Source organism: Cynocephalus volans, chromosome 1, assembly GCF_027409185.1.
Source record: "Cynocephalus volans isolate mCynVol1 chromosome 1, mCynVol1.pri, whole genome shotgun sequence".
NCBI classification, from domain to species: domain Eukaryota; kingdom Metazoa; phylum Chordata; class Mammalia; order Dermoptera; family Cynocephalidae; genus Cynocephalus; species Cynocephalus volans.
In genome coordinates this window covers 142,135,071-142,423,428 of record NC_084460.1, presented here as the reverse complement: position 1 = coordinate 142,423,428, position 288,358 = coordinate 142,135,071, and the positions used below count along the sequence as shown (strand labels likewise).

Below are 288,358 nucleotides of genomic sequence, written 5' to 3'. Positions count from 1 at the left end.
CATTTGTAACTTTCTGAGCCCTACTAAAAAAAAAACAGAGCCTTTTGAACTAAGTATCAAATGGCCCCATACCTGAGAAAAGAGACACTGAGTACCCCTGAGGCACAAACACGCTCTCCAAGGCAAACCCTGCTATCATCAGCCACCATCCCAGCACCACCACCTTCCTAGTTGGTACAAAAAGGCTGCTGGGAAAGAGTGGGGATTTTCCAGAAGTCTGAGACCTCAGCCTGTGGGGAGTGTTTTGCCTTCTCCCATCCCTCCATGAGAGGGAGAACTAACCTTGTGGAAATTTAAGTTGCTCATGAAGTGAGAATCTACCCACACTGTGGTCTGTGGACCCCAGGCTGTCTCCCAAACACTTTCAGGGGGTTCACAAGGTCAAGACTAGTTTCATAGGAATCCTAAGACATTATTTGTCTTCTGGCTGTATTGATACTTGTGCTGATGGTGCATAGGCAATGGAGGGTAAAACCTCCGGTGCCTTAGCACAAATCAAGGCAGCGGCAACCCACTCACTAGTGTCCGTGTGTTCTTCACCTCCACACACTCGCAGTCAGAAGGGACACAGGCTCACACAGGAATGGCCTTGTTCAGCAGTAAAACCATTCATCTTATTGAATCTCATCACCTGGCTACATCCTTTAATATTCTGGAGAAAATGGAGGGGAAGTACACATAAAGCACCTGTACTGCTTATCGAAGTACCATGTTGTCTTGTGGGTTCTTCCAGTTGTGAGTTGATGTAGCTGCTTTATTCGTGGAATACCGTATTCATTTTCTATTGCTACTGTAACAAACTACCACACATTTGGGTCAGGTCCGCCCCAGCTGACCCGAACAGCCCTTAGCCTCGTTCCTTTCGGTGGGCAAGCGAACGGCCCGGGATTCCTCTTTCCCTCCTGTCCCCTTTGGAAGGAGACAGAGGAAGAGAGCCGTGAAGAGAGGTGAGCACAGCCGCCAGCCCCAACCAGCCCGTTAAAGGACACTCAGACGTGGCGGGAGTTCTGTCGAGCAGTTCTGTTTATTATCACACAAGCACTTGCTTTTAAAGGCAAATGGGGAAGGCAGGTTTTTTACATCCTCCAATCAGCTTAAGGGTCCTGTCTCAATGCCTATCTATTGCAATCATGCAGTGTTCACGAGTGCGGCCAATTAAGGGCTAAGGCAAGGTTCCCGCAGACACTCCCACCCTACTTCCTCCCGGCGCCCGCCGTCTTAGGCTGCCACGTTAATCCACTTGTAATGTCACTTAAGGTGGCATTAGTTTTTAAAGCCCGAGAATTTGGTGGCTTTAAGCAACACAAATTTATTACCGTATGTTTCTGTATGTCAGACGTCTCACTGGCCTAAAATAAAAGTGTCTGCAGGGCTGTGTTCCTTCTAGAGACCCTAGGGGAAAATTCATTTTCTTGTTTTTTCCATCTTCTGCCTACATTTCTCAGCTCACAGCCCCTTCCTCCGTGTTCAAAGTCAGAACCACAGCATCTTCAAATCTCCTACCTCTCTCTTTTACTAGTAATCACATTAGGCCAACCCAAGTAATACTGGATGATCTCCTTGTTTTAAGATCCTTAACTGAATTACATCTATGATGTCCCTTTTACCATGCAAGGTAACATGTTAACAGGTTCCAGATTAGGACATAGCCATTATTCTGCTTACCACAAACACCATTTTTACTTGAAAGAATGAATAATAGACAAACTATGGTTATTCAGACTTAGTTATTTGGCAGATATTTTCTCAAAATCAACAAAGTAGGCCTGTAATTATTAGGAAACAGCTCATAGTATTCGTCACCAAAGATAAAATTCAAGTACTCAAGTGAAAATTAAAATTTCAGAAAACCCGTGTTCATCACAATGAATTTGTTATCTTCCCAACACTTAAAAACTTTTCTAATGAGATTAGTACTGTAATTTTTTTTCAATAATAATAAAATGTATCCACATTTGGAGGATCTGAGTAACAGTGAATCAACATTTTTCCAATGACCACTGCATGATGTTATGAAATTATGCATGAATAAAAGATCACTCAATATGTAAGATGGACAAATGGGTTTTAGTGTAAAAAGTTTGAGGATGAAAAGTTCATGATATGGTTTTAGATTCCACATTACAACCAACCTTTAAGAAACTACCACTTACTGGCTGGTTAACTCAATCGGTTAGAATATGGTACTGATAACACGAAGGTCCAGGTTTCAATCCCTGTACTGGCCAGCAAACCAAAAAAGAAAAAAAGAAAAGAAAAGAAACTACCACTTGTTAAATTTTGATGTAGTATTAAAGACTACCCACAATTATCTGAAAAGGCTGTCAAAATACACTTCCTTTTTTAACTGTGTATCTGTGTGAAGCTGTATTTTCGTTGTATATTGTAGTGGATTGAATTACGTCCCCCCAAAACTCATTGAAGCTTGAATTGTGTCCCCCAAGTTTCATGCATTAGAAACTTAGCCCCCACTGTGACTGTTAAGAGGGTGGGAAATCCTATTATGTTAGTTGAAAGGAGGAGTCTAGAAGAGGTTATTGGATTGTGGGACCATGCAGTAGTGAACAGATTAAAAATGGTGGTCAAGTGTGTGGTTCTGAGGGCTTTAAAAGAATAGGAGAGTCTGTCTTTCTCTGCTTGCACCATCTTGCAATGTGACACTCCTGAGTCACTGTCACCACCACCAGATGGACTTTGGACTTCCCAGCCTCAGAAACTCTAAGAAATAAATTTCATTTTCTTTATATATCACCCAGTTTCAGGTAGCTTGTTACAAGCAACAGAATGAACTAATACATATATCTTAATCAAACACACACACACACACGCAGCAGACTGAATGCAGAATGAGATGAGAATCCAATTATCATCTAGTAATTCAGACATTAAATATATTTGCAAAAAATGAAAAATAATGCCATTTTCTCTCTGACTTTGTGGACATACAGTTATTTTTCATTTAAAAAACTGATTATGTCAACATGTAATGAGTTTATCATTACCTTAAAGGAATTAATAAATATTTTTCAATTTTTCAGTTTTAATTTCTAAAATAGTAGATATTGATAGCTATAACATACTTAAACAAAAGCTCTTCAGAGTCTTTGATAATTTTTAAGACTGCGAAGCTGTCCTGAGACCAAGAATCACTAATCTACCTATGGCTACCAAAACAAGAAACAAAACTGAAGAAATAATAGGGCAGAGCTAAGCCATAGTGAACCCTAATAAAGATGGCGAGTGACCCTGAGAAATGCAACTTGTATCATCTTCTCAATGCCCTGACCCCAGGGAGGAGAGATCTCAGAACAAGAGCCACTGAGGAGGCACTGATGACATAGGACACTGTGCAGTGAGCAGCCCTCCATCAAACCCTACGAGAACCCATCTCATGCCCCATGAGAGCATCAGGGCTTTTGACGCCTGCCCCACAGAAGGCATCAGTGTTTATTCAGGGTTAGCTAAAGAAGGAAGGATGACCAACAAAGAAGGAGACCAACATTTGTCTCTTTTCTTCTCTCTTATTAAGATCCAAACCACCCAAGGAGCTAAAGATCCAGAAGGAGAAGAGGGGGGATCCCAGAGGAAGACCACAAACCCCCAAAGTGAGAGGGGTGCAAAATTAAAAGAGAAGACAAAGACTCAACCCACATTAAGTCCCTCCAGCTACAAATCTGGCTGAAAATGGGGGAGAATAAAACTTTAAATTAGGAACTTTAAATTTGATAGATCCTTAATAACCAAAGGATCTGAAAAGTTACTGAATCTATCCAAGATATCATGAGGGAATCTGCTATTAAGCGGGTGTAAAGTTAGGGAACAGTCCCCAGGACCACCCTTACTTCTGGCATCAATTGCAAGTTTGGGGGTTCCCAGAAACTCCCTCAGATTTGATAATTTGGTAGAAAGAGTCACAGGACCCACTGAAAGCTGTTATACACATGATCATGGTTTATTATAGTGAAATAATACAGATTAAAATCAGCCAAGAGAAGAGAGGCATGGAGCAGAGTCCAGGAAATTTCCATGCATGGAGCTTCCAGACGTCTTCTCCTGGTGGAGTCATGGACAGCATTAACTTTCCCAGCAACAATGTGAGACAGTATCACTGAGTATTGCCATCCAGGGAAGCTCACCCAAGCCTTGGTGTCCAGAGTCTTTACTGAAGCTCTGACACATTTACATGGTTGATTGCTCACACGGCTGACCTCAGATTCCATATCCAGGAGACTAAGCGGCTACTACATGACCCAAAGCCACACCTTAAATCACATTATTAGACTATCTGGTGTGGCCCAAGGCCCCCAGGTAAACAAAGACACTGTTTATATGCAGGGTATTCCAAGGGCTCAGAGATTACCTCCCAGGAGTCAACGGCAAAGACCAGACCTCTCTCTGGGCAAAGTTAAATTTTTTACTACACAGTGGGAAAGGGAGATTTGACTTAATGAAAGTGTTTGTAATGACCAGCAAAATTATAAATAACTTCATGTTTGTGCTCCATCCACTGGCCACAGGGATGTGGCCTTTATCCTTCTTATCTGTGACCTGACCATCCCTCCTGTGAGCCTCTGTGGGCACTGGCATGGATATAGTCTGCAGATACCCTTCTGCATGTGAGAATAGAAAATACCAACTAGTCTAGGTAGAATCAGACAGGAGTTTATGAAAAACCACATGGGATGAAATTCCTACATGGCATTCACTTACTTTGATTAACAAACTCTTCTTAAAATACAAATATACCAGCAAAGTTAAGACATTGGTATCTGCTATTCACACTCTGTAATCAGTTTTATCTTCCTGCTTTTCATCCTGAAAGCTGGACTGAAATGGTTGTTTGTAGGAAAGAGATTAAAACATGGTGAGTGATGGAAGTCTTCTCATTCAAGCAGGTGAATCTTTGAAGCCACTTCTGTTGCTAACTTTTCTTCCTAATAGTGTCCAAAGCTCCTGGAATTCCTCAAGAGCTACCGAGAAAGAAATGTCTCAAGTGATGATCACTTAGCAGCATCTGCCTGGAGCATCATATTGAAAAGGATCTGAAGCCACACCTGGGCTGTGTTTGGAAAAGTGTGGCAATGCATTGTAAAGTCAGTCATGGCTGCAGGAGAGGAGATTATCGCCATTTGCGCCTCCTATTTCTCATCCTAACATAATCCTTTGACCTCAGGCCCAGATGCTGCTCTTGAGGGAAGCTGAACCCCTTGCAGAGCCTCAAACTAAAGACTTTGACTATCCCTACCCCATTTATGGGCCAATCCAGCCTTCCCATCCAAGTTTCTCTCTTGATAACATTTAACTCTTAGTGACCCAGAGACTGTGCCTTCCAGAAAGCACCACTGACTTAGAGATCAAGTGTAGCGATTGCTCCTATATAGTTGTGCATAGGGCCAATTCTTCAGCATGTTCTGAATACCCAGACCCAAAAAGGAGATGGCAGAGGTAGGACTTAATTTCTCCAGAGCAGTGCTGTGCAAACATCTTCACCACTAGCAACCCAGGAGCATTACTTTTTACCACCAAAGTTCTTATGGGATTGCCACCAGAAGCATCATATCTAACAATGGTGTGTTTACTATATGCCGGACATTGAGATAAGTGCCATTAATGTTCACACCAACTCCATAAGTTACGTATGATATCAACCCCATTTTACAGAGGAAGAAACTAAGGGGTAAAAAGTTATGTAACTTTCCCAAGGTTATACAAGGTTTTACGTGGTTCACCTGAGTTGAGATTTTACTTTAAATATTAGATTATATTGCTTACATCTTGCAAAAAGTAGCCAAGTATAGTTGTGTTCTGTGTTTAAAAAATCATGCAGATGACATATTCTATTCTATAATACACCTGGATATGTTTTAATAAAAGTTATATTACTTCCCAAACATCTTAGTAAAATTGATACTCCCACAACAGAGGTTGAGTTTCTCCTGAAACTCAGTGTCCCACTGGGGTACAGGTACAGTATGAGAGAAACAGAATGAGAGCATTGGATTTTGCTCTACCTGGTGATAAAATCTGTAAAATCAGAAAGCTTATGTTATCCTCCAAACATCCTTCCTGCATGTGAGACAATGAACAATGGAGTTGGAGTGAAAGTTTCCAAAAAAAAAAAAGAATGGCTGGAATACTGTAGGCAAAAAGAAAAAGAAAAAAAATATTTTTGTTTGAATAATAAATATGCACTCTGAAAGCATTAGAAAATTACCCCAATTCTTACTTTTATACAGTAAACGAGAAATAATCATTTTTTGTATTGTAACATAGATGATAGTACATATCTCTGGGGTACGGAGGTGAATATCAATACTTGTGTGCAATATGTGAGGCTCAATCAGGATAATTAATATATTCAATGTTACACAATGTAATCATTTTACCTGGCCCTTTACCAATTACTCCCTTACTCCTCCCTCCCCCTTTCCCACCTCAGTTCTGTTCTCTCCTTTTGAAAATTCAACATATTATTGTGATTGTTGTATCTTTCATTCTTTCTTTTTTGTACTTATTTATTTACTTTTTAGCTCCCACTTATGAGTGAGGACATGTGGTATTCCTTTCTGTGCCTGACTTATTTCACTTAACATAATTTTCTCTGAGTTTATCCATGTTGCCGCAAATGGCAGAATTTCATTCTTTTTGATAGCTGAGTAGTATTCCGTTATGTAAATATACCACATTTTTCTTATCCAGTTTGTACATCAATGGACATTTAGGTTGGTTCCATATCTTGGCTATTGTAAATACAGCTGCAGTAAACATGGGAGTGCAGGTATCCCTTCAAAATGATGCTTTCCATTCCTTTAGGTACACACCCAGCAGTGGAATTGCTGGATCATATGGCAGTTCTATCTGTAGTTGTTTGAGAAATGTCTACACCATTTTCCATAATGGCTGCACCAATTTACAGTCCCACCAAAGGTATAGGAGGGATCCCCTCTCTCCACATCCTCATCAGCGTTTGTTATTCTCTGGCTTTTTGATACTGGTCAAACTGGGGTGAGATGATATCTCAATGTGGTTTTGATGTGCATTTCCCTGATGCTGAGTGATGTTGAGCATTTTTTCATGTATCTTTTGACTATTTGTATATCTTCCTTTGAGAAATACATATTCAGCTCCTTTTCCCATTTATCACTGGGTTATTTGTTTTTTACTGTTAAGTTGTTTGAGTTCATTGTATATTCTGTATATTATATATTATATATGCATCCTTTGTTGGGTGCATAGTTGGCAAATATTTTCTTCCACTCAGTAGGCTCTTTTCGTTCTGTTAATTGTTTCTTTTGCTGTGCAGAAGGTTTTTAGTTTGATCTAATCCCATTTGTTTACTTTTCTTTTTGTTGTCTTGCTTTTGGGGTCATATTCATAAAATCTTTGCCCAGTTCTAATTCCTGAAGTTTTCCCCCTATGTTTTCTTTTAGTTTTAGTTTTACATTTAAGTCTTTTGAGTTGGTTTTGGTATTTGGTGAGAGGTATGGATCTAATTTCATTCTGCCACATATGGATGTCCAGTTTTCCCAGCACCACTTATTTAAGAGGCAGTCTTTTCCCCAATGTATGTTCTTGTGCCTTTGTAGAAGATCAGTTGGCTGTGAGTTTGTGGGTTGGTTTCTAGTTCTCTACTCTGTTCCATTGGTCTGAGTGTCTGTTTTTATTCCAGTATCATGCTGTTTGGTTACTGTAGCTTTACAGTATAATTTGAAGTCAGGAAGTATTAAGCCTCCAGCTTTTTAATTTTTTTTGCTTAGAATTGTTTTGGCTTTTTAGGGTCTTTTGTTGTTCTGTATGAATGTTAGGATTATTTTTTTCTATTTCTGTGAAGAATGTCATTGATATTTTGATGGAGATTGCATTGCATCTGTATGTTGCTCTGGGTAATATGGACATTTTCACAATGTTAATTCTTCCAATCCAAGAGCATGGAATGTCTTTCTATCTTTTTGTGTCCTCTTTAATTTCTTTCAACAGTGATTTGCAGTTCTCAGTGTAGAGATCTTTCACCTCCTTGGTTAAATTGATTCCTAGGTATTTTATTTATTTATTTATTTGTTTGTGTGTTTGTGTGTTTGTTTGTTTGTTTGTTTGTTTGTTTTTGGTGACTGTTGTAAATGGGCTAGGTTTCTTGATTTCTTTTTCTGTTAGTTTGTTGTTGCAGTATAAAAATACTACTGATTTTTGTGTATTGATTTTGTGTCCTGCAACTTTACTGAAATCATTTATCAACTCTACGAGTTTTTTGTAGAGTCTTTAGGCTTTTCTATATATAGGATCATGTCATCTGCAAATAGGAAAAATTTTCCTTGGTCTTTTCCAATCTGGGTGCCCTTTATTTCTTTCTCTTGCCTGATTGCCTGGAGAGTACTTTCAATACTGTGTTAAGCAGGAGTGGTGAGAGCGGGCATCCTTGTCTGTTTACATTCAGGATGATATTGGTGGTGGATTTGTCATATATGGCTTTTATGGCATTGAGATATTTTCCTTTTATACCTTACTTGCTGAGATTCTATCATGAAAGGATGTTGTCAAATGCTTTTTTCTGAATCTATTGAAATAATCATACGGTTTTTGTCCTTGACTTTGTTGATGTGGTGTATCACATTTATTGACTTGTATATGTTGAACCATCCTTGCATCCCTGGGATGAATCCCACTTGATCATGGTGTTTAATTTTTTTGATGTTGCTGTATTTTATTTGCTAATAGTTTATTGAGGACTTTTGCATCTATGTTCATCAAAGATATTGGCCTATAGTTTTCTTTTTGTGTTGTATGTTTGTCTGGTTTTGGTATCAGGGTGATGCTGGCCTCATAGAATGAGTTTTGGAGAATAGCCTCTGTTTCAATATTTTGGAATAGCTTGAAGAGAATTGGTATTAATTCCTCTTTAAAGTTTGGTAGAATTCAGCAGTAAATCCATCTGGTCCTGGGCTTTTCTTTGTTGAGAGACTACTGATTACTGCTTCAATCTGGTTGTTACTGGTCTGTTCAGGTTTTCTATTTCTTCTTGGTTTAGGGTTGGTAGTTTTTATGTGTCCAGAAATTTATCCAAGGAAATAATCATTATTAGTTATAAGGAGCCCATTAAATATGGTTCTATGTAAATGGTTATGAAAGTAAATACTTTTTAAAAAAAATTCTAGGCTCCACTTTTTTTTTTAGTCCAAGACCCCAGGGCCTTTGTCCTATCACCTTTCCTAACATCAGTGACAAAGATTTCACATCTAAGTACTTAGACACAAAAGTTCTACCTTATCTTAAATCACCATAGGCAGAAACTTGTACCCTAACTGCAACAATGTATTGTGTAGTGGGTACAAAAATTACAACCTTGAAATAACATATAGCGTATGTCAGCAACACATTTTATACTTAGGCCAAATTCCATAAAGCCAATTCTCTGGGGATAGGATTGAGCTGTTATCTGCCCCATGATGCAACACTGTACACTTCCAGTTATGTGTCATCTCTTGAGGTATGTGATATTAATCTTAATTATTTGATGAGTAACCTTCTGAAATGTATATAATTAATTTTAAACATATTATGTGTGAGAAATTTGGCAATATAAGCCTAAAACCTAAAAGCTGACCTTTACTTGGCTTCAGCAGATAACATTTCTACAGGCAAAATAATCAGATAAACCAACTAGCAAACCAGAAGAGGAACTTTTTTTTTCTATATTAAGGAGTGCAGGAATGTTGTTCCATGAATAGAAGGTGCGTTTTAATTGTCATACCAGCAACACATCATTTAATACACTCTGATCTTCTATCCAAGTTGTGAGCCAGTGTCAGATATACATTAAGCTGAGGCCAAAAGGAGGCCAAGCTTGCTCATGTAAGAAGAAAGTAAAATGACATGAAATTCCTGCTCCCAGCATTTGACCAATTGCAGAGGCCAGTCCTGAACACCAACACCCAGAGAGCTGGCCATTGGCCTTGCCCAGCCCCTGGTGCCATTGTCAGCAATGGCCAATGGAAGGGTATAAGAGGAACAGAAAGTAATGAACTCAATACTGACCTGGTCAGTCCCAGGCAGAAGTGTGAAGAAGGCAAAGTAGCTCTTTGGGTCCCAGTTGCCCTGCTTTCTGCCCCTTTACTACACTGCTTTCCACTCTTGGAGACCAAGTATCACTTTATCAATAGGTGACTGAGTACCTGATACCCACCTTTAATACGGTGTATTAGTTTACAAGGGCTGTCACAACAACATACCATAATCTGGGTAGCTTAAACAACAGAAATTTATTGTCTCACAATTCTGGAGCCTAGAAGTCCAAAATCAAGGTTTCAGCAGAGTTGGCATAGCCATCTGAAGGCTGTGAGTGAGAATCTGTTCTGTGCCCCTCTCCTAGCCCCTGGTGGTTTGCTGGCAATCTTTGTAATTCCTTGGCTTGTAGATGCATCACCCAGATATTTGCCTTTACCCTCACATGACATTCACCCTCTGAGACCAAATTTCCCCTTTTTATAAAGACACCAGTCATACTGGATTAAGGTCCACCCTCATAACCATATCTTAACTCGATCATCTGCAAAGACCCTATTTCCAAACAAGGTCACATTCACAGGTACTGGGGGTTAGGACATCAACATTTTGGCGGTGACACAATTCAACTAAAAACATCCACGGTAACAATGTCTCTAGGACAAAGCTGAATTGAACTCTATGACTCTGCTTAGAGTCAAAGTGCTCCCTTCTCAAAAAATAGAAATTGCTCAAGTCCAAGAAGGGTCCTGAAGCCATTTAACCTGGAGCTTTGTGGAGTAGGAATAAAGAAGATAAAGAGGAGGGGGCTTCCCCACGGAGGCAGACCCTGAGTGATGTGCTTAACACCTGAAAACAGGAAGGGGAGAGGGAGTCAGAGAATGGGTTCTTTAAGGTGCAATTATCGGCCTTCTAGTAACAATATGGCCCAATCAATGTCCTGAGTCCTAGTAGGCAGAGTGAAGATTCTTAGGAACACACTAAACTTAAGTGGCAACAACAGAGAAGATGTTGCCCATTTAAAATCACAAAAACATTTCTTATTTGTTTTATTCAAATGGCAATTACCAAATAAGGTCTTGCAAGGATGTACAAGGGTGCTTCAAAAAGTCCATGGAAAGATTTGTATTATCTTTTAATTCTATTTTTGCACGAACTTTTGAATTGCCCTCATATGTATCTTTGTGCCAGCCCTGGGCATTTTTCCCTCAGTTCCATTCTTCGTCCTTCACCTGCTCTGCTTTGTATCTCAGGGGGCGATCTCTGCAGGCTTTGTTTCCCAAGCTCCCATGTCAGCTGAATTCTAGCCACGTCAGACCAATAAGAGGTTCTGAGAGTAGACTGAAGAGCAGGAGGAAGAGAAAAACCTCCCTCCCTCTTTTCCTCAGATGGTTTCTCTTGCAGCAGCTACATCTCCTCCATGGCTCAAGTTTCCTCTGAACAGATCCAGTGTGTCTCTAGCTTCTCCCAGATGACTTTAGTGTCTGAGTATACTACATCCTCATTTTGTCCTTCCAGTATAGGGGTGTTAGTGGTTTCTCTGAGTTGCCTCACTGATCTCTACTTAGCTCCACGTTCCCCATCAGAAGTTTAACCAATTCCCTGAATTAAGTCTCCTCTGTTAGGGTCTGAAAGTAGCAATACCCCAATAGCAATGAGTATACTGACAGGCATATCTTCATCTCACTATATATACCATTCTCCATTAAAAGAAGTCAGAGATCCTTAGAAATATGGCTGATTTCAGGGCTATGGCAGGTAAAGAATAAAATAAGCCTGGAGTATCTTTTGGGAACAGAATGTAAGGAAGTACTCAAAAGATGATGGAGACATGTCAAAAGGATACAAAAACCAGCTGAGAGGGGCTCCTACTGGCCAGATTAGGGACAATTTGGACAATAAAATAATGACAGTAACAGATTATACTCCATTGAACAAATTAAGAAATCAAGAGTTTGTACTGATATGAATAAATAAATGAATAGATGGAAAGTTTGATGAGGAACAGGATATTTACTTAGTCTCAAAGTAAGTTCCCCACCCAATACTTATTAAATACAAAAGATAAAAGATTAACTTTATGGAGGAGAAGCCTGGCAGATAGCACTCTAAGAAAGTGATTGAAGTGAACATCATTAAAAACAGGACAAATCAAAAGTGCGTTCCACCTGATAGGATGCATTGAGAACACACCATCATTTCTGTGATATTCTCACCAAACATTCGTAACCTGAATCTAATCAGAGAAAGCCAAATTGAGGGATATTCTACAAAATAGATAATCTGTAATCTTCAAAAATGACAAGGTCATGAAAGTCAAGGAAAGACCGAGAAACTCTTCTAATTGAACAAGTCTAAACAGACGTGACATCTAAATGCAACATGTGATTCCAAACCAGATCCTTGCATCCTTTTGCTACAAGTTGATTCTTAGACAATTGAATGAAATCTGAAGATTAGCTGTTAGTGATGTATCAATGTTAATTTTCTGATTCTAATGGCTATATTGTCCCCTTATGTAGGATAGTACAATTGTTTGTAGAAAATACACACTGAAGTATCAAGAATGATGGGGCATCAGGCCAGCAACTTATTCTCTTTTTTCTATAAAATTTGCAATTATTTCAAATTTCTAAAAAAATCCCTCTGTTGCAAAACTCAAGTGGTTTCTGGTTTTCATGTTATCCCTGATGGATATCCTTATCTTCTAGATAGTAAGCTCTTGTGGATGGAGATCTTCTCTATATTTTCTACAACACAAGCCCACTGGCATGCACATAGTTAACAGCAAACATGTATTTGCTGATTTTACCAATGTAACAACTCATTAGTCCATGTCAGTGAACTAGTAAACTTTGATTGGCAAAGCCAGTTAGCCCAACTGACTAAATTGGTCCTAAGGCCCCTTGGTCATTGGTCCAACCTTATGGACTATGGCCATATGCTGACTGCTCAGCTTCATTTTAACCCCAGCTTGAACCTGAATTTGTACTGGGGACAAGGGATCTTATTTAGACCATCAAATTGCCTTTTTGCCTTCTCAGTAATCCTGTGAGATAGGCAAGGTGGGTATTATACCTCTCTTATAAATAAAACAGGCACTCAGAGGGTTAAATGAATCAGCCAAAATCACCCAGTTAGGGAGTAGCAGAGCAGAGATTTGAACTTAGCTCTTCTGACTCTAAACTTTCTATACACATCTCTGAGCCTGGGAAGAACTGGAAAAGGAGTGTGCCTATAAGGTGACTTACCCAGTCAGTTGTTCTGAAAAGGATGTGAGTGGGTTAGGGTGTCAACAGCATCATCTCTATCATGAAGGACCACATGTTTACATAATAATGTTTACCTCCTTAAGTGAACTCCCTCTGTCTTTTACACACATAGAATTTGACTAGCATGATACCACCTAAGGAATACAGTAATTCTCAAGTATCAGACCCCATAGAGCAGGAAACCATAAAAATGACTGAAAAAGAATTCCAAGCAACAATTTCAAGGAAACTCAATGAGATACAAGAAGATTCGGATGACACAATGAAATGAGAAAAAGATTCCAAGATCTGAAGGAGGAATTTTATAAAGAGATAAATACTCTAAAAAAAAAATGTAGCAGAACTCTTGGAACTGAAGGATTCATTCAATGAAATTAAAACAAAACAACAACCACCACAACAACTTGAGCTTAAGCAACAAGTTAGAGCAAGCAGAAAAGAATATCTTATCTCAAAGATAGTCTTTATGAAATAACCCAGGTAGTCAAAAAAAGAAAAAAGAGAAAAGAATTTTAAGAAATGAAAAAAAAAAAATCTATGAGAAATATCAGGCAACCTGAAGCATACAACCATCTGAATTATGGGTGTTCAAGAAGGGGAGGAGGAAGGAAAAGGCATTGAAAATGTATCCAATGAAATAATAATGGAAAACTTCCTAGATATTGGGAGAGATATGGACTGCCAGATCCAAGAGGCTCAAACACCCCCAAACAGATTCAATCCAAAAATGTCTTCTCCAAGATACATCATAGTCAAACTGTCAAAAGTCAAAGACAAAGAGAATCACAGCAAGAGAAAAATGTCAGGTCACTTATGAGGGAGTCCTGAGCACACTGCTAGCAGATTTCTCAACAGAAAGCTTACAGGCCAGAAGAGAACAGAATGATATATTCGACGTACTAAAAGAAGAATACTATACCCAGTGTTTTAGTCTATTTCTGTTGCTTATAACAAAATACATAGAACTAGGTAATTTATAAAGAAACAGTATTTGTTACTTACAGTTTCTGAGACTGGGAAGTCCAAAGTCCAGGGAACATAGCTGGTGAAGATCTTGGTGGTGGTGACAGTGACGGCAGGGTATCACATTGCAAAAATGGTGGAGCAGAGAAAAAGAGACTAACCTCCTCATTCACTCACTTTTTAAAGCCTTCAGGACCATGCCCATTACCACCAGTTTTAATGCATTCACTATGGCATAGTCCTACAATCTAACCATTTCTTAAAGGCTCCGCCTTTCAATTCCCATAATGGGATTTCTCACCCTCTTAACAGTCGCAGTGGGGACCAAGTTTCTACTACATAAAACTTGGGGGACACAATTCAAGCTTCAGTGAGTTTTGGGGGGACATAATTTAATCCACTACACCCAGAAAAGCTAACCTTCAGAAATGAAGGTGAAATAGTGTATTTCCCAGGCAAACAAAAACTGCAGGAGTTCACCACCACTCAACCAGCCCTACAAGAAATCCTCAAGGAGTCCTACATCTGGAATCAAAAAGCAATAATCACCACCATGAATACATGAGAAAGAATAAAACCCACTGATAGAGCAGATATGCAAGTGAAAAGAGAAAGAAACTAGATCTTGCCACTACAGACAACCAAAAATACCAAAAACAAAAAATAAAAGAGAAACAAGGGAGCAAAAGATACAGAAACAACCATAAAAAATCCAAAAAAATGCTAAGAGTAAGAGAATACCTCTCAATAATAACCCTAATTGTAAATGGATTGAATTCCCAACTCGAAAGACAGACTGGTTGCATGGATTAAAAATTTAAACCCAACTTCAAGCTACCTACTAGAAACTCACTTTACCTTTGAAGATTCACACAGACTGAGAGTGAAGGGTTGGAAAAAGATATAACACACAAATAGAAACAAGAAACTAGCAGGAGTAGCTATTCTTATATTGGATAAAATGGATTTTAAGCCAAAAACTATAAAAAGAGACATAGAAGGTCCTTATATGATAACAAAAAGAAAGCAAGAGGATATAAAAATCATAAACATTATTAACCCAACATTGGAGAACTCAGATGTATACAGCAAATATATTAGACCTAAAAAGACAGTAATAGTTGGGAACCTCAACACTACTCTCTCAATATTGGACAGATCATCCAGGCAACAAGTCAACAAAGAAAGATGAGATTTAAACTACACTTTAGACAGTTTGAACTTGGCAAACATCCACAAGCTATTTCATCCAATGACTACAGAATATACATTCTTCTCACAAGCACATGGAACATTTTCCAAGGCAGACCACATATTAGGTCACAAATCAAGTCTCAACAAAGTTAAGAAAATGAAAATCATTTCAAGTATCTTTTCAGACCACAACGGAATAAAACTAGAAATCAATGACAAGTGAAACACTGGTAACTATACAAATACATGGAAATTAAGCAATATGCTCCTATGAGTCAAAGAAGAAATAAATCAAGAAATGAAAAAAATTTTTTGAAACAAACAAAAGTAAAAGCACATCATACCAAAACCTATGGAATACAGCAAAAGCAGAACTAAGAGGAAGTTTATTGCAATAAATGCCTACATCAAAAGAGTAGAAAGATTTAGAAATAGAAATAAACAACCTAACATTATACCTCAAAGAGCTAGAAAAAGAACAATCCAATCCTGAAATTAGTAGATGGAAGGATATAATAAAGATTAGAATGAACTAAATGAAACAGAGACCAAAAAATGATACAAAAGATCATCAGAACAAAAGTTGATTATTTGAGAAGACAGACAAACCATTAGCTAGACTAACTAAAATGAGAAGACCCAAATAATAAGAATCAGAAATGAGAAAAGTGACTTCGGAACTGATACCACAGATACACAAAGAATCATTAGAGATTACGATGAATGACTATACACCAATAAATTAGAAAATCTGGAGGAAATAGATACATTTCTGGGTACATACAAACTACTAAGCCTGAATCAAGAAGAAACAGAAAAACTGAACAGACCAATAAGAGCTATGAGATTGAAGGAGTAATCAGCAGTTCCCCAACAACAACAACAAAAGCCCAGGACCAGATGGCTTCACTACTGAATTCTAACAAACCTTTAAAGAAGAATTAATACCAATCTTTTCAAAGTATTCCAAAAAATTGAAATAGAGGTCATATTCCCAAACTCATTCTATGAGGGCAGCATCATTCAGATACCAATATCAGACAAAGATACAACAAAAAAGAAAACTACAGATCAATATCCTTGATGAACATAGATGCAACAATTCTCACCAAAATATTAGCAAACATAATTCAACAGGTCAAAATATATATATATATATATACACACACACACACACACACACACACACACACACATACCATGATCAAGTGGAATGCTTTCCAGGGATGCGAAGAGGGTTCAACATATACAAATTAATAAATGTGATACACCACATCAATAAAATCAAAAACAAAAATCATATGATCATCTCAATAGATGCAGGAAAAGCATTTGAGGAAATTCAACATCACTTCATAATAAAGACCTTCAACAAATTAGGTGTAGAAGGAAAGTATCTCAATGCTATAAAGGCCATATATGACAAACCCATCACCAACATCATCCTGAATGGGGAAAAGCTGAAATCTTTCCTATAAGAACAAGAAGACAAAGATGCCCACTCTCACCACTCCTATTTAACATAGTATTAGAAGTACTAGGGAGAATAATCAGGCAAGAGAAAGAATTAAAGGGCATTCAAATCAGACAAGACAAAGTCAAATTGTCTCTGTCTGCAGATGATATGATCCTATAAAGAGAAAAACCTAAAGACTCCACCAAAAAACTCCTAGAGCTTATAAACAAATTCAGTAATGTGGTAGGATACAAAATCAATATATAACAATATCAGTACCCTTCTTATATGCCAACAACAAACTAGGAGAAAAAGAAATCAAGAAAGCAAGCCCATTTAAAATAGCTATCAATAAAACAAAATACCTAGTAATAAATTTAACCAAGGATATGAAAGTTCTGTATCTATCTCAAGAATAACGAATTATTGCTGAAAGAAATTAAAGAGAACACAAAAAGATGGAAAGACACTCCATGCCGACAGATTGAAAGAAGTAACATTGTGAAAATGTCCATATTACCCAAAGTGATTTTTGATGTAATCCTCATCAAAATCCCAATGGCATTCTTCACTGAAATAGAAAAAAACAATCCTAACATTCATATCAAACTACAAAAGACCTCAAATAGCCAAAATAATCCTGAGCAATAAAATAAATAAATAAAGCCAGAGGCAATATGCTACCTGACTTCAAATAATATTCAAAGCTATAGTAACCAAAACAGCATGGTACTGGCATAAAAACAGACTCACAGACCAATGGAACAAAACAGAGAACCCAGAAATCAATCCACATACTTACAGCAAGCTGATCTTCCATAAATATATTAAGAACATTCATTGGGGAAAGGACAGCCTCTTCAGCAAATGGTACTGGGAAAATTGGATATCTGTGAGCAGAAGAATGAAACTAGACCTGAACCTCTGGCCATATACCAAAATCAACTCAAAATGGTTTAAACTTAAACATAAGACCTGAAACTGTAAAATTCTTAGAATGAAACATAGAGGAAGTATATACCCAAAGGAATGGAAATCATGTCAAAGGGATACCTGCTCTCCCATGTTTATTGCAGCTCTATTCATAAAAGCCAAAATATAGAACCAACCTAAGTGTTCATCATCATAAGATGGGATAAGGAAAATGTGGTATATATAAACAATGAAATACTACTCAGCCATAAAAAAGAATGAAATTCTGCCATTCACAACAACATGGATGAGCTTGGAGAAAATTATGTTAAATGAAATAAGCCAGGCACAGAAAGAAAAATACCACATGTCCTCACTCATAAGTGGGAGGAAAGAAGGAAGGGAAAGAAAGAACAATCATAATAATACATTGAACTTTCAAAAGGAGAGAACAGAATTGTGGTTTGTACAGCCAGGAAAGTGGAAGGGGAGGGGGATACCAAGAAATGGGTTAACAGACACAAAACAGCTACTTAGGAAAAATAAGTTCTATTGATGTACAGTTGAGCTAGGCACCTATAATTAACAATAATTTACTTCATATTATCAAATGACTAGAAGAGAGGAGATCAAATACACTCAACACAAAGAAATGATTTTATTTTGTAATAAATAATATGCTAATCATCCTGACTTAATCACCACACATTGTACACAGGTATTGATACTCAACTCTGTGCCCTACAAACATGTATAATTGATTACATTTCAATTTTTTAAAAAATTAAAATAAACTTAATTCTAAATTAAACTGGCACTAGTTATTAGGGAAAGATCTTGTGTAAGTTAAGGTACTGATGGCAATCTACTAGCTATTCAGTGGAGAGATTTTTCCCAGAGAAAGAATAAAGCATGAGGGACATAGAAAAATAATAACCTCATAAAATAACTTGGATTTTATATACCACATACATGTCAAAAACGAAGGTATCCAAAAAGTCATAGAACTGTGGATACTTCCCCCACCCCATTCTAACCCCCATTTACAGGTGAGGGGGCACCTAGGGCTAGAAATGTTGAGGGACTTGCCCAAGAATGTATAACTAATGAGTAACAGAACTAGTACTAGTGCAATAGTCATTGAAGTCCCAGTCCAGGATTCTTTCTGCTTCCCTATACTTTCCATAATTTAAATTTAAAATAGAGCAGGGGCTAGCAAACTTTTTCTGTAAAGGGTAAGATAGTAAAACTTTTAGGCTCTGCAGGCAATATGTTCTTATATGGTTGCAGCTGCTCAACTCTGCCATTGCACCGAGAAAGAAGCCATAGACAAAATATGAGCAAATGGTATGACTATGTTCCAATAAAACTTTATTTACAGTGTCAGGCAGTAGACTTGAATTTGGCTCATGGACAGTAGTTTTACGACCCCTTGTCTAGAGAAATAGCACTGTACTTTCTCAAACTTCTGATTCACTGCCTTCAGGTTCATTGTTCTCCTACAGCATGAGTGAGTGTGGAGGAACAGTTATGTTTTGATCCGTATCCCCAAAGCTTCTAGAAAAGTCGGAAAGCCCTTCCCAACCAATGCCATAAATTATTAAAATTACATATGCACACACCCCAGAGAAAGAAAGGATGAAATGGTGGGGAGACAGGCCAATAGGTGAATGTCATGGTTGTTAATAAGCTGCTTCTTCTTTGTAGTCATTTTATTAATGAGATCAAATCAAGTGGTCAAGCTTTCTTCTTTATTGGTATTTAGAGTATTCATTAACACCTATAAATCTCTGCTGCTCTCTGGTGGTAACATAAAGCTGTTAGAAGATATTACAGATAAGTTGAATACAGTAGAACTTAGGCACTGAATTCACAAAATGCTTTGGAACACTAAAAAACTAAAGTGTGAGATAGAGTTGTTTTCTTTTTTTGAAACTTACTAGACAAAATCATAATCAAATCCATGAAACACTTCTATAAATGGTTTTCCTTTGTCATTAATTCTCTTTTTCCTATCAGGCCCAAGCATTAGTTTTTCTGATACTTGATGGTTCTGTCATTTTTTTCTTTCTCTAAAGCACGAGCATCTTAATTGATGAACCATGGCTCAAAAGAAGCTTTCATTCTTCCAGAATTTTTGGATAGGGCACAAAAAGGTACAGCAGAGGCAAAGATTAAGTGTCTACCTGGCAGTTGACTGACAGCAAAGGAGTTTTTAATGCAAATTACAATTCCAAGTAGTGCATGTAGCTGAACATCAGCAGATTTTACTGCTCTTTAATGCTGAAAAAAAGATTCCTTCTTTCTAATGCCTTAATCACACCAGAGAAGCAGAGAACCTCAACTTCAGTTTTCTCATCACTGAAAACTGCCCTTCAGGGATGGATTGACATTTTATATCAGGAGACAGGGACAGACCACTGCTTTCATATCAAGAGGTTTTTAGTTCCTGGTGACTCAAGCCAAACAAAGAGGAGAGTTCTTCCACAAACCACAAGAAAGAAGAGTAGGGACAAATGAGATAACTTGAACACCCTCTGGGCCCAGGGGCTATGCCTGTCTCACCCACTGTGGTTAACACATTCCAGCTCCCGGAACAGAGACTAATACATTGCAGGGACTCAATATGCTTTTACTGAATTCTTGAGAAAATAAATGAATTAATCATTGCTCCGTATGAGAGTAGATTATAAACTATATAGCACTCTACAAATGATCGGTTTCTTCATCTTAGAAGTAATGGAGAGGTAAATTACAAATCAAGAGATAATGGCAGGAAATGGCATGTCTAATACGGAAAGAAATTCTTTCTAAACTCATAATTCTGTATCTCCTTTCTCAGTATCATAGAACTTAGGGATTAAAAGGGATTTCATGATTTTCTTGTTCAAACATCCATCTGATGCTCTTTATTCAGAGTTCCTTAATATTGCCACCAATTAATTGCACCTTTTTTTTTAACCTTTTTAATGTGGTTGCTTAGAACATTTTAAGTTACATACATGGCTCATAATATATTTCTATTGAACCAGCACTGGTATACAGAACACATTTTGTCTTTCTGTCAATTTAGGAGACACTAATTTGGAAATTCTGGTCTATTTTTAGTACAGAAATCAAAATCCTTCCTTTATAATTTGAATCCTGTCTCCTCTTTTGTGATGGTTGTGTCTGTGGATGTCCCCTTGGCTGTGAAATGGAAACAACATTTTCTTTTCCTCTCTACCTCCACAGAGAGTCATAGACTCATTATGGGCCTCTCATAATAATAGACTCCTGTTGTCCTGGAAACAGCGTACAAGGAGAGCTGCCTCGGCTCAATGAAAGGATGGATTTTCTAACAGAATTCTCCAGAGTGGGAATGATCAGCTTAACTGGACACTACCCCAGACAGCAGGCAAACCCTACATTTTATAATATCTGAAATGTCATTGCCAATAAAAATAGGAAAGGGAAAAATGTTCAGAAGCTTCCTGATAGGAAAAACCATAAATCTTAACCAATTATTATAAAAACTACTGCTATTTTACCAAATTGCCATAGCTTACATTTATCAATCACAAGTAATAATTTTTGAGCTGAAAGTGCCTATAATATTTAGAACAAGTATAATCCTTACATAATACACTAATAATGCTATTCTTAAAAATCTTTGTATTATTTAACATTGTACCTGTACATTAAAAGTCTGAGATTTTTTAACTAGTCTGTTGAGTCTTGAGATAGTAGGGAAAACATGAAATCATTCCACTTTACTCATTTACTCTATGCCATGAATGTATGCAGATCCTGTGAGTGACTCCCACTGGCTTTAGAAGAGAAGCCCTCCCCCTTATGCACACACACACACAAGGGTGCGCACACACACCGACTGACCCAACTCCAAAGATTTTCCCTACCCCAAAATTCTGACCATAGAGATTTGGGTTGGGGTGAAGGGAGTCTGTATTAATTTGAGCAAGGTCAGATCTGCCCCTTCTTCATAAGCCCTGGAGCTTTATTTGCTCCCAAGCTGTGGCTTAGCTTACAATCAATCGTTTGGAACAACAGAATCTGGCAACTCATTTTGCCAGAAATGTCAACTGTGAAAAATGGTTTTACGCAATGTTTGAGTTGCCATGTGATCCTAATGTAGTAAATAGCACAGGAAATGTGAAACTGTACTTTCTGACATTTGCAGCTATTAAACTACAAGTTTAGTAGCAAAATGATTACAACCAATTGTGAGCATCTTTGTCTTTAAAGGCTTTTAAGATTAGAGAAAAGTCTTACCTGTTTCAGTAAGATATTCCTTTTGAGGGGTTAAAAAAAAAGAGTCCTCTAAACCTAAGCTCCTTCCAGCTACACGAATGTAGGTTGCTAATCTATTTCATGCAGGCCTTCAAGGAGTGAGAACTTTCTCATTTTCAGAAGTCGTTTCTTAAGGGTATTCCTATGTTAGGATGGAGAGTTTGATTGAACTACCGAGTTAAGCATTGCTCTATCAGTATAAGTTCTAGACATTCCAGGAAATCTACTTTGGTTTCCTAAAGAAAGAGAAAACAATTCATTCTTTTTATATGAGCAGAAAAACACAGCAGGGGGGCTTCTCTTTGCCAGGCACATGTCAGTTTTCTGAACCAAGTTCTCTGACGACTTGTAACACAGTAGAAGTAGAAGCTTCTCCACATTCCATCCCGTCAGAATTTGTCCACATAATGTTGAGTAATTCTACAAAGCTGAAATAATCTAGCTCAGTGGTTCTCAAGCTTAGTAAGAACCAAAATTACTTGGAAGACATGTTAAAACATGTAGTGTTTGTAGGGTAAATGCTGGACATAACCCTAGTCCCCGTCCCTGTGCATGCCAGAGTTCCCCCTCCTCTCTGGGAGACTGCCCCTTGCCAATGTAATTACCCAAGGAAAGGCATGTCCCCTTTAAGAACAAACAGAAGGCTGGATGGAGCAGGAACCCTAAGTAAATGACATAGCACTCCAGCACCAGGAGAGTAGTGAGTAGACTAACTTATCTGCTCAGCCAGATCTCCCACACACTGAGTTATATGAGCTGGGTAAGGATCTGCACATAAGCCTGAAAATGATTTACACCCCTACTCTGATCCGTTTACTATATAACTGTTGAATGTACCCCATGGTGGTGCAGATCTTTCATAAATCTAATAATCCAATGTCTCTATCTGCTGGACCTCTGGGTGAGTTCTTTGGAATAGGCAAACACTACGCAAGTGCCATTGCAGATTTGGGGCTCCCATGTTACAGTGTTTAACTCCATCCCCTTAGTTTTCGATTCAGCAGGTATGGAGTGATACCTGAGAATGTGCATTTCTTTCTATTTATTTTATTTATTTATTTTTTCTGAGAATTTCTGATACGGACCCAGACGATGCTAATAATGCTGGTCCAGGAATCACACTTGGGAACCACTGATGTAGATACAGATTATTGTAATGAAGAAATGCAGAAATAAACATGAAAACGAACTGCTCTTTTAGAATTCAGATTGAACTCCCCCCTCTGAAAACCATTCAACTTATAGAGGTCATTTCACCAAGTACTAAACCTAAGCATAAAAGTATGGCTCAGAAAGATGGTTTTTCTTTGCTTGATTAAATGAACAATTTACAAATGTGGAGTACAAGATTTGATTTAAAATATAGCCATTGTCCATGGTGATCATTTCCAGTAGGAAAAGCCCTGGCAAAATGAACTGTATCCTCAAACTTTAACCAGTGTAAAAATTAATTTCTATTTCATCATTCAATGGTTCTTTTTGTTCTTATAAGATATATATTTCTATGCTTAAGTATATTGAGCTTCAAGTAACTAAAAAAATAATTTGCAATACTATCAAAGGCACCTAGGATTTAAAATCTGGTTCACCTTGAAAATGTAATAATTTTTGAAATTATCTAAGTTTTGCAGTGGGATCGCTTCTCGGCCTTTTGGCTAAGATCAAGTGTAAGTTTTGCAGTGGTACTTAGGATTAGTTCTTAAAACTTTTCTAAGGCTTAGGACTTTTTTATAAGGTAGGATATTCAAGTTTTCAAATCTTAATTACCATAAAACATTTACATGAGCCATCAATGAATACTAAAATGAGTAATGTCACCACATAAGGCTGTAATTAAGGTTTAAGCAATCTTTCTAAAATGATATTTGGAATGGAGCTTTCAGAATACTTGGCCAAGTTCCTCCTGCCAGAAAAATTCCAGCTGCCCTATTCTCACAGAACTCCAGGAAGATTAGATCAAACAGAACAGAGCGAAGAACCTGAGCCACTTACTTGGAGAGAACATATCCTGTCCTCCCTGAAGTTAGGTGACCTAACATCACTTGATGCCTTGCAAATGTGAGGGAAACTTAAGAGGGTCAAAGATGCCCTTGGAAACTCTCCTTAGCCACCTGCCTCTTCAGGGTGCAGCTGCCAGCTTCTACCTATGTAGAGATGAAATATTTCTGACTCTATCACTTTTAAGATATGATTTAATAATCATGAGAACTGAGCACCTTCCAAACACAGCTGCAAATAAGGCATACATTTAGCTAAGGCAAAAAAAAAAAAAATGGGAAAAAAATAGACCTTTGAGCTTTATTGACAACAAAGTAATCCGAGCCAAGAACAGTAGATGGACCACTTCTGGAATGCTGTGTTGATTCTGCAAACATTTTAGGGTTTGCATTTCCCTGATGATTAGTGATGTTGAGCTTTTTTTTTTTTTATATTTGTTGAATGTTTGTATGTCTTCTTCTGAGAGACATCTCTTCAGATTAATTCCCCATTTTTAAATCAGATTGTTTGGGGTTTTTTGCTGTTGAGGTGAGTTCTTTGTATATTCTGGAATATTAATCCCTTGTCAGACGAATAGTTCACAAACATTTTCTCCCATTCTGCAGGCAGTCTCTTCACTCTGTTCATTGTCTCCTTTGCTGTGCAGAAGATTTTTTTAGCACAGGCTTAAATGACCACCCAGCCAGGGATGCTGTGGTGAGTATGGCTGCATTGGGTAGAACTAGGTAACCTGTGAGTTTCCCCTCTCCCACTCAAAAATTCTTCACTATTGTTAACTAGTGCTTAAATTTCTCTCCCCTGTGCTCACAGCACTCTGTTCACACCACTATTACAGGATTTCTCATCACACTTTCTCATCATTAGTTATGAACATGTATGTCTCCCATCTAGTTTGTGAGGTCCTCAAGGATCCTATGCCTCATCCATCTTTGTTCCCCATGCACCTTGCCCAGTGCCTGGCATGTGGTGAATACTTGATGAACGAAGGAAGATACTCGGGGCCCAGGCCTGATTTGTGCTCCTGGCTGCTTCTCTACCTATGTGGCAATTCCTCTAGGAAAGGGCCCAACTAATATTCAATCCAGGAAGTTTTGGAATTCTTGTGATTGTGCTGGAAACATCACTTGGTGGGCATTAATTTTCTGGGTGAATAAAGCATCCTAATTGCACAATGTTAAGTACATTGTGAATTTATGAAGTTTGGACAAATTCCTGATTCCCAACATGTGACCTCTCCTCCTAGCCACAGGCTAGGCTCTTTGAGTATTAGCTATAGCTAATTAACCAACAAGACACTTGCTCATCTACCGGAAAAGCCTGTTTGCATAATTACCAACTCTGATTCTTCCAGTGCCTAAGTTCTCTGGATAAAACTAAGGCATCTTTCAGATCCTCAGACTTACTAATCTTTAATATGTTTATCTAAGTACTTACCAAAAATATTAATGTTCCTTTGGTCACTTCATAAATACTTGATGAGTAACTAAATAGTATCCTAATGGCATGACAGAGACAATAAGACAGCTCCCAAACTTGCTTAAATTATAACTATGGAGTAGCTTAGACATTTAGAGAAAGTGGTTGAACTATCATTCAATGCAGAAAAAAAGTTTAATACTTTATATTCTAAATTAAACCTGTTCTTAAGGTATTAAAACTCCCCAAATGACCTAAGAATTCAGAATAGGATATGAATAAAAGCAGTAGATGATCTGCCAGTCCTGCTAACCCACAACATATTGCCATGTGATCCTAAACAAATGGACAGTGGGTCTGTTTCAACGCCACATACTCTCTCTTCTCTGGAATGTAGTTAAGGAAAAATCTGAGAGGAAAGCCAATCTTGGCAAAAGCTCTTTTGTTCTCTCACAGATTCTAAATTTGTGAGGCTCAGGGAGCACTCACATCCCCCACTCTGGGCATGCCAAATCTGACTTTTACAAACTTCACAACCATGATCTCTCTTCTGCTGCAAACAGTACGTGCAGCACTGAGAGAGCACAGAACTTACCCAAACTGCCAAAACAAGAAAGCACATGCTTTCTATCAGGACAAATTTCCTCAGTAATAATTTGTTATTTCTTTATGATAGTCTTAAAGCCCATTCTCTTTCTATTAACTGTGTCTGAGGTTTTTGGTAGGGAGAAATTAAAAAGTATTTCATAAGACAATGCTCATCTATATAACTTTCTAATTATTTCTGCCATTTGTTCTAATTCTCTATGTAATTTATGCCCTAGCTGAGATACTGTCTACGCCTTCAGGAGTTCAGATATCTATATGCAGTTCATTTTGTGGGAAAGCAAAATATTTCATCTCCAAAATACATTTCTTTGATCTATTTCAAGACTGCTAATTCAGAGAGACTGGGAAAACAAGATTAGCCAGAAGACTGTTTCTTTACGAAAAGAAATTCACATCTATAAACGCAAACAGCCAGTCTTCCTCTGAGATGTCCCTCCTTCGCTACTATCTATTTATGAGGGCAGCTGTGAGACTTCCTGAAGTATTTTCATTTGCATACCAGATGTCTCTATTTAACTTTAACTTCTGACTTCCTACTTTCACCTGTGACAACACCTCCCCACAGAACTTCAGAGAAATTTGGTCTCAGGCCTTTGTTCTGGGGCTTCTACCTCCTCTCACCTTCTCTCCCTGATGAACACTGGTATATAAGCTTTGTTACTCCCATTGGAATTTGGGAGATGACTCTCGTGATTCCCCTGTGCTTTGCCTTCTCCCAGCGCACGAAAAAATAAAATTTGTTATCTCTTTTTTTCTTACTGATCTAAATTTGTCAATGATTTTTATTAATGAACTTTTAGGGGTGAAGTTTTCCTTTGGCCCCTGCAGTTGTGGTGCTGTGATCAGGAGCCCAAGCCACCCTGCTGTTCTGCAGCTGCAGACCACAGCCTCCTTTCAGGAGAAGACCAGAGCCTGAAAGCCTGCAGAAAGGGTAAGATTTTCTCACCAGTCAGACTTCTGCCCTCTCCTTTGGTGGAATCCAGTCACATGGTGGACAGTAAAGATCACTGTCTTCCTTTTGATTGATGGGAGAAAAGGATTTGTGTGACTAGTCAGAGGTGTAGCGATTCTGGTGTATTTTGAGTACTTGGGTATGAATAGCCATATTGTCTGGTCCACTTTCTCCCAGAAATAGTCTTTATTCTTCTTCCACTCTTTGTCTTTCTGTGTCATTTTGTCATAAAGGGGGGTACCATAGGGTAGAATAAAGGCCTAGAACCCCTTATAAGCCTGTGGTTAAGCTGCTATAAAGTTCCTCTCTTGTCCTGTTTTTATGTCCTGGAGGTTGGTGTGACCAAGTGAGAGCATTCTCTCTTGGCCTGCACCATCCAGGGGAGTATGCGTGTTGGCCCATGTCTGGCGGCCAGTTTGATTTAACTGGGAACCCCGAAACACACACTGTTCCAAATGGACCAAGCTCTTGGAAGTTTCTCTTAATAAGAAGTCTCATCCATAAGGGGCTTTTGTCATCTCAACTCTTGTTGCCTGGTTAGCTCTGGGAAAGTCCAATCCCAGGTGTGCCTACCTGGTGTCACAGATGAGTGGGTCTGTGACTGGCACCCTCCACCCGCACACACAAAAATTCATGGGATACTGGCTGAAGGCACCACACACACAAACACCATTCTTAACCGCCTAAGGAAGCAAGAGTCTTCTGTCTTGGACTGTCTTTCAGAGTGAGTTTTTGGGGTACATGGGGGGCTTCTACGCCCTCTCTGAGACCTCCTGGCCTTTGGATGAGTTGCTATTGAAATTGGGTGCACATTGGGGATCTTTTGAATTGTCTCTGACCAGACAATAGATCCTTTGAATTGGCTGTGTTCAAAAGAGAATTTCTTTAGAGAGCTCTTGTCTTAAGCTATCTTATAGATACCTATGAAAAGATTAATATAACAACTAGCCTTAAAAACTTTCTTGGCTCTGTAGCCTAATGGCTAGGAGTTGGTGCTTTCACCATCACTGCCCGTGTTCTATTTCCAGTCAAAGAACTAATCCCTTGAATTCCTTTGAAATGTTAACATCCAGAAAATGCACTAACAGCATTTGAACAGAGATTGGATTTGAAAGATTTTAGACAGATCACAAAATTCCTTTAACTCGGGAGAAAAGTATTTATAAAAATCAGTTTTAGTTGTTTGACAGATTTGCTTTTGATTTAAAATTTTGGTTTATAATGTGTTAGGAACTTTTTGTTCTGTTTGTTTAACTTCTCTCTGAGCTCAATGAATGGGCTCATTTGTGGCTAGCACACTGACTGGCTCTGAATTCTCAGACAGTTCCTTTGCACCTCTTTGAGTATATTTTCTTTTAGGCCTCTATTTTTCTCTGCAGATTTTTGCTTGTCCCAAAAGAAACTGTGTACTCAACTGAAACCCTTTTTCTCATACCTCTATTCTCTTGTTGGCATTTTTGCCAAAGACTGAGGCCTCATGAGAGATGCGGCCATGGCGCGCCAATGACCTATTTTATGGTCTGCTGCTTTCCTTTCAAAAACCAAAGAGTCAAGTGGTTTTGTCCCTATTTGTTAATTGGCTCAGCCCTTGGCTCAGTAACCCAGTTAGGAAACAGAAACTAGACTAAAAGCAACCTAACTAGATGGTCTCCAAAATACAATTTTCTGGCGTACTACTGGTTATTTTAAACAGAATTCTGTTTTCTTCTAGGCTCATCTGTGTATTTACTCTAAAATCCTATAATGAAATTCAATGATTTTATTTGGTCTTGGCGTCCATTTTTTAAATCTTTCTCTGTGTCTCCTCTGACATAACCAAACTCCTAGAAAATAGCTTGCATTCTGTCTCTATGCCAAAGCACAGATGTAAAAGATGAACATTTGTTAACTTGCTTTCTCTAAAACATTTTGAGGGCAGATAAGTTTTGACTTGTTTCATTTAGAAAACGATTTAAACCCAACTGTCCTTTTTAAATTAGTGAGTTTTATATTGTATCTTTGTTTCTTTGTTTTCTATGTATGCATGTATACAAGTTTAAGCCGTATGTTGTATCTATATGTTTGTGTCTATACATGTGTTTGTGTCTTCATGGTACCAAATTGGCTTATAAATAACATGCTTGAGTGGATAGGCCTGGATGCTTTTAAGTCCATGTGACTTTTGAAAATGAGGCTAGTTATTAAAATTTTTGGCAAAATAAAAATGTTTTCAGAATTTAGATTTTTACCTAAGTTTTTCTATTGGTCAAAACAGATGCATACTGTCTCTGAGATCGTAAGGTCATAAAATTTGGCTTTTGTGATACGTTTGATACTTGCTTACGATGTTTGTGAACTAAAAATTAGACTGGTTGCTGGGCTTTCCCCAAAGCCTTGCACATGTCTTATTGTTAGCTTGTCTTTGGTTTTAAGCTTTTGAATTCTAGTTTCTAGGCAGGTGGCCATGGTGGGGCCTAGGAACATATGTATCCACAGCACATGGGCTACCAGCTACAGGCCACAACCCAATATAGTCTCATCCTCCTTGTCCCAGCTCTGCCTCCTGGCCATGCCGGGAGGGACAATATCCTTTAGACATTGTCTTTGAAGCCTCTGTCTTGGACTCCACATGGCTGCCCTGGCTGCCACGTTGGTACTTGGGACCCAGGACAGTTAGGGAGAGGGTATCTATGTCCAGTATCTCAAAGGCTTTAGTTAATGCTAGTTGGAAACAGTTTAGCTCGGTATGAGTAAGTTAGACAAATGTGAATGGGTTAAACATTTATAGATAAAATTGTCATCATTTCAAATATTCTTTTGAAGAAAGAAAGGTACGACAATCACAATAATACATTGAGGTGGCCGAGGGCCTCATCCACAACCCCCCAACATCCACAGCCAGCCCAGCAACAACCGCTGAGCCACCACTGGAAGCACTCATGGCTCCTAAGCCAGGGCGGGGGACCGAGGGGCTCAGCCACACCCCCAATGTCTGCATCCAGCCCAGCAACAACCACCAGGCCACCACTAGAAGCACCCCAGGCTCCTGAGCTGGGGTGGAGGGGGCCAAGGACCTCAGCCACACACATACCCCCAATGTTTGCATCCAGCCCAGCAACAACCACCAGGCCACTGCTGGAAGCACCTGGGCTCCCAAGCTGGGGTGGGGGGTGTGAGGACCTCAGTCATGTTCCCCCTGACAACTGTATCCTTCCAGCCATGACTGAGCCACAGCTGGAAGCCCCCCGGGCTCCTCTGCTGGAATGAGGGGGGTGCCACAGGCCTCAGCCATGCCCCTCCTCCTTCCTCATTCTCCCACCCTATCCCTCTCTCCCTTCCTCTCTCCCCCTCCACCCCAACTGTTCTGAAACATAAAATAAAGTAAATAATAAGAAAAATACACTGAATTTTCTAAAGGAGAGAACAGAACTGAGGTTACCAGAGATGGGAAAGGGGGAGAAGGATGGGAGTTAGCAAGGAATTGGTAAAGATCCACAAAAAATGATTACGCTGTATAATGTTGAATATACTAACAATTATCCTGATTTGAGCATCACATATTGTACACAGGTGTTGATATTCAATGCGGTACCCAACAGATATGTACAATCAATTATGTTTCAATTAAAAAAAAAAATAGCAAGCACAAAAAACAACTAAACAAAAACAACAACAAAAATTATTTTGAGTAATTTAAAATCTTAAAGTCATGTTATATTAAATTAAGTAATAGGTAACCATGTCTGAGTCATTTCTAAGTAAGTTAGAATGCTGAAACATTAGTTATTATACATGTTTAAGTTTATATACTTTGATGTTTTGTTTTCATGAAATATTTTTAAAAGCTAAACATATTTAAAAATTGAAAAAACATGTCTTTTCAAAAATTAGGAAATGGCTTTTATGTACAAATATTAATATAAAACAGTTCAAAATTGCTTCTTCCTAGGTTTTTCACTGGAAATTAGAGTTACTAAGAGTTAAAATTATGGTTAATACATGTAATTAAAACTGATGGGTATAAGAAAAAAATTCTATATACCGAGTGTTTAAGGAAAGCAGGATATGAGGAAAGTAAAATATGTTTTTGGTTAAAAAAAAAAAAAAAGGTTGTGAAAAGGGCATAAAGATGATGTGGTTTTTGATAAAGGAAATAATTTGTCTAGTTTAAAGGGTATTAAAAAGTTATTTCAAGTTAAAACAATAAAAAAATAGACATACTGAATGGATATAGTTAGAAAAGCATTTGTAAGAGGTTATAAAGTTTATAAAAATCTTGTGTGGTCAAAAGTGACTGAGATTGGATAAATTTGTTTATTACAGATGTTACTAAAATTAGCTTTAGTACTAACAGTACAATGGTACAAAAGTCAAATTTGGTTTTTTCTTTTAAACAAGATTTTTATGTAGTATTGATAATAGAGAGTAAAAGATTTGTTTTCACCTTTTCGGTAAACTAAAAAAAAACAAAAAATGAGGGGACAGAGTGAGAAACAGATTTTGTCTTTTGAATACTTAGGAAAACTGAGTTAATAACTTAAGTTTTTGTCTAAATATGTAACTTTATGTTTATATGAATGTTATTAATACATGTTTCAAAATTGTATGAAATGCCTGATTTTCTGATAAGTCTCGGTATGTTATTAGTCATAGTTGTTGCAAGCCATGGATATAACCAAAACTTTTTTGTCAGTTGTGTCTTTTAGCCATGCCACAGTAAATTTCTTTATTTTGATATATTTTTTAAAAGATCCTTACAAATTCAAAAGTATTATTTCTTCAAAGAAGTCCATGGAAAGGATAAAAATACTCTGACAGATAACATTAAAATACAGATCAATTGGACTGATTTGAATTCTAGTGAAAAAAATTAACTCATAAAATTGCTAACCTAACATCAAGCAGAACAAGAATTAATTACATGGGACTGAACTGATAAAGGACTAAAAACATTTTTTTATTTCTTTGTTTAAAACATTGCTAATTCTTTCTGCTTTGTATTGCAGATTTTAAGGAATTTTTTTCTCTTTTGGGCTATTTAGTAAAATATACTTTCGCAAGTAAAATTGGAGCACTAACTTTTCTCTCTGCTTGATCCCTGCAGGATTTTGAAAATATTCGTGAGTATTCTTATTTCACAACAATATAGTTATTTGCAGAAGTTCAATAAGAATCTGCTTTCTTTTATAAGAGGACAAAATTGGAGACACTGGTTATTTTACCAAGGCTTTGACTGGAATGCCATATTTTCAGATATGACCAAACTAACTTAAGGAATTGAGGTGGACCTTTTTATGGAGCTAATAAAAAGCCCCTTGGAAAGACTAGCCTGATACCTTGCCTATATGATTACAGGGTTCCAGGCCTTGCAAAGTAAAGAATGTAACTTTCTGACACTCCAAAACCTCAGTTTTTTGGTGAACTCCAGAAGAGAGGAATTCACCCAACTTTTACAGGTAATCGGAGAGTGAGTCAAATCCTTGGCTTGGCTTCCTAAGATCCAAGAAGTTTTTAAAGGTCTAATCAATCCCTTATAAAAGTCCCACCAAAGCAGATTTAAGAAGAGGTTGTATGATAAATCATTTCTTTCTACATTTCATGGAAATAATCAGGCCAGAGAGTTAAATTTAATTGGCAAATGAATTAGTTCCATTATTAAATATCTTTGATAGAAAGGGGGAACTTGGAGAAAGAAAAAAATTATTTCAAAAGAAGAAACCTATAGTATACCTGTTATTAGATTCTAGCCCTGTCCATTGTTTTTGAGTTTTTATTACCTGGACTAAATCCTGAATTTTCAGTTTTCTCCAATATCTGGCTGTGACTCTTAGACTGATTTCAGCAGGATTTTTTTTTTTTTCCTTCCTCCATACTTCTGACTAGGAACCACTAGAAATTAAACTGCCTTTTTCCTAAGGCCCTGCAGCTTGAAGTGATCTTGGCTTTGAAGAAAATCACTGTTGGGCAAGAAAATGAAGAAAATCATATTTGGACACACTTTGTACAAGCAACTGCAATCCAGAAATATCTGTCAGATTGCCACACCCGGGCTATTCCAACTGAAGATGCTTCAAAGACTCTCAAACAAACAAACAAACAAAAAAACAGCTTATAGACAACTCCATACATTAACCTTTGTCTTCTTTTGTTTTCATTAAAAAATCTCTTATTAAATACATGTTTACTTACACCATACATAGACCCAGCCTTGATGGTGTTACCGGCAGCCAGGCTCAGCTTGCCCTCTCACACTAAACAAATGACCCAAAAGTGCAAAAGTTTGGGCTAGGATTAGAAGCTTTATTCAGAGAACTGGCATCTGGGGGATGACCAGGCTAATATCATCCCACCTGCTGATGCCTGTTTTAGGGTTTATAAAGGGGAAGAGGCAGGAAGGTGAGGTAAGAGTTTTGTCCTGCTGACAAAGGGGGAGGCTGGTCACAAGTTCAGCAGAGGGTCTGAGTCAGATGTCAGGGTCCCATGTTGGACAGAATGCTTTGGCATCACGGGATCTGCGGTTGGTGGATTGCTCAGCTTTAAGCCCTTGATGTTACTTTGGGGTTGGAGTCATTATCTCCTAGGAAGAGCTCAAAGACAGCAAGCTCAGCCAAGCATCACTGGAACATAAAAATACCTGACTTGTACCTCCAACTAATGTGGATGCAATTTTCCTTTAAGCAAGTGGGTGAGTGTCAAGCTGGGGCTATGGCTCACAGACCCCTCAGGCCTGTTGTACAGACTGGATCACAAACCCTTCACACACAGGTCCATGAGCTACACAATAGGAAAAGATCCTGGGAGCCGTGGGTAAAAATTTAATAGGCTTTATTCAGAGCTAGGAGCAGCCACCCTAGTGGCCTCCCAGAGTGTCCTGAGAAGCACCGTGTATCAGAGCCATTAGTCCTTTATACGAAGGTCCATAACCCAAGACACCTGGGTGCCCATACGCAATTACATTAGATAGTAACCAAGGAACACCTGGGCACATGTGGACTTTCACAGCAAATGCTCAGCAAGATTCTGAACATCTGAGGGGCCGTGACCATTTTCCTGTCGGGCTTTAAAAACTAATGCCCCCTTAAGTGACATTACAAGCAGCGCCATTATGGGCCCACAAGGGTGTATTAATGTGGCAGCCTAAGACGGCACTGGGAGGAAGTAGGGTGGTGGTGTCTGTGGGAACCTTGCCTTAGCCCTTATTGGCCAAATACGCGCTTCCACGCTCGTGGTTGCAATAGCTAGGCATTGAGACAGGATGCATGCTCTCTTGACCTTTAGGCTGATAAGATTATGTAAAAGACCTCCCTTCCCCATTTGCCTTTAAAAGCAAGTGCTTGTGTGGTAATAAACGGAACTGCTCGACAGAACCCCCGCCGCGTCTGAGTGTCCTTTAATGGAGCTGGTTTGGGGCTGGCGGTGTGCTCACCTCTCTTCACCGCTCTCTTCCCCTGTCTCCTTCCAAAGGGGACAGGAGGGAAAGAGGAATCCCGGGCCGTTTGCTTGCCCACCAAAAGGAACGAGGCTAAGGGCTGTTTGGGTCGGCCGGCGGTGGACCCGACAATTTTCCTATATTTTCCCTGCAATGCACCCCTTCAGGGTTCCTTGCTGTACAATCTACATATTCAGAATCTTCCACAATGTTCCCTTAGTGAGGATAAATGACACTTACGTTCATATAACCTACTGTCTGTTCAATATGCCTTAAGGCTTGTCCCGTAGTTCTATCCTTTTGACTATCAGCCACACATGTCCAGTTAGTAGTCATCATTGGGGTGATTTTTCATGGGAATCCTGTAGCCATAATGATGGGAAGTTCAGTGCATATTCAGCAAGCCAACACATTGGCCACGTGAATATATGTTGGTGCCTGCAGCCACAACACTATGGGCAAAAAGACAGAAGGGTTATTGGTACCAGTAGGGGAAGTTCTCACCCCTCTGGTAGGATACATGCCAGTTTGCCATCTTGAGAAAGAATGGTTGCAGGAATAGGTATCTTACCTGGTTTATGATACCATACATTATCCACTAGCACTGTTGGATCTGTAGGTTCTACATGTAACAGTATAGGGGAACTCATAATTGGCCATAATGATAATACAAATATGCCCTTTGGAATAGTGTTTATCTGTTCCAGGCCATGTTACCTTTACTCACGGAGGCCAGGTCCTTGTCACCCAAGGTGAAACTTAAAATCCTTTCCCCAAAGACCCTACTAGGCCTACCCAGCATATATGGGGGGCTTCTATTCTCCAAGGCCATTCGCATTGTACTCTGTCCCTGTTGTAAACAGATTGGGGCTGGTAAGAGAATATTTCCATTCTTGCTGTATCCTGGCTTCAAAAGCTTATCTTTAGTAGTGACTTGCAGTTGTACAGGTGCTGCAGCCCTATGCAACAGAGCTTCCACTGGAGAGGCCTGCCCTTGCGGGGTCTCTCATTTAGAAACCTGACTGTTGGCCATAACCATCGTGTCCACCCCTTTGGGGATGGGGGTTGGGCAGATAGGATTAGCCCCTTTTTAAAAAAATCATTGTACTGTTCAATCATCCCTGCTGCCTGGGGATGATATGGCATATGTAACTTCCACTGAATAGACAACTGGGAGGCCCACCTCTGAACCCCATGTCCAGTAAAGTGGGTTCTATTATCACTCTCTATGACTACAGGCCGAACACACGTAGCCATAAGGCTATTCAATGACTTCACAGTGCTTACCTGGTCCGGGGGCTTACAAGGCCACACAAACAGAAAAGACCAGTAGCCGTATCAACAGCAATGAAGATGTATCTGAAATTCTCTGACCTTGGCAGTGGTCTGACAAAGTCCACTTGCCATCAAGTCAAGGGTACCCTTCCTTGAGTTATTTGCCCATCTGTATGGGGCACCCACCAGGGATGTAGACTCTCTTGAGCACACACTGGACAAACACAACAGGCGTTCACTACATCTTCCCATTTTATAGGCAGGGTCCATCTTTGAGTCACCATCCATGTGGTTTTGCTGCCAGCATGCTGCATTCATCAGTGTAACCACTGGACTACATCAGTAGCTGGGGCTCTCTCCAGCCATCTTAACTTAGCAAAGGCATCGGCTTTGTCTTTGCCTGGACTGGCTAAGGTGAAGTGTCCTGTGACATGGAAAAGAGTTACTTCTTTCTCATGCCCCAATTCCCATAACTCTTGCCACATGGCTTGTCCCCACAGGGTTTGGTGGCCCTACCATCCACCATAGATACTTCCAAGTAGAGATCCAAAGGATTTTAAACCTTTGTACACAGCACAGCTGTCAGTACAGATGGTTAATGGCCCTGGCTCATTTTTTATAACCACCCATCTGCTCTCAATTCAGCCCATTGACTTTGCTCTGTGCCATTTTCATACCACATGGTATCTGTTGAGGGCTGGACAGCAACAGCTGATGATGCTGCTGAGGATCCCATGCTAGAGCCATCTGTATACCAAGCTTGCTCTGTGATAGGTCCCTGTCCCTCATGCAAAGGTGTGGCCTCCACCTCCATGGGTAAGGGTTGTGTCAAAGTTTTCTCCACAACCTCTACTGGTCCTACCTCAGTTTGCAACTCTTTAGGCAGAGGACTCATTGACACAGATATGCTCCCCATTTAGATAGAGTGGGAGTCTGAGCTACACCTGTTTTAGGGGTGGTTGCCCATGTGTGCAGCCAACCTAGTATGGGGTATGTCATCCTTACTAGGATTTTGGCAGTTCCTGTGATAGCTTCAGTGGCCATCAGTGCAGAATACACTGTTGGGCTGCAACTGCTCCACTTGCTATAACAATTGCTGGGGTGAAAGGAGGCCACACCAAATGGTAGCTGTTTAAGTTCCCCACCCGTATGGTCCACACAAGATGGTGCGGAGAGAGAGCAAAGGGGGAGTGTCACTTTTAGTTCCGCAAAAGTTTTTATTGGTAGTTGCGCTTTCCCACGCTCATGATCAGTGCATGATCAGTAGGCTAAGCATAGGAAAGTAAGGCGCATGCACATGTGACCTTTCCAGTGATTGGCTCTCAGTGTGGAAATCCCTGCTTGCTTAGATATAAATACAAGTGCTTAAAAGACAATAAACAGAACTGCTTGATGGAACGCCTGCCGCGTCTGAGTGTTCCTTTGCAGGCTGAATAGGCATCACCCACCTTCAGGGATCCTTCTTCGGCTTACGCCGCAGAGGTCAACTTATCTGGTCCTGCCTGGGGGGGATAGGGAGTCTGCCGGGGATCACTCGGTGGCCACGGCCAGGGAAATCCAGAGCCTGGGCCTGGCTGACTGAGAGAGCACCCCGACAATACACAGCTGCTGTTTTTCTATTAGATAATAACACACTTTAGCAGCCTTCCGAAGCTGAGACCAGAATCCTACAGGTGTTCGGAAGCTGTCTTGTCTCTGCCACAAACCCCATCCTAACCCTTCTTGGGTTATATGTATGTCTAATTCAAAAGGCCTAATGGGATCAGCCACTTGTAAAGACTGCACTTGCTGTATTGCCTTCTTTGTAGCATGGTAGGCCCGTTCTACTCCCTCAGTCCAATCCCAGGGAGCTCCTTTCTTTGTTAGTGCATACAGCAGGTGCACCATTTGGGCCATATGGGGTACAAAAGCTCTCCAATACCCTGGAAGTCCTAAATATGTCTGTAGCTGAGCTACTGTTGTGGGTCGAGGGTATGCCTGGATCTTGTCTGTAATAGCTTCTGCGATGACTCTCATCTTACCCAAACAGACCACTCCCAAGCATTTGACTGACAGCTCAGATCCTTGCACTTTGGCTGTATTCACGGCCCACCCACAGTCATCATCACCTAATGGGAAAGGCTGTCCTTGGCAGGTCTCTGCCTAAGGACAATTTCCAAAATGTCAAGCAATTTTCTATTTCAAATTCTGGGCTAGCATATAGAATGAATATAAATTTCTGTTTCTTACCACTGACATTTCATCTAATAATATTGGAACTGAGCTCAGTTACAAAATACCAGCTGTCACAGAGCAAACCATGCTTACTGCTCATAACTAACGTCCCATACAAAAAAGAATTGCACTCAAATTGACAAAGAAGCTTTTGTGGTTATCATGGAGGGCAATAATTTCCAAAATAATCCTAGAATCAAGCCTTTACAGTTTGTTCTATCATCAAGCTCTTGGTAGATCTTTTTACTAAAAATAAGCCTTTTCTGTCACTTTTGTTACTATGTAGGCTACCCTTCAGTCTTTGATTCAGTGCCCATGACTTTCTGCACAAATATAAACCTGGAAGGGTAGAATTACTTGCTGAAGCCACTAACATTGCCATATGAAGTGCAGCCCTTCATTGGAAGATTTTATGTAAGAAAAACTATCCAACTCACCTTAGCAAGCTGACCAAATCATTGGTTGACTGTCTCATATCTTAAGCTGAGTGTGGATGGAGGATTCCAGTAGAAAAACTGATGGAGAAATTTAAATTTCCACAGTGAGCATGAATCACCTGTCCTTAAAGGGTGTCTCTTATGGTTAGTCACACTGTTATTCAAAGGGCTGTTGTTTTTAGTTCATTTTGGAATTACTCACATGGATGTCTTATATTCAAACTACATCTGGAGATCAGACATTGACTTTGATATGAAGATTATAAATCACTGTGAAATGTGCCAGGCCCCTCAGTATAGCCCATATATTTCCATGTACACTGACCAGGAAAGCATGGTCAAGAATGTAATATGGATGTGGAAAAATAATAGTTTTTAAAAGACTCCTCAAAATAGCTTGGAATAATCCTAGGTCTATCTTATAGAATTACAAAATAAATCACAGAATTTTAGAATAAAAGAGACTTTATCATCTTGTTCAACTTCCTCATTTTAAGTGGATGGGAAGGAAGTGGGATGGCATTTTTACTTGTTTTTTACATACATTCTAATTATTTTTACCTTTTATTATTTGAAACATACTTAAACGTAGGGAGAGAAGTACAATAAACCCCCTTGTATGAATACAAGTCATACCAATTGAGTTGCCAATCTTTTAAATCTCCTTACTTTTCACATGAGGAATTCAGACCCAGAGAAGTAACTTCACCAATGTTACTTATTTTGTGGTTGACCCATGACTCCAAAACTGAAAGGTAAGTCCTAGCCACCTCCTTCCACCAAACAGTGCTTTTTTTCACTCTGCCTTCCAGCTCTTGCCATTTCTAATAGGGGGGCCTATATTATATTTATCACCCCTCCCCCCCCCCATTTGACTTGAAGAGGTTTGTGGTCAGGAAATTTATCTGAACTGTTGTATCTCTCCATCATCAAGTAAAGAACCATTATGAATAAATGTTACAGAAAACTAAGAATACTCTGGTCTGGACTGTAAGAAACTCCATCCAACTAAGTTACTCACAATGTCTCTCTACATTCAGCAATAGGAAGTGGTTCTGTTGACATGTTTCCCAGGAGTTTCTCAAAAGTTGTCTTAACTATCTTCTCCCAGATCTGGCTGAGAATGTTTAACACAAACCAAAACACATTGCTCTATTTTGTTTCTTTTTTTGTTTTTGCTACATCTACTCTTTGCTTATTTTTAACACAGGATATCAGGAACTATGAAATCAGATCAAGGTAGAGCCATATCACTATAATTAAGTTTCTGAGTCTTGTATTGTCCACCCCATTCTTTAAATTAAACCAAACTACCCATGTAGCATTCAGCCAACAGCCCATAGAAGCAAGTCACAGGCAATCCTACTCTGTAAACCTGGAATCCCCTTGGTTTTTTTCCTAATCTTGCTCTTATTCCACTCTATATCCCAGTTTGGTCCAGTTTACAATCCCTCTCTTATATTTACACTCTATGACTAATTTTGTCTTAACCAATTTGATATCTTTGTTGCTTCTTAAAGTATCAGGTCTTCTTGGCCCTAAATGCCTCAACTCACCATTTTTCTTGCCATTCCTTTGGACCCCAAACTCTCAAAGAGAAGGATTTAGAAATGTGTCATGTGAGGTCAAGGCTGCAGAAAAGTCAGTGTGTGGCAATGTTATGTTTATAAGCTGTGAAGTCATAACACTAAGGTCACAGGTTCCGGCCCCTGGGCCAGCCAGCCACCAAAAATAAATAAATAAATAAGCTGTGGAGTCATTACTCCCTCCCAGGGAAACTTGGCTACCATTGCCATTTGATGATTCTTTTTCACTTAGACCAATCAAGAGCTCATCTGTCCACAAAAGTGAAGAAAGTATCATTGTTTTCTGTATTTTACAACTGTTGACTGACAGTAATAGAGATATTTGATGCTTCTTTTATACTCATGATGACCTAAGTTTAAGCCAACACGTTTATTTTAAAAAGTGCTTTTGTTAATTTCTTTGCCAAGGGGTTCAAAATTAGTAGTTTGGTTTCTCTTAGTGTATATAGTAATATGCTATACTGATTTAAGGCAAAGTTATCAAGAGTAGTTTACAGCAAAAGAAGACTTGTTTATCCGTATCCTGTTTTCTACGACTCAACCCCCCATTTTGAACACTAAGACATACTAATCTGTTCACTTCTAATCATTTCTTATTCTTTCTTTGACATCTATTGTTGAAGAGTAAGTTAATCAATAAAGAAATGTATTGTCAAGGACCTAAAAAATGCAATAATCCACTGTTGGTAAGACATGGATCTGGAGGGGTGTGTGTGTGTGTGTGTGTGTGTGTGTGTGTGTGTGTGTGTGTGTGTGTGTGTGTGTGTGTGTGTGTGTGTGCGTGCGTGTTGCACATGCATGTTTCAGAAGCAGAAATTGTTTTTCATTGACCCATTCTCTCAAGCTCCCAATCTCCCCAATGTCAACAGCACAAATTTGTAATTGGTGAGTTCACAATTAGGAGCAAAGTCTATTGCCATGGAGCAGAGCAAGTTAACTAGTTCATATTGAAACAAAAGGAAATAAAACTCAGGATCTTTGTCTTAGTAACATTATGCTAATTAGCCAATTAGGCTGGAACATAAATGGCTCATTGATCTTAAAAGAAAACCTTATATTCTTCAAGACTACACCATTAGCCCACCATTCAACTCTCTTCCCATCCTCAAATTCACCATCTAGCACTCTACATCAACAACACAAAACAAAAATTCAGGAAAGAAGGGCCTATGGAGAAGCAGAAACCATTCTAAAGCTGGACATATAATCCTTTCTGCAATAAAGTGATACCCAACCTGAGCTTTCATGTTTCAAGGATCCTTAATGTTTCTGGTGCCTGTCTTCAAATCTTGTCAACTTTTCACTTATAAATTTCTTAAATGCATTCACTTCTCTAAAATCTCCCACTTCTAGACCTTCATCTCACTGTGCCTAGATAATGACATCACCCATTCAACCGGCCTCTTTACCTCCATTTCTTTCCCATTTTAATATTGTATACCACAGTGCCAGGAGGAAGAAAAGTTCCCCAAGTGCTGCCATCAGCATGTTTCTTACCTCCAATGGCTTCTCCTTGTCTATCAGAGCAAATTTAATATATTCTGGTGGCCCACGTCTGACAGCTTCTGTCTTCCTACCCATCTAAACTTACCCCCCACACACACACACACTCTACTTCCCAACCTGAATACTCAGCCCAGTTAGGCCAGTCCTTTTAACTGCCCCAATTAGCCATTCCCACCCTACTCACCTGTAAAGTCCACTAGAACCTAAATTTAATCTAGGGCCATGTTCAGAACTAACCCTACCGGTTCAGCCTATTGACCTCACAATGAAATCTCTCTTCCTCCGACTGTCCTGAGCTCTACATGTTCCACCCAATCTAGTACTTGATTTTATTCTGTGAATCATTTCATGTATTTCTGCCCTGTCTTCCCAACTAGACTGCAAATTCTTTAAGAGTAAGGATTGTGTTTCGTACATCTTTGACCTTCTCACAACAAAGTGTTGAGTATGTAGCAGGTATTTAATAAATAGTTGTTTTTATTTATTTATTTTATGTTATTTTTTGCAGCTGGCCAGTTCAGGGATCCAAACCCTTGATCTCAGTATCATCACACTGTGCTCTAAGCAACTGAGCTAACCAGTCAGCCCTAAATAGTTTTTAAAACTATCTTCTTGAAGTGATAAGTTGTTGAAAAAGTTTCTAATGGAAGGTGAGCCTTGAGACATAATCTAAAGTAATGAAGATGAACTGAGAAGAAGAGATAAACAGACAAATTTTCCCCTTTACTAAAAGTATCAAGATCAAATAAAAGTAATTCCTCTTTTGATACTTTTATATGATTTTTACTGACTTCTCATTTCGTGTAGTGTTTAGAAACCTTCATTGAATAGGGACTTTTATCACATAAAACAAATACTTTTCTAATTATTAAAGTATAGTTATACACTGAAACAACACCCAAAAGTTTATAACTCAGAATAAAAAATTAAGAACATTTTAAAATAATTGAGGTAAAAATTCATTTTTTAAAAGTGACATTATATTTAAGCGTGAATAAACATTACAAAACTCACTTGTACCAACTCACCTTTGATTTAAAAATTAATGAATTAAAGGAGACCCTGGCCAAATGAACTTGAGCCAAGCAGCGAGAGCAAAGTCGGGCTTGGACTTGCCCTCACGCTCGCAGCTGAGAGCCCCTCCATGCCAGGCTGTAGGAGGCCCAGTCTGGTTAGCGACCATGCCATTGGTCTGAGTCTGCTTAGCTGACATTACAAGCAGATTGGCCTCATAGAAAGAAGGCTCTGTTGTGAAGTGAATGTCAAGAAAGTGTGACAAGAAAAAATTTGAGCCTCAATGAAATAAATATACTTTAGAAATGTTTCTCAAGGAAACATTCAAAAATGCAGAAAAAACAATGATATTCCTTACAATATTCATTCTGACAATTTAAAAACTGGAAATAATTTAAATTACATGATAATATGTGAATAGCTAGTATAAGTTTTGGTAGAGCCATCCCAGAACTCTCAAAGAACATGTCAACAGGGGCCAAACCAGTCACCTAGATGAGTGAAGTGGGCTAGGTGATATGAAACCTCCTAATTTTAAAATATTGGCAACTAATTCAAATATTTCTTTATATTGCAAAGGCTGAACAAGATACTTCTATGAGCCACACCTGGCCCATACATCACCAACTTCCTATGTTTGATCTATGTGGGGAAATGTTTTTGAAAATTATTTGTTAAATAATTTTTAATGAAAATGCTCTTTGTATAATACGAGGGGAAAAATAAGTATAGTTCTCATTACTTAAAATACTAATGTGTAGGAAAAAAAGATTAGCAGCAATAGTAATAGCTATAGGGAGAGGGAGACTATGGGTGGGATGACTTGTTTTCTTTACAATTTTCTGTAATTTCAAAATTTTCTTCAAATAAGTACTTATTACTTTATACTTTTTTAAAAAAAACTATCATAAAGAAGGAAAAAAGCCTTTGCTCAGCCCTTCCTCTGGGTTCAGCATTAATGTTGCATCACTGACTGAATGATGTCCCTTAAAGTGAGCAACTCAGAAAGGCTGACGTCTGTTCTTTTTTCCAATCAGTCATGTTAAATTTTGTGTATAAATGACTGAGATGCCCCATGGTTTTGAATTGCTTGAGACTGATTAATATAACATCATTAACAGGTTGGGAGCACTGCTGAAGGCAGTTGTAAAAATAATGTAATGAGATATTGCGTATAAGGCACTTAGCCATAGGCACACTCAACAAATGGTAACTGAAAAATAAAGTCTTCAGAATGAGTAGAAAGTAGAGGTGCCTCCTTTTCAAATGGGAATGAAAAATGAGGAATCACATTGCTTTTTTGAGGCCAACAATAGGTATTCAGGAGTAAAGCCAGTAATAAACTTTAAAAATGGATAACTGCCAACAAAAATGTAATGCCTGTAAACATTAAATGGATCAATCTTTTTAAAAAGAGAACAACAACAAGATTCAATGGCAGTTGCTTTTTATGCTATCCGTAAAACACTGATTTTATTTCTCAATACTATGCCCAGAGGTTATCACTGTAAAGCAAACCTATGTGCGTATATGGAATGTTTTCCATTTCATTTCAAAGGCTGCATTTGGTATGGTTTTATTTAGAATCATTTATATAAATAAATAAATAAATAAATAAAAGAGCCCTTAGGCTAAGTCTATATGGCCTAATATAAATTTCAGAATTGAGAAACTAGCTGAGAACTGCAGCTCCCCCTGAGACACTGCATCCCAGATAGTTTCCACACTGCCATCCCTTGCCCTCACCTCCCATCCTCAGGTAGCCTTGCCAACTGCCTGCTTCTGCTGCAGAGCCCAAGGCAGAGGTTCTTGCCTCTCAGGAGCCAAAAACCTGGGAGCAGGGACAGGAAACATCCTCTTGATGAAGCCACCTTTGACACAGCTCCCTTGTTCACTGATACATTTTCCCTTCACCTGCCATGGACTCTTCAGCCTGGCCCCTAACTTGGACTTCAGTGCTCCTGTGTGGGGCTCCTGCATTCTGCAGCCGCCTCTGGCTTCCACTGACTTGACTTCAGAAATACTACCCTTCAGTATAGTATACTAGCCTGGCTTTGATGCTGACTTCAGCCCACCTGTTGTGGGGTGAACGCAGAGAGGAATCCAAGACCAGTGTCAGTGTTGTAGTTTTATAGCTCTTTATATTAGTGTTGCAGCTCTTTGTTCAGTGTTATAGCGCTTTATTGCTTGCAAGCAAGGAGGGCACTGGAGGGCAGAAAACTCCCAAGCCAGTATCTCCCAGAACAAAAGAAACGACCCCCTTATATAGCCTAAATTCCCACCCTTCTGCCTCCTAAGTTCTCATTCAGGTCCTCTTATGTAAGTGAGGGATGCTGTCCAGCTAATTTGGATTGGCTGATTGTGGGACACAGTCTTTGGTCACTTTAGGAGCCTAATTTGCCTCTGGCCCGTGGGGGAGGGGTGTGAGGCTGCTGTTATCTCACAGAAGGCGGGCTCAAGAGGCAAGCAGGCTAAATCGCAGGGGCTCAAGTTTCCAGTGGAGCATAAAGTTTCTAAAACAGTTTCTCAAGTGGAAAAGGGAAAGGCTCAACAATTAAAAATGCATAGGGTTCGCTGCAACATTCCCCACTCGTTTTATGTACGAGTCAAAGGCTCAACAATTAAAAATGCTTAGGGTTCCCTGCAACACACCCTGATGTGAAAGCATTATCTATGGCTCAGTTACTAGCTTTTCTGAACCCTTTCCCCAGCTATACCACCCCCCCATGCAGGCCAGTATCTCAGATTCTGGCCTGCATGGTTGGCTAGAAACCATGTACCTGATTCCTCCAGGTTATCCTTGACCCAAGCCCCTAACCCCTGGTTTCTCACAATCCAGGAATAAAATGTGATTCTAAATGTAACTCCTTTGGGAAAGTTTAGTTCAAATATTGGCCAGAAGTTTTTAAAGTATATGTTTATCAAAACCTGTTTGATGGAGTTTGGATGTGTTGTCCCCTCCAAAACTCATGTGGAAATTTGATCTCCAATGTGGCAGTGTTGGAAACTGATTGAGTCATGGGGGCGGATCCCTCATGAATGGATTAATGCTCGGGGAGGGGGGATTAATGAGTGAGTTCTTGCTCTATTAGTTCCCATTAGAGCTCATTGCTTAAGAGACACTGGCACCTTCTCTCTCTCTCTTGCTTCCTGTCACCATGTGATCTGCTTGTACCCACCGGCTGCTGCCACTTTCCGCCATGAGTAGAAGCAGCCTGAGGCCCATGCCAGATGCAGCTGTCCCAAAATCGTAAGCCAAATAAATCTCTTTTCCTTATAAATTACCCAGTCTCAGGTATTTCTGTTATAGCAACACAAACGGACTAAAACACTGTTTCCTCTCTTCTCTTTTTGCTCCCTGTCTGGTCAATGTTTCTGACTCATTCCAGCTTTTATTTTATTTTTATTTTATTACTCTGTGCTATTCTAGAGCTTTTTGGAGAAAAGGTGTTTGGAGACATAGGAGAACATGCTGTCTTATGTAACCATCCCCAGGAGTTAATAAGATGAAATACTAGATAATCCTAAGGTAATTAGGTGACTTTTAATGAAGCAAATTCACCCATATCTACTTTCAGGTTTTTATTAGCCAAATATGGAAATTATTTTGTATTGTCCAAACCCAGATTAAATAACAGTGACAGGAAATTCACCTACATGTCAGGAAGATATAGAATTTTACCATTAGTAAATGAGGGTTGCCTGTTGTCATATTTTTCAGCAATTTCAGAATCACATAGAATACCCAAACAGGTAGCAGACCGAAGATAGGCCTACGAAAAAGAACAATAACGTCCTCAAAAAAACTTATTCCTTTGGGTATGTAAATTTGATTTTAATATTCACATACAGACCAACTGATTTTACTGTGTGTTTATCTTAACAAGAGTGTCTAGCTTCTGGGCTAGGAGGAAAGATGTAGTTGTATTTATCTGCCACATTCCTGTGGGTCACTTCAACAACAGACTGCACTTTTGGCCTCTGTTTCCAGCCACTCAGCCCAACGTCTTCCCCCATCCACTCAACACAGTGTTGCACAACCTCAGACACAAGTCTTCTATGAAGGTGATGACTTTGAAACTCAAACACTGAGCCCACATAGTAATCATGAGTATAAGGGGTTACTGTGGCCAGAAGAGAAGAGGATGCCAGAGCTAGAAGCCATCGGCAACTCAAAACATGCAGAGAAACAAGAAGTCACATTTAGGAGAGGGACAAGACAGAGACATAAATGTAGTCGTCAATACAACAGCACCTTCCTCCCCCGTGGTGACTGAAACAAGGGTTAGGTCTCCAGGCCTGGGTGGGCTTATAAATTCTGCACCATCATGGTAAAGTTTTGGCCAGTGGATTAATATGAGAAAATCAAGTCTTACACGACCACCTTTGTTGGCTAGAATTACTGTATTTTCCAGATAATAAAAGGAAACTTGAAGTGGGAAAGTTCTTGAGATATTATACTTTCTGTTTCTTCTTCTGTGGCACCATTTCATATCTTGGGAATGAGTTCACATAATTTGGCAATAAAAGATGACCTCAACAGTGAATAGTTCAGGTAATAATTTAACCAAACCCTCTACTTTAAATCGAACAACACCGGGGACAAAATTTTCTAAGACAATTAGATGGAAACACTGGAGCAACCGAATTGCAAGTTAACATGTTTATCTCTGCAGGTTGCTTTCTCCTCTTTCCCCAGACGATTCTGGAACAGATAGCAAGGGCTTCACTTGGTGCACTGCTGCGACATCCCAAGTGGCGGTCACTGTGAGGTCCTGATGTAAACATGTCCACAGAGAGCAGCACAGTGTATCACAGCCAGGAACAGGAGGAAAGGATTAAATGCCATTAGTCAGTGTGGCTCGTGCCTGGGCACTGAAAAAAAAAACTGGCAAAGCTAGTGTTTTTATAATGTGTTCATTAACATTATCAGATTCCTACTCTCTTTGGTATGGTTTAATGAAACAGAACAATCACCTGATTTTATAGCTCTTTCCAAATTATCAATTTTAAAGTAAAAATTAATTTAAAACTGTCCTCAAAATAGAATAATGTCTAAGCCTGTTCATTAATGGAAAGTCCATTTTAGTTTGCAGCTTTGCCATTCCAAGTTAAATTCTGACTTTGAAACATCACTGGCAAATCTGAAAGTAAAATAAGAAAAAGTGAAGAAATGGAAAAATCTCCCCTGGCTCACAGTGTAGAATAGAAGGTATTTCCAATCCTCAACATGTGTTTTAGAGCTTTCTTTTATGAGGAAGAGCGATCATTCCACTACTGTGTCTTGGAGATCACTTCATAAGGAAAATAAATTTCTCTAGAAGTAAGTTACCTTTACTTTTACAGTTTTAAAAGAAATAGGAAATATTTTCAAAGGACAATTCCAACCTAACAGGCTCCTCATCTAGATACTTTGAAGAGTATCATCTGCTCAGGAAATAGGCCATTAAATCCATTTTCCTGGTAGAAACTGAAACATGGATTACTGATTATTCACCTAAAATTAAATTGTCACTAAATGGTAGAATGAGATGTAGATGCTTATGATATTTGTGGCATTCCAAACTCAAAGAAAAGGTAAAGAATCACTTTTCTTTAATTTAGATCATCAACCTTCTCTCTGTACAAATAAAAAAGCATGAAAAAATGAAATTCTTTTGTGGCTCACTGAAAGGATCACCTGCTGAAAATATGCACATTCTTTCCCAAACCTGCCATGGTGTGCGTAATGTTGACAAGGAGAGTTATTCATTTGTGATAATAGACTTTCCCAAAAGCTCACATACATGTTGGTGTTATTTAGAAAAGACTGATTCTTTAAGACTTACTATCATATTAGCATGGATTCATTGGTTCTAAAAAAAAAAGAAAAAAACAAACCCAGGAACATAAGATGCGTGTTTTGGTGAGAAGTTAAGTAAGGTTAGTTTATGGGGCACAGACAGCATCATGAGGATGGACCAGCATCGTGAGGGCCTGAGCTAAGACTGACTAGGGATCATCCAGTCCAGACTTCTTAAAAACACCGTTATTATTCACTCTTTCTCCTAAAAGTAGGCCATGAATTAATCAATCAACATATATGTATTAGATATATTTCTCCAAGTTTGTGTTTTTATAATATGGAGTCAAATCAAGACCACCCTCCTACATTCTAAGACGGATTTAGGATTTCCTCATGTCCTACTGCCAGCCATCATGCAAATGTAGGAAGGAAAAAAAATTGAAAACTGAGATTTTTGATGCCAATATATTAGGAAATTGTCTGCTTAGATAACTGGTAGCTGATTTTCCTCCTGCCCCTCCCATGCAAGATTGCTTTGATTGCTGTTACCATGTTTATGTCTTCTCTGTTCTCGTTAGAAAGGTCACCAATTTCCCCTCTCCTTAGAGAACAGCTGGTGCTAGCTCCCCCATCTAATCTTTCTTTAATCAACTTCATCAGTTTTCTTTCCATCCCTGCCTTAAGCAGACAAGGAAAAAATGAAAGTTTGTAAGAGTTTAAAAAAGTAAAGTTCAACAGGGCCAAATAATGACCCAGCATCATTAACTATCAACAAAAGTTGAGGCAACAATTGGGCTCCAGGTTTATCTCCAGTTCTTCTAACCCTCACTATACAAAGATAAATCAAAGAATGATTTTTATCTTCACAACGTGCTCACATAGTATGCGTCTTTCAATGGTAATTAAAATTCAGCTGCTGCTAAGATCTACAATTTTCCTAATTGACAAAAACAACATAGACAGGTTTTTGAAAAGATGTTTATTACTAATGAAAATAGCACGATTACATACAAGAGAAAAGAAAGATCGTTTTATACATAAAGACTTAAAAATTTTAATTTCTAAATAGCTAATATTAAGACTAGAAAATTTACAGAAAATACTACAGTAACATGAATTTATTTGATCCACACTTCAGATAAAACATCATTGTAAACAGATGAAAAAGAAAAGTTCTCTATTATTCAAACTGCATGTTGAACTATATTATGGTACGTACACTATCGATTAAGAATCATCACATAGTCCTGATATATAAATAATTATACTAGTATTCTCTTATATCATGATTATTTTTCCCCTAATCTCAAAAGAAGTAATTAAATATAAGAGTAAAGAAAAAAAAAAAAAAAAAGCCAGAATGAGGAATCATTTAATCCAGTCTCTAGTTATAACTGTTTGGCTGGCGGGGAGTGTTTTAACCTGTATCTTACTATCCTGAAGAAAGTGGTTTAATCTGTCTCTTAGTAACTCATAGGAGTAGTATAAAGTTTTGCAAAATGCACGAGTCAATGAAATTTCCAAGCAAATTCTTTACATCATCAGTTACATTATGGTACCCTCACACTTTGCCACCACCAGCCAGGATCCTTTGGGGAACACAATATAATGGATTTAAGGATTGTGACCTTCATATCATTTTTCTGCATTTATTACACAATTGGGAATAGAATGAGCTAGGATCCTGACTCATTGCAGCTGGATTGTAAATAAGGAAGGCTGGCCCCACCTATTCCTACTGGGAATTGTTAGAAACATTTCAGAAAAAAAAAAAAAATCAACAAAATGACCCATATTTTTCTTGGCTAAAACATCTCAATTTAATATAGTTACCTTCTTAGATCAGCTCTTTTCTTATAGAATAAACATGTTGTCTTCTCTTCTCATTACAAAATGGAAATTCAATTCAGCAACTGAAAGATGTTAAAGTACCCATTGTTGAAAACACAGAAATGACACAAAGATACTAGCTTCTGAAAAACCATGAAATGGAAGGGAAATTTATAAAACAAACACACAAATAAATAATTAGTTCAGCCAACCTATTTTTAGAGTCTACAAAGAATATTTGTGCAGTTTCCATCTTTTTTGTCAGAGGTAATATTAAGTCAGGGTTGTTCAACTACATCGCAATTCACTATGTGGCCAAAAAAAAGAGGATGGGGGCCAGGGAGGAACCAACCCATGGTAACTAGACAATGCAGAAGAAAAAAACAGAGGGGATAAAGTGAGATAAAATCTGCACTCATTTTATTATGTAAAGTAAATGGAACTTTAGGCCACATAAATGAGAGCAAATACCCTTAAACCCTTGCAGTGATGAAAATGAAGCACAATTTACAAAAAAAGTTCCCATTTATCCATAACCCACAAAAAAAGAATCATGTATGTAACTCAATTACAAAGGCTACATCTGTGAGACTCTACAGTACCTTATGAGTGAAAAGGAAAAAAAAAAAAGTTAAATTATTTACCATGCACTTTCAGTACTAGTTATTAGGTCATATGAGAACCCTTTCGGCCGCGCCCCATCATGGCGCTGGCTACCCTTCTCTCCCGCCTTCTCCTTCCCACTGGCGCGAATCGCTCATCAATCAGCACAGGCTCCCTGCTCCCGGCCCCTTAGCAACACAATCCATCCAATCCCCGAACGCCCCATGTCCTCAGCAAACCTATCAGCTCTCTTCTAAACCTATAAAAGCAGATGTGCCCGCTGAATAAAAAACCTTCTCCGGCGAGCTGCCTTGCGTTTGTGTCTCATCCTTTCACTGGTGCTGAATTTTATTCCTTTCACTAGTTACATTTTATTGTTTTCAAATAAGGTGACAGTCTTATTGAATATTATATTGCCAGGTTAATGAGAATGTTCTAATATTCAGAATATTTCATTCCTCAATCACGCAGCCTAAATGAGAGTTTAACCTAAGACTTTTAAATGACTATATGCCATTAAATTACCGTGGGGAAAGCTCTTTCAAAAAGAAGCTCTTTTAGGGGTAGTTCTTATCATACCGATAGTTCCTTTAGCCCTGTCCTTCATACATCAGCAGATCTTCACTGTGGAAACTGCGTTCTTCAATCCCTCAACTGTGGTTCATTGGTAGCAAAAGTGAAATGAAAGTCTTTATTCCTGAACTGAAGCCTCCTGTCCTTTCCCTGACAGTTTAGGCATTCCTTTTCTCTTCCATTTCATTGGTGTGGAGCAGACATTCATGAAGAGCTAAGTGATTTGCTCTTGCATGAAAAGGTGATGCAAAAGGAAATCAGAGATGGTGATGTGCATCAAAATTCCCAAATTCCCACTTCACTGCTTGGGTCATGGAAAATGATCCTCCTTTGGCTCACTTAGGAGAAATTTGTGCTTCTCCTAAGTGTTCCACACGGTGACCTGCTCTAGACAACCTTTATGTCCATCTAGAATTTTTCCAGCAAGCACACACTCAAAGGGTTAACTTGGGATAAAATACATTTTCATCTAACACAAATAAGTTTAGGAAAAAGGTTTAAAATCTTAAACAGAAATCTTTGGAAGTTTTATAAACAAAATCAAACATTTAGTAGTGACAAATACTATTAACACATAATGCTTTAAAGATAATTATCAATTACTTTCAAAAACGTAGAAAAGTTCCCAGCAGTGGCCTGTACTATGCTGAAATTATAGAGGATCCATTATATAAGTAGGCAATGAAAGGGAATACTGAGATAAGGGAGTTACCTTCACACACACACACACACACACACACACACACACACACACACACACACACACACACACACACACACACACACACACTGTTACCTGTAAGTACACTGCAAAATATCTGGATATTTTTCAAGGCTTTCACTAGCTTTACTGTGTCACGCCCAGCCCAAACACTTAGTTTCTGGTGAGCTCATAATGTGTGAAATTGGCAGTCAACAAGTTGAGGAAAAAAAGTGAACCAAGTATTTTGTCTTATGGTCAGTCTATACCTGGGTGCTTGTATCTGATCAGAAATAAATTGAAATGTTCAGATTATTTTTGGCAAACATGAAGATGTCTAATGTAAAATATCTGTATTAATAATAACCTATCGCACATGCAATTTATTGTTAATAGTGATGATTATTTGGCCTTCTCCTTGCCCCCGCCAAAGCTACCCATTCAAAAGAATGCTAGGAAGACAGAGGAAAACTTCCATTTTCAGTCAAAATTTATATAAGGTGCAGACTTCCTACCTGTACAATTTAAAAAATATTTTAATTGCAATAAAATTCTTGTCCTATTTTGTATAAGCAGGAATTAATTTAGATAGGAGGTATTACACAAAGGAGAAGCAATGCAAATGAGTTAAGCTATATCATGTGAGGTACTTAAGTGCTGTCTTCCAACCTAATATACTAGGAACTGGAGAAGATCCGAGATTTAACCAAGACATCTTTAGATCTCAGAAGCAGTGAGGGAACATATTAGTACTGACTCAGGTCACCAATCAGCAAAGTGTATTCTCAGTGCTGCAGCCTTGACCCAGTACCCACTCCCTCCCTGACAGGTGATTAAATTCATCTTTAGACTAAAAGAAAGCTCTAAACTTTATACATATGTATTGTTCCTGAAAGCTTTAAAAAAATTGATATTGACATACTTAACAATAATGTGGTCTTTTTAAAAAATTTTATTAATTTTTTTTAATATTCTCTGATGTTGTTGCAGAGAAGTTGGGAGGGAGAGCGAAAGGGGAGAGGGGGAGGGGAAGGAAATGTGATGGAAGAAGGAGGAAGGAGGAGGGGCGGGATTGAGGCCTGTGGCATCCCCACATTCCCACAGGGTAGACCAGGGGGCTTCCAGCGGTGGCTTGGTCATTGCCGGGCTGGGTGCAGATGTCAGGGTGGTGTGGCAAAAGCCCTCACCTCCCACCACCCCAGCTTGGAAAGCCACAGCCCTTATTGCTGCAGCTTGGTGGTCATCACTGGGCTGGTTGCGCGTGTTGGGGGTGTGTGGCTGAGGCCCTTGGCCCCCCATTGCCCCAGCTCAGGAGAGCCCAGGGCACTTCCTGGGGCAGCTCAGTGGTCGTTGCTGGAGTGGCTGTGCTTGTCAGGGGTATGTGGCTGAGGCCCTCAGCCCCCAACCTTGAGACTGGTTGCAGGTGTCAGGAGGGCATGGCTGAGGCCCCTGGCCCTCTCCCCTTTCTGCCTTGGTAGCCCAGGGGGCTTCCAGCTCTTCCAGGTGTTATAGGTGTTCTTTGGTGAAATAAGACATTTACTAGTTAATACCAAACTTTGTCTCTGGTTGTGGGTACTTGGTTTTTTCTTTCAATCCTGTGTTGGATTATTTGCTGTTCCCACCACTCAAACTCTGTGCTGTCCTTTGCTTACTTCTAAAATGGGGGAACTGCCTGTTAGGACCAGTACTTGAGCTCTGTGGTTGAGCTAAATGGCTGCTTTGCTGCTGATTCCCTAGGAAAAGCTTTTTGTGCAGCTCAGGTTTTAATAGTTGACTTTATAGGTACTTCCAGGTCTAGTGAAATCTGGTGCACCTGGATTATGTAGAAACACTGGTCTCAGCCTGAGTCTTTTCATCAAACTGCACCCCATGCAATTCTACATTCCTGACCAGTCTCCTATGAGTGGTCCTACACTGATTGGAGGACAGATCAGCTGTCTTTGCTGTGCCCCAGTGTTCTCCCGGTGGGCCCATCCACAGCCTGTGCTCCAAACACTTCCCATGGGACAGGCTGTGCTCTGGTCTCTTGCAATGACTCACCGGCCTCTGAGTGGCTCCTTTTTTTCAGTTGTTCTGGCTCCTCTCTCCTGCATGGGTCCACGGGAATCCTATTAGTAGTCTTGCTGGCCTGGGGGTCACCAAGGCCCCCTTCTCCCCTGCCGCCCCCAAGCAACTTCATCTGAAAGGCATAGCTGAGGCTTTCTGCCAGCTCCTGTTCCATGTGTTCAGCAGCTCCAACCTGGAAGTAGCTGGGATTCCAAACGGTCTGTATTAGTCCACTTATGTTGCTTATAACAAAATACCTGAAACTGGGTGATTTAAAAAGAAAACAAAATTTATTGCTCACAGTTTCTGAGGCTGGGAAGTCCAAAGTCCATTTGGTGATGGCAACAGTGACCCAGGGGTCTCACATTGCAAGATGGTGGAAGCAGAGAGAGAGAGAAAGACAGACTCTCCTCTTCTTTTAAAGTCCTCAGAACCATGCCCCTGACCACCATTTTTAATTCATTCACTACTGCACCGTCCTACAATCCAGTCACCTCTTTAAGGCTCCACCAAAATATTACCAAAATAGGATATTACAAAATATTACCAAAATAGGATTTCCAATCCTCTTAACAGTCACAGTGGGGGCTAAGTTTCTAATACATAAAACTTGGGTGACACAATTCAAGCTTCAATGAGTTTTGAGGGAACATAGTTCAATCCACTACACAGTTGGAGCAGTTTTTTCTTTCTTTCATCGTAGCTTTTCCCACCTTCATGCACTCTGTAGGTCTCTCCTCCTCTTCCCCTGAGCTCTAGAGGCCCAGCTTGGCTGTCATTGTGTTTTTATAGCTGTAAATTGTTGTTTTGTGGGAAAGAGTGATGCTGGGGACCGTCTATTCCACCATTTTGACCAGAAGTCTCACAATGTGGTCTTGATTAATATGCTCAGGAAATTCAAAACTCTGGTAGAAGCATAAAGTACAAACCTAATTCTATACTGCAGCAAAAAAGGTTGCTTTTTCTTTAGCAGTTTGACAAAAAAAAAAAAAAAAAAAACGAACAAAAAACAAAACAAAAAAAAAACACACCCACACAAAACTTAACATTTTATTTAGATGAATGCCTGACTATAAACTATATTAAGACTACTTCAAGGGCTTCCCTAGCCCACCTGACAATAACAAATATGTTACAAAATATTCTCTTAGTAAGCCTGACTTCTCCTTGTAATAGTCTCACTTGGTTTTCCTTCTGGAAAACCAGAAGCACAACTCTTAGGAGAAACCCTCAAAGATTCAGAAGCACACAGCTATTACAGCCCTAACCCCCAGGTCCGGCTTTTTTCATGTAGAATACTTTCCAGAACTCATACAGTTTTGAATTTCTTTAAACACAGCTTTTGGTCTTTGTAGAAATAAAGACTGTCACATCTTTTACTACATTCTAAAAATTTAAGCTGGGGAAAAAAAAAAAAACGTGCCCACATTTAATTTTTTTAAATAGAAAACTCTTTTTCCAACAGAGTTCAAAATCCAGGTTTGTTATATGACATAGATAACAAGTGATCTCCATCTTCTCCAGGTCTCTAATCAGTTTCAAAACAGGATTTATGGTTAAAGTTGTTCCCTGCCATGAAAAAACAAAGAGCAATTCATTAAAAAAGCAGGAATGTACTGAAATGCATTTCTGTTGCATTTAGGAACATCACCAAGCTACGTTCCTTAAAATTGCCAATGTTTTCTATTTTCTTTCTTTGAAGAAAAGTTGTCTTGTGCTATACGAAGTTTGAAAAATTTTTTTTCACTCTACAAAGACCACGTAATGCTTTTACTAAATCCTAAATCAAATTCATCAATATTTCTTGGGCTACTTGGTAGATAAAAATTCTGAGACTAAGCAAAAACTTAAAAATGCTGTATGGATTACGTGCCTAACATTTTACAACACTGTCTTCTCTCTATGAATGACCTTTTTAAGGCTGTAGTGTCTATGTCAACTTTCTTTTATTTCATGGGATCTTCTCGTTTAAATCTTCTTTGTTTCATGCATGTTTTTGTATATTTTAATGCCAGACAGTTCAGCAGAAGAAGCTGAAGCACATAGTCAATCTGCCAGTCTCTAACTAGCTTTCCCGAATCCTTTCCTCGAATGTCTTACCCTAGATGAGATGCATTTTTAATTGAGGGAACACATTCAGGCATGTGGCTCTGAGGGTCTTAGGTAAGACAAAAACGTCATTTACGTTCTTTCTATTGGATACTAGTGAAATGGAGCCATGGGCCATCGGCTGCCTGGAGATGCAGGAATGAGTGGATGTCCTGGTTGAAAAGGCAGACTCCTCGTAACATTGCTCTGACAGCATTCAGCAAGGTTGGCAGCACCTCCTGGGAGCTAAGTCAGATGTTCAGAGATTTTTAGCAGCATCTCCACCATGCACATGGAATTAGAAAAGCATCTTCCTCAGTTTCCTTAAGTATCAATTTGTCCCTTCTGTCAGAGAAGGACCATGAATGAAGGGGCTGCATATCAGAGAAAAGGGATTTGGAGCACTGCATGTGTATAGATAACACTTGTGATTAAAAGTAGAGAAAAATGGGGGAGAAAAAAAGGATTTGCAGCAAAGGGACAGAGGCTCCACTCAGAGCCATGGATGTTATCTTGACACTTCATCAATTTCTTTTACAAGAGCATGAATTGCTCTGGTTTTTCCTCTTCTAAAAGTCAGGTGCAGATACCTGGCTGGACCCATCCATAAGCAAGTACCTCTGTGAAGGCAGCAGTAGGACCAAATATCAATGCCAAATTGTAATCCCACCCACTATACTCGACTAATGCCCTCAATGGTCACTTTACAAGATAGTTTATTTTTGTAACCTAAGTTTGGTTATGGAACCCGGGGAACAAAGAAAAAAAATTATAGACACATGCCCAAAAATTCATGCTGAGAGAAGCAAATGGAAAGAGACAGAATGAAATTAACATAAACTTGAAAGAGGCAAGAGATATGCTTTAATAAGATGTGTGATTCAAAGCATACTAAAGAGTGTCTGTAGAGATAAAAATGGAAAGACGTGTTGAAATATGTGAGGATTTATGGTTATTGTTATAATTATATAATTCTAATAATGTGGCTATTACTATGGATGCTTCTTATAGAAACTGTCTATGAAAAATATTTTATAGCATTGGATCCCCAGTGAAATCCACAGTAACAAGAGAGAAAATAGGACATAGCCTGGGAATCTCTAGGCCAAGAGAGATAGTATCTTAGTTTTAAATCTTCTCTGCCATTTGCTGTCATTGCCATCTTAAGTAAATCCCTTCATCTCTCCAAGGCTTCCTTTCCTCAAATAGGAAATACCCAAATTATAAAGCCGTCATAAAGAATAAATGAGATATTCTGTGTGGATATGTATAAACTTTAAAGAACTCAACAGTCTGGTTACTGCCAAGACCCCTCTCAAACAGACAGGAATTACATGTTGATGCTGGGGGCACTATTCTAAGGCAAACTGTTAAGACCATGGGTCAGGAGCTGTTTCAAATGCTTACATCTGATGCTCTCTCACAAAAGCTGCAAACTCAGGATCATTGGCATACAGTTCCAAAATTCTCATTCTTTCTTGGATTTCCTTAAACAAACAAAAAAAGAGGTCACACATTGCATTAGCAAAATCTCAACGGCCTTTTAAAAGGCATTCTAATTTTGATAATAAATTTACAACTTTCAGGAGGAGAGCTATAAGAAAGAATTGCCCTTTCAGAGACATGGAAGGTTCTACATATACTGCTCTGGATATTACATGTACTGCTCTAACTCAGACATATATTTCTAAGGAAGGGAGTAGGGGGAGAGTATTTGCTAACAATGGAAAAAAGAGCACTGGGTGGGGAATAAGGTACAGCTCAGAATCGAATACCCTCTGCTTACCATATCAACTGGGAGATATCATAGGTTAAAAACTAATCATGAAATATTATACATCCTTTCTTGAAGATCATGTATGTGCACGCACACACACACACCAGCAGCAGAGCAACTGAAATGAAAAGTTTCGTACCTCTCTAGAAAGCCCACTGTTCTCATACATCTGTCTGATTTCTTCCTTGCTCAGACCACCAATCATCTCTCCGCTCGCAGAGCTGTAGAAGGGATGCTCACAGCTGGCTGCCTCACTTTCATACACAGGGTTGTACTTCACAGCATTCTCCATGGATGAGAGGCTATCAGCCTGACTGCTGCAGCCACAAAAACAAAGGTACGATTGATTCGGATTTTCCTTTGGATTCTCAACTATTTGGAAGACTATGTACCTGAGACAGGATTTCTGTTGGGGAAGAAAAAAAAAGTGAACTGGACACAAATGGGAGCGGTGACTGTGAAAAATATCCAGATCAATCTCAAAGATTATCTATGAGGTGTTATCATCATTATCTCCTCAACTACATAGGAAGTGTCCTGTGGAATTGTTCATGTCTCATTCATCTTATTTAACCACAGTGTCTGGCACTCAATAAATGTTGGTTAGGAACTATGTCTGCTTATAGATAGTATTTCATTAAACAAATATGGCTCCATAATTCCTGGAGTTATATACATCAAAAATCAGTGTGTTACCACACAGAGAATCTGATAGAAATATAAATATTGGGGGCGGGGGGCTGGACAAAAATTAAATTCAATTCATGACTATAAATATTTACTAAGCATTGATTATGTGCCTAGGTCTGTTCTAGGTGATGATGATACAAAGAACTTGGAATCTCTGCCCTGAATGTCAGATTTAATAAAACATGCAAGGACATGGTGGAGGTATATTCTGGGTGCTCCAAGCCTCCTTAGCCATGTCAGAGGGCAAGAGAAGGTAACATAGACCTGGTAGTAGCTCTTGTAGACTCTAGAAGCACAGAAGCAACATACAACCAGGGATTATGATCACATAATAACCCCAAATCCTCTTGGATCCCTAGTCTAGCCAGTGAACCAGGTTTTATTTCCCCCATTAATGAAGCCACACTTAACAGAGAACCAGATTCTCAGATTTAAAATCTGATTCATTACCATTGGTATGAGCCCAAGGGAAACAAACTATAACAGGTCTGGTCCTCACATAAGGGGAACTCACCTTTTCTATCTCCATTAACCCCTCTCCAAAACCTCCCTCACCATGGAACACGCATCTGGCCACACTTGATGATGCCTTTCCCTCAATGTGCTTTGAGGTTCATGCATAACTCCCCGACTTTGCTCTTGCTCATTCAACTAGCTAGAAACTGCCCACCCCACTCTCAGCAAACATTTACTCTTCTGTTCAGCTAATATCACAACCATCATTAAAACTTCTAAGAATCTCTCCCCCAGGCAAAACTAATTCAGCCCTCATTTAGGCTCCTCATCTTATTTGCAATGTTATTTATATTTCTTTCCAAGTTGACACCTCTTTGAGGACAGGGACCATGTTTTTATTCCTTTATAGCTCTCTCCACCAAGATCCTTTTCCAATATTTGGCACATAGTAAGTACTAAATGAATGAATAAAAGGAACACTTTATTCCATCAGAGAGCTCTTTTCCTTATTTACCTGACAGGCCTCTCTCTTTCTCTCCTGACATATTGTGCTTGAAGAGTCTTGATGAGGAAGAAAATGACCACAGAAGAGACGAGGAGAAGTCCAACCACGGAGGCGATGGTGATGCCTATGACCAAGGGCTCAGACACAAACTCCTCACAGTGCTCGCCCCGGTACCACCAGTTCTCACCCACCCGGCATCTGTAACCAACAGTCACCAAATCCAGAATCTGAATCACTCTGCTCAAAGTAACGATCAACAGCAGAATCTTTAGTGGGATTGGGAAAAGGTAAAGAAATAAATGCTGACCACATGAAGCTTCATTAAAAAGTTGAACATATTGGGCCAAGCCCGTGGTGCACTCGGGAGAGTGCAGTACTGGGAGCGCAGTGACGCTCCCGCTGCAGGTTCGGATCCTATATAGGAATGGCCGGTGCACTCACTGGCTGAGTGCCGGTCACGAAAAAGACCAAAAAAAAAAAAAAGTTGAACATATGGATTAAATGATCGTATGATTTAAGGCTGTGCGTAATGCCTGGCACAGACCTAGTAGATCCCCAATGACTTTGTAAATGACTGAATAAAAGAGTGAATAGACTTAAAGAAATTACTCTATTAAACCTCCTTACTTATGGATAACAAAAAAACAGGAGGAAAAGTGACTGGTTTTAGATCACACAATTAGTCGGCAACAGAGCTGGGTCTAGAGCCCAGGCCTCCAGACTCCTTATAAACTTTCACCACACTGGAGAGACTTTTATACCTTAAAGCCATAGACTTGTGTGAAAATGTCTTCAACCCCCACAGCAGCAAAGAAATCACTGCTTTTCAAAATGATATTAATTTCTCTGGACACTGAGAGATTATTTTTCCACTTAGTTTTCTAGCTAAACTTTATGCTTTTTCACATAGAACTATCTGGATCATTTCCACCTATTTCCTCTGTTTTCTGGCTTCTATACCAACATTTGCTTATTTTGAGATTCACACATTATCCTTTGTTCATGTTTCTGCTGCTTATTCTCAGCATTCTCTCCTCTGACAACCATGCACCTCTCATTGTGTGTGGTTGGGAGGGTGACCTGTTTGACTTTGTTTAAGGGGACAGGGAAGGGAAAGATGGTCAGGCTAACCGAATCTGCTCATCTGCAGCATTTGTGCTGGTTCTACCTTCTAAAAATGGATCTCAGATTACTTAAAGGAAAATAGATTTGTCACCACTTCAAAAACTTCAAATACTTTCTTTTCTTTGTTTTTGAATACACATAGGACTAAGAGGAGTCCAAAGCCATTAAAAATATAATCCAAATAGAAGAATAAAACTCCTTTATTTTCATTTTCAGATATAGTGTAAAGTGTTGATCTTATGCCTAAACCTCATTTGAACACCAGTTCCCTTATCATGACCACTAAAAACTATGACACAAAGATTTCCAACTACTCCAAGTAGGACATAAGCAGACAATATTTTTTTTACAGCTCCCCAAGAGCATAAAATAACCAATTGAACCAATTGAATAAATAATCCACTCTTCACACGAGAATTAGATGGCACACATCTATTGCTGAGATATAATTTCTATCACAAATGTTACAATGATTATTCTAAAATTATAGGTGTAGACCCATTTCATCAGAGGAAGTGTGTATAGCCTTTGAAATCAAAATCCCTAACTACAACATACCTGCAAATGGCCCCGTGCCCAGGCATAATATCACACTTTCCATCATTCAAGCAGAAGTCAGGCTGTAGGTCACAGAGACTCTGACAAGGCAGTTCGTCCACACTCAGGTACCCGGGGTAGCATTTGCACTCTGCTTCTCCACTCCAGGGGTTGACCAGACACTCAGAAAATTCATTGCAGGCCTGAAACTTGCAAGGATTGGCTTCATCACCTAAAACATTAAACAGACCAGAGAACGATGCAAAGAAAGGCAAAGCACAGGAACTGCAGTATATAGAACTCCTCATTAAAGCTCCCTACAAAGTACCATGCGACAACGCCTTTCCTGAGTCATTAAAGTACAGCATCACCACCAATACCACAAGCAATTTCTGATTCATCGCAGATTGATGAGATTTTGTCAAATTTCTCAAATTTTGTCAGATTTCAGAGCCAAATCATAAAACCCTATGACCTGTGTAAGTCTTTACATGTTTTATCTAGGGAGCACACAGATACTTTAAAATCCATGTTATGTAATTATAAACACAGTTTTCATGTACCATTCATTTCCACCAACCCTAACCTGCTGTAATCTGTCTCCACTTTGCACACACTGATACATTTTCCACACAACACCAAGAACACAGGATGGAGAGACACAGTCCAGGAAAGAACTGCACGGAGTCTCAGTGGTGGGTATAGTCCAGTGAGAGCAGCCTAAGAACAGTTGAGACCTGAGGAAGCCAGTGTTAGCAAAATAAATCAGCCCTGCACCTCCTCCGGCCATTCCCAACAATATTTTGGCTTTAGTAACTTCATTTTTCACTGATGAGATGAGGAAAAGTGACAACTTTTTAAAATTAATTAGGACAATAAGTAGTCAAAAATGATAGAAGATATTGACCATGGATAGGCCTTCTGTTTTACCATGGTTCCCATATGTTCTTCCCCAGTGAATGACAACCTGTGAACAGCAAATGGGCAAATGGTGACATAGATACTGAAAAAAGAGGAAATAAGTGGAAATGATCCATAGACTCATTTGTATGAAAAAGTTTAGCTAAAAGGCTAAGGGAAATTTTTTTAAAAAATCATAGTCTGCCAGTTTCCAGAAATTAATATTGTTTTGAAAAGCAATGATTTTCTTACTGCTCTGAAAATTAAGGACAATTTTGCACAAGTCTATGCTCTTGGATTTGCTTAGAAGATCTCTGAAGCTGATCTCCCTTAGCCCCACATGGGAATAGGAGGATGTCCTGGGTTGAACAGTGTCCCCCCAAAGTTCATTTACCCTCAAAACCTCAGAATGTGACCTTTATACAGAGTCTTTTGCCAGTGTAATCAGGTTAAGAAGAGGCCGTACAGGGTTAGAATGGGCCCTAATTCAATGATTGACGTCCTCATAAGAAGAGGGTAATTTGGACACAGACACACAGGGAAGAAGGCTATATAGAGACAGAGGCAGAGACTGGAGTGATGCCTCTACAAGCCAAGGAATGTTAAGGATCGCCGGCAAACACCAGAAGCTTGGAAAAAGCAAGGAAGGATTCTTTCCTAGAGCTTTCAGAGAGGGCATGGCCCTGCCAACACTTTGATACTGGACTTCTAGCCTGAAGAACTGTGAGAGAATAAATTTCTGTCGTTATAAGCCACCTAGTTTGTGGTACCTTGTTACAGCAGTCCTGGGAAACTAATACAGGGTACCGCTGCCAAGATAATGATATAACAAAGAGCACACAAACGTGCTGATAGAAGGGCACTTTCTGCAAGAGAACTAGACAGCAGGATTCCACTGTGTATTTCCTAAATCTTCGCATCCTTATCCTAGTATTCATTCTGTGGCTTTGTAATCGTAAAATTATCTAAGCCTGACATAGCACTGAGAGAGGAGGGTATACAGGGAACGGGGAGGATGGTCCTGCATGGTTCCCCTTTGCTGATGGAAGTTCAAGAGTTTCTGAGATACTACACGTGAAAATAAGTTAGGCAAGAGACAAGCCAATTTTGTCTCTAGCCAATCTTGAGATAAAGTGACAATTTAATGAGGGTCATTACCTAAAAATATACATGTAGTAGCAAAATTCTATTTAAAACTTTGTGACCATTCTGTGAGAGTGGGTGATTGTCTGGGGTGGAAAACCTAGAATCTATATTTTCTATAGATTAAGAAAAGGATATAGATATAGGAAAAAGATAAATGTTGCTCCCTTTTGCTTTCGGACCAAGGAAAGAAACCAAACTTACTATTTTTTTTTTTAATTTTTAAATTTTTTTTAAAAAGATGACCAGTAAGGAGATCTTAACCCTTGACTTGGTGTTGTCAGCACCACGCTCTCCTAAGTGAGCTAACCGGCCATCCCTATATAGGGATCCGAACCCACGGCCTTGGTGTTATCAGCACCACACTCCAAGTGAGCCACAGGCTGGCCCTTAAACTTACTATTTTAATCATGTAAATAAAAGACAGTGATTTCAATGTTTCTTTCCAGTCCTTTGTGCTGACTAAAGGTGAATGCCCAGATAGCTGGTCCTATGCTTGGAAAATTACCTTAATGACTCTGTGGGGAAACAAAGGTATACAGGGAGCCAAGTTTGGGGTGGGAGACAGGGATCTAAACTGTAGAATAAATTACATTCTGGTTTTGTAGGAGCAGCCTAAGAGAAGGACTGATAGGTCCAGAAAAATGAGAGTGAAAGAAATGTGAAGAAGGTCTGGAAATACAGCTTCTTGGCTGGAGCAACATGGCACCTGGCTATGTCCTGTGGGAAAAGTTGGCCAGTAAGAGATGCCCTTGAGAGTGAGTGTGGCTGAGGAATTTTAGGAATGGTTATGCCTAATAGTAATATTTTTAAGCCATCTGCTGTGCTGCAATAAAGCCTTCCCCATTATCCTCATACCATCAGCAAATATCTAATAGAATCAACTGCCTTATGCTGATAGTGCTTTAGGAAAATCAAAAACAGGACTGTGATCTATGTTAGGTTAACATTAAAAAAAAGCACAAGGGTCAAGACACATGTGAGACTGAAAATTCAGCAGAAGAAAGCTCAGAGCTGGAGGTGATTAAGAGATACTTTAGTTTCCTAACAATGTCTAGAGACATTGAGGGGTGGGGGAACCTAGATGCAGGTTTTACACTGTGCATAAGAGGGGCTGATGCCAGTTCATTCGAATATCAAAAGAAAAGGTGACCCTATGAATCTGAGTGACTTGGCATACAGTTGACATGTGAGTTACATACAAAGTTGATGTTAATGCACTTATTTATTGTAATTCTCCTTAAAAATAAATAAATTGACTTTTGCAAAAGTTTTATAAATTATAACTACTGACATCTGCATAGCTAGTCAAATGTTTTATATATGTTATTTGTTTAATCCTTAGAATAGCCCCACAAAATACACAGGCCAGGCAACATTATCCCTATTTAATATATGAGGGACTAAAACTCAGATATAAAATAGCTCATCTAGGGTCACACAAATGATAAATGATAGAGCAGAGGCAAGAAACCAGGCCTTCCAAATTATAATTAATTGCTTCTTCCACTATACTACATGGCAAAGAATGTGCAAACTGCTTTAGAGAATTCAAGTGGCAAGAGATTTGGACATTGGGAGATTAGCTAAATCATTTTCCTCACTTTCAATGAATAATGGTCCTCCAAGAATATCAAACGAAAGAATGTTTGCTTCTTTCCAGTTAAAAAATAGGGCTTCCAAACCAGTTTGAGCATAAAAGGCACTGGATATGAACTCAGACATTTTACCTTACTCCTATTCAAAACCACTATCCTAAGGTACATGGAAGGTAAAGAAAAACAAAATGTCAGATTCCAGTTGTATTTCCTGCATTCAATTCTACCAAATAAAAATAATGGTTCATTTCATTCATTTACAATATTTTTGAGTACCTTCTGTGTTCGAGGTACTGTGCTAAGTTCTGGCTAGAAAGTGGTTAATAAAAAAGACACACAATCGATCCTTGTGGAAAGCTCAACTGAGAAAAAGTGCCTTTGAGCAACTACGCATATAAATTAACGTTACTACAATGGCGATAAACTCTACCAGTGAGAACAGAAGTGTGGTTACCAGAGGTGAGAAAGAGGAGGGGGCGGGGGCGTTAGCAAGAAATTGGTTAAGGGTCACATCACAAAGAATGATTGTGTTTTGTAATGATAAATATACTAATTATCCTGACTGATCATCACATATTGTACGCAGAAATTGCACCCCACAAATGTGTATAATCAATTATGTTTCAATACAAAAAAAAAAAAGGACATGATGTTATAAGAAAAGACTAATAGAAAAGACCCAATCTAGATTATGGGTGAGTCAATGAAAGTCTTGAGGAAGAGACGTTTGAACTGAGGCATGAAAGGTGAGCAGGAATCAGATAAGAGGGGAAAGAATTTGAGGCAAAGGGGAGGGATGTGTGCAAAAGCTTTAAGGCAAAAGAAAGTCTTTTGTATCTGAGGAACTAAAAACAAGCAGTTTGACTAGAACATGCTAAGCAAAGAGATTAGTTTCGTTGGGTGATATTGGGAAAGAAGTTAGGGACCAGGCTGTGAGCCTATTGAACCAGGCAGGCAGCCATTGAAGCGTTTCAAGCAGCAATGTGAACTAATCTGATTAATGTTTTAGATAAAGCAACACGGCTGCTGTCTGGAGAATGGATAAGAGGAAGTGGTAAAATCAGTCCAAATGAGAGATAACAGTGATTTGGACAGAGTAGTGGCAGTGGAGATAGAGAGTAGAGCATGGATTTGAGATATACTTAGAATTCAGAATCAACATAAGCTTGGTGAACAACTGAAAGTTGGGAGTGATGGAAACTGAGTTATGAGGAATGACTTTGCAGGTTTCTGGCTTGAGCAGCTGAGTAGATAAAGCTTTCATCTATCAAGACTGAGAAGCTGAGGAAGCAGTAGAATTAGCTGGAGGGTAGACAGACATGAAAAACAAGAGCTCACTCTTAGATATCTTAAGTTTGATATACATAAAATATATCAAAGTGGAAATTCCCAAGAAAGTAGTAGCTGTTGATTCTGGAGCTCAGAAGAGAAGTTTTCCTGCATATAAAAATGTGGAGAGTTACTGACTTTATGACTTAAAATAATGGGAATGGATACAAAAACTGAGAAAAATAATATAGAAGAGAAGAGAATTCAAATCTTTTGGGCCTGGTAACATAAAGACATAGCAAGATTAGATTCAGTGGATAAGTAGAAAAGAGAGCGAGATAGAGTGGGTAGAAAAGGAAATGGAAAGTGAGCCAGTAAAGATAAAATGTGTGGACCACGCTTTAAAAAGAGAATGAGGATATTGATGTCATTGGAAGAAATAGTTTAGAAATTATTAAGATGTAGAAAATTTATCTGATGTAATACTTTTTTCCTACAAGCACTGGATTGACTCAATGAAGAGGAAAACACACAAGAATAATCACTGGATTCCACTAAGAGACCACCGTGGTAGGTAGGCAATACCATTACCTGATTCCACATCAAGGGAGTATTTATCGATAGCCAAGTTCATGGTTTGGTAGGCAGTGGTGCAAAAGTCTTCCAGAATCATGTATACAGCATCATTGACATTAGGAGGGACAGACTTGGCAAACTTCATTCGGCTGTTCACCACAATACTGCCATTTCTGAAGTTCAGGATTTCTAAGTTCTGGAATCCTGTGAGATTTGATTGGAGATAGGGAACCAACTACAATACATGAAAAGTGGTAAGAAGTGGTAAGTTCATTGACAGGATTTTGCACTTTACCAATAAATACCAAAGCAAAATAAAACAAAAAAGGCAAGGATGAGCCCCTCCCCCACTTTTCCTAATTGTATTCTATCTACATTTAAACTGTTAATTAACAAAAGTATAAGTTAGGAATGTCATGAGATTCTAGTAGTGATATTTAGAAGCCCCGTGGAACTCATAAACAGTTTTAGACACCTCAGTGAGTTTATTCTTTTTCCCCAAAAGGATCATAACAGTGAAGGTATTATAGGAACCCACAAAACACTGGTCTCATAATAAATGTGAAAAGAAATCTCAAACTTATTTCAGTTTCAGAATTTATGGAATACAATCTTCAGTATCCAACCTGTCATATCATCCTCATGCCACTTTTGTGTTTTCCATCTCTTGTATCTGCCTTATTGTTTTCCTACCAATCCTAGGCCATGACACTACAAGTATTTGTGGATGATAGAAAATGAATGTCCAGGGTTTGGATCCCCATTCCAGCTAGGCATCAAAAAAAAAAAAAGAAAGAAAGAAAAGAAAAGAAAAATGAATGTCCTCTGCAGATCATACTTTCCTTGACTCAGACCTTGTGTGTTGAGGGGGAAAAAGGATAGTTCATAGCTAAATATTCACTAGCCCCCATGTTTTATTTTTTGTGCTTACCAATTCTAAGAATCTTTGCTCCAAGGCTTTATATTCCAAAGAGTTTTTATTAAACAGATCTTCTGAAAACATCATGTTAGTCACTCGGAGGCTAAAGAAAACCACCAAAGCTCCTGCAGTCTGGGTATAGCTCAGGTCATCTCCTTTTGTGGGCTGAGCCACAATAGCTATTTCTGTGGAACGAACATTTGTAGACATTTCCACATAACTACCAACTTTGCCATTTTGCTCTTGGATTTGCTCAGGCTGATAGTAATCTGTGCCTACCCGGTCCAGTTCTAATGAAATATCCTGTACACCCATAACTACTTCATCCTCCAGCAGGGTGGAGCTTGTGGTTGGAGGCAATTCGGTAGACTGTATCAGGGAAGATTTCAACCAGAGTCTGTCAGTATTCTGTGGTGTACTTGCCAGTGTCTCTCCAGACAATCTTCCTAGGGAAGAAGTTCTTGTCCAGACTATACCTGATTCTGGCAATATGGTCCACAAAGGTTGTATATCTGGCTTCACCACTGAAACCTTGCTGTCAAACCATTCCTGGTTGGGTGACTCTGTAGTTTGTTCCATATCCCCCTTTAGGAAGGCATCTATTTGATCGCGTTTATCAGTAGAAGCAGAGATTGCTATAGATGCCATTAGAAGAGGTGCTTTGGTAACTGAATAATAGTCAATGTCAGGTACCTCTGATGTGTGCTTGGGAAGGATCAGAGGTGCAGACTGAGTTTCAGTATCTGCAAAGATGGGCACAGTAGGTCCACCAAGGGTCTCTTCCTCTGCAAAGTCTATGGCTCTATCATCATGCTCATATTTTGAATGCTCAATAATTTGGTCTGTGGAATCCATTTTGTCATCTACAACTAGTTTCTCATCTACATCCTCAGTTGGCAAAAGTGAATCCTCATCTTCAAGCCATGACTTGGAAAGTGGTTCCATGATCTTCTCTAATGAAGTCTCAGTCCATGGCCAAGTAATCATATCCTCCTTTTGCCCAGATCCTGAACCTAAACTGCTCTCAAATATAAATTCTTCTTCCATGGATGCGTCTGGCAGCAAAGGGCTCTGTTCTAATTGGCCTTTGACTTTGGAGTCCAAGCCAAAAGGTAGAGTTACTTCTTTATCAAGAAGATCTAAGATGACAGAGGAGGTCAGGTATGGTGAGGACGTCAAGGACACACCAGAGTCTTCCATAGATGGTATTGTTTCCTTTGGCACAGGTTGAGTGAACGAACTTGAAGGCAATGGATCAATAGAAAGAAAATCTTCTGACTCTTCAACGTTGGCTAATCCTAAAAATAAAGTTTTCCATTAATTAATCTATAGAGTTGCCAAAATATATTCTCCTAATAAAACCAGTTACATGTTTTTTCCTGTTAACAGGGACAGTTGCTGACTTTTACTTTGCTATATCTAGCAAACAGGATCTGATAATGTGTTTGTAATGTGGGGCAACTACTCATGAATATACTCTCCTTCTCTGAGGATGACAAGATCTTGACTATTGAAATTATTAATCTTCAGACACTTGATTTATTTTAATTCCATGAAAATAAAGAACTGCTGGTAGCCATATTGACAACAAAGACTGAATCCAGTGGGAACTTAAGGAGAAAATTCCCTGGAAATTGTGTTTCTCTTTGAATTCTCATTTTCCCTGTTATGTCTATTGCCTGTCATCCTTCACATCACCCAATGTTCACAGTCCTGAACTCATTGCTGATATCTGTGTTCATCTTCCTCTTTCACATGTGTAGTCCAACCCTAAGTCACACTGATTTTTTTCCTTTCCTCCACAGTGTCTAGATATGTTTCATTTTTGCTCCTTTATCTCTGCTGTAGCTGCCCTAGTTCAGGTTCTCCTTTTCTCAATACTACTACAAAATAGAATCATTAGACCTGGCCCCCACAATTAATCCTATTAAAAACTCTTAGAATAATATTCTTTGATGCTGTTTGTTTACCACTCCAATATTCAAGTAAAGTAGTTCTTTAATAGTAATAGTAGTAATTTAATTAAATTATATACTCTTCAATATGACCTTCAAAATATCTATTAATTGATCCTCACCCCACTTCCCCAAATTCCTTTCTTATTAATTACCTATTGGACTCTGTATTCCAACCAATTAAATCTGATCTAAATTGTTTCCTCTTTCACACGTTTCCCAAGACATTTCCCCCTAATGAATGCTACCATGTTTTCATGTTTTTCTCTTAACTGTAGTCTCTTCCTCTCTTCAAAATCCTTGTCATCTAATACCATAAAGAAGTAGGAAAAGTGATTATAGTTCCTCACCATCTTCTAAGTGAGATCCAGAAGTTCCTTCCTCAGAATCCACAGGTAAGCCAGTCTGAAGCACTGCTGGGGTGACAGAATGAAGAGTCAAGTGGCTAAGCTCTGAAACTTTTGGGGAAGAACTGAGGTCCACCTTCGAGGGAAAGGCTAATTTGGGGGTAGATACTAAATCACCCAAAGGACTTTCTGACCAGGCTTTCCTGCCAGTGGTTGAGGGAGAACCAGAGCTGAAATCAAGTGGTGAAATACTGCTGGTGGTGGATTCATCTGCTGAAGGCCATTCAGCCTGAAGGGTATTATCCTGCGGGGGAAAAAAAAGGCTAAAATCATATCATAGATAAAAGAAACACATAAAAATGATTTTAAATGCCACCGATCTATTTACATTCCTAGATTTTCTAGGGATAAAGAGGCCATGCAATATTGGGTGGAGGAGGACATGGGCTCTAGAATCAAATAGACCTGTAGTCAAATCCCAATTCAGCCACCTACTAGTTGTAGAATCTAGAGAAAAACTCTGTAATCTCTTGAAACTCGCCTGTAAAGTGGAGACAGATGAGATAACATTTATAAAACCCTAAACAAGTGAATTTGTGGGAGAAAATATCATTTCTCTAGTTCTAGTTGGTTCATTTCCCACTGTCTCTTTAACATAAATGACTTTAAATACCTAGAAGTTACTAATATCTGTAATTTGTTGGCAAAGACCTAAGCACATTGCCCACAGCAGGAAAGAACAATTAGCAATTTTATTCATCATTCTGAAAGATATTTAATTAATTAAGGTCTTCCATTTTGATCAGAAATGTTACCACATCAAAATGTGGTCTGGTTACCACAAATGAATGGCACACCTGTAAAATGGCATCACCACTTACAAAATACAAATAATTTTCTTTTTGTAGTGAGTTTTTACTAATGTAGTACTAACCCTATCTTAAAATTTAGTTTCAGGAATAGAAAAGTAGATAGAAACACAATCCTTGAACATGCTAATTATTTAATCTTATGAAGAATAGTTTAATGATGATGCTAATAGGTAAAATGGCCACGAATTTGAGAGGAATTCATATATTTTAATCTGTGCTGGGTTACGAATAACGAAGAATAAGTGTCATGCACATAGAAGGAACTCATAAGAGTATTACCTGGTTGTATGAAAACTGAGAAAGGAAAATAGAAAAGAGCAATCATTTTCAACACTACATTGTATGAGAATCACATGGAAGCTTTTTTAAAACGCCAATGCCCAACCAAAGGAAAAATAAACAAATGGGATTATATCAAACTAAAAAGTTTCTGCACAGCAAAAGAAACAATTCACAGAGTTAAAAGACAACCAACAGAGTGGGAGAAAATATTTGCAGAATATACATCCGACAAAGGATTAATATCCAGAATATACAAGGAACTCAAACAACTTTACAAGAAAAAAACAAGCAACCCAATTAAAAAATGGGCAAAAGAGCTAAGGAAGATATATTAATGCCCAACAGACATATGAAAAAATGCTCAACATCACTCAGCATCCGGGAAATGCAAATCAAAACCACACTGAGATACCATCTAACCCCAGTTAGGATGGCTAAAATCCAAAAGACTCTGAACGATAAATGCTGGCGAGGTTGCAGAGAAAAAGGAACTCTCATACATTGTTGGTGGGACTGCAAAATGGTGCAGCCTCTATGGAAAATGGTATGGAGGTTCCTCAAACAATTGCAGATAGATCTACCATATGACCCAGCTATCCCACTGCTGGGAATATACCCAGAGGAATGGAAATCATCAAGTCGAAGGTATACCTGTTCCCCAATGTTCACTGCAGCACTCTTTACAATAGCCAAGAGTTGGAACCAGCCCAAATGTCCATCATCAGATGAGTGGATATGGAAAATGTGGTACATCTACACAATGGAATACTACTCAGCTATAAAAACGAATGAAATACTGCCATTTGCAACAACATGGATGGACCTTGAGAGAATTATATTAAGTGAAACGAGTCAGGCACAGAAAGAGAAATACCACATGTTCTCACTTATTGGTGGGAGCTAAAAAGTAATATATAAATTCACATACACACACACACAAAAAAAAAAAAACGGTGGGGGGAAGAAGATATAACAACCACAATTACTTGAAGTTGATACGACAAGCAAACAGAAAGGACATTGTTGGGGGGGAGGGGGGAGAGGGAGGAGACGGAGGAGGGAGGGAGGTTTTGGTAAGGGGCAACAATAATCAACCACAATGTATATCGACAAAATAAAAGTTAAAAAAGTAAATAAATAAATAAATAAATGTTAAAGTTAAAAAAAAAACACCAATGCCCAGACCCCATACCCAGAGATTCGACTTAAATGGTCTGGGAGTGGGACCTAGACACTGGTACTTTTAAAAGCTTCCCAGTAGAGGATACAGCCTGATCATGTTCTGGGTATACTATTCCAGCCTGGGTTTCTAATACACTTCTTTGGTTGCTGAATGGTTATGTTTTATACCAACTGGAAACATTAAGAAATTTCCCACATTTATAAACCTACGAAAAGACTAGAATTCAAGCAATAGCTATGAACAAAGTAAAGCCCACAAATACTAAGAATATGAAACTGAATCTAACCACTTTCCCCCTCCTCTAGGAGATTCCTATCACTGGTAGTGAATTTTCATGGACATACCGTCTCAAGCTAATATGCTTTTTAAACAAAAAGCATTAAACAAAAAGCTAACATGCTTTTTAAACAAAAGCACTCAATATGAAGGTGGCTAACTAGAGCTCAGTCTATGGTCATGAAATAAAACAGAACCTACTGGCCTATGGAGGGAGTCAGGTCAATGCAAGGCCTGATTAGTCTTCTGCACTTTGCTTACACCTCTCTCCTTGTCTCTCCAGCAAAGGTCTGTGTGAGGAGGCTCTCCCAATCACAGGGAGGGACCATGAGGCAAGAAATCACCAGGCATGTCCTAATTTATCTCTTTCTCTAGTGACAAATACACAGGACAGATGATAAGCAAAGGTCATTGGTTATATGAGGAGATCCTCTCAGTTTTACCTATTTTTAAGCTAAAAGCATTCTGTCAAGTAAACTTATTTTCTTTTGTGGAACTCAGTTACACCATCACTTCCTGCCTTGTCCATGCTGTTTTAATTAGGTCCTGTTTTAAGTGGGCTACCATGCTGGTTAAAACAACCACAACATGAACCAAAAATGGTATCATTCTGGTTAATTGTAATTAGAAATAAAGAATATGGAAAGGAAAGAAGAAAGTGAAAAGTGTATGATGCAATATCAGTAAATATTTTTGGCAATGTAGCTTTGGTCACAAAAATGGAATGTAATCAAGACTGGAGTCTAATAACCTAATAACCTGAGTCTATTGAAGTGAAATGTATGAGAGAAAAAGCAAGACATATGTAAAGAAAGAGGAAGCTGAAGTCCATTCTCAAATAACTAGATACAATTGCAAATGATATAGAAAAAGAGAAAGATTTCAGAATAAAAAATTCCCTCTTGGGTAATCCTCCATCAGAAGTGAACCTGAGGATAGCAAGACTTGGTTCATAAATCAGGGCAAAAAAGATAACTAAGGAGACTTCTTACACTTTTCTGGTAAATTTTTGTATCTTAAGACTTTGCAATCACCAGGAGCAGAGTTAACCTTTCATAATTCTACACAGTGCAGGCAGCTTGTGATCACTGACCTGTGTGCAGTGTGCTCCTACATAATTCAGCATCAAAGAGACACACAAAGTAGTCCTGTATTTTTGCCTGAAGGTTCTAAGTTATTCTGGGTCCTCGAGAATGGACCAGATGGAGAGAGCAAGAGTTAAATTTCAGATAAATGAGAAGACAACAAATTGAAGTCCAGAACGGGAAAGGAAAAAAAAATGTAAAAATGCCAGCTTTTGTCTTGCCAAAGGCTCAGGTGCCTTGCAAGGCCATCCTTTGGTTTATAAAAATCTTATGTTGGAAAGGGGGACTGAACATGCACATGTATGTGAACATAAAGTATCAGATCTGAGAACTGGAAGGACTTCAAGAGTTATGCAGTCCAACCTTGCCTATTAAAGATAAGGAACTGAGGTTCATAGAAGTAAAATGCCCAAGATCAAAAAACATACAGAAGAAATCAGAACTAGACGCTAAGTCTCTAGATTTCTTAGTACCAGTGATTTTCCACTATAACAGGCTATTCATTCAGAAGTCTCTACAAGTGTATATACGCAGATGGTGAAACTAGAGCCAACAGACTTAGCAGTTCATGCTAATTTGGGTTAGCATATTGCACAGATCTGCAAGACCCAGGTGAATACAGAGGGGAGGGGGAGAGAGGGAGCCATTTCTCAATATTTAAATGTCTGGTATATGAAATATGGAGGCTGTTTGTATAGAAAGAAAAGTTTCCTCCTTTCCCCTGTTCTTAAACCACATATATATGGTTATCTAAAACAACATATATATTCAGGGGAAAGTAAAAAGGCCATTTGCTCAACACCAAGTTCTGTTCTTCAAAAAAGGAGTTACTACAATGATGATCATACCATATCAGGGAATTCACTTTTTTCCTCTTAATTATCTAAAACTGCTTCTAGAGATGTGTTACAACTTCCCATAATTCCAGTTGAATCAGGCTTATTTATATTCTTGTAAACTCCAAATGTGCTTTTTAAAAGAAAAATTCCAAGCGAGATGGTTTAAGCCCTTTAATTTTTGCTTAAGAAACTGAGTTTTATCAGACAGAGGCTATGACCTGACACACATTTAGAAAAGCAGCTAAATCCTCAATGAAAAATAAATCCTCAAACAATATTATTTTAGCATTATCTATAAATAAAATGCCTTTTCATTTCATAAAAATTAAAACAATACATAATATCTTTAATAAAAGTCAAGTCACAAACAGGCAACATAAAATGTGAAACTAAACAACTTGACTTTTAAAAAAAAGAAGCAAGATCATCCATTCCAAATAAATAACCCCTTAAAAAATGGCATGGCAGTAAAGCTTTCTTATACATTTTGAAAGGTAAACACATACATGCCAGGAACAGCACCTCATTTACTTTTATATCAATAGATGTTCCCATAGCAATAAATTCGACTCATGAATTCTTCTTTTACTTCAATGTAGTATATTGACAAGTTTAATATTATATTGGCCAGTCTCATTTCTGCTAATGCCAATTGAAAAACTTGCTGGTGCTATAGAAAGCATACTGTGCAACAAGTGATTTTTCCAAGTCAGGATGACAGAAAGGTATCAAATTCAATATCCCAACATTCCTAACTCTAAAATAATTTTTAAAAATCAAATCTGGTTAAAAAAAAAAAAACTCAGTTCTGTAATAGAATAAAATCTTGCTAACAGTGGAAGGGAGGGAAGGAGGGAGACATGAAAGGAAGGAGGGAGGCAGGGATTAGTAATAACCAGACATTTCTAATATAATCACCAATTAACATTCCAATGTCTCCTTAAATTGTTAATTAATACCCCACAATTATTCAAAACACATAAGGAGTTGGCTTAAATGCAAATGGTGGCTACAAAATGCAAACGGAGCCACTGCAACATAAATGAACAAGTAAGCTCAGTTAATAAGTGCTTGCCATCATTAAAAGGCAGCCACAGCTAAGCTTTAGGCACTTTCTGCCACAAGGGAATGTAAACTTAATGATCACAGATCTTCCTGCTTTACAAAGAAGCTGGAATTCTGTATTTTTATGTGAAAAAACTCCTAATTTTTAAATATTGGAATGTTTTTTAAAATTTGGCTCCAAAGTCTATAGCTGGATCCAACCAGCTGGGGTCTCGTTTGCAACCTCTGGCTTACAAAGAAATCTCTGTCTTTACACTATGATTCTAAAATGTCATCACAGATCTCTTCCTATGGTTAGAGAAGACCCAGGTCAAACGTGATTTGACGGAGCAGAGGCTAGTTAGTGCCATCACCACTCCGTGTCACTGCACCCTGGCTGGACTTCTAGGATAGCATCTGCATTACCTTATTTGTTTAGAAGTCTGTCTACTACTACCAGACTGGAAACTTCTTGTAGGCAGTGCCACACCTTATTCATCTTATTTTCTCAGCACTTGGCACATGAAAAGCACAAAATAAATATGTTTGAATGAATGAGTAAGTGAATGAATAAATAAACACCAAAGGAGTATACTCTCTGAAATCAACCCCCACCCCGAACTTTTTTTCTTCAACATGGAAATCAGTGAAAAGATTATTTCCTGTGACTCCACATTTCAAAACTGAGTTGCTCTGTAATAGAATAGAAGAAATGGCTGCATAGATTAAGGATTAAATGAACTGGGGGTAGGCTTTCTAAATTTCTATTGCTGTATTAAAGCCGAGAAACAAGCATTTCGTACAGCTGACATGAGACAGAAAAAAGTCTTAAGAGGCTAGAGGGACTGAGGAATGTCAATGGGAAGGGAGTCCCCCTACTATGGCTAGGAGATAATAAAAGATTCCTGTACTCGTTACAGACAGGTAAGTCTCTAGTGTGGTGGTGGTGGCTGCAGTTGTCATTGTTTTAACTGCACTTGAGGAAGCCATTTTCTTTTCCAGTGGATGCTTCTCTGTAAGTGAAGTGGCAAGTGGAGGTGTGGAGGGGGAAGAGGAATTCCTGATGGAGCTGGGTGGTAGGATCAAAAAGGAAAGTTCGTTTCGTGCTGTCTCTACGCAAAAGGGAATGCTTTCAGTCCAGTAAAAGGAGGCCTGATTTAGAGTCCCTGTCATTTGTCAGCTAGCCAATATTTTTACTCTTCCTTCTCTCCCTTTCATATACACACTGTTCTATATACTTAGAGTCTAAACTCTTTCTCCTTGAAACAAAAATCCATACTCTGTACCTATGTACATCAATTATAGTCTTGGCTATAAAAGTTATTTCTGGGTAGCTTTTAGAGAACAACGCAGTAGTACTTCCAGCTTAATTATCAACAAACAAGTATAAACCATAAATAAGTATTCTACCATATGTGGAGTCTGGCAATGCGGACTTCATTTAACCACTGTGGGAGGCTTAAAGTTTCTGAACCAACACTTGGTACCCATGAGCTGACATCTATGAGTAATGTTCCAAGGATGATGCAAGAGAACACTTGAAATGGGAACAGCTTGGGAAATTCACGATGCCAAAGTAAGTAGGTGAAAGTACAGAGGGAAGCTTGAAGGCCTGGTTCTAGAAACATACTTACCAGGATAGACAATGGTGTCGCCTGGAAACTTGAACTTTGGGTGTTCCAAACTAGGTCTTCAGTTTGAGGAAGCAAAACTCCTCTCACTGAGGAAAGAACAATATTAAATAACATTTTTAGTTGAAACACTACTGTATTTGAGGCACAGGGACAAGTTCTTCCTCATTATATTTTGGCAGAACAGACAGGGCAGACTTTCTTAGAAAATGTTTGCTACTTAATTCAGATATTTTACTTATATTGGTTCACTCTGTTTGAATTATAAGAATCCAACATAAAATAAGGATTCTCCCCATTATTACATTTAGGCCACTCCTATCTCATTTCCTTTCCTTTCTCAAGTCAGTTTTTATTCTTTTCTAGATTCCAATGAAGCAGTATTTTTATTTTCAAATTGATTTTTTTTAATCCTAAGAAAGTTGAACTAAAATTTCAACTCATTTGGTTGATATGCTAAAAATGGTACAAAAGTATGAATAAAGTATGAAATGCACTTTCTGCTTTGAAAAATGGTCTAGGACACCGAAAATCTTTATCATTACAACAATATTAAAGGGCAGTGAAGAAAAGACAGTAGATTGTATAATTTAATCCAACAAAGATTTACTGAATCCTTGCTAGTTACCACAGACTTTGCCAAAGTTAAGGCTATAAACTTAATAAAGTCAAGTTTCTCTTCTGGAAGCATTGCCTGTGTCAGAAACATAAACACAAATTATGAATTACAAAATGATTCGAGGGGAATATATACAAAGCATGGAAACATAGACAAAGAAACAACTGATTCTGCCTGGAGGGGAGAGGGAATCAGTAAAAGCTAAAGAGAAGGGATTGCCAGGAGGGTGACCTGGTGTATGCAACAAAAAATAGAAGCAGTCTCTTCATTCACCTGTTCCTAGTGGCCTGACAAAGAGGGAGCAAGCAGAAGTCAACAACCCTATTTGGTTCAAGTGTTTTCCAAAATTCTCTTCAACTGTGTATACAATTCTCCTATCTTCTATGGATAATAAGTTCCATGGGTCAAGAATAATCATCTATTTTGAGATAAAGATTAAGTTACCTAGAAAGCTACAGTCATTTAGAACTCTGAAGCTGGCATGACAACAGAAATGGGTTTTAGGAACAAAATTCTGAGTAATTGAAACATACATCTAATGAAAGTCCAAGGCACCTGAATTAGTTGGTGCTGGATATCCTACAGCTTTTGTTGAACTTGCTTACAAATTTTAAGGGAGTTGTTGACCTCTGCTTTAGTATACCTTTTAGGAGGTAGCTCCACCTACAGGCTCCGCATAAAAGGAAGATCTTGCAATGCCGTTTGCGGATTTCATTTCCTACATGACCTTACTTTGCCTGTTCCTCACGCCATTCTCCCACCACTCTGGTTACTGACCTGCGGGTTTGCAACTGCTGCTCAATTTAGGTTCCAATCTCCCTTAGGTAATGACTTCCTAACTATATATTTTCTCTGTTTGATCCCAATATCCAGATTCCTGGGAACTTCTGTCCATATGCTGTCCCCATGGTTTGCCCCCAGCTAGTCTCTATTAGCCTTGCTGAAAGGATGTCAGCAGTTTCAGATTACAACAAGCTTCTCTGTTCACTATTTATCTAGCCCAAGTATTCCAACAAGTTTCAACAATGAAAAAGGAGCATATGAAGAAGTGAGCCCAGGGTACCCATCTTTCTCCAAAATACAAAGACTCCCTATTGTTTTAGAACTGATAGCTTCATAGCTCTATCATCCACTAAGGAGAGAGTTTCTCCATCTTAAAGTCCTGTATAACTTATATAAAGTTCAGGTCACTTTGTGGCCCTGTCTCAGCACAGTGTCACATTAAATAAATATCAGTCCAGCAGCCAAAATAGTTGAAAAGCAATTTAAAGTTTTAGCCCAGACTCTCAAAAAAAAAAAAAAAAATCTTAATTATCATTAAGGGATTATATTACAAACAGTAAAATTTTATTAAAAATTTTCTCTTTGTCTCTCTCACATGCACATGCACACACTCACACAACTGCCTGGAAAGACAAGAATTTCCTTTCTCTCACACTAAATATTCACTCTCTAAACCCCAACCCAAATGATTTTGATTTCCTAAGTACCACTCTATCTTACCTTCCAAATCTATTTACTCTCTTCCACTAACAATTTTCTGTTCTTCCTATGTAAATCCAATAAGCCTCTCTGGCTTCCCTAGTATGTATTTTTGTTTGTTTATTTACGTGCGCGCGCGCGCGCGCACGCGCGCGCACACACACACACACACAGACACACACACACACACACACACACACACACACACGAGTCCTGGGTGATAGCTGCCTGAAAGGATACCCTCTTTTAAAAATGTGTGGGAGATGCAGAGACTGTAAAAATGCGTCATTGCTAGTATTGCCCTAACACACGGATTTTCTTCTTTGGCAGCTGGTACTTCTGCCATGCTGTCACTTTGGTAAAATATACTCCACTGGACATTTTAAAGGCTAAACTACCAATGAGTGAAGAAATCATGGAGAAGCAAACATAAAGTAGCAAGGAAGTTAATCGGACATCATGTCCCTGATGAGTTAATATATTACATGCTAGTAGCCTGACTCTTAGCAAGCTTCAGTCCCCATTGACTGGGCCACCCTTTAGCCTCCAAATCCAAAGTATTCTCTCCTTTATGATCCTGAATCTCCCTGTTCATTATAGATCATAACTGGATCTCCACAGCTATCTGAATTCAAACTTTGTACTGGATTATCTGGGTTCTACACAGCACCCATTATCAGTTCTGCTTTGACCAAGATCTTCCATTAAGTTTCCTGAGCTGCTCCTTCTCTTCTGCTCTCTGACTTTTAAGACTTTATCAGATGACTTACCTCTGGAGAATTCATGTCTTGGCTGCCTGGGCAGACTACAGCCCACTTCAACTCATACTACTTTTCTTTTTCTCATACTTTGCTCCCATTTCTCTAAACTATTCATAAATGTCATGCTATTCTCCACTTTCCCTTCTGTGGCCTTTTGTCTACAAATATACCAGAGAGCCCCTTATTAATCTTTCCAAAACAGCTGCACAGCTAATGCTCCATTCCTATCAGGATGGCTCCTGTTTCATGCATTCTAGAGAATGCTTAGAACCACATATATTTAGAGAAATTAGTTTTTACCAGATCATATCACAAAAGAAACTAAAACTATACAAGGACTTCATAATGGATATCAAACTCACCATTGATAAGTTGGAGGGAATCAGGATCTGGATGCAAGGAGGAGTTCCCCAACAAAAAGTTCTGGTGTAGTATCTCAGCAATATAATCTCTGAAGTTACTAATTGTATAAACAGCAGTGGGCTTATCATCCAATTCCACAAGGCCATGGTTTTCCACCTTGTTGGAGTGAAGGCTAATTAGGTCCCAGGTGGTATTGCTGATGACCTCACCATTGAAGGTAACTGCATAGTGAACATCTATACCACTACGTTTGAAAAGAGAGAAGAGATTAGGTCCAGCTAAGGAAGGACAAAGAAAGGAACGTCTAATCCATGAGAACAAACATTAGACCTAGATGGGGAGTCTCAGAGAGAATGGATTCCATCGCCATGCTCTGCAGACTCTGGGCAACCTTTGGCCATCCCCTCTTCCTTCCCAGACAACAGAAGGTCACAGCTCTAAGAATGAGGAAAGTGTTGTAAGCGGGCCACAGAGGCAACCCTGCAGAATTATCTGAACATACTCCCCCACATTCTCACCCCTCTTTCCTCCTTCAAAGCCAACTCCTCTCTCTTCACTATCAGCCTGCTTCCTTCTTTCCTTATTAGCATTTATCCTCCCTATTTAAAAAAATAAAGTCTTTCTAACTTCTCCCAACAATAGGAAATCTACTCATATTTCTTTATTATTGTTGTTGGATGAATTATGTACTAAAACACAGTTATTTATTGTGGAAGAAAAACTATAAAAAACTTAGAAATAAAGCAAATTGATAGTTTTTTATTTTCCAAAATATGTCATGCTAGAGTATTTTCTAATATGACAGTTAACTGAGTCTTTCAGGAGACATACTTTTGTTTGATAGCCCAGAAATTTTACAGTTCTATAAAGTTTAAGACTAAATTATAAAAAGCTATTATGATGTGATTTTTTTCTTGGCCTGGTAGGAAAGATAACTCCAAAGTTTATGAATTTACTACCCTCCAGGGCATTAACCAGTTTTACATCTAATGTAGTAATCCTTTCCCAATCAACTGTATAAATTTCTGTTTTTTGAATGCTCTGGAAACTAGCATTTTTTTTTAATAGATTTTAAATAGATCAATGGGTATCCTAGAGAAATCACTGTGTTTTGTGGTTTGGTGAGCATGAATGTCTTAAGAGACCTCTGCTTCCTGGGAGCACTGGCTAGTCTGGACCTGACCTGGCCTGCATGGTATAGAAAAACACCCTGGACTGCAGGGGGTGGCATAAAAGCGACATCCTCACCTGCCATACAAGCAGTCAGAACCCTCTGATATTCCTGTCTCACTGAGTAACTTCAATACTGTTTTCCTCCCAGATCTGATAAACTGCCTCTTCTAATGGGGTGGTTTAGGGTTCTTAAAAAATGGTAGCTGAGTACTTTGACACCCTGATGCTCTAAATTCTAGACTTTCTAAATTCTAGAATTTCTCTCAACCCCTTAAGCAATTAAAGTCTTTTAATTTTTATCAGAATAAGTTGATTCATGGGTAATTCCTGATCTTTATAAAGAAATAAATTCAGTAAAATATGCTAAAATAATCAAGAGATGGTTCCAAGTCGGAATAAAACAGTAAGAAGGACACCTACTGGTCAGAAGTCATCACTACACCATATTTCCCTTGCTCTGTATGAGCCTTCAGTTTTTGTGACATTCTGGCAGACCACAGGCACCATGCTCTTATTCTGTCTATAGATCTCTGCATGTACATTTCCTTCTCTCTGCAATTCCTGTTACCACCTCCCATCCCATGCATCCTCCACGTATACACATACACACGCCTTCTTTACCTGACTATTTCTTTTTTGACTCAGCTCAGATGTCACCTCCCTGGGGAAACCTCTAACACTGAAAAGACATTGTTGGTGCTCATGTTCTATCTCCTCCACCAACTGTATAGGCAAAATTATTATTCAGCTTTGTGTCCCAAGCATCTTTCAAAATGCCTAGCTCATAGTAGTTCAATAAATACTTTTGAAAAGAAAAAAACCAAATGGTCCATTTTGTTCGCTAATGCAGACAGATAAGACAATTGAACGTGTGCCACTTAAATGACAGTATGTGATACTCCTGACTTAATTGGAAGCATTTTCAGTCTCTAAATATAAAAGAGCAATTTTTAACCCTAAAGAGCATACATATTATCTTCATGCATTTGTATCTTCTGAGTAATCATTTTAGAGACATTGTTTCGTGGCCACATCCCAGCTCTGTGAAGATGTATAAACTCTTTCCAAGCTCAATGAGATATACCATACCTACATCTCCAGAAAGGTAGTCTTCTCCTGGGGATTTCTGTACAACCTATTAAACTTACTTCTAGTGTTAACATGACGCTAAGACAGGAAACAGTGATAAGAAAAAAAAAAAGAAGAAAAGGCGTGCCAGTTAACACTTGAGTTGGTTTCTGGGCTAAGCAGAAAATCAGACAAGGAAAGTCAAGCAGTTACTGGGAGCCTACCATGTGCCTTGCATGACTTAAATATTATAGGGAGAAGATCAACAGAAACGTTCCCAGATCAAGAAATCTATGCAAATCAGGTAGTCTGGATTAGATTTCCGGTCTTACTCTTTACTGGCAAAATATTATTTGCCTCCCAATGTTTCTGTTGGACATCTAAAAATAACACTTCGGTTATAATCTACCTTGCCTAATGAGGATAAATTCACTAAAGCAGGTAAAATGCCTCAGAGAGACACTGCAATTAATTAGCATGTTTTTGCCCTGGAACAAAAACTCAAAGAAATGCTTGAGGTACCAGGAAATCATCTATTCTCAGGGCCAGGAACTTCACTGTAATCCAGAACAAACTGAATACTGGCATGGCAAATGAAGTTCAACGATGTCTCGGGATGAGGGACAGAATAGAAGAAAGCCAAGAGGCCGAGGAAGTACATAAGAAGCAGAATACACACTGGCAGACAAAACAGTGTCAGACTGAGGAAGGACGTGCTGGTTCTCCACACTAAGCAACTCTGAGTTAATCAACCACCACTGTATCATCATCGTCTGTCATCTTCTGAACTGGAATGACGCAGCTGCTAGACAGAGGAGAGTTTCTGTGTCCACCAGCTATTTCCAGAGACATCAATCATGTGGAGGTGAAGCTCACCCCTTCTCATTCTCTCATCTCAAATACCCTGATTGGCTGTTTGACATCTGCTGATTTTAAAAAGGAGAAATAAAGGTATCACATTTCATCAAGATCAGTCAAAATAAGGATATTTTAGAGAGACTCAGACATCCTTCTTCTATATCACTTCTGTTCTCTAATTTCAGAGAAACTCAGACATCCCTTCTTCTATAACACTTCTTCTAGAGACAAAGTATAAACTTACAAAGCCTGGAAGTGAATTTATGAATGAAGGGTACCAGATGGATATATTGTTGATTCACTTCAAATGGGTCCTACTAACTTAACATAACGAATGCATCTTGAAAGAGGAACAGAGAAAACAAAACATTTCATGTGCGTATAAATGCTTATGGGGAAGGCGGGTGGGGAGAGAGAGGTTATATTCTATAAATAGACTATTTCTGTGCCACACATTCATTCATACACAGCTCAGAATACAAGCATACCAAAAAGTTACAAATAAATTTCATTACCAGACTAATACTTGAAAATGCTGAACAATTTTGAAAACTGTACCTAGGTTAACAATTCTATCATAAAATCTAATGACTTCATGTTGAATTTTTGTCTGTGTCCCTGTAGAGAGGACTGTTAGCACTCAGCAAATACACCATTCTTTTGATCACAGGGCTAACATCAAAGTGTGGGTTGTTTTAACATTCTAATCACCCCAGAGGGCAGCAATTCAATAATCAGGCCTTTTGGTTGAGTACAGACCATCAACACATATACCTATAAAACATGTACACAGAGCAGTTTACATATACTATAAGTATAGAAACCCAAATTCTGATTACCTTGCTTAAAATATCTTCCTAATCTTATAACTACAACAAATCAATTTGCCTCTCTAAGGCAGAATTTCCTCACCTCCAAGAGGAAAGTGAATTCTTTTTTTACAAACCCATGTATAGAATTCAAATCACAATGAATTCCAAATAGTAACAGATCATGTTCAATGGTGAGACTGCAGTGTTATAGCATTCTACTTGCTTCTGGTCAACTGCTGGTAAGCAACTTCAAAACATAAATGGGGCCCTCATGGTGTGTTCTAAATCCTCTAAGGGTTTAGGAGTCTTAATCTATTTGTAGCTTTTTATCATTTTGTAATGAAGTACTGGTGGTATTCTGGACCCAATGTGCAAAACACATATTAAATAAAGCACAATAACAAGAAAATATACCTCCAAAGATGTAAGAGAAAGGTACAAAATGAATTTATGGGAAGTAAACTTTTTATTACCTGCCATGACCAAGAAGCAGAGTTTTCCAGTTAATCAACATAGTTGTTAATAGGAAAATGAGTATTAATTCTCATTTTTACTATCTCACAGGGATACTAAGAAGGTAAAATTAAATAAAAACAACCAGCACTTTGATATATCTTTGAAAGCACTTTTCATTACACTGTTCCTAGAGGGTGGAGACTAAGTTATTCATTTTTGTATGCACAGGATTTTCCCATTTATTAGACAATTAATAAATACTTGTTAAAATTATGTAAATAAAAATGAGAAAGTCAGAAAGCCCTTCTCAAAATATAAGATATTACAATAAAGGAATATTACTGTACCTTTAAATATGTCCATAGTTAGCCTATGAATTTGCTTCATAAATTCCATATTATGACTATCAATCTTCCAAGAAAAAGTAAATTTTAAATACACTGGGAACCCAAAGGCAAAAATGACAACCTTCACAAAAGGTATTGACTATGCTTTTATACTATGCTTTACCTAAGAAATTCTGGGGAGCAGCTATTTTTGCAAATGAATTATTGTAGAGGTCAGTTTTCTCCTCTTTATTTACTACTTAAAGTGGCACTTGATTATATTATTGAATGACATAGTATACTTGAAAGTATTTACATTAGTGTAACTTATTATTCAAATTTAAAATTAAGTGTAATACAATATTTAAAAGTACTTGTCAGTCATCAGTCTATAACGGGATTGTAAACTATAGCCCCTGATCTAAATTGAGCCCACTATCCACAAGTTAATGAATTTAATTTTTTAAATGATTGAAAAACATCAAAAGAAGAACAATACTTTGTAACATGTAAAAATTATATGAAATTTAGTTTTCAGTGTCCATAAATAAAGTTTTATTGGAACACAGCAAGGCTCATTAATTTATAATGTATTGCTTATATCTACTTTCACCTGATAGTGACAAAGATGAGTAGTTGCAACAGAGACCTTATGGCCTACAAAGTTTAAATTACTTACTACCTGATCCTTAATAAAAAAAAGTCTGCCAACCTCTGATCTATAAGGAGAAGGACAGTGATATCGGAAATGATAGAAGAATGGAGTCCTGCTCCCCTAGACCTAGGGCTGCCATATTTTCTAAACTACCTCCTGGTTCAACAGACAGTATAGAAAGTGCCAAAAAGTACTCTACCTGCCATTTTCCTTGGGGGACCTGAAAATAAAAATTGAAAGTGTTAAACAGAGTTTCGGACCATTATTATCATCACATCAGTCATCAAAGTGCTAGCTCTTTATATATTTCCTCTGATTTTCTTTGAAATTCCTCCTTTAAATGCAAATGCTTACATATTATCAAATACTAACAAATTCCTATAGATTGAAGGAAGTGAGCAAAGGTGGAGAAAGTCTTCTATTATAAAACCAATGGTCCTGACTCTGTTTTAAACTTTATTTAAAAATACTTTTTAAACAATTCACATAAGGCTGTCTCTTCATAAAAATCTTCAGTAGATCAGCAGAAGACTTCAGCTGTTGGCATTAACAAAATTGGGAACTTTCTTTAAGGGCCACAAAAACAAGTACATTGCATCATGTTGAGTATAGTAATTATCCTGATTTCAGCATCACATATTGCACATAGGTATTGATATTCAACTCTGTACCCCACAGATACGTACATTCAACTATGTTACAACAAAAATAATAATAAAATACATTTAGATAAAGCAAAAAAAAAAAAAATCAGATGGCACACAGGAAGGTGCTAAGGGGTAAGTGTCGGGACTGACTAAAGAATATTGCACAGCTTTTAACATTTATTTATTCTACGTAGCAGATGCTTACATAGAATTTCCCATGTGCCAGGCACTGTGCTAAGCATTTTACAAAATTAACTCATTCATTAGTATACCCATATTACAGGTAAAGAAACTAAGGAACAAGAAGCTAGGTAATTTGCCCAAAGTATTTCAAAAGTATATCTTAAAAAAGTAGGATTAATAGGTAAACTGTCTTGAGAAGTTAAGACCTGGTAATATACCCAAAGCCATTCAGCCAGAAGTGCAAGGGCAGGATCTGAACCCAGGAAAGTTGCTCCAAAGGCCATGTTGCCTTTCACATGCTGCCGAGTGAGAGAGGTCTTCAAAGGCCTCACATTCTGAGGTTCTCATTTGAGCTTAGGCATGACTAGAGACAGCATTCTACGAAAACTGCTAAAGTTGAACTGGGGAGATTAGTCACGGTGTTAAGAGTAGTTAGAGATCAATTTACCATGCTTGGCCTCTCTTCACTAAGCCTGCACCACTAACTAGCTGAGTGCCCTTGGGCAAATTTTAAATTCACTGCTTCCTCCTCACAGAAAAAAATAAGGATAATAATAACTATTTCATAGAGTTGATGTTGGAAATAAATTAGTATACACACACACACACACTGTAAATGCTATTTAAGTGCTTGCTGTTATTTCTGGTAAACCCAAGAGTTTTCACAAGAACATGCCAAAGTTGAGACGGTGACACTGTTAATTATGTTAATTATGCTGTCAGGTTGCACAATGCCTCCAACCTGGGCTCTCCTGCATCCAATAGCTGGGCCACAGCCATTGCCCAAATCACAGTACTCAGTCTAGCTTGGAGGTTAATAGCCAGAGCTATAAACTCAGCCACTTTGTTTTAAAATTCCTCGTCTGCCCCCAGTTTATAAGCTCTTTGACTTTGGGCTAATATTTCATCACTTTAGACCTGTTTTCTCCTCTATAAAACGAGTATTAATAATATCTCTCCTGAGAGGGTTGAAAATGAGCTCAGGAATATGAAGTGCCCAATACAAAATATCCACTGAATAAATGTTCACAATTATTTTGCTGTGAGTCTTAAAAAATGTCTTAAAAAGAAGTCTCTTTGATTTACTCAGAACTGTTACATTTGCAAAGGGGACTAATGCATCCCTTCCAGAGTGACCATTCACCAGTATTTGAAAATTACCACACTGACAAGCTTTAGGAGGATGCTGGGGCCGCATTTAATCTGACTTCAGGCTCCCATCAGTGTCAAATAAGAGCTGTGTAACTTGTCAGCAGTAAGCTGGAGACATGAATTTCTAAGTTCTTATCCCAGCCCAACTACAGACCTAGTATGTCTCCTAGGATACCTTATTTTGCCTTTTTTCTAACTCAGTTTTTCACCTGAAAAACTAGTATCAAGAATACTAATTTACCAGAAATAGCATTGAGTTACAGCATTCAAATCATTTGTTGTTAAATAAAGCACATATGAAAAACACAAAGGATATTCCATTTGGAATAAAGAATGCTACTAAACATGAGCATTTTTAGAGTAAGTTTGTTTACCTAAATTCAAGCACACCAATATCCTTGTAGCCTGGTAAACCAATAAATGCATTTTCAACCTGTTAAAAAAAAAAAAAAAAAGATAACTATGCAGAAATGTGAAAAAGTACATAGAAAATAATGCTTTTAAGAGCAGAATAAAAAGTACACTGTTTGTAAATATTAGAAGCTTATACACATACATAGATACGCATGAGTCAGAAAGTAAAAAAAAAATTACAGTAGTTACAATGTTAGAAAATAGTTTTTACTACAAAACTGCCACATTTTTCTTTTTCATTTTGATTTTTTTGCAAATTAGGAAAAGCATACTGCTTATTGGCAAAGTGCTGTTTTTTTCCCTTCTTCGATAAAATGTGAAGAAAAGTATTCATTTCAAAAGAAGCCATAATGCACCGGCCCCGTGGCTCACTCGGGAGAGTGCGGCGCTGGTAGCGCTGAGGCCGCAGGTTCGGATCCTATATAGGGATGGCTGGAGCACTCACTGGCTGAGCGTGGTGCAGACCACACCATGCCAAGGGTTGTGATCCCCTTACCAGTCAAAAAAAAAAAGAAGTTATAATAGCATTTTTTGTTGTTGTTAATGAAATTAATTTTTAAAATTTTTTTCTCTCTTTTTTTTATTGGTTATGAATATTCATGGGGTACAAATCAAATTGTCACCACTCGTGCCTAAGACGTGATGGCCAGATCCATCCTGCTTCATGCCCATTACCACAAATTGTGATTATACCCCGTGTCCCCCACCTGATTATCCCCCGTTATCCCCGACCTCCCTCCCCATCACCCACCCCCCACTCCACTTTGTATCCCTAGGTATTTTCTCTCCCTCTGCAAGTCCAATGCACCACTGTGGTCTTTCTTTCCTTCCTTCTTTCTCTCTTAGCTCCCACTTATACATGCAGTATTTATCCCTCTGTGCTTTGCTTATCTCACTCAACTTAAGTTCCTCCAAACTCCTCCATGTTGTTACAAATGGGAGAATTTCATTCTGTTTTATGGCAGAGTAGTATTCCATGGTGTATATATACCACAGCTTCCTTATCCAATCATCCATCAATGGACATTTAGGTTGGTTCCATATCTTGGCTATTGTGAACAGAGCTGCAATGAACATGGGAGTGCAGGTATCCTTTCGACATGATGATTTCCATTTCTTTGGGTATATACCCAGAACTGGGATTGCTGGATTGTATGGAAGATCTATCTGTAGTTGTTTGAGAAACCTCCATACTGTTTTCCATAGTGGTTGTACTAATTTACAGTCCCACCAATTATTCTCTGTCTTTTTGATTATAGTCAGTCTAACTGGGGTGAGATGATATCTCAATGTGGTTTTAATTTGCATTTTCCTGATGACTAGTGATGTTGAGCATTTTTTCATGTACCTGTTAGCCATTTGTATGTTTTCCTTTGAAAAATGTCTATTCAGTTCTTTTGCCTATTTTTTTTAATTGGGTTATTTGGTTTTTTATTGTGTAATTGCTTGAGTTCCTTGTGTTTTATGGATATTAATCCCTTGTCGGATGCATAGTTAGCAAAAATTTTCTCCCACCCTGTAGGTTGTCATTTCACTCTCTTGATTGTACAGCTTTTTAGTTTAATATAATCCCATTTGTTTATTTTTTCTTTTGTTGCTTCTTGTGCTTTCAGACTCATGTTCATAAAGTCTGTGCCCAGACCTAGTTCCTGAAGTGTTCCACTTATATTTTCCCTTAGTAATTTCACAGTTTCAGGTCTCATATTTAAGTCTTTAATCCATTTTGAGTTGATTTTGATATGTGGTGAGAGGTGCATGTCTAGTTTCATTCTTCTGCATATGGATATCCAATTTTCCCAGCACCACTTACTGGAGAGGCAGTCTTTTCCCAGTGTAGGTTTTTGTTGCCTTTGTCAAATATCAGATGGCTGTAAGCCTGAAGGGTGATTTCTGGGTTCTCTATCTTGCTCCACTGGTCTGAGTGTCTATTTTTATGCCAGTACCATGCTGCTTTGGTTAATATAGCTTTGTAGTATAATTTGAAGTCAGGTAGTGTTACAACTCCGGCTTTATTTTTTTGGTCAGAATTGCTTTGGATATTCGGGGTCTTTTGTTGTTCTATATGAATGTTGAGATTGGTTTTTTTCCATTTCTGTGAAGAATATCATTGGTATTTTGATGGGGATTACATTTAATCTGTAAATTGCTTTGGGTAGTATAGACGTGTAATAGCATTTTTAAATGTTATTGTTTGGATTAGAAATCTGGCCATAGCACACAATCTAGTGTTTGTTTTCTATAAGTGTGAATGTGTCTGGTGGCATGTTTTCTGTTCCTATGACACAAGAGAACCATGAACACACTCAACATTAGAAAGAACTCTTTAAGCGAGAAGCCCCAGGAGAGAGGTCTTGATGACTGCTTATCATGAAGGAGGTTATGAAACAGCAGCCAGGTAACTAAACTGGTCAAAAGGTCAATTTATAAACATCATATGTGCAGGAGCCAGTTTTACTACTCAGTATTTAAAATCCAGCCACATAACTCCATATGAACTTAGTGACTGGACAGGGAAAAAAAGAATGGTAGACTGGACTGAAGATCTAAAAATAATCAGGTTGTGCACAAATACAAATTTTAACAAAATTGAACATTTAATCAATACCATTTCAGAAGGTGACACCCTCACCAGATGGGTCACTATGGGACCTACATCAGAACAAGGGAAGTTAGTTAATGGACCTTGGTGACAACTCTGGGCATCTGCTTTTAACAAGTCCTCCTATAATCAGGAGAGTGGGATTTTTTTTTTTTTTAATTTGTTTCACTAAACATCTTCATACCTTAAGAATAAAGATACCAAACCCATGAAACTTTTTGGCTATAGTAACTTGCCTTGTTTTACTCTCTGAAAGGAAAGAAAGAAGTGCTATAATTCCTGTGGAATGGAGCTGGGGGCAGGGTGGAATCCACAAAACTAAGAATCAGAAGACTAAGGGTTAGTCTCAGCTCTGTCTCTGCTGGCAGAATGACCATGCACAATCCTTCTTTTGTAGAATTAATACCACCCTTCCCATCTACCACATCAGTTTTTGTAATATTAAAATGAACGTACCTGAAAGTACTCCATCAACTGCAAAATGCTATCCAACTGTACATTATTATTAGTAGTAAGCCTATCTAGACCTTAATTTTGCCATCTCTTGAGTCTAAACATGTACAGATATTCTAATTCATCGCCTTCAGTTAGCTACTATACAGGGGTCCAGTTGCAAGAAGTCATTCTACTTTATTAATGCTGATATTAATAATAGGTACAATTTATTCAATGACATATGTGTCTAGTGCTTTGTAATATCACTTCTAATCCTTGAAACACTTCCAAGAGATATATAATACCCCTATTTTATAGATAAGATAAGTAAGATACTAAGATGTCAACTATCGTGGCCAGAATCATGCCTCTGGTGAGTGACAGAATCAGAATTTCATTATCCCCAAACCTCTCTAATACTGAAGCCCATATTCTTCCCACTGATTTACATTTCGCCTCTTCCTCTTTCCCCTGCCTCATGATAAATATGTTTTATAATTAGGACCAGGGCTGGGAAAACTGAAGTTCACCATAATTTCTCACCTGATTTAAAATGAAGGGGACTCTGTATAATATAAAGGAAGGAGCACTTTGAAAGGCAGGAGGGGATCTGATTTTCCTTTCTGCTCCTAGAGAGGGCTGAAATGAACATGAACAAGTTATTTGGCCTCCTGACCCTCATCTGTAAAATACTTATCCACATGGCTGTTGTGAGCAAACAGAAGAAAGCAGCCAGTAGTGTGTAAAGCACTATGCAAGGATACTGCAATGACACTATGACTACCTTCAGATACTGACACACCCAAGCATATCATGCTACTTCTCCCTTTGTGATGTCATACCTCATGTTGTCCCAAACTTATCAAGTCCCTTCTTCTTACCCTTCTCCTCATTAAAAAAAGAGTAACAGCTCCTGAACCTCATCCCCTCCAAACAGGCTTTCTTTTTCCCTGTGTGTCTTCTAATATTACCTAGGAGATGATACTGAGGAAGTCCATGTGAAGGGAGAAAGCTGGAGGGACCCCTTCAGTCTGCAGTAAACATGATGGCAGGATCCTTCAGAGACATGATCTCTGCCTCTTCTGTTCCACACAAAGTGGCTGTTGGTAGACATTTCATTCCAGGTAAGAAGGGGATGGGGTGGGGGGAGGGGGAGAGAGGGTAGGCCAGAGAAGAAGGTATTTCATGGTAGGCCCAGACCTTTCATCAACCTCAAATCACCTCAAGCCAATAGCTACCTACCTCATAAAGTCCCTGCTGGAGATGTTTTTCAGAGTATTTATTAGTCTTTCCCTAAATCTGCAGTCATTCCGTATAATTGTTTACCCAAACACTAAGGCTTATTAAAGGTTCCTTAATCCAAGGGCAGAGAGAACCAGACAGCTAGTCCAAGACACTATCTGATGCCAGGTAGCCACTGGCCTGGCTGACATTTCTTCCACATACCATACAGCCTTGTAACTTGGCCACACGACTAGGAAAATGAATTGTCTGGCATACACTCCACATGTCTGACGGCTGCAATGATGCTGCTTGGCTGAGAGATACACATTTTTATTTCCCATCTGAACACAGTGTCTGGGGAAGGGAATTAATTCAAGGTAATGGAATTGACAAACTTGGCAAAGGAGAACACCAGCGAGAGGGAGTGGAAAAGAAATAAACAGGAACGAACAATGAGCCTTGTCAACAGATGCGGGGTAGATGGGCATTCAATGCCTTACTACACAGAGCAAAAGTACACTAGAAGCGGGCAAAGTATAGGTTATTTTTGACAAAAGAATCTTGAGTTCAGTCTTGTATAGAATTCTTCCAGAAAGTAAAGTTATGGGATGGGCTAATCCAGTTCTTTAAAGAAATCCTTTTCTAAAAATACTTCCAACCAAGGAACAGAGATAGGAAGGAAATTTATTTCTGGTTGAATGCCTTTTTGTGCTTCTAATCTTTGTACCATGTATTACCTATGTGTTAACTATTCAAAATTTTTCACTTTAAAAAAGGATATTAAAGGTAAAATTCTTAAAAATTAAATATAATGTTTCATCAAGAAAAATAATATACTATATGTACTTTCTCAAAAATGCTGATTTCTCCAAACTTTGTCAAGTCAAAACCTCATTACTCCAATATTGTCAAGCCAAAACCATGCCATAGAACACATTCGTCCTTGGCTGTGAAGCTAAAGTTGGAAATATTTGTTAGCAGATGGCAAAATTGTGTTTCTATGAAAGAACTCATCTGTCCTCCTATGAACTTTTCAGAGCTTTCTGAAGAAATGGCTAAGTCACCAACCCAGGAACCAAGTAGATGAACAGCTTGAATTCTAAACCTATCTTTAAACCGTTTAGTGTTGTGAATATGGAAACTTACATCCCCAGCAAACTGTCTTGTTTATCAAAAAAACAAAAACAAAAACAAAAAAAAAAAACACCCACCTCTGAAATAAACTCTTCTGCAAGGTACTGATGGTGAAAGCTGGAAGGATCCTGTAGTGCTTCCGTGTATTGTTTCCCCAAAAGGTGGATACTGAATTCTGCAATCTGTTCAGATGCTGGTTTTGTGGGTTCTTCTACCACATTCTCAATTTCATTGCTAATCTGGATTTTTAGAAAAGAGAACAATAAACGTCAACATTTATTCATTCGATCAACAAATATTTATTGATTGCTTACTGTGTGCCAGACACTGTGCCAAAGGCAAGTTTTGATGATGACCCTTTACATGGTATTTGACTTTGGAACAAATTGGGTGGACTTAAGACAAACTAATATTAAAATTACTGTGCCTTTGTACATTCCATTGAACACACAGTGACTAGTTCGGGGAAAGGTAAAAAATTATTCCACAGGAAACCATCAAAGTGAGTAAAAAAATAGTTAAATGTGTTATAAGTATCATCTAAAAATAGCCTAGAATGATGGTTCTCAAACTTTTTGGTCTTAGAGCCCCTTTAAACTCCTAAAAATCATTGAGGAACCCAAAGAATTTTTGGTTTATATGGGTTATACCTATAAATACTTACCAAACAAAACATTAAAAGAGAAATTTAAAAAATATTAATTCATTTAAAAATAACAATAATAAGCATTACATACAAAAATAAGCAATATATTCCATTAAGAAAAAAACTAGTGGGAAGAGTGACATTGTTTATATTTTGGCAAATTCTTTAATGTCTAGCTTATTAACAGAGAGGAATATATTAATAGCCTTTTCAGATAATTGTGGATATTTGTTTTTAACTCAACAAGTGTTAATTTCTTAAAAGTTAGTTGCTATGTGGAATCTGAAACTATATTCAACAAACATTTTGCACTCTGTAACATTAAAATCCAGGTCTTCCAGTGGCCAAAGCTGAAATAAAACAAGTAACAAAACAAATATTGGATTATAACCCAAAGAATAAAATAACTATGAGTCCATACTGATATAAACAAATGATTGAATAAATAAATGAGAGAGAAGTGACAAGTTTCTTACAGAAGAATTCCAATTAAAAATGTAGAAGGAATGAGGGAAGCAGAATATCACTACTAGAACACTACAGTCAGTAATCATTGCTCCATGGAAGAAACACTTGAGCTCATCTAAGTCCCTCCATTTTGATACATAAGAAAACCAGGGACTGGGTAGGATAAATGACCAGCCTAAGAACACACAGCAAGCCAATGGCAGAGTCAGGAATAGAAATTAGGGGCTTTTTTTCAATGTATAATTTTTCATCCCTGATGGATCAATTGGAGGCCTTCAAAACTGCAGAATGGAAAGGAACCTCAAAGATTCCACCAACCCTTCTGATCCTTAAATTCTCTCTACAATATCCCTAACGAGTAGCTACTCATCATCAGTTTAAATGGCTCTGATGAAAAAAAAAAATGCCTTTCAAAATCAGACTATTACACTTCCAAAAAGCTCTCCTGGTTGGAAACTTCTTAATATTAAATCCAAATCTACCTCTCTGTAAGTTCTACTATTGATCCACGTTCTGTAACCTGGGATACATATAAAAACTGTAGACCCAGAGATCCCTTCAAATATGTACAGGCAACTGTCATGTCTTCCCTGACTCTCCCCTAGCTCCTCTTTTCCTCCAGACATTTCTCAGGCTCTTAATGTCTTTCTTAGAGTGTGGCACCCATAAGTGAGGTCTAATCAATTAAAATATGGTAGGACTACTACCTCCCTCATAGTAGATTCTATATTTCTATTAATGTAACCTAAAATTACACTAGCTTTGACTAGTTGGGTTTTTTCAGTAACTGCATCATACTGCTAATTCATACCGAGACTAATATCAACAAAAACATAGTCCTATGGTAGTTTGCATAAGACTTTGCATTTTTCCATAATAAATTTCATCTCACTAAATGTGGACAGTGACAACTATTTCCAGTTTTATTATGAAAGAAATATTATGAGACCCTTAATACTACAGAATGCCTACAATGCTGGATAAATATTTTTTAGTATTTTTAATGCATAGCTGGTTTGCAAGAAAATAAAAAACAAAAACAAGCAAAAAAGCAAGATGTCAAAAAAGACAGATTACAGGAATCCAAAGAGGTGATTCAGTGTTGAAGATGGCAGCTTTCATGAAGCATCTACTGATCCTTTGTGACCCAGGCTTTAAATACCACAAAGGGATAGGATACAAAGCGGAAGACCTGTATATGTTGAAAAGTCAGATCAAATACTCCCACATAAAGCAAGGATTCTAAAAACTCAATGGACAATTTGAACAACACAGTAGACTACACTGAAGACTTAGTGAACCAAACGACAGAACTGAATGCAACACAGAGACAAAGAAATGAAAGTTATTAAAGCAGTTAAGAGACATGCAGTTAAGCAGTTAAAAAGAGAGAGATCTAAGGAGAAAAAAGAGAGAGAAAGAAAAAATACTGAAAAATAGCATATGTCAGCAGGATTATCATTTGAATTACAATGTTCTTATGTTCCTGCATTGCTCAGGATAAGGATAAAGACTTCAAAAAACTTAGGTTTTGATATGTTATAATTTTAACATTATAGTTTATAGGATAACTACAAACAAAGCAGAAATAGAGTGTATTATTTCTAAAACAGTAGATAAGAAAATGCATCAGTATAAAACTGTACCTTGGACTTCATTTTTGAACTAAAATTACAGGCAATCTAATTCTTGTTAGGTGTCTGGATACTGTTTTATTTTCCTACTAGTTCTACAAATTGGCTCAAATCATCCACTCTGTTTGGGATACTAATGTTCAAACTGATTGCATACAATTCCTTCATTTCTATTATAGTAAATTCTATCTCATTCTATAAACGTTTCCACACCTAAATCATAGCTATTTTGCCTCAAGTTCAGGACTACAATATTACTTTTTATTCATTCATTCACAAATATTTATTGAATATCAATATTTTCTAACACAATCTACTTTGGACATGGCTATACTTAAGTTAAAAGTATTGATTCAGGCATCTGCTCTAGGGATCCAAGTTACCACCAGCTTTGTTCAGTGATGGGGAGGGTGGCGAGGCAGAGTAGGGTGACCTAACCTGATTCCATATAACTTAAAATGTCCAAGGTGGAAAGGGAAGGTGCAAGGTAACTAAACTGCATCTTTCCAGGGAATATGTTCAGTCAGAATTTGCTTTATCCCTATAATCTAGGATTTATGAACACTCAAATTTTTTAAATGCAGAATTTAACAAAATTTCTAATAAAATGTTTCTATCTACCTGGGCAGTATATAATTTTTTTGTTAATCTGTAGTTTTTGTGATAGAGACTCAGCTATAAGATTTAATGTTATTTAGTGGACAGGTTTCTACTAACAATGGTGCATTTAAACAGCATGGTTTTTTTGTTTGTTTGTTTGTTTGTTTTAAGCTACATAAAATCTATATTCTTTCTCTCTGAAGAAGAGAAGGCTAAGATCTGATCTATTAAGGGATAGAATAACACAGGCAAATCCCCCCTTAGTAAACCATCACACAGAGCCCATAGGAGGCAGTGAGCTTACCACAATGACAGTCCCCAAGGTTCCCAGGCCTCAATCATTTCATTTACAATTTGAAGCCAGGACTCAACAAGAACTTGCCAATAAGAGCAGATTTACTCAACTCTCCAAAGAATCGCAGATTCTTTTTAGTGTACTAGTTTTTAAACACACATTTCCCATTCAAGAACACGGTATGTCTTTCCATCTTTTTGTGTCCTCTTTAATTTCTTTCGGTAGTAATTTGTAGTTCTCATTGTAGAGATCTTTTGCCTCCTTGGTTAAATTAGACTCACTTTCTTGATTTCTTTTTCTGCTGGTAAATTACTGAAGTATAAGAATGCTACTGATTTGGGGGTGTTAATTTTTTATCCTGCAACATTACTGAAATTATTGATCAGCTCTAAGAGTTTTTAGAGTCTTTAGGTTTTTCTATATATAAGATCATGTCATATGCAGACAGGGATAGTTTGACTCCATTCTTTCCAATCTGGATGCCCTTTATTTCTTTCTCTTGCTTGACTGCTCTGGCTAGTACTTCCACTACTATGTTAAATAGGAGTGGTGAGAGTGGGCATCCTTGTCTTGTTCCTGTTCTTAAGAGAAAAGCTCTCAACCTTTCCCCATTTAGGATGATATTGGCAACTTATTTGTCATAAATGGCTTTTATTGTGTAGAGATAGTTTCCTTCTATACCAAATTTGCTGAGGGTCTTTATCATGAAGGGATGTTGTATTTTGTCAAATGCTTTTTCTGCATCTATTGAGATAATCATACGGTTTTTGTCCTTGATTTTGTTGATGTGGTATATCACATTTATTGACTTGCATATGTTGAGCTATGCTCTTGGATGGGAAGAATTAACATTGTGAAAATGTCTATTCTACCCAAAGCAATCTACAGATTCAATGCAATCTTCATCAAAATACTAATGTCATTCTTCACAGAAATAGAAAAAGCAATCCTAACATTCATATGGAACTACAAAAGATCCTGAATAGCCAAAGCAGTCCTGAGCAAAAAAAAAAATAAAGCTGCAGGCTTAACACTACCTGACTTCAAATTATATTACAAAGCTATTGTAACCAAAACAGCATGGTATTGGCATAAGAACAGACACTCAGATCAATGGAACAGAATAGAAAACCCAGGAATCAACTCACATACTTACAGCCAACTGATCTTTGACAAAGGCAACAAGAACATACACTGGGGGAAAGACTGCCTCTTCAATAAATGGTGCTGGGATAATTGGACTTCTGTATGCAGAAGAATGAAACTGGACCTGCACCTCTCACCATATACCAAAATCAACTCAAAATGGATTAAAGACTTAAATTATAAGACCTGAAACCATAAAATTACTAAAGGAAAACATAGGGGAAACACTCCAGGAAGTAGGACTGGACAAAAAGTTTATGAATAAGACCCCAAAAGCACAAACAACAAAAGAAAAAATTTAAAAATGGGACTACATCAAATTAAAATGATTCTGCACAGCAAAGGAAACAATCAACAGAGCAGAAAGACAACCTACAGAATGGGAGAAAATACCTGCAAACTGTATATTTATCCCAAAAAGGGATAAATATCTAGAATATATAAAGAACTCAAACAACTTCAGTAAAAAAACAATCCAATTAAAAAATCGGCAAAGGAGATAAGTAGATATTTTTCAAAGGAAGACATACAAATGGCCTACTGGTATACGAAAAAGTACTCAACATCACTAGTCATCAGAGAAATGCAAATCAAAAACACAGTGAGATATCATCTCACCCCAGTTAGACTGGCCATTATTATAAAGACCATGAACAACAAATGCTGGTGAGGATGTGGGGAAAGGGGAACTGTTCTACACTGTTGATGGGACTGTAAATTAGTACAGCCACTATGGAAAACAGTATGGAGGTTCCTCAAACAACTACAGATAGAACTACCATATGATCCAGCAATCCCACTACTGGACATATATCCAAAGGAATGGAAATCATCATGTCAAAGGGATACCTGCACACCCATATTCACCACAGCTCTATTTACAGTGGCCAAAATACGGAACTAACCTAAGTGTCCATCCACAGATGACTGGATAGGGAAAATGTGGTATATATACATAATGGAATACTACTCAGCCATAAAAAAGAATGAAATTCTGCCATTTGCAGCAATGTAGATGAGTCTGGAGAAAATTATATGAAGTGAAATAAGCCAGAGGAGGAAAGAGAAATACTGTATGATCTCACTTACAACTGGGTAGAAAGAAAGGGGAAGGGAAAGGGGAGGGGGAGAAAGTGGGAGGAGGAGGAGGAAGGGGAGGGGGAGGGAGAGGGGGAAGGGAAGGGGAGGGAAGGGAGGAAGGAAGAAAGAAAAAGAAAAGAAAGAAACTAAAAACCGAAACCATATGTTGAACTTTCAGAAGGGGAAAACAAGCCTAAGGATACTAAAGATGGGGAGAGGTGGAGGTGGTTTGGGGAGGTATAGGTTCAGTAAAGGGCATAAGGAAAAATCATGATTTGTATAATTATATGCTTATAATAAAGAATAATAAAAAAGAATCCGCATTTCCATAACAGGGCACCACACGTAGTCCTGTCTAGTCCAGCAATGGAATATAAACTCTCTCTCTCTTAACCCCTGTTCTCCATGTTAGAAACTAAGTAACAAAACAGAGCATCACTCACACTCTCCTCTGGCCTTTCCAAGCTGCTCTCTGAGGCACCTTCATAGGAGGCCATTCCTGGATATGAAACACTGAGAGCAGCACCTAAGTAGAAAAATAAAAACATATGTATGAATTCAGTACCTGACTAAGCCAGAATTTATATCAGGAAATAAGGAACTGACTTCAAAATCCATTCCTATAAGTTGTTTGCTTTCTCATCCTGGAAATTCAGTGCATTCTAACCTCAAGACAAATTTGCATAGAGTCTTCCAAGAACAAGAAACAATTATGATTCATTCAACAAGCATTTATTGAGTACCTACCATACTCCAGGCTGTGCACAGTACACTAGGGATACAAAGACAAAGTTCCTATCCTTAATGAGCTAACTAGTAAAAGGGATAGATGCTGAAAGAGGTAGCTCTATCAGAGAGGGAAGTAGGAGAAAGTTGGAGATTGGCAATGAATTGACATTTGTTGAAACTGGACTTCATCGTGCTGTTCTATTTTTATAGATGTTTGGAATTTTGAATACAGAGAAATCTGTGGTTTTTTTAAATTAAGAATAAAGAAAGCAACTACCAATTTACAAGAAATATAGAGGTCAAAGGAACATGTTAAACTATTCCAAAGAATACAATCAGAAAAATTCTTATTCTGGGAAACTCTATAGGACAAATGAGAAATGAAGAACTAGAACAGTTCTACCTTTTGACATAAATAGTGGCAACAGTGTGTTTGCCTTAAAATAATTCACTAGGTAATACATTTGTTTTAAGCAGAGTTCTAATTTGTATAATACTTAACAATTAAATATTTTTAAGTACCTGCAACATAAGGTCATAAAATAAGTGAAAAAAATAACTACTTTTCTTGAGACTCCACATAGAGAGAAACCTGATATTTTTTTTAAAGTGAGCTGAAAAAGTGTACTTGCTTGCAAGATAGTGGTAAACCATAAATAATTTTAAAAGAAAAGTGAATAAAGGCACGAAAACATACCTCCCAATGTTGAAGTACCATCAGTAGGAGCTGGAGAAGACAATTCAGGGCTAGAAAGAAAAATGTTTGTGGTTAATAAAATGACAGAAATGTTAGGATCTATTTTCATATTTGAGGTTTGTTTTCCAAAAAGGAAAATGATCGCCATATAAGAGTTCCCAAACCAAAGTACTGAGCAGCAAAGTAAAAAAAATTATAACTTCATAATATATTTATTTTACATTTATTGATGCCTACTCACTAGAATCATCCTACCTAAAGTACTTTCCTATTTTCTATTTCATCACTCTGTTTTCTTTCTTTTTAGTTCTTATCAGTATGTGAAATTATTTTGTCTACTTTTAATCTCTGTCTCTGACTACTCTGGAACAATATTGTCCAATAAGGTATCCACTAGACATATATAATGATTTTAATTAATTAAAATTAAACAAAGTTAAACATTCAGTCCCTCATTTGCACCAGTCATATATCAATAGTCACATGTACCTAATGGCTACCACATTGGACAAGACAGGAAAGAACATTTCCATCATCACAGAAAGTTCTGTTGAACAGGACCACATCTAGAATCTAAACTCCATGAGATTAGGGACCTTGCCTGCCATATTCCTATACCTAAAACAGTACCTGACTATTTTATTTTGGAATGAATATTTTTAGAATGAATGAATGGATGAATACTATGTGTCAAGCAGTTTAGAAAGCACTTGGCATATTGCTGCATGCAAAACACCCAGGTCTTTGAAGGTTACATAAGTCTTACAGAAAATACAGACACCAAATAAATGATCACAAATGCAAGAAGTACTATAGACAGGAAAGTATTGGCTACTACGGGGCACACACAACCATGAATTTCATCTCATTTGAGAGATCATCAAAATCATAAAGCCTATTTAATGTAAAGAAATTCAAGTTTAGAGAAATGACTTGCTGTAGGCCACATTGCTAACAGATTTCAGATCTCCTAGCTATCCTTTTACCATTCCACCCTGCAATTGCAAGCAAAGATGAAGAGAGATCAGAAGATAATCTGAGAAAGCCCCTGCTCCTAAAGGAAAGAAAGAGGGTTTCTGCAAGTCCAGATTTCCACATATCCCAAAAGTATAAAAGTTCCATCATCAGAACCATTCCTGTAGATTATCCTGCTGTTCTAAATTAGGTCATAGGAGGTACTCGAAGCTACCGGATAAACATGGCACATATTTTGAAGCATCAATTTTACTGAATGCTTAAGCAGGTGGGGAATTTAATAAGAACTGATATGTAATTTAAAATATTTTAATATTAAAACAAACATGGCTATATTATGGAGTAGAATATAAAGTTTAAATGAATATTAAGATAAAATATGTGAATTCAAAGATATTTTATGATTGAAGCTGAGTGGGAGGGTCAACTACGGGCATGTTCCCTAAACCCCCGGGCTTTGGTAGAAAATTTGAGAAACACAGGTTAAAAAAATATTTCACCATGAAAATCCTTCTGGTTTTTAAAAATACTATCTAAGAAGAGTAACATATTAAACCATTATGACAAAGTTATCAGTATTGGTTATTTGGAACACATTGCATGAAATTGCTTACTAAGTGAGCTGTCATTTAGAAGAACCTAAAGGAATATGACACATGGACAAGTCATTCTGATGAGCAGAGGAAGGCCTGAGTGATGAAAAAACATCGAAAGACGTCTTGAATTACAGTAGGTGGAGTTTTAAAAAGTGTGATTCAGATACATTAGCAACATACATTAACATAATCAGGCCTGAATAGGGTCTATCAATTGTCTACAAGGTAGTTCCCCTACTCAGTACTTCATTTTATAGATTAAAAAAAATGAAGTCTAAATGGGTAAAGCAATTTTCCCAAAGTTGCATAAAAATTCTTAACTGTTTCCAGCTCCATTTCAATAATAATAATGGCAAGAATAATTACAACTGAATTTACTGAGCTGGCATCATGTATCAAGCACTGTGCTAAGTGCTTTATCTTAGTTGACTCACTTAATCCTGACAATCACCTTATGAGAGAGACACTACTACCCCATTCAGAGAGATGAGAAAACTATTGCTAGAAGAGATTAAAAATTTGTTCGGGGTCACACAGCTAGCCAGTGGAGGAGCTGTGATGTAAAATAGGCCGACTTGATGGTAGAAACCTCACTCTTACCCACCTCAATTCACTGCTTCACACCATGGCCCTTATGTCACCCATACTCTTTAGAAGAGTTTCCCTGGGTCCTTAATGTTAGCAGCCTATGTAAACTAAACAACCTAAAAGTCAAAGTGTTTAAGTTCTCAGAAATAGAAAGGGGAACCCAGTCAGAGTTGGAGACCTATGGAGAGCAATCAGGTATGAAAAGTACAGTAAGGTGAAGGGATGAAAACACAACCCAGCAACTATAAAAGAATTGTGTAGGTGAGATGGCAGAGAAATTACACCCCACCTGGGGTGGGCCAAATTGTCCCCCACATAAAAATCAAATTTAAACTAATTCTCTAAGCAAGCAAGCATTTGGAATGGAGACGTTTGTTTACTTCGGAACTAGATTTAACCTTTCTGAATGCATAACATTATTTTAATGATGGTAAGTAGGAAACTCTCAGTAATTCAAATCACTTGTCTAACACTCCAATACTTAATCCCTCAACCTCCCACTTGCCTTTCAAAAGAAAGTAAAGAACATTCAACAAGAATCCTTTCACATGTTCTCATTAGGTATGCCTCCTACAGAGAACCCTTAAAATGTCATTCACAACAGCACTAGAACACAGAGTTGTATTGAGTTTGAGACAGAAATACTGCTTCATTTCTACGCCAAACCACAAATTTGAGGTTGTTCAGCTAAGACCTTTAGCTTAATAGCAGCAAACAACTCCTTACTGTCTCATTTCCTCAGCTCATCCAGCATATTATTCATTCTTCACTGCTACTACCTAATCATGTCAATGGAATTCAGGTGCAATTGTGTCAAAACATGTGTGGAACATAAATTTAAAAACATTGTGGAAACAAGCCAAGCATAGGTACATATTCAAATTACTACCACCTTTGATGATTTTCTATACCTTGCTTTGCTCTTGAATCTCTTACTATAATCAGCATGTAACACCAAAAGAACTCAAGGCAAAGAGTTGGTAATCCTGAGTGCTAGTCCCAGATATATCACTAACTTTGTCTGTGACTTGAGAAAATACCTTAGTTGCTCTGGGCCTCAAGAACTTAATCTCCAAAACAGGAACACCTCCTTGCCCTACCTATTTCACAAAGTATCAATGAAAACTAAATAAAATATTACATGCAGAAGCATTATGAAAACTATGAAATGCTAATCAAATATAAGAGAAAATGAGGATTAATGGAGCAGTGACACATGTCATCCCAAACACAATAAAACATTTGCTGAAAAAATTTATATTTGACGTGATCCATGATAGGTACCCTCAACAGCAAATGTAAGTTAATTGAGGCACGCAAAAAAAAAAAAAAAAATTCTCAAAAGAGCAGTTCGTATACTGAGAATATCACCAGAGACTTCATAATAAACTTGGGTGATCAGGCAGAAATTCAGTTGTTCATTTAACATTTAGTGCACACATATCCTAGGCCAGGCCTTGTACTGGTTATTGTGTATATAACAGTAAAACCAGATGTCAGGGGGTTAAGCAGTGACCAGAGCTAATCGGAGATGCTGTCAAGATGTCTGCCTATAATGGAGAAAAGTGCTGGAGAAGTGTCTTTTTAAAATTGGTAACCTGAGAGAGATTTGAGCATGTTTAAATACTAATAGGAAGGAGTAAAGAGAGAAGTTGAAGACTCAGGTGAAAGAGAGAAACAATGACAGGCAGGTTTCTAAGAGGAAAGATGGGATATGATGTCCTAAGTACAGGTAAAAAAAAAAAATTTTAAGAGATTTGGCAACTGATAGTGGGGGAAGCTTAAAATGGATATAGCAGAGTATTTGCTGCAAGTCATACATCAGCAGATGGGTTAGAGTTTGCACAGAATTCTGCATTTAAATTACAGAGAAGAACTGTGATGGGCAGAATAGTAGCATCCCATAGATACCCAAATATTACTCCCCAGAATCTGTCCATCTGTTAGGTACATGGCAAAGGGGAATTAAGGTTGTGGGTAGAATTAATCAGCTGACCTCAAAATAAGCAGAGTTTCCAGGGGATGCAGTATAAATCACAAGGACCCTTAAATGTGGAAGAGGGAGGCAGAAGAAAGTCAGAGTGAAGTGAAATGAGAGAGACTCGACCAGTCATTGCTGGCTTTGAAGATGGAAGGGGCCATGAGCCAAGGAATGTGGGTAGTCTCTAGAAACTGGAAAAGGTAAGAAAATAGATTCTCCTCTACAGCTTACAGAAGGGAACACAGCCCTGCCAACACCTTAAGACCCATGTCAGACTTCTGAACTACAGAATAATAAGATTAAAAATTTCTGTTGTTTTAAACTGCCAAGTTTAGGTTAATTTGTTATGGCGGCAGTAAAAAAGGAATATAAGAATCTAACATAGAGAATACAAAAGTAACCTCAAAAAATCATAAAAGTAAATTAGAATACAGAAAAGTGGTAGGCAAATTAACAGTTTTAATAGATGACTAAAATACTCAAGTTAGAGAAAGATGGGTTTAGTGAATTCTTAGGCAACTCCCATGATATCACTCCCAGTGTGACCTAACCCCAGGTCACCCCCTTTTAGGAACTACCACCATTGGCAGTCTTTACCCTACTCCAACCTGGTCTGCCCTATTTCCATGGGTAGTATACAAACTCCTATGCAACACAGAACTGTAAGTTCTAGCCTGAGCAATTAGGCAAGAGAAAAGAATAAAGGGCATACAAATTGGAAAAGAGGGAGCCAAACTGTCCATTTGCAGATGACATGATCTTATATACAGAAAAACCTAAAGACTCCACCAAAAAACTCTTAAAGCTGATGAACAAATTCAATGAAGTCACAGGATATAAAATCAATACACAAAATTCAGTAGCATTTCTATACACCAACAATGAACTAACAGAAAAAGAAATCAAGAAAGCAAGCTCATTCACAATAGCTACCAAAAAATAAAATTCCCAGGAATAAATCTAACCAAGGAGGTGAAAAATCTCTGTAGTGAAAACAACAAAATGCTAATGAAAAAAATTAAAGGGGACACACAAAAAAATGGAAAGACATTCCACGTTCATGGATTGGTAGAATTAATGCTGTGAAATTGTCCATACTACCCAAAGTGACCTACAGATTCAACACAATACCTATCAAATTACCAATGACATTCTTCACAGAAATAGAAAAAGCAATTCTAACATTCATATGGAACAACAAAAGACCTCAAATGACCAAGCAATACTGAGCAGAAAGACTAAAGTGGGAGGCATACTACCTGACTCCAAATTATACTACAAAGCTATAGTAACCAAAACAGCATGGTACTGTCATAAAAACAGACACTTGGACCAATGGAACAGAGTAGAAAGCCCAGAAATAAACCCACATATGTATAGCCAACTGATCTTTGATAAAGGCTCTAAAACATATATTAGGAAAAGGACAGCCTCTTCAATAAATGGTGCTGGGAAAAGTGGATATCCATGTGAAGAAGAATGAAAATAGGCACCTATCTCTCACCATACACAAAAATCAACTAAAAATGGATTAAAGATTTAAACATAAGACCTGAAACTATAAAACTTCTAGAAGAAAACACAGGGGAAATGCTCTAGGACATACAACTAGGCAAAGACTTTATGAATAAGACTACAAAAGCACAGGCAACAAAAGTAAAAATAAACAAATGCAATTACATCAAACTGAAAAGCCTCTGCACAGCAAAAGAAACAACAGACTGAAGAGACAACCTACAGAATGGGAAAAAACATTTGCAAACTATACATCCAACAAGAGGCTAATTTCCAGAATACACAAGGAATCCAAACAACTCAATAGTAAAAAACCAAATAACTCAATTAAAAAATGGGCAAGGGAGCTCAGTAGACATCTCACAAAAGGAGACATGCAAATGGCCAACAGGTATATGAAAAAATGCTCGACATCACTAAGCATCAGGGAAATGCAAATCAAATCCACATTGAGATACCATCTCACCCCACTTAGACTGGCTATGATCAAAAAGACAGAGAATAACAAATGCTGGCAAGTTTGAAGAGAAAGAGGAACCCTTACACATTATTTCTGGGATTGTAAATTAGCACAGCCATTATGGAAAACATTAGGGAGGTTTCTCAAAGAACTACAGGTAGAACTACTATATGACCCAGCAATCCCTCTACTGGATATATACCCAAAGCATCGTGTCAAAGGAATACTTGCACTCCCATGTTTATCTCAGCTCTATTTACAGTAGCCAAGATATGGAACCAACCTAAATGTCCATCGACAGATGACTAGATAAAGAAAATGTGATACATATACACAATGGAATACTATTCAACCATAAAAAAGAATAAAATTCTGCCATTTGCAGCAACATGAGTGAGCTTGGAGAAAATTATGTTAAGTGAAATAAGCCAGACACAGAAAGAAAAATACCGCATGTTCTCCCTTGTATGTGGGAGCTAAAAAGAGGAAAAACAAACAAACAAACAAGCAAACAAAAATAAATAAATAATAATAGTTTGAACCATTAAAAGGAAAGAGAAAAACTATGATTACTAGAGGTAGGAAAGGGGTTGGGGGAAGAGGGATAGTGAAAGGCTCATTAATATACACAAAGGTACAGCAAGATAGGAAGAATAAGCCCTATTGGTGTGTAGCTGACCCAGAAATCTATAACCAAAAATGTTTTACTGCATATAACCAAACGACTAGAAGAAAGGAGATCAAACATGTACATGACAAAGAAATGATTGTTTTGCAATGATGAATAGGCTACTTACCCTGAATAGATCAACACACATTGTATATGTGTATTGAAATATAACTATGTACCCCATAAATATGTACAATCAATATGTTTCAATAAAAATTATAAACAATAAAATAAATTCTGAAAATTCACTTATATTTGTTAGACCTATTAGAAAGCTATTGCACAAGAAAGAGACTGCTGGTGGTTCAGACCAGAATGGTAGCAGTGGAGATGGTGACAAATGATCACATTCGAGATATATTTTGAATCTTGAGGCAACAGGATTTCCTGATGGATTGGATGTGACGTACAGGAGAAAGGGAAAAATAAAGGATGATCACAAAGTTTTGGGTCTGAATGACAGACATGATGAAATTGCCACCAATAGAGATGGAGAAGGCTGCAGATAGAGTTCACTAGGGTGAGGGTGTGGGAGGACAGGAGATCAATTGTGGATATGTTGAGTTTAAGATGTCTACTAGACATTCAGGTAGAAATGTCATAAACATGAGTTGTCTTTTTTTCCTCAGTTTACAGATAAAGACACTGAATCTAGATTTTTAAAGTAATTTATCCATAACCAAAGATCCAGTTAGAAATAAAAAGAAAAGATCTCTTGACTCCAGCCCAGTGCTATTCCTAGTAAACCTTCCCAAAGAGTAGATTACTTGTCATTAAAAGAGACTCATTGTTTTAGTGAATCTTTGATGAATCAGTACTTTTTAACTGGTAAGCAGGGCCGACCCCGTGGCTCACTCGGGAGAGTGCGGCGCTCCTGCCGCAGGTTCGGATCCTATATAGGGATGGCCGGTGCGCTCACTGGCTGAGCGCGGTGCGGGCGACACCAAGCCAAGGGTTGCGATCCCCTTATCGGTCACAAAACAAACAAACAAACAAAAAAAACTAGTAAGCAAATTCTAATACTCAGTTCTGAAAACTAAATCAAGATCTATTTATCACTATAAACGAACAAAAAACCAAAATTCTTTGAATGTCAAAAAGAGAAAGTATGAAATCTTGGTTAGGCTGTAAGCCAACAAAAAATTCATGTATGTCTAGCAAAGATGCAAAATCTGTGCCTAGCAATTTCCGAAAAGTGAAATGACTTGTCCTAGCTGTGCACACATGACTTCAATGCACTCCCAATGCCATCTGTTTACTATATTCACCATCATCTGCTGGAGCACCAATTTGCCCACAAAGATGAAAGTGCCAGAATTAGAGTAGGCTTGATGCTTCTCTATATGTCTGAGATATTTCATATTTTAAATTTTTTTCAAAATTATTTTTTAAATAGAACTTTACTGAATTTTGGGATGCTTTCTAATATACCCTAACTCATAAAATGTTTATACTATCAAATTAGTTAACTTTCCTTTTTCTGACATGGCTAGAATGTCCCAGAGACTGTTAACTAATTTGATAGCTCCATTTTTCTGTCACTTAATAACTGGAATTTTGAACAAGTTCCATAAGTTCTCTAAACATCAGAGAATTTAATTCTGTAAATTTCACAGGGCATGAGGATTAAACATGAAAAAAAAAAAAAGCTTGTTAAAATGTAAAGCACTTCACGTCTTTAGAGTGTATAGGATGATGGCAGGGTTGGGGATATGTCATTTCATAAGGGCTCCATCATTGGCCCCAAGGTACTGCCAGTTTGCACTATAAGGATAACCCCACACTCACCCATACTAATTGACAAAAGCACAGCACAAGGAGCAACAGCACATTCTGCCCACTACTCTCACTGAATGTTCTACAGATGGATACAGAAAGATGTATAAGGTACTCATTTCCCTTCTACTAGGAATTCTATTCTTCTTGATTATTTGATCCTTCCCCACAGCCAAAGGAATTGATATTATTTTGATATAAAATGAAACTACTAAGACTTAGAACAAATTGTTGATAAGGAAAACACCAAAACTTCAATTCCTCCCCTGTCAACAGCTCTATCTTCTCACATACTGCTTCTGTGCAGGGACTCTGCCAGACCACATGGTAAATATTCAGTATGCTGACTGACTGATTAAGAAACATTATCATGGAGAAGTTTGTCTAATACAATATAGTTACTCTCTAAATGTTTATTCACTTGAAGTTAGTATCTTTTAACTTCAGTAGACAAGATTTTGAAGTTGGAGAAAAAACTATATGAAAGATCATTATTTTTCATTTTTAAAGTTATAGAAACCATTTAAGTGGACACTTATTTTCATATTTGTCCTTTCTCATTCACACACATATACATGCAATAACAAGAACAAAAAATTATTTATAAATGACCTACAAAATTCAAATAATTTGAATAGACATGCATTATGACATAGGGGTGGAATACCAGTTCTACCACTTAATAGACTGTGGACAAGTCCCTTAAACTCTTTATGCCTTAATTTCCTTCTTTAAAAGAGGGATAATATTAATGCCTACCTCATTACATTCTTTAGAGGATTAAGTAAATTAATACAAGTAATAAAAGTACCTAGAAAAATGTCTGGCCCCCTAAGTGCTATATTAGTGTTAGCTTTTTTTTTTTTTTAATTAAATTGAAAGGCCCCTGATTAGGCAATTATTGAGTTACAGCTAGTCCAAACTATTTAGTAAAAGGCCAAAGATTTATGCGATCTGAAGAGAAACCAGAGTACATGTCCAAACTATTTAAAAGGTCAAATCCCATTATCCATTTTTGTGAGTAAGCAGCTTTTCACAATATTCTAAATAACTGCTGATCTGTTAGTATTTTTAGTTATTAGGCCCAGATTTAGGGTGACATAGAATGTCTTCAATATTCAATTCATAAAAGTTAACCAAAATCTATTTCTCATAATGGCCTATCATAGAGTCTACCAGCCTAATTATATGACAAGATGGTGAAGAAAATGTCTTATCTCTCTTCCTTTCAGCGTCTTTAAAAGCCTGGAAATTCTACTGCCTCAACATCTGTAGGTAGAAGTTCACACAAATATATGCATTGCCAGCCTAGCTTCTGAAGGCATGTGCTACATTACAGACCAGGTCTTATGATGAGTTTCTCTTCACATGGACAGAACCATTCTTTATCTTTCCTTGCAAAACTTCCTCTTGGGAGTTGGGATAGGAAAAGAGAGAATGAGCGTGTTTTGTTTTGTTTTTTCCTTTAGCTGCAGCATACAAGGATGGGAGAGCTTGAGTCAGCAGGTAGCAGAACCCCAGAAACAGAATGAGTTGACCAATTTGGGTCGGATCCAGAGAAAACCCATTCTGCTTTAGCCAATTTACAGGCATTCATTCATTTTTCCCCTTCTCCAATTCCCTCCTAGTTGTGAATTACATGCACTGTCATCAGGGATTTCTTAGTTGATGTTTTATGGAAGAAATACTTCTCTCAATGGGGATAAAGAACAAATATCTATATTCTTCCTCTTTGAATGATGAAATCCAACAAGGTCTGAAGTTAGGTTGTCAGGAATACTATGTTGCCATTGGGGTATAGTAACACAAAACTAAATGGGACAAAGTATGCTTAGAGGTATCCATGATTAATTTATGTGGAAACCTAGCCTTTGCAAAATTTATAGTATAGGCAGTTTGGCCACACACAAAGCTGACTCAATGAAAAAAGTCATCCATTTAATTGATTTATCTTTCTTCCCCCCCACAGACACACTCTTCCAACACAAGTATGTGTTGATTTTGATCTGATTGGTTCAATAAAATCAATCAAATCAGTACATGCTGTATTATTGAGATTATACTATGTACAGGTTCAGTGCTGGATAATGTAGAGGTTACAAGGAATCCTAAAACATAGTTCCTTCCCTCAAGAAGGTTATCTAATAGTGTTACAAAAATGAGTAAGGTACAGTTCTTATTTATTTTACAGAATCCTACAGAAACCTGCTAAAGGCTACATGGCAGATTTTGCAGGTAGAGTCAGGCTTTAGGTGTTTTGTGAAATTATTAATTTCATTCACATTTTACATTCCTGTGAAGGCATTTTTGTTAAATCCAGTTTTTTGTCGTTGTTATAATTAAGTGAGGTAATAGTTAAATCTATTGTATAGTAAAAAGCACTATTACTAGGAGTTAAAATTTTTGAAAATTAGATGGGCATGGATCTAAATTTTTGATGCATCCCTTACTTAGCTGGATTACCTTGAGTTATTTAAACTCTAATACTGTTTCCCCTTCGATAAAAAAAGATTAAAAAATTAAATTAAAATAAATAAAAATAAAAAATAAAAAGATAGTAAAAGTACGTAACTCAGAGGATTGTTGTGAGGATTAAATAAGTTAATATATGTAAAGCACCTGGTATACTGTAAGCACTTAATAAATGTTAAATTGTTGTTGTTACATGGCATGTTTGATAGTTATTTCACCCCTTTCTCCAAATTTCAAACTCATCCTCTTCCATCGCAGTGCATTTATTCCCCGGCATAGTATAAATTTTGTTTGACAACCATTTGCTTGGTACCCATAGGTAAGTTTTCACGCAATTAAATCTTTACCACTTATTCAAAGTTTCACAATCTATTTTTTCAAACAAAAAGGTTTTGTGGCCTCAACAAAGGTTCTAACTTTGGTTCAGGCCAGAAATGTGAGATAAATGATAAACCAAATAAGATAGGTGACCTTGGGTTATATCACTGCTGACAGAGCCACAAAAGGTTATAATACTTTTAATAATAAATATCATTCAATACTATATATTCAATATTATTATTAAAGTATAGTATTATTCAGTTTATTCAACAGTAGCAAAGTTTGATTCTTCTTCCAGACCTATAGACCAAGCTCACAACTATTTTATAGTTTTTTATTCCAGTAGAAACAATTTGCCCTACAAGAAGAATGCATTTAGAGTTTTCTTATTCTTTTTTTTTCTAACACATTCTAAAGTTGCAAACAGATTTTAAAAGTACACGAGAGACAGTATAAAGCCCTGAACAAAGTTCTAAATTTGGAGTCAGAGGACCTGGGATCAAATCTTAATGCCACTGTTCACTAGCTTTATGATATCCATTTATTCATTGATTTGATAATTATTTTTTGAGCACTTATAAGCCAGGCAGTATTTGAGGCCCTGGAAATGTAAAGGTGAACAAGATTTAGCCCAGATTTTCTGGAGGAAAATGATCATGAATCATGGAATACTTCCTAGAGGCTAAGCTGAGATCAAAAAAGCAATGAGTTAGCCAGGCAACAATCTATATGAAAAGGGGGCAAGCATTCAGAGAACACTGAAATAACTTGCATGGGGATTCCAGGAATAGCCAAGTTCTTTCAAGTTCCACATCATTTCAAGTTCCTATTCAAATATCTGCCCTGTCTCATGACCGACCAAGCCCTTTACCATACTGTTCATGCAACTATGAAAATTATTGGAATAGGTAGAACTCACTAGATTATTTAGTCCACTGTCTGTTGCAACGGCAGTCACAAGGAATCTCTAAATTCTGCCTCTCAGTGGTAAAGAGACCACACCCAAGACACCACATGGCCGCATATCTAAATAGATGCTTAATCCCAAGCCCTAGCACAGACTCAGTGGTATCATCAACTATCTGAATGAGTAAGACCACAGAGTCCCCCATCCCTCCTACTCGGTCACATTTGATTTAAAACCTAGGTAAGCCCCACTATTACCCACAGGTATACTCCAACTATGCTTTTGCCTTGACTCTGCTGCCTAAAGTAGATCTCCGGACACTTGACTCACCTACTTAGTTTTTCAATTTGTCCTTCCCACACATTTGAAGCAAAATTCTGGACTCTGATCCTGGATTACATGCCCTAGCAGTGCTTTCTTATACAATCACCCACATGTTGGCATAATCGAGATATTAGGAAAATGAATAGAATTGGAAATTCGAATTAGAAATCTTTAGCCTCTATAGGCTCAAAATCCTTTACCTTCTGTAATCTGCTTCTGTACTACTACCTTCTGTACTACTACTACGCAGAAGCCACTAAGCTGAACCATTTCAGAACAATTTCACTGTTAGCCTCCAAAGCTCAGCAACAGTAGGTCATTCCATATAACCATATATTTCTTTTCTTACCCATGAGAACAAGTCTGCCTCCTGGTAAGATTAGACAGTAAACAAGTATAGTGGCTGTGGTGGTGGCCTGGGAAGGGTGGTGGCCTCAAGATGAGGAAAAGTATTTGAGACTTACCCACATGCCTGTTCATTGCAGGAACTGACAAGAAAATAGAAAAGTACCATAAATTTGGGGTGAGTCTTGGAGTAGGTATGACACATCTATGTTGCCAAACATGAATTTAGGAAAAAAAGGAGACACTCACCTGCTTACAGTTTCCTTTGCGTAAGTCAGTTTCTAAGGACAACAAAGATATAAAAATGACTGAGTGAATTAACATTCGTTAACCAGTTACTTATTAACCAGAAAATAAAACTTATTCTGTAGAGAACACTAATGCATTAATATGATAGAATCTACATTACTATTCTCTATGCTTAGAGATTAGATTAAAACAAGTACTAATGATGCTAAGTTTGTTTTGTGACAGAGGGAATGCCCTAACACTTAGTCTGTTTATGTGCCCAAAAGTTCTTGTGCTCTCTCTTAAAGGGCACAGATGAACAGACTTAACCTGCTTATCGTTCAAAAAATGTCTACAAGTTAGAGACTAATAGAGTTTTACATTAACTTGCCATGGACTTAAAATCAAAGAATCTTGTAACCTATTGCATTTATAGTAAATCTCATCATAGAACAATAAATCTGTTTCTCCACATGCAAAATGTAATATTCATAAACTTTGGGATATGTCTACATGACAGATGTGTTTCAAAGTGTACTGTATATTTTGGGCAGAAATTTTTTTTTCCTGGTTGGTTTGTATACAGCATACTAAATGGATAGAGGCTTGAAGCACCCACAAAGGTCATGCCTACAGAGCCATGGGAGTGGGACCACCATGGAGACCCCAAAATTGTGGAGCTACCACTGTGCAACACCAGCCTCTGAGAGCTGAAGCATGGCCTGAGACCAAGAAAGCCATAGAAATGGAGTTGCCTGAGGACTTGGGGATCCAATCCCCACAACAGCATGCAAAGGACATCAGACATGGAGCCAATGTACATGATTCACAAGCTGTAAGAATTAATGCTTGTACATGATTCACAAGCTGTAAGAATTAATGCTTGTACATGATTCACAAGCTGTAAGAATGAATGCTTGTGCCTTTCCTGCTGAGTTTTGGACTTGTTTGGGACCTGTTACCCCTTTCTTTTGGCCTATTTCTCCCTTTTTGAATGGAAATATGTACCATATGCTTGTCCCACCATTGTATCTTGGAAGTAGATAACTTGTTTCGATTTTGCAGATGGGACCTTGAGACTTTGGACTTTTGAGTTGAAACAAGTTAAGATTTTAGGGATGAAATTAATGCAAAAAGGACATGAGTTTTCAGGGGGCTGGGGCAGAATGCCTTGGGTTGAACACCCCCCAAGATTTAGTCTCCACTGTAACAGTGTAAAGAGGGTAGGAAGTCCTGTTACAGTAATTGAAAGGTGGGGACTTAAACAGGTGATTAGATTGTAGGACCATGCTGTAGTGAATGGTCAGGGGCATTGTCCTAAGGGCTTTAAAAAAGAGAGCACATGAGGGTCTCTCTCTGCTCTGTTATTTTCTGCTAATGTGATACCCTGCATCACTGAAGTCACCACAAAGAAAGCTCTCAACAGATGTGTTCCCTGGACTTTTTGGACTTCTCAGCCTTTGTAACCATAAGCAATAAATTTTGTTTTCTTACAGAGTACCCCACTCCAGGTATTTTTTTATAAACAACAGAAACAATTAATATAAACACACAAAAACCTGCACACCTTCAAAATGCTTATAATCCTGCAATATTTGTCTTTGGTCCACCCAAGTTTATCAGACCATCTTTCTGTCTCCAACTTGTCCCCACTTAATGAGATCATTCCTCTGCAAAACCAAATGTTAAAATAAAATAATAGTATGGCTCCATTAAAAACAAAAGTCTAAAAATAGAAAAAAATAGGATAATATATTTTATTACTTTAAGATGTACTAATCTCATTTTATTAGACCCAAATAAAAATAACTCAGAGACAGAGAGAGGCAATATGGTAGACTAGAGTTGCCCAGGGTGCATTCCTCCTACAGAAAAAGACCAGAACAAGATATAGACAGCTAAACACTAAAGAGAGCATTGGTGAGAGAGTGTGGGAGAACAGCAGGAGTCTGATGGGAATCCTGAAGAGCACAAAATTCTAGGAGGGTGGAGTAGAGAGGAGAAAGAGCCACATGGCTTCAGCTGCCATGTGTCTGACACCAGTATGAGGAATTTTTCCTCATAGAAGAAAAATCTGCTCTGCCATGAGTACTTTCTAGTGGTAATCCTCCTTTTGCACATGCCCCAGAGCCACTGTCCATCTCCCCAACCCAGCCTCTGCCACTCCTGCCACTGCTGCACCTGCCATCACCACTCCCGCCACTGCTGCTCCCATTTCCCTGCACAGCAATTTGTCCCACTCCCCACCATAGCCACCGCCACACCCATTGCCCAGCCTGAGTGACACCAGCTCCACCTCACCCAGATCCAGGTGTTCCTGTGTTTTACCAGGTAGGAGGAGAGAAGGAAAGAGGTGAGTGTGTGCAGCCCTGCACATCTGGGGGTTGGAACTACCTGTGCAGCCCATGCAACTGCCTTGACCCAGGGAGAAACACATGCAGAACTTCCAGTGAGTACAAAAACTCAGGAGAGTGAAATAAATTACAGAAGAAAATACCCAGCCGCCACCAACCAGTCCCCCAAGTAGGATAAGCAAGAACTAGGAGGAGCTTTGTCTGCAGGAGGAGGAGAGAGAAACCTCACCCAGGGTCAGCTATTCAAGCTGAGTAGCTTCTGTATACTCCAGACCACCTATGAGGGTCTTGAGACACTATCTGGGATGCCAACAAGTCTGCCCAGAGAAATCCACCTCAGCCAAGGAGCAACAGGGCACCTAAGCACTTCTCCCGAGAACTCAAGATCTCACCCACATCCTCAATGATGCAACGTAGTGTCACTTACTTCAGCAAGGAACCACTGAGTGCCACAGTGCGTAGGCACAGAGATAGTCACAGACAACTCTGATATTGAATACAGCTGAAGTAACCACACAGAAAGTATACTACTGTGTCTACCGAGAACCAAAATTAAACACCCTCTCCAATAGTCAATATAAAACACATCTGTGGGAGGGAGTCTCTCCCCTCAACAGCCGCTCCAGAGTAAAAGAAGAAGTAACTTCTCCACCAGATGACAAGAAATGAATGTAGGGATATTATAAACATGAAAAAATAAGAAAATTTGACACCACCAAAGGAATACAATAATTCTCAAGTTAAGGAAACTCAATGAGATGCAAGAAGACTTAGACAACACAACAAAATTAGAAAAGCAGATATAAAGGAAGAAATTTACAAAGAGACAGATATCTTAAAAAAAGAATGCAGCAAAACTCCTGGAACTGAAGGATTCATTCAATAAAATAAAAAATAGAACTGAGATATTAAGCACCTAGCTAGAGCAAGCAGAAGGAAAAAATTCTGATCTTGAAGACAGTCTCTTTGAAATAACTAAGGTGAGCAAACAAACAAAAAAGGAATTTTTAAAAAATGAAAACAATCTTTGAGAATGATCAGACAACCTTAAGCATGCAACACCTGAATCATGGATGTTCCAGGAAGGGAGGAGAAAGGAAAAGGCACTGAAAATGTATTCAACAAAATAATAGCAGAAAACTTCGCAAATATTGGGAGAGGTATGGACTTCCAGATCCAAAAAGCTCAAAGATCCCCAAACACATTCAATCCAACAAAGTCCTCTCTGAGACACATTGTAGTCAAACTGTCAAAAGTCAAAGACAAAAGAATCCTAAAACCAGCAGGAGAAAAGTGTCAAGGAAGTATAAGGGAGTATAAGGGGAAAAAAAAAGTATAAGGGAGTCCCCATCAGACTAACAGCAGATTTCTCAGTGGTCATCTTACAGGCCAGAAGAAAATGGGATGATATATTCAAAATACCTAAAGTGGGAAAAAACAAAAACTGCAGCCAAGAATACTATACCCAACAAGGCTATCCTTCAGAAAAGAAGGAGAAATAGTGTATTTTCCAGACAAACAAAAACACCAGGAGTTCACCACCACATGACCAGCCCTACAAGAATTCTTCAATGGAGTCCTACATCTGGAATCCAAAAAACAATAATCACCACCATGAATACATGAGAAAGAACAAAACCCACTGGAAGAACAGATATGCAAATAAGAAAGAAAAAGAAACTATATCTTACCACCTCAAAAAACCAACAAATACCAAAGACAAACAATAAAAGGGAAAGAAAGGAAAAGATATTTAAAACAACCATCTGAAAATCAATAAAATGCCAGGAGCAAGACAATACCTTTCAACAATGACCATAAATGTAAATGGATTAAATTCCCCACTCAAAAGACATATACTGGCTGAATGGATTAAAAAATTAAACCCAAATATATGCTGTCTACAAGAAACTCACCTCACCTGTAAAAACACACAGAGATGTATAGTGAAGAAAAAGCTATTCTTATATAGGATAAAACAGACTTCAAATAAAGAACTATAAAAAGAGACAAATAAGGTCATTATATAATGATAAAGGAATCTATCTAGCAAGAAGATATAACAATCATAAATATATACACACCCAACATTAGAGCACCCAGATATGTAAAGCAAACAGTATCAGACCTAAAGAGAGACAAAGAACCCAATACAATAATAGTTGGGTACCTCAACATCCCTCCCTCAACATTGGACAGATCATCTAGGCAACATATAAATAGAGAAAGACAGTATTTAAACTATACCTTAGAATAATTGGTTTTGGCAGGCATCTACAAAACACTTCATCTAACAACTACAGAATATACATTCTTCTCATCAGCACATGGAACATTCTCCAGTATAGACCACATGTTAGGTCACAAATCAAATATCAACAAATTTTTAAAAATTGAAATCATTTCAAGTATCTTTTCAGACCACAGCAGATTAAAACTAGAAATAACAACTAAAACTTTGGTAACAATATAAATACACGGAAATTAAACAACATGATCCTGAACAACTTATGGCTCAAAGAAGAAATTAAACAGGAAGGCACATCATACCAAAATACATGGGATACTGCAAAAGCAGTTCTAAGAAGAAAGTTAATTGTTATAAATGCTTACATCAAAAAATATAAAGATTTCAAATAAACAACCTAGTATTATACTTCAAGGAAACAGAAAAACGAGAACAAGCCAATCCCCAAATTAGCAGACAGAAAGAAATAATTAAGATCAAATCAGAAAAACTAAAATAGAAAACAAAAAAAGATACAAAACAAACAAAAAAAATATCAAAAAACCAAAAAGGTGGTTTTTTGAGAAAATAAACAAAATGAACAAATCATTAGCCAGGCAACCTAAAAAAACAAAGAGAAGACCCAAGTAACAAATAACAGAAATGAAAAAGGAGACATTACAACCAATACCACAGAAACACAAAGAATCATTCTAGACTATTATAAACAACTATATGCCAGCAAATTTGAAAATCTGGGGGAAATGGATAAACTTCAACACATACAAACTACCACAACTGAGCCAAGAAGAAATAGAAAACCTAAACAGACCAATAACAAGCACTGAGATTGAAGCAGTAATCAGCAGTCTCCCAACAAAGAAACATCCAGGTCTGGGTGGCTTTACTGCTGAATTCTACCAAACCTTTAAAGCGAAATTACCATCAATGCTTTTCAAATAATTCCAAAAAACTGAAACAGAAGCCGCTCTCCTGTACTCATTCTATGAGGCCAGCATCACCATAATACCAGTATCAGACAAAGATACAACCAAAAAAGAAAACTACAGGCCAATTTCCTTGATGAACATACGTGTAAAAGTCCTCAACAAAATATTAGCAAACAAAATATAGCAGCACATCAAAAACACTATATATCATGATCAAGTGGGATTCTCCCAGGGATGCAAGTATGATTCAATATACAAATAAATAAATGTGACACACCACGTGAACAAAATCACAGACAAAAACCATATTATCATCTCAATAGATGCAGAAAAAGCACTTGACAAAATTCAACACCCTTCATGATAAAGACTCTCAACAAATTAGTATAAAAGGAAAATATCTCAACACAATAAAAGCCATATATGACAATCCTACTGCTAATATCATCCTTAATGAGAAAAGCTGCAAGCTTTTCCCTTAAGAACAGGAACTATAGAAGGATGCCCACTCTCACCTCTCCTATTTAATACAGTATTGGAAGTGCAAGCCAGAGCAATTTGGCAAGAGAAAGAAATAAAGGGTATCCAAATTAGAAAGGACAAATTCGAATTATCCCTGTTTGCAGATGACATGATCCTATATATAGAAAAACCTAAGGACTCTACAAAAAGAACTAATAGACTTGATAAATGAATTCAGTAAAGTTGCAGGATACAAAATCAGTAGCATTTTTATACTCCAACAACAAACTAGCAGAAAAAGAAATCAAGAAAGCAAGCTCATTTATAAGGTTATCATATAAATAAAACACCTAGGAATAAATTTAACCAAAGATGTGAAAGTTCTCCACAATGAGAACTACAAATCACTGCTGAGAGAAATTAAAGAGGGCACAAAAAAAGATGGAAAGACATTCCATGCGAATGGATTGGAAAAATTAACATTGTGAAAATGTTCAGACTACCCAAAATGATCTATAGATTCAATGCAATTTCCATCAAAATACCAATGACATTCTTCACCAAAATAGAAAAAATAATCTTAACATTCATATCAAACAACAATAGACTCCAAATAGCCAAAGCAATCCTGAGCAAAAAAATAAAGCCATGGGCAGTACACTACCTGCTTCAAATTATACTACAAAGCTAGAGGAACAAAACAGCATGTGACTGGCATAAAAACAGACACATGGACCAATGGAACAGAATAGAGAATTTAGAAGTCAATCCATGTACTTAACAGCCAGTTGATCTTCCACAGATGCACCAAGAACATACACTGGGGAAAGGACAGACTTCAATAAATGGTGCTGGGAAAACTGGATATCCACGTATAGAAGAATGAAACCAAACCCGAAACTCTGACTATACACCAAAATCAACTCAAAATGGATTAAAGACTTAAATGTAAGACCTGAAACTTTAAAACTCCTAGAAGAAAACTTAGGGGAAACACTTCAGGATGTAGGACTGGACAAAGACTTTATGAATAAGATGCCAAAAGCACAGGCAAAAAAAGAAAAAAATAAACAAAAGGGATTATATCAAACTAAAAACCTCTGCACAACAAATGAAACAATTAACAGAGTGAAAAGACAACCTACAGAAGGGGAGAAAATATTTGTAAACTATACATCTGACAAGGGATTAATATTCCAGAATATACAAGGAACTCAACTTAATTGTAAAACAAATAATCGGATAAAAAAAAAAATTGGAAAAGGAGGTGAATAGACATTTCTCAAAGGAAGACATACAAATGGTCAACAGGTACATGAGAAAATGTTCAACATCACTAAGTATCAGGGAAATGCAAATCAAAACCACTCTGAGACATCATCTCACTCCACTCAGACTGGTTATTATCAAAAAGATAGAGAATAACAAATGCTGGCTAGGATGCAGAGAAAGAGCAAACTTTATACATTGTTTCTGGGATTGTAAATTAGTTCAGCCATTATAGAAAACAATATGGAGGTTTCTCAAACAACTACAGATAGAACTACTATATGACCCAGCAATCCCGTTACTGGGTAAATACCCAAAGGAATGGAAACCATCATTTTGAAGGGATACCTGCACTCCCATGTTTATTGCAGCTTTATTTACAATAGTCAGGATATGGAACCAACCTAAATGTCCATCAAAGGATGACTGGATAAGGAAAATGTGATAAATATATACAATGGAATACTACTAAGCCATAAAAATGAATGAAATTCTGCCATTCGCAGTAACAGAGATGAGCTTGGAGAAAATTATGTGAAGTGAAATAAGCCAGGCACAGAAAGAGAAATACCGCATGCCCTCACTGATAAGTGGGAACTAAAAAATAAATAAGAAAGGGAAAGAGCAAACAATCACAATATTATGTTCAACTTTCAAAAAGAGAAAACAGAACTGTGGTTACTAGAGGTGGGAAAAGGGGAGCGGAAGGGGATTAGTGAAAAACTGGTTAATAAACACAAGGAATGATTATGTCTTGTAATGATGAATGTACTAATTATCCTGATTCAGCCATCTCCTATTGTACACAAGTATTGATATTCAACTCTGTACCCCACAAATATGTATAATCCATGATGTTTAAATAAGTAAATATTTAAATAACTAAAATAAACTAGCCCAGAGTTATTAAGTCACTGATTATTTCCTCAGTCCCTCTAAGGTAAATAATACTTAGAACTGGTATATAAAATAATATTCATAAAGTTTATAAATACAGCAAGTAGGAAAAATATATTGTGGCTATTGCTTAGATACTTTTATTTCAACAAATGTCTGCTGCATATTTAGTGTATCATGGGAATGTGAAAAGGAACAAATAATGACATAATCCTTGCCCTCTGAATCATAGTCTAGTAGGAGAATTAGTCACATATACAACTAATAATAATAAAATGTAAGAAGTACAATATTAAAGTCATTTAATAAAGAATTATGGGATCTGAGAGAAGTATGGGAGCTAAATCTGCTAGGCTGAGGGTTGGGTCCCCACAAGAAAAGTTACATACGAGTTGCAGACATATAGGACTTGAACGGATGTACAGGGAGATAGACACAGGCAATATCAGACAGCATGAACAGTTTGCCACATAACATTTTTATTTTCTTGTCATGAATGCATGCATTCTACATGAAAATGGGAAGGTGTGCAGGTAATTTGTCTATATGCATGCTTATTTATCCTTTGCTAAGAGTAAACTAATATCTAAATCAAGGAAAACAAATAAGCAAATTAATTTATTAGAATCATACTTTTGTTTCACTAAACATTTATTCAATGAACTATATCCTGTATCTTTATTAGAGCCATTGATATCCACTCTGAATTTGTAACATGTTAAATGCTGGCAAAAATGTTTGACTCAGATTTCTATTCCAATTCTAAACCGTTGCTGAATATTATTTCCAAATATTTACACTTATAAACAAAGCTGACACTCTGATCTGGGTTAACAATGTTTATTATAAAAACCAGAGCTAGATAAAAGACAAGGCCACACCCTAGGGCAGCTCACTAGTATAGCTCAATTCAACCAAAATGCGTAACACAAGGATTTGTCACTTGCTCATTCTTCTTTTAGGCCTTGGCTGTGTATACATGCTCCTATAACAGTCCAGCAATTCCTTCCATTCTTATGACACTTACCTTCATGATTAAGTTTCTGTGTTCCACAGACTGACTAAAATTTGTGCCCATTTCAAATATACTTGTGATTTCATCCTCACACAAATTCATCCAGTAACGATATTCCTCAAGCCCAGGAAGTCGATCCCAAAAAGTCCTGAAGGCTTCCCAGACAGCTTCCTGACACACTGGAAAATGGATAGAAAGGTATTTTTACGAAAATCTAACATGCTCTGGGGTTCTCACAAGGATCAAGGACTGATTCATTTACGTTTCTCTGAGACACTCACTGAGTCCTTTCTGGAGGGACAAAGGAATGATTCCCAATCAGAGACCTTTTGTATGTCCGGTTTAAACTGTTGAGATCTGAAGAGAATTTGTATTCCCCACTCCTTTACCTCATAAAGGGGATTGATTCACCACTTAAAGAGCTGGAGGTGTTTTCCCCCATGCTTAAAAAAAAAAAATCCATGTTTATGCTTTAAAAGTGGAGTCTATGTTGAGTACACTGTATTTAATTCAGTGTATTCCTAACAGACTGGTTTTGAAGAATGAGTTGGCATTTTCCAGTGAATCAGAATGGGGAACAGCCTATGGAAGGTCTCACGACCATACCTGAGCCACACATAGGGTTGCCAGATTTTGCAAATAAAAATTTGGGACACCCAAATAAATTTGAATTTCAGATAAACAACAAATAAGCGTTTTAGTGCCAAATAATTCTTCAAAATGAAGGTCAACTGGCTTCGGCCAACCCCGCATGGATGGCCATTTCCACCTGTGTCCTTCCTATATATACACTTTGTACATACCTTTATTATTGCTACTCTACAATGTCTTAATTCTTGTGGTTAATACTGTACTTAGCAGAATCAATATAAATAAGGTTGCACTTGTGAAATAAATGAATAAAAAATAAAATAAAAATTATAAAGCATTGCTGAGAGAAATTGAAGATGACCCAAATAAATGGAGGGATACATCATGTTCATAGATCGGAAGACTCAGCATTAAGATGACAATTCCCCCAAATTGATTGATGTACTCAACACAATCCCAATCAAAATCCCAGCAGCCATTTTGTAAAAATTGGCAAGCTAATTCTAATATTTATATGAAATACAAAGGACCCACAATAACCAAACAAATTTTTAAAAGAACAAATTTAAAGAACTTACACTACCTGATTCAAAGACTCATTATAAACCTTGCAGTAATCAAGACAGTATGGTATTAGCATAAAAATAGACAAATAGATTACTGGAACAGAATGAAGAGTGCAGAAACAGAGCTACCATTTATGGAAGAGTGCAGAAAAGAGCTACCATTTGTGGAAGACTAATTTTCAACAAGGATGCAAGGGCAAGAAAGGTTTTTAACAAATGGTTAAATGGTTACATCTTCTTAACAGATAGTTAAATTTGGCTATGCATATGCAAAAAAAATAACTTTGATCCATATACATCATATTAAAAAATTAACTCAAAGTAGATCATAGGTCTAAATGTAAAACCTAAAAACTATAAAACTTCTACTGGAAGAGACAGGAGAAAAACTGGTTAAGCAAACTTAGATCCAAAACAAAAAGCATGATCACACACAAAAAGTTGTTAGTTGGACTTCATCAAAATTTAAAACTTGTGCTCCTCAATAAGTATCATGAAGGAAATAAAAAGACAAACCACAGACTGGAAGGAAAATGTATGCAAAACATATATCTGACAAAGAATTCATACCTATATACATTAAGGACTCTTACAACTCAATAATAGACAAATAACCCATTTTTTAAATGGGCAAAATATTTGAATAGAGTCTTCACCAAAAAAGGTATACAAATGGCAAATAAGCACATAAAAATGGTGCTCAAATCATAGTCACTAGCCATTAAGAAAATGCAAATTAAAACTACAAGGTATACATCACTAGAATAGCTAAAGTTAAAAAAGACAAACCATACCAAGTGCTACATAAATGTGAAGAAACTAAAATTCTAATACACTGCTGGTGGTACAGTCACACTGGAAAAAAGTTTGACAAGTTCTTAAAAAGTTAAACATATACCTATCATGTGATCCAGCCATTTCACTACTATTACTCTACAGAAATGAAAACATGTCCACACAAAAACTTGTACCAAAATGGTCATAATAGCTTTCTTTGTAATCACCAATAACTGAAAACCACCCAAATATCCCAGATCATGGCATATTACCATCCAACAACAAAAGGTAACAAACTATTGATACACAAAGAAAATAGATAAATCTCAAAATAATTACACTCAATACAAGAAGCCAGACAAAAAAAAGAGTACATACTATGATTCCATTTATATATAAAAGTATAGAAAATGCAAACTAATATAGAGTGATAGAAAGCAAATTAGTGGTTGCCTCAATACTGGGGTAAGGAGACGTAGTAAGGGAGGAAGGGGTTACAAAGGATCATGAGGTAATATTTAGGACTGATTGATAAATTCATTATCTTAATTGTAGTGATGGTTTCAAGAATAAATATATTTGTCAAAACTAATCAAACTTCTTCCTTGCTTTGGACTCAAAATACACTTGGTTGCTGCTATGCATGAAAATGTGAAATTGTAGAAGTGGTAGACTAATGGGTACAAAACTATGCTATCTACCCCAAGTGAATCATTGTGCAATATATGCATATATTCTTTTTTAAAAAATTTATTTTATTTATTGAATCAAAATCGATTATACATATTTTGGGGGTTGAACATTGAGATATGTTGATTAAATCAATATTACTAGCATATATATTGTTACAAATCATAATTATTCTTTATGCCCCTTGTCCAACCTCTCCCCTTCCCCCATTCCCTCCCCCCCCATTGCCCTAGATTCGTCTCTCCTTCTGAAAGAATAATGTTTACTCTGTTAATTTGTTGCCTAAATGATCTGTCCAATGCTGAGAGATGTGATCAGGTCCCCCAATATTATCATAGAGAAAATGCTTCTTCTGTCACTCTGAAATGGGTTTTGTGGAAAGAGACATCCTCTTCTTTTGTCTCTGCTGGTGACTCTTCTTCTGTGAATGCACTCCAGCGGTTGGTGGGCGATCTGCGTGGTGGTTGTGGCGTCTAGCTGTGGCAGCCATGGTTATTGTGGTGGCTGTGGTGGGCCACCCACATGGAGGTGCTGTTTTTGGTATGCTCCTTGGCACTGGCAGTATGCCTGGTTATGGGGTGTGTTTGGTCTCCTTCTCCATGCTTCGGGTCACCAGGCTAGACCCAAGGAGCTGGCTTGGTGTGCCTGGCTGTGTGAGAGGGGTCTGGTCCCCTTCTCCATTCCCCAGGTCCCTGGGTGGGCCCCAAGATGCTGGCGCCATGTGCCTGATTGTGGGAGAGAGGTCCGGTCCCCTTCTGCATGCCTTGGGTCCCTGGGTGGGCCCTGAGGTGCTGGCGTGGTGTGCCTTGTTGTGGGAGGAGGGTCCGGTCCCTGGCTCCATGCCTTCAGTCACTGGGCAGGACCCAATGCACTGGCTTGGTGTGCCTGGTTGTGGGAGAGAGGTCTGGTTCCCTTCTCCATGCCTCAGGTCCCTGAGCAGGCCCCAAGGTGCTGGTATGGTGTGCCTGGTTATGGGAGGAGGGTCCAGTCCCCAGCTCCATGCCTCGGGTCACTGGGCGGGACCCAAGGTGCTGGCCTGGTGTGCCTGGTTGTGGGAGTGGGGTCCAGTCCCCTTCTCTGTGCCTCTGATCCCCGGGCTGGCCCCAACACACTGGCGCAGTTTGCCTGGAAGTGGGAGTGGGGTTGGTCCCCGGATTCAAGCCTTTGGTTCCCAGGCAGGCCCCAAGGCACTGGTGGTGTGCCTGGGCTGGAACTAATTTTTTGTCTTTTGCTTCTAACATGGGGGAACTTCCTGTGGGAACCAGTACTTGAACTGTGTGGTTATTTAAATTGCTGCTTTGCTGCTGTTTCCCTAGGGGAGGCTTTTTGTGCAGCTCAGGGTTTAATGGTTGATCTTATAGGAACTTCTGGCTCTCCAGAGACCCGATGGATCTGTTTTGTGTAGAATCTCTGATCTGGGCCTGAGTTTTTTCATCAAACTGCACCCCATGCAATTCTGCATTCCTGACCAGTCTCCTCTGAGTGGTCCTGTGCTGATTGGGGGGCAGGTCGGCTGTCCTTGCTGTGTCCCAGTGTTCTCCTGGTGTAGCCATCTTGCTCACCGCCCATGCTCCAAACACTTCCCATGAGAAGGGCCCTGCGCTAGTCCCTTGCGATGACTCACAGGCCTCTGAATGGCTCCCTTTTTTCAGTTGTTCTGGCTCCTTGCTCCTGCGTGGGTCCATGGGAAACCTATTAGTGGTCTTGCTGTCCTGGGGGCTGCCAAGGCCCTCTTCTCCCCTGCTGCCTCTAAGTAACTCCTTCTGAAAGGCACAGCTGCGGCTTCTGCCAGCTCCTGCTCATCAGCTCCAGACTTAAAGCAGCCTCGACCCAAAATGCTCAGAGCAGTTTTTCTCTTTCTCTCATTGTGGTTTCTTCCACCTTCGTGAACTCCGTAGGTCTCTCCTCCTCTTCCCCTGAGCTCCAGCGGCCCCAGCTTGGCTGATGTTACATTTTTATAGTTGTGAATTTGGTTGATTTGTGGGAGAGAGTGATGCTGGGAACTGTCTATTCCACCATCTTGACCGGAACTATGCATACATTCAAACAACACACTGTACCTTACAAATATGTACAAGTAAATGTTAAAGTTTTTTTAAAAAGAAAATGCGGAATTTCAAAAAAAAAAAAAACAACTAATCAAACTGACAAATGCATTTGTCAAAACTAAACAAATCAATATGTACAGACTAAAATCCATCAAAGAATACCTCAATAAAACTATATTTTTAAAGGTCCCACTGCAAATATGATCTTTTTTAAAAAAGAGGGAAAATACTATTAATTATATTCTACTCCAAGTACCCTATCTGTTTAATTTTACAAATCATTAGGTTAAATGCAGTTGCTTCTTGCTTGAACAGAGACATTTTTCAAATTTGTTACACCAGGTAGAAATTGATGCCAAATTCTCTATGAACGAAAAATTGGACAAACCATTAGATTGAATTAGCTTGGTAGAAAGAGCTAAGATCTTTGGCTGGACATTGACTATATCCCTCCCTCCAAGTTTCAAACATTTTAAGGGCATAATTCAAATTATGTCTTCAAAATCTCTTCAAAATCAAGACCTATGTTGAAATATTTCTCCAAATTTTTAAAAACATATCAAATGAAATATTTACTCTTTAACAATAGTAACAGCGATATCAACATTGTTATAATCTTGATGTACTGTACCAACCATTTGAGTTTTAAGAGATACATTTTCAATGATCCCATTCATAACATTTGTGTTCTAAAATCAACCATTCCAGGAATCCTTTATTTTTCTTTTTGTTAGCTTCTTCTTCAATAATATCTCTTGAATTTATAAAAAATAAGAGCAAAGCAATTAGAAGGCATAAACACATTCCTTAAATTATTTATTTCCTCTTTACTATTTAACCAGCAGCTGAGATATCTAGATATTCTGATCTATTTAAAAATAATATAAAGTAAAAATCGAAGTAGTAGAAATCATATCTTGGGCCGGCCCGTGGCTCACTCGGGAGAGTACGGTGCTGATAACACCAAGGCCCCGGGTTCGGATCCCATATACGGATGGCCGGTTCACTCACTGGCTGAGCGTGGTGCTCACAACACCAAGTCAAGGGTTAAGATCCCCTTACCGGTCATCTTTAAAAAAAAAAAAAAAAAAGAAATCATATCTTAATGAACTATTAACTCTCATCCTCATTCACCTTTAGTTTCTTTATTCTCTTCCCACTCTCTTTGGAATTTTCCATTTCTGGCATACGCCCTATACACAAAATACCAGATCTATGGATCTCCATTTAAAATGTAAAAGGATAGCTTATTGCTTAGTAATGGTTGATAGACCCTAATCAAGAGATATAAATACACTCATTAAAAAGAGCTGCTAATATTTTGTACCACTTTAACAAATAAAAAAATCAAATATATAAATATCTGGTATTAAATTTTTATTTTATTTTAAAATTTTGTTGAGAAAGGAAGAGGGGAAGAACAGGAAGAGGAAAATAAAGAGGATAAAGTAACAGCTCAGATGGAAGATTCATAACCTAGTGCCTGGAAAATATTAAGTGCTCAATAAATATTTGTTGAATAAATGAATAAATAAATACATGAATGAACAAGCCTGATTTCATGATCATTTCTTTATCTATCTCCACTTTAGTTTACTAACATCAACATCCATATTATGTCTTACTAGCTCTTGAGCAGCAAAAAGCAAAGTTTGGGGATCCTTCAAATGTCTAAGGAATATACTAAGATCAATTAAAGCAATGTTAATGTATATAAGAAACAGAAAATGAGTTCACATAACAAAAAAGTATGATTGGTTAGATGCCAGAGTGCAGTGTTATAACACCAAGGTCAAGGGTTTAGATCCCCATGCCAGCCAATCACAAAAAAAAAAAAAAAAAACCCCAGAAAAAAAGGTGTGAGATCAAGGTCAATACTGCTTACTTAAAAACAAAATAAAATAAAATTCTAGTTGTGTTGCTATGGAGTCCATTGTGAGAAGTGCTACCATTTTAAACATAAAAAGTTTTATGTGTAACATTTAGAGAGCAACCTGCATGAATCTGTGGAATGTCTAAGCTATAAAATATAGAAACTGATTATATTTTCACATATATAAAATTACTAAACAGGCAAGCAGATGAGTGTGCCTTGGTAAATATATTTTGTGGATATATTTAAGCAAATTACTGTAATGAAGAAGTAAAAATTATAATTAATTTATCCAGTAACAGAAACTGGTATTTTTGAAGTACTTAAACGATTTAAGACATTTCCTCTCTTAAAATAATGTAAACTTTTCTCTGAAATTATATTAATACTATATTCTTAGCAAGTCCTTTTCTTTACCTAGGAGAGAGATAATATTTGGCTCATTCAGTCCTGTCTAAATTACCACCTATTTTGACTTATAATATGATACAACAAATGTGATAGAACTACATTTGAATTTCATTATGGACCCCAAGCATTTGGATGTTTGCTTACCTCGGACTTTAAAATACTTCACATGGTTTGCCACAGCCTCTGTGACACTTTCATCTGGGCAGATTTTCACTCCATTGGGAAACATAACAGATCGTCGCCTTCTGAGTAACCACTGTCTCTTAGTTTCTCTGTGGTCCAGAGGCTGTTTCTTTTTGGTAGATAGAGAAGAGTCTGTAGATTCTTCAGGTAGGAGAAAAGAAACTGCACTCGTAGGTTCTTGGATCTCCTCTAAAGGTAAGTAGGTTTGTGCTACAGAGTGAAAACATAATCAAGGCTTCCGATGATGAATGAAGATACAGTACAAAAAGTAACAAATAAAGAAAACTGACACTTGTGCCACGTTTGGATTTTGAAGCCAATGCTCAGATTATAGACAGGCATGCATATCTAAGGAACTGAGGAGTGAAGCATTCAGTCTTTTTCCCCTTTAATTCCCACTCCTTTAATTCAAGATTGTTATTGAAACCAATACATCCAATTTCAACACAGGAAATAAGGTTTGAACCATGAATTACTAATGATAAGGGAAAACCAAAATAATTGGAGATATTTTTTAACAGTTTAAATGAAGCAATATCAGAGATTAATAATCTTTGACTCAATTTCTTACAGCAATCACATCAAATAATGCCATTTTTGAAGAGAATATAATACAGATACATAGAAACATGAGAAAAAACATAGATTTTTAAATACCTGTTAATGATGAAAGGTTTCCTTCTATCAGGACAAATATCAAAATACCCAGAGAAATCTTCTCAAAAAAAGAAAACATAATCATTTGGGCCAAAACCAAAGAAATGAGGAGAGGGCAAAATCCTTAATTGAGCACCAAAAGCCTTGAAACTTCCAATACCAAGTTGATGCAGGAAAAGTCTAACATTTAAGTTTATGTTTGAGAATAGACAACCACTCTAAAACCATTATAAGTTAGCATAAATAAAAACGATGTCCTTTCAAAGTAGCTCTCACTTCTTTTCTGAAATAACCAGCATGCTATAGAAGCGGGAGAGATAAGCTAATTAGAACAGATGGGGAGAGACAATTTCTTTATTCTAATCTATCTAGCTAAGCTCTTTACTAACACTCTCCTTGCCTTTAACAAGCAGTCCATTTAAGAACAATATGTTTCACGTATAATTCGCTGATTTTTCCAACTTTTCTGAATCTTTTTGTCAAACCTGATAGATTCACATTTTCTCTGGGTTCTCCTAGGGCCTAGGATGTATAAGCATAAAATGCCCAGACTGACTATACCTACCAACTTCAGTAACACAGAACAACATACAAAATTAGTTTTTGTAATAAAGCTACCATCTTGTAAATTTCCCTCGTTGACAGAAAATTTGAAAATCTTTCACTATAACCACTTACTTTGTCTCCTTCCTTATTTATAAAATAAAATAGAAATAGAAAAGCAAACTCATGGTAGAGCTGTTATGAAGATTAAATTAACTAATTAGCTAATTTAATCCTCACAACATTGCTTAGAATAGTGCCTGAAACATACTGAGCATGTAAAATAAATTACAACTATGTGATGATAATTTTATTACTTAATTTGCTATCAAATGGAAGGCCTAATGTATCTTTATCTACATAAGAAACTCAACCAAGAAAGGATTTCCTCTACCACAATGGGATAAGATGAAATTCCTTGTATTAGGTCAGTTGTTTTCATCAAATAAACCTAGTAGAAAGCAGTTAAGTTAGTCGAAATCCCTGTGGAAGTAAGGATTTACTATCAAATAGCAAGACAATTATGTTTTATTTGATGTATCTCTGGGGAAGTTCTCTGAAGAAAAGAAATGTTTTGTGAAGATCTAAACATTTCTCTTCAGAATCCTTAACTGTTAGCTAAATTATCTTCAATACTGTCTTATCCTTTAGGAAAAGCTCATCAAAGATGTTTTTTAATACAGCCTCAAATAAATAACATTTTCACTTTCTGTGCCTGACTCATTCAGGCACAGAAAGAGAAATACCACATGTTCTCACTTATTGGTGGGAGCTAAAAATAAATAAATAAATTCACACACACACACAAAATAAAAAACCGGGGGGGGGAAGAAGATATAACAACTACAACTCCTTGAAGTTGATACGACAAGCAAACAGAAAGGACATTGTTGGGTGGGAGGGAGGAGAGGGAGGAGGGAGGGAGGTTTCGGTAATGGGCCACAATAATCAACCACATTGTATATTGACAAAATAAAAATTAAAAATAAATAAATAAATAAATAAATAAATTTGTTAATGGGCTTATAAAAAAAATTAAATAAATAAATAAATAACATTTTCAGCCCTTATGAAAGCTAACAAATCTAAATGACTGTTAAAAACATGTGCATAGTTGCATTTGCAAAATATCATTGTTTATAAGAAATTTATTTGCCAAACTTTATTGTAAGAGTGGAAGAAAAAAGCTGAAAATTTTATTAGCTAAGCCAAATTTAAAGTCTTAAGAAAAGCTTCATGTTGACAATTCAGAACAAAGGAGAACTTTTAGGTAAGAAATGTTAGTTGGAAATTATTTGTAGATGGCCTAGTCCAAAGAGCTGAAAAATCTGAGAATCACAGTAATCTGGAAACATTTCTCTACTTAGATTGAGAAAACTAATACTGGTTTTACCACTTTATATTTGATTTTGGGAAATCACCTAAGCTCTTTGCACTGGTTTATTCACCAAAGAAATTAGGTATGATAATCTCTGCCTATATCACAAGGTTGTCAATGAGAATTAATATGAAAATTCTTTGAAACTAATATATTGTATATTCGTTGCCTTCTTATCACAAGCGTTCATAAAGTCTAGAGAGGTTTCAAGCTTTGGAATTCTCTTTCGTTGAAGCTCCAGAATGGAATAAATTTTCCCTACATTACATTACAAGTAGATAATTTACTTAAGAATTTCAAAAACATTTATTATATTATGTTCTATAAAATACAGTTTGTAAAATTGCAGAAACCTATGCTATTTTTTTAAAAAAACAGAAGTATGAAAACTTCAGCTGGATTAATTTGTTTCAAAATAGATACATCATTCTATAAATTCATTTTAACTTGACATTGATGTAATTGCAACTTTTAACTGGAGCATTCTTAGAATAACTGTATCTACGATAAAAAGCAGAGGTGAAGACTGCCATAAATTTGTGCCACAGGAACCCAAAAGCAAGATTAACTCCAACTGGAAAAAGTGGAGAGGGTTTATTTAAAAAGATAACATTTCAGCTGGGCCTTGAATGGCCTGGCTAGCATTTCAGCAGGCAGAGGTGGAGGTGTTTAGTAGGAGGGATTAATGGTCAGGAAAGAAATTCTTGGTCATGATCAATAAGGTGAAAAAATATACTGTTTATACAGAAAATAGAATGATATTTGCTGGAGAAGGATAGGAGCCTATGATAAATAGGTTGGGAATGAAGACCAAAAAGGTTGAGATTTTGGAACACCCTGAAAGTCTTACCAAGCATTCTGGATTTTTACCTATGGATGAGAGAGATTATCTCTCTAATGTTTAATTTACGAAGAAAAATATTCCTTGAGTTTTTTTAAGTAGATTCATTTTAGGAAATATTTCAAAATCTCATATGGTTCTCTTTGAACCTTGTTATGCTTCAAGAAATGCCCCAAAGTCATAAACATATGACAAACTAAATATAAAACTCTGTGCTTTAGAGATAACAAGTACCAGATTCCTTCATCCATACTTAATTCCAAACCGAAGATCATTTATTCAATCAACAAAATTTTCTGAGAGTTTACTATATGCTACTAACATGTTAAATACAGGAAATGCAAAATATTTCCAGTCTTTGAGGAGCTTACAGTCTAAAGAGAAACATGTATATATAAATAATGTTATAAAAGTGACTAGAGAAGTATATACAAATTGTTATGGGGAAGGAGGAGAAGGAATGAATTATTCTGTTTGAGTAGGTGTAGGGGTGGTGACATTCGAGTTAAATTTTTAAGAAAAAGTCCACAAGAAGTAGTGAAAGGGAGTTCTAGTAAAAGAGAATAGCATGTATAAAGCCTACAGCTGTGGAGGTTAAATGTCACAATGCCCATTCCACACAACCATAGTCTTGTGTTTAGAATGACATTCACATTCATGCGACAACAGTCCATAAACTGGCTCCAGGTTTCCGTTGCAGAAGAAAACAGCACAGGAAACAGTGTTATCATACTAATTTCAGCTAACGTATTTCATCTGGAGTCTTTATAGGAGTCCTGACTCTGATTTCTCCAGCCCCCAAAAGAGACATACTCAGCTGTAACAGAAGAGACCATCTGGGACAGTGCAGGTCACAACAGCAGAAGGAACCTCATACACACAGAACCACGTCTTTTAACAGCCTGTAACCATGTCTTTTAACAGTCCACGGGCAATCTTCCCAAATTTCCACAGGGACAAGCTCAGTTACAAGCGAGTACAGAGGGAAGTACTTAAAGCTTGAATGAATAATTTTATATGACTAAAAAGAAGGGAATAATGGAAAGGTGAGGACAGAATATAGGCTGGAACAAGATTAGGACAGGCTCTATACAACAAGTCTAGACCTAAGAAGCTGACTTTAATAGGTATTAACTTTTTCTAATGTTGTCCTAGTTAAGTGATTGCAAATGACTTTAAAACAAACAAAAAACTTCCTTTTCTTAAATCTCAAGAGTTGTGAGTTAAAAAAAAGTATTATCTTCTCCAGGACAGGAAGGCTTTCTCTGTCCACTAACAACTCTCTCACTAAAACACACACACACACACACACACACACACTCTCTCTCTCTCTCTCTCTCTCTCTCTCTCTCTCTCACACACACACACACACACACACACTCTCTCTCTCTCTCTCTCTCTCTCTCTCTCTCTCCTTCCCTCCCTCCCTCCCTCCCTCCCTCCCTCCCGGCTGAGCTCCCTCCTGTGTTAAAAAAAAAAAAAAAAAAAATCTATGATTCTTCTTACCAAAGAATATTAAGAATGTTCACATCTTTAAAAGACTCAGGAGTAAGAGCCGTTGTTCATTTTTTGTGCCTAGCAAAATTCCTGCTAGTAATAGACGCTAAAAAAAAATTTCCCTGAACTGAAATGGCATTCAAGTAAACTATATGCTTGTTAAAACAGAAATAAAAATTAATTAGGCACCAGTTGTATAATATGCACGAGGCATCATATAATTGAAAATTTATTTCTAACTATGGCTTATGTTTCTTAAGAAAGAAATTACACCTCAATTTAATGAATTGGAAATTTGTTTAATATAAAATGTTGATATCCTTAAAGCATTATTTTCACATGAATTCAGGAAAATGAATTTTAAACAATCTTCAAAACATGATAAAGGAAGGACAGTGTATCTTTGAAAAACATACAAACAAAAAAGTTAAGAAATCACAAGATGTCTTTTGCTTTCCCTAAATTAGAAGTACAAAACAATTAATAGTCACCTAAAAGTATCTCCCAAACACACACAAATTGGGAATGAAATACATTATAACCATCTTTATATGAAATCTCCAAAACACGAATATCTTTAATGATATAAAGATGGTGACAAGATTAACAAAAGCTAAGGACACTGAGGCTTAACAGAAAATTTCAATTCACATGATTTTAATATAAAAGGTTCAGACTTTTTAGCTTTATCTTAAGTTACCTTCGCTTCACTGCTTTACTTACGTTACATGATGTAAATCCAAGAGATGCTTGAAACAGAAGATTAAAATAATATTCTTAAAAAACATTTTTCTTATCTGAGAAAATACAATATAATCATGTCTCCTTCAAAATATTACTGATAACATTAGAAGGTTCTGAAGTATTTAATCATATATACCACCATAATCACATGAATTCAGTAGAACTGTTACCTGAATATTTAATTAAAAAATTAAGCTCCATAGGGCCATGGGTTTCTTAAAAAAACATAATTTAAAAATATAAAAGCAATGAGAGCAATCTGGCTTTGCAGATGAATACTGGGTAAACTGAGCTTTATAATTATATATTTAGTTGTAACAAGTAATAAATAGAACTTTGAGGGTTTTCTTTTTGTTACATTTATGAGAACACCAATTGTATCTTCTGTACTTATAAAAACTGTGTACATATATTCTGGGATAATGTAGGAGTAAATATTTATATTGGTATACCTCAAATAAAATTGAACTATATATACAATTTTTAAAAACCTACACTGAACAGCTAAACTTTTAGTTCAAAATTTTACCCAGAACAAATGAACTAAATTCTCAAATCCCCACCTATGACATCAAAAGAAATGGAAAAAAACAATTAGAGTATAGTAATTGCATTTAGCAATTGAGAATAAGCTGCGCTTTGAAAGAGTGAGTTTTTAATCATCTTCCTAACATTATGAATGTCTTTTTTTTACAACATACAGAAGGGATGCCGTAAATGGCATTTTCTGAAGCCTTGATATTAAATTCTTAAAAAAAAAATACACAGTATTCATACTGCATGCTTGAGCTGCAAAGAAGAGAATTACAATATAATATGACTTGTCAACAAATTTGACAAGCACTAGGGCTGGCACCAGGGAGAACCTAACTCCCTCAACACCCAGTCATGTGGAAGTACAGGTCACATAGTTTTATTATCTACAAAAACATTCCCACATTACATATACTATTGCATAATCCAAGCATATTTACTCAGAAAAATATCAAATATTTATGAAATTTTAATTTCTAATAAGTTTATCTACATCAATCTCCACTCCCACTGCATCTATGAGATTCCAACAATTCTAATAATATATCTTATATATTTTAAATAATGTTCAATGACTTATAAAACTACTGCAAGTTATTTTCTTCTCTTTGAGCTGGTTAACACAAATGCTGGTAAGAGGCTTTCCAGTAATCTTAGAGAATATCTGTGTCATGTTTGTACAGATTAACTAGCTATTGCTGCCCTTCTGTTGCTGTAAATGAAGTTTCAAAATGAGCTCTCGAATATCTTCCCGTTTGGTCTTTATTACATGACGAGGAAACCATTTCTCCAAATGAATTGGAAGTTCAAAGTTAACAATAGGATCCTAAAGAGAGAAAAGAAAGAATGCAATTATTTTAGGAGCATAATTTCAAATTTGCTTTAATTTCACTTTTATAAGAAATGAGAAATTGTTAACTTTTCAAAATAACAGCTTTATGGAGATATAATTTACATACCATACAATTCACCTGAAGTATATAATTCAATGGTTTTTAGTATATTCAGAGTTGTATACCATAACCACAATCAATTTTAAAACATTTTCATTAAATTTCTAACTTACAAACATCAAAATTAAATACCATATGTTCTGCCTCAAGGCATATTTAAGTGAATTACCACAAACAAATGGTAAATAGAGAACGATTCGGCATAATGTAGAAGTCAATTAGGTTTGAACACAATTTTTCCCAATATATTAATATTTTGAAACTATTAAAACAAAAAGAAAACCTTAGCAGTAAATGATGAATCCCAGATTTTTTAAAAAATGGAAAATCCTGCAAAGGTGCCTTCTTTTAGTGCAGGAAATAGCTGATTTTTAATGGCTTCAAGAACCACTACATTTTCCAAAGACATTTCCCCCATGTTTAAAAAAAATAAAATACTGCTTAAGAAGGCTACCCTTAGATTATATTAATGAATTTGACGAAACTATTAGAAACCAGATGTAAGAAGGACTTACATCTTGAAGAAGTAACTAAGAGCCCCAGGGTATAAGGCTGAAAGGCTGGACTGTGATTCCAGGAGCAAAGGCCAATGGAGATTTACTGCTAATATTAGAATTAATTAATATTAGAATTACTGTTGTTTTTATTAGCATTTAGTTACAAAGTTCCATAGGTTTTGAGTGGTCTGTTCCAAGCCTATTTTTTTAACCTAAGCTATGTTATATTAGTGCACAAATTTGTAAAACACAAGGTTTAGATTTTTGAGTTTTTTCCCCCCAGGAATCTTATATAGTCCTTCACCCTATATTAGTATATTCTATTGACTGAGGCTGTATAAAGTAAATTATGTGACAGACTTAGAATATGAAAGAATACGTAATGTAAAAAGGCACGCTCTTCTAACACAAAACCAAATCTATTTGGAAGGAGTATTAGAGACCAGAATTATCACCTATGATGAAGTTCCAGTATGGGATAAAAAAGATGGGAAAAAAACCAACACAACAGATATTTTATGGTTTCCATAATGTGAACCATCTTTTACTATATATTATCATTCTTCCCTGATATTAAAGACACCAAAGATTATGACTGCATACTATAACCCTCATGCTTTGAATGTACCTTTAAGCATTTTCCAAGCAGGGTCCTAGTCAAAAACACTCTGCTCCCATAGCCATCTTCATAAATAACAATAGTAATGATTGAAGTAATGAGATGACAGTTCAAAAGACTGATGTCCTGCTATTTAAAATTTAATATTGCTACAGTTCCTATAGAGTCTCTGAGAGCTAGAAAATAATAGTCATATTTGTAATTGTACTTCTCCAGCTATGGTTTTCTGAACTTCTTGAATAAATGGGTCTTTCAGTTTTGGAAAATTCTCTTTAAATAGTGTGTCTGCCCTATTCTCTCTGTCTTTCTCTCCATGTCTTTCTCTTATGCTCTTGTTCTCTTCTATACATTATTTTTTTCCTCTGAGCTATAGTTGGATACTTTCTATTGTCCTTTCTTTAAATTCACTAATCCTGTCATCTGTTGTGTCTGGTCTGCTATTAAAATCTATCCAATAAGTTCCTATTTTCAGGTATATCACTATGCATTTTCAGCTCTAGAAGTCTAATTAATTTTTTTCATATATTCCATCTCTTCATCCATTTTTTTTTCATCTTTAGTCCTATTTTCTCTAACATATTAACTAAATCATTGTCCAGTTCTTATGTGCTATCTCTGGTATCTGGATCATCTGTGGTTCTATTTATTTATTATTTTCTTGATTACCTGTAACCTTTTCTTGCCTCTTTGCTTGCCCAGTAATTTGTGATTGTATATTGGTAATTGTAAATAAAAAACTTATTTTTATTTTCACATACCTTGAAGAAGCTTTCCACATACTGTAATAAATATACTCCACAATCACTGCTATTATCCTGTTTAGGAACTTTAGGGCATAGGTCCACCATGTTTGTTTTGCTGAATTCACGGTGAGTTTTTCTTTTAACTTCCCACTCTACCTCTAGATACCTGAAATCATCAATAAGTAGATTGACTCAAGTAGAACCTCTTTATCACTATGTAACACTTTCACAAAGACAAAAAAAGTTTGTTGCCAGATGTGTTGTCTCAGGTCAAATTTCCAAAGACCAATCTTAACAGTGCAAACTATATTTTGTGAGCCTTCACAGTGCTACTTTTTTTTTTTAAAAAGGTGATTTTCAAACTAAAAGCTAGGCTTTTCCCAACAACTCAATGTTTATAACACAAATACATGAAGTAATTTGTATTACAAAGTAAACTAACAAATGATTTAAAAGGCTTTTTGCTACTTTTTTCCAGGCCCTATTGTAAAATTACAAAATTTCACACACACATACAGGTATAATGATACAAATGTGAAAGAGTTCTTATTTTTATCTAAAGTGGTAATTCTGATAATCACTCATATTTGCAATGCTCCTTTGCAAAATTATGAATACAATAATTCATATATTTTTGGTTTTTGTTCAATTATGAATAAAAATTCTTAAGAAATACTTAAGAAATATTAATATTTGAATATTACACATAAGAGGATACTTATTGATTATATTTGCAGGCCTCATTTACATACATAATAAAATATAATTCCTGATATAGTCTTTTCAGTAATCCTTAAGGCAGCTTCAAAATTACTGAGATTTACTGAGAATACCAAGGTCCAGGGTTCAATCCCTGTACCTGCCAGCCATCAAAAAAAAAAAAAAAATACTGAGATTTCAGATAACAAACTGAATGGTAAAAGCGTCATTACAAGGCTGACCAATGGGTACACAATTACAATTAGATATGAGTAATAAGTTCTGATGTTCTATTGCACAGTAGGGTGACTTTGATTAACAGTTAAGTTTTGTATATTACACAATAGCTAGAGGAGAGGCTTTTGAATGTTTTTGCCACAAAGAAATGATAAATGCATGAGGTGACAGGTATATTAACTACACTGACCTGAGTATTATACAACATATGATGTATCAAAATATCAGATTGTACCCCATAAGTATGTTCAATTACAATGTGTAAGTTAAATTTTTTTAAAAAAATAAATAAATATAAAAGAATTTTACCTGTATCAAAAAAAAAAATAAAATTGTCATTACTTACTCTCGTAAATTCTGAACTGTGTTTTGTATAGAAGCAGCTTTCAAGGAGTCTAATATGAGAATGCATGGCCTATGAAAAGCAAAGGAAGAAGTCAAGTTATACATACTTGTATACAAAGTATACCTAAATATCTAGAAAAAACCATTATTATTATTATTATAGCACATACCTACCTTTTACACATTTTCTTTGGTACTGACATCTTCATCTCAGTACTCTGAAATAACACAAATTTTTATGACTTTGTAATTAAAGCTACCTTGAATAAATTAATATACAGTTACTCCTTTAAAATGTTTCAAACAGTTTTGGAATTAAAATTTCATCATCTAATATGAGCTAACTTCATTTTCAAAAGTTCATTAATTTATTTTCCTATAGTGATAAAACAGTAGTTTATACACTTTTACATGTTCCCTCAAGTAGTTATAGCACTTCAACCTGGACTAAAAAACAATCTGGAACTTTAATTACTTTTATTCAAAGTCATCATCCTAAGCAAAGATAAACAAGTTAATTTAACCTGTTTTTACATATACTCTCAACCTCAATTTACGATGTCAGTAGAAACACATTTCTTCCCTTTAAGCATTAAAAGCAGAGTATTAATATGTATTATGGGAAAAGGAATAGGGAAGTTTCTTTGTTTTGTTCATGATTTTGAGAAAAAACAGATCAAACTTAAACAGATTTCTTTAATGCAAACCTTCTCAGTATGTTTGTTATTCTAATACACTCAGTAAATCTCTATGAGAGAAACACTATACAAGGTTTGCCCAACTTAACTTACCTTAGAATCAACCATAAACCGCATCTGAGAACTAGTATTCCAAGGAATTCAATCTGAGAAATGTGGCTCTAGAAGCAAGAAGGAACTCTCCTAACCAGCCACAGTGACAGCCAAAACACAAAATACCTTCTCCCTCTGCCCACTCTGTACCAGTGATAGTAAAGACAAGCACCTATGCCAGGAAGGATGTACATACAAAAAGTTCACTAGACAGCTATCTTAATCAATCAGTACACAAATCTGGACTATGCATCATTGACACTGAGTCTACTTTGAATGATTTTTACCAACAATTTACAATAGAAAGTAGAATGTGAAATGTGCTTGCTAAGGTTACTAATTACACTAAGTTCAAAAACTTATTGACATAATGAAGAATGTAAGTTAATCTGATCCTTATAAATTAGAAAAGTAGTTAAGCAGGATGAACATCAGATAAACTACTAAGTGAAGAAACCTAGGAAGTTAAAGCAAGCTAAACAGACAAAAGAAGAGTGATATCTTCTCTTGTTCTCCTTCTTAGCATGACAAAAATTGTCAGAAAATCATAAAGCAGCATAATTTAATGAAGAGCCACTAATATTTATCACAGTCTCACAGTCCACCTAGCTATGTCCTGTTTTATAGTCCATATTACTTATTCATGAGTTTTCCTTCTTTCACATCTGTAAAGAACACACTTACTTGGGAATCCTCTGCACTCAAGGATAGTGTTGAAGGAGTATGTAGATCATTATCTAGTTAGAAAAAATAAAGCAATTATGAGTCTTTACTGTATGTTTTATACTGATCATTTAGATAAGCTTAAGTTATAATTTGTATGCTCAGTAGTAACTAAAGAAAAAAATCTGAGATCTATTTAATTTTTTTCATGGTTAATGTTATCAATAAAATCCAATCAATGGATAAAATTGACTATGGTTGGTTGTTATCAGACAATACACAAACCCCAGAGGCAAAACCTAAAATACCAGTTAGCTGAGCCAATTTTCAATAAAAAGGCAATCTTCAAAGATAGCTCATTAATCAAAATGTCTGCTGCTTTAATGTGGAGGATAGTTAATTCACCTAATAATGGTTCATCTATAACTATAGAGTTTTGCATTAACTATACTTTTTTTTTAATGTGGTAAAATATATACATAATAAGGATTGTTATTTAAAGCATTTTTAAACATTCAATTGTGTGGTATTAATTACATTCACAATTCTGTATAACCACCACCTTTACCTATTTTCAAAACTTTTTGTCATCCTAAACATAAACTCTGTACCTATTAAGCAATAACTCCCCATTATCCCTTCCTCCCAGTTTCTGATAACCTCTAATCTACTTCCCCCCTCCCCCAAGTTTTGGCCAGTATTAATGATAATAGCTATTATCAATTCTTCTTGTTGCTTAGGCAACAGCTATAAAATACTTAATTTTGATTTTTTTCTCAAAGAAAGTAGTCGTATTTGTTTACTTACATAAGGTTTGGGGTTGTAACATAGGAAAAATCGTAGAAGAATTGCAAGAAATCCTATATTACTAGCCAAATTACTAGAGTCTACAAGAAATGTGTTAAATTTGTTAAGAAAAAATGGGGAATTTCAAGCTATGCCTAAAGATTCATGGCATGAATGTTTAGTCATGTTAGCAAGGCCATTTTATTAAAAATGCTATAATATTGTTAATTGGCTAGATTTAGTCATTCTACAATGTATATATACTTCAAAACATCATGTTGTACATGGTAAATACATACAATTTTATATGTTGACTTTTAAAAGAAGTTGAAGTAAAAATTGCCAACAAGAATAATAATCTAAAAAATTCTTGGAAATAAACATCAAATTTAGGATGGTGGTCTATTTCTAGACTGAAGAAAGGAGAACAGGAAGGGGTCACAGAGGAGACTTTGAATATATCTGTAAAGTTTCATTTCTTTTTTTTTTTTGGTGGCTGGCCAGTACAGGGATCAAACCCTACACCTTGGTGTTATCGGTACCACACTTTAAGCAACTAAGCTAGCAGGCCAGCCCTTAAAGTTTAATTTTTTAAACTCAGTAAAGGAGGTACCAATTGTTGGCTATGTTATTCATACTTTTTTATATATTTGAAATATTTCATAATAAAATCAATAATTAATAAATTTGTAATACTATACTAAAACCTGATATAACAGTATAACTTAAGAATCACATTTTGCCTATACATAAGACTGGGTGTCTATCATGAAAATTTTAGACTTCTTATTCTTCCTTCTAGTAAGTTTAATGATAGTAAATAAACATACTACCTTTAACTTAATATTGTTGCCTGTAACTATTGTACTACTGTAATTATTAAAAACACCATCTACATTAAGGATGTCACCTAATGTTTTGTTGTCATGTTGGGATTGCTGAGCCTGGCACTGCTGGGATACAGTTTGTGGATAATCTTCATACACAGCTTCTTCTAACCATGGAAAACAAATGACTGCAAGATACCAGTGAGACCTGTTGAAAAAGAATTACAATCTTAATAACATGAAAAATCTAAACAATGTAGAAGAATATGTTCTAGAGCTACATCTGAGAAAGTAAGTTTGACAAACCTCGTATTAATTTTGAAGATGTCCATTGTAATATCTGATGTAACATAGAGCACACATTTCAAAACGAATTAAATATCCAAAGTAACCATGGCATAAGTAAAACTACTTAGGGTAAAATCTGAATAATTCAAACTTATTTACTTTCATACAATCAGTATTTCCCATTGAGGATCTGCTTTAATAAATAAATAAACCAATTCATAGCATCACTGTTTTTTACATTAGTGCTTAAAGAGTTTGTTCTCTAAAATGTTTAAAGATTCACCCTAAAATCTTCTGATTTTCTATTTAGAAAATCTTCCCTTGAATTAAAAAAAAAAAAAAAATCAGTGTCTTAGTCATTATAGTCTGTGGTCATTTGTCACTTTATTTTTTCACTATATTTACAATATAACTATTGTCAAACCAAAATCCAAGATAAGTAACTCATTATTTTAGCTACTTTTACAGAAATAAGTTAAAATAATACCTGGGGTTTATGTACCCATACTTTTTACTGATTAATTTTAAAATGCCACAAAATATTTTTTTCTGAACTTTCTCCAATTTATTTTTAAATAATCTGAAATACTCACGACTCATTTACAGGTACAAAGATGTAGTCTTTATTAAAAATGTTTATGTGACGAGTCCATGTTCTCACTCTTTTATGTCTTCTCTGGGCCATTCTGGGAAGATGAAAGATAGAATTTCATACATAAAAATTTAAACTTAATATAAGAACTTAAATAACCATTTTATATACTGAAAAATGCTACATTTAGTTTATTTATCCATATTCTTCAAGATAAATATTTAATGTACTACTAATATGTCCCCTTTCATCAACTCCTAGTTGCTCTTAAATTTGATCATTATTTATAAACAATAATGAAATTGAGAGAATAAAGGTAGAAATCTATTAAATGCTTTGTAGATTCAGCAACTGAGTATAAACACAGCTAAATCTATTTATTCTGCTTAGCTCTATATGGGCATAATATAAAATATTATCATTAAACATCTGTGATGAGGAAAGTGTTAATAGAGGAGGAGAAATGAGGCTTTTATTATTACATTTTAAAAAACAAAATATTTCCCTTCATTTAACACCTAAGGAAACCATAGGACACTGAGGTTAAACGTAGCCACTATTTATCCATCTTTCCTTTTATTTCTTCAACAAATATTAATTAGATTACTAAGAACAAATAATAAAAATTACCTACACTGTCCTAAAAGAATTTATAATCTCCTGAGGACAGAAAAAAATTACAACAAATAACTAAAATATAAATGTCATAAAGGATACAAAGGAATTATGTTAAAGCATCTAGGACGGCCACTAGAACAGGGTTGGCATGTACACATACAAACACTAGTTTATTTTCTTTACTTAATCAGAGAAGTTAAAGAAGGAAGATATCATACCAAGTTTATATGTCAAACAAATGTTTTAGGAAGGAAATGGCATTTAACAGGGGCAGAAAGGAGGTGGTATTTGACTTCTTGCTCAGCCCCTTGGAAGGAACTCTTTTTATGAGGGGAAGAAAACCACTAAGTTCTCATATACCAAGAAATACAGGAAATGAATAGCTTTGCCCCATCCCTGTTCATCTGAATAATATCTAATCCAAATCACATAGGGTAAACATTAGGAGAAAGACAGGATCTAAAATAAACTCAAAGATGTGATAGGGATTGAACTCTGTGTAAGATTAAATATAAAAGAGTCAAATGTTTATTAAATTCTCTCATTTCAGAATGATCAAACTATTATAATGATTATAAACAGTTACAGTTAGCTGTTGAACAACACAGAGGTAAGGGACACCAAGCCCCCGCCCCCCGCACTGTCAAAAACGCACAAATAATTTTTGACTCCTCAAACACTTTACTTATAGCCTACTGTTGACTGGAAGTTTACTGATAACATAAATAATCAATAAACATATATTTAGTATGTTACATGTATTATGTACTATATTCTTGCAATAAAGTAAGCTAGAGAAAAAAAACCGTAAGCTAGAGAAAAGAAAGCTTAGGGGAAAAAAAAAAAAAAAATCTGCAAGTAAGCAGACCTGTGCAGTTCAAACCCGTATTGTTCAAGGGTGAACTGTACTTTCAACTACTGCACAGTCCGGTACTTTGTTTTCTATTTGAAAATCTTAAGGATAGCCAGCCACCTGGTTTTCTCTGATTTGTTTTGTTGACATTTGGTAGATTTCCTGATTATTCTAACCTTAGTTAATTGGGAATATATTAAGCACAGAGTGAGGCAAGTGAGGAAAGGAGAGAATATGAGGGCCACAACATGATCCCTTATTTTCAGTTCCTGTGTAGAAAATCCTCAATTAAATGTCTAACAGTTCTCTCAGTATTCAATAATAGGCATTATCATTATCCTTTATTTTGAGATCCTAGTATGTTGCAAGCACTGAGCAAGACAATGGGGACAGAGTAGAAAATAAAACAGATGAAGTCCCTGACTTCAAGGAGCTTAGGTGAGAAACAGGAAAAGAGCAAGGAAACAAATAAAATGATTAGAGATCATGTTGTAAAACAAATAAAAAGTGCTAGGAGAAGAAATTTCAGGCAGAAAACAGGAAAGAACATAGCATATTTGAAAACTGGAAGGAGGCAGAGGTTGACATGAAGAATGGTAAATGAGAGGTAAGAATGATTTGAGAAGAGTTTAGGAAGACGGAAAGTTGCCAAATCTTGCAGAATCTCACAAACCATGGTAATGCACTTGTGTATATATTCATTTAGCCTGCAGTTTCCTAACATTAGTAGTTTGAGTCTTTTGTCATGGATTTATTGGCCATTAAAGTTTATATCCCTTGCCATTTTGCTTTTGGATTTTTTTTTTTAACTGATTTATAGGGATTCTTTGTGTGGATACCAATGTTTGATCTGGGGTGTATGTGTGTGTATAGTATCCTACCCATCTGACTCTAGAGTATGCCACTCATGTTACTTTGTTTTTATTACTTTTAGAGATGATTATAATATCTAACTTTTTAAAAACCTAATAACACAGCAGAATCTACTTACTTTCATTTCCTCAGTTTGGAGGTGGGTAAGCCAAATTCATAATCTCTACATTGAATAATCTTAAAACAAAATGTGGCATTAAGTGCATAATAACAACCATAAATTTCTGTATACACAAAATAGAACAGGAGGATGTCAGAAATGTAAAATATCAATGTACTTAATAATTCTTCCTCTGCCATATATCCCTCCCCATTAACCCTGACTATCAAGCATATTTTCAAATTGTGATTTTCTCCTTAATTGATCCTGGCAGGCCTTGTCCATTAGCAAAAGTTCCACACTTATAAAGACACTAAAAATATAGGTGACTATACATCCCTGTTTGTCTAGGACAGCCCCGGTATACACTAGATATCCAGTGTAACTATTAATAGGGCCTCCTGTTACTCTCACAAGTGTCCCAATTTAGACCCTAAATTATATAGTCACAACACTATAAACAATAGAAAAAGTTGAACTTCGAAACAGAAAAGCCACATCAAACTTTGCATAACTTATCTAACTTCTTTAAGCTTCAATTAATAAAGTCAATGACACTTATCTCACAAGAATGTTATAGAAGCAAATAATTTATGTTCACTGTTTAGTTCCAAGCCGACACTCAAAAAAATATTCACATTCTGCCTATTCCTATCTTCTTTCTCCAAGAATACAACAAATTCAAGCAACTTATCCATTGCATAATCTTCTTACTTGTTTATTATTCCTATTGTTTTAATGGGATAAAACAAACACTCAGCCATTTTTTAAGGCAGTCTAGTACAATAAAAACTTTGGACTGTACTTAAAAAGATAAGGATTTAAGTACAAACCAGTTCTACCTCTCACTAGCTATTTGTCCTTAGTCAAATTATTTAATCTTTATCAGCCTCTTTCCTCATCTGAAAAATTCAGATACAATTTATACGCCCTACATATCTTAAAGCACTAATATGAGAGGAAAAAATGAAATAATATACTTAAATGTACTTTGTAAAGTGATAAATATATACACTAACTTTTTAAAAAATAAACTCAATTTTATCATGAGTTTACTCAGATTATCATATAAATCATTAGGCATTGTGGAAAATGGTGAAATGCTCTAGAATGTAAAAACTCTCAGAGTTACCACTGTCTGAGAAATAATAACTCCTTCCTCCTTTTTACCTGTCCTCATCCACTACTCCATGGGTTTTAGTACTAATTAAAAACACTTGGGCGAAATTCACCTAAACTGTGCAAACAAATATGGTATTTCGTATAAAGTTACAACAGTTTAATTAAATAGCAGAATGTCAGCAAGGGTCCAACTATGAAAACAAAAACAACCCTATATATTTATAACAGATAGAATGTAACACAGGGAACTGGCTACAGAGGTGACAGAAAAAGTACAAAGCCAAAAATGGGAATAGTGAGGCAGCCAAAGATTAGCATAGTAGGAAACTGCTATACCCTTAGGGTGTAGGAAGAAGGGAAGAAGCAGTACCTCTAGATGGAAGCTGGAGCTCTAGCAGATCTATCAAATAAGAGATGGACCCACAGAGGAAATACAGCCATTGCCAGAACCACTGCCCCAGAAAAAGAGAGTAGGGAAGAAACAACCTGGCTGCTTTCTTTTGCCTTCTAACTTCCAGTATTCCCCCATGGGACACTGGAAATGCATCCACAAGAGTCAGTCTCCCTGTCATAGGGAGCAGAACAGTGGAAGGATGAGAAATGGTTCTCACAGCAAACAAACCCAGGACATGCACAAGTGGTAATACTGCCCACTCAAGGAAATACTATAAAAAAGCCACTTCACTAAGAGCATCAAAATAGTATATTTTCTCTTAAAACTTAAGTACATTAGATGATTAACTTACGAAAGGTTTGGATTATCTTCTGTTAAATTATTTTCCTTTCTTGTCAAGCATTTATAGAAAAAGCTACTAAAAATGTGACTCCGTTCAACAAGTTCATCTGATGCCTTCTCCAGTATAAGATACCTGTAAAGCAGCAACCCCACAGAGTAAATTATTTTTAGATTTTACCTGGTCTTCCACCAATTATCTTATATGTTCTGGAAATCTTCATTTTCATATCCAATTAAATTCAAAGCAATCTTGCAGTTTCCTCTGATTTCAGCTTTTAGTTTGTTCTTTAGTAACTGTACCTTCCATCAAGATGTTTTAAAGCAGCAATTGCCCACTTACTCATTCATTCACTGAACAAATATTTATCACATTCCTAACATGTGCCAAGTACCATATTTACACTAGAGACACAAAACAAGAAGGGGGAAAAAAACTACCTGCCCCTACAGAGGTTACAATCCAGAGGGGTGAGGGTAGAAAGAAATAATCAAATAATCACACAATCAAATTTAAAACCAAAACTATGACACTCCTAAATAAATCCAGAAAAAAATTTTAATAACTGAAATGTGACTAATCTCTAAATCCTTAGTCCATTTCTATACTAAAACAATTCTTTAACATAGGTTTGTAATTCATACACTTAGTGATTAAACTTTCATAAGTAGGAAACTGCTATTCTTAATAGCTTACACAGGCTTGAAAATGACCTTGCAATTGCTTTTAAAAAAATGAGGGGCTAGAGTATGCAGATCAGAATACTGGAAAAGAAAGAGCTGTATAGAGTGAGAACTCTGCAAAGCTGCAGAGCGTTCTCAAATATTTAGCAGAGTACTGATCGCTGCAAGGGTTTGAGAAAAGTACCCAAGCCTGGGGAAAGAACTAAAGGAACCAAAAAGATTAGAGGCAATAGCACCCAGCATTCACATAGACCAGGAACGGTGCCGATTCTAATAGCCAGAATGGAAAACCTCATAATTCATGAGGCATTGTGTAGAGTCCCCAGAAGGGTCTTTCCTCAGTCATAGGGATGTTGGTCTCATCTAACAAATCCTAAAAACAAGACACTTAAGAGCATCAAACTATTTCCAAATAATTTAACTGTGTCCCAGAACAAAATTCAAGCCTTTTTATAGAAATACAAAAATCCCCAGCACCCATTAAAAGCTACCAGACATGCAAAAAAGCAAAACATGAGACTCATAATAAAGAGAAAAATCAATCAATTGAAACAAACTTAGAACTGATCCAGATGTTAGAATAAACAAACAAGAACATTAAAAATTATTTAACTGTATTCCATATGTTCAAAAAGTTGGAGACATAGAAAATATAAAAAAGACCCAAACTGAATTTCTAGAGATTAAATTTAAACTATCTGTAAATATAAACAATAATGTAAGATTGTAAGCCTGTGTAACTGGAATAAAGACAGTATTATTAGGAAAACAACAGAGCTTAGTTACAATGATGATAAATTTGGTTTGGGAGGGATCTGTGAAATGATTAGGAAATATCTCAATCAAGTGTTGGAAATCTAGGTCTAGGGATACAGTACAAAATGAAGGCTAGAAACAAATTTTGTTTGCATGAAAGTTCTAAAAGTTTTCACATCTATTCCTTCAGCTTTGGCTATACAAAATGTAAAAAAAAAAAAATTAATGGAATAGTTATGTGGATTTTTAAAATGACAGTTAACTCTGATGGTGCTTAAGGATAATAATAGATAATTGAATACAGCTGCTTCTTGTCAGTTCCCAAAGTGATTTGTAATTATGTTAAGTACTCCCTTTACCACAATAGTACATAACCAACAAATAAAAACTAAAACCAACAAAAAAGCAGTAGCTCTTCTGAAGTATATAGTATCTATGGGAAGTAAAGTAATAAGACTGAATTAGTCAACTCTAGAAAACCTAAGAATAGGCAAAAATTTTCCAAATCTGAAATCTTGGCAGGCTATTTTTAATTAGAGTTTAAATAACTCAGAGATAAAGACATTTATTTTAAGTTTCACAGTAAAACCTGTAAAACAAATGAGAAGATCATTTATTATTGTACTTACTTAAGGTAAAAATCAATGATTACATCATTAAGGAACTCTCCTTCTTCTAAACACTCTAGATCTTCATTAGTTACTCCTAATCCCCCCTTAGTAGGTGGTGGAGGATATACAATCAACCTTAAAAAGTAAAAATAAAGTTAAAATATATTGGTATTGAACATTCTAGTATTAGGTTGTCTAGTTAGCTCAGATGGTTGAGTGCAGCCTTATAACACCAAGGTCTTGGGATCAGATCCCAATAATGGCCAGCCACCCAAAGAAAGAAAACAAAACAAAACAAAACAGAAAGTTCTAGTACCTAAGAAATTTCTTATATGAAACAATAACTGGGTAGGAGTATTCCATAATTAAAATCTGGGGCTGGCTGGTTACTCAGTGGGTTGGAGTATGGTGTTGATAACACCAAGGTCCAGGGTTCAATTTCTGTACCAGCCAGCCATAAAAAAAAGAAAAAAAAAAAATCTGTAGGGTAAAAAATATTTGACAGAACACAAGCAATTATGTTTTCCTCTCTTTGTTTTCACAAGCTAATAATGGTACTACCATTAGGTATCATTTTTTCGTTTCAATCCTTCATATGTGGGCTAGTCTCAATAGACTACTATTTCAATATTAGTCTCATTATTTATCTAATCAATAGATAAGTAACTCACAATCAGTTACAATACCGTTCAGGATGTCTCTCTTCTAAACAATTTTTAACTTTCAACAAACTTACGGAATAAAACATAGATTTTCGTAGCTCCACTTTGTAATTCTAAGTGTGAATCTCTAAGACTAGTTCCTCACTATTCAGAAAAGCCAGCAGTCAAAAGCTATGCTCTCTTGCTGTCTATACCTGCAGCTAGGCAATAAGAAATAACACGGGAGCTTAGGAGGTCAATTTCCCATAAGAAAGTGCTTACAATGTAGAACTTGAGAACATAAAATATAAATAAATAATTAGATCACAACCAAAAAGTAGTAGGGAACAGATCACAACTAACTATGCATCTTTCTTCCGGCACCCTCTCTTAAAGCTTAGAAATAAGATCAGTTGTGAATTCCTGGATATAATCTTGGAATAGATAGGGCAGTAATCGCTGAACAAATGTAGTCAATAATATAGGTATAATATGTACCTTTTGCACCAGAGAGGTTCAAGAAGGTAAGAGTTATCCATAATTGATTTATTCTTGGTACCATGGCACCCAAATCAAAGAAGAAAATGAAAACCTTAAACACTAATATGAATGATACTTTCTATCTTACTGGCTATTTTCCTATCTTGAGCTTTCAATTGCTTTAAAAAAGAAAAAAGATAAGAATCATATGAAGTCTATGTATAGAAATCACTCTCAAATGCAGAGACTCCCTATTCTATTTTACCACCATGAGAAGACATATAAAAGATGAAATACAAATATGTTTGCTTCTGTAAGCAACTTCTAAAAGGGAACTTATAATAAACTTCAAAGTACCTTAAATTGAGGCACACTTCAGTAAACAACTTCATTTTTCCTATCATACATTCATCTATGGAGTATATAATCTTCAGAACCATACATTGCTGTTTAAATATTTTCAATAAATACTTTAATCTTACCAAGTATATTTTGGCTGGCATATCTGTCTTATTGACATAAAACTAAATGAAATAGCACCTACTGTTTTCTTACATTTTTTTAACTTTCTCAAATTAAAAATTATTTCCATTATGAACCATCAGCATGAAAGTAAAACTCAAAACATTTCAAAAAGTAAACTACTTAAAAGCAGGAAAATGAATGAAAACTACTAATATGCCCACCTATTACAAACAGGATATGACATAGTACATACTTCTGAACAGGTCCAGTGTGCCTGACTTCACGCCATTCTTCATCTGGATTTGATGTAATAGAAAGCGAGTAGCAACCACTACTTTGCTTCTGCAGGAAGGTGTAACTAGGCTTGGCTGCATCTGTATTTGAGGGCTGACAGAAAATGACAAGGAAAAAGTTCTCCTTATAAATACATAAATACAACCATATAACTTTCAAAAGGACAAAGTGAAAACCTAGACTTGCCAGAGAAAATGTCACTAAAAGAATCTAAATCAATGAGTTATATCTATACTTTAAGAGTTTCTGTAAAAATATAACAAAACCAAAATAATACTTGTGATCAAAAGATACTGTATATACAAAAGTCAAAGTTTAATTTGAAGAGCTTCTTCCAGATATGGGCTCTATAATTAAAGAAGAATTTGAGCATAGCCTCATACCCAAGGTCATTAGTTCAGATCCCCATATCAGCTAGCCGCCAAAAATAAAGAATTTGACAACTCTGTAGTTCAAAATAATCAAAACAGTAATAAATAATAATCAAAATTAGTAGGAAAAATAAAATTTAAAATTAAAAGAGGTTGAGTCTATAATATAAATTGACATTCTATTAAATGGAAAAGTAAGATACAAATTTGTATATGCAATACAGTCACCATACAAAATTTTCGCAACATAAAGATAGTGGTGAAGTCTCATGCCTCATCTTACTAGTGTGGCTCTCTACAGGCCTTTTGAATAAAACATTAGCCCCAGATCAAACATATGGTTGTGTGCCCACATGTGCATGTCTGAGCTACTTAATAAACACTTTTCTTTCTAGAAGTATTTGGCAGAGATGTACAAGCTACATGTATATTACCCATCTCCTATAAAAATAAATATAGCATTTTAAAACTTACTTTGCTTCGAAAAACAAAAGAAGACACAATTCCTTGAACTTGTTAAGACAAGTGAACAGATATGATGTTGATGGGGAGGGAGGGGGAAGAGGGAGGGAAGAAAAGGAGGAACTGGTAAAGGGACATGAAAATCAACTATGTTGTATATTAATAAATTAAAATAAATAAATAAATAGACGTACTTTGTTTCAAGATGATTTTAGGGTTATAGAAGAGTTGCAAAAAAGAAACCTTGGCAGATTCCTCAAATCTTAACATTGTACATAACCAAAGTACAATCATCAAAACTAAAAAATTAACATCGGTATAATAGTATTAAGTATAGACTTAGTCTAATTTCACTGGTTTTTCTACTAATATCCTTTTTCTGTTCCAGGATCCTACAATTCCTCAGTCTTTCCTCATCTTTCATGATGTTGTTACTTCTGAAGAGTACTAGTCAGTTATTTGTAACTGGGTTTGTCTAATTTTTCTCATGATTAGATTAAGGTTATACATTACTGGAGAATACCACGGAAGTGATATACCACTCTCAGTGCATGCTATGAGGCGGTACATTATGTTGATAAGTCTTATCATTGTCAATGTTAATTCCGATCATTTGGTTAAGGTAATGTCTATCAGGTTTCTCCACTTTTCCTTTTGTAATTAATAAATATGTTGAGCAAAAGACTTTGAGATTATGCACATATCCTGTTTCTCCTTACATTTATATCCATTAAATTTGGCATCCATTGGTGAACACTGCAACATCATAAATATTGTTTTCTGCTGGTGGTTTTATACTCCCCTTATTCTTTTTACATTTATTAATTGGATTCTTTTCCAAGAAAGAATTGTTTCTTATCCACCATTTATTATTTATCGATCCACTCATTAACTCAGTTATCTGTTTATATCACTATAGCCTCGTGGATATTTATTATAATCTTTGGTTATAATTCCAAGCTATCATTACTGATTTTATTGAACAAACTGTTCCACCTTTGGCACTGGGAGTTCTTTCACATTAGTTCCCTTGCCCTTTTGACAAAACATAGCATTTTGAAATCAGCCTAATATCAATGAAAGAATTTATACCGAGCCTCCCCACCCCTTGCCAATTATATTAATCATATGCTAACCTGAGATACTGATTTCACCTTCACTTCTTCAGCAGCAGCAGGGAAAGAACAAGTTGAAGCACAGTAATAATGAATAAAAGAACTTTCTTTTGAAGAGAGGTTCTGAAACAAAGGAAGTGCCTGAACCCAAGACAATGGATAAGAAAGTTCCAATTCTCCATTAGTCGTACTTATTTCCATCATAATATCTTTCAATTTCAATTCTTCTCTTTGTGAAATAGAATTGTGTAGCTCGAGAAAAATGAATTCACTGGATTTTGCTATAAAAGAAAAAAGAAAACAATTTTTATCAATAGTATTATTTTTCAAGGGGATTATAATTAAAATAATTTAATTATTAATAAGAGTAATGGTATATAACCAAGTATTTTGCGTGTTAGGTAAATCCAGGCAAATTAAAATCTCCATTGGTAACCTAAAACCAAAACTCACAATTTTTAGACTCCTGTTCTACTGCACTAGAATGAAAACTCCACAATGGTATTGACTGCTGTATCACCAGTGCCTAGCATTTAGTAAGTGCTAGTAAACATTTGTTAATGAGTGTATGAATGAATAAATGAATGGATGATAATTAAGCAGTGAATTATTCTTCTCTAGCTTCCTCCATAGACCAAGTCTATTAACTAAGAAAGTATTCCAATTAAACACCTCTTTCATTTTCTTTCATAACTACTTCAACAGCGGTCTCAAAAGACATCCTCTCCCCTCATTGTGATTAAAAATAGCTCTTTATCTTTCCCCCAACTTCTTTGCTATTTAATCACGCATTTTCTTATTGGAAGTAATCAAAATAGGGAATAGCTACTTTTAAAGGTATAAAATTTTAGTTCACTACTCAACATCTTTAATGTGCAACAGAGTAGCGGGGGAAGAAGGCAGGGAGATCAAAGAGGTGAAAAAGAACATTACTAATTTGATTTATTTAATTCTAAACCAGATTCCTCTAGGAGTTGAAAACAAAACATGTTGGGAAATATCTCAAGATGCATATTATGTAGAAAAGTGTTATGGATACACACAGAAAAGTATTCAACCTAGTCTTAGAGGAATGATAGATAAGTAAACTGAATTTTATTTTTTAAAAACTAAAGAAAATGTTGAAGGTTAAGATCTAATTTTGCCACTGTCACAGTTCATTATGAAACAAGGACAAGAAACTCATAAGAAAGGTAGCCAAGGATGACAACTGACGAAAAGATAAAGCATTCCTATTATTTATTAGAGGATAGGAACTTTTTATTTTTAAGGTAAACAACATTTAAGATTTTTAAGGTATTCTTTTTATTTTAGAAGATAATATCACTGAGTTGAATAAAATTATCAGGAAAGATGTTAATAAATAAAATAATATATAATATTAAGGGATAAGATTATTTTTAATTCAATGAAATTAATTTCAATTCAATGAAATAACTACACTCTATTAAATTATTTTATAAGAAACTACTTTACTTATAGTACCTGTCAGATTATCCTGAAATTCAGAAATCATTTTATACTCACATTGCTGGCTTAATATAGAGTTTTCTAATTGAGTCTCAATCTCTTGAAGATAATTTGAGGAGACCCAGAGGAAAAGGATAGCATGATTCCTTTTACTGTGATCATCATCGTTACTTTTCCATAACCCAAACCTCTTTAAATGTGTGGTATCCACTAGCAATGAAACCTCATTCAGGGACACTGAAACAAATAAAAGATAACAATTTAAAAATTAATCTAGTTAGGAATATAGTACCTATGTACTAAATGACACATCTTAATACACTATATTTTAAAAAATAATTGTATGCAAAGTTTTTCAAAAATAAATGTCCACTGCACTTCACTAAACTTAGCTGAAATATCCCAAGCAATATTATTAGAGTCTTAAAATCATATTACACTCAGGAAGGGTTAAATAATTATTAAATGATAATTATACAGAAGGATTTAGTCACTAACACTACATGATTTCGGTTATATCCAGAAAAGGAAAATTTGAGATTAAATTTTCATAGCCTAAAAACCTTGTAACAAGAGACTTCTCACTAGGAATTTTGTTATCATTAGCAAAACAGGAAAGAAAAAAAAAAGGCTATCAATGCAGAAAACTAAGCATACTATAACTTAAAAAATTATATATTTCTGTCTTTTCTGTTTTGGCCAATACTATAAACCAAGACTCCAAATGCTATCATAGACCAATTTCTACTCATCTTTCTTCTCCCAAAACATCTGCATTCAACTACACAGATGAGCCACTGTCAAAAAATTCTCAAGAATAATACGAGGTTCTGAACAATCTAAGAAGATAATTCTTTTAAAATTCTTCCAGGTTTTACTTCTCAAAACTTGTAGGTAATCACTCTAAATTATCAGTCTTCATCCCTCTTAGTGAGCAAAAGGAATTTCCTCTGAGGACTTTTTTTTTTTTTATTCAAAGAAACATAGAAAACTGGTTTAAAGAAGTCCTAAAGGTCATCTTTAAGTCCTGAAGGTCCAACTTTAAGAAAACAAAAAGCTGAACCAGTAATACAAATATCAGTTAAGTATAAATCCAAGATTGGGGCCTATTTGAAATATCTTTCTTAGTATTCCTCCCAGTATTATCTCCTGGCACTTTGCTACTCAAAGTGTAGTCCTCAGCCTGTGGCACTGGCATCATCTGGACGCCTGTTAGAGATACAGAGTATCAGGCCCCACCCACGAATGACTGAATCAGAATCTCAGTTTAATAGCCCTCCCCCCACCTGTGATTCATATGAATATTAAAGTTTTAAAATCATTTTATAGTGAGCATTCAAATAACTTATTAATCAGTCACCTTAATGTTTCAAAGCCACCCATTCTATTCTTCATATCCCCCATTCTGAAAACTGTCAGTAAAAGTGGCAGCAAAGACAAACAGATTAAATTTTAAAAAGAGGAAGGCAAGAACTCTCAAAAAAACTGCTCAGCATTTCTTCCTCATGCATTTCAGAGCCCCACAAGTATATTTTGTACTATTTCTGTGAAACATACACAATCACTACTCTCCAATTGTTCCAGGCTTTTAGAATGAAAGCTAAATTTTCTTTATGAAGACTGCTGTAAAGTTTCTGTTTTTAAAAAAGGGATTTAACACCATCATAAGAAAAATTTATACCTTGTTACCAAATTTGCCCCCAATATATGGTCTATTCTATTACAGGGGTATAGCAGATACTGAAAGTAGGAGCTGTCTACCCAGTTTTCCATTCCTTCTTCTTCCTTAGTAATAGAATACTAACTTTATTAAGGGAAGCAAGATACCCAGCTTTTAAAAACTCTATTTCCCAGCATCCTTTACAAATAGGCATGTGGTCACATGACTAAGTTAGCTAATAAAATGTAAACAGAACAGATTAAGTGGCATACTCAACCTTAAAAGGGCAGGAGGTAGGTAGCATGTGCTCTTTTTACCATTATCCTCTTCCTCCTGCTTTCTGCCTGAAACATCAACATGATGATGGAGTATGAGCAGCCACATTGGCCATAAGACAAACTTGAGGATGAAAGTCATGTGTAAGGGATGACAGAGTAGAAAAACAAGAGCTGTGCCCCTGATGACCAAGGAAACACCATATCAGTTTGGCCTACCTCTAGATTTCTTCTACATGATGGAAAAATAAACTGTCTTTTCAAGCTACTCTTACTAACAGCCAAACATAATTAATAGCTAATAAAAATATAGATAAATAAATTTTTCCTTCAGATGCATGGAAAAGAGTAAACATTTAGACCCCTGGGCTCCCATCTACAAAAACCTTTTATATGCATACCTTGCTTTAAAAAGATTTTGTATATAGGAACTTAGCATAGACAGCATTTGTGAAAGAAGACTAATATTTTCCTCTTCCATTATAAAATTGTAAACCTATTACCACTGAAACAGTATTTTTTCATAATTTGTAATAAAAGATGTCTTTTAAAAATCCTATGGGATAGAAAAATTATAAAATAAGCAATATTTGAAACAGACAAATATTAACTATGAAAACTTAAAATATCATTGTTGATGTTTGTATAACAAGAATTTAAGAGGTAGCTATTACCCAGATCTTTAAGTATATGGATCGTAGCACTATCTTTTCTGAAATTATTATTTTCCTTTAAAATCACATGTCTATTTGTTTCTTCTAAATAGCTAAATTGTACTATTCCTTAATAATCTATTAATATTTCCTAATTAGGACTATCAATGTATTTATTCTGTGCCTCATATATTCTTACTGGTTATGTTGTATCTTAATTATTAGATTCATTATCACAACATACAATTTTGGATTCTGTACATAGGGTATCTGGGAAATCCAATTGGTTACTTTGATCATATCTTCAATCTTAGAACAGAAGCTTCCTCTCTTCCCTAGCTCATATCTAAAGTGCTACTTGTGTGTTTTTCTTCCTCATTCCTTTTATATTTCATTCTCTAAAAAGATTATTCCCTACTGTTTATTATTTGTTTTCTTAGTGTCATTATTTTTTCTGAAAGGTTTTTAGTTGGGGAGAGAATGAAAAAAATAGTCTGAGTCTCTGTAAATTGCATTCTAGTCTACTTTGTCTTACTCAGACAAAAAATGGTATAAAAATCTCTCTTAACCCCTACCCAAAAACATCTTACATGTTTGTGTGCAATATTAAAACTTTCTTTATGCTTCTTTCCGTATAGTTCTTATTTTATCCATTTTTTATATATACCAGAAATATTCTTGCCATCTATCAAAACTTTATTCTGTTAATCCCAAGAAATCACCATGAGCTCCTTCAATAGTTTGACTTATAGTCATTAAAACAACAAAATTATAAAACATTTTAACTCCCTTTGGACTGCTAAAAAATGTTAAGATGAAACATTCTTAAACTTAGTTTTACTTGAATTCTATACTGAAAAAAATTATGAAAAACTGAATGCAAAAGGATTTCAGAATTTTTGGTGACCGATTATTTTGTATTCAAAATTACAGTGAAAAGGCAAAGTCATAAGAAAATAATAGCTTACCTTGAAATGGGATCTTAACATATTTTGTTGTGAACTAAAGAAAAAATAAAAAAGCAAAAATTGAATTACTTCTCAAAATGTGTTACTATTCAAATTTTGAACTTTTTTTTCTTTTCAGACCCCATGTACATATTCAAAGTCAACACTAAAAGTGCTTAAGACCTTTTATCAATAAACCAAGAATATGTTTCCTTGTAAAAACTTAGTTCTATGCAAATTTAAGAATCCTGTGAGTGATTTAATTCTCAATATGCTCATTTATAAAAACCAGTACAACAATATATTTTTCAAAAATATTTCCTGAAAATTTAAAGAATAAATAAGACAAAGTCCAGCAGAAACTGCCAAGAGACCTCTCAAGGTAGCAGTGACTGGTAAATATACCACAAAACTGAATTTGATTCTTGGCTTTGCTAACTCAGATCATTCTCTTAGTGATAAACTTACACTAACCAAACTCACAAGAGACTGCTATACAAACCAAAATGACAATGTACTATATTATTTATAATAAGAAATTAAAACTGCCAAAAGACTTAACTTGTGTCCCAGCTGGTGTGAACACCCTTTTGAAAAACTACCAATTACAATCAAAGGAATGGTCTTACCACATGAAATCAGAACTAGAAAAATCAGTCGTTTAATGTAAAATGGCTACAAAAGTCTAATAGACCCAACACCACAAGTGATGCACTTGTCAAAATGATGACATCAATTAAGACCCTAAGATATCCTCTCCACTGGATGACTTTTAGATGGGCACTGCCAACTCTTTCGTCCTTAGAATTCATCTTTCATGTGACAAATTCCCTTCTGACTGAGGTTCTTGATCTTTCTGCTCCTTCTGTCCCAGGAAACTTATTTTCTCTAGGTACCTTTTTTACACACCTGACCTCCTTAAGTGTTGCTTTTATAACAAACTCTCAAGAGATGTGAAGCACCTAGCTAAACTTATATGTACCATCTAAAATAGACTTGTGCTTTAAAGTTTGTTTTTCCTTTAATGCTAAATGAATTTCTGCCTGTTATTTATTCTTTGGTTATGTTTCTCTTTTGATCACATTTATGAAATTGTTGACCATATCAGGGTACAGTCTATGGGCATAAAACAAAATCAAAATGGTCTTGGTACATAAGTTCCAAACAATTTTCAATGAAATAACAATGTTCAGTGGAGTTTATTTAGGCCCAATTTATTATTTTATATTGTACCTTCACAATATAAAACTCATATTCCATAGGGTAAGTCAGACACTTAAGTAAAATGTGAGGCAATAGGACATATTAGCTAAAAGCTAAGGTTGGAGTTCAAATCCTGCCTTTATTGTCTCTACCATTTATACAAATAGTAAGTAGGTAAACTTAGGCAACTTAATGACTCTTTCTCAGCTTTAAAATACTTAATCAGGGGGAGCTATTATCACCAGACAATAGAATCAGATTAAGAATATTATCTAGTTTAATTTAATCAAATGCATCTTATTATTCTGTTGCTTTCATATAACTGTCATACATATGTAGTGTATACTTCCCCTTTCCAAATTCTTTCTGGCATGTTTCACTGGGTCTTTAATCTTATAAAACATATCTTAGCAAATATAAATAACTAGTTCTAGAAAATAAATATAATGGGTGCTTGCTTTTCAGAGTTTATATAGCCATTACTTCAAAATTATGAAGTAGAAGTAGTGCATCTGTATGTCCCTATCCTCTACTTTCTACACTATTCTCTCTCTTCCTCCCTGTCAAGTATTCTTGTCCTATCAAACCTTTCTACTTGGCACGGTTCTGATACTCATTTATATCTCTGAATGATAACTAAGTCAACATACTACCTCTCTCAGGGGTAAAACTTTATTTCCAGCAAAAAATTAAGCACCAGTTAAGAAAGTAAGAAAACTGTTTTTGTGGCAGTAAGGTAAACCCCAGTTCTCTGAAATCATACTACATCTGTTTAAACTTAAGAATAAAGATGATCATAAGAACTATTTTATAATTTCTTACAATGGACAGTATGGCTCTCTGAACACTATATGTACTTAATAAACATTTTTCCTACTATCAACGAAGTTAAGATTTTAAAAAAGAAAATTTTTCCATTTGTTACAGCATTCTCAATATTAAAAACAAACAAATAAACAAACTTAAATGTCCAACTACAGGAAAATGACTCTAATTTATGTAATAGTTTCCAACCTCATGTATTTTTCTAATTCAGCTAAATTCTAACTACCATGAGAGTGAAAATGGTATCTCCAGTGCTGACAACAATGTCTAACACAAAGTAGGCACTCATTGGAAGTTTGGAGAATAACTAAATTTAATTCTCCAATATATTTATCCATCAAAAAAAAGTTCTTTCATTTGTAACAGAGCATCATGAACTGTGTCTGAAAAAGAACATATATAAAAAGTATTTTGAAAAACCTTGAAGTTAAGACTTTTACTCTTTTCTCTTTTTTATGTTATTCATTATACTCCTTTAATTTTTAAAACTGCTATGTTCTCTCCATCATAACTGTTTTAATTTGTGTTGAATTCCTCTCAGCCTTTGTGTGCATGCATATATATGCTTTGATTTACTAAAGAACTTTCCTATAATTAAAAACTTAATTTTTTATTTTAATTATTAAAAATGTAACAATAAACATGAGACAATAAATTTTCATGACCTACTTTATGATGCTTATTTAATATTTGCAATCCCCTAGTATTTCTAATAGCAAAATACAAGGACAACCAAAATGACCAACAATTGGAAATTTTTAAAGACAACTCAAATATCCTAAAACAGGTAGAGGAATTAATTTAATATAATCATGGTAAGTTACAAAATAGTATGTATAATATATTATACTTTTATTTTGCATATGTATATGAAAAATAAGGAAAGATATACTCTTCAGAGTTCATGGCAGTTGTCTCTGGATAAGCAAGATTATACATACATATTCTTTAGATTGTTCCTTTACTCATTATTTTTTCATTTGGTTTTGTTTTTTGCCCATAAGAAGTCCACCTGACTCTATAATAACATAAATAATACACTAGTTAATGAAAATTCCATTGTTGAATATTTATGTTGGATTTTCCTTCCCTGGCTAATCAATTATTATCATATATTTAGGTTATCCAACATTTTGCCATTGCAAAGAACTCAACAGAAATAACTGGTTAAACCTGAATTTAAAACGAAAAAGCAAAATAGAGGAGAAAATTGAAAAAAGAACAAAATTTCTTACAGAAAAAGAACTGTAAATCACCCCAGAAATACCAAAATCATTAATATTTAAAAACAAGTGGCCAGGAAATATTAATTTTAAACCAGATAATTCTTGAGCTTCCATTCAAAGCAATTTTGAATAATTCTTGAGCTTCCATTCAAAGCAATTTTGACTGTATCACAAGCTACCATTATTTGCAGATTCCAGAATTAGTCAAATTTGTACATGATGTTTACTCTATTGGGATTAGGTCTCCCCCCTGCATGGCGACCAAGTAAACATCTATTTCAGGCCTTAATCATGTGCTGCCTTCTATGTGAAGCCTTCCCAAATTCCTCAACATTTATAGGTACACATTCCCATATGCACTCTTCTTGTACCTGTTCCTATTGTATGTTTTTCAATACTGTAAAGTTAATATGTATTTGTGTGTCTGTCTCTTCCATTAGACTACAGAAGTTCTTTGAAAACAGAAACCATGTCTTAGCATTTTTATATCCTCTGCCCTATCCCTAACACATTGAAATATTAATAAAACTGCTAGAAAAATACCTGAATTCCAATCTGACTTAGTCAATTCAATTCAACAAACATCTTTAACTGCCTATTTAGGTTTGGGCCATTTATGGAAGATATAAAATGGAAAAAAAGCATGGCTCTTCACCATAAGAAGCTTAAAGGCTAATGGAGAGGTTTAGGCAAGAATATAAGTAATTATAAAACACAGAATAAATCTTATAACAGGTATACAAATGAAGTGCTATAAGTTAACAGTAAAAAGAGAAGCTAATCCTGGCTGGGAAGGAAGGATCATGGAAGGTTTCCTGGAAGAGGCAGTATTTCAGATAAGCCTTAAGAGATGATTAAGATTTTAACAGACAGAAATGGTGAGAAAAAAATTGATTAAAATCCAGTCTTTCATATGTAGTATGTGAGGAGGAATACTGAAAAAAATTGGAAAAACAGAGTAGGATCAATTCCGGAACATCCTTACATGACAAGTTTGGAGAATTTGGAGAAGTCGGTTTACCACAATTTAAACCAACAAAATGAGATTTCTTTCAGCTCCAAACTGCACCCTGAAAAAAATTTACTTCACCACCAGAAAATTTTTCAAGCCCAAAGAATATCATTACTATATGTGATTTTTTTCATACATGATTTTCATTAAGGTAGTCAGATCAGAGAAGGATTTTAGGAGAGAGGAATTAAAGACATTTCAAAATAGGTATAATGAATTTCAACATATCCAAAGTATCTCATATAAAACTAATCTCAATTCTGTTTTCATTGCACTAAAAAAAAAAAAAAATCTGAAAATGCCTTGTCCAAGATTCAAAACTAAAACTACAAAAAAATTAGGGAAGATATACTTACTGTAACACAACCTTTAGAAGCTCCTTTTATTTTACCAATATAAACAGAAGTAAATATAAAATCCAGTTGTAGATCTGTCTCATTACTAGGTATAATACAGGAAATGTTTTCCATGACAGGATTATATGGACATAATTCAGATGATACCTAAATAAATTATAAAATGCATATAACCCTAAGTATTAAATAAATGCTGAAAATGATTTTCAAAGTCAAATTCTTTAAATTACTATTAATACATCTATGAAAGGTTTTATTCTGTTCTTACTGTGAAGAAATAGTTATCTAGTTTTTTTTTCTGAATAAGTATATGATTTGTCTTAAGAAAATTACTCTAAATAAATGAATCCAAAATTAATTCCACAGGCCTAAGCTCCAGAAATATATACTCCTCTCTATCAAAGACATGGTTTCACGTTATTATTCTCTAACAGACTTTATTCATTTTTAACTCAACAAAAATAAATTTAGATTTATACAGTGCTTTAGTTTAAAATTAGTTTTTAAATAAATTGTCTCTTTTCATCTCCACAAACACCCTATGGATAGTGTTGGCTTTTTCCCCCATTACATAAATAACAGATTTTCTGACTGCTTAAGTGACTTGCTCAAGATCATGCAGTTAGTAAAAAGCAAAAAACTAAGACTCAAACCCAGGTTTCCTTCTCCAACTCAAGTGTTATTTCAACCACATAAAATTGCTGTCATTAAACAGAATAATGTTCTTGCCATTGCACTTTTAATAGGCAAGGAAGGGATATAAGTGCCTAAGAACCACCTGTTACATCAAATCTATATGCTTTATTATATATTTTATGTTTGAAGATAGCCAACCAGAAATGGCTCATAGTTGCTTAAAACCTCGAAAATTATACCACTTCCACTCAAACCACACAACTCTGCCTTTAAATTACAATAAACAACCATGCTATATCAGCAGCAGCTGTTTCCCACAATCTCTTCCAAATTTTACACTGCTTTCATATGACTTTTTCAATTCCACATTTGCCTAGCCTCTGCACATTATCCCTCTTTAACCCTAACTTCACAAATAACTAAATAAATTACCACTAAAGCAATTATTACACATGTGTACTGACTCCCCTCCTACCTCTAGCAAATGTGATTAATCCTCATTTCAAACATATATAATATTCATTATTTTTAACCCAGCTCACAATACCAATTACCTGCTTAATAGAATTTCTTTGTCTTCTCATCTTTTTTTGCTTACTGTACTATCTTATTATCCCCTAAAAAAGGAATCAACTACAGGTGCCTTAATCACTTAGACAAATAACTGTGGATTTTTTAGGTATAAAATGGGAAGTGGTATAGAAATAATTTCTCAATGGGCTTCAAATTTTGTTAATACTAACAGCCTATTAAAAATAATCAACCCATGTTTCTCATAACTTCACTTAAAATGGGAAACAAGGCCAGCCAACTGCCAAAACAAACAAATAAAAAACACACAAAAAACAAAAAATTGTAAATGAGGTGGGACATGGAGATGTGGTGTTCTGCCTTATATCTCTTGGGCAGGTCTCCACAATATTTGCTGCTTGGTTGTGATCATGAATTCTGTAAATTCTACAAGAGATATTATCTTGTTATAATATGATCATTTCATACTGCATTGTCAATTTATATGCTGCTAAGGCAACCATAATTCATCTACAAATTTAAATTTATTATCAACAATGACATTTTTAATTATAAATACAACTAAACCATCAAGTAGGCTATTGACCCAATCTGGCAAGAACAGTAACATTTTAGCAAAAATTCAGCTAAAACAGCTGCTTAGGTGATTTATGTGGGAACACCAAATGTAAAAGAAATACCCATTAAACAATAATCAGACCATCAAACTGTTTGCATAGATCTGACCAAAACTTTCATCATGCTCTGAAAAATAATAGTTTCTGATATTATTCAAAAACCAACCAACAGAAGTTTACCATAATCCTACACTGGTGGTCACTGATAATTCATTTCATAAAAATAGGATAATCAGAGGCTGATAACACGAGAGGGTACTGACAATAAACAATCTGAACCTACTTTAGACCTATACTCTTCAAAGGACTATGTCAAAAAAAGTATTGGCTGACACTGAGCCAACACTTTTCCACCTATTATTTTCTGTAAGAAAGATAAGAAACAGGACTTACCAATTTTTATAGGTTTCTGACACTGTTATACATACCTTCATATGTTATTTCACATAACATTCAAAATAATCTTGTGACATAGGTGTCATTATCCTCATTAGATATATGAGGAAATTCAGGCTTAAAGAAATTAAGTGTCTTGCCCAAATGGCAGAGACAGAATTTGTATATGCTATATATCTGCCTGTATATCTCCAGAAGCCATTTTCTTTCCTCTATATCATACTGCCTTAATGATATGTGAGGAAAATGAATAGTTCCAAGTAGCCATAGTGCTCCATCTAAGTCCAGACAGATAAATACTGGAAACTGTGTTTCATTCTAGAAAATCTTTTTATAAAATAGTTAAATGAAAACCAAAGTCAAGGGTTTGTATCCCCATACCAGCCAGCAGTCAAAAAAAAGAGAAAAAGTATCCAGTGAGAACCATTAAAAAATAAAAAAAATCAAGTCATAGAATATTTAGACTGAAAAACTATAAGTGACCAGAAAAAAAGGTATAATCCTTTCACTTCAAAATAAAGACCATTATGCATTTCACTTAAACTAATATGAAAGTTGTCTAAAACTTCAAACTAGGAAAATTTGCAATTTTTATTACAATATTCTGATCCATAAAACAATTAATAAATAGTCACTAGCCAATAGTAAATATTTTATTGTTAGTCTGTGAGAAGGCAGAAATAAATTACCTGTACAGAGTCACATGTAACCAATGGTAGTTCCAACAATGCTGATTCAGAAGTACTCTCATTTTCATTATTGATCTCATGGTCTTGCTTAGGTTGTAATTTAAGAATTTCTGGACTTTTATGTTCAACAGGCCCTTCTTCATCACTGGAAACAACAACTAAGTGGAAAAGCATATTTCAATGAATCACAATAATCATATATCAAAAAGAGAACTTTCTAATTAATGTAATATATCTTCAACAATCCCATTAAGTTTAATATCTAAATTTTTTGACTTAAATCTTTGACAATGTGAAAGCAATACACATTCTGTAGAAACTGATAGTTCAAGTATGTATAAAACCATTCTGTTTTTCACTTTCAGTACAGTATTTAATAAATTGCACAACATATTCATCACTTTATTATAAAACAGACTTTGTGTTAGATGATTTTGCCAAACTGTAGGCTAATGTAAGTGTTCTGAGCACAAAGTAAGCTAGGCTAAGCTATGATATTTGGTAGGTAAGGTGTATTAAATGCATTTTGGGGCCCCCAAAAGGCCCACCCAGCTGCCACAGAGGCCCCACCAGAGTAGCAGCAACCGGCAGCCTCCAGGGAACTCCAGGCAAGCAAGGCCCATCACCAAGAGGCCCACCTAGCTGCCAGAGGCCCCATCAGAGCAATAGGCAGCCATGCATCAGCAACACTCCCTGCCACTGCTGCAGACACCAGTACAGAACAAGTGGGCCATGACAGTCACCACCACAGCAACTGGTGCAAAAGGATGGTTTGCTGCAAAAACAGCAGCTACCACTACCTCCATAGGTACCTGGTGACCACGCATTGGCACAGACAGAAGGAGCATCACAAGAGTAGTCCAGGGAAAAGGGAAAGAAAAAAGAGAAAATCCATCCAGAGTCACCCTTCAAATCGAGGAGCACTAGTATACCCCTGTGCACCCATCAGGGTCAGGGTGAGTTAACCAGGGTGCTAAAAGTCCCACCAAAGAACACCCACTATAACCTAAGAGTGACAAGACTCCAAGGTGCTACCCCCCCAAATTTGAGAGCTTGCCCATGTCCTGATGAACCAACGTAGTGACACCAACCTCAGCAAAAGAATAATAAGTTTCCAAGGTAACAGAGGCACTCTCATGCAACTCCAACACTGAAAATACCTTCAAAGAGACTACACTATAGCATCAACCTGGATCCAATACTAAAACACCCCATTCGTCATAAAACACACCTGCAACAGGAACGTCCTCACTGCTAACCCCACTCCACAGTACCAGAAAAAGTAACTTCTCTACCAGATGACTAAACACCAATAGAGAGATACTAGAAATATGAAGAAACAAGAAAATATGACACCAGCAAAGGAATATAATAATTCCCAAATACCAGATCCTATGGAATAGGAAGTCATTGAAATGACTGAAAAGGAATTTTGAGCAACAATTCTAAGGAAACTCTATAAGATAAAAGAAGACAAAGCTAGACAACACAATGAAGTGAGAAAAAGTCTACAGGATCTAAAAGAGGAAATGTATAAATAAATTAATGCCCTGAAAAGAATGGAACAGAGGTTGTAGGGCTGAAGGATTCATTCAGTGAAATAAAAACAGAACATAGAGCTTAAACAGCAGGCTAAAACAAGCAGAAGAGAGAATTTCTGATCTTGAAGATGGACTTTTCAAAATATCACAGGTGGGCAAAAAAGAAAAAAGTTTTAAAAAATGAAGAAAATCTAAGAGAGATAGCAGACAACCTTAAATGCTCAAATATCTGAATCATGACTGTTCCAGAAGGGGAGGAAAGAGGAAAAGGTATTGAAAACATACCCAACAAAATAATGGCGGAAAACTTCCCAGGTTTAGGGAGGGATGCAGATCTTCAGATCTAGGAAACTCAAAGATTCCCAAACAAACTGAACCCAAAAGGTCCTCTCCAAGACGTGTTACACTCAAATTGGCAAAGCTCAAAGGCAAAGAAAGAATCTTAAAAGCTGCAAGAGAAAAGTATCAAATCAACTATAAAGGAGCCCCTATCAGACTAACAGGAGACTTTTCATCAGAAACCCTAAAAGCCATAAGAGAATGGGATGATATATTCAAAATACTAAAAAGCAAAAATTGTCAGCCAAGAATACTTTACCCAGCAAGGCTATACTTCTGAAATGAAGGATATATAGTATATTTTCCAGACAAACAAAAACTGCAGGAGTTCACCACCACAAAACCAGCCTTACAACAATTTTCAAGGGAGTACTGTGCCTTGTACCTGAAAAACTACCATCACTACAATGAATGATAAAGAAAGAACAAAACCTACCAGTAAAACAAAAATGCAAACAATAAAGACAAAGGCAGTTTATCCACCATCTCAAGAAACCAACAAACACAGAAGACAAACACTAAATCAGAAAGGAACAAAAGCTATTTAAAACATCCAAACAAAAATCAATAAAATGCCAGAAGTAAATCAACATGTATCAATAATAACTCTTAATGGAAAAGGATTAAATTCCCACTCAAAAGACACAGACTGACTGACTGGATTAAAAAGATGGACTCAACAATATGCTGTCTTCAAGAGACTCACCTCACACGGAATAAGAATAAAAGAATGGAAAAGAAATACCATGCAAAAAGAGATGAAAAACGAGCTGGAGTAGCTATTCTTATACCAGATAAAATAGACCTTAAACCAAAAACCATAAAAACAGATAAAGAAGCCCACTATATAATGATAAGGGATCTATCCAGCAAGAAGACATAACGATCAAAAATATATATGAACCCAACATTGAAGCAGCCAGATATATAAAGCAAACACTATTAGACCTAGAGAAAGAGAAAAACACTAGTACTATAATAGTAGGGGACCTGAATACCCCACTCTGAACATTGGAGAGATCATCTAGTTAAAAAATTAACAGAGAAACACAAGACCTAAACCACACTTCAGATCAACTGGACTTGGTAGACATCTACAGAACGTTTCATCCAGCAACCTCAGAATATACATTCTTCTCATCAGCACAGGGAACATTCTCCAGGATAGACCACATGTTAGGTCACAAATCAAGTATCAACAAATTCAAAAAAACTGGAATTATTTCATGTACTTTTTCAGACCACAATGGATTAAAACTGGAAATCAATAACAAACAAAACTCAGGAAACTATAAAAATATGTAGAAATTAAACAACATTCTATTGAATGACATATGGGTCCAAGAAGAAATTAAAGAGGAAATCAAACAATTTATTAAAACAAATGAAAACAATGACACATCTTACCAAAACCTGTGGGATACTGCAAAAGCAGTAATAAGATGGAAGTTTATGGCAATAAATGTTTACCTCAAAAGAATGGAAAGATGGCAAATAAACAACCTAACACTTCACCTTAAAGAACTAGAAAAACAAGAACAATCCAAATCCAAAGTTAATAGGACAGAAAGAGATAATTAAGATCAGAGCAGAACTAAATGAAACAGAAACCCAAAAAACTATACAAAAGATCAATGAAACAAAATATTGTTTTTTTAGAAGATAAATAAAATTTACAAGCCATTAGCTAGGCTAACTAAAAAAAGAAAAGACACAAATAACAAAAATTAGAAATGAAAATGAAGATATTACAACCAAAACCTCAAAAATAAAAAGACTCATTAGAGACTTATAAAAAACTATATGCCAACAAATTTGAAAACCTGGAGGAAATGGACAAATTTCTGGACATACACAAACTAACAAGACTGAACCAAAAAGACATAGAAAATCTGAACACACCAAAAAGAATCAAAGAGATTGAAGCTGTAATCAGCAGTCTCCCAACAAACTAAGGCACAGGACCAGATAGCTTCACTGCAGAACTCTACCAAACCTTTAAAGAAGAATTTATACCAATTCTCTCCAAACAATTCCAAAAAATTGAAACAGAGGCCATTCTCCCAAACTCATTCTATGGGGTAAAAACCACCCTGATACCAAAACCAAACAAAGATACAGCAAAAAAAGAAAACTACAGGCCAATATCTTTGATGAATATAGATGTAAAAATCCTCAATAAGATATTAGCTAATATAATACAGCAACACATACATAAAATTATACACCATAATCAAGTGGGATTCATCCCAGGGATGCAAGGTTGGTTCAACATATGCAAGTCAATAAATGTGATACACCACAACAACAAAATCAAAGACAAAAAACATATGATTATCTCTATAGATGCTGAAAAAGCATTTGACAGAATTCAACATCCCTTCATGATAAAGACTCTCAGCAAATAGGTACAGAAGGAAAGTATCTCAACACAGTTGAAGCCATATATGACAAACCTACTACCAATATCATCCTTAAGAACATGAACAAGAGACAAGGATGTCCACTCTAACCACTCCTATTTGACACAGTATTGTAAGTACTAGCCAGAGCAATCAGGGAAGAGAAAGAAATAAAGGGCATCCAGATTGGAAAAGATGAAGTCAAACTGTCCCTGTTTGCAGATGACATGATCCTGTATACTGAACAGCCTGAAGACTCTACAAAAAAACTCTTACAGTTCATAAATGATTTCAGCAAAGTTTCAGGATACAAAATCAACGGTGAAAATCAGTAACATTTTTATACTCCAACAATGAGCTAGCAGAATAAGAAAGCAAGAAAGCTAGCCCGTTTACAATAATCACCAGAAAAATAAAATACCTAGGAGAAAAGTTAACCAAGGATGTGAAAAATCTCTACAATGAGTACTACAAATCACTACTGACAGAAATTAAAGAGGACACAAGAAGATGGAAAATATCCCATGTGCTTGGATTGTAAGAATTAACATTGTGAAAATGACCATATTACCCAAACTGATCTACAGATTTAATGCAATCCCCATCAAAATATCAAAGACATTCTTCACAGAAATGGAAAAAACAATCCTCACATTCAGATGGAACAACAAAAGATCCCAAATAGCCAAAGCAATCCTTAGCAAAATATGACACCAGAGGCATAACACTACCTGACTTTAAACTGTACTATAAAGCTATAGTAACCAAAACAGCATGGTACTGGCATGAAAACAGACACACAGACCAATGGAACAGAATAGAGAACCCAGAAATCAGCCCACACACCTACAGCTGTCTGATCTTTGATAAAGGCAAAAGAACACACACTGGGGAAGAGACTGCCTCTTCAATAAATGGTGCTGGGAAAACTGGACATCCATATGCAGAAGAACGGAACTAGACCCAGATCTCACCATATACCAAAATCAACTCAAAATGGATTAAAGATTTAAATACAGTCCTGAAACAATAAAACTCCTTAAAAAAAAAGCAAAAGGGCAACACTTCAGGAAGTAGGATTGGGCAAACACTTTATAAATACAACCCCAAAAGCACAGGCAACCAAAGGAAAAATAAACAAATGAGATTATACCAAACTAAAAAGCTTCTGCACAGCGAAAGAAACAATTAACAGAGCAAAAAGGCAACCAACAGAATGGGAAAAAATATTTGAAAAATATGCAACTGAAAAAGGAATAATATCTAGAATATACAAGGAACTCAAACAGCTTAACAGCAAAAAAACAAGTAATCTGATTTAAAAATGTGCAAAGGAGCTGAATAGGCATTTCTCAAAGGAAGATATACAAATGGCCAACAGACATATGAAAAAATGCCCACCATCACTCAGCATTTGGGAAATTCAAATCAAAAACTACACAAGATATCATCTCACTCAAGTTAGGCTGGCTAATATCCAAATAACTGAGAATAATAAATGCTGGTGAGGATGCAGAGAAAAGGGAACCCTCCCACACTGTTGGTGGGACTATAAAATGGTACAGCCATTATGGAAAATTGTACAGGGGTTCCTCAGACAACTACAGATAGAACTGCCATATGACCCAGCTATCCCACTGCTAGGTATATACCCAAAGGAATGGAAATCATCATGTCAAAGGGATACCTACAATCCCATGTTTATTGCAGCTCTATTTACAACAGCCAAGAGTGGAACCAGCCTAAATGCCCATCACTAGACAAAAGGGTAAGGAAAATGTCGTATATCTACACAATGGAATACTACTCTGCTATGAAAAAGAATGAAATAGTACCATTCACAGCAACATGGATGATTTTAGAGAAAATTATGTTAAGTGAAATAAGTCAGGCACAGAAAGAGAAATACTGCATGTTCTCACTTACATGTGGGAGCTAATAAAAATAAATAAATCAACAAACAAATAAAAAGAAAAAAAAAGACAAGAATCACAATAATTCCTTGAACTTCTTAAGAGAATTGATATGATGTTGATGGGGTGTAAAAGGCAGAGACAAATGGGGAAAGGGAGGAATTGTTAAAGGGGCACGAAAATCAACTACATTGTATAAGGTTAAAAAAAAGTATTAGAAAAAAAGGCCTTTAAAAAATAAATAAATAAATAAATTTAAAGAAATGCATTTTTGGCCCACAATTTTTTCAACTTATAATGGGTTTATTGGGATGTAACCCTATCACAAGTCCAGGAGCATCTGTATTCCATTTGTTTACCTAAATCAGTATTACAAGATTCATAAGGGAAACACCAAAACCCCAAGCTTTTTTTCCCTGAAGTTAATATATTTCACAATAATGTTATAAATAGCTTATTGCCTTAGCAAAATCTGTTCAAAAGGAGAAAAAACAAAACAAAAATATCTAAGTAAACCAGAAAAATTAAGTGCCTTTATGATCTTCCTGTTACTTACTTGGTTCAGCTGAGATCAATGATTGGTTCCCTTCATTGTGTACACTTAGAATAGCCTTTTCTACTGTATTCAACTCATTCTCCTCCTTCTCAACCAGGTGAGAAATTCCCACAGTATCACTGGAAATAGAGCTCTCAAAAGTTCCAGTGGTTGAACAGGCAGAGGCACATTTGGAGGCACCACTCAATGCCAACTCATCACTATTATATGAAGATAGTTCAGTAAAATCATTTTCCATAGGTTCAGATGTAATTTCTTCAAGCAGTTTTGGGTCCTGATGATAATTTTCATTTGACTTTTCACACTCAATGCATACTGTTGAATCATTTTCTTGTTCTTTCTGAACATAAATAAGCACATAGGAAAAAAAGCACTTTTCAAATTAGGCTTGCTTAAAGCATTTTTTAAGGTTCATACTCCTAAAAATAATATAAAAGTAAAAATACTGTATCATTTTTATAACTATACGGATAGAAAACTACACAATTGTACTACATTAAGCTTGCCTGTGTCTCCCAAATATAAAAATATAGGATTTGGTCTATCCAATTTGATGGCTAAACAATTTTTTAAAGGGGGAGAGGGGGAAATTCCCATTTTGACAAGTGATTCCGACAGTCTCCCACAATCTAAGTCAACTTTAGAAAAGAAGATGACCAACTACTTTAGTAACAAAAGAAAAAATTTAAAAATTAACAGGACGGTATTAAAAATTACAAAAATCAATCACCATCTTCAACATCTCCATGCTTTATAAGTCTAAATCACGTTTATAATTATAACCCAAAGGCACTATAAGGTCCTAATATTAATTGTGAATCAAAGGAATCAAAAACCTGCTTTATAGTTTTACTGTTTCATGGCTAACTGTATAGTAAGTCTTTGAATATAGGTAATGTATGTATTCAGTACGGCAATTCTTTACTTACAAAAAATTCCCTAACTCTAGATAAACAAGCTTAAAGAATATGGTAAGTAAATGGGTACAGATAAAAGAAATCTGATGATAATTTTACAGGGCAAGCGAAAAAAGTGATTGTATGGTATGAATAGTATTTGGTCAAAATAAGGAAAAAGAAAAGAAAACAAATCTAGAGGATGTGTGCCAAACTAGTAAGAAGTGGTATCAAAGAAGGAGCAATTTTAACTTTTTCACTCATTCACAATATTTGAAATTTGTTCTAGTAACTCTGTACTACTAAGAAAATTTACATGTAAAATATTTTTTTAAATAAAGTTAACAGAGAACTAAAAAAGAAAAAAGAGATCTGATCATAGAAGCAGAAAGCCAGAAGAACATTATTTAGCCACAGTCATCTCATTTTTATCAAAGCACAAAATTATTTCTTATGACCCCTAAATACCTCTACTTACCGTCTGTTCTGTTGACTTATCCAAATAAGAAGTAGAATTATGAGAATCAGGTAAATTACTTCTAAGCCTTTTCTTTGTCTTCCTGGAAGTCTGAGTGGGTTCCATTTTTGAATCAGAATATATAACATTCTTCTTTCTGCTCCTTTCTGCAAGATGATCACAACCTCTACTTCCACTGCTAAGGTCTTAAAAAACAAAGGGAGGCATAAATATGGCCAAAAAGTACAGAAAGAACCCCTTGTACAAGAGCTCAAAGACATCATTAAAATTGCTATATTTCTTGCAAATTAAATTCTACTGTTACATTCTCACATTAACACTGGATGAATATAAAGGCATACCCTATTTTAATCTGTATACACAAAGTAAATGTTCATTTTACAATAGATGTGAGATAAGGAAAAAACAAGAGTATCCTTTTTGAAAGTAACTAAAGCAAAGTAACCAAACCATGTCTTTGCATTTGCCATAAATACATTTGACTGTAATACCCCCAAAAAGGTCTTAATAAAATATGGAAAATTCATGTCTTAAAAAGTTTTGACAATTCATTGTGATTTTATAAACTAGTTGTCCTTTTAAAACGTAACTTAAAAATACACATATTTTAAGTGGAAACGGACTATAACATGAAAGAGTGTTGATCACTGCTCTTTAAAAAAGGAGCTAAATACCCTTCCTCAGCAGTTAACTGTTATATATGACCAGTTTCACAAGGCTATCAATTTGCTTGACAGTCTTTCTTCCTTTTAATAATCAAGACCCTGTCATTTTAAGTCTCCAATGAATGCACCACTCTACAGAGAAGGAAATCCTTCCTTTTTTAAATCAACAAAGCATCAGTTTTAAATCCATGCCAATCATTACCAAAAATGCTTAGTACTTTAGTTATCAAATATATGTACTGTACAAAAATACCTTACAAAAAGCTAAGTAACTGTAAGTTATTCTGAATTATTTTGTGTGCTGAATCCATATCAAACAAGTACCACCTCCAAGGTTATACACAGTAGTTCACAAAGCAGCTTCCTTTAATTCACAATTTATAGTTAATCTAACACTGACTGACCTGACCTCTCCATTCACTGAAAGTTCTTCAACACCACACACCTTCTCCCCAAACTATTCTTGCTCTTACTTTAGCTTCAATGAATCCTAGTAACTAATATTCATTTTTGTTACTGCTTAAAAAAAAGGCACTGGAACAAGACTGAGGACAAAAATTCCAAGACAGTCAACTGCCTTTCGATTTCCAAAGAAAACACTATGTTCCTCCACCCTCAGGAAAATACCCCCCCCAATCATCAACACAATATTTAGAAAAGCACATCAAATTTTACATGTAATATTGTAAACTGTAAAAGTAGTCAAATACAATTTCTAAATATAAATAATATATCAAGTTATAATTTCTAAACAAATACTACAGCAAAAATACTGATGAAAGAAAGGGGTCTTGACAAAAACTATTACACAGGAGTTTTCCTTTAAACAGTTTACTATTTTGTACGTTAGTCAAGCCTAACTCATGGGAAACAAGAATAATTTTATTATATAGAACTAGACATTGTAAAAATAGGATTCTACTGTATGATATATACAATTTAACCTGCAAATACTACTAGCATATAAAATTAAAGAGGTGTCAAAAATCCTAAAAACGAGAGTGTTGATTGTTTCTAATGTATAATTTTTGTAAAAGCAAATTCCAGAAGGCAAACTTAAAGTGCTACAAAAAGAACGGTACAACTAGGGTTTGATTCAGAATTTCCATCAATTGATGGGTTTATGACAAACAATTGGCGTTAGACACAATTATCTATAAAAGAGCAAACATCGTGAGTTTCAATAAAGGTTCAATAGCTAATTTTCTTAAAAACAATTGACCTACCAGGAGTACCTTCATGGATACTAAAAAAAAACATAAAATGTTTATTTTATCATTCCCTGATGCATGTCTAAAATTCTACTGTGACCTTGAGGCTGTACTTAAGGGCACAAATCAGAAAGCTTATTATTCAAATATTCCTACTCTACCCAGGAAAGTGGTGAAATGTGATGGCTAAAGATTGTCTTGTTAGTATCTAAACTGAGGCCACTTGTGCAAATACTTATATTTTTATTTGGTGAATAAAGATAATTATTTCTGGAAAAAGTATAGTTCTTAAGAAAATAAATGTCTTTCATTAAATGCTGACAGTACTTAGTGTCTAATTGGAAGTTTGTCTATACAAAGTCACAGTGCTTTCTCTAAAGACTGCCTTCATCAGAGTTTCAGCTGGTTTCTTGTACACATAATAGTTATTAGTCTAGTTTCCTTTTAACTTTTTCTCTTCTATGAAAAGGCTATTAAAAAATCTTTAAATAGCTGTTTTCCAAATTAAGTGCAATGAATTTTTGCATAATGTCATGGAAGAAACTTTTTTTCTTGTGAATAATTTTGTTTTCTAAATAATAATTTCTCCAAAAGAAAGTAAAAGATATTACTTTCACGAACGACTAATATAGTAATTTATTTTTATAGAAATTATGATAAAATATTTTTACATCATAAAAAAGAGACAAAAAGGAGAAAAAAGCCAAATAATTTAACCCCACATGCAAGGAGGCCTACAAAGAATTTTCAGAAGTCTGGGATGTAGTTATCTGCAAATTTACTAATAGTGGTTTATTTTGGCATCCTCCTAAAGCTGAAAAAAATTCTAATAAATAGAAAATGTATTTCATGGTAGGAGGATAAATAGTGAGAAGGTAGTAATAAAATTCTGGTTAGCAGTAATATCAATATCCATGAGAACAACATTTAGAAATAGTCAAACTGACATTATAACTTTATAGCTCTATCCCCATCCCCTATCAAAAGAAAAAAACATTCTAATTTAACTTTCAGGATAAGCAATAAATCAAGAAATGTGTACTACAATATATAAACAGTAGGTTTAGCAATCTTCTTTGCGTTGCTAAATAATCTCCCTTCACTTTCATGTATCCTTTCAATGTAAAAGGAAATAAAATTATTTATTTATAACTTAAAAATTATCATAAACACAATAGACAAAAATTCAAATTCCAACAATTGTCCAAGGTTCACAAACCTTCAGGCCGAGTGTCAGACATTACAAGAGAAATGTCATCATCACCTCTTCGCTCTTCTTTACTGTGTGCAGCCTGCTTTGCAGAACTGTTATCTACTGTCTTACTTGGTTGTAAACCCCTGCAAAACAGAATTGTATTATACTCAATTCTAATAAAACCCAAATAAATTTAGAAGCCAACTGGCACATATTCAAAATAAAAATCCAGTAGGTTAAAAATACATTCCAACATGGCCGACTGACTATATGCTCTAAACAGTGAAAGAAACACTGAATTCAGATTTGAGAAATATATTCTCATCACTGTTCCACCTTTAAATTCCACATGTGTCTTTGGGGGGAAACAAACAGGATATCCACTCTGCAGGACTGTGCACATGCAAAATGAGCAAAAGAATAATACTATACAAGTATTAAATAAGTTAAAGAGGTTTAATAAGAAAAATTCCAAGAACACAAGTATCCTGATAACCAAACCTATATGTAATCAAACAATTATAAGCCAAAGCTACTCATTAATATATTTCAAGCATGGTTCACAAATAAAAAGGTAAGTATAAAATTAAATATAAAGCGTGGTAACAAATTTTACCTATAGAAGAAATAATTTTAAATCTGAAGTATTGATTAAATATTTAAAATGTAAGGTTGAGTAAAAAACAAGTTTTGGAATAAGCACAATGTCACTACTAATAAAAATTTAGAAATACAAAATGTACAATAATGTATAAGTGCACACACATGAAATAAAATATAAAAACTTGGGCTGGAAGGATTCAAACCCTTTGGATAGTGGATAACTCTAAAGAGGGAAGGTAAGAGCAACAAGGAATACAGTATAAATGAGATCCCAACTTTCTATAATATTTCTTTTAAAAAAATCTGAAATAAGGAAAAATATTAGAACTGAGTGAATGTATTGGGATATTATTTTCAGTACTTATATACTTTTATAATTTAAATAACATAAAGTATTCTCAACTAAGGTAACTACTATAAAAAAACCAGTAACACGTAATGCTTATTTGCTTTAAGACAAACAAACAAAAAATACTTAATATTTTGTTAAGTAAAATATTTTGGGAATACCAAAAATGAGTTATACTCTAAATAAAATAGCTACAAGTCAAATATTCAAAATCATAAGGTTCAGTCAATTTCACTTATAAAAGTTGTAGTGAAATAACTAGGTGGCAATAGAGAGGAAAATAAATTAGAACCACATCCAATACTATCAGGTAAAGTGAACTGCTGATAGATAAAAGTTAAGTTGTGAGATTTTTCTTTAACCAAACCAGCAGAAGCAAAATTCTATTTATTAGCTCTGTGGAATAATTTCCAGAGAATTAAAGCAAAGAAATAACAGAGAAAAATATGGTCAGATTCAACTATATACATGGTAAACTTTTATATATGATAAACTAACAGCATCAAAATAAAAGGAGAAATTAAACCCACAAATGCATCAAATAAGGTCAAAAATCAATAGAAGAGACATACAGGATTTCCAGTTCCCAGTTCTGCATCAAAGGAGCTTGGAAGCCATCACTTCATCCAAACAAGTTAAAAAGCTAAACAAACTGAAAAATCAATTCTTCTTTGATGCAACAGAGAGGTAAAGTTACAAGATGAACAGCTGCCCCCAAATTTAGAATACAGAGAATCACATCTTACTAGAGCAGAAACATTCTCAGGAACCACTGCTGGGATGGGAAGATCTTAACTGTAATTGATGGATTGCTGGAGGCTCAGTGTAGACAAGTCTGAGAGTTAAAAACTCCCGGCGGACTCAGTCATACATGGGGACCCCTCACTTTTGTGAGTTCTATTTCCAGGAGCTCAACCAGGTTCTCACAATAAATATTGGAGAAAAATCCCCTCACCGTTCAGAAGGGCAGGAGAAAGTAAACATTTTTAAATACATCAGAGCATTCTGTTCTTCTTAACAAGGACTGCCCTCAAGAAAAACTATTTTGCCAGAGCCCAAACTATTAGTTTTTTTCAAAGCCTAATCAACCTGGGGAAAGGGAAGTATGCAACTCCAGCCCCTTCCAGCATTCCACATGAGGGAAGGGAAATATGCAACTCCACCTAAGAGGGATAGGGGAGACTAAGAGGGGAATGAAAAGCCCTTGTAAAGTTAACAGGTCATAAGCAAAGGCTCATTAAAAGACGGAGACCAAACAGAAGCCAGCCCAATGCCCAGGGGATCCTGGGAGATGGGGGCTGTGGGCCCTAGCCCTGCCCTTGCCACACATTCAGGACAGTGACGGAAGCCAGCCTAATTCCTGGGGGGTCCTGGGAGACAGGAGCTATGGGTCCTAGCCCCACCTCCAGCACCACCACTGCCCATCCAGGCCAGCAAGGCAGGCCAGCCTGATGCCCAGGGGTCCTGGGAGACGGGGGCTGAGACAGCCCCACCCCTGTCCACAACCAGATCCTAGAAGATACTTATTAACCACGTGTGTTTCCTTGGGTGTGTGACTTATCTGCCCGTGTCCTTCACCAAGTTTCAGCTTAGATTTTTCTAATTTATTTTTAAGAGTTCTTTTTGCAATAAGGACATTAATCTTTGTGTGTTTAAAAAAAAAAAAAAAAAGTAGAGAATACAATAATGGTTACCAGACGCTGGGAGTGGGAGGAAGATATGGGGTGAACTAATGGGCACAAAACTATGCTACCTACCTTAAGTGAATCATTGTGGAAGATATGAATATTTTAAAACAACACACTGTACCCCACAAAAATAAATATAAATATAATTGAATTTAATAAATAAATAAAGACTAAGACCTATTCACAGGACTTCAGAACACTTCCCCTCCCCTCACATCTTAACACCACATTACTAACGGCCTATTTACAGAAGTTGCTTTTATGCTTTTATCCAGGACATCATGTCTGACTATCCAAAAAAAAAAAAAAAAAAAATTAGAAGACACACTAAAAGGCAAAAAGTACAGTTTGAAGACACAACTATCAGAACCAGACTCAGACAAGTCAAAGATGTTGGAATTACCAGACCAAGAATTTAAAACAATTATGATTAACATGCAAAGGGCTCTAATGCATAAAGTGGGCAGCATGTAAAAAAGAATCAAAAAGAAATGCTGGACATCAAAACACTTTAACAGAAATAAACAATGCCTTCAATGGGCTCACTAGTAGACTGGACACAGAAAAGGGAACAATCTCTGAGCTTTAGCATATATTAATAAAAAGTTCCAAAATGAGAAAGCAAAGAGAAAAAAGACTGGAAGATAAAAAAAAAATTTTTTTAAATTTAAAAACCAGAATATCAAAGAACTTTGAAACAACTACAAAAGGTGTAACGCAGGCATAATGGAAATACAAAAAGGAGAAGAAAGAAAAAACAGAAGAAATATTTGAAGCAATAATGCCTGAGAATTTCCCCAAATTAATGTCATAAACCAAACCACAGACCAGGAAGTTCAGAACATTAAACAGGATAAATGCCCCCAAAACACCACCTAGACATATTGTATTAGACTGCAAAAAAAATTGAAGATTAAAAAAATAAAACAATCATCACAGAAGCCAGAGGGGAAAAAACCTTAGCCATAGAGGAGCAAAGATAAGAATTACATCTGAGTTCTCCTCAGAAACAATGCAAGCAAGAAGAGAGTGGAGTAAAATCTTCAAAGTACTCAGAGAAAAACTCACCAACCTAGAATTCTGTATACTGTGAAATTATCCTTTGAAAGTGAAAAAGAAATAAAACCATCTGCAAACAAACAAAAAATGTAGGAATCTGTTCCTTGGCCTTACAAGAAATGATAACTCTTCAAAGGGAAAGCAAAGTATAGAGATGAGAAATTCAGATCTATATATAAAGAAAGAAAAAGTATCAGAGGAGGAATAAGTGAAGTAAAATTTAAAAATTTATTTTTCTTATTAAACTGTAAATACCTGTATTAAAAAAGAAAGATCTACAATGAGTAATCTAAGCTTCCACCTTAGGAAATCAATTTCAGAGTAAGCAGAAGAAAAGAAATAATAAAAATTAGAGCACAAATCAAAGAAAATGAAAAGAGGAAATGAATAAAAATCAACAAAACCAAACACTGATTCTTTGAAAAGATCAATAAAATTTACAGGCCTCTTGCCAGGTTAACTAACAAACAGAGAGAGAGAACACAAATGACTACTAATTCACAAATAAAGGACATCACTACAGATACCACAGACATTAAAGGACAGCAAAGGAATATTACAAAAAACTTTATGCCCACAAATTTGATAACCTAGATGAAATGCATCAACTCCTTGAAAGATACAATCTTCCAAAACTCACACAAGAAAACAGACAACCTAAATAGACCTATATTTAACAATGACAACAACAAAACTCAATAATTAATAAGCTTATAAAACAGACAGCATGATGCCTAGTGAGTTCACTGGTGAATTCTACCAAATATTTCAGGAAGAAGTTATACCTATTTTCTACTATCTCTTTGAAAAGAAGGAAGCAGAGAGAATACTTCCTAACTCAATCTACAAATCCAGCATTACCTAATACCAAAAACAGACAAAGATATTACAAGAAAGGAAAACTACAGACCAATACCTCTCACGAGCATATTATACAAAAAACTCAGCCAAATATTAGCTATTGGAATATAACAAAGTATAAAAAGAATTATACACCATGACCAAGTAGGATTAATGCCAAGTATGCAAGTCTCGTTGAACATTTGAAAATCATTTAAATCAATTAAATGCATCACATCAAAGCTAAAGAAGAAAAATCATATGAACATATCAATAGATGCAGAAAAAGTACTTGGAAAAAAACTAACACTCATTTAAGATAAAAACTTTTAGCAAACTACAAATACAGGGGAACATTCTCAACTTGATAAACAACATCTATTTAAAAACATAAAATTAACATTTCCTATTAAAATCAGTAACAAGGCAAGGATGCACCCTCTTGACACTTCTTTTCAACACTGTACTGGATCTCCTAACTTATGTAATAAGACAAGAAAAGGAAATAAAAAGTATACTGATTGAGAAAGGAGAAATAAAACTGTCTTTGTTCATAGATGAAAATTCTTTCAGACTTAATCCATAGATTTAAAGCAATTCCTCTCAAAATCCCAACATATTATTTTGTGACACTGACAAACTGATTCTAACATTAATATGAAAAGGCAAAAGACCCAGAATAACTAATACAATCTTGAAAGAAAAGAACAGAGTCAGAAAACTGAAACTACCCAACTTCAAGACTTACTATAAAGCTACAATAATCAAGACAGTGTAGTACCGGAGAAAGAATACACAAATAGATCAATGGAACAAAAGAGAGCCCAGAAATAGATCCATATAAATATAGTCAACTCATCTTTGATAAAAGAGCAAAGGCAAAACAATGGAGCAAAGTCTTCAACAAATTGTGCTGGAACAACTGGACATCAACATGTAAAAAAATTAATCTAGACACAGGCCTTACACTCCTCAAAAAAATTGACTAGAAAGGATCATAGATCTAAATGAAAAACACAAAACATTAAAACTCCTGGAAGATTACATAGGAGAAAACCTAGATGCCCTTGGGTATGGTGGTGAGTTTTTAGATACAACACTAAAAGCACACTTCATGAATGAAACAATAAGCTGGACTTCATTAAAATTAAAAACTTCTAAGGCCATGTATGACAAACCAACAGCTAACAAATCAAAGGTGAAAAACTGAAAATGTTTCCTCTATGATCTGGAACAAGGCAAGGATGCCCAACCTTGACTCTATTCAGTACAGTTTTAGAAGTCCTAGCCACAGTGTCACGGGACACTAGCCAAGGCATCAACAAGCATGGCCAGGGTCCCACACCCCAGTAAAAGAGCAACAGGGCATCTAGGTGCTTCTCCCAAAAACTCAAGAGCTTTCCCTTGTCCTCAACAATCCAACACAGTGTCACTAACTTCAGCAAGGAATCACTAAGTACTCCAATGCCTAGGCCACAGAGGCATTCACACATGCAACTCCAACACTGAATATTGCCAAAGTACCCAAATGGAGCCTACCCTTCTGCATCTACCTGGAACCAATATTAAAACAACCTATTGAATGGTCAGTATAAAAACACATCTACAGGAGGGAGTCTCTCTTTTCAAAGCCCACACCAGAGTAATAGAATAAGCAACTGCTATACTAGATGACCAAACATCAATGTAGACGTAATAGAAATATGAAAAACCAAGAAAATACGATACCACCAAAGGAATATAACAATTCTCAAGTACCAGAACCCATAGAGCAGGAAACCCTTGAAATGACTGAAAAGGAATTCCAAAAAACAATCTCAAGGAAATTCAATGAAATACAAGAAGATTCAGATGATACAATGAAATGAGAAAAACTATCCAAAATATGAAGGAAATCTACAAAGATATTGATACCTCAAAAAAAGAATGCAACAGAAATACTGGAACGGAAGGATTCATTCAACAAAACAAAAAACACAACCAAGAGTTTAAGCAGCAGGCTAGAGCAAGGAGAAGAAAGAATTTCTAACCCTGAAGACAGTCTTTTTTAAGTAACCCAGGCAGACAAAAAAAGAAAAAAGAATCACAAAAAACTAAGAATATCACACAACCAGCCCTAAAACACACCCTCCAGGGAGTCCTGCATCTGGAATCCAAAAATCAATAATCCTTACCATGAATACACAAGAAAGAACAAAACCAAAATCCACTGGTAGAACAAAAATGCGAACAAGAAAGAAAAACACTATATCTTACCACCTCAAAAAACCAACAATCACTGAAGACAAACATCATAGGGGAAGAAAGGAACAAAAGATATTTAAAACATTCAAACAAAAGTCAATAAAATCCCAGGAGTAAAACAATACCTTCCAACAACAACCCCAAATATAAATGGATTAAATCCTCCACTCAAAAGACAAAGCCTGACTGACTGGATTAAAAGGCTAGAACCAACTATATGCTGTCTACAAAAGACTCACCTCACCTGTAAAGATACATACAGGCAAACATTGAAAAGATGGAAAAAGATATACCACACAAATGGAAACCAAAGACAAGCAGGTGTAGCTATTCTCATATAGAATAAAACAGACCTTAAACCAAAAACAATAAAAAGAGACAAGGAAGGCAATCATATAATGATAAAAGGATCTATCCAGAAAGAAGACATAACAATCATAAACATATATGCACCCAACACCAGAGAATCCAGATATACAGAACAAACATACAAGACCTAAAGAAATACATAGACGCCATTAAGATAATAGTTGGGGACCTGAACACCTCTCTATCAGCATTGGACAGATCACCTAGGCAACAAATCAACAGAGAAACACAGGATTTAAACTATACATTAGACCAAGTGGAATTGGCTAGCATCTACAGAACACTTCATCCAACAACTGCAGTATATACATTCTTCTCATCAGCACATGGAACATTCTCTAGGACAGACCACATTTTCAGTCACAAATCAAGTCTCAACAAATTTTTAAAAACTAAAATCATTTCAAATATCTTTTCAGACTACAAAGGATTAAAACTAGATAAATAGGGGCTGGCTTATTGTTCACTTGGGAGAGTTTGGTGCTGATAAGACCAAGGACAAGGGTTTGGATCCCTATATAGGGATGGCCAGTTAGCTCACTTGGGAGAGTGTGGTGCTGACACCACCAAGTCAAGGGTTAAGATCCCTTTACCAGTCATCTTTTTAGAGAAAAAAAAAAAAAAAAAAAAAAACTAGATAAATAACAAGCTAAACTCTGGAAACTGTAGAAATACAAGGAAATTGAACATGCTCCTGAATAACTTATGAGTCAAAGAAGAAATTAAATGGGAAGTCAAAAAATTTCTTGAAACCAATGAAAATAAAGACAAATTATACCAAAACCCATGGGATACTGCAAAAGCAGTACTAAAAGGGAAGTTTATTGCAATAAACAGTTACATCAAAAGAATAGAAAGATTTCAAATAAACAACCTAACACTATATCTCAAAGAACTAGAAAAACAAGAACAATCCAATCCCAAAATTAGCAGGCAGAAGGAAATAATTAAGATCAGAGCACAGCTAAATGATATAGAGAACCAAACAACAATACAAAAGATCAATGAAACAAAAAGGAAGTTTTCTGAGATGATAAACAGAAAAACCATTAGCTAGGCTGATTTTTTAAAAAAGAGAGAAGTCCCTAATAATAAAAATCAGAAATGAAAAGAAGACATTACAACTGACACCACAGAAATACAAAGAATCATTAAAGACTATTATAAACAACTATATGCAAAAAAATTTGATAACCTGGAGAAAATGGATAAACTTCTGGACACATACAAACTACCAAGACTGAGCCTAAAAGAAACAGAAAACCTGAACACACCAATAAAAAGCAACAAGATTGAAGCAGTAATCAGCAGTCTCCCAACAAAGAAAAGTCCAGGTCCGGGTAGCTTTTCTGCTGAATTCTACCAAATCTTTTAAAGAGGAATTAATACCAATTCTCTCCAAACTGTTCCAAAAAATTGGAAACAGCACCATTCTCCCAAACTTATTCTATGAGGCCAGCATCATCCTGGTACCAAAACCATACAAAGATACAACAAATAAAAGAAAACTACAGGACAATATCTTTGACAAACATAGGCACAAAAATTCTCAATAAAATATTAGCAAATAGAATACATCAAGAAATCAAAAAAATTATACACCACAATTAAGTGGGATGCATCCTAGGTATGCAAGGATGATTCAACATACACAGATAATAAATATGATATATTACAACAAAAAGGTCAAAGACAAAAGCCATATTATCACCTTAAAAGACATAGAAAAAGCATTGGACAAAATTTAACATCCCTTCCTGATAAAGACTCTCAACAAATTAGGTACAGAAGGAAAATAACACAATAAAAGCCACATATACAACAAACTCTCCACTAATATCAACTTGAATGGGGAAAAGCTCTAAGCTTTCCCTGCAAGACTGGCTATTATCAAAAAGACAGAGAATAACAAATGCTGGCAAGGATGTGAAGAAAGGGGAACCCTTAAACATTGTTTCTTGAACTGTGAATTGGCACAGCCATTATGGAAAACAGTATGGAGGTTTTTCAGACAACTACAGATAGAACTACCATATGACCCAACAATGCCACTACATGGTATATATCCAAAAGAATGGAAATAATGATATCAAAAGGATACCTGCACTCCCATGTTTACTGCAGCTCTATTTACAATGGTCAAGATATGCAATCAACCTAAATGTCCATCAATGGACAGCTGGATAAGGAAAATGTCGTATATATACACAATGGAATACTACTCAGCCATAAAAAAGAACGAAATTCTGCCATTTGCAGCCACATAGGTGACTCTGGAGAAAGTTATGTTAAGTGAAATAAGCCAGACAAAGAAAGAGAAATACCGCATTTTATCACTCATAACTGGTTGTTAGGAAGGAAGGAAGGAAGGGAGGAAGGGAGGGAGGGAGGAAGGAATGAAGGAAAGAAGGAAGAAAAGACCATAACAATACACTGAATTTTTGGAAGGAGAGAACAAACAAAAGGATGCTAGAGATGGGGGGAAGAAGGGAGGGGGGTTGGGAAGTGATAGGCTGGGTATAGGGCATAAAGAAATATAACAATTTGTAAGAACAAATATGCTAAAAATAAATAATAAAAATTTTAAAAAACAGAATAAATGGTGACAAGAATGTGGAAAAAGGGGATCTCTTCTACACTGTTAGTGGGACTGTAAATTAGTGCAGCCATTATGGAAAACAGTATGGAGGTTTCTTAAACAACTTAAGATAGAACTACCACATGATCCAGCAATCCCACTACTGGGTATATATCCAAAGGAATGGAAATAATGATATCAAAGGGATACCTTCTCTCCCATGTTTACTGCAGCTCTATTTACAACAGCCAAGATATGGAATCAACCTAAACGTCCATCGACAGACAACTAGATAAGGAAAATGTGGTATATATACCCAATGGAATACTATTCAGCCATAACAAAAGAATGAAATTCTGCCATTTGCAGCTACATGGACGAGCTTAGAGAAAATTATGTTAAGTGAAACAAACCAGGCACAAAAACAGAAATACTACATGTCCTCACCATAAGTAGGAGAGAGAGAAAGACAGAAAGAAAGATACAACAATCACAATAATGCACTGAAGTTTCAGAAGGAGAGAACAAAGCTGTGGTAATTACAGGTGGGAAAGGGGCAGGGGAGGGAGGCAAGCAAGAAATTGGTTAATGGACACAAGGAATGATTTACATTTTATAATGATGAACATACTAATTTTCCTTATTTGATCATCACACATTGTATACAGGTATATTCAATACTGTATCCCACAAATATGTTTAATCAATTATTTTTCAATAAGAAGAAAACAGGGAAAATTTTAATACATTCATACAATGAATACATAACTATAATGGAATGATCTCTAGTTACATGCATCAACATGAAAAAATCTCATGAAAATAAGTGTTAGGCAAAAAATGCATGTTATGTAAGAATACACACTATTTTATTTTGATTATTTTTTTTAAAGTTCAAAACCGTATAAAACAAAATTCATGAGAGTGGTCAATTCTAAGGAGAATGCATGGGAATTTGATACAATGAGATAGAATGTGAAACACAGAAGGCTTCAGTGATACTGGTACTTAAGCTAGGAGGATGGAAATTTAGATATGTATTTTAATATTAGGCTTTTTAACTTTTTCATCTTGTATATATTAGACCTGGGTTATAGTTCTACCTCTACCACTTTGTCTCTTTGAACCTCGATTTCTACATTTTTATTAATTACCATTTTATATCTACCTCAGAGGGTTGTTATAAAATTAAAAATTAATACAAATACTAATTACTGTCCTACCTATCTCATAGGGCAATTGTAAAAATTAATACCAAAATATGATGGCATAAAATGAAAAAGAAAAATCCAATTTTTTATTGTTTATAATCATTCAATCCAGAAAAGTGTTTAAAAGAGAGCATATCAAAATATTATCAGTGGTTATAATTGAGGGGTGAATTGTAGGTAAGATTATCAATTTCATATTTTTCTGTTTATTTTTAATATAAACATGCAGTATTATTCAAATCAGGAAAAATGTTTAAACGTTTATATAAATTACATCTAGATAATAGTGAAACATTACATTAATGCTGAAGAGTTCATATTGCAAAAAAAAATTTTTTAAAAAGAGTTCACATTGCAAATTAGTATCATTATTTGTAGTTTCATTCAAAACTGACTAATATTTTTAGGATAAAGTACTTCACTTAGCATATACGTACTCTGTATCAGTATTTCTCAAACTGCTGGTCTGAGGGAAATTTATAACTTAAAACACATAGATGAAAAATTTTAAGTTAAAGAAAACAAGATATTCTCAAAATAACAGTATTTTCTTTAGTAGTTATGCAGATTATGTCATGTCCAAATGAGAGTTAATAAAGAAAATCAACTGACATAGATATAAATATATATGACACAGCTGGAGTAAATGAATCAAATATGAAACCTCCTCCACTCCTATTTGAAAGCTTGAGCTCCCTCTATGGAAAGCCTATATTAAATTTTTGCAACTTAAGATGGCAATTTGATGCCTTTCACTATAGACTAATAAACAATCTCTATTGAGTGGCTGGCTACAATAAAATTCTTAGTTTTTTTAAAACATACATATTTTTTGATTATAATTTCTAATACAGTTCCGTATAGCTTATTTTGAAACTGAATTAGACTTCTTTAAAATAACTGTTAAAAAATATTTATAAAAATCCTAATAGGAAATTAAACTGAAAAATACTAAAACAGTCTAATCAGTCTGACCTACAAGAGGGTTCCCAATAAACATTTATACAGATGACAGAAAGGCAAAAACGGAATCAGATCTTCAATTAGAAAAGGAATATCTAGACTGTTGTTCTGGAACTGATATCTCATATAAAGCTTCAAAAAATAAAACAATAGTTGATTGACCTACTTCCATATTTGCTGTTGATGAGGTTTTCTCAAGGTATACCAAAACACAGGAGCCAAACACTGACAGATTTTACAAAATAAAATAAAAATTTTCCATATTACAGAAGATACTATAAACAAAGTAAAATGACAAATAGCAAACTTGAAAATTTTTCAGCACATATTAATGAAGAGTTAATACCTTTAATAAGAGTTCTCACAAGTCAATAAGAAACAGATGAACATCCCAATATGAACTACTAAATAGAAAACTCATAAAGAAATACAAAAACTACCTGCACTAAAAATAAAAGATGAATGAAATGAAAACTATTTTTGCTTATGGGTTATCAAAAATTTTTTAATAACAACACCTAATTCTGGTTAGAGTATAATAGAGTGGAAATATAAGGATATACTAGAATTAATACATGAAGACATATATGTAAGCCACTTACTGAAATATTGCTATATAGACAAAAAAAATATTCTTTTTTTAAAAAATTTTATTTTGTTGATATACAATGTGGTTGATTATTGTGACCCATTACCGAAACCTCCCTCCCTCCTCCCTCTCCTCCCTCCCACCCAACAATGTCCTTTCTGTTTGCTTGTCGTATCAACTTCAAAGAACTGTAGCTGTTATGTCTTCTTCCCCCCCCCCCGGTTTTGTGTGTGTGTGTGTGTGTGTGTGTGTGAATTTATTTATTTATTTTTAGCTCCCACCAATAAGTGAGAACATGTGGTATTTCTCTTTCTGTGCATGACTTGTTTCACTTAATATAATTCTCTCAAGGTCCATCCATGTTGTTGCAAATGGCAGTATTTCATTCGTTCTTATAGCTGAGTAGTATTCCATTGTGTAGATGTACCACATTTTCCGTATCCACTCATTCGATGATGGACATTTGGGCTGGTTCCAGGTCTTGGCTATTGTAAAGAGTGCTGCAATGAACATTGGGGAACAGGTATACCTTCGACTTGATGATTTCCATTCCTCTGGGTATACTACCAGCAGTGGGATAGCTGGGTCGTATGGTAGATCTATCTGCAATTGTTTGAGGAACCTCCATACCATTTTCCAGAGAGGCTGCACCATTTTGCAGTCCCACCAACAATGTATGAGAGTTCCTTTTTCTCCGCAACCTCGCCAGCATTTACTGTTCAGAGTCTTTTGGATTTTTGCCATCCTAACTGGGGTTAGATGGTATCTCAGTGTGGTTTTGATTTGCATTTCCCGGATGCTGAGTGATGTTGAGCATTTTTTCATATGTCTGTTGGCCATTTGTATATCTTCCTTAGAGAAATGCCTACTTAGCTCTTTTGCCCATTTTTTAATTGGGTTGCTTGTTTTTTTCTTGTAAATTTGTTTGAGTTCCTTGTATATTCTGGATATTAATCCTTTGTCGGATGTATATTTTGCAAATATTTTCTCCCACTCTGTTGGTTGTCTTTTAACTCTGTTAATTGTTTCTTTTGCTGTGCAGAAGCTCTTTAGTTTGATATAATCCCATTTGTTTATTTTTCCTTTGGTTGCCCGTGCGCTTTGGGGGTTGTATTCATGAAGTCTGTGTCCAGTACTATTTCCTGAAGTGTTTCTCCTATGTTTTCTTTAAGAAGTTTTATTGTTTCAGGGTGTATATTTAATTCTTTAATCCATTTTGAGTTGACTTTAGTGTATGGTGAAAAATATTCTAACATCAACTCATAAGTACACATAAGTAAAAGAAGATAACGCTCCATGTGACCTCAAAGTTCACCCCAGATCCTGCCAAGGGATAAAGACAAACACTGTATCAAATTTCAGCTAAGAGCATGGGCTAGATCTGCCATACCTGGGAGGTTAAACAGTGCTCAGAACAGCTTCAAAGCCCACCCCAAGGTTCTGCATAGGCTGAGAGGCAAACTACAATGCATATCTACTGAGCAAAAGAGCTGATCCCATCCATCCCAATCAGCAGTTCCCTCTAACCTTGGGGCCCTTTCTGCAACCCTGTCAAACTGCTGAACTCAAATAGTAGAACTACCTGGCCAAAGAACACACTCTGTGTCACGGCCTGATCACAGGTCATTGCAATGCCTATCCAGCAGGTTGGCCTGACTGCAGAGCTTAGCCAGTGGACTTGCCAGATAGCACAGCCCACCCGGACTGAGAGGAGAAGCAGCAGGCAAATCATCTAACGAACCCAAAGTAAGTTCTGCCTGCCCAGGGTCATTACCAGCTGGTTCATCCAGAATCACAGGCTAGACTAAATAGTGAAGGTCTACTCCTGCCAAAGAACACCTATAAAAACTGGGAAAAGTGGCTCTCTCCTAAAATGCACAGACAATAATATAAGGACAAAAGAATTACAAAGACAGAAAATTATGATACCTCCAAAAGAAACTAACATACTCCAACCATAGACCCTAAAAAATGGCAGATCTATGAAATGACAAAGAATTCAGAATATAAAGAAGCTCACTATACTATGAGAATATAAGCCTTGAAAAATTAAATAAAATTTGGAAAACAATACACGAACAAAAAAAGAAGAGTTTGACAAAGAAAGACAATTAAAAAAAAGAAATCCTAGAGATGAGGAATACAACGACTGTACTGAAAAATGCAATAAAAAGCTTCAACAACAAGCTCAATCAAGCTGAAGAAACAGTGAATTCAAAGAAATAACATTTGAAGTTATCCAACCTTCACAAACTCTTCTAAAAAAATTGAAGAGGAGGGAATACTTCCAAACTCTTTTTATGAGTCCAGCATTATACTGATACCAAAGCCAGATAAGGTCATCACAAGAAAAGAACAGGCCAATTTCCTTGATGAATATAGGTATGAAAATCCACAACAAAATACTAGCAAAACTAATTCAACAACACATTAAAAGGACTGTTCACCTTGATCAGGTGGTATGGTTCAACATACCCAAATCAATAAATATGATATATCATACTAACAGAATGAAGAACAAAAAACATATAATAATCCCATTAGATACAGAAAATGCATTTGACAAAATTCAACATCCTTTCATGATTAAAAACTCTCAACAAATTAGTTATAGAAGAAATGTACCCGAGCACAGTAATGGCCATATATAATAAGCCCACAGCTAAATTATACTCAACAGTGAAAAACTGAAACCCTTTCCTCTAAGATACAGAATGAGATAAGGATGCCCATTCTCACTGGAAGTCCTTGCCAGAGCAATTAGTCAAGACAAAGAAATAAAAGGCATCCAGACAGGAAAGGAAGAAGTGAAATTGTTTGTTGATGACATGATCTTATATAGAAAACACTACGCAATCCACCAAAAAACTGGTAGAACTAATAATCGAATACAGCAAAGTTGCAGGGTACAAAATCAGCACACAAAAATCAGTTTTTCTATACACTAATGATGAACATCCCAAAAAGGAACAAGCGAAAGATCCCATTTATAATAGCTACAAAAAATAAAATAAAATGTTTAGAAATATATTTAACCAAGGAGATGAAAGAACAGTACACTAATAATTATAAAATGTTAATGAAAAAAATTGAAGACACCAATAAATGGAAAGATATCCCATGTTCACGGACTGGAAGATTACACAAGCAATCTACAAATTCAATGTAATCCCTATGAAAGTTTCAATGACATTTTTGAAAGAAGTAGAAAAAAAAAATCCTAAAATTCAGATGGAACCACAAAAATCCTGAATAGCCAAAGCAATCACGAGCAAAAAGCACAAAGCTGGAGGCATCAAACTATCTGATTTCAAATTATACTACAAAGCAATAGCAATTAAAAGAGCACAGTACTAGCATAAAAATAGACTCACAGAATGGAACAGTATAGAGCCCAGAAATGAGTCCAAGCATGGATGGTTAATTAATTACCAAAAAAGTTATAAGCATACGTAACTGGGAAATGGACAGTCTCTTCAATAAATGGTGTTGGAAAAATGATATTCAAATGCAAAAGAATGAAATTGGACTCTTATCTCACACCATTTCCAAAAATCAACTCAAAATGGATTGACTTAAACAGAAGACCTGAAACTGTGAAAGTACTAGAAGGAAACATATGGGAGGTTCAGATCCCCATACCATACAGTCGTCAAAAAAAAAAAAAAAAAGGAAAACGTAAGGGGAAAACTACATCCCATTTGTCTGGGCAATGAATTTTTATATTTGACACCAATAACATAAGCAACAAAAGCAAAAATAGACAAATGGGATTCTATCAAAATAAATAGCTTCTGTACAACAAAGGAAACAACAGAGTAAAGAGACAGTCTACACATTGGGAGAAAATATATTTAAGCCATACATCTGATAAGGGGTTAATATCCAAAATATATTAGAAACTCAAACAACTCTACAGATAGAAAATAACCAAATTTAAAAATGGGCAAGGGGCCTGAATAGACATTTCTCAAAAGAAGACACTCAAACGATCAACAGATATATGAAAAAATGTTCTCTGCTTCTTTGAGTTTGATTTAAAAACAATCAAATAATGGCCACCAGAGGCTGGAATGGTGGGGAGAATAATGAGATGATGATCAAAGGGTGCAAAGCCTCAATTAGGAGGAATACATTTTTTTCCTTTAACATACATTGCACAGCATGATGAATATATTAAATAATAACGCATCGTGTATTTCAAAGTCACCAAAAGTAAATTTCAAATGTTCTCCCCACAAAAAAAAAAAAAGTATTTGAGGTGATGGATATGTTAATTAACTTGATTTAAGTATTCCATGTTGTATTCACAAATCATAATATAACTTTGTACCCCATAAATATATACAACTTAATTTGCCAATTTACAGTTTAAAAGGTAAAAATTAAAAACAAAGTAAAGAAGATAAGATAGATCTTTACGTAGTAATGTGGAAAATAAGCAAATTAAAAGAGAAAAGCTGATTTTGGAACAGTATTTACATGATGTCATTTATGTAAAAAAGTATGCAAGTATATATTGTGTGCGTTTATAAATACATACATATATATGCACATAAAAAACTATTAACAGAGTTATTGAAAAATGAAATTAACAGGTGACTCACATTCTCTATTTAAACATTTTACAACAATTGAATTATTACAAAAGTGACAATATTTATAAAGAATATTTGGAAATAAAAATCTATCAACAATTCCAAATAGGAAATAATAACAAAAGTTCTCACTTATTGTCTGTTTTAAGTGTTTTGCATATATTTTCTCATTTACTCCTCCATCATACCTAGGTATTATTATCTCATTTTACAGATGAGGTAACCTGAGGCATAAAAAAATTAAGCCATTTGTTCCAGCTGCAATTCAAGCCTGTACTAAGAGAGTTAATGCAGGTATGGCATTTTCCACAGTGTGATATCATAGTAATGACTTAATAACCGTTAGTTAAAATTTTTTCTGGCAGTAATATAAAGCTGAATAATTAAGGATCTATATGTTAAAGTACTAAAAATTGTCACGTAGAACAAACAAATATGCTACTTCAAGCAAAAACCATTTAAATTTTCTATTCACAATTGGTGTTTTCTATCATTCCTCGATTTTTGATATAAAATACAAGATTATTTGCCCTCCATAATTCCATTCAGTTTGTCAGCAATTACAGTTGTGAACAGACTAAGGCTAAGACTTTTAGTCTTTTACATAACATTTTTCCATATGCATTATGAAGAGCACAAGTGTTAGGTTTTCAGGCGAAACCTCCTCATCTTCCACAATCATAATCCTCATTCTTCAACCCACACTTTTTATGTTGCTACTTGACATTATATCTTCCTAACAAGAGTTGGCAATGTTTACCACATTCTGTACAATAACAGAACAACAACAATAATATCAGAAGATCGTGTCTCCTAAGAAGATTTAAATAATTTCTCTGTTCTTCCTCATTTTGAGACAGGCAGGCTGGGAGGAGGTTGGTTACAAGAATCCCATCCTGAGCCTACCCTTTGTTCATCCTATATTTCAGTTGTACTGGGGGGCACATCTACTGAAGTGATGGTATGGCCATACTTGTTATGTATTTCCATGGGGTACTCTGAATTCTCCTCAAAATGAACACATTTTAAAAGAGGAGAGAACTAAAGCTTGGTTTAAGGAGCTCAGTACTCCTCCTTAAACCAAATAGTGATTCTGATTAGTCTGTAACAATTGCTTTGGCAATTGTTGGTAATGGCAACAGCAGTCTCAGGATCAGATGTTAGGACCCTCAGCATAGAAGACTTCAGAAGCATCAACCACGGCAATAGCCTTTAACAGCACTTTTGCTATCAGCAGCAATAGGAGAGGCACAAAAATAATGATTACCATTTATTAATCACCTAAGTTCCAGGCATTATATTAGGGACTTTACATAGGTTATCTCCTTAAACCTGCGCATTAACCCTATAAGGTATGTATTATTATCCCTGTTTTAAAGATAGGATAAGAAACTTGATCAAGGTACACTTAAGATCTGAATCCAGGTGTCTGGCTCCAAATCTTATGCTTGTTCCAAATACGAGAATCAAAGAAAATTTCCACAAAGAGAATGAATTTTCAGGACCCACATCAAAACCACCTAGAAATTTCTTAGTTATTTAGGAGGGACTGAGGAAGAGCTAGAGTTCCCACTGAATAGCTTTTGGGAATGGCCAGAAATTTTATACCTATTATTATTAAACCTTAGCCCCAGATTGGTATAAAGCCTGAAAAGTACAGATTACAATAGGACAATTTCATAGAATCCTCACAATAGTGCTATTTTTCATAATAGCATGAACGTGCACTGATGTCATTTAAATTCCACAGCAACAGTAAGCTCATCATAGTTTTTTCTACAAAAAGTATCCTTAATAATAACATTTTCATTTATATATTTTACGTGCACAAACAATTCTCACATGTGAGATTTAAGAGATAATACAAAAATTTTGTGAGGGAGAAAGGACACTCAAAATTATTTCTTTTTTTACAACTTCGGAAAACTGAAGCTCAAGGTTAAATAACCTGAACATTAACCCAAGTGCACAAAATTCAATACATATTGATCTAAGCACTGGATATAAATGCAAATAAGACATGATACCTCTCCTTAAGGAGCTCATGGTCTAGTAGAGGAGGCAGAAACAAATATCTATAGCACAAAGTGATAAATGCATTTCTAATATCTCCAACTATACATTAAATTTAGTAACTGGATTAGCCACTGAAATTATTTTTTGGACAAATTAAGAAAGAGACCTAATAAAGTATAAAGTTAAAATTGTCACTGATAACTCTAAGTAGAACCTAGGTGAAAACATGAAATATTTTCCAAAAGGAGAAAAATTCAGAAGTTTGTAAGAAAAAAGTACAGTTTAAAAAAAAATAAAACTTATTAGAAATGTAAGCAATTTGTAGTAGATCTTTAAAAAGGTAACTATAAGCACTTTTTAAAAAAATTTTATTTTGTCAATATACATTGTGATTGCTTATTGTTTCCCCATCACCAAAACCTCCCTCCCTCCCCCCTCCCCCCCAACAATGTCCTTTCTGTTTGCTTGTCATATCAACTTCAAGTAATTGTGGTTGTTATATCTTCTCCCCCGCCCCGGTTAATTTTTTTGGGGGGGGGTGAATTTATATATTATTTTTAGCTCCCACCAATAAGTGAGAACATGTGGTATTTCTCTTTCTGTGCCTGACTTGTTTCACTTAATATAATTCTCTCAAGGTCCATCCATGTTGCAAATGGCAGTATTTCATTCGTTTTTATAGCTGAGTAGTATTCCATTGTGTAGATGCACCACATTTTCCATATCCACTCATCGGATGATGGACATTTGGGCTGGTTCCAACTCTTGGCTATTGTAAAGAGTGCTGCAATGAACATTGGGGAACAGGTATACCTTCGACTTGATGATTTCCAGTCCTCTGGGTATATTCCCAACAGTGAGATAGCTGGGTCGTATGGTAGATCTATCTGCAATTGTTTGAGGGACCTCCATACCATTTTCCAGAGAGGCTGCACCATTTTGCAGTCCCACCAACAATGTATGAGAGTTCCTTTTTCTCCACAACCTCGCCAGCATTTACTGTTCAGAGTCTTTTGGATTTTTGCCATCCTAACTGGGGTTAGATGGTATCTCAGTGTGGTTTTGATTTGCATTTCCCGGATGCTGAGTGATGTTGAGCATTTTTTCATATGTCTGTTGGCCATCTGTATATCTTCCTTAGAGAAATGCCTACTTAGCTCTTTTGCCCATTTTTTATTTTTTTTTTTTTTTATTTTTTTTTTTTTTTTTTACAACATGATGTTTTTTTTTTTATTTTATTTTATTTTATTTTATTTTTTTAAATTTTATTTTGTCGATATACATTGTAGCTGATTAATGCTCCCCATCACCAAAACCTCCCTCCCTTCTCCCTCCCCCCCCTCCCCCCCAACAATGTCCTTTCTGTTTGTTTGTTGTATCAACTTCAAATAATTGTGGTTGTTATATCTTCTTCCTCCCCGCCCCCCGGTTTGTGTGTGTATGTGTGTATGTGTGTGTGTGAATTTATATATTAATTTTTAGCTCCCTCCAATAAGTGAGAACATGTGGTATTTCTCTTTCTGTGCCTGACTTGTTTCACTTAATATAATTCTCTCAAGGTCCATCCATGTTGTTGCAAATGGCAGTATTTCATTCGTTTTTATAGCTGAGTAGTATTCCATTGTGTAGATGTACCACATTTTCCGTATCCACTCATCTGATGATGGGCATTTGGGCTGGTTCCAGCTCTTGGCTATTGTAAAGAGTGCTGCGATGAACATTGGGGAACAGGTATACCTTCGACTTGATGATTTCCATTCCTCTGGGTATATTCCCAACAGTGGGATGGCTGGGTCGTATGGTAGATCTATTTGCAATTGTTTAAGGAACCTCCATACCATTTTCCATAGAGGCTGCACCATTTTGCAGTCCCACCAACAATGTATGAGAGTTCCTTTTTCTCCGCAGCCTCGCCAGCATTTATCGTTCATAGTCTTTTGGATTTTAGCCATCCTAACTGGGGTTAGATGGTATCTCAATGTGGTTTTGATTTGCATTTCCCGGATGCTGAGTGATGTTGAGCATTTTTTCATATGTCTGTTGGCCATTTGTATATCTTCCTTAGAGAAATGCCTACTTAGCTCTTTTGCCCATTTTTTAATTGGGTTGCTTGTTTTCTTCTTGTAAAGTTGTTTGAGTTCCTTATATATTCTGGATATTAATCCTTTGTCAGATGTATATTTTGCAAATATTTTCTCCCACTCTGTTGGTTGTCTTTTAACTCTTTTAATTGTTTCTTTTGCTGTGCAGAAGCTTTTTAGTTTGATATAATCCCATACTATAAGTACTTTTTAATGTAATTAGGCTTACAATAGAAATACAAACCAGAAGTTACCTTTGGATGGTTATGGGGGGAAAAATTAAGACTGGATCAATTTTTCACTGAGATGAAAACTCTTTATTCTACAGGCTGAAAGCAGAAAATAAAGAGAAGCTTCAAGAGTTGATGGCAAATGAAAGTTTAAAAATCTAGTAAAAGGGCCAGCCCATGGCTCATTTGGGAGAGTGTGGTGCTGATAACACCAAGGCCAGGGGTTCAGATCCCTATATAGGTATGACTGGTTAGCTCACTTGGGAGACGTGGTCCTGACAACACCAAGTCAAGGGTTAAGATCCCCTTACCGATCATCTTTAAAAAAAAAAAAAAATCTAGTAAAATTTGCTAACTGACCATTCCTCAGCTTTTTTCCATAGATTCTTTCTTATTTCCATCCAGTCCACACACGATCCACTCCTAGAGCTTAAAATAAAGGCAACTTCAGATCTGTATTTGTCTTATTGTCACAGAAAGATGAATTCCATTAAAAAGCATGGCTATATCAAACCATTTTGGTGAGGAATGCATTCAGACATTCATTCAACATATAATTACTGAGCACTAAGTGCCAAGTAGAATTCTAGAATCTGGATATAAAAATAGTGAATAAGACTTGACGGGGGCTGGCCGATTAGCTCACTTGGGAGAACATGGTGCTGGTAACAGCAAGGTCAAGGGTTCGGATCTCTGTACCAGCCAGCCGCCAAAAAAAAAAAAAAAAGAATTGATGAATGCATAGACAGATACACAGATGGATGGATAGGACAGAAAAGGAGGGAGAAATAGACTATCAGGAAAATGGATTTCAATTATACCAGACAAATGAACTGGGATATTGAAACAGGTAACTAATTTTCATTAAATTCCTGTATCCATTGTTCCAAAGTACACGTCTGGCAACCAGTACTTTAGAAAGTGATTATTAGCCATGAACTGTTGGTGCATAGCCATTTCACCCATGAGGAGAGAAAAGTCATAGCAGCCATCGGAGCTCATTTACCTCACAATTAGCAATAACATATCTGTGGGGAAAGAATAGGGAAGGGTTCATGAGAATAAATTTAATATTTATTTTGAGTAAAGTTACCACTAAACATACCTTTCAGATAAAAAACAGCTCTTGTGAGGATTTAGATTTTGACAAGATTCTAGGCTGCCATCAGATGATGAAGAAAGTAGCTCTGATTGCAAGTTGTCTGTATCATTCAAACTGGCCTCAGTTACAGGTGGGATCTTTATGTATTTTCTTCCTAACTCCGTTCCCAGGACATTCGTCAATATAATTCTGGGTATCCTGTCACACAAAATAACAAACACTGTACTGTACTGTACTGTACTGATGTTTTCAATAAAAAATGTATCCTAGGATGCGGAATTTTCAAACATTGTCATCTTAGCACAAGTAAACTATTAGAACGATATCACCCTAGAAATCAACCCTCGATTGCTCAAATTTTGGATAAACACAATGATTTTTGGTTTGTTTCTAGAAGTACTTGTTTCTTATAAATTATGGTATGGATTAGCCTGCCACTACAATGTCTTTAACTGTACTAATGGATGCTATTGGGGTGTTCCAAATTTTAACCAATTTTTCTCACAAAATATTTTCTTCTTTTCCAATAGTTAATAAAAACACAGATTACTACAAACCAATTCAAGAAATCTTTGTCCTTCTTGTTCAACAGAAATATCTTTGATAAGTAACTACATACTTGTAACTGGCAAATGACAAATGCCAAGTCCAACAAGAAAGACATCATACAGATTGCATCTACAGTAATGACAGATTCCCTAAGTGAAACAGTCCATATACTGGTGGTAATATATATGCTAATATATAATAGAATTAGAGAAACAGTCAATAAATTAAATGCTTTAAAAATTAAAGTATATTTTTAAAGCTCCAAGCCTTTTCAAATAGTGAGGTTTATATCAAATATACTTTATGAGTCTGATGTCTTCTTTAACACAAGAAGAAAATACAATCTTTGCTTGGTTAGCCAGTTGTTTTTATGAACAACAACTGATACACTTTGTCACACTACAATGATGCCCTCAAGGCTACTATTCCATCCTGAATTGACTGGCCCACACCAAATTATTGTGGTTTATTTAGTTCTTACTACTATATTTTTTAACATTTTCCCAATTCCTCTTTATTAGGTGCCCCCACTGCCTTGAGTGTTACCAATATGCCACTAGCAGTACTTTACTGATACTTTGTGAGAAATAATAGTACTTAGAAAGGGCCAAAATGCTTTTTGTTTAAATGAAAATAGGAACTTTGCTCTACTTTATCATATTTGTTGTAGAACTTAGAGGTATTGTTTGTTTATTTCCACTACATAAAGGCACTATGTTCTTTTCACTATATACCAGACAGCGTAAAATTTCAGATCTTAGGACAACTTTAAAATAATTTGTCCTCTCTTTATTTTAAACATTAAGAACCCAGAGCTCAGAAAAGTTAAAGGATTTGGCCAATTACAAGTAGCTCTTCCTAGTGGAAAAGAACTTAGGTCTATTATCTTTTGGTAGCTGTGTTTGTTTTATTCCATTGCACTGTACCGTCAATACTAACTTGCTAAACGATTCCAAATAACTGAGCTTTTCCACAGATACTTCAGGAAACCCTTGAAAATACCTGTTTCCAGCATAACCACCACAAAAAAGGGATGCAATGATTAAGTAGTATATATGATCTAAAAACAAAGGCTAATAGTAAACTCCCTAAACTTAAAAGAGGATGAGAAAAAAGGAAAGGAAAGGAAGTCTGCCACCTAGTGTACTCTCTAATTGTACATGAGGATAAGAGGGCAGAGGTATTTTTCTTCTTCCTTGCATGATTTAAATCTCTAAGGATCCTATTTAGTATTGTCCACTTGGTATACTTAATGCCTGACAGAATATCCTTAAAAATGCTAGGTCTACTGTACAGTATATGCATGTACTGAAACAACATACTGTACCCTACAAATACGTACAAATAAATGTTAAAATTTTTTTAAATGCTGGATTGAAGTAGGAATGGAGACAATGTAGGACCGGTAAGAAGTCTCAAAATTTCTTTTATCTGACTTAACACTATGTATTGCTATAAAATGAATCACTAAAGAAAACTCAACTGCCGTTCTTAAAATTATTGGAAAACTATGGGAATATTAGCAAAGAAAATTTTATTCAAGTTAGTATCATTTCTTTCCAAATAAATACTTTAGTGTAAATAAAATTTTACTTACTTTTAAGAGATGAGAGAATCTGATACAGTAAATTGATAGCCCATTTTAAGAATTGATGATATACTCTATAGTCCCCTCTCATTACTGAGTTCTAAAATGCTGCTCAAAATAAAAAATAATCAAAAAACTGTAGTATTTAAGAAAAAACAAAATTTGGGTCTAATGGAGACATATCAAAGAAACGTCAATTATGGTTTAGTATATCTATTTAAAGGCCTGACTATAGCATTACTTAAATATGTTTTAAAATGTTAGGTCCCTAAAAGAAAGCTGTCTGTCCAAAAATAGGGAAGCTGGAGTCAATAGAAGACTAGTCCTGTACAAAGTGTTGAAAAGAATAAGTTGGTTAGAAAAAAAAAGAAACATTTTTAAGGGTTAGAATTCTCTTCTGAATAATAAACGATGATCCTATTCTTGAATTTTCACTTTGCTGCTAGGTTTTGAGGAACAAAGAAGCAAAAAAAGAAATAAAAAAATAACTTTGGAAGATAAATGAGACCTTTTAAATTGAAGAGCTAAAAGTCTTTCCTAGAAGAGAAAAATTTCAAAATTCAACCAAAAATTATTTGAAAAGACTATATACCAAGCTGTGCTAGAACATACATGCCTAAAACATCAGTGCCCTTGAGGGCCTCTGAAGCTATCAGAACATTCCAGACTATCTCAACATGTCTACTATGACATACCTTTAAAATAGAAAGCATTCTTTTACTATGTGAACATATGCCACAGGGAAAAACAAAAGAATAAGGAGAAAATTGAACATGGATGAATTAGATATCATACAAAACATGTAGTAAAGTCCAATTCCTACTTTACCAATGAGAAAAATTAAAGTTCAGAAGGATAAAAACATAAAAAAGAAGCTGTATGGCACAGGGATGGAAAGCAAGGACTTTGAAGTCAGACAAACATAGGTTTGGATTCTGATTTCACCACTTAATAACGACATATCCTTGGGCAAGTTACTTACCATTATTTCTGCCTCTTAGCATTGATCTCATCTCTAAAATAATATTTACTTTGCAAATTTGTTAACATTAAATGAGGTGATAGATAAAAAGCAGTTAGTATAATTCCTGGCACATAGTAAGTACACAATAAATAGAAACACTTTAATTTTCACATTATTGAAGTCTTGCTCAAAGTTATAAACTACCCTTTCGAATAGTGCTTAGTTGCCATAATTTATTATGTTCTGCAATCTTGATGACAATAATATCTTATTTAAAAAGTGTATAATTCAACAGTTAGCAATGACTATAGTACATCCAGTTCTTCATAACACATAGCCATAGTCTGAACACCTTTCACCAAATATTGGCTAACTCTAATTTGGGTACCCTGAGGAAATACAGCATTTTGTACAACAGCCTTACAGAATACAAATCTATAAAATGATAACTAAATTCATAATACGTAAGCTGTCTGTTGGGGTACAACTACATAAATTAGCACTGCCATGGATATTCCACAGTGAGCCAGCATTTCAAAAAATTCTAAACTTTCACGAGGAATTTAAATATATAAATGTGCATATTTCATCTGTCATACTATTTTAATCTAGAATGAAGAAATGAAAAGTTATTATTTCCAAGTCTATCCAATTTTTTTCCTAAGTATATAAACAATATCATTAAGTAAAATAGAACTTACATAACTTTATTACTAATGTTATGAAATCACACTTCAAAATATCAGAAATATACTAAACCAAAGCAGAAACAAATTTTGAAATACAGTGAAATGTAGCAGAAAGTATACTGTGGCTTGAGAAGTAGTGCCATTTTTTGATTGTGTCTCAGCATAGTTATTCTCTGACTCAATTTTCTCAATTAAAAATTGTGGTTCCCTCCTTGTTTACGTAGCAAGGTAACTGTGAGGTTCAAATAACCCAGTAAATGGGAGGTGGCAGGGGAGGAAAGGTGAACCTTTGAATAACTGATAAGAGCTATTAATATACAATTTAATGTTGAGAGCAAAATTTTAAAGAAATGAAGTCCTGTTTTAAGATAACATAATTGTATTGTTAATAAAGCTATAATATAATAAGCAAAAAAATTAGAACACTAATTTAGTTTTCATTTTGCTATAATTCTAACGTAATTCCTTTCTAAAACTGTGCTATGTGACATTTTAAGAGGGTACTCATAAATCTATTCTTGTCCCAGATGATATTTTCAAAATACATCTTCTAAATCAGCATCTTAAAGTACGTAGAAAAAATTTTAATTTTTGAACAACTTTCTTAAAGAGATTCACAGATTATATAAATTTGCTCTTATCTTTTACTAAAATAAATGTTAAGTGAATAAATTATCACTCAACTAGAATTTACTGGCTTAAAAAAATCTCAAGGTGATAAAAATACTGTAGTGTCCAGAGAGTTTTAACGTCACAATACCTGGAATATGAAATTTTTTAAAAACTTCAAACACATGTAAATTTAAGAAAAAAGTGAATAGGGAAATTCCAAGTACCATGAGCTTATTCTTCCTAATGGAATATGGGTACACCCTCTCCATATTTCTCTAATAATCTCTGGTGCTAACTGATAAAAACAGGAGAAAGACAGTTTATCTTCTCAAAAGCCTTGTGTGTGTGTCCCACTAGGCTTTCTCTTACCTATTGACCAATGTTTATCAGTGTCTGGAAATTTTCTCCCAGGAAAACAAATTTGAACCACTTATGGAGATAAGACCTACACTAAAATGTGGTTTCCTTATCTAAAAAAACATATGTACATTCCACATACTGCTAGTTTGATATTTCTAAAACTCTTACCCCTTTTCTTCATTATTTAACAAGATTTATTTAAACCAGATGTTTTCTTTTGTTTTTTTTTTTTCCTCAATCTTATCCAGAAATCAAAAGGCCAACTGTCCTCACATAGAAAGCAAGATACTTAGTTCACTACCTTTAGATCCCAGAATGCAAACCAAATTTCTAACAAAATGCCATTTCTGGGATTGAATGAGTAATTTGGGTTCATTCAATAGTTAAACTTCAAGATAAAATTAAAAAGCAAAAATAAATTTTTCTCCCTTTTATCTTTCTGAAATAAGTCCTAGCTAGGTAAAATGAAAATAAGACAAAAAGCTTCAAGTCAAAATTAAGCAAAAATTGAAAAAAGTACAAAGTTCCTATTGCAGATATCAAGTCTCAGAAAACATCTATCCAAAGCCATACCCAAGAGTTCTCCAATTTCCTTGTCAATCTCTTTTCCTGTTTTTCACCAAAATTACAGAGCATATAATTTGTTCTGATGGAGGAAAATAAGTTTCAAAGAGTCTGGAGATGTAACTTTTGTGAGAAGCAATCTCTTCCTTTTATTCAGCATTTATTGAGAATTTAGTATGTGCTCAATACTGTACCAGAAATAAAGGAAAAATAAGAAATAAAATATAGTCCCTACCTCCATAAAGTTCACTGTCAGAGAGGCAGAGAAATTAGAATTATAATATAATGTGAAAAGTGCTATGATATATAAACAGGCTGTTTGTTTAGCAAGACAAAGAAAGGAATCAAATGTAGATTTGAAGGGTAAAATCAAGGAAGGATTCCAAAGAAGATGGATATGCAAGCTCAAAGTTTAAGACCAACAGAAATCAGTGAAAAGGAAAAAGATTGTTTCTAAGACAAGGGAACAACCAGTATATATAAAACAGCATTACACATTCTGTGAGCTAATATTTCCCTCAGTCTGAAGCACAGTGGGTATGTGGAGTAGACAGACAGAAGGCTAAAAATAGACAAAGGTGAGATCATTAAGGGCCTTCTATACAAAGTTAAGGAGTTTAAGCTTTATCCTGAAGGTTATGGAGAGCCAAAGAAAGATGTTGAACTACTGAGTGACAAGTAAGATCTGACTTTTAGAATGAATAGTTTAACAACAATATAAGGAATAAACCAAGAAGAAAAGGACTATGCACAGGAAGTCCAATCAAGCTACTGTCATAGTAATAAAGGCACAACGTTATCAGAGCTTAACTGAGGCACTGGCGATCAAGATGGAGAAGAGATCACTTCAAGACAAACTTAAGGGTAAAAATAACTATACATGGCAAATGATGGGATATAAAGGGTAAAGAAAAGAGGAATCAAGGACAATTCCCAAGTTCTAATTTTTAGGACTAGGTATATGGAGAATTCATTCACTCAGATAAGGGAGAGGATACAAAAATAGGAAAAAGTTTGAGATGACATTTTCACTTTGGAACAACTTGAGTTTAGGACACCCGGAAATTAGGAAAGAGGCTTGGAATAGCTAGTAGTTCATGCCAATAACAGAAATTGAAAAAAAAAAAAAAAAAAAAATAGCAAAAACTAAATTAAAATCTTATTGGGACTCTTTACTTCATATTATATTTATATTTCATGAACACATAATCTAGGTGCTAACAATTCCTGATGAGAAACACTATTCCTCTGAGAGAATGGAACACCATACTGTTCTAACTGGAAAAAGAACAGTCATGGGATAAGGGTACTGATGAATTTATTGTCATTTGAAGGACAGTTAAAGCTTCCTTTCGAAAGAGTCTAAGGTATTAGAAGGTTCATTCCTTTAACTAGACTCTTCATTTAGATCTGTCAGTAGAGTAAGGGATTGGATTACCTATACTGAGGAGGAAAACCACTTGAATCCAGGAGAATGAGAGCAAACTGCTTCACAAATTACTGATGCTAAGCTGTCTGACTGCAAAATTTACATACAGTGTTTTAGGAAGTTAAATTTACGTTAGGTATGATCTAGTAAGAAAAGTCTCATTAAACTTGGGTTTTTACGACTTTATCTCTTTTAAAAAGGTGTCCTTTTTTAAAATAAATGTAAAATATTTTGTTCAGATGTTTTGACAGAGTTCTACTTGTACTTAAAGAAAAACTGTGGGGCTGGCCAATTAGCTCAGTTGGTTAAAGTATGGTGCTAATAACACCAAGGTCCAGGGTTAGATCTCCATACTGGCAGACACCAAAAAAAAAAAAAAAACCAGAATAACTGTGTTGAAAGTTAGCAGTTTTTATCTGTGTCTTGGCTTAAAGCACTTACATGCAGTTAACCCTTAAACAACAAAGGGCGCCAAACCTCAACAGAGTCAATAATCCATGTATACCTTTGATTCCTACTTTTGACCAAAAGCCTTCCTCATAACATAGTCAATTCATACATATTTTGTACGTTGTATGTATTATACACTGTATTCTTACAATAAATAAAATACATATAAATAAATAAAATTAAAATATACTGTATTCTTACAGTAAGCTACAGAAAAGAAAATACTGTTTTAAAAAATCATAAGAGAAAAGACATTTTAAAAACTTTTAAATACATTAAAATATATTTTTAAAAATCCCCATATAAGTGAATACATGCAGTTCAAACCCATGTTGTTCAAGGGTCAACTGTACTGTCATTAAGATTATAGGCCATACAACCAAAGTACTGCCCAGCTAATGGTAGGTTATTTTAATTAAAAACAAAGTACCTTCCCCCAAAAATATTAATTTAAGGGTTAAAACTATAAATAGAAATGCAGTCACGCACTACATAACGTTTCCATTATTCCAATAGATTAAGTATATGATAGTGCTGCCATACAATTATAATGGTTATACCATATAGAATAGGTGTGTGATAGAACATACCATATAGGTTTGTGTAAGTGCACTCTATGATGTTCGCACGACAAAATGGCCTACTGGTGCATTTTTTAAAACATATCCCCATCATTAAGCAACACATGACTATATATAAAAAATTTTGTTATAGATCACAAATTCCTAGAGTTAATTCCTAGTTTTCATCCCCAAACTCCACACACAATTCTTTTAAAAAACAAAATGCTTCAGGTAGACTGGGTTGGGGAGTCAGAACAAAATGAGTCTTATTAGTTTACAAAATTAAGCTAAATATTTACTATTAAAATCCTGAAGGCAATATTTTAATACAATCTCCTTTTTTAAAAAAATGCATGTAAAATACAAGAAAGCTCACAAAGTCAAAGCTGGTGAGGATCTAGATTAGTTAACATTTAGAAGGTATGTTAAACATGCAGTAATAAGAAATACATATATACATGTGTCTATATATATCTTCATTTACATCATAAATAATCCCTAAAAAGATGTACACACGAATCAAATTATTGCAAAGTAAGCTAAATGTACCAACGATACTTGTTTTTAAATATAATTCCATGTCAATCCACTTAATGAAGAGTGAACCGTCATCTAACTATGTAATTTAATATTGTCAGCTTTAAGATTTGCTTTATAGTGGGGTACACCTGTATGTGCAGATATTCTTCAAGATAATTTCCAACAATTTCATTTTTAAGAGTACTGGACTTACATTATTTCAAATGTGGTAAGTTGAACAAAATCAATACTGAACAACATACCTTTCAGATAAATTAAGGCTTTGGTGAAGAGGTTCTAATTTTTGACATGTCTCTAGGCTGTCAACAGATGTCGAAGGCAATGAGTCTGATTGCACCTTGTTGGCATCACATAAATTAGCATCGTTTCTAGGTAGGGTCTTTCTGAATTTTCGTCCTAAATCCGTCCATAGGACATTCGTCAACATAACTTTGAGTTGCCTGTTACACACATAAATAATTAATACATATGGTACTAAACATTGTATAATACATGAATTCATCACAAACTGTAACAAAACAATACCTCCAGGAATTCTAAATTTCAGTTCTTCAAGCAATTAATTAGAGTAGTAAATATAAAACCATAAGTAAAAAAAAAAATGCCTGACCATTTTCAAATCCATGTTAAGTAAATTTGCCTATTATTTCATTTAAGTTGGAATTTTCTTCAGAATTCTATCAGGTATACTACATCTATGGTAACACACATGTACAAGTGTTGGATTCCAAGCAACCCATCCATGCTCATTCACACTGTTAGTGGAAGAACAATATGCATTCACAGATTTCATCACAGATGCAAAAGCTTTCTGCACTAAAAATGGGGTTTTGTTTTGGCATTTGTTGATTCAGAAAATGTTACCAAAACTAGGGGTGCATGTCATCTGCATTCTTAAGCCTACATAGTCTTAAAATATAGATTAAATTTTACCTTACTTCTAAAATAGGTCAACTTAAAACATTTACTGTACCTATGCCAATTTCAAAAGGGAGACATAAATAAATGCAAGCAGTTCCAATTTTCCACCTCATTTTGCCCATCTGCTCATTCAATATACCTTTGTGCTAACAATACTTAAAGAACTATGTTCAGGTCTGGAACCATGGAACATAGTTTTTTGCAGTGGTGTAAACAGGACTTAAAACAATGTCAAATGAGGAATGGTTGAAAGAATTGGAAATGTTTAATCAGACAGTGTCTATTTTACTCCCTAGTAAGCAATCTTAGAAACATTTTGTTTGATTGTTTAACAAACACAAGAATATTAAGAAACAGAAAGAAAAATGCTCATGTATTTGGCAAGATAAAACAGATGTCAAAAAAAAAATCACTTGTTTGTAGCAGCCACTTGGGGCAATATGTCCAAACCATCTAAAATGGAGGAGAGTACAAGTACTCAGGAGTACATCCATAGAATTCACTGCAACACCAAACATTTTTAATTTAAAAAAAATAAATAAATAACTATTTAAGCTATTGGTCCTAAAAGGATTATTAAAGAATAAAGAGATAAGTGACATCTCTATAAATCAATAATAATTCATTCAACAAATACTTACTGAACATCTTCTAGCAAAACAACTATGCTAGTAGGATCTGGAGATTCAGCCACAAATAAGATAGTGTTCTTTCCTTCTTGGAGCTTACATTCCAGAGAAGAATAACCTAATTCACTATTTAATTACAATCATTATAAGTGACATAAAGGAGAAATATAGATAATGCACTTCTTCTGAACCAGGTCAGGGAAGGTTTTACTGAGCTGAAGTCTCAAAGAAGAATAGGCATTCTCTAAAGAAAACAGATAGAAAATAGAGAAAGGTCCAAAAAGAGGGACAAAATGCAAGCGCTCTGATATGAATAAAGCTTGTTCAAGGAAGTTAAAAGATTGCCCTGGCTCAAGTGCTTAGAATGAAGAGGAAATGTGTACAAGATAAGAATGGACAGTTATGCAGGTCACAATGGACTATATTAAGGATTTGAGACTTTATTTCAACAACAATAAAAATCTCCTAGTTTTAACAAGTGAATGATGAGATTAGAGCTACATTTTTTAAAAGATCACCTTGACTTTTAGAAGAATAAAATGGAAGCACAAAAGGTAAAGAGGAATAAAAATGAATTTAGAGAGGTAATGATGACTATCAGAGGTAGGTAGTTTAGAAGAATGATGGGAGCAGAAACCAGAATACGAGATGAATAAACGGGAAGAAAGTGATACAGCAAATGTAGGTAGTTGAGAAATATGGCCGTGAAAGTGAAAGACAGGACAAGGGCTGAAGATAGATGTGAGGTGCAGGAAAGGGTTTCTAGTTAGTTATTGCTTGGTAGTTAGTTTGAGACAGGAAAGATTTGTGTAAGTTAAAGTACTTGTGGGAAAAGGTCAACAGAGCAGGAAAGTAAAATACAGAAGACAGGATAATTAATACAGTAAGGTTCCTAAAAATGGCATAATACGTGCTAATATTTATTGAACAGGTAATATATATCAGGCACTATACTAAGCATTTTACAATGACCTGCTCCATTTAATCCTCACAACTACCTATGAGGTACTACGGGAATTACTCCTTCTGCAGCTGAGGAGACAACATTAGAATAATATCTAAGACCACAGTAAAATGAAGAGTGAAAAGTGGGATCTAGAACCATACACTCTCAACTCTATGGCCAGACTGTTAACTGCTCTGCTATACTAGTTTATGATAGAAGAAGGGGCACCCCTTTCCTTCTTCCAAGAAGCAGAAGGAACCAAGATCATCTCTTAAAAGTGATAGGAAGGAAGACTTCTGGTCAAGATGGTGGAACAGATGGTCCCCAGCATCACTCTCTCCCGCAAATCAACAAATTTACAACTATCAAAAAGCAATGACAGCAAAGCTGTGGCTGCTAGAGCTCAGGGGAAGAGGAGGAGAGTCCTATGGAGTACAGGAAGGCCAGAGAAGCCAGAATGATAGAAAGAAAAAAACCTCTCTGACTGTTTCAAGCCCTGGCTGCTTCCAGGCAAGAGCTGCTGAGGGCATGGAACAGGAGCCAGCAAAAGCCGCAGCTGTGCCCTTCAGATGAAGTTGCTTGGAAGCGGCAGGGGAGAAGAGGGCCTTGGTGGCCCCCAGGCCAGCAAGACCACTAAGAGGGTTCCCGTGGACCCACATAAGAGCAACGAGCCACAACAACTGAAAAAAGAAGCCACTCAGAGGTCGATGAGTCATCACAAGCTGGTCCCATGGGAAGTGTTTGCAGCATGGGTGGTGGAGGAGATGGGCCCACCGGGAGAACACTGCAACACAGCAAGGACAGCTGATCCGCTCCCCAATCAGTGTAGGACCATTCAGAGGAGACTGGCCAAGAATATAGAATTTCATGGGGTGCAGTTTGATGAAAAGACTCAGGCCCAGAACAGAATTTCTACACAACCCAGGTGCATTGGATTTCACTAAACCTGGAAGTCCTATAAAGTCAACCATTAAAACCTGAGCTGCACAAAAAGACTGCCCTAGGGAATCAACAGCTAAGCAGTAATTTAGCTCAACCAAAGAGCTCAAGTACTGGTCCCCACACGAAGTTCCTCCACTTTAGAAGTAAGCAAAGGACAACAAATTAGTTCCAGTGTAGAGTTTAAGGGTTAGGAACAGCAAATAATCCAACACAGAACTGAAAGAAAAAACAGAGTACCAACAACCAAAGACAAAGTTTGATATTAACTAGTAAAGGTCTCATTTCACCAAAGAACACCCAGAACACCTAGAAGGACTGGAAGTCCCCTGGGCTACCAAGCAGAAAGAGGGGACAACCAGGCACACCTCCATCACCACCACCAAATAGGTAAGGAGCATGCCATAAACATCACCTCCATGTGGGTGGCCCACCACAGCCACCATAACAACTGTGGCTGCCACAAAAGCAGCTAGACGTCATAACTACCATGCAGATGGTCTGCCAGCCACTGGAGTACATTGACACAAGGAGAGTCACCAGCAGAGACTAAATAAAAGAAGAGGATGTCTTTCTCCACAAAGCTCATTCCAGAGTGACAAAAGCTCTATGATAATATTTGGAGGACCCAAACACACCTCTCAACATTGGACAGATCATCTAGGCAACAAATCAACAGAGTAATCATTACTCTCTAAGAAGGAGAGAAGAAATCTAGGGTAATTAGAGAGGGAAGGAGGGAGGAGAAGAGGATGGGGAGAGATTGGACAGGGGCATAAAGAATAAGTATGATTTGTAACAATATATATGCCAGCGATATTGATTTCATCAACATATGTCAACATTGAACCAAAAAAATATGTATAATCAATTATGATTAAATAAAAATTAAAAATAAATGAATAAATAAATATATGTGGTAAGAAAGATAAACGAACATAGGTTAGAGAAAAGAAAAGATTTCAAATAATAACTGTGGAGAGGGGAAATACAAGCTTACTAGAGAAACACAGTGACACTGTTTTGCAGTTAAGGACCCAGTGAGATTAATAATCATGAATCTATAAGGCTACAAATATACTCTGTTTTGTGATTATTAATTACAAAGGGGAAAAGGCACCTGTACAACAGAGATCTGGCAGGCATCACCTTAACCAAGTGATCAAACATAGGACCACCAACAATGGGAACAACCAGATATTATGTATCCCCTGACATGTACAGTAAGTAGTACGTGACATCAGGTATGATCTATTCTTGCCAAAAATGTAACATGAACCTAATCATAAGGGAAAACCCAGATAAATCATAAAAATACAGAAATATGGGAAACTCTACAAGACAACTGGTCTGGACTCTTCAAAAGTCAATGTCATGGTTAAAGGGGAGTGGGAGGACAAAGCAGATGGGAGCTGTTCTCAATTAAGAGATTAACAGGGTATAATAACCAAGTATAATGCATGAACCTCAATTTAATCCTAGATTTAAAATTTTTTTAAATACGTTTGGGGGACATTTAGGAAATTCTGATTGTATACCTTAGAGTAGATAGTGATATGAAGTTATTGTTAATTTTCTTGATAGGGTACTGTGGTTGTTATTTAAGAGACTGTCATTGTTCTTGGTAAATGCAAGTTGAACTATTTAGAAGCGAAATGCCATGATCTCCGCAACTTACTTTCATATGGGTCCAAAAAACGTATATGTATATGCATGCATGTGTATACGTAATACCCACTTATAAACATGCAAAAAAAGATTGAGAGACATCAAATGTGGCAAAATGTTAACAACTGGTGAACCTAGATGAAAGATATATATGAGTGTTTCTTGTACTCTTCACAAAATAACTCCATGTCTGGAATCCTGTACTAAGGCAAACATGAAAAACAGGGATAAAAAGTTATGCTTAAAGACATTCATCACAGTATTAGTTATAAAAGCAATGAACTAAAAACAACCTTAAGTATCCAGCAACAGCAGAATGGTTGAGTAAACTTATGATAAAGCCACATAATAGAATGTTAATCTCTTAAAAGTCCTCTAATTTAAATTTTAAGGGTAGCTGGCTGTTTTCTCTTGTCTTTATTTCTAAGTTTTCTATACTAAATAAGCACTATTTATATAAAGAAAAATGTCAACTAATTAATTTTTTTAAGAATTGGTAAATAGTTCAAGTTTATCTAGCAAAATACTATAATTGGCTAGTTTTACAACTGCTTAACTTAAAATTCTAAATGACGAAATAAAAATACATATAAAATTTTAGGATATATAAAATATACTTTTACTCTAATGGGAAAACTATATGGCTTAGTTACTTACTAAATTACTTGGAAAATTATTATCCCAATGGTAATTTTAATAATTTTAAATATGAAAATATTCAATTTTGGAAAAAGCCACTTTTCTATTCACACTGACCAAATAATTCATGTTGGAAAATAATAAACCACTGCTGAGGCTCAACAGTGAGGCTCTAAGTGAGAAGGACAATTTGGCTTCTCTGGGAAAATACTTATTTCCTGTTTGGCTTTATCATAATTTGGCTGGCTAAAAATATCCCAGAGGAAATCAGCCAGAGGAGATGTCAGCAATCTTTTTTCCTCAAATTATTAAGGTAAAAAATTTTTAATTTCTACAACATTTAAGTACCATAAGATTTCTCTGGATACTAGAATGGACACTAAAGAGTAAAGAATAACAGGCAAAATAAAACCTAAACTTAGTATTTAGGGATACATACAGTACCATCCAAGAAAAACAACAAAGTAGTTATCTTTAAAGCTAGCAAAGAGGTTACTTTTAAAGGGTTACTACTTGCAGGGGTTGTGAGTGCAAAGGCATATGAGAACTTCTGGGGTAGTTTTCTATTTTGTACCTGGGTGGTGGTTAAATAAGTATATTTGCCTTATAAAAAATATACTAAATTTAATGAGTAATTTATTAAAGTGTTACCTTTTGTCCATTTTTTGGTAGGTGCATTGTATTTTGCAGTTAAAATTAAAAATAAAGCACAGCTAAACAGAAAACACCTAACACAACAATCTATGTACCATTCCTTACACAGTTGGCCCTCTCTATCCAGGGCTTCCATATCCAGAGGTTCTATTTCCACAGGTTCTGCATCCATGGATACAGAGGGCTAACTAAGGGATTTAAGCATCTGTGGATTTTGGTATCCACAGGGGTACTGGAACCAATCTCCCCCATACAAAGGGAACACTGCACTTGCCTTGGTTTTTTAGAATCATCCAATTAACTATTTACAAAATGTCCCTTTGTAAGCTGTAAATCATTAAACTAATATACTAATTTAATTTCACTTACAGGGGAAAATAATCACTGATCCATACATACACTCAGATTCTAAAAAAAAAGTACTTCTACAAAATAAGATATATAATACTTCTTCCGTACCCTTTTATATATGTGAATATATATAATTGCAGAAAAACTCAGCATAACCACAGCAGGAAAAAAAATGAGTTTTTTTGTTTTTGTTTTGTTTTTTTGGCCTATGAATAAAAAAAAAACATAATTAGTTTTCTAGAAAAGTTCAAATTTCACCAAATTTTTCAACAAAAGTAATTTATTCAATGAATACATAAAAATGACAATTATATAACTTGGCTAAATAAATTCAGAAATCAGAAAAGATACTGCTTCCTCAGACCTGGAGTCCTACTTTTTGATTCTAGAAACTAAATAACAGTTGGGATGAAGGCATTGTTTTTATTTCCTTTTTCATAACTTAATTTAGAGTATTTCTTTTCCTTCAAAAAATGGGCAAAAAAATTGGATACTTCACAAAAAAGATATATGAATAGCCAATATGAACACAAAAATATCTTCAATATCATTAATCTGATCTCTCCAGTCTTTAAAAAAAAGTTTGTCTTTTTAAAAAACGGAGGAAGAAGCAAAAGATTTCAACAGACACATTACAGAAGACATAGAAGGCCAATAAAGCATCTGAAAAGATGTTCAACATCATCAATCATCAAGGAAATGCAATTAAAACCATAACAAGATACCACTACACACCCATTAGAAAGGATGATGATAAAGAGACTGACCATGTAAGTGCTGGTAGGAGTGTAGAGGAACAGAAACTCCTGTATTGCTGGGGGGGATGTAATATGGCACAATCACTTTGAAAAACAGCTTGACAGTTTCTTACAAAGTTAAAAATGCACTTACCATATTACCCGGAAATCTGACTCCTCGGTATTTACCCAAAAGAAATGAAAACATGTCCACAGAGGCAGTTGTACTTGAATATTCATAGCAGCTTTATTCATAATAGGTCAACACTGGAAACAACCCAAATGCCCATCAACATGTGAATGGATAAAATACAGTATTTTCATAAGATGGAATACTACTAGGCAATGAAAAGAAATAAACTACTGATACATCCAATGACATGGATACATCTCCGAAACATTATGATCAATGAAAGACGCTAGACACAAGGTAATACACATACTATATATTTCCATATATTTTCCATTCTAGTAAAGACAAATCCAATCTACAGTGACAGACCGCATATCAGTGACTGCCTAGGGCTGGAAGTGGGTGAGTTGAGGGATAACTGGAAAGAAGAAAATGGAAAGTCTTTGGGGTATTGGTTATATTCCATAGACTGTGGTGTGGTAGTACCATGAGTGTATAAATTTGTCAAAACTCATCAAAATGTACACTTAAAATGTGCATAATTTATTACATGCAAATTATATATGGATAAAGGTGATTAAAAAGCCATTAAAAACATGCAAAAATGTTAGTATTTCCTTAAGAAAATGAGTCTGCCTTATTAGTCTTCCTCACCAAATCCAATTTACAAGCACAGGCAACAAAAGTAAAAATAGACAAATGGGATCACATCAAACTAAAAAGCTTCGGCACAGCAAAGCAAACTATCAACAGAGTGAAGAGACAACCTACATAATGGGAGAAAATATTTGCAAACTATGCACCTGATAAGGGGTCAATGTCCAGAATATATAAAGAACTTAACTCAACAGAAAACAAATAATCCAATTAAAAAATGAACAAAAGATCAGTGTAGACATTTCTCAAAGGAAGACATAAAAATGGCCAACAGATATATAAAAAAATGCTCAACATCACTAATCATCAAGGAAATGTAAATCAAAACCACAATGAGACATCATCTCACCCCCGTTAGAATGGCTATTGTCAAAAAGACAAAACATAAAAAATGCTAGAGAGGATATGAAGAAAGGGAAACTCTTATACACTGTTGGTGGGAATGTAAATTACTACAGCCATTATGGAAAACAGTATGAACATTCCTCAAACAATTAAAAATAGAACTACCATATGATCTAGCAATCCCACTACTGGGTGTATATTCAAAGGGAGGGAATTCAGTATGTCTAAGAGATTCTATCAGCACACCCATGTGTATTACAACACTATTCACGATAGCCAAGATATGGAATTAACCTAAGTGTCCATCAACAGAGGAATGGATAAAGGAAATGAGGCATATTTACACAATGGAATACTATTCAGCCACAAAAAAGAATGAAATCCTGTCATTTGCAGCAACATGAATGAGTCTGCAGTACATTATATTAAATGAAATAAGCCAGGCACAAAAACACAAACACCATATAATCTCATTCATATGTGGAATCTAAAAATGTTGATCTCATAGAAGCAGCGAGTAGAATAGTGGTTACCAGAGGCTGGGAAGGGAAGAGGGGAAGGGAGGAGCAAAACAGATTGGTGAACAGGTACAAAGCTACATGGTATAGATAGGAGGAATAAGTCCTAGTGTTCATTTACACAGTAAGGTGACTATCGTTAACAATAATACATTGTATATTTCAAAATAACTAGAAGAGAGAATTTTGAATGTTTTTACCACAAAAAAAATTATAAATGTCTGAGGTGATAGATATGATAATTACCCTAATTTATTATTTCACACTGCATACATGTATCAAAACATCACACTGTACCTCATAAATATGTACAATTATGTCAATTAAAAATAAAAATAAAATTTAAATGGAAAAAAGCCAATTAACAAAGAATTAAGTGAATAACATTTTTGTTAATTTATAAAAGAACATTTTGCTAAAATTTGGATTCAAAAATCCATTAGGATTAGAATAATTTCAGAGACTCTAAAGAATAATTATCAATGGAGTCTGCCTTGGACTCCACCTTTCCAGTACACAAATTTCTTACTTGGTAATTGGCCAAATGCAGAGGCAAGTAGTTATTGAAAGAAAAATAGTTCAGATTATTCTTTGAAATTATAATCCTGGTACTTAACACATTGGACCACACTGCATTTTACTTCGAGGTAATAAAACACTAGTTGATCGCATACTTTTAATCCATAATCCATAGAGTTAACAGAATAAATTGCATGGTTTTGCTCTATTCCCTTTTCATACTTAATTTCTGTTATACTTTAAGTTTCTTTATCATTTGATGATAAACCTTCTGTTTCCTCTGATGATGCTCTTAGTACCCATTTCTGTTGTATTTCATTTCCATGAAGACTAGCTTCATGGATGTGCGACCGGAACACCATACAGGGTAGTGGGCTGACAAATACTCTCTCCTTGAGCAAACCTGAATCAGGTTCCTATGAGTTCTCTATTTGTCTAGGCCCCAACCTTGGGATCTGTTCTTGGCCCACTCAGTCCAGTTTTAGCAAGAATCCTCCTGAGTCAGTTTAGTGAAAATCCCCCATCCTCAATATCTGCTCATATTCTGAATTCCCCATCCTTAATATCTTATCACCCTGGTCTGCCTTCGGCAAGAATCCTCCTGGCCTTAATGTATGTGTCCTCACAGTAATTTTCCATCTACTGACACCCCTCCACCCTGGCTCCTTGGCTATAAATCCCCACTTGTCTTTGTTCAACTCTGAGTTGAGCCCAGTCTCTCTCCTTTATGGCAAAACATTATTGCAGTAGTCCCTTAAATAAAATCTCCCTTACTATCTTTAACAAGTGTCATGAATAATTTTTCTTTAACAGAGGCTCAAGGCCACACTCTTGGTTTAATGTTCTCCTGTTGCTATCTTGAAATTCTTAATAATTTTGTCTTTAAACTTACGTTTTTTAATTGAAGTTCATGACACAATGGACATGAACAGAGAAAATACTCATAATATGCATGTCCACAGTACCTTGCTACCCTATTCAAATACAGTATCTGAGATGCCCATTATAACAAAATTCTGATGGATCTACCTACATACATTAAAGTTCAGTGAGACTCATAGCAAGAACAGGGCAACTGAAGGCAATGAGATGCCACATTTTCCATTCAAACCAGTACTTGGTTCAAATACAAAAAGAAGGCAATGACATCCTAAAAAACATGAATGACCAAGGTACTCTATCCCAAGGTACTCATATCCCTTCTGTTTTGTGTTACTTCCCTGTACTAGACAATTACTTATACTGAAAATGATGACACAGCAGAAAAGGAAAAGATAGGGCAATTCCATTCCTTTCTCTTTCAGTCCTTTTTACACGAGTGAGCAAAAGGCAGATAGTATCGGTAGATAGTGGACATATCAAGAAGTGAAATAATAGTAGTTGAGTTTTGTAAAGCATTTCCACTGTTTTAGTAAGAACAACATACACACATGAGGGTTCTTCAGAAAGCTTGTGGAAAAATATGGCTAGCTGGTTAGCTCAGTTGGTTACAGTGCAGCCTTTTAACACCAAGGTCAAGGGTTCGGATCTCCATACCCACTAGCAGCAAAAAAAAAAAAAAAAGTAAGCAAAGAAGTTTGCGGAAAAATAGAATTAAAAGATGATATGAATCTTTTCATAGACTTTTTGAAGTACCTTTGTATGTACATACAAACTACAAAATACAAATTATGTAATTACAGTAATTGTGCATACAGGTTTAGTACTCTTATACTTGCATTTAAAAGTGGCATTGATAGAGAGAGATTGGACAAGGGGGATAAAGAATAAGTACAATTTGTAACAATATACATACTAGTAATATTGATTTCATAAATATATGTCAAAATTGAATCCCAAAAATATATATAATCAATTATGATTCAATAAAAACATAAATAAAATAAAAAAATAAAAGTGGCATTGCACAATATAAAGATGAACAGTAAAATTCATTCTAATAATTACTCAGAACAACATACTCCATGCACAACTACAAATAAAGTACGCCATGACAAGTAAAAACGGACAATGAAAGGAAAAAGTTTTATAGTTTAGGACCCTTAATAGCATGTTTTTTCCTGCTTTTTGAACAAGGGCCCTGAATTTTCATTTTGCCCTAGACACTTCAAATTTAGCCAGCCCAGCTTATGTGATAATACTGACAGAAGAAAAGGACATAGACAGGATAATTGTTACAGGCCCCATACCTTCTTCAAATGACACCAAAATCAAGATACCCTTAGGATATTCCTAAGTTAATAAATGAATAATTTTAACGCAAATACCATCCTTTTGATTTGGAGTTATTAGAGATCGGAAAATCTACTCTAATTGACTCTGTTTTGCTGCTAGACCCACTGTAATATTAACAAACTCATAATATTAGAGAACACAGCAAATAGGAAACCAGTATTCCAAGTTAAATCACACACTCAAATAAAAAAAAATAGAATTTCATTTAGAGCACAAATAACTATACAACTGAAAGCAGCAATATTTAAGTCATGGTTCACAAACTTCAATATGCATCAGAATCACTTGGAAGGCTTACTAAAACACAAATTGCTAGGCTCCAACTCCCTGAGTTTTGAATTCAGTTGCTCTGGGGTAGGGCTCAGTAACTTGCATTTCTAATTATTTTCCAGGTGATCCTGATAATAATGGTTCAGATACACTCTGAGAATAACTGGTATAGGTTAAGCAAAACCAATTTCAGGAACAAAATAATTTCAACATGAATCTTTAAATCTTAACTAAGCTCTAGGCATAGAAATTAACACTTTATTAACTTCATAGATTGCTATGATCTCACATAAACCTCTGGCTGACATTTCATGCAACATTTACTACCTGAATTCAACAAGCATTTATTGAGCATCTATTATTCATAAGACCCTGTGCCCTCAAGCAGCTTACAATCAAGCTGAAGAGACAAACATGTAAATACTAGCTTTAATACAAAAATAAAATTAAATACTTTCTCCCCTAGTAAATATATACTTATTTCTAGTGATAATGTTGAACTTTACTGGAGTCCTGTAATCCTAGAAAACAGTGGTGGTTAAAGAAACCATCCTTCCCCACAGGAAAGATGGGGAAGATTCATGAATGACTCCTTGTTAACACATGAGAAACAAAGACAAAGACCCTTCAAATTCCCATCCTTTGTCTCACTAATAATTACAGGAATTGATTGTCTCCAATTACTTATTGGAACAAAATATACTTGTTGACTAAACTTTGTTTAAGTTTTTCTTCCTCCCCCTTCTGATCCACTCTCATCCTAAACCAGCATACATCCTCTCCTTAATGGCCCATTCCTAGAAAAGGCTGACCTCAGGCTAAAACATTCTCTCATCTACTATGCTACCTCACCACTTTCTCATCCTACTTTTCCAATCCTGGTTATTTCCAGCCTTGTTTACTCCTCCCTATAAAAGAAAAACAGTTTTCTGCTCAATGCTTTTAGAGACACATAAATCTTACAGTCAATGTTCTCCCTATTGCAATAGTCCCTTTCCCCCTCTTGGAAACGTTCCTTTATTTTTTCAATTGTGGGTCACTTTATTTTGGGGGTTATCAATTTTAAAACAAACAGACAGCGGCTCTCTAAAAGAAAATGATATTTACTTGGAAATGGGGCATTGCAATGGGAATATGGATGCCATAGTAAACTATGTGCACAGTCATCTAGGTAAAGGAAGACAAAAAGTTTTAGAGGAAAAATGATGGAGGATCACATAATTATTCTGGGATAATTATCACTGGCTACAAGGATCAAGGGTGACACCAATCCCAGGTTAGACAGGCAGATGCTGGGCAAATGTCCTTGCTGAAGGATTTTCTGATAAAGGTCACAATAGCCTCTATGTAAAGTAGTAGATTTGCAGAGTCTTCCGTGATAATTCTTGTCAGTAGACATAAACGCATGAGTACTCATCCCTTCATGGCCTTTCCCTGGCTCTATTTGTCAGGGGTTTTAATAAAAGTGACTCCACTTTGATTTTGAAAACTTTATATTTCCCACTTTTGATAAAGATCTTTCTCCAAAAGCACTGCTAATCAATCATCGTGTAGTTAGGTTTTGATGTCCTTCAGTGCCAGGGTAAACCTGTCCTGGGTTGCCAATCTGTTCCCATGTTGGAAGGAGTGAATGATAGCTAGGAGTCCATGTCAAACCCTCTCAGACACATTTGAGCAACAAGGGAGGTTTGAATGGACTGGCTTTCAGGGTAGGTCTACCTGGAGTCCATTGTTCAGTTTAATTTTGTTTGTTCCACAGGCATTTGCTATCATCTTGAAGTGTTAAGCCAGCATTATTCTGTTAGAAGTTGTAACTCTGCAAAAATTTAACAAGTAACAGGGACAAAGTTTTAAAAAAGGAGAAATGGGGGCTTCCGGTCAAGATGGTGGAGTAGACGGTTCCTAGCATCACTCTCTCCCACAAATAAACCAATTTGCAACTATTAAAAAGCAACAACAGGAAGCCCGAGAGCTGCACCAGAACAGGCAGGAACCATGCACCGCGGGACCTCCAGGCCAGTGCCCACCATGCAGAGAGGCCTGAGAACCACCAGGCCCACATGCCCTGAGTCAGCCACACAGGAACTGGCAGGAGGTAGACACCACAGGACCCCCAGCCCAGGCCAGTGCCCACCACCCAGAGAGGCCTGAGAGCCACGAGGCCCACATGTTCAAGTCAGCCGCACCAGAATAGACAGGCACCACAGGATCCCTAGTCCAGGCCAGTCCCTGCCACCCAGAGAAGCCTGAGAGCTGCCAGGCCCACATGCACTGAGCCAGCTGTGCCAGAACATGCAGGTGCTGTGGGACCCCGTAATCCAGGCAAGTCCCCACTTCACAGAATTGGCAGTCCCTTCAATCTAGGCTGGACATCAGAGTGGAACGTGTGCACCGTGATACCCCCTGCCACAATGACTAAACACCAAAGGAAAGACACGATTAATATGAAAAATCAAGGAAGTACATCACTACCAAAGAAGAATAATAACTCTCAAGTTCTAGATCCTATAGAATAGGAAGTCCTTGAAATGACTGACAAGGAATTTAAAGCAATAATTCTAAGGAAACTAAATGAGATACAAGAAAACTCAGTTAGACAACACAATGAAATGAGAAAAAATATGCAGGACCTGAAAGAAGAAATGTACAAAGAAATCAATGTCCTGAAAAAGAATGTAGCAGAGCTTGTGGAGCTGAAAGATTCATTCGACAGAATAAAAACTACAACAGAGAGTCTAACCAGCAGGCTAGAACAAACAGAAGAAAGAATTTCTGACCTTGATGACAGGCTGTTTGAATTAACACAGACAGACCAGAAAAAAGAATTTAAAAAATTGAAGAAAATCTAAGAGAGATAACAGACAACCTTAAGCACTCAAATATCCAAATCATGGATATTCCAGAAGGGGAGGAAAAAGGAAATGGCATTGAAAACATATTCAATGAAATAATACCAGAAAACTTCCCAGGTATAGCGAAAATCACTGATCTTCAGATTCAGGAGGCCCAAAGATCCCCAAACATATTCAACCCAAAAAGGTCCTCTCCAAGACATGTTACAGTCAAACTGGCAAAACTCAAAGACAAAGAGAGAATCTTAAAAGCTGCAAGAGAGAAGTGGCAAGTCACCTATAAGGGAGCCCCAATCAGACTAACATCAGACTTTTCATCAGAAACCCTAACCAGAAAAGAAAGGGATGATATATTCAAAATACTAAAGAAAAAAAATTGCCAGCCAAGAACACTTTACCAGCAAGGCTATCCTTCCAAAATGAAGGACAAATAGTATATTTCTCAGACAAACAAAAACTGCAGGAGTTCACTACCACATGACCAGCCATACAAGACATTCTCAAAGGAGTACTAGGTTTGATACCTGAAAAACAACCATCACTGCCAAAAATAGTCAAGAAAGAACAAAACTTACCAGTAAAAAAAATGTTAACAATAAAGAGAAAAAATACCTTATCTACCAACTCAAGAAACCAACAAACACAGAAGACAAACAGAAAATCAGAAAGAAGGGAACAAAAGATACTTATGACACCTAAACAAAAATCAATAAAATGCTAGGAGTAAATCAACACCTTTCAATAATAACTCTAAAAGTATAGGGATTAAATTCCCCACTCAAAAGACACAGACTGACTGACTGAATTAAAAAGATGGACCCAACAATGTACTGCCTTCAAGAGACTCACCTCACCTGTAAAGACACACATAGACTAAGAAAGAAAAGATGGAAAAAGATATACCATGCAAATAAAATGAAAAAAGAGCTGGAGTAGCTATTCTTATATCAGATAAAATAGACATTAAACCAAAAACCATAAAAAGAGATAAAGAAGGCTACTATAAAATGATAAAAGGAGTTATCCATCAAGAAGACATAACAATCATAAATATATATGCACCCAACGTTAGAGCAGCCAGGTTTATAAAGCAAACATTATTAGATCTGAAGAATGAGATAGACATGAACACTACAATAGCAGCAGACCTGAACACCCTACTCTCAACATTGGGCAGATGATCTAGGTAAAAAATCAATGGAGAAACACAAGATCTAAACAACACTTTAGACCAGCTGGACTTGGCAGATATCTATAGAATAGTCCATCCAACAACCTCGGAATATTCGTTCTTGTCATCAGCACATGGAACATTCTCCAGGAGAGACCATATGTTAGGTCACAAGTCAAGTCTCAACAAATTCAAAAAAATTGGAATTATTCCATATATTTTTTCAGATTACAATGGACTAAAATTAGAAATCAATAACAAATGAAACTCTGGAAACTATACAAACACATGGAAATTAAACAACATTCTACTTAATGACATATGGGTCCAAGAAGAAATTAAACAGGAAATAAAAAAATTTCTTGAAACTAATGAAAATAATGACACATCATACCAAAACCTGTGGGATACCACAAAAGCAGTACCAAGGGGGAAATTTATCACATTAAATGCTTACTTCAAAAGAATGGAAAGATGGCAAATAAACAATCTAATACTTCACCTTAAAGAACTAGTAAAACAAGAACAATCCAAACCCAAAGTTACTAGATGGAAAGAAATATTAAGATCAGAACAGAACTAAATGAAACAGAAACCCAAAAAACAATACACAAGATCAATGAAACAAAAAGTTGGGTTTTTGAAAACACAAATAAAATTGACAAACCTTTAGTGAGGTTCAGAGAAGACCCAAATAACAAAAATTAGAAATGAAAAAGGTGATATTACAACTGATACCTCAGAAATACAAGGAATCATTAGAGACTACTATAAACAACTATATGCCAACAAATTGGAAAATCTGGAGGAAATGGATAAATTTCAGGACACATACAAACTACCAAAACTGAGCCAAGAAGATGTAGAAAATCCGAACAGACCAATAACAATAAAAGAGATTGAAGCTGTTATCAGAAGGCTCTCAACAAAGAAAAGCCCAGGACCAGAGAGGTTCACTGCAGAGTTCTACCAAACCTTCAAAGAGGAAATGATACCAATTCTCTACAAACTATTCCAAAACATTGAAACAGAAGCCATTCTCCCAAAAGCTATGAGGCAAACATCACCCTGATATCAAAAACAGACAAAGATACATCAAAAATAGAAAACTACAGGCCAATATCCTCGATGAATACAGATGCAAAAATCCTCAATAAAATACTAGCTAACAGAATACAGCAACACATACACAAAATTATACACCATGATCAAGTGGGATTTATCCCAGAGATGCAAGGTTAGTTCAACATACACAAATCAATAAATGTGATACACCACATCAATAAAAGCAAAGACAAAAACCATATGATCATCTCTATAGATGCTGGGAAAGACAGTATGGTCAGGGCACAAACTAGGTCTCAACAGACTTTAAAAGATAGATGTCATACAATGTATCTTCTTGGAGCACAATGGAATGAAATGACAAATCAATAAAAGGAGGAAAATTGAAAAATTCACAAATTTGTGGAAATTAAACAACACACTCTTAAACAACCAATGGATCAAAGAATAAATCTCAAGAGAAATTAAAAAATACTTAGAGACTAATAAAAACAAAAACACACCATACCAAAACATGGGATGCAGTGAAAGCAATGCTAAGGGGGAAATTTATAGCTGCAAGTGCTTACATTAAAAAACAAGAAAGGTCTCAAATCAACAACCTAACTTTACAACTTACAGAACCAGTAAATAAAGAACAAGCTAAGTTCAAAGTTAGCAGAATGAAGGATATAATAAAGCTTAGAACAGAGATTTTAAAAATAGAGAAAAGAAAATAAATGAAACCAAAAGTCAGTTCTTTGAAAAGATAAACAAAATTGACAAACCTTCAGCTAGATGGACAAAGAAATAAAGAGAGAAGACCCAAATTACTAAAATCAAAAAGGAAAAGAAGGACACTACTACCAATGACACAGAAATAAAAAGGAATATAAGAAAGTACCATGAACAAGTGTATCCAGAGAAATTGGATATCTGAAATGAAATGGACAAATGCATTGAAATACAAAACCTACCAAGACTGTAACACAAAGAAAAAAATCTGAATAGACTTATAACTACTAAGGCATTTAAAATAGTAATTGAAAATCTCCCAGCAAAAAAAGCCTTGGACCTGATTGCTTCACTGGTGAATTCTACCAAACATTTAAAGAAAAATCAATCTTTCTCAAATTTTTCCAAAAAACTGAAGAGGAGGAACACTTCCTAACTCATTCTAAGAGGCCAGCATTACCCTGATACCAAAGCCAGAAAAAGATACTACAAGAAGAGAAAAATATAGAATAATATCAATTCTGAACAAAAATCATTATCAATAATATCAATAATATCAAAAATCAATAGTATCAATTCTGTGCAAAAATCCTCAACAAAATACTAGCAAACCAAATTCAGTAGTGTATTAGCAGGCTTATACACAAAGACCCAAGTGGGATTTATTTCTGGGATGCACAAATGGTTCAACATACAAAAATTGATTAAGGCTGCATACCACATTAACAGAAAAGGGAAAACCACATGATCATCTCAATTGATGCAGAGAAAGCATTTGACAAAATCCAACACCCTTTCATGATAAAAACACTTAACAAACAAGGAATAGACGTAAACTACTTCACATAATAAAAGCCATATATGAAAAACTCACAGCAAATATCACACACAATGGTGAAAGACTGAAAGCTTTTCCTCTAAGATTAGGAACAAGATAAGGATGCTCACTTTTGCCACTTCTATTCAACATAGTACTAGAAGTTCTAACCAGAGCAAATAAACAAAAAAAGAAAGAAAAGACATCCAATTTATAAAGGAAGAAGTAAAATTATCCACATTCGCAAATGAAATAATCTTACATGTAGAAAACCCTAAAGATTCCATACACAAAACACTGTTAAAACTAATAAATGAGTTCAGCAAAGTAGCAGGATACAATGTCAACACACAAAAATCAGTTGAATTTCTATACACTAACAATGAACCATCTGAGAAGGTAACTGTAAAAATGATTCTATTTTCAATAGCATCAAAAAGAATGAAATCCTTTGGAATTAACAAAGGAAATTAAAGCCTTGTACACTGAAAATGACAAGCATTGCTGAAAGAAATTAATGAAGACTTAAATTCATGGACTTAAAGACTCAATATTTTTAAGATGTTAATACTACCCAAAGCAATCTACAGTTTCAGTGTGATCCCTGTTACAATCACAATGATGTTTTTTTTTGCTAAAATGGAGAAACCCATCCTAAAATTCATACAGAATCTCAAGGAACCCCAAATGACCAAACCAATCTTAAAAAAGAACAAAGCTGAAGGACTTACACTTCCTAATTTCAAAACTTACTACAAAAATATGGTAATCAAAACAACATAATACTGGCATAAAGACAGACATACAGACAAACAGAAAAGAATAGACAGCCCAGAAACAAACCCTTACATTTATGGTCAAATGATTTTTGACAAAGGTGCCAAAACCATTCAATGGGAAAAGAACAGTCTTTTTTTCAACAAATGGTAATGGGAAAACTGGATAGCCACATGCAAAAGAATGAAACTGGACCTTACCTAACACCATACACAAAAATTAATTCAAAATGGATTAAAGAACTAAAGGTTAAGCCCTAAAATGATAAAACTCTTAGAAGAAAACATAGATCAAATGTTTCATGACATTGGATTTGATGATGATTTCTTAGATATGACAACAAAGGCACAGGGAACAAAAGAAAAATAGACAAATTGAACTTCAAGAAAATTTTAAAATTTGTGCATCAAAGGACACTATAAAGAAAGTAAAAAGACAACCCACAGAATAAGAGAAAATATTTGCAAACCATACAGCTAATTAGGAATTAATATCCAGTATATACAGAGAACTCCTAAAACTCAGCAACCAAAAAACAAACATTCCAACTTAAAAATGGGCAAAGAACTTGCATAGACATTTCTCCAAAGAAGATATACAGATGGCTAACAAGGTACATAAAAAGATGCTCAACACTACTTACTATTAAGGAAATGTAAATTAAAATTACAATGAGATAACACCTCACAGCCATTAGGATGGCTACTACCCAAAAAACAAACAAATAAACAAACAAAAACCCAGAAAATAACATGTGTTGGCTAGGATGTGGAGCCCTCCACTACTAGGAGGAATGTAAAATGGTACAGCCACTATGAAAAACAGTATGGCGGTTCCTCAAGAAATTAAAAATAAAATTACCATATGATACAGCAATTCCACTTCTGGGTATACATCCAAAAGAATTGAAAACATGGTATTGAAGAGATATCTGTACACCCAGGTTCACGGCAGCCTTATTCATAATAGCTAAAATGTGGAAGAAGAGCAACTATACCCAAAACAAGCAAAACAAAGAAAACAATAAAGGATACACTGAAAATAAGCTAAATAGAATACAGAAAAGCAATAGAGAAAAGTAATGAAACCAGAGTCGATTCTTTAAAAAGATCAACAAAATTAACAAATCTTTAGGTAGATTGAACAAGAAAAAAAGAGAGAAGACTCAAATTACTAAAATCTGAAATTCAATAATGACATTACAGAAATTTGAAGGATTATAAGGGAACATCATGAACAACCATATGCCAAAAAATAGATAACTTCCATAAAAAGTACAAATTCCTAGAAAGACACAAGCTACCAACAGTGACTCACAAAAAAATAGAAAATCTGAACAGACTATATAACAAGCAAAAATTTAAATTTGTAATTTTAAAACTTCACACACACACACACACACACACACACACACACACACTCACACACACACACACCACACAGAAGCCCATGGCCAGATTGGTTAATTCTATTGAATATTTAAAGAAGAATTAATACCAATCCTCTAAAAACTCTTCCAGAAAACAAAGGAGAAAACAACACTTTTCAGCTCTTTCTATGAGGCCAGTGTTAGCCTGATACAAAAGCCAGAAAAAGACAACACAAGAAAACTACAAAAAATAAAACTACAAAAAAAATTTTTCCTTTTGAACACAAATGTAAACACCCTCAACAAAATACAAGCAAATTGAATCCAGCAATATATAAAAAGGGTTATAAATTAGGATCATGAGGGATTTTATCCCAGGAAAGCAAAGTTAGTTTAATATCTAAAAACCAACTTATGCGATACATTATGTTAATAGAATAAAGGATACAAATTACATGCTATAGATGCAGAAAAAGCATTTGACAAAATCCAACACACATTCATGATAAAAAGCCTCCAACTAATTAAGAATAGAAGGAATTTTCCTCAACATGATAAAGTATATCTATGAAAAAACTACAGCAAACATTTTGATGAAAAGGTAGTATCATTTTTGTTTTTATGGGAACAAAACAAAGATGTCCACTCTCACCACTTCTATTCCACACTGTACCATGTAACTGTGCCAGAATAATTAAGCATAGAAAAAAACCTAAAGGCATCCAGTTGGAAAGGGAGAAGGAAAACTGTCCTTGTTTTAGACGACATGATCTTGTGTATACAAAATTCCAAGGAATCCACTAAAAACTACTAGAACCAATAAGCAAATTAAATAAGGTTATAACATACAAGACCAACATGCATAAATAAATTGTATTCCTATACACTAGCAATGAACAGTCTGAAAATAAAGAAAACATGATCGCATCAAAAAGAAGAAAATACTGAGAAATAAATTTAACAAAAAAGTCTGAGACAAACTGAAAACTATAAAACACCATTGAAAGAAATTATACAGTATTTAAATAAATGGAAAGACATCCATGTTCATCAATCTGAAGACATAATATCATTGAGATAGTAATACCAATTTGATCTATAAATTCAATACAATCTCTATCAAAATCCTTGGTGTTTTTGTTAAAATTGACTAGCTGATTCTAAAATGCAACTGAAAATGCAAGGAACCCACAATAGCAAAAAGAATCTTCAAAAAAATAATTGTAAGACTCACGATTCTCAATTTCTTTCTTTTTTTTTTTTTTTAAATGACCAGTAAGGGGATCTTAATCCTTGACTTGGTGTTGCCAGGACCACGCTCTCCCAGAGTAGAACTATAAAACTCTTGGAAGACAACAAAGGAGTAAATTATCATGATCTCAGATTAGGCAATGGTTTCTCAGATATGATACCAAAAGACCAGTGACTGAAGAAAAATAGATAAATGAGACTTCACAAAATGTTAAATATTTTTATGCTCCAAAGGACACAATCAATAAAGTGAAAAGCTAACCAAAGAAGAGGAGAAAATACATGGATATCATATATCTGATAAGGAACTTGTAACCAGAATACACAAAAAAACTCTTACAACTCCACCACAAAAAGATAACCCAATTTAAAATGCGAAAAGGATCTGAATAGACATTTTTCAAAAAAGATATACAAATGACCAATAAGCACATGAAAGACACTCAATGTCATTTAGTTATTGACATTTAGGAAGTGAATATCAAAACAACAATGAAAAACTATTTCACACCTACTAGGATGGAAGAAAAGAAAGAAAAAACAAAGGAAGAGAGGAAGGAAAGAAGGAATGAGAAGAAAGAGGAAGGCAGAGGAAGGAAGGAAAGAAAGAAATGTAGATGAGGTTGTGAAGAAAAATGGAACCCTCATACATTGCTAGTGGAAATGTAACATGATGTAGTCATTTTAGAAAACAGTTTAGCACTTTCTCAAAAATTTAAATAAAATAACCACATGACACAGCAATTCTAATCCTAGGTATCTACTCAAGAAAAATAAAAACATATGTCTACAGTAAAGCTTGTACAGGAACGTTTATGACAACATTACTCACAATAGACAAAAAGTGGAAACAATCCAACTATCTACCAACTGAGGAATGAGTAAACACAATGTAGTATATCTATACAATGGTATACTACTTAGCAATAAAAGTACTGATACATGCTACAACATGGATAAACCTCAAACACATTATGCTCAGTGAAAGCCAGACACACACAAAAAAATACAATGTATGACTCCGTTTATATATGTCCAAAGAAGTCAAATCCTGAACAAACAGAAAGAAAGTAGATTAGTGGTTGCCTAAGGCTGTGGGTAAGAATGAAGAGTGGCTGTAAATGAACATGCAGATTCTTTCAGGGCATGATGGAAATGTTCCAAAAGCATCACTTGATTATAGTGATGGTTACACAACTCTATAAATACACCAAAAATTATTTAATTATAGAATTAAAATGGGTAAATTTTATGACATGTAAATGATATCACAATAAAACTGTTAATTAAAAAAAAGACACTGACAGGTATAATAATCTTTAAAAATCAAACACAGTAGACAGGGTTAGAGGTTTCAAAGTAATATAAACATAAGGGAATTCTGCCCAACCCCCCCCACCTGGATGATTTCTGTTGCTTTGACTTCCCTGCACACAGAAGCAATTTATAAAATGTTTCAGATAGCCTAGGGGAACTCAATAATATATGTGACTGAAACAAAAAACTAAATCTATTAATATTAAACTAGGTATTCCAATTTATATTCCAGTTTATATTCTAGCTATTCCAGAGATATACTAATAATATTCTTCCCCATTATAATGAATTAGAAGACCTAAATTTCCTCAACCATGAAATAAGTCCAATGCTACTTACATCTTACAAACTTGTGAAAATTAAATAAAATGATTAAGGCTTAGCCTGATGCTTGGCATATAGTAAGCACTGAATAGATGTTAGATGCCATAATTACAGTGTTCAGTTCCAACCTGATGGTATTGTTCATATGCTCTATGATTGATATGCCAAAATCCCAAAAGAAATAATTAGCAGAGCAGAAAGTATAACTTGGTGATAGTACGACTTAACTATGAGAGAACTAAGTGCAAAGGTACAAGTTTTGTAAGCTCATTGGTAGTACAAATGAGATCAACAAAGGAAAAAAAAAAATACCTTTGGAACAGGCAAACCAAACTGGTTCTCTTCTAAAAACACTCAATCCACCCAAGAGAATTTTACAAAGATACAAACACATACCCATTGTGCTGTGAGGCAAATACATGATAATGAAGGCCTCATCCCTTCATTATTTTGAACAAAGTCACTTCCTAACTCTGCTTATTAATTTAACCCAGTTTCATCCAAACAACTCACCATATTCTACCCCACCTCAGTTTCCAGACATTCTAACCATCCCAGACATTTTATATACCTGAATCTAGCAGGCAGAAAAGTTAGAAAGAGGTTAAGAATCAAAAGCTCCAGATAAGGCTAGAGAAAAACTAGTTTAAAGTACAGAGAGGGCTTCCAGTCAAGATGGTAGAATAGACAGTTCCCAGCGTCACTCTCTCCCACAAATCAACCAATTTACAACTATAAAAAAGCAACGACAGCCAACCTGGGGGCCACTAGAGCTCAGGGGAAGAGGAGGAGAGACCTACAGAGTGCATGAAGGTGGGAGAAGCCATGATGAAAGAAAGAAAAAACCACTCTGACCATTTCAAGCCCCAGCTGCATCCAAGCTGGAGCTACTGAGCGCACAGAGCAGGCACTGGCTGGCAAAAGCCACTTCTGTGCCCTTCAGATGAAGTTTCTTGGAGGCAGCAGGGGAGAAGAGGGCCTTGGTGGCCCCCAGGCCAGCAAGACCACTAACAGGGTTCTCATGGACCCACATAGGAGCAAGGAGCCACAACAACTGAAAAAAAAGAGCCACTCAGAGGCTAGAGAGTAATCGCAAGGGACCAGTGCACGACCTGTCCCATGGGAAGTGTTTGCAGCACAGGTGGTGGGGGAGACAGGCCCACCAGGAGAACACTGGTGCACAGCAAGGACAGCTGATCTGCACCCCAATCAGCAAAGGACCACTCAGAGACTGGTCAGGAATATAGAATTGCGTGGGGTTCAGTTTGATGAAAAGACTCAGGCCCAGACCAGAGTTTCTTTTTTTTTTTTTTTAAAGATGACCAGTAAGGGGATCTTAACCCTTGACTTGGTGTTGTCAGCACCATGCTCACCCAAGTGAGCTAACCGGCCATCCCTATATAGGGATCTGAACCTGTGGCCTTGGTGTTATCAGCACCACACTCTCCCAAGTGAGCCACAGGCTGACCTTAAGACCAGAGTTTATTCACAACCCAGGTGCACTGGATCTCTTGAGAGCTGTAAGTACCTCTAAAGTCAACCATTAAAACCTGAGCTGCACAAAAAGCCTTGCCTAGGGAATTCAGCAGCAACGTGGCAATTTATCTCAACCACACAGCTCAAATACTGATCCCCACAGGAATTTCCCCCATTTTGGAAGTAAGCAAAGGACAACAAATCAGTTCTAGCTCAGAGTTTAAATGGTGGAAACAGCAAATAATTCAACTCAGAAATGAAAGAAAAAACAAAGTCCCTGCCACCAGAGACAAAGTGTCATACTACTAAGTAAAGGTCTCATTTCACCAAAAATCACCTATCACACCTAGAAGGACCAGAAGTCCTCTGGGCTACCAAGACAGAAAGAGGGTAGGGCCGAGGTCTTCAACAATGCCACTCACACCCACAACCAATCCCAAAGGTGGGGGACATGAGGGTCTTGGCCACACCACCCTGACACATGCAGCCAGCCCAGCAATGACCACCAAGCCGCAGCAAGAAGGGCTCCGGGGTCCCAAGCTGGAACGGTAGGGGGTGAGGGCTTTTGCCACACCCCCTTGACATCTGCACCCAGCCTGGCAATGATCAAGCCACCGCTGGAAGTCCCTCAGACTCCCCTGTGGGAATGAGGAGGGTACCACAGACCTCAATCCCACCCCTCCTCCTTCCTCCTTCTTCCATCCCATTTCCTTCCCCTTTTCCCTCTCCCCCTCCCTCCCGCCTGCTCCACAACATCCTAGAACGTAAAAAATATTAATAAAATCACATTTTCTTTAAAAAAAATGAAAATTAAAAAATAAAGTACAGAGAGAATGCCCCCTCCCAGGTTAAGATACTAGAATTTGAAATTAGCTCAGTTCTCTACCACACGTAAGGGATTTTTCCAAAAAAAAAAATCCCACTTTTAAATATTCCAGCACATGTCCCTACAAATAGAATGCAAATGTGTTTTATGAACATTTTAACATTGTGAATTTGAACTAATGCAATATAGGTACTACTAATAAAGTCCTACTTCAGGCACAAATTCCCACCCACCCCCACCCAGGGTTTTTATTTATTTATTTATTTATTTGGTTGGTTGGTTATGAATATTCTTGGGGTACAAAGCAAATCAGGCACAAATTTTGAAATGATATAAATGCCTCTAGATTTTAAAAATCTGCCAAAAGTCACATTCTATTAATCTAAAGGTGGCTAACTGAGTTGACTACAAAACAACCGTTTTGGCTACATTACTTTTACCAGTTTAAAAAAAAAAACCAAAAAACCATCCATCTTTCTTTGTCAACATCATTGTTCTTTTTGTATGTTAAAAACATAGTGATTTTGGTCATTATAGTGCTTTTACATCAATATCTACTGCTATTGAATTTTAAAATCATTTTATCCTCTAACAATGTCATTAGGTGTAAATTAAGTATTATAGCGCTAATGCTGATAACACGCCTGAAAATCATTAACTCTGGAATATAAACCAGATGTCATAAACTATATAAGGAAGGCCAAACAACCACCATTTTATGTTAGGCTGATAATTTAGGAAAAAATAAACTGAAAAATATTAGAGATAAATGCCAGAAAATAAAAGGCAATATTAAATTAATAATATGTTACAATAGTTATTGATTGATATCCTCAAAGAACCTGTTCCCACCACTTCACAAGCATTCTTATGGAAAAATGAGACTTGAATGATAGAGTTTTGAACTATGCAGGTCTTTAGGATACCTCTCCCGTAAAAAGAAACAACTTTGTACATACAAACCTTTCAGAAAATGGGGTTGATTTTTTAATTAAAAAATATGATTCCTTTACTTCTAGAATTCAGTCTCTCAAGCCAAATATAATTTTTGATATGATCTCAAAAAATTTTGGAGAAACCAAGTCTGTAAACTGAGTTTGTGGTGGTTCTGAAGGATCAAAGCATCATCAATGCATTTATAGAGCTGCCTTATTCACCTGGACAATTTATTCATCACAGGACAGTAGAAAGTCAGAAGGTTTATGGGGCCAGCCCGTGGCTCACTCGGGAGAGTGTGGTGCTGTTAACACCAAGGCCACAGGTTCGGATCCCATATAGGGATGGCCGGTTAGCTCACTGGGTGAGCGTGGTGCTGACAACACCATGTTAAGGGTTAAGATCCCCTTACCAGTCATCTTTTAAAAAAAAAAAAAAAAAAAAAAGAAAGTCAGAAGGTTTATAAACTGCTGTGGGGTCACCAATATATTTTTATATTTCCTGGAGACAACTTACTTGAAAGGTGAGAATAAGACTAAGTAGTTTATAGAAGTACTCTGACATAAATTCAAGGACTCCAATTAGTCTTCTATATTTATTTGATATTCTGACTGTAATCTTTACTTTGTTACTGTCATTTTCTATTCACTATGCTAAAAAAGAAAATACTCTTTTTTAAAATAACAACTTTCTAATCATTTATTGATGTCTAATCCTTTAATGCTCTAAATTACTCGATAATAATTGCAATTCAAATCCTCCAGAGGTTTAATTCCACTATACCCCTAATTCATTAGTACTATGACTATAGGACCACAGTTGCTAAGCAGAGCATCTTTCTCACTACTGACCTCAAATGATGAATTAAGCATTATCATCAGTCTATATGTAACTTTTGCATTATCAGCTAAAGCTTATCAAGATGTTCCAACTGCACAAAAACAAGGAGTTAACATGACTTTGGAATCACAGAAAGTTAGAGCTTCCAAGGAACCTTAGAGGCCATTGAGTTCAAACCCTCTACATTAAAACGTTGTGATAATTGAGAGTCAAAGAGCTTAAATGAATCGCCCATGATCACATTGTTTATACACAGTATAAACCCATCCTACATCACACATACATGTAACTTACCTTTCTGGTGATGCCTTAGAAGCAACGGGATGCCCACGGACACCTTTTTTATTTTTATGGTCTAGAGAGATGACTTTATTTCTTAGGCTTCTTTTCCACTGAGAAAAAAAATATATGGAATTTTAATAATAAATATAAAAATATGACAAGAAGCATTTAAAATGTTTATTTAGAAATTCAGGATAAATAGCCACATTCATAGTAGTTCACAGAAAACAAACAATAATAAGCACAATCTACAGAATACCTGACGCTTCTGCTAGTGCAGAAATATAAGTCCAACAAAAATAATAGGAAAACATTTTAAAATGTCAAGGTAACTTTAGTAAGGAAATCTATACTCTGAGATTCCAAAGCTTAAATAACTATAAAAATCTGTAATGTGTTTAAAGGAAGTAATAAAAATTATGAGGGTCTTCAAAAAGTTCATGGAAAGATTCATTATCATTTGATTCTATTTTTCCCCAAGCTTCCTGAAGTACCCTTATTACACGCCAGGTTAAAAAGGGCCTGATTCTGAAATAACTGCATTTATAGCCACTGGATGGGATTTAAATTGGTTTCCTACAAAATGCCACATGGAAAATTTTAGGAAAGTGCAGACATCTTACTAACAAGGTTTAGGTTAAATATGACTAGAAAAAAAGTTTTAAATTGATTGATTTAATTTACAAATGGTGTAAACCTAGGCAAATAAGTTATTTATATTCTGTATGCCTTAGTCTCCTTACCTGAAAATGGAAGTAATAATAATAATAGCTACCTCACAAGGATGTATGGTGATTACATATTTAGTAAGTTTAAAAAACTGTCTTCATTGCAGAGATATCTGTACACCCATGTTAGTAGCAACATTGTTCACAATAACCAAAAGGTGGAAGCAACCCAAATGTCAATTGACAGATGAATGAATAAACAAAATGTTGTATATTCATACAATGAAATATAGCCTTAAAAAGGAAGGAAATTCTGAAACATGCTACAATATTAATGAACCTTGGAAGACATTATACTAAATGAAATAAGCCAGTAACAAAAAGACAAATAGTGTATGATTCCACTCCTATGAAGTACCTAGAATAGTCAAATTCATAGAGATAGAAAATAGAATGGTGGTCACTGGGGGCTGGGAGGAGGGTATAACACTGAGCTATTGTTTAATGGATATAGAGTTTGTTTCAGTTTTGTCAGATGAAAAGACTTCTGGAGATGAATGGTGATTATGGTTGCACAGCAGTGTGAATGAACTAAATGCCACTAGATCATATGTTTAAAATGATCACGATGGTAAGTTTTATATTACATGTATTTTATCATAATTTAAAATAATTTTTAAAAGATTTTTAAATTTTTAAATTTAAAAGCACCATCTTGAACATGATAGCCCTCCATAAATATTATCCTGTTTATGCTGCAGGCATTATCTCATTATCACACAGCTCTACATAGTATACAACACATCACTAAGAAAGAAATAAAGCTCAGAGAATAAACTTACGCACATGAACCCAAGTCTGTCTGACATAAAAGCTGTGGTCCTTCCAATGCTCTTACTTTAAATTACACAAATTCTCAGAAATCCTTCCTATCAGTATTGTATCTGTAATGGATTGAATTATGTCCCCTCAGAATTCATTGAAGCTTGAATTGTGTTCTCAAGTTTTTCTTTTATTATTATTTTATTTTATTTTGTCAATATACAGTGTGGTTGATTATTGTGGCCCATTACCAAAACCTCCCTCCCTCCTCCCTCCCAACAACCTCACATCTGTTCACTTGTCATATCAACTTCAAGGAATTGTGATTGTTGTGTCTTCTTCCCTGCCCCCCAGTTTATTTGTGTATTTATTTATTTATTTTCAGCTCCCACAAATAAGTGAGAACATGTGATATTTCTCTTTCTGTGCCTGACCTGTTTCACTTAATAAAATTCTCTTTAGGCCCATCCATGTTTTTGCAAATAGCAGTATTTCATTCTTTTTTATAGCAGAGTAATATTCCATTGTGTAGATATACCACATTTTTCATATCCACTCATCTGATGATGGACATTTGGGTTCAAGTTTATGTTTTAGAAACTTAGCCCCCACTGTGACTGTTTACTGGGTGGGAAATCCTATTAAGGTAATTGAAAGGTGGAGCCTTGAAGAGGTGACTGGATTGAAGGACAGTGCAGTAGTGACTGGATTAAAAATGGTGGTCAAGGGTGTGGTTCTGAGGGCTTTAAGAGAAGCGAAGGATCTGTCTCTCTCTCTCTCTCTGCTCTCTGCTTCCACCATCTTGCAATGCAAGCCCTCAGGTCATTGTTGCTACCACCAGATGGACTTTGAAACTGTAAGCAATAAATTTCATTTTCTTTATAAATCACCCAGTTCAGTGTACTTTGTTATAAGCAACAAAAACAGACTAATACGGTATGTCAACCTAAACACATCTATCATCCTTATTTCACTACAAAATGTAAATTTGTTAATACAACTAGTCAAGCACTGCGTACAACATTTTGGTCAACAATGGACACAAACGCAATGGTGGTCCCATAAGATTATAAACACCTTATTTTTACTGTATCTTTTCTAAGTTTAGATATGTTTAGATACACAAATATTTACCACTGTGTTACAATTGCCTAGAGTATACTCAGTACAGTAACATGCTATACAGGTTTGCATCCTAGGAGCAACAGGCTATATCATCTAGGTTTGTGTAAGTACACTCTATGATGTTCACACAACAACAAAATCACTTAATGACGCATTTCTTAGACTATATCCCCATGGTTAAACAACACAAGACTATAGATTTAAAATATATCTTTTCTTCATTTTCACTATCACTGTCTAAGTTCTGTCTCCTTTTTTTTTCTGACCTGGACTCTTGCAATATTCTCCTAATGCGTTTCCCTGCCAATGGTCTCTTCTCCCTCCAATCCAGCATCCACTCCATCGTGAAAGTTATATCTTTCAAAATGCATATCTGATGCTGTTCTCCTGCTTAAATTCCTAAGTTTTTTCCTTACTACCTACAGGAGAGGGGAAAAAAGAATTGAGTTCTCATCTCTCACTTCTGCTTCCCATAAATTCTATATTCTTACAATACTAAACTATGTATAATTCCCTGAAAGTGCCATGCAATTTCATCGTTCTACTTCTCTGAACATTTCCTCCTTCAAGAATGTACTTTATCCTCTCCAGTTCTCTGTGTCCATTAAGCCCCAACTCCTGTACCACCTATGAAGCCTTCCTCACCCTCTGGAAGAGGAAATCAGTCTTTCTCCTGTGACACCACAATATATTTTATGTACCTCTACTAATGATAACACTTCTCACAGTGAATTATATTATTTGTTTACCTCAAACTGCAACCAGTACTGGGAATGATCTGACTCACAAGCTGGACTCTCAAAACTAATGTCCAACTAGTTCCCCCCAATCATTTCACTAATCTCACAGTAAATGCAACCTTCACATTTTATGTCATTGAATTTTTTACACCCCACTGATCATGATTTAATAAATAAGATTGGTCTGAATTTACAAAATGGTGAAATAACTAGACTTTGAGTCTCCTGTTCTGTACATAAAAGAAACATTATTCCCACCAAAGGTCGGGGGAGGAGGGAAAATGAGAACTTTAAACTACTACAAAAATGAAATAAACACATTGAGACAAACTGAAGATAACTATAATAGGACAGAAGGAGGGGAATTGACTAAAATGTTACTAATTCTGAATAACAGTAGGCTACTTTAAGGCTTATCTCAAGTGCTATCACTATTCAAGGGTAACATGGAGTATATCTGGAGATGATAACAAGGGAAAAAAATTTACTTAGATTTTGATCAATTGTTTCTTATATTTAATGTCACACAAGGCTGGCTGGTTAGTTCAGCTGGTTAGAGCACCACCTTGTAACACAAGGGTCAAAAGTTTGGATCCCTGTACCAGCCAGTCGCCAAAAAAATATAAAAACAAACAAACAAACAAAGCCCATAATACTATAATATGGCTGGCTGGTTAGCTCAGTTGGTAAGAGCACAGTGTTATAATATCACACAAAAATATTTACATATTTTCTTTTTAAAAACTGGAGTACAATTGCCGACTGGGTAATAATTTGTATTTTTCACAGGTAAGATTGATACCAATCTGTATCATTTAGACTATGAACTTATTGTATGCTATCGCTGAAAAATAAAAATCAAATAACAAAGAATTATCCCACAATCTGATTATGAATAGGACTTTATTCACATACATACTTTGAAAGCTATCTGATCACAAGTCAGAAGGTTGAAATGGAATGAATAACTTTAATTTAAATATGAAAAAGGCTTTTAAAAAATAAGAACTTTATACACAGAATCAAATCATTTAGTTACCTGATTTTGAAGCTCTCATTCTGGCAGGAACACCAAATAAAATACTATGCTAATTAAAATCAAATGTTCCATAGGAACTCGACTGAAATTTTCTACAACCAAAGTGGTCAACTATGGATAGTGGTTAACTATTAAAAGCTAACAGTAGCTATTAAATTTTTCTTAGATAAAATCAACTCCAGATGCATTCCAAGTGGTGTAGGGTTTCTGAGTCTCAACTGAGCACTTCCTTAGACATTGAAAAAGAGCCAAAGCTGCCTCCCGAGGAAAATATTGGCTTTGTTCACAACTGCTTATCCCTGTTACAGCTTACTGCAATGTAGATGGCATGATGACTTCCCATCCAGTTCAAATTACCCCTCAGGATTATAACTTTTATATCAAAATTTCTACTGTACTGATTCTCCCCCTAATTTCCAAAGTAAGCAACATGTAATGCCAACACTAAAAACACTTATCAGAAAACAAAAGCTACAATTATCTGCTAACCAATTTCTATTAAACTCCTGTATGACTAGGGAAAAAATTTTCTGGAAGAACTAAACACTACATAAGCAATAACTCTGGAAGAATGAAAGCATACGTATACGGTGAGAATGAGGAGTGAGATATTACATACTTCCTAACGTTTTATATTTCTTCAAACGAGCATGCATTACTTTTTTAATTTTTTTAAAAAGCAATATATTTTGTTTTAACCCTGACTGAACAAACACATTTTTAGACAAGATGATTTCCACAGTTAATAGCTTTCTACTTTCTTTGATAGTATTTTTCTTGTTTCAATTTATTAAACTTTTATATACACTCTTTATTGCAAGCCACTTCAAATTCTTTTTAGAAAAATCCATGATGGAAATAAATCTTGAATTAGTAAAATATTTCAGAGCTAAAGTGGCAGTCTCTAGCCAGTACAATAGCAGAGTCACAGGACAGAAATACTGGATGACTCTGGAGAAAAGAAGTGCCCCAAGAGTCAGTTATTTTTCATACCATATTTCAGGCTTTTACATATCAAATTAAATACTTAATATTTTTTTCTTTTTATTTTTTCAAAACTAACTTTTGTGTACAGAGTTTCACTTTGGGATGATGAAAAAATTCTGGCGATGCATGGTAACAGCTGCATAACAAAATGTGAATGCACTTAGTGGTACTGAATTGTACATTTAAAAATATTAAAATGGTAAAATTTTTGTTATTTATATTTTCCCACAATTAAAAACAAAACAAAACAAAACTAACCCTGACAATATTTAAAGTTATTGGGCACTATATTGACAGATTTGACAGCAGAATCACACATAGTAGTCTGAGGTGCTATTTTGGTCTTTTATATTCTCTTAAAATGAAAGCCAGTAAGATCTCTGTGATTCTCAGATGCATTTTCTGAGACATCTTTATCTTCCTATTTTTGATATATTATGCTTTGTTGGCTTTAACTTGTGCCTTTTCCACTGCCCAAATATTTACAAGGTTGTTTTTCTTCAAATTTTACATTAAGATAATCATAGATTCACTCAGAGCTGGAAGGAATAACACAGAGAGATCCTAGAGACCCTTCATCCAGTTTCCAACAATGGTAAACTTGCATAACTACAAAACAATATCACAACCAGGAAATTGACATTCATACATGACCTTACTAAGATTTCACCTGTTTTACATGCACTCATTTGTGTGCATGTATATATATTTCTATGCGATTTAATCATAGGTGATGACCACAATCACAGCCAAAATACAGGACAGCTGTATCACACAGATCCTTTGGCGTAGCCTTCTATAACCACAGCTACCTCTCTACATCTGGCCCTGTATGCCCAAAGAGTTTTCCTAGAAATTCTACCAAACATTTAAGAGAGAGAAAAAATAAATTCTATACAATCCCTCCCATTTAACTACAAGAGAAGAGAACAATTCCCACTTCATCCTACAAAGCCAATATTACCTTGATATCAAATCCAGACAACGACAGTACAAGAAAACCAAATGCAGATATTCCTGAACAAAGACATAAAAATACTCAACAAGAAATTAGCATATCAAATACAGCAACGTATAAAAAGAATAATACAACAAGACCACCTGGGGTTTATCCCAGAACAGCAAGGTGGTTCATGACAGATCTTTGATGTGACTGGCGCCATTTTACACAGAATAAGCACAAAATAGCTGCCAGCCTTTTCCTTACGAGAAACCTCATGGTTTCTGAGAAACAGAAACTCCTCTACTTCCGCATGGGTGCAACTTTCCACCTGATTGCATCTGCCAGTCTTATCGTCCACTCCAGCACCAAACCCCCTCCCTGATTAGGTCAGCCTTCCCTACAGTCTATATAAGCTCTCCCACCCCCATGCCTGGTGCTGCCCTCCATTTTGAATGCAGCCTGGCAGATTCTTTTCCTTTAATAAAGCTTGATCGGTACCCGGCATTTCGGCTCACTTCCTTTCATTATGGTGCCGAAACCCGGAAAAGGTCGTGGCCAGGACCTTCAGACAATCCCCTCTCTTGGGCTGATTGTCCCTCCCAGCCACCTTTCCTGGACCTGCTAAACCAGGTGCCTCCAGGACTCTCTCCTTTTGCGTTTCAGACCAACGTATCCAACATCGGCCTCAATTCTGGGTTAGTCAGTGGGTCTGTCCTACTTCTATGGGTTCCCCCGACTACTCTCTGCAACTACTGTCTACTTGCTATAAAGCCCAGGCACCTGGCCGAGGAAACCCCTCTTGTGCCCCCCAGCTATTGGACGACGCTCCTCTAGCCAGTAGGTGGCTCCTCTCTATGTGCAAAAGAAGGTCTACAACAAGGAGGATGCTCCTTGTTGGCACTCTTCTTCTACTAGGACAGCCCGTTTCCATTCTCACCCTCTAAATGGGATCCTCGCAATCCAAACCTCCACTTTCTATGCCTCTGGGCTATCTCCTGGCCAATTTACAATCTCTCAGCTTCCAGGGAGACTTTGTTATCACCCTCCTACTAGGATTACTAATTTCCTTTCTCACCCTCTACGTGGGATCCTCATGAACCAAACCGCCAAGCTCTATGCCCTTAGGCTATCTCCTGGCCAATTTACAACCTCTTGGCCTCCAGGGAGACATTAAATGCAAACGTCTCATTTTCTACTGCAATCAGGTTTGGCCCAAACACAAACTAGACAATGGATCCCAGTGGCCAGAAGATGGCACTCTCAATTTAGATACTCTTGGAGATTTAAACAACTTTTGTCACCAAAACGGCAAAGTCGGAGAGATTCCTTATGTTCAAGCCTTCTTCTATCTCAATCTCATCCTCTCTGTCAAAATTGTCCTACAAATCAAATTCTCCTAGCTCATCCCTGATCTCCCCTTATGGACTCAGATCAATCTTTTGATCCATCAGACCACTCTGCTCCCTGATCACCTCCTTATGCCCCTGATCCTTCACCAACCCCTCCCATTCTCTCCCTTTGTCAGGTGATAACCCTGCCTCAACACTGGCTCCTTTATACCTACCCCCCGTGAAGTGGCTGGGACGAAGGGAACTGTCTGGCTCCATAACCCCTTTTCTCTTTTCAATCTCTCCCAAATCGAAAAATGACTGGGATCTTTCCAGTTCAACCCAGACACATATCTTAAGGAATTCAGATATCTCACCAGTCTTACGATCTCACCTGGCATGATATTTTTATGATTCTCACTAATACTTTGTCCCCTGAAAACAGGGAGCAGGTCTGGATAACGGCCCAACAACAGGCAGATGAGGTACATGCTCAAAATAACAGATGGCCCATGAGAGCCGTCACTGTCCCTCATATCAACCCAAATTGGGACTACCAGGCCAGCCACAGGGATCAGGATCTCTGGGATAACATGATCATGCACTTGATTTACAGTCTCTGAAAGGCTACTCACAAGTCAGTCAATTATGACAAGCTTAGAAAAATCACACAGAGGTCCACCAAAAATCCCAGTGATTTCCTAACCTGCCTTTCTGAGGCTTTACGTAAATACACACGTATAGACCCAACTCCCCTGTAGGCATGGCCCTCTTACACTCTCATTTTATTACCCAATCAGCCCCTAATATTAAAAAAAAAACTAAAAAGCCTTGAGGATGGTCCAAATATGACCCAACGAGACCTCCTCAATGCTGCTTTCAAGGTTTTTAACAATAGCAAGGAGGAGGAGAAGAAAGATCGTTACAAAAGAGATCAGGCCAAATACCAGCTCCTGGCTAATGCCATCTGAGGCTCGCACACTCCAAAGCCAGCTGCCTCTAGGGGAAAGCCACCCAGGAACTGCTTCAAATGCAGCCAACCGGGCCACTGGGTACAGGGCTGTCCTAAACCCAGGCTCCCTCCTGGGACCTGTCCTCACTGTAAATAGCCAGGTAACTGGGGGGTTGACTGATCCACTTGCCAGAGAGGAAGCGGCCCAGTCCCTAACCAACAACCTTTAGCTCTGCAGCCACCCCTACTGGAGCTTCTCGGCTTTGCCCAGGAGGAAGACTGACAATGCCCAGAGTAACTCTCCTCGGAGCAGGTAAGCCAACCTCTTTTGTCATCAATACAAGGGCCACTTATTCTACCCTTCTTCAATATGCAGGACCAACAACCCCAACCTCTATCACAATAGTAGGGGTCACAGGGGCCGGCCTGTGGCTCACTCGGGAGAGTGCGGTGCTGATAACACCAAGGCCCCGGGTTCGGATCCCATATACGGATGGCTGGTTCACTCACTGGCTGAGAGTGGTGCTGACAACACCAAGTCAAGGGTTAAGATCCCCTTACCGGTCATCTTTTAAAAAAAAAAAAAAAAAAAAAATAGTAGGGGTCACAGGATCAGAATACCACCCACGGATCTTTCAACCCCTTTCCTGCACCCTACATCACACCCAATTCACACAAATTTTTAATAATGCCTCAATTCCCAGCCCCCTTACCCTAAACATACCCTAGACACTTTAATTCCAGCTACAATACTCCTGTTACAGGCTACCCAGACCTGGCCCCTAAGGCTTCCACCTTCCCCTTCCCCTCAGACAAGGATAATCCCATAGTATGGGACACCACTTCTCCCTCCATTGCTACACACCATTCCCCTATCCTTGTTAAGTTGCGGAACCCCTCTTTGTTTCCTAATGTCCCACAATACCCCATCACTAACAAACACCTAATAGGCTTAAAACCCATCATACACAAACTCCTTTCTTCTCATCTCTCACGGCCTACCCACTCGCCTTTTAATACACCCATCCTTCCAGTTATAAAGCATACTGGCTCATGCTATTTAGTTCAAGACCTCAGGGCCATTAATGCAGCCATTTTACCCATAACCCCAATCATTTCTAACCCCTATATTCTTCTAGCCACAATCCGAACAATAACCCATATCTTCTCTGTACTTGACCTCAAAGATGCTTTTTTTCTATCCCCTTACACCCTTCCTGTCAAAACCTGCTCGCCTTCACTTGGACTGATTCTGATACATGTCATTCCCAACAACTCACCTGGACAGTACTACTTCAGGGGTTTTGGGATAGCCCACACTTCTTCAGCCAGGCCTTAGCTCAAGACTTATCTGAACTTCCTCCAACCTCTAGCATTTTAATACAATATGTAAATGACCTTCTCCTTTGCAGCGCCTCCTATGAGGATTCACAGGCCCAAACTGTTGCTCTCCTTAATTTCCTGGCCTCCGGGGGATATCAAGTGTCCCCCAGCAAGGCCCAAATTTCTTCTCCTTCAGTCACCTATTTGGGAGTCCACCTCACCCCCAACACCAGAGAAATAATGGTGGATCACAAGAGTCTAATTTCTGAACTCCCTTCTCCTACCACAAAGGGTGAAATCCTTTATTTCTTGGGGCTTGCAGGGTATCTTTGCCTATGGATTCCTAATTTTGGCGTGCTAGCAAAACCACTTTACGAGGCAGCCAAAGGGGATCCTGCCATTCCCTTAGATCCCACAAAGCCCATTCATTCTCCTTTCCAGCAATTAAAAGCTGCTCTCCTTGCAGCCCCAGCTCTACCCCTCCCAAACCTAGCTCATTCTTTTATTCTATACGTCATCAAACCCCAAGGATTGGCAGTCAGGGTTTGGGGACAAGAGGCAGGAGATGTCTTCTCCCCTGTTGCATACCTTTCCAAACAATTGGACACCACAGCTCAAGGATAGACTCCCTGTTTACAGGCCTTGGCAGCAGCCGCCCTTTTAACACAACAAAGCTCTAAACTAACTTTTGGACAACAACCAGTCATTTGTTCCCTCCCTCATCTTCAAGACCTTCTCAGCCATAAGGCCATGTCAATTCGCTCCCCTTCCCACCTATAACTTATCCACCTTACCTTCATTGAAAATTCCCAGTTTTCCTTCAAACCTTGCCCTCCCCTAAATCCAGCCACTCTCACATCAAAACACTCACAACCCTCAGAACATAATTTCAGGGAGGCTTTAGACCTCTTTCTCAATCCCTCTCCACACATCTCCCCGCAAACCCCCTGGCCTCAGCCCCTTTGAACTTATGTATGAACTCACTCTCACACCTCTCCCTTCCAGCCCATCACCTTTAGGCCAGTATCTCACTACTCTTTTGCTCATTAGGGACCTTCTTCAGGAACAGGCCAACTTTCTATTACCTCATCCTTTCCCCACCACCCCCTCACACTTTAAACTGAGCCAGGGACAGCAAGTGTATATTAAAACCCGAATCCAAAAGCCCCTCTCACCATGTTGGGAAGGGCCTTATACTGTACTTCTCACCACCCCCATGGCAGTAAAAGTACTAGGAAAGGAGCCTTGGTATCATTTATCCTTGGTAAAACTAGCACCTGAGACTTTACCCAAAGAATCTGCTAACACCAAGCCAGAGGGGTCACTCTGCTCAACCCCCAACCCAACATCTCCTTACACTTCATCCATTTTAGGACTCACAAAATTCAAAATCTCCAGGATCTCCACTCTTCCCCCAATATAAAACCAAGGTCTTGGTGGACTGAAGGACACTTTCCACCCTCCCGGGTCTGCTACCCAGAATCCTCGGGGGAACCCTACAGGACACATTCACATCCCTGACATACGTTCCCACAACATGCTATGACCAGACGACTGCCACATCATGTTCTTATGGGGGTAAAAACTACTGGATAGCTCTTTCCAAAGGGAATTCTGCTGGAGTCCAGTGCCCCCCCCCCCCCCAGATAAAAATATTTCTGTTTCACCCAAACCACTAACCTAGACTATAAGCGATAGGGGAGGACTTCAGGACAAAACACATAGGACCCCTGACTATGATGGTACTATCCTTCTCCTTTGTCCCTGTCTCTTTGGGTGTTTCTCTATTTTCTTCCAGGAATGTATGCAGGCCTTCACCAATCAAAAGGTCAGTGAATTTCATGGGAGGAGGATATCAGTCCCTCAGAATCCGCAACCCTTCCCCAGAAGAATACAGCCTCCCCACACGAAACAAATACCCCGCCACCTAATTGTTTCACCCGCCAACATAAATCTTTTGTTTTTTCATATCTTCGCCTATCTCGAGCAGGAAGTGGCTTCAGAAGAATGAGACCTTGGCCCCTTTTCCATTCTCCCTATATTTAAAAGGCAGGAATGATGGATCTTGGATGTGACCGGCGCCATTTTATACACAATAAGCACAAAATAGCTGCCAGCCTTTTCCTTACGAGAAACCTGTGGTTTCTGAGAAATAGAAACTCCTCTACCTCCACATGGGTGCAACTTTCCACCTGATTGCATCTGCCAGCCTTATCTTCCACTCCAGCACCAACCCCCCTCCCTGATTATGTCAGCCTTCCCTACAGTCTATATAAGCTCTCCCACCCCCACGCCTGGTGCTGCCTTCCATTTTGAGTGTAGCCGGGAAGATTCTTTTCGTTTAATAAAGTTTGATCGGTACGCAGCATTTCAGCTCACTTTCTTTCAGTTCAATGTTCAAAAAATCAATCCGTGTCAGAAGGAAGGCAACATGTTCCCCTTCACCACTCCTTTTCAACATTGTACTGGAAGTCCTAGTTAGAGCAATAACTCAAGAAAAAGAAATAAAAGGTATACTGACTGGGAAATAAAACTGTCTTTGTTTGCAGATGACATAATTGTCTATGTAGAAAATCCAAAAGTAACAACAAAAAAACTCCTGAAACTAATAAGCAATTACATACAGGAAGGTTGCAGGATACAAGGTTAATATGCAGAAGCTAATCACTTTCCTATATATCTGCAATGAACAACTAGAATTTGAACTTAAAAACACAATACCATTTACATTAGCACACAAAAAATGAAATACTTAGGTATAACTCTAACAAAATATGTACAAGATCTATATTAGGTGATGGATTTTGGATGTGTTGTACCCTCCAAAACTCATGTGGAAATTTGATCCCCAGTGTGGCAGTGTTGGAAACTGATTGAGTCATGGGGGTGGATCCCTCATGAATGGATCAGTGCTCTCCCTAGGTGGGGGGAGTAATGAGTGAGTTCTTGCTCTATTATTTCCCACGAGAGCTGGTTGTTTAACAAATCCTGGCACCTCCTCTCTCTCTCTCTTGCTTCCTCTCACCATGGGATCTACTTGCACCCACCGGCTGCCTGCCACTTTCCACCATAAGTAGAAGCAGCCTGAGGCCCATGCCAGACGCAGCTGTCCCAGAATCATAAGCCAAATAAACCTCTGTTCTTTATAAATTACCCAGTCTCAGGTATTTCTGTTATAGCAACACAAATGGACTAACACATGAGGAAAACTACAAAACACTAATGAAAGAAATCAAAGAATTAAGTAAATGGAAAGATAATCCACATTTATGGATAGGAAGACTCAATATTGTTAAGATGTCACTTCTACACAAATTGATCTACAGATTTGTACAATCCTAATCAAAATTCCAGCAAGTTATTTTGTAGATATCAACAAACTGATTAGAAAGTTTATATGCAGAGGCAGAAGACCCAGAATATCAAACATAATTTTAAAGAACAACGATGTTGGAGGACTGACACTACCCAACTTCAAGACTTACTATAAAGCTACAATAATAAAAACAGTATGGTATTGGTGAAAAAACAGACAAATAGATCAATGGAACAGAACACAGAGCCCAGAAATAGACTTACATAAACACAATCCAGTGATCTTTGACAAAGGAGTAAAGGTAATACAATGGAAAAAAGATAGTCTTTTCAACAAATGGTGCTGGATATCCACGTGCAAAAGAATGAATCTGGGCATAGATTGTATACCCTTCATAAAAGTTAACTGAAGTTCTTCCTAAGCCAGCAGTCAACAAGGAGAAGGCCATGTTCAGTTCAAGTACCAAGAGTGTGAAGCCTTATGGCGAGAAGTCTAATGAGTTCAAGTCTGGCATCTCCCAGGCTCTTCTGGAGCTGGAAATGAACTCAGACCTCAAGGCTCAGCTAAGGGAGCTAAATATAACAGCAGCCAAGGAAATTAAAGTTGGTGGTGGTCAGAAAGCTATCATAAACTTTGATGACGTTCCTCAATAGAAATCTTTCCAGAAAATCCAAGCCCAGATAGTACATGAATTGAAGAAAAAGTTCAGTGGGAAGCATGTTGTCTTTCTTGCTCAGAGAAGAATTCTGCCTAAGCCAACTTGAAAAAGTCATACAAAAAATTAGCAAAAGCATCGCAGGAACCACTCTCTGACAGCCACACACTACACAATCCTAAAAGATAACATAGGGGAAAATCTAGGTGACCTTGGTTTTGGCGATGACTTTTTAGAAAAAACGCCATGGAAACAACCCATGAAAGAAAGAGTTGATAAGCTGGACTTCATTAAAATTAAAAATTTCTGCTCTACGACAATGTCAAGAGAATGAGAAGACAAGCCATAGACTGTGAGAAAATATTTGAAAAAGACATATCTGATAAAGAACTGTATCCAAAATATACAAAGTATACTCCTAAAACACAACAATAAGAAAATGAACAACCTGATTAAAAAATGGGCCAAAGACCTTAACAAACACCTCACCAAAGAAGATATACAGATGCCAAATAAGCATATAAAAAGATGCTCTATATTATATGTTATCAGGGAAATTCAAATTAAAATGAGATACCCCACAAATATGTATAATCAATTACATTTTAATAAATAAATAAAAATGGCCTGAGGGAGCTTGTTGCCCCTTCAGCCATGTGAGGGCACACAGAAGGCACTATCTACGAGGAATAGGCCCTCAGTAGATACTGAATCTGCTGGCACCTGGACCTTGGACTTCCCAGCCTCCAGAACTCCTTGGTGAACTAGTGTAGAGGTTATTGAACAGAGGGGCCCAACAATCCATCTTCAGATGAATAAGAAGTTTAAGAAATGAACCATCCCATAGACAGCCCTCAGTTAGGAGACAGGAGCCAATCTCAGCCCCACCATTCCCTAGCTGTATGAGGCTACAGAAGGCATTTTTGCAGGTGGCAGCAGGCTAACAGCAGTACATCGCTCGAATGAAGGGAACACCTCCTAACAGACTGCTCTCTCCACCCAGTCTCTCTCTTCCCTCTGTCTCCATTTCAGCTCTGGGATGTTGCACTTTCCTTTGTGGATTCCATGCCCTGCCCACACTTTTGTAAAGAATCCCTTTATTAAATGTTGTTCAAATAAAAACAAAAACAAAAAAAAACGAGATACTACTACACACCTATTAGAATGGTCAAAATTCAGAACACTAACACCACCAAATGCTGGCAAGGATGTGGAGCAACAGGAATTCTCATTCATTGCTGGAGGGAATGAAAAATGGTACAGCCACTTTGTAAGATAGTGCTCACAAAACTAAACATACTCTTACCATGTGATCCAGAAATTTCCTTGATATTTACCCAAAGGAGTTGAAAACTTATGTTTTCCAATCTCAAACAGGATGTAGACTTCCCAAAAGTTAAGGATCACTATCCTAAGGAGGACATCCAACTACGGTGGTAAACTAGTCACAGGAAAAAAAAAAAAAAAAAGCCTCTGAAGGGACCTTTTTTCACTCAGTGGGTTTGAAGCAACTAAAGAGAAAATCAGCCATTAGCTTTTCAGGAAAAAGAGACTGCTTAAACGAAGAGGAGTTAAGGAAAAAGGGAAGACACCAGGTTACAAAACAAAGAATTAATACCAAAAGAGCTCTCTGGTGAGCCACATCTGCCTCTTGAAAGCCAAAAACTAAGGGAAGACAAGTATTCTCCCAAGATTAAAATAAAAAACACAGTTAGAGAAAACAAACCTAACAAAAACATCTATTTTATTCTAAAAGACAGTGTGCATATACATACATAAAATTTTTTACCCCACAAGAGTCAATATTCTGAAAAATAAAATTAAAAATATGAATGCAAAGAAATAAAGTAACTATCTTAATGTATTTTTTTCTTCCTATCAAATTGGCAAGAATTTTACTGTGTGATAATTCCCAGTGCCCTTAAGTTGTAAAGAAATGGGAGCTCTCACTGGTGGCAACATAAATTGGTACAAATTTTCTGTGAGACAATTTTGCAGTATATATTAAAATTAAACTCTAATATACAAATTCCCTTAGACCCAATAATCCTACTCGAAATAAGTCCCACATATATGAAAAATGATGTTCACTGCCACATTGTTTCTATATGATGCTCCATATGATAGAGTAGTACAGAATCACAGAAATAAATAAATAAAAGAAGTAGATTTCAATGTGTTAGAATGGAAAAAAAATTTAAGACATTTTACTAAGTGAAAATAGCAAAGTCCAGAATAGTATGTACATCATGATTACTTTTCTGCAAAGATCAAAAAATAATATATAAATCCATATAAATTGGTATATGCATTTTTTTTCTTGAAAAGAATGAGGGGAAAAAAAACTACTAATAGTGGTTACCTTTAAGAAAAAGGGACCAAAAAAAAAAAAAAATGTCTTTATGTGCTTCACTTTGTATCTTTCTACAGTCCAAATTTTCTAACCTTATACAAATACGTTATTTTCTTTTTATGGGAACACAAGTCATCTGGTCCCATTTATTACTTCCTTCTCTTTTCTTTTTTTTTTTTTTTTTTTTTTTTGGCAACTAGCCAATACAGGGATCGAACCTTGGACCTTGGTGTTATTAGCACCATGCTCTAACCAACTGAACTAACTGGCCAGCCAGCCCCTGGTTCGCTTTTTGGTACTTCCTTGTAAACAAAACAAACTAACAAATGTATTATTTAGTAATAAAATGTTTAAATGTTCTCTTACACTCTAATTCTAAAGCAACTAATATTGATTTCAAATCTTTCCTCTCAGAACAAGTTTTAAAAATGGTTCAAATTTCTTGTCTGTAACATAAAAACACATATATTCAAGGTACCTTAAAATCTGTTATCCTGAAAAAAGACATGTGTTTGTTTTTAGGGTGAAGTTATTGAATCTGTCTGACTTGTCCAATGATTAAAACTTGCTTGATAACATGACAAAAAAAAAAAAATCTGTTATCCTAAAATGCTACAGTTAGGGACTGAATTGTGTCTTCCCCAAAATTTTTACATTGAAGCCCTAGACTAAATGTGAAGATAGGGCCTTTAAAGAGGTAATAAATGTTAAATGAGATCCTATGGGTGGGACCCTAATACAATAGGAAGGGTGTCCTTTTATGAAGAAAATAGGACACCAAGGATGCACGCACACAGAGAAAAGGCCATGTGAGAACACAGAGAGAAGACAGTCATCTACAACCCGAGGAGAAAGGCCTCAGGAGAAGCCAATCCTGCAAGCACCTTCATCCTGAACTTCGAGATTCCAGAGCTGTGAGAAAATAATTTCTGTTGTTTAAACCATCCAGTCTACGGTATTTCCTTATAGCAGCCCTAGCTGACTAATACAGCTACAAATGGATAAACTGGAAAATCTGAGAATAATTCTAGTTTTAAAAAACTGACCATGAGTTGTTCCAGGCAAGAGAAAAGAATGCTTTAAGTGCTATCTTTAAAAAAAAAATGCTATCTTAAGCCTTATTCATCAGAGCCCTATAATAGTGCTTAAAGTGATAAAATTAAAGCCCAGGTTTATAATCAGATTATCTTTTGAAATATAGCTGTGTCACGCTTTAAGAGATACCCTCTCAAACTTAAAAAACAGGTAAATAGCAAAGAAATGATTCTACTAAGCTTAAGATTTTAGTAAACTTAAAATATAATTTATTTTACAATAATGAGATTTACTTTTTATGAAATCAATCACAGGGCTGGCCCATCACTCACTCGGTAGAGTGTGGTGCTGATAACACCAAGGCCATGAGTTCGGATCCCATACAGGGATGGCCAGTTCACTCACTTCGGAGAGTGTGGTGCTGACAACCAGTCAAGGGTTAAGATCCCCTTACCAGTCATCTTTAAAAAAATAAAAGAAAAGAAATCAGTCATACATAATAAGGTATACTTAGATTTAAACTGAAAAAGGCCATAAGAAGACCCCTCAAAGCATCATTGTGACCTGTCAGAAATAAACTAATTTAAAATCTATAATTAAATAACACAAGAAAACCAAAAAAAGGACATATAGGAAAATAAAAATTCAGTTTTACTAAGATATTTTAAACACACCAAATAAAACTATATACTTAAAGGAAATTAATTTTATTTACCCCCTGCAAAGGGAGATTCCAGTGTTCTGAGCTTCCAAATTTGGACAGTGGTGATTGAAAATGAACATCCTCTGGTTTTGCATTTAACATCTTTCTTATCTGAAACTAGAATGAGAAAATAATCAGTTTAGTTGAAATATATATAAGAGCCGAATCAGCTAGCAGAACCATTATATTACCCTGAACTAATATTTTGCTAAGTGTTTTAAAGAGTTTTAAATTCAATACTTAATTTATAGGCAATTAAATATAATTTTATTAAAAACCTCTCATTGAGTGTAATGGTACATCAATGAACAATCACAGTAGCTTCCTAATTATTCACTTGCCTGTAGTCTCTTCTAATCTTTCATATGCAAGCTCCAGAGTTCTCTAATACATAAACCTAATTATGGCTGCAATACTTAAAATACAACAATGGCATAATGCAACCCATTACTTATAGATAAAACTTTTTACAATTCAGGTTCTTTCACATCACGCACATATCAAAAACTCTATTACACGACCACATTGAGTTACTCAACCTTCTTCAAAGGTCATATTATTTTATACTTCTAGACCTTTGTTTATACTGCTCCCTCAACCTAGAATGTGCTTCCCTCTATTTCATCCCTGCGAAATACTCTGGATTCTTCTCAAAATTATTCTGTTATGAATATAACCATCACCTCCACACCAAGGCGTTTCTTTCTCTGAGTATTAGTACTTGTATGACAAGTACGAATTTATATGACATCATTTATATTACACATATCATACTGTATTACAGTTATTTGTCTATGTCTGTCTTCTTCTCCAGAGTGCTCCTTAAAGAGAGAGATCTACCTTATTTACCTTTGTATCTCCAAAGTGTATGGCTCATGGTATGCTGAATAAACAAATGACTTAATGCATGAATTATAACCACAAGCTTGAAATCATTTGTTTAGTATTAAATATCCAACTTTCGTATAAAATTATAAATGATGATTAAGCTTCAAGTTCAGCCTACAAAATACAACATATACTAAGCACTATATCAACTACAACCAGTAACAATCCATGAGATTATTTCTATGAGAAGAAAGCCTAAGTCAGGAGGATAGAATAAATTTGAAGAAAGTGTATCTCAACTCTTTAATTTCACTAGCACCTCTGAGGGACAAAGTTAATCCTCCTGGATACCAGTAATTTCTTAATTATTTATTGCTATTCTGTATTAAAAGGTACTTCTCTGTAATTCTTCATCTGCAAAAGATAATATTATCTCTAAATAAATAATTTCCCTTATATTCTTAATTAGGAAACAACAGTTGCTTTCTCAAGGCATAAGGCAAGGGCTTCAGATTGTTCACACCCATAGATCCTTCGTGAGTAGGTTATTTAACCTACGTTGGATTCTATGGCATAGTGCATTTTTCAGAAAGCCACACCAATATTCCCCACCCCACACACTCTTCTTACAATGAGACACTGACAGTCCAACATTAGGACTATGTTCCTTCCCCTTGAATGTGGGCAGAACTGTGACTTTCAAGGCTAGTCATAAAAGGCAATAGAAGGCTGACGGGTTAGTTCAGTTGGTTAGATTAGAGTGTGGTATATAGCACCAAGGTCAAAAAAACGCAATATAGCTTCAGCCAGGCTTGCACGTGCTCATGCATTCTCCTTCCTTCCTGTGCCCACCCCTCTGACCCCACTCCCACCCTCGTCTCTCAGTATACACGCCTTGAGAGCCCAGAACCAACAGATGAGAAATCTGGATACCCTAAAGCTGCTACATTTGAAAGATCTCAAGAAGAAGCTAAAAAGAGATAAAGATGTACCAAGTTGTTTGAGTCTTCCCAACCCAAGAATCAAGACAAGTGAGTGAGTGAGCCTTTAAGACAATTCCAGGTCCATTAATGGAAAAAGAAAATGTAGCATATACATACAATTAAGTATTATTGAGTCACAAAAAAGAAGGAAATCCTGCCATTTCCAACAACAGGGATGAAGCTGGAAGACAATATGCTAAGTGAAATAAGCCAGACATTTGAAGAACACCTACTACATGATACCACTTATATGAGAAATCTATAAGGAGAATGGTGGTTGCCAGAAGTATAGTGCCTATAATTAACAGTGCTGTATTTTATACTTAAAAAATTGCTAAGAGGATAGATCTTATGTTAAGTGTTAACACACAAGAAAATAAATTAATTAATTAATAACAATAATAATAATAATAAATAAAGAGAGCCAGAGGAAACTTTTAGAGGTGATGAATATGTTTATAGCACAGATTGTGGTGATGATTTCACAGGTGTACACTTATCTCCAAACACATCAAATTGTATTCATTGAAAACATACAGCTTTTTGTATGTCGATCATCCCTCAATAAAATGGTGTTAAAAAAAGAAAAAAGAAACATGGAAGGACATACGTAAAAAATGGTATCTCTGAGTGGTGAGATAAGATGTTACTTTTATTTTCATCTTTGTGTTCTCTGATAGTTTCCAATTTTGGGGTAGGTGGGGGGACAGCTGCCCAGTAAGGGGATCTGAACCCTTGACCTTGGTATTATAACACTATACTCTAACCAACTGAACTAACCAGCCAGCCCACAGGTTCTTTTGCTTTTGTTTTTCAGCAGCTGACCTGTATGGGGATCTGAACCTTGACCTCAGTGTATCAGCACCACGCTCTAACTGCGTGAGCTAACCAGCCAGCTCTCTCACCCTTTTGGTAATTTATTTCCACTAACTTCTTTGAGAGAAAAAGCAATAATAAACTACAAACAAGAATTTAATATCCTAATTTTCTAAGAAATTCTACATTTTTAAAAGGCACTAGTACAACTTTATGTGTATACTCATATTATGGCTGAATAAATAAGTAAATATATCGTCGATAATGAAAGACAGAACAAAAGTTAAAAATAAGGAAAGGGGGAAGGCATGAATAAGCCTTGTGATGTTGGATTAGGTATCAGTAATGAATTCAGGGTTTTTTCATAGCTGTACAGATAAGCAGAGAAATAAATATAGATAGGTGTTGGCGTGTGTGTATGGGCTAGTATACATATGTTTTTCTAGTTGTCTCAGCTGACAATGCCTGGACACAATGACACCTCAGTGGCAGTAAGTATACCTACCACCCAGACCTGAGTTTCTAACTACCATTTTTCAATAAAAAGAACCAGGGCTCTTTGGAAGAATGGTTGATTCCAAGGTGAGGGCAGAGAAAATAAGCATCTTGCAGTGCCAGAAATTACCTCATAATGCCAAAAACTAAGGAAGTGCTCTGTAATGGATTGGGTTATTTCCCCCCAAAACTCACTGAAGCTTGAATTATGTCCCCCAAGTTTTATGTATTAGAAACAGCCCCCACTGTGACTGTTAAGAGGGTGGGAAATCCTATTATGGTAATTGAAAGGTGGAGCCCTGAAGGGGTGACTGGATTGTAGGACCATGCAGTAGTGAATGGATTAAAAATGGTGGTCAGGGGAGTGGTTCTAAGAGCTTTAAAAGAAAAGGAGAGTCTGTCTTGCTCTCTCTCTCTGCTCTCTCTACTTCCACCATCTTGCAATGTGAGACACCTGGGTCACTGTCACCACCACCAGACGGACTTTGGACTTCTCAGCCTCAGAAACTGTAAGCAATAAATTTCATTTTCTTTATAAATCATCCAGTTCCCTGTATTCTGTTATAAGCAACACAAATGGACTAACACATGCTCAAAAAAAAAAAAAAAGATAGAAACATGTCAAAGGACACAGGAGCCAACCAGAAAGATCTCCCATTGCCAAAGTTGGAATACTTTGACCAACAACAGTAACAGTAGTAACGGCTTATAACCCATAGAATAAAATAAATATCTATGAGTCCATATGATAGAAAGAAAGAAAGAGAGAGAGAGAGAAAGGGGAAATAGAGACAGCTTTCCCCTACAGAAGAATTAAAATTAATAAATGTAAAAGGAATGATGGAAATACAAAATCACCAGAAGAATACCACATACGTAATTGTTGCAGGCAAGATCCACTGATAGATGCTAAAATAGTGGGCAAAAGTTTGAGAAGAAACAATATATCGGCATAGAATCAAAGTATCTCCCCCAAGGGCCGGCCCGTGGCTCACTTGGGAGAGTGTGATGCTGATAACACCAAGGCCACAGGTTCGGATCCCATATAGGGATGGTCGGTTCACTCACTGGCTGAGCGTGGTGCTGACAACACCAAGCCAAAGGTGACATTATGCATTATGCATTTCACAAAACCCAAAGAACTATACAACAAAAAGAAGGAACCCTAGGCCGGCCCGTGGCTCACTCGGTAGAGTGCGGTGCTGATAACACCAAGGCCACGGGTTCAGATCCTATATAGGGATGGCCGGTTTGCTCACTGGCTGAGCGTGGTGCTGACAACACCAAGCCAAGGGTTGAGATCCCCTTACCGGTCATCTTTTAAAAAAAAAAAAAAAAAAAAGAAGGAACCCTAATGTAAAACTGAGTTAACAATAGTAGATCAATACTGGTTCATAACTTTAACAAATGGGCCACACTAATGCAATATGTTAATAATAAGAGAAACTGGGGGGTGGGGTATGGGAACTATCTATACTTTCTGCTCAATTTCTCGGTAAACCTAAAACTCCTATAAAAATAAAGTCTATTACTTACGGAGGAAAAGAAAAAGTTTAAGAAAATACTACAGTACATCTAAAAATCAGAAAGAGAAATGTATTAACTCAATATTATGAATTTCTAATCCTGGCATTCCAAATTAACTGCATGAAGGATGCGATAGCCTACAGCGGAGCATTTCAGGGCTCACCAGTTAACTCAGCTGGTTAGAGTGCAGCGCTGATAACACCAAGGTCAAGGGTTCAGATGCCCATACCAGCCAGGCACCAGAAATAACAATAAATAATTTTTAAAAATAAAGCAAAGCATTTCACATCACTGGAGATACTAAACAGAAAAGTAGTAGTAATCAATACGGTTGTATTTAAGACTGGGTATTTAGCCTGGCAATGTAAGATTTTCTTTTTTACCTCTCTCATTCACCCCAGTTAAGCTAAATTCAGATTTTGGGGGGTTTTTTGTTTTTTTTTTTTTTGCAGCTGGCTAGTATGGGGATCTGAACCTGTGACCTTAGTGTTATAAGGCTGCACTCTAATCATCTGAGCTAACCAGCCAGCCCTAAATCTACAATTTTAAAAGAAGAAACCATACCCTGCAAATCTTAAGTAAGCCAAGGAAGAGAGTACATAAAGCCATGCTCTCTATGTGGTCTTCTAAAGACCTCTTGATTCCCTCTCATCATCTTCCTTTATGATTGCTTCTCCCTCTTCATTAAATGCTACAACTGTATAATATAAAAATTTACCAAATTAAAGTTCTCTGTGCCTAACTTAGAATGCTCCAGAGAAAAGTCTCTAATAAATTATTATAATGTAAATCAAGTTATTACTTCATTTTAAAACACCAAATTCTACAGGAAACAAAGATTATCTTTCTAAAAAGGACGAATTTTTTAAAACACTTCCTACATAGGTAAAAACCTCATTTTACTTGTTCTGCTACTCTTAGCTTATACAAAATAAATAAATAAATGAAAAAAAAAAAGTTTAAAAGGACATATTCCAAATAGTAATGTGAGTAATTGTACTCACATGCTTTGAGTACAACTCTTCTACCTCCATAGTACTATTAATGAACAAACGTGAGGCATTGTAATATAATCAGTCATCAAAGAAACACTGAGCTATATTTTATATAAAATCTAAAATGAGGTCTGGAAAGTATACCAGTCATCTTACAATGATTCAAAACAAGGCTGGTCCCAGAAAGGGTTTCCTGATTAATATTCAGTTAATCAGAATATGTCATTCTCCCCAAAACACTGATTAAAGTTTTACAGTATTTTCTTTAAAATGCTATCAAAAAGACAAATAGCAAAGTACTTCCAATATCAGTAACTCCAAAGATAATGAATAGGTTAAAAGCAAGACTGATGCATACCTCATGTAAATCAGAAGTCGAAGACTTTTTCCTTTTTCCTTCTGTGACAATTTCTAAAAAAACCAAAGACATCGTAAAAATTATCATTTAAAATCTAAGTGAGATAAATAATTTAATAAAATAGATCCTTTCACATCCATCTCTTGTTTTAAAATAACTTCTGCTTAAACTTAGAATTTATACTGATCCATTTTACAGAAACTAAAGTGCTAAATGTAAAGGTCAAAAAATCATGATATGTGTCAGAAGAGTGGCAGATTCTCACAAAATGTCTCCAGGAAACAATATATGTATGATGTCAATAGAAAAAAAGAGGGAAACTTGGCTGTAAGAACTAAACAGAAACTCCCTGACAAAAGACCTCATAGCCAGTGGCAGAATCATCTGATGGGACAAATTCTTATGATGCGGGGGTAGAAGGTGGGCAGGTGAAATCTCGAAGTTGGAAATACAGACAGTCCCCAATTTACAATGGTTCAATTAGGACTTTTTTTATTTTTCAATGGATTTATCAGGGTATTAAATGCATTTTTTTTTTTTTAACAAGATGACCAGAAGGGGATCTTAACCCTTGACTTGGCGTTGTCAGCACCATGCTTTCCCATGTGAGCTAACCGGCCATCCGTATATAGGGATCTGAACCCATGGCCTTGGTGTTATCAACACCACCCTCTCCCAAATAAGCCATGGGCTGGCCCTTTAAATGCATTTTTGACTTACAAAATTTTTGACTTATGAAGGGCTTATTGGGTCATAACCTCATCATAAGTCTAGAAGCCTCTGTATTCTACAATAACACTCAGTTCTATTACTTATCTAAGCATGCTGTGCAACTGAGAACAGCTTAACTCTACTCACAAACATTTTCCAGACTTCCTTTCGATTCTCCTTTTGTGAATTATTTCATTCAATCAGCAAATATTTATTAAATGTCTATCATGTGCCTGGCACTGTGCCAGGCAGTGAGTATACTGTAGTAAGCAAATAAGACACAGTCCAATATTTCCTGGAATTTATAATCTATTGGAATATCTCACAGATTTCATAATAAGAATACATGTTAGGGATCTATATATATGTGGTCACCTATTTATGACAAACACATCACTGCAATTCAGTGGAAAAGAGATAATTTTTTCAATTAATGATGCTGAAGCAATTTGATAAACAAATGGAGAATAAAAATAAATCCTTGACCCTTACCTCACCACACACAAAGATTAATTTGAAATGGATCACAGATCTAAGTGTCAAACGTAAAACAAAGTTTCTACAATAACAAGTAAGAGAATACCTTCATGACTTTAAAGTAGGCAAAGATTTCTCAAACAGGACACTGTAAATGAAAATATTAATAAACAGTATGCTATGGTTAAAATGTGTCCCCCAAAAGTTTATGCATTGGAAAGTAATCCCTCTGCCCTCATGAATGGATTAATGGATTCATGTACCTATCACAGGAGTGGGTTCATTATCACAGGAGTGGCTTTGTTTTGAAAGCCACTCCCTCTTGTCATGCACTCTTGCCATGTGATGCACTCTGCCATGTTATAACACAGCAAGAAGGCCCTCACCAGATGCCAGCACCATGCTCTCGGACTTCTCAGCCTCTAGAACCATGAGATAAAAAAACTTCTTTTTTAAAAAAATTATCCATTGTATGGTATTCTGCTATAGCAACAGAAAGTGGACTAAGACAACGGACTTCACTAAAATTAAAAACTTCTATTCATCAAAGCTCATCATTAAGAGAGGAAAAAGGCAAGCCACAGACTGGAAGAAGATTACTTACAACATAAATATTTGTAAAAAGACTTATAACCAGAAAATATATAAGAACTCCTACAAAGCAAAGGCAAGGCCACCCAATTTTCAAAATGGGCAAAAGTTTTGAATAGGCACTTCACAAAAAAATAATACCCAAATAGCCAACACACATATGAACAGGTGCCCAATTTCATTATCATTGAAGAAATACAAATTAAAATGTCAACAGAATATCATTACACAGCCCATGGAACGGGTATATTTTTTTTTTATTTTGTTTTCTTTTTGTTTTGGCAGCTGACTGGTACAGCGATCAAACTCTGGACCTTGGTGTTGTCAGCAGGAAAGGACAAAATTAAAAAGACTGACAAACCAAGAATTGGAGAGACTGGAACTCATGTTCTGCTGGTAAGAGTGTAAATGAGTACATCTACTTAGGCGATATCTATTAAAGTTAGACACCTACCTATACAATGTCTACAATTACACTTCTAGACAAATAACCAAGAAAAATAAGAATGTTAAAGTTATCTTTGTTCTTAATAGCCAAAAACTGAAAACAACCCCAAATATCCATCAACAAGAGTATGGATAAAAACATTCTTACAATGGAAAACTACACAGCAATAAAAGACAATGAATTATTGCTATGCACAACATGGACACATCTCGCAGACATCATGTCCAAATGAAACCAGACAAAGAAGGGCCGGCCCTTGGCTCACTCGGGAGAGTGTGGTGCTGATAACACCAAGGCCATGGGTTCAGATCCCATATAGGGATGGCCAGTTAGCTCACTGGGTGAGCATGGTGCTAACACCACCAAGTCAACGGTTAAGATCCCCTTACCGGTCATCTTTTAAAAAAAAAAAAAAGAAACCAGACAAAGAAGAGTGTATAATTCTCTTCATGAGAAATTTAAGAAAAGTTAAAACACACCTATGGTGATACTACTTAAAATAGTGGGGGTACACGGGAAGAGAAGGAATATTGACCGAGAATGGGTACAAGTAAGGCTTCTGAGATGCTGGAGATGCTGTATTATCTTGATCTAGGTGATGGTTACACAGGTATATTATATGTATGTGAGTATAAACGGTTATTGAACTATACACTAAAGATATGTGAACTATACTATATGTAATAAACTTGAAAATAAAATAACTTTAGAAATAACAGGCTTCTAGGGCTGGCCCGTGGCTCACTCGGGAGAGTGTGGTGCTGATAACACCAAGGCCACGGGTTCAGATCCTATATAGGAATGGCTAGTTGGCTCACTGGCTGAGCGTGGTGCTGACAACACCAAGCCAAGGGTTGAGATCCCATTACCGGTCATCTTTTAAAAAAAAAAGAAAGAAAAGAAAAAGAAATAACAGGCTTCTAGTCAAGATGGTGGAATAGATGGGTCCCCAGCATCACTCTCTCCCACAAATCAACCAATTTACAACTATTAAAAAGCAATGACAGCCAAGCTGGGGCCACTAGAGCTCAGGGGAAGAGGAGAGATCTATGGAGTGCATGAAGGCACGAGAGGCAACGAAGAGAGAAAGAAAGGACCACTCCTACCATTTTGAATCCTGGCCACTTCAAGGCTGGAGCTGGTGAGTCCACCTAGCAAGAGCTGGCAAAAGCCACAGCTGTGCCCTTCAGATGAAGTTGCTTGGAGGCGGCAGGAAAAAGAGGGCCTTGGTGACACTCAGGCCAGCAAGACCACTAACAGGGTTCCCACGGACCCACATAGGAGTGAGGAGCCACAACAGAAAAAGGAATCACTCAGAGGCAAGGGATCAGCATATGGCCCACCCCCTGGGAAATGTTTGGAGTGCAGGGTGGGAGAGACAGGCCATCAGGGAATATTGGGGCACATCAAGGAAAGCTGATCTGCCCTCCAATCAACACAGGCTCACATTGTGTAGACTGGTCAGGAATATAGAGCTGCAGGGGGCGCAGTTTGCTGAAAAGACCCAGGTCCAGATCATAGTTTCCACACAACTCAGGTGTACCGGATCTCTCAAAACTCAGAAGTACCTACAAAGTCAACCATTAAAACCTGAGCTGCACAAAAAGCCTTCCCCAAGTAATCAGCAGCAAAGCAGCAATTTAGCTCAACCACAGAGCTCAAGTACTGGTCCCCATAGGAAGTTCCCCCATTTTAGAAGTAAGCGAGGGCCGGCCTGTGGCTCACTCGGGAGAGTGCGGTGCTGGTAACACCAAGGCCATGGGTTCGGATCCTATATAGGGATGGCCGGTTTGCTCACTGGCTGAGCGTGGTGCTGACAACACCAAGCCAAGGGTTAAGATCCCCTTACCAGTCATCTTTAAAAAAAAAAAAATAGAAATAAGCAAAGGACAACTAATTAGTTCCAGTACAGAGTTTAAGTAGTGGAAACAGTGACTAATCCAACACAGAACTGAAAAAAAAAACAAAATACCCACAGACCAGAGACAAAGTTTGATATTAACTAGTAAAGTTCTCACTTCACCAAAGAACACCTATAAAACCTAGAAGGACCAAAAGTCCCCTGGGCCCCCAAGCCAGGGAGAGGGAGGGCAGGGGCCTCAGCCATGCCCCCCAACACTCACATCCAGCCCAGTGACAACCACCAAGCCACAAAAGTAAGCATCCCAGGCCCCAAACCAGAATAGTAGGGCACCAAGGGCCTTGGCCATGCTCCACCAACATCTGCACCCAGCCTAGCGACAAACACCGAGCCGCCACAGGAAACACCCCAGGCTCCCAAGCTGAGGGCTTTGACCACACACCCCCAACATCCAAAACCAGCCCAGTAATGACCACCAAACCACTGCTGGAAGCCCCCTGGTCTCCCCTGCAGGAATGAGGGGGGTGACATGGGCCTCAACCATGCACCCCCTCTTTCCTCCTTCTCCCACCACATTTCCTTCCCTCTTCCCTTCTCCCCCTCCCACCCAATTGCTCCATAACAACATCTTACAATGTAAAAACAAATGGAGCTGGGAACCAACCCCTCCTCCCACAACCAGGCATGTTGCTGCTGCTACAGGACCCCACCAGGGTCCTGAGATATGGAGCCAGGGACCAACTCCTCCTCCCACAACCAGGGAAGGAGCACGCCAAAAACACCCCTTCCACGTGGTGGCCCACCACAGCCACTACAATAGCCACAGCTGCTGCAAAAGTGGCTAGATGCCACAACCACCATGCAGATGGTCCACCAGCCACTCAAGTACGTTGACACAAAGAGAGTCAACAGTGGAGACCAAAGAAAAGAAGAGGATGTCTCTCTCCCCAAAGCCCATTCCAGAGTGATAGAAGAAGCATCTACTCTACAATAATAACAGGGGACCTGAACACATCTCTCTCAGCACTGGACAGATCATCTAGGCAACAAATGAACAGAATAACCATTACTCTTTCAGAAGGAGAGAAGAAATCTAGGGTTATCAGAGGTGGGAGGTGGAAGGGAAAGGGGGATGGGGAGAGATTGGATAAGGGGTGTAAAGAATAAGTATGATTAATAATAACATATGTGCTCAGGACAGCCCGTGGCTCACTTGGGATAGTGTGGTACTGATAACACCAAGGCCACGGGTTCAGATCCCATATAGGGATGGCCGGTCAGCTCACTTGGGAGAGGGTGGTGCTGACAACACAAAGTCAAGGGTTAAGATCCCCTTACCAGTCATCTTTTAAAATAATAATAATAATAATAATAATAATAATAATAAATGTGCTAATAACATTGATTTGATCAACATGTCGACATTGAACCAAAAATATATATTGAACCAATTATGATTCAATAAAAAAAAAAAATAACAAATATAACTAATGGACTATAGTTTATCCAGAAATCTATATAGCTGAAATAATTTCTTCTGAGTTACGTTCATAATACATATCATTAGTTTCACTATATGCATATTTCATGAACAAACAAGGATGTAAACAATTATTTTAACCTCTATACTCAACTTTACACTTAAGTTTTTGAAAATTTCAAATAATTTTAGTAAAGTAGCATTCCTTAGGTAAACTACCAAAAATAATTTTTTTTTTTTTTAAAAGATGACCGGTAAGGGGATCTTAACCCTTGACTTGGTGTTGTCAGCACCATGCTCACCCAGTGAGCAAACCGGCCATCCCTATATGGGATCCGAACCCGTGGCCTTGGTGTTATCAGCACCACACTCTCCCGAGTGAGCCAAAGGCCGACCCTCAAAAATAATTTTTTAAATATATGGTAAGAAAGTCTTTACCTTGCAGAAATTCACTTTCTGCTCCATTTTAAATTTTAAAAAGTACATATTTTTTAAAAAGGAATATCAGTTGCTTAAATTTTAATAAGTACATATTTTTTAAAAAGGAATATCAGTTGCTTAAATTAAATTTTACAGATTAATATTTCCAAACTGTCTCATTGAGTTAAAAGTGCTTCTATCCTGTTTTGCAGCATGTTCCCCTATTTCCTTTAATTAATATTATTGTGACTACCCAAAATTTTAGGGGTTTGTATAATTGAGTTGCTCTATCTTATCCCAAGTTAGTTTTGGTATGCTTTAACAAGCATATGCTGTGCCTCTACTTGAGACTGTCTGTTACAAGTATAGCATAGTGCTCAAGCATGCAGATTTTAAATCCAGGAAACCTAAATTTCTATCTTGGCTTACTAGTTGGGACTTCTCATCTGAAGAATGGGGAAGAATATTCATCTTACCTTTTCAATTGTTAAGATTAAAGTGAGACAGTCTGTATTAAGTATGTAGCATTATGTCCAGCATATAGTTAGTGCAAAATAAATGGCAACTATTATTACAATATTTTATATTAAAATATCTTTCTCAAAAAGACCACAATATACAAGGGCACTTCAAAAAGTTCATGGAAAAATAGAATTAAAAGGTAAAACAAATCTTTCCATGAACTTTTTGAAGTACCTTCATATTATTATTAGCATACAGGAAAGTCCTCCTAATTATTCTCATTCTAAATCTGAGTCGAAAAATTAAAAGCGACTCTTTTCCCAAGTAGCTTTAGGAATTATAATCATTCATTTACTTTATTCCATAAACGTTTATTTGAGATAATAGTAATTACCATTGCCAGGCACTATGCTAAGTGCCTTACACAAATTATTTTATTTAAGCCTTACAAAAGACTCATGAAATCAGTAATGGTATTACCTCTCTTTTACAGATTAAGAAATTTATGTTTTAAGAATCCAAATAACTGTCCAAGGTCACCATGGTGATCTATCACTGGTCTGATTCTAGAGGTGTTACTCTTAACCAGTACACTCTAGGCATGCTGGATGCTATGGGCATATAAGATGAATAAGATAGTCCCTGCCAAAGAGTTAATAGTATAGCAGAAGAGATCAACAACTCAGCAAGTCAGAATACATGACAGAATCTGATAAACATCCTGTAAGAGAAATGAAGAACCATGGACGATCAGAAATAAGTTTTTTTGTTGTGGTTTTTTGTTTTTTGGGTTTGTTTGTTTTTTTTTTTTTTCTTTTTTTTTAAGTTTGAGTTAATTAGGAGATGGTTCTTGGAAAGGCACAATTGAACTGGGCTTTGAAGAATGAGTAAGTTTTAGACAGGCATTAATGGGTGGAAGGGCATTTCAGTGCCAGGTACAACACGGGGGTGAGTTATCAATACAAGCACATAGAAATTAAGATGAAGCAGTCCACATCCGCCAGACTCTCAAATTATAGAAAACCTAGATTAGAATTATCAATCTAGGGCCGGCCCGTGGCTCACTTGGGAGAGTGCGGTGCTGATAACACCAAGGCCACAGGTTCGGATCTTTTATAGGGATGGCCAGTTAGCTCACTGGTTGAACGTGGTGCTGACAACACCAAGTGAAGGGTTAAGATCCTCTTACTGCTCATCTTTAGAAAAAGAAAAAAAAGAATTATCCATCTAGGAGGCAGATTAAAGACATTACCATTATAATAAAGTTCCAGTCTGGATCTTTGGAGCTACTCAATCTTATCTATAATCCAGTCCCTGTTTTACCATCCCACTAATCTACTTTTCAATCCTCTGCCATCCACAGGCCTGGGAATCATATTTATCACCCTAAATACCAAACCCTACAGCCTATTACCTTGCTATTCTCTCATCTCTTATATAATTCAATTCTACCCTCTCATCCACATTTTTCTCCATCTATTCCCTACCCCCCTAAATTTTTTTCCAAAGTCAATATAATTTCCTTAACATCTAGAATATTTTCCTTGAACATTTCCTCCACTTGAGGTTAACTAGTTTTTTATCGACCACACAATTTCTTAAGACTCTTGTATTAGTCCACTTAGGTTGCTTATAATAAAATACTTCAAAATGTGTAATTTATGAAGAAAACAAAACTTATTGCTTATAGTTTCTGAGGCTAGGAAGTCCAAAGTCCATCTGGCAACAGTGACCCTGGGGTCTCACATTGCAAGACGGTGGAAGCAGAGAGAGAGCAAGACAGACTCTCTTCTCTTAAGCCCTCAGAACCACTCCCCTGACCCCCACTTTTAATCCATTCACTACTGCATGGTCCTACAATCCAATCACCTCTTCAAGGCCCCACCTTACAATTACCATAATAGGATTTCCCATCCTCTTAACCAGAGTGGGGGCTAAGTTTCTAATACATAGAACTTGGGGGACATAATTCAAGCTTCAATGAGTTTTGGGGGGACATAGTTCATCCAGTACAACTCTACCACTTATAAAACCAAGAGTAAAGATTAACAATCTCCTCCCCCTACCACCACCACTTCCAATTAATATGCTAACTTTATTGTAATAATTTCTCCTTTAAAATTCCCATAAATTGGACATATCCCTCACCCATATTTGTGATTGCCATCTACTGATCCAAGACCCTTTCCGACAATACCAAACTACTCTGATACTTGGTTCATACTTTTCTTCTCTATCATTAAAATCAACCATCACTCAGAAGCAATAAAACTTCCATTAATCAACTCACTCAAAACGATAGACTCATCTTAATTTACTCCAACAAACTTCAATACATCCCCATTTCAGCAATATATATTCATGAATGGATTTAAGGAAAACTATTCTCTCAAATTCTCTCACATGCAAACCTCTCACATGCAAACCTCTCATTCTACAACGTACTGTCCTTTGCCTCTCAACTTTGTCACTTCAATTGAACCCATTCTTTGCCCTCACATCCTGTCAACCCTTCAACCCTAAATAAAACTAAGTTCATTTTTTTTCCCAAACTCTTGCGCCTGTATTGCTTAGCACTACTGAAGACAGACACATAGTTGTAGCAATTCCAAGTACTACAATCTCAATGCTTGTTTTAACTAAGACTTCAAAATTACTTAATAGCGCTGGCCAGTTAGCTCACTTGGTTAGAGCATGGTACTAATAATACCAAGGTCAAGGGTTTGGATCCCTTTACCAGCCAGCTACGAAAAAAAGGCCAAACACAAAAAATTTACTTAATAGTTATTTTATTCCTCTCTAATTGACCTACTCTATTTTGAGCTTCCAATACCATTCAAAAGTCCCTCTTTCTCAAAAAGATTATCTTGCCTCTTATTTCACTTAGACCATGATTGCAATATCCTTAACTTCTCAAAAGGTATCTATATCATTATCCATCTTCCCTCCTTTCCCCATATCTCACCAAACTGTTCTTTGTGTGTGGCTTTTTTTTGGGGGGGGGGGATTTATTTTTGTGGCTGACTAGTATAGGGATCAAACTCTGGACCTTGGTATTATCAGCATCATGCTTTAACCAACCAAGCTAACTGGCCAGCCCCAAACTGTTCTTTGATTTCATCCTTCCCAGTTGTTCTGAGAACTCACCCCATCAATTATCTCCTAACTGATATATCTTCAATCTTTCCCTCTCCAGTGACCACTTTCCCACTCCCTCCCAACCTGATTTAAGTCTGTCATATGTATATATTTTTAATTCTTCCTACCTAGTTTCCTACTCGAACTTGTTCCAGAAATCTTTCCTTCCTGTCTTATTTTCTCAGCTTACTTTTGCTGCCCCTGTTTCCTCACCACCACTCATTCCTCTAGACTCTTGAAATCTCACTTTTGTCTATGGCTCCAGTAAAACCTTTTTTTTTTTTAAGCTATTGGTAGACCTTGGTGTAACAGGCACCGTGCTCTAGCTAACTAAGCCAGCCCTAAACCACTTTTTTTTTTTTTTTTAAAGATGACTGGTAAGGGGACCTTAACCCTTGATTTGGTGTTGTCAGCACCACGCTCTCCCAAGTGAGCTAACCGGCCATCCCTATATAGGGATCGGAACCCGTAGCCTTGGTGTTATCAGCACCACACTCTCCCAAGTGAGCCACAGGCCGACCCTCTAAACCACTTTTACCACTGATAAAAGTGACCTCCTAATTGCCCAATCCAATATCTTCATACTACTTTAACTCTCTGGAACACTAACATTGTTTTTCACTTTCCTCCCTTTCTTCCCAAGCCTATATCACATTCCCAATCAGACTATCTAACTGCTCACCAATGTCTCACTCTACTTCAAAATTAATTGTATGTAATTCAAGACTTTTCTCAATTCTATTTTTGTGGGCAATCCCATTCATTCCAATGGCTTCAGCTAACACCTCTGCAAATAATGCAGCTTTATCATGATTAATTGTAGATTCTCATTTTGAACCTCAATTATGGTTCATTACACTTCCAATGCAAAGCAGGCACCACCTGGAGCTACTGAAAGATGTGAGAAAGATATATTTTCATGGGACCTCAAGATGAAACCGTGGAAGGAGGGAAGAGCTTCAAAATTAAGCAAGTTTGAGAAATACTGCATGCTCAATCACTCTCTTGAAGAGGTACAATGTACAGCTGCATATCAAAGGCTCTGAAAAATCTTGCAGTAAAGAAAATTTTCTAACTACATTTATCACACTTATTTGTTCATGGAACCTTCCCCCCCCCCCCCCCCAAGTAAGGCTCATCAACATCCTGTGGCAGTAAATGAGGTTAAAACTATAGATTTTATAATTAGAGACCAGATTTTGAATCCTGTTTCTTACTAGCTATTGTTAACAGTTGCTTATCCTCCCTAAATCCCATCTTCTTCACGTGTAAATCAGAATAACCACTTTATAAGACTTGTGAAAGAATTAAAGTTTGTAAAATTCTTAGCACAGTGCCTAGCACCTAAATACTCAAAAAAGCATGCATTCTTAACTGCAAATGAGAGTAATGCAGATCTCCAAGGATGTTGCCTGAAGCAACCAGTTGAAAACCTGAAATTTACTTAAACTTTCCTGTTTTAATTCAAAAATTCATTTGAAAATTGTGCTCTATGGCTCGACAGACCTGTGTTGTATCTGTGTTATACTTTAGTCAGTCATTTTTAATTGTCATTTTCCCTTGCTCCCATGCACTTTATTATTTCATTCAACTGTTAGTGAACCTGTCTCTGGTGCCAGTCATTGTTTTATCTTATCCCCAATTAATTTATTTCTTTTGATATGCTACAGTTATGCGAGTTACAAATATCTGTTTTGTGTTCAGCTTAAACCAGGGGGAATTGGGTTTCTGCTACTTGCAACTGAAAGAGTTCTCAGTGTTCATTTGTAGTTCTTCCTTGCTTAGGACAAAGTTTAGGGAAGCCTAGTGCAGTCTCACAGACAAAACTTCCAACTTTCTGTCATCAAATTCTTCTTTTTTTGGGCCGGCCCATGGCTCACTCGGGAGAGTACGGTGCTGATAACAGCAAGGCCACGGTTCGGATCCTTTAAAAAAAAAAAAAATTCCTCTCTTTGTGTACTCATAAAATTTTGATGACTATAAATGTCACTGCACTTGGGTTCCAGATAGCAACGACTCCTGATGAAACGGCAACTGCATGCATATAACGTTTAAACAGAATCCACGGAATCTCTTTCAACCAACTGATCATGTTTTATTTCTGAAAATTCATATGGGAAAATTAAATATACACTATTAAGAAAAGAAGCAGCATTCTAAAAATTAATGTTCATATCTTAAAACTAGAGGCATACTGGAGAACAGCTAGATAACATTAGATTTGGGAATGGTTTTTATTAGAAGTTAGTTTTCAGAAAGGACAGCTCCAAAAGAGAAAAATCATCAGGGAAAAAAAAAAAAAAAAACCTGTCCTGAGATATAACATAAATATCAAAGTCTTTTAAGAATTAACAGCTTTATTCTCAAAATTCACTTCCCACAACTACTTGCATCAAATTAACTCTAACAAATTTAAGTGTAATCAGATATAAATTATATCATATATACATATACTTCAAAAGCGAGGTAAATCTAATGTCTAGAATACACAAAAATATTGATAACACTGGCTACATATGAAAAGGGATTTCAGGTTTTCAACTGCTTCAGGCAACGTCCCCAGAGATCTTTGTTCACTCTCCTTTGCAGTGAAGGCCGAAAAAAGTTTGAGATGCACTGCCACGGGACACTCCTAAATAAAGGGGGAAGTGTTAACAATGTCTCTGCAAACATAAACGGTACAATAAGAAATGAAAAAATAAAATGAAATAATTGATTCATCAGGTGCTAGTTTGTGTACTGGACAGTAAGCTTATTACACTCCTCGTCCTCTCCTCTTCTCCTATTACTACAGAACTTAACACAAAGACCTGAGGTACCCTTACTGGATGAAATGTTTGACAAAAACTTGTTCACCGGGAGGAGCTCTACCTGACGTCTTATAACCCCACTTTTGTGTTTCTAAGGGATCGTACACAAAACTGAAGATGGCCATTTAAACCTTAAAGCAATTTCAAAAAAAATATGCTGAGAATAAAAACACAACGAAAGCACGGCTTCGAATCCTTTGTTCGACTTTCGATTCACTTTTGGAAGATGCAAAACGCTATCAAGCGGGCCTGTTCAGAACAAGGCAAGGCGAGGCATTCATGTGAGGAAAGAAATGTCAATTAGCAAGCCCCGCCTTTCCTTCAATGCAGCCGCTTCTACCTGCCGCGGGGCGTCGGGGGGAGAATGGAAAAGAGGCAAAGTCGAGAATCAAAGGAATACAGGAAAGTGGGGTCAGGCGCTGAGAAGCTGTAAATGAAACTGGAACATCGGTGGAATCACGAGGAAGGCGTGGCAGGAGAGCGGCAAGCCAACCGGGACGATCCCGGGGCCGACGAGACGCAGAGGGTGTTCGCGGGAGGAGGGAAAAAATGAAAGGGGTGTTGAGATAAAGAGGAGCCGAGGCTTCGATGACAGCTCAGACTAAGTCTTCGACTGGTGGGGCGGGAGCTACCCGGGAGCCTTCCATTGTGTGCACCCCCTCCCCCGGCTCCCCCTCCTCTCCAGCCCCCACCCTCGCTCTCGGCGCTCCGGGCCGCAACACCCGTCGCCGCCTGCTACTCCCATTTGCCCAGGTTAGGGGACAATATGCTCAGCTTTCCAAAGACCCTTCCTCACCGGATGAAGATCGCCGTCGCCCGAGCTTCCTCTTGTCCATCTTCTCCTCCTCCTTCTGGAGTCGCCGATGCAGGCGCTGTCACCTCAAGACCCCTCAGGCTTGGGGAGGGAGGGGGAGGGGAGAGAAAAAAAAAACAGGAAAGTGTGAACTGCGCTTGCGCAAGAGCCTCCCCTGCCCTCCAACCGGAAACCAGCAGCCCCTCCCACCTCCACCCGGAAATCACTTCCTGGGACTTGTTTTCTCTGAGGGCTGCCCCATGGATCGCTTTTGTGGCTTTTTTTCACCATCTGTCTCCACCTCCGAGAAAGTGAGACTAGGTGCGCTGTTTTAGCCCTGGATCTTCAAAGGCTTTGTTGACTGAAGACTAGGTTGACAAAAATTAAAAGGAGAAAACATTAGGAGTTCTTCCAGTTTATTGGATCCAGTGAGGAGCCCCCAGAAATAGGAGACTATTAACTTTACGCTGAAGTATAGTATTACTTTCCTCTCAGCCTCAGCTGAGAGGCACTTCCTCAAACTCAGAAACAGAAAGATTTTAGTACGGCAGAATTACTTGATAATAGCATAGCTATTAGTTTAGCATTTGGAGTGGATATATAAACAGATTAGGTCAGCTGACGAGGAAAAATTGTAATAGTAATCAGAGGACCTCTTTTTAAAATGTAAACTTGCCATTTTTGGTGAAAAGCTAGACCTCAATTTTTTAAAACAAAATGCTGAGATGACAGAAACTGAGTGGCTGTAAACTAGAATTCGTTCAACTTGAAGTAGATTACAGTACTTTAAAGAGTCTTTAATGAATTCAACTTTCTGGTACTGTTAGCCTGATAATTTTTGAAGTCCTTTGAATGGGCTCTTCAGTTGAGAAATTTATCCTAATTTATTAGCCATAATGGGCATATTTGTGTTTTTTTGTTTTGTTTTGTTTTGTTTTGTTTTGTTTTGTTTTTAAAAGATGACCGGTAAGGGGATCTTAACCCTTGGCTTGGTGTTGTCAGCACCACGCTCAGCCAGTGAGCAAACCGGCCATCCCTATATGGGATCCGAACCCGGGCCTTGGTGTTATCAGCACCACACTCTCCCGAGTGAGCCACGGGCCGGCCCAATAATGTACATATTTGAATAATTTAAAAAGGGATGTGAAAACTGTAAGGACAACTTAATTACAATAAATTTAACAAAATTCAAAACAGTGTTCTAATCAGGCAAAATGCCTGAAGGGACGCTGGAAATACTTGAGTTTAACACCTACCCTGCATCTTCCCCAGGTCAATAAAAAGACTATCCCAACTCATTCAACCCTTAGACCAAAGTTACCTTCCTTCCTCTTGAGCTGAGCGTCTTAATTACAATGTGGTCAGAGCTGAGGTAGAGGTGAGCTCCCAGGTGCTGTGCGGTATTAGGCTGGGGGTGTGTCTTACAGGGCTGGATGACTGAAAGGCAAGAATACTTCATGGCTTGTTGAGATTGAAATTCACCTGAAGGATTTCATGTAGAGACCCTGGTTTTTTTCTGTATAACAAATGAAAACATTGCTTACTGAAAAGTAACTGAATTTTCTGGCCAGCGTGGCTCACTAGGGAGAGTGCGGTGCTGATAACTCCAAGGCCACTGGTTTCGATCCTATATAGGGATGGCTGGTTAACTCACTGACTGAGCATGGTGCTGACAACACCAAGCCAAGGTTTAAGACGCCCTTACAGGTCATCTTTTTTAAAATAAATAAATAAGTAAATAATCAATTAAAAATCATTTTGGGACCAGCCCGTGGCTCACTTGGGAGAGTGTGGTGCTGATAACACCAGGTCAAGGGTTAAGATCTCCTTAGTGGTCATCTTATAAGAAAAAAAAATTTTTTCTAGGAGTTTTTTGTTTTGTTTTGCTTTTCTAAATATGAAAATATATAGGCCGGCCCGTGGCTCACTCGGTAGAGTGCGGTGCTGATAACACCAAGGCCACGGGTTCGGATCCTATATAGGGATGGCCGGTTTGCTCACTGGCTGAGCGTGGTGCTGACAACACCAAGCCAAGGGTTGAGATCCCCTTACTGGTCATCTTTTAAAAAAATAAAAAAATAAATAAAATAAAAAATAAAAAATAAATAAATATGAAAATATATATGAAAGCATGCTCATAAAAAGTATATATAAATATTTTTTAATTTTCTTTTTTTTTTTTTTTTTTTTGTCTTTTTCGTGACCGTGCACCGGCCATTCCTATATGGGATCCAAACCCGCGGCAGGAGCGTCGACACGCTCCCAGGGCCGCACTCTCCCGAGTGCGCCACAGGCTCGGCCCAGTATTTTTTAATTTTCTGAGTGGAGTATCCTTTACTCTGTGTTTCTTAATGGCATAGAATATACAAAAGGGCCTTTTACTTAAATATACCAAAGATTGTAATAACTGTAACAGCGCATTACTGTGTAAGCAGGGGATTAGTCCCCAACTTCAGGTTATAAAATTATTTTTTATAAAAGCTTATTAATCACCTAATTAGAATTATTTGCTTCTGTGATTCTAGCGTACCACCCACTCTTCTTAAAGATAATCACTCCTAACCTAGAGTAGCCAAATTCATAGAAACAAAAAATAAATGGTGGTTGCCAGGGTCCGGAGAGAGTAGATAATAGGGAGTTACTGTTTAATGGATACAGAGTTACAGTTTTGTAAGATGAAAATTTTTCTGTGGATGGATGGCAGTGATGGCTGTACAACAGTGTGAATGCACTTAATGCCACTGAACTGCCCACTTAAAAATGGTTAAAGTGGTAAATACTATGTTACAGATACTTCACCACAGTTTTTTAATTTTTAAAAATAACACCTAGAACAAAACATAACAGCTGTGTCACTAATCCAGGTGACTACAAAGACCTAATTTCAAATTCTTGTTAATATATAGTTTTGGGGGGTGGGCAGGACACTAACAGAACTCGGTACTTTTTATTGTAGAAGACAGTAGTTATAGACCACATAGACTCAGGAGGACCCACTGCTTAGACCCAACAAGAGACAATATCTGCCTTCTCAATTCAGAGTCCTCTGGGCTGTGAGGGAACAGGCCTCTTCTTCCACTCTGGTATCTCTCGTAGAAGGTCCATGACAGTATTCAGCCCGAGGACAACCACATCTGGAGCTAACTGTGTTTGTGTTGGGGGGGTTGGGGGGGGTGGATAAGAGTTTTGCCAAGCCTCATTTCAATTAGTTGGGTGTGACCCTGAAGGCATAGATGTGAAGGGTGGAGTTGTTGCTGATTCAGGTCAGCTTCTCTCATGTATCAGTCTCTGGTTTCAGCTTGGTCAACAAGATCCAAGGTAGAGGATCTTGCCACCTCTACCTTGCCACCTGCAAGGACCGGAAGCTGCTTTCACCAGCGGCTGCAGAGCAATGTTGATGGCTCGGTTGATGGCCAGGCCCAAGCCATGAACATAGATCTCAGTGCATGAGTTCTGACCCCGGCCCCTCCATCCAGCAGCTTCTGGCAGCAGGTCAGCTAGGTCTTAAAGTCAGTCTTCATGTTGACATAAATGTCATTGAGCCTCTGGGACAGGCAGTGAGGATGCTGTTTCCTAAGGGTGTACTCCCATCGAGCTCAGCCTCGACAGCCCCGGAGAACTCACAGTTTTCTGCCATGCTCTGTACCTGGCTCCAGAATCTTGAAAGAATGAATATTTACTATTCTTTTTTTTAATTTCAGTCTGTGTAAAATGTCTGTACTACTTGATATAGGAAACTAAGTGCTTGCCAAACGGCCTCGCTAAATTTTTGGTTAATGAATGAAATAAGTCAAATACTATGCATTTTTAAATCACTGATAAAAACGAATCTTCTGTCAGGCTCCTAGAGCTGCCCAAGTAACTCTGGGCATGTTACTTTACCTTTGAAAGCCTCAACTTCTCCATTTATAAAATAAACATAGTAGCTAAGAATATCAATAAGGTTCCTTGCAGCTCTAACAATCTAATTCTTGAAGGTTAGTTACTGAAGGAAGTTGGAATATGTCACCCCAAAATATGCCTCTTTGACATAAAAAATTATTTTTGAGCTGAAGGCAATTAAGAAGCAGCAAATGGAGGAAATGCTCCCTTTCCTCCCTCTTTTCTGCCTAAAGGCAGGACATAAATTTTCCCTTCTAGAGACAGTGCCAGAGTAATATGCAAGCAAACCTTACTCCTTTAATTTCCTCCCATATATTTTTATTCCCACAGTTTCCCACCCTTGGAAGCCTAAAACTCTTTCCTTTGTTGATGATGCTATATAAAACAGAGTTCTAAGCCATTATTTTGAGTTACTTTTCATTGAGGTTTCTCTCATGTGATGTGTGCTGCATGCATTAATAAACCTGTTTGTTTTTCTCTTGTTAATCTGTCTCTCATTACAGGGGTCTGTCCAACTAAAACTTCATGAGGGTTAAGGAAAAAATTATTTTTTCTCCCCTACACTATTTTATTCCACATAGAAATAAAATTTTCAAAATGTAGAAAATTAAACATAAAAACAGTTCCATTCTCTCCTTTGATTTAATGAACCATCTTGATTTGCTTGAGAGAGATGGATTGTCTTGGTTTGCAAAAGAGAAAGCAAATATGCATAGATGTGTAGGATATTCTCTAAAAATAATTTATAAACCTTGGACATATATTTTGTTTTTAAAAGATGACTGGTAAGGGGATCTTAACCCTTGACTTGGTGTTGTCAGCATCACGCTCTCCCAAGTGAGCTAACTGGCCATCCCTATATAGGGATCCGAACCTGTAGTCTTGGTGTTATCAGCACCACACTCTCCCAAGTGAGCCATGGGCCGGCCCTAACCTTGAACATTTATTAACTTCAGAATTATAGAAGAAGCCTCTATAATATTTCAAAAGCTTTATGTGAATCTTTCTCTTATGTATATAATAGAGGACTTTTAAAGTGCTCTTTACTTCCTTATGCCTTGGCAAAAATCATAAAATTCTAACAATATTTAAGTGCTTACCATTCACCAGACACTATTCCATGAACTAGAGATACGAAAGTGAACAAAACTAAAGTCTCTGTCTCATAGAACTACTATTCTAATGGGGAAAAGTAGGCAATAACCAATTACTCAGTATATGTTAGTTGGTATTAAGTGCTAAAAAAAGAAAGGAGGGAGAGAGGGGGAGGGGGTTGCTCTTTCAGATAGAATGCTCAGAGAAAGTCACTCTGATCAGATGACAGATGGATAGAAACACGAAGAAAATGAAGTCTATAGATATCTAGCAGAAGAGTATTCCAGGCTGTGTGCGTAGCAAGGGTGAATGCTCTTAAACAGGAGCTTGATTCACAGGTTGATGGTAAAGAGGCCAGATGTGGCTAGAGTGAAGTAAGCAAGAAAAATGACACCTGAGAAAGAGCTAAGAATGAGATCACGTAGCTAGATGAGAAGTGAGAGAATGGAAGGAAATGACATTGGAGAGCTAAGGGACATGTGGGTGGGATCTTGTAGACCATGGTAAGGACTTAAGCTTTTGTTTTGAGTGAGAGGGGAGGCCATTGAGAATTTTAGTGAGCCTGTACCTCTAGACCGTGAATTTCACATGTCCTTCTCAGTTCCACACATCCCCCCTTAGGTGTAATAGGATGGCTGTAGTGGGCTGGAGTTGGGTATTTCCCTTCCCCTAGGTCAGTTAGGCCCTGACAAAACTCCAGCAGATTAGTCTCTGGTTAAATAGTTTCTCCTGAGAGCAGGTCTTGTTAAGACGAACAAAATGCTCTGGCATATTTCAAAATGATTCCTTTTCCCCACCCCCTCCAGAAGCAGATTGTTATTGTGAGGACCTTGTAAAGCTCCAGGAGATAAAACTCACAAAAGTGGGGAGGAAAGGGGGCAGTGATTGGGTCCCCCTGGAGTTTTTATCCCTCAGACATGTCCACATGGAGCCTCTAGCAATGTGTCAATTATAGTTCAGGTTTTCCTGTTCCAGCATTGGTTCCATTGTTGATTTCAGCTCTGATTTTCTCCTTTGGTAAGTTGTGATTCTCTGTATCTGCCTGTCAGTCTCTTCAATTTGGGGGGCAGTGACTTGCTCAGTAACTGTACTTCTCCTACAGATCTAAGAAGAGTTGTTAATTTTCAGTCTGTTCAGCTTTTTACTTGTTATTAAGATTGCATAGCACCTTCCAAGCTTTTTACATGCTGGACCAGAAACTGGAAGTTAACAAACATATCACCATTGAGAGTTTTGAGTAGGGTTGTGACATTCAATTTCATTGCTATGAAAAGATCCTTCTGACTGCTGTGTGGAAAACAGACTGCAGAGAGATAAGAGCTTATGCAGAGACTGGATAATTGCTTGTTTTAATAATGATGGTGAGAGTTGAAGGTGACTTTACTAGGGTGGTAGGGTGGGGGATGATAAATGATTAGATAATAGATAAATTTCAAATAACAGAACCTACAGATTTGCTCACTGATCGGATGTGGAGTGTGAAAGAAAAGTTTGCAGCATGAGCAGCTGAAAGAATGGAGTTACCATTTACTAAGATAGGGAAGACTGGAGAGAGTAGACTGAAGGGGATGTTTTATTTATTTTTTTATTTTATTTTTTTTTTAAAAAGATGACCGGTACGGGGATCTCAACCCTTGGCTTGGTGTTGTCAACACCACGCTCAGCTAGTGAGCCAACCGGCCATCCCTATATAGGATCCGAACCCGTGGCCTTGGTGTTATCAGCACCACACTCTCCCGAGTGAGCCACGGGCCGGCCCATGAAGGGGATGTTTTAAACATGTTAAGTTTGTGATGGCTTCTTGACATCTACTAGACATATCAAATAGTCAGTTGGACAAGTTGTCAAGTAGACAGAGGAGAGTTGCAGGTTGGAGTATACTGACCAAGCAAAATGCACTACAATAAATTCTAAGGAGTTATCTAGCTTTTTATTCTACAAGATACTCTTTACCTTGCTCCTATTCACCCCACCTCCTCCCATCCTTTATATATCTGTGTGCAATTTTGTTTTTTTTCAGTTTCCCGATTCCCATTCTTTCCCCCAAGAATTGTCTCTCAACCAACTAGCTACACAAACACCTAACAAAGGTGAAAAAGAGTAGTTAGATGCTGTGTGCTGTATGCTACTAGAAAATACTAATTTTATTTATTTACTCTGACCAAAGGAAAAGTTAAGTAGTTAGCTAACAAGATTCTTTGTTTAGTTCATTGAGTTTTTTTTTTTTTTATTCTTAAAGTATGTTTCACATTTATTTAAAATTTTTTTTTTAATTTTATTTTGTCGATATACATTGTGGCTGATTATTGCTCCCCGTCACCAAAACCTCCCTCCCTTCTCCCTTCCCCCCTCCCCCCCAACAATTTCCTTTCTGTTTGCTTGTCGTATCAACTTCAAGTAATTGTGGTTGTTATATCTTCTTCCCCCCACCCCGGTTTTGTGTGTGTGTGTGTGTGTGTGTGTGTGTGTGTGTGTGTGAATTTATATATTAATTTTTAGCTCACACCAATAAGTGAGAACATGTGGTATTTTTCTTTCTGTGCCTGACTTGTTTCACTTAATATAATTCTCTCGAGGTCCATCCATGTTGTTGCAAATGGCAGTATTTCATTCGTTTTTAGTTCATTGAGTTTTAAATATTCTATATCCTTCTTTTTATCTATAATACAGAAAATGGCAATTTTATAGCACAGCACCTGAATAAACAAAGCATTTTTAGATATGAGAGATTACTGCTTTTCTATGCAAACCTCTTTTTCCATGCCAAATTATAAAATAGACCTTCCTAGGGCCAGCCCATGGCTCGCTCGGGAGAGTGCGGTGCTGATAACACCAAGGCCATGGGTTCGGATCCCATATAGGGATGGCCAGTTAGCTCACTGGGTGAGCATGGTGCTGACAACACCAAGTCAAGGGTTAAGATCCCCTTACCAGTCATCTTTATAAAAAAAAAAAAAAAAAAAAAGACCTTCCTTTTTGAAAGCAATTTGGCAGTAACTGGTAAAAAAAAAAAAAAAAAAATGGAGGATTCTGATATGATCCAGAAGTTCCGATTCTAGTTATATTGCCCAGAGAAATTCTTCATATGTGCATAAAAATATATGTACAAGAATATTTATTGCAGCTTTGTTTGTAATAGTAGAAAATTAGAGCGACCTAAATCTGCAAAAGGAAAGCAGTTAAATAAATTAGAACATATTTAAGCAATGGAATACTATAAACAGATAAAATAAATTTATTAATGTGGATAAAAATCATAAACAATGTAGAGTGAAAAAAGCAATGTAGGACAAGCAATATATATATATGGTTTTTTTATTTTATATTTCTAAAAAAGAAGGGCGAGCTGCTTAGCTTAGCTGGTAGAGCATGGTCTTGTAACACCAAGGCCAAGAGTTTGGGTCCTTGAACTGGCAAGCCACCAAAAAAAAGAAAGATCATCCTATCTAGTTTCTAGAAGTTCCATGTGTGAGACACAAGTAAGATGGCTTTTATATACTGCTATGGTTTTGATGTGGTTTGTCCCCCCAAAAGTCATGTTAAAATTTGATTCCCAGTATAGCAGCATTGGGAGGTGGGGCCTAGTAGAAAATGTTTGGATCATAGGGACACTGCCTTCATGAATAGATGAATGCTGTCTCCCAGGAGTGAGCAAGTTCTCACTCTTGTGGGAATGGATTAGTTCCCTTGACAGCAGATCGTTATAAGTGAGCTCAGCCTCTCCTGTGTGTCTGTTTGCACACTCCAGCTTCCCCTTCCATTTCTCCACCGTGTTATGATGCAGCACAAGGCCCTCACCGGAAGCTGAGCAGATGCCAGCACAATGCTCCTGGACTTGCCACCAAAATTGTGAGCCAAATAAACTTTTTTTTTTTAAATAAATTACCCAGTCTCGGGTATCCTATTGTAGTGACACAAGATGGACTAAGACACATATATTTGTTTAACTCATAACAACCTTGTGAGATAGTTATCCCTATTTTGCATTTATTTATTCAAAAAATATATAATATTTGCTAGACACTGTTCTAAGCACTGAACATGCAGCAATGAATTAAAGTTTCTGTTCCTGTGGAGCTTTCAATCTAGTGAAGGGAGACTGATAATTTTAAAAATTAATAAATATTTATCAGGCTGGCCAGTTAGCTCAGTTGGTTAGAGCACAGCCTTGTAACACCAAGGTCACAGATTCAGATCCCCTTACCAGCCACCCTGAAAATAATAATAGTAAATATCTATGATTACCAAATGGACCTGCCTGCTTCCTTGTTTGGTCTCAAAGTATCTTCTCAATTTGCAGGGCGTTATACTTTAAAGCCCTCCTCACACAGGACCATACATCATGAACCACTGTTAGAAAGATTAGGCATACCAGTCAGCTGCCAAAAAAAAAAAAAAGAAAAGAAAAGAAAGAAAAAGGTTGGGGCCAGCCCGTGGCCCACTCCAGAGGGTGTGGTGCTGATAACACCAAGGCCACAGGTTTGGATCGCATGTAAGGATGGCCAGTTCACTCACTTTGGAGAGTGTGGTGCTGACAACACCAAGTCAAGGGTTAAGATCCCCTTACCAGTCATCTTTATAAAAAAAAAAGAAAAGAAAAGAAAGAAAAGGGATGGCTAGGGAGGTAATGTTAAAAAAAATTATTCACTGATACTTGTTAAAGCATAGTAAGAAAGACTTTATTCAGGGCCATGCGATAGGTATAGGGGCCACAGCAATGGGATTTTGCAATGGTGCAGAAAGACTGGGCTCAACTCAACACAGCATGGAAAGGAATTTATAACCAAGAAGCAGGGTGGGGGTCAGTAAACAGAAAATTATTAAGAGGAAACATTATTCTGGCTAAACCAACCTAACAGAATTCTTGCTGAAGACAGGCCAGGGAGATAAACATCCCTTGAGGGTGTGGAGGACGCACAAGCTAATCAGCTATTGAGGGTGATCAGATATCAAAGATGGAGGGTTCTTGCTAAAGTGACTTAGCAGAATTCTTGCTAAAACTGGATTTTATAATGAAATGCACAGATGAGCCTAGGAGAAGGTTCAGGAGCCAGACTTGAGTTTGGTCAAGTAAGGAATCTTTGTCAGTGAAAGAAAGTGAGCCGAGACACCAGGTACCATTCAAGCTTTATTAAAGAAAAAGAATCTGCCAGGCTGTGCTCAAAGTGACGGGCAGCCCGGGCCTGCCCTCAAGATGGGGACAGCACCAGGTGTGGGGGTGGTAGAGCTTATATAGTGTGCCAAGAGCTGGCTGATAACATCAAGGAGGGGCATTATGCTAATGTGGAAACTATGTGACCAGGGTGGAGAACTGCACCCTTGTAGAAGCAAAAGGGTTTCTGTTTAAGTCACGAGGCTTCTCATAAAGGGAAGGGGAGAGGGGTTTGGTGCTGGAGTGGAAGACAAAGCTGGCAGCTATTTTGTGCTTATTTTGTGCACAATGGCGCTGGTCACGTCCAAAATTCATCCGTCAGTAAGAAAGTTGAATCAACATGATGTGAGGTGAGAATTATGATGGACATCATCTGGCCCATAGTTCCTCCCCTGGGGAAAACAACAAAAGAAGTTTGTTGGCCGAGCCCCTTTTTATTATCCCCAAATGCCCAAGTTAACTAAAACATTTATCTTTCCCACTTGTAGTAAATTGGTGCATCTCACTTTTTAAAACCAGTCCTTCCAGTTGTCTTACATGTAGTATAAGGGCAAATGCAAATTAAAAATAAGAGGATTGTTTCTCTCTGTCAAAAATAAAGAAAGGCCTGGCTGGTTAGCTCAGTTGGTTATAGCACAGCCTTGTTAACACCAAGGTCAATGGTTCGCATCCCCATACTGGCCAGCTGGCACCACCCCCTCGCAAAAAAACAAAAAAGGAAAAACATACTGGCTAGCTGCCCAAAAAATAAAAATAAGGAAAGAGAAAGAAAAAAAGAAGAAGAAAGAAAATAAGGAAAGAGACTTCTCCTCCATCTCCCCTTTCTTTCAGAATTTCTTTCTCTGTCCTTTTGAAATGTGTATGCATCTTTCTAATGGCTAACCAAGCCCTTGCCATTTTTGCAATTCAAGAATGTCTCTTCAAGGACTTAGGAGCCATCTTTTTTTTTTTTTTTTTTAAAGATGACCGGTAAGGGGATCTTAACCCTTGGCTTGGTGTTGTCAGCACCACACTTAGCCAGTGAGCGAACCGGCCATCCCTATATGGGATCCGAACCCAAGGCCTTGGTGTTATCAGCACTGCACTCTCCCGAGCGAGCCACGGGCCAGCCAGGAGCCATCTTTTGAAATGAGTAAGATGAGAGACCTCTCCCTTATCTCACAGTTCTTGTGGGAGGGTAAGAGCCTAATTTTGGTGTGCAGGGTGGCTTCCTCCAATTTACAAACTACCTCCTGTCATAAAAATTCGAGAAGTTTGCTCTTTGCTCACCTAATTCTCACTATGTGATACTCTGCATTGATGTGATACTCACAAGATGTGCCCCCTGGAACATAGATTTCCCAGCCTCCAAAACTTCCTTTAAACAGACACATAGACCAATGGAACAAAATGAAGAGTCCAGAAGTGAATACACACATTTATCACCAACTGATTTTTGACAAAGGTGCCAAGAACACACATTGGGGAAAGGATAGTCTCTTCAATAAATGATACTGGGAAAACTGATTATCCACATAGAGAAGAACGAGGCTGGCTGTTTTGCTCAGTTGGTTAGAGTGCAGTATTATAACACCAAGGTCAACGGTTCAGATCCCCATACCAGCCGGCCACCAAAAAAAAAAAAAAAGAATGAAAACAGACCCTTAATCTCAAAAATTAACTTAAAGTGGATTAAAGACTTAAAAGTAAGACCTGAAACTATAAAACTGTTAAGACAAAAACACAGGAAAAATGCTTCATTATATTGTTCTGGGCAGATTTTTGGATAAGAACTCAAAAGCACAGGCAAGGAAAGCATAAATAGACAAATGTGATTACATCAAACTAAAAAGCTCTGCATAGCAAAGGAAACAATAGACAGAGTGAAGAGACAACCTACAGAATGAAAGAAAATATTTGCAAACTATACATTTGACGAGGAGTTAATATGCAAGATATATAAGAAATTCAAGACTCATTTTTGATACTGCTTTCTGCTTCACTCCCAATATTTAATCTATTAAGTATATGTGTTGATGTATCTGCATATGAATGTGTATAAATCCTATCTACAGAGTAGAATCAGTTCCTATAAAACTGACTAATCATTACATTATGTGGGCCTAACACAGTGCCTGAAACCCAGTAGAAAAGTGGGGGGTATATATTAAATAAATAAGCAAAAGAGCAAATAAATATTCTGTATATGCCCTCCCTTGTCCCTTTGTCCTTCTGCTAATTGGGATCCAGTTTTTTTGGTTATGCTGGAATAGCCATCTTGATCTCAGAGCTGGAAGCTGTGAATTGAGGCTAATGGAACAGAATATGGAAGGATCTGGGGTCCCTGACAATTATGGAGCCACAATACTAGCTCTAAACTACTTATGTGTACCACAACAAGAAATACATCTCTACCCTATTGAAGTCCCTGTTATTTTGAGAGTTCTATCACTCAGAACCAAAGATAATTGTATTGTTTGTTTTTGTTTTGTTTTGTCTTTTTGCGCTGGCTAGTACAGGAATCGGATCCTAACCCATCACCTTGGTGTTACAAGGCTGTGCTCTAACCAATTGAGCTAACTGGCCAGCCCCAAGGATAATTGCAATAAATACAATTAACCTATATACTCATCATGAAGCCTTCTGTATATTCCAATTTGCTTTAATTTAATAAACATTCATAGTGCCCTATAATAAAAAAGAAATTTTTGAGAAGTTTGTTTCTCCTCCAGTTAAAGCCAATTAGCTAACACAAGTGGTTTTCCCCATTACTGTGGTAAAGTTAGGATAAACTATGTATGACAAAAGATGCTATCAAGTCCTCTTACTTGAGGGCTAATTTTTGTTTATCCTGAAAACATGTATGCAATGGGTTGTATCTGTTTGGCTGTATAAAGTGATGCGGTTCCTTCTGTCTTTGCAATCTCTTAGTGAGTTGCCTGTAATACTCAACACATGCTGGCTTAATGCTTATTCAATAATAAAAGTTTGTTTTTTTTAAGTGTTTTCTTTCTGTACTATAATTGTGAAGAGGATCTCTGGGTTGGAAGAGATTTTGCTTGTTTGTTTGTTTTGGTGGCTGGCCTGTATGGGATCACCCTTGACCTTCATGTTACAACACAGCTCTCTAACCAACTGAGCTAACTAGCCAGTCCTAAGATTTTGTTTTTAGTTATATTTCCCCCAACAATAACATACCAGTTTCTAAGTCCTGGAACAATCAGATAATAGAAGATACCACGTTCAGGCACAGAAAGGAGCCACCAAGGTATTAGATATGTCAAAGAACAAAACTATAACAAATTTAATTGATGATCTGAATTGGCTTTATTGCAATTCTAGAATCAAGCAACATGTTATTCCATAAAATAGAATAAGTGTCCCAGTGAGCCAAGCAGAGGAGGTTGGTTTTATAGACAGAAAAGGCTGAACAAAGCAGAAAAAAAGAACAAAAAGCAGATTGGTCATTTCAAAGTTACTTTCCTTGTAAGGTGAGGACAGGAAGACAGAGCAATAGAAAAATAACATCAGGTACTTCAGGCTCTTTCGTGTAACACTTAAAGCAGAGAGAAATTCATTATTATATCTTTTGAAGATTTAAACTGGCTTGTTGGGGAAATTGGCTGTTATCTTTCTCCTGACTTTTTGGAAGGTCAGACCACAGCCTCAGTGACATGGAACTTCGCAGGGGTGACTCCA

General features: G+C 36.5%; 2 protein-coding genes, 1 non-coding gene and 1 pseudogene across 6 annotated transcripts; all 4 read right to left on the bottom strand.

Annotated features, from left to right (window-relative positions):
- Positions 1–55,564: 55,564 nt before the first annotated feature.
- Positions 55,565–131,001, bottom strand: IMPG2 (interphotoreceptor matrix proteoglycan 2). The gene is made up of 19 exons (XM_063078061.1): positions 130,917–131,001; positions 130,221–130,469; positions 123,133–123,299; positions 113,968–113,999; positions 100,789–100,838; positions 99,806–99,888; positions 93,571–93,732; positions 88,062–88,120; positions 85,905–85,925; positions 80,357–80,601; positions 77,136–77,221; positions 69,924–70,224; positions 67,631–68,916; positions 66,715–66,934; positions 61,235–61,445; positions 59,566–59,749; positions 58,040–58,258; positions 57,531–57,610; positions 55,565–55,604 (listed from the first exon to the last, which is right to left on the bottom strand). Exons 1-19 carry the CDS (start codon positions 130,999–131,001, stop codon positions 55,592–55,594), a joined length of 3,753 nt encoding a protein of 1,250 aa, XP_062934131.1. The 3' UTR covers positions 55,565–55,591.
- Positions 131,002–135,595: 4,594 nt separating this feature from the next.
- SENP7 (SUMO specific peptidase 7) lies at positions 135,596–274,651 on the bottom strand. 4 transcript variants are annotated; one of them, XM_063090684.1, is made up of 24 exons: positions 274,555–274,651; positions 261,361–261,413; positions 255,371–255,475; positions 237,382–237,479; positions 209,434–209,631; positions 200,887–201,081; positions 178,388–178,506; positions 175,293–175,477; positions 173,919–174,258; positions 167,168–167,325; positions 164,299–164,445; positions 159,698–159,731; positions 156,199–156,378; positions 154,693–154,952; positions 152,683–152,816; positions 150,862–150,978; positions 148,806–148,928; positions 144,495–144,587; positions 143,697–143,821; positions 142,022–142,074; positions 140,721–140,764; positions 140,548–140,616; positions 139,281–139,431; positions 135,596–137,279 (listed from the first exon to the last, which is right to left on the bottom strand). In XM_063090684.1, exons 1-24 carry the CDS (start codon positions 274,592–274,594, stop codon positions 137,142–137,144), a joined length of 3,159 nt encoding a protein of 1,052 aa, XP_062946754.1. In that variant the 5' UTR covers positions 274,595–274,651; the 3' UTR covers positions 135,596–137,141. The 4 variants fall into 4 exon arrangements, with proteins under 4 accessions (XP_062946754.1, XP_062946772.1, XP_062946762.1 ...); XM_063090702.1 differs by lacking the exon at positions 209,434–209,631; XM_063090692.1 differs by lacking the exon at positions 255,371–255,475.
- Positions 253,818–253,891, bottom strand: TRNAI-AAU (transfer RNA isoleucine (anticodon AAU)). Its single transcript has one exon. It is a non-coding gene; the product is annotated as a tRNA-Ile (tRNA).
- A 3,105-nt stretch (positions 274,652–277,756) lies between the features above and the next one.
- On the bottom strand, positions 277,757–278,188 carry LOC134390691 (ribonuclease P protein subunit p20-like; annotated as a pseudogene).
- Positions 278,189–288,358: the final 10,170 nt, after the last annotated feature.

Bases quoted from the DNA above. Each gene is read 5' to 3' on its own strand.
- IMPG2 (XM_063078061.1), bottom strand. From the start codon at position 131,001: ATGATTATGTTTTCTTTTTTTGAGAAGATTTCTCTGGGTATTTTGATA. The intron at 66,935-67,630 runs GTAAGCACAAAA...CATGTATTGTAG, and splicing joins AGCAAAGATTCTTAGAATTG to TTGGTTCCCTATCTCCAATC. The intron at 61,446-66,714 runs GTAATGGTATTG...TTAATGTTTTAG, and splicing joins CTCCCTTGATGTGGAATCAG to GTGATGAAGCCAATCCTTGC.
- SENP7 (XM_063090684.1), bottom strand. From the start codon at position 274,594: ATGGACAAGAGGAAGCTCGGGCGACGGCGATCTTCATCCG. The intron at 209,632-237,381 runs GTAAGTTACATG...TGTGTGTAACAG, and splicing joins TCTAAGGCATCACCAGAAAG to GCAACTCAAAGTTATGTTGA. The intron at 144,588-148,805 runs GTAAGTTAATCA...TCATCTTCCCAG, and splicing joins GAAGATAATCCAAACCTTTC to AATGGCCCAGAGAAGACATA.